The sequence below is a fragment of the Pagrus major genome, chromosome 3, assembly GCF_040436345.1.
Source record: "Pagrus major chromosome 3, Pma_NU_1.0".
In the NCBI taxonomy this organism is placed as follows: domain Eukaryota; kingdom Metazoa; phylum Chordata; class Actinopteri; order Spariformes; family Sparidae; genus Pagrus; species Pagrus major.
Window position 1 is genome coordinate 1,356,195 of NC_133217.1, and position 219,362 is coordinate 1,575,556.

Genomic DNA, 219,362 nt, shown 5'->3' on the forward strand with positions numbered 1-219,362 from the left:
ATCATCGTGCATGTTAAAAAAGAGACATAATAAAAAAGGGATATCAGAATCACAAAGAGGCTTTTAGCAGGTTTTCAGCCTCACAGCGGTCATCAGAGTTATGATAAAACTGTAGTAAACTTTCAAATTGCATGTTGGAAAGTAAAAACAGCACAACAGACTGCACTCGTGTGGTTTTCTTCTTTGTCTCGTGACAGGATTGTTTGCAGCCGCTGGCCTCCTTCCTGCGATTAATCAAATGGAGCCGCCTGAAAAGGAAAAAAATAAAAGTCATTATTTGGAGTCACAGTTCAGCACGCTGTGTCGGGCCGTCTGTGCCGAGGGGCTGTGGGAGGCTCTCCTAATGCTTTCAGAGGTTTGTGGAGCTGCTTCTGTAATAACACTGGGGTCTGATGAAGTGACAGTTTGGGTTGTTGTATCATTAGGTTAATATGTTGTAAAGACAGGGTTTACAATAAAAACATGACGGATGTGTGACCGAGCAATATAAAACCGTGTGTGTGATATCAGCTGTTAAAAGGCAGTGAGGAGGGTTTGTTTATGACTCTGCAACAGTTACGCTGTGTTATAACTCACCCTGTGGTCCGACCTCAACAAACTAAGAGACTTACATGATAGTTGTGTCTGTTCAGATGGTCACTGAGTCAGATTGGGTGATTACAGAGACACGACACGGTGTTCCCCGAAGAATCCTCGTCTCTGACGATCTACGCGATGTCAGAGGAAGAAGGTGCTGGAGATGGACTTTCTGCCAGAAAGGAAGACGGGTGACGTGAAGCACAGGAGAAGCTCGAGGCTAAATACCGGAGCAAGACTCTGGTCTGCAAACATCACAGACTGGCCCGGCACAGGAAGGCTCGACAGCGGCTGATTCAAACCACCAGAACATCACTGGTACCATCCACAGAGCATCAGTGACATCGGTGAAGTGAGACGTCTGCACCGAGCCCAAAGATGCTGAAAGACAACAGCCACCCAGCTGCAGTCTGTTCAGCCTGCTGCCGTCTGACAACAGATCCAGAACCACCAGAACCACCAGACGACAGAGCAGCTTCACTCCTCAGACTGTGAGACTTTAGTTTTTTAATCCCTTGTTTAAAAAATGACAAATACAATTACCTTGTACCTCGTATAAAGAGCTGTGGTGGATCGATGGATCCGATCAGGCCAGTCTCACGGTAAAGCGTGTGATCGACCCGCCGATCCACTAGAGGGCGAGTGTGAGTGTGAGTTAATCATACAAGCGTGTTTCTCTCTCATAATTTGATCCATTCTGTCAAATCATTTTATTTCCATTTAAGTTAGCTCAGTGCTAAAACCGGAAGCTCGCCGGCTCGTTTAGCAGAAATCTCCGGAGGGATCCGGGTCACTTTCTACCCAGGAAGTCGAGCTGCTTTTGGCTTCATGTGCATCTGAGCAGCTTTCATAGGAACGATCGGGGAAGCCTCCAGAGCTGTATGAAGGTCTTCACTGTTCGATCCATGGTAGGAAGGTCTTCACTGTTCGATCCATGGTAGGAAGGTCGGTTTTGTGCTTTTTAATTGAAACCTAAATCAGGCTGCCGGGGTTTGAGTCCTGTGAGAAGCAAGCAGTCGGTGAGAAAGTGACTAAAGTTTTCCTCAATCTAAGCAAATAGTTTTAAGGCCTCTTTTGTGTCAGCGGATGTTGCCCAAGGTGGACCAGCGGGTCTGTTACTCAGTCTGTCTGATATCAGGTTGGTCAAACACAGGAGCTTCACCTGGAGACAGAGTCAAGGTTTTATTTTTGAACTTCGTGCTCACTGTTTTCAGTTTCTTCAAATTCTTATTTCAAGTTTTCAGTCACAGTCTGGTTTGTTTGAGGGAAAGATCAGGGACAGCGACCTCCTGGGTGAAAGGTTTTCTGGCAGGAAGCTCTGAAGGCAAACATGGCGTCCTAAAAGTGAAAGATAAATGGACCGGGACCTTTCCTCCGGTTCACAGCTCCACCTCTTGAGTCCAACAACCTCATTCCTCCTTCACTTTACCATGTTTAGCTGAAGAGCTCCTGTTGGTCAGCGTCAGCGTCATGTGTTGGAATTTATCAAACTCGGCTACAGAAGGCCAAAAAAATCTGACATGCTCGTCTTTCTGTCGGCCGTCATCTGCTTTGATTCATTAAACGAGACAAAACCAACAATTGTCTGGCCCGACGCTCGTTTTTCATTCCAGGCGCCCTACATCTGTCAGACGGATATTTACACTGCTGCTCGTATTCTTGCTTCCACGCATGATGTCAACACTGACTTCTAATATTGAAATAAAAGGAGTTCAGTATGTCCTAAACAAAACAAAATGTCGAAGGTCGAAGACAGAACCTGTTCGGAGTCGTCACACCTGTCGGCGGTGCAGGAAACCGTCCTGCTGCCTCGTCGCTGCCTCTGTTTGTCTTCAGAGTTCGACACCATGAATAATACAAATGAGAATAACTCACATTTACAGACCGTCTTTCTGCATTCATTCATTCACATTCGGACATTAGGCCGATCGAACTAATGTTGAGGGCTGCAGACTTACAGAGGCCTCGTCACAGTCAGCTGTTGTACATATACATGGAGGTTATGAGCTCTGGCTCGGAGCCTTCGGGGCGGTGCTGCTGCTTACATCCTCTTTGCTGACTTTGTGTCTCGGCCAGAAAGTCAAAACCTTTTTTTCAAGGGATCAGAGACAAAAACTGCTGAGAGTCTTGGTTTTACAAAACAGTGAACACAACCTTCACTGCAGCTCCAGACAAAGTCACCAGCAGTCAGCAAACGACTTACACATGACTCCCGTTTAGGACAATGTTTATTTCTGTTTCTCTGCATAATAGATAACAACATACAGTATATCATGCTTTCTTATTAAAATACTGTTGTAACAAGTAAATTAAAAAAGGGTGGCGACAGAGTCGAGGTTGTTAGAGGTCTGCTCGGATCCTAGTAACAAGAACACAGCCGGAATAAAATGTTGGAAGTTTACGTTTCTGCAAATCATCAAAACGTTCAAATTTGTGAATTGAAATACCTTTTTTTGGTCACCCAAAGCACGGCTGGAAGATGTCCGGAGGTCACCTTGAAAACAGCTGGTTCTGTCACCACAGACACAGCCGGAGACGACCCGACTTCTGGTGAAAAATACCCAGTTTTGGTCGCCAAAAACACGACAACAAATGTCCCGAGGTCTCCTTAAAAACATCCAGTTCTGTCCCCACAAACACGGCTGGAGATGTCCTGAGGTCTCCAGTGTTTTCACACTATGACACGTACAAACTCAGATGTATCAGCGGTTTGCAGAAACATGTTGATGGTGACAGAAGCAAGTTTTTAAGCCAAAACTTTCTCTTTTTATGCAAAAACCTTTCAGCTTCAGGCAGCTTCAGATTTTTTAATATAATAATTTTTAAATCATTTTCCATTTTCAAGACGAACAAACCCTCCAATCATCGTTCTCTATCAGAGAGTGAATGAAAGAACATTTAAGAAATCATTAAATCGATGATATTTCCATCTGGTGGTAAAAACTCAGCTTCTCTTTCTTCTTCTTATTTTCTTGCAGGTTTCAGTCTTCTTCTTCGTTGGTGCTCATTAGTGAGTCACCTGCTTCACTCTGGTGCTCCTCCTTGATCGTTTATTCATTACGAGGAGGAGGACGGGAGCGACGTGCTGTCTGGACACATCTACATTCAAATGAACTGAGGATTCATTATTAATACGCACACACACACACACGCACACACACATACACACACTCGCACACACACACACTCGACCTTCCTCTGCTGCAGTGAGTGTCAATAATTACAAACATCAGCGCCTCTGCACGGTATCTGTGTTAATTCAGTGTGTGTGTGTGTCAGTGTGTGTCTGTGTGAGTGTGTGTGTGTGTGTGAGTGTGTCTGTGTGTGTGTGTGTGTGTGTGTGAGCAGGGGTTTATCAGATTTTGCAGGGTTGATCGTCCCGACTTGTTTACACTCAACCTTTCTTGTGAGCTGACGATGCAGAGAGAGCGAGGGGGGAGTTCTGTGCTCGGCTGCCTCGTCTCTGTTTTTGTGTTTATTCAGATTGGGAGGAGAAGCGAAGCTGCTTCACCTGCTCTGCATAATAACATCCACCTCGAACCTGCGGGCTCATTTACACACAGATGAGCGTTTAGAAAGCTACAGTATCGTAACACAGAGGTGAGTCTGAGAGTCCGGGTGGGAAAACTACAACATCTTCTTCAGTTTTCCTTCAGTTCTGATATCTGACCGCTTTTTACTCACCAACGCTGCAGCGTCGTCAGCATAGTGTTGAAACAGCTACAGCTGATTTATATATTGATATTTCTTGATGACATGGTATCGAACGCACGCAGCTCCGATGACCCGTCTCCCCTCGGCTTTAAGGAGCTTTACAGTGCAGCATCACGTCGACACTATAAGTTGAAGTTGAGAAATGAAGTACCGATTTCAAGTCCGGTGTTTAAAGCAGATGGACGTTAAAGGAAGCGTTTGGTAGTCCACCAAACATTTCTGGAGCTTCACAGTAAAACTCAAACACCTGAAAAAAAAGGAAAAGAAAAGATAAAATGGCTCCGTACAGCTCGTCCAAGTCTTCACAAGCTCCCAGAACCCAGATGGATTTGAAAAGACTTCGGCCGTGCAGGGGGCGCGGCTGTATCAAAGTCCTGACAGCTCGTCTGACGTCACAGTTTCTGAATCAAACAGACGGGAAGTCTCGCTTTCTACAACACGGGACCTTTACATGAAACCTCACAACACAAACGAAATGAACAAACGGGACCAGGCATCAGGTCCAATCAACAAACAGACAGAAGAACCAGCTGACAATCAAGTGTGTACAAATGTCTGGTGACTCACCGAGATGAGTCTGGGTTTCAGTGGAGCGTCAAAATCCAACGAGAGCTGTCTTCTTTTATTCCCAAACCTCCAGCAGATCTGCTTCAGTCAAATATTTAGTCCCAAACACAATAATCTGCACATAACTGGCTTCTACTTGAGTAGAAATGAGCTTACGTGCCCGCCCTGTGGCCTACAACAGCCAACAAGTGGTTTCAAAGACAGGAGACACACTTCTTTAAGACCGTAAGCCTTGAAATTATGCAAGTTTATGTCAACTTTCTCTTTGAACAGGCTGTCTTTTGTTTTTACTGTAAATAAAGAAATAAAGATCTATAATGAGTTTTTGCCCCTGTTGCTCTCAGGCAGGGGTATTTGGAGGTAAGAGGAAGTGTTTCAGTGGTATTATTATTATTAAATCTTAACTTGGAGCATGTAGGACTATGTGACAGTTACAGGCTTGTTTTTGCATCAAAAAAATAAATAATCAGTGTTTAAACTCGTACAGATTAATGACAGAAGCACGGACAGAGCCTCTGACTGACTGTAACCTGTCAGGAGAGCTGAGGTAGATGTTTAGGATCATTTTTTACATAAATATCCAGGAAGAAGAACGGGTTAACACACACACACCCTCCAGTTGGTGGGTGCAGCTGATCTGAGCAGCTAGAAGAAATGTTTGATCCTCTTGTTTCCCTCTCAGCTCACATTATAAAACATCATGCTGTATTAACACATAACAATAAAAGTCTCTCTTCTGGACCATCAAACCTCGAGTTCACATGACGATGATTGGCTGTATTGTTCGTGTCGGTGTGACGTGACTCAGCTCGGCTTCGGTCACATGGACTTTATTTCACGGTAAATCTGATCGAGTGTAATTCGATTTGCCAGATTTGGACTCAAATGTGAACCGCATGTGTCGGATTAAAGATGATTTCTCTCCGGGTTATAAATACCACACACGGCATCTGTTTCGAGCGCCACGTTCATTATGTTAATTCATGAACTATAAATGTACAGGAAACTGTCTTTGTGGCAGCGAGTCTCACAACTGGAGGTGGTTTCATGTGGTTTCTTCTGCGTTCACGTGAAGTTCAGCTGTGGTCGACTGAGAATCACTTCGACTGTCGGCTCATGTGAGCTGAACAGCAGATCACTGATCCTCGAGAGCTTTTGTTTGTGATACGATAATTATAATTTAAAGGTGATCATTGGATCGTTAAGTTACCAACACAGTTCTCTAAGATGGCTGCAGACCTCTGACCTGCTGATTGACAGCTCATTTGACCAGTCGGGAGCTCGTATGCCCGCCCTGTGGCCTGCAACAGCCAACGAGTGATTTCTACGCCAGCCTCCGGATGATCTTGTAGCCAATGGAAATTGATTTATTCACTTATTTAAAAAAAGAAGTGTTTCTCTTTTCCTTGTTGAAGCTTCTTAAAATGAACTTTTCCTCAGTTTTGTTTGGGAAGAATAAAAAACGAGGCCATCACGTTGTTCTTTGGGAAACCGACCTGTTGGCATTTTTCATTATTTTCTGATGTTTTGTATTTAAATTACTTTTCAATCATACAAACTGTTTTGTTGAAAGTCGAACATGATGCAAACTTTAGTGTTAAAATGTTCAAACAACACATTACTGTTCATTACTTTTCTCTGTGGCCTGCAGCAGCCGAGTGGTTTCATAGACAGGAGACACACTCCTCGTTCCCGCCCCCTCTCCTGAGCCAATTACACACCAGCCTCCAGATGACTGACACATCATGTAGCCAATTAGATTTCAAATCTCTAAATATTTAATATAAATGAGTTTTAAAGCCCTAACTTTGGAAATGATGCACGTTTGTCATTTAATGATGTTTCTCTTTAAACAGGCTGTTCTGTCTGTTTCATAGTCACAAGTTTATTATAAATAAGGAAATAAAGAACTTTAATGAGTTTAATGCTCCTGTCTCTCTCAGGCAGGAGGAGTTTCAGGTCATAAGATGGGATTTTTCCACCAGGTGCCTTGATATCATTAGAAAGTCAGGTTTTCTAGGTAAATCTGAGAAGTTAAAATAAAAAAAATGCTGTTTATGTTTTAAAACAAGTCTCCAGCTACTTGGGTCACAACGCTGTTTTGCTGTGAAGCTCCAGAAATAGTTTGTGGACTACGAAACTTCACCTGACTTTCAATCTGCTTGGAGAAAACGACTGAAGTTGTATTTTTTTGGGTGAACTTTTCCTTTAATGCGTCACAATTAATGCAATATATTGATGTACAAATACAACACAGTAATATTTCACGTCTCTGTCAACTCAAATATGTAGAAAGTCTTCAGATTCTTTCAGGTAAAGAAATAAAAAGACTTTTCATCACGTTTCACTGATGCAGTTCAGCAGCTTCACCACCTGAGGGCAGCATTGAGTCAGTGTAGAAGCAGCACTGGGAGGTTTGAACATGTGAGCTTCAACATCAGCTGGAGGTAAAAACACCAACCAATCAGAAACATGAGACTTTTGACCTGATCGTCTCCTGAGTGAACGTTTGGTTAAACTCTCTGAAGATAGAAATCAGAAGAAAAAGATTAAAACGTTCACAGATTGTGTTCATCGCGTCTCAGTTTGTTCTGTGATTCTAATAAAACTCATCAGATCCAAACAAAGAGAAGCGACATCTTCATCCCACATTGTAATTTAACCGTAGAGGTAATTATAATCAACCTCATCAGAACCAAAGAGCTCTGATTACTGTATTTAACCACTCTGAGCTCTTGTGTTGATGACAGGATATCAACACAAGAGCGTCCTCCAAACCAGACATTCAGCAGCTAACAGCTGTGGTGCTTTTAAAGGTGCAGTCACGTCTGTTTTACAGTTTTCACTGTGGAGAAATCGCAGGAAGCAGCGAAAAACTTTAGTTCCACTGAACGTTTTTATTTTTTAAAATTTTTTATACACATCGATGTCTTCGTCCTCCTCCTGGCCTCCTGCTGCTCCTGTTGGAGTCGCTGCGAGCCCCTCGAGGGGCTCCATACTTTTCAAACTTTGAAAGTACAAAATTAAAATTCAAACTTTATTCAGGGACTTCCAGCACCTGTGTGAACCTCACACACGTTTAATTACGACAAACACGAGAAAATAGATGGTGTGAAACACAAAACAGCAGAATGAGTTTATTAAAAAGAAAGAAAAGAGGGGAAAGTTTCTTTTTATTAAAGAAAATGTATTTTTTCTAAGTTTACTTCAGTTCAAACTGGTGTTTGAAGTGTTCTGAGTTTTTATAAAATGTTTTTTCAATGTGACAAATCTGTGTTTTATGCTTCTTGTGTCACAGGAGACAACAACAGAGAAATCTTTACCTTAAAGAAAACCTGAGAAAAGACTCGCGGTGGAACAAAAAGCGGTTTCTGTCTGAAAGAGATGAAAGGAGGTGAAGCGTGCGTGTCTGTGTGGTATCTCCTCTCGGCTGAGACGCGTCTGAACAGAACCTCTCTGAGTCCAGCTGATCAGAAAAACAAACATCACACACATCAAATGAGAAGAACAGAGCGAAGAAGCTGCAGGGAGTTTATTTCACCCGAGGGGGAAATTAAACTGAAGAGGAATCCTCCTCCGACTGTTCAGCGCCGTCCTCAGTGGACCAATGATTTAATAATCATTTATTTAACTCTGTCTTCCTCTAATTACATCTTCTTCCTCCTTCACTTGCTTTTAACTTCATTTACTTCCAGTTTCCTCTCAAGTAGTCAATGATTTTTACTTTCTTACATCAAGCTGAAGTATCAAACTTCTTGTTCATTTAAATGAGGCAGACAGATGAATCCAGCTTCACTTCTTTAAAGGTGAAACTTTACATGTGCTTCAGCTTCAGCTTCGTTTAGATGTTCTTCTTCACACGTTGATGACTTCACCTTCAGACTGACTTTAAAGTGACATTCAGAGGTGACACATTAAATCTATATGTAGAGATTTGATTAAGAATCTGAACATAAATCGACTTTTTCCTTCGATGACGAGAAATAAAATACAAACCACTTCTTTCAATATTTTACAACTGCCGAGTTTTTATCAATTTTTTCCGGATCTGTCAAAAGTCCTTTTCTCTCCTCCAGAAGTTCAGATACTTGAGTAAAAACCAGTAAAAGAGATAATAGAGTACAGGCTCTGAAATGTACTCGAGTATCACAGTGAAAAGTCTCCCTCTCAAGGACGTTTGTGGTCAAAGCTAACTGAAGCTCACGTCATACTAAGGTAACGCAAACACGATTAAAGTTAAAGGTAGAATCAGTCTGACGCCAACAAACTGAGGTAAAACGGCAGCTGACGGCTCAGAAATGTCCTAAACTCGTCTCTGTGGTGACGCAGGAGATAACTGATTCACATCCTGTTGAACCCGAATGAATCACACGCTCATCCACCTCACCGCTTTCACTTCCTGTTCACACACACACAAACACACACGACGGCGTCTGCAGCGTTAACATTCAACAGTTTCTGTGATTCAGTCAGTTCTCTCTGTATAAATGCTGGTGGCTGATGGGAAACGTATTCTTCTTCCCTACAGAATCACTCGTTCACATTCATTCATTACATATTCTGATAAACTTTATATCAATATCAAAAAATGACATTTTCACTTGAGGTAAACAAAAGCTGTCGGATGTGACTCTCATTCCGTTTTCACCCCCTTCGACCACGATGGCTTCCTGTGACGGAGCCGACTGATGTCGACTTTGTGGATGGAAACTATTTTTAAGAAGTCAAAAGGATGAAAGAGAAAGCTGCTGAAGTGACGACGCGATGCAGAAACACATTAAACACTTACACGTCACAAACACTCTGCAGTTTAATCTCTGACTTTGGTAAACAGAATTATTTTATGGCCTCAGTTTCTGATTTGCTCGTTCCTTCGATGAAAACTGAAAACAATTTAACTTGCTGATAGTTGAGTTCTGGAGGGAAACTGCTGATGAATGAATAATTAATGTTGATGCCTTTAGACCAGAGGACAGATCCATATCACGACATCGATGTGTTTCAGTGGGTTCAGTTTGTTAATCAAGACGACCTGCGAGAGGCAAAAATGTCTGATTTTACTGAAATCTACATTTGGAGACAGATTTCTGTAACGACTGCGTGTCTTTGAGGTAAGTTGGAGACAAACAGAACATTTGGTAGGAACCTAGTTTGGTAGAACCTGGTCCAGACGCCACAGGACACACCAGAGGTCCAGTGTGGTTCTGCCTCAATGGGTCAGAGCAGCAACAGAAGACACTCCAGAAAACACCTATTTGGATTTGGTATGAAAGGAGCGCCCTCGAAAGCAGGGCTGGGCCGAGGTTCACCACATGACTGTACAAAGGAGATTACTACACGGGTTCAGAACCAGCTGTCAGTAAACACACCTACATCCAGTTTTTGTTTCAGAACCAGGGCTGTTAACGTTTGTCTCACGACGCTGAGGTGTGATGTTGAACTCTGCAGCTCACCTGCTGGTTTCCAATCAGCTTCCTGCAGCTCGGCGCTGGTGTGAAGACTTCTGCTTCCTGTTTCTCAGATTAATTAGAGCTCAGAGTTCAGTCTCGGCGCCTGCTGAGGGACAGCAACACATTTAAAAACAGTCCACACAGACAACGACGACGACGACAAGGGTTGTACTTCAGTTTTATTGTTCTGAGAAAATCAATACCAAGTAAAAAATAAATTACTTCCTTGATTTAAATTTTCAAACATCTCCTGGTCAGAGGGTGTGGAGGGAAATCTCAAACACTGCGGCCTCGTTTGACTCCGTCCTCGTCGCAGAAACACTGAACTGAGTTTCAAGTGTGCTTGAATCTTGGCTAAAGAGAAAACGTGTCCACAGGAGAACACACGAGGCTCACCTTTCTCCACATAACTGGACTTCCCTTTACATTACTGATCTCCAGCGGTGAAACACATGTAAGACATCAAAACGTATAAATGAATTCAAACTCATTTCAACTTCAAATGGACTGAGCTGCTGTGTTTCTGTGCTCAAATACGAAATAATGAGACCTGTCCCGAACAGCTGACCTTAAATTAGCTTCAAGACAAAAGTTACAAATGGAGGCAGATAAACACAGAGCGGGAAACAGCCGTCGGCCTTTAAAAACAAAAAAAACGTTTCATCCCTCGACAACACCAGAAACCTGACGACTAAACCAAAACACACTCACTCAGAAATATAATAACTGTCGTACATCAGCTGTAATTTCTTCTGATCGACCTTCTCGTCTACAGAGCAACATCAGTTTGAGCTTAATTCTGTTACAACAACTAGAAAAACTGAAGGAAAAACAAACAATAATCTTCGTGTGTAACAGCAGAGATTAAACAAAATGATACATCTCATGGTAAATAAACAATAAACATGCAGAGCTTTACATAAATAATGTTGGTTTTAAGTGGACGTAACAGAAGCTCGTTAAAGTCCAACTCGTGACTCGTGTTCGGACCGTTGTGGTAGCAGGGAATTTATATTGTTAGTTTATGGAGAGGAAATATAATCTTTACTGTGAGTATCCGGCTGAGAGGACACCTGACTAAAATATGACTTTAAGTATTTTAATTACATCTAAATGTTCCTTTTATTACATAAACTTAAAGTAAAGTGTCACATTTAATGCAAAGTCTTTCCATCTTGTTGAGTCAAAGTGAATAAATTAAAGTAACGCAGACTTTCACATAAGTTTTATTCAGAGGTGAAGTATATTATATTAGTATATTTTTCAGGTATCTGTACTTTACTTGAGTATTTCTTTGACTTTCTCTCTCTACATCTGATCACAAATATCTGAACTTTCTCCTCCTCACATTTTTAAAACAGGCTCGTTACTTTAGTTTACACATTGACTCAAAATGATAGAAATGTGACTTTTATATGGAATTAAAATACTTAAAATCAAAGTTATTCTTTGAGAAATTAATATTTGAAAATGTGCTGAAAACCTTTTTGTTTTTACTTCATAATGTCAATGATGACAGGCGCTACAACAACAGAAAATGAAGCCCCAATCATGTGATTGTGTTGTTGTCACGTTTTGAAAATTAATAAACTTAAAGCTGAAAGTTTTCGTCACTTTGTATCTGAACACACTGTAAACTTGTGAAGTTGAATCTGTTCTGCAGCTGCTGTCACACTCGTGTAGATCATACACACATGAACTCCACCCTAAGCAGACATTTCTAGATTTTAATTAGTAATTATAACCTTGTTTTTTTGATATATGTGTCCTGATGTTAGCTGAGAGCTCTGGAGTCATAAAACTGAAAGGTTAAATGATAAAGTGATCACCTGCGTCTGTATTTCAAAATGTTTCCAGAATATTCTAGCGAGACAGTTCGGAGGCACTTTAACCAACCCGGTGAATAACAAACAGCACAACTGGAACCTGAAAGCAGGACTGGCGTCTTGTCTCCAATCAGTTCGATGACAAAATGTTTGAGACGTTAGGATTTGAGTTAACGAGAGACGTCTGTGAAATATAAACCCAGTGAAGCTCAGTCCATTTTCAAACAAAAATAGCAAAAACGAATCAAACATGAATCTGTTTTCTTGAAGTTAATTCAATAGCATAGATGAGTTAAAATCGTCCCCACCTGAAACCCCCACCCGCCCCTCTACGATGTCCATAAGAAATCCTCTACATCAGGCACTTGTTGATTAGTCCGTAACGGCTCCAAACCGCCCAATCAGAAACCGCGAGCGGCCCTGCGTCCTCCAATCACCTCCTCTCATTTAATTAGTCCAGACAGCGTCTTCGCTCCTCTCTTTAGTCTCCTCTTCGGCTCGACTGTCTCCTCCTCACCCCCGAGGCTCCGGGCGCCGCGGTGCACGCCGGGGGACCTCAGCTCGACGTCATCCAGAGCGAGCGCGGGGTCGTCAGGGGCGACGGGTCGCGGGGCCGGGTAGTTGGGCTGGTAGTAGCGATAGGGATCGTCCTCCTCGACCTCGCCGTAGTTCTGGAAGACGTTGGGCGGCAGTTGGACTGCAGAGAGACGGCCGCCATCAGTGATATCCTCACCCTCTGCGTTTCCGACCAACCAGTCAGCGAGCGAAGCCAGAACACCGGTCAGACAGGCAGACAGTCAGTGAGCGCCCAGAACAAAGATGGCCGACACCAGCCACCACAGGAAGCAAGGTTTTGGATTGGTTTGTTGGGTTTTGATTGGGTTAGCGAGACAGGAAGAGGGGGCGGGACAGGAAGGAAGGAGCAGGAGACACAGAGGAACAAGAGTTACCAACGGTTACCAACAGTTAACAAGGGTTACCAAGCATCAGGACTGAAAGCAGAGTTGGGGGGGGGGGGGGGGGGGTAAATTTAGGATTAACAACTGCAACTGAAAAGTTTGAGTTCAATGGAAGAAATTTTGTGCAAATGTGATTAGATGTGTTAAATATTAATTCACATTCAAACCGTCCAGTTATTTAGATTTTCAAGTGGTACTTTTCAAATGAAAGGTATCTGGATACGTGAGGTTAAAACAACGTGCAGCATGTTTATCTAAAAGTTGTCGTGCAGATGAGCTTTTAGGAGTTTTTCTAAAGTGTTACATGAGTTTATATAAAGTCAGTGGAGCCTGTGGTTTAAAAAAGAGGCACCGGACGATCGTAATCTAGAAGACAAAGTCAGGAGAGGGCGATCGTGTCAGTGTGAGGTCAGAGTACAACAACTGGACACAGTCCTGTTCATCCAATTAAAGGAGAAGGCTGATGATATTCTGTATATTTACTTTTTTCACAAATCTCATGAAAAGACCAAAACCAACAGAGAATGTATCCACGAACAAGTGTTGTGTGGATAGAGCCTGATACATCATCTTCCTCTGTGACACAGAGCACTTTTATCTTTAAAACAACCACAGAGCTGAAAGAACGGTTCAACGTTCACAGGAAATCATTTTCTATTTTTTGTTTACAGTTTGTCAGTTGTTCTGTTATTGTACATAATTAGTGACTGTTGAGCTCTAACACCATTTTGTTTGTTACCAGCTGGCCTCTTTACTGTTTCCTGTTTCACGGCTGACTCCTGCCCAAAACCAACACCTACCTCGCAGCACGTCACCCGTCAGCGTGAGTGTTTATTGGTCCGGTGCGGTGAAGTGCATTCTGGTTGTTGTAGGTTTTCTACCTTTTGAGCAAAAGAGATTACCACATCCTCTTTTCTCTGTTTTCTCTGGTCAGGAGGAACCAGTGGGCTTGGATCCACAGACAGGAAGTCAGACATAAGTATTGAGACAAGGGCTAAAACATTGTTGGTTTTAGTCTTTGGATGGGATTTATTTACAATAAAGAAAATATAGAATAGCTCCAGCCTTTTCTCTCGGCTCTATCTGTGAAGGTGTTGGATTAATGGATGAATTCTTGTAATCACAGCTCTGTAGCTGAGTGAACGACGGTTCATCTGTTCTTTGAGAAAAGTAGAGAAACAGAAACTAGCATGGCCTGTTTAATCGAGTATATATAAAAAGAGAAAAACGTCTTTTATCTGTTTTTCTGTTTCATTTCAGATTTCTGACATTTCTTGTTTGAGTCTTTTTTCCCCTGTAAGTTTGCTGATCCATCACCTAAATTCTTAAAGCTACCTATCCCTGCTGCTGTTTGTGAACGTGGCTCAGTATTCACTGAAATACTGTCCTGAGGGTTTGTGAAGAGGAGCAGATGTAAAATGAGGCGCCGACAGACACACACAGAGAGAAGAGACACAAACACAAAGACACAACATGCAGATGTTACTCACATGACCACCCTGCAGGCTGTGAGCTGAGCAGCACCTTTCAGGCTGCTGTCTGACCTTTAACCTCAACACACACTGAGGTTTAACACAACCATGCATTTAAAGGGTAAAGATGATCCATGCAGGGTTTTCTTTGGTACACCAGCGATAGAATTCATCATATCAACTCTTTAAATATAACTTCCGACATGCCAACAGTTGAGTTGTTTGGACTCCGGACATCAAATTAACACTTAACAGATTCAAAAGCTGCTGCAGCTCTGATGTGGACATGAAAAGTCATTTGTTGCACTGCTGGTGTATATAAAGATGATATGTGTTGAAGAAAACCCTCCAGGCAGCATCTTTCACAGCGAGTGATTAAACCCACAACACTGAGATATTTAACAGAAAATTCACAGAAGTCATTAAAAATGAAGATGCAGAATTCAGTCAGTGATTTTGTCGTTATCATTATTGGCTGATGTGTGCAGCGGACCATGCAGCTGCAAACAGACACTGCAGGAAGATGAAGCTTAAAGGGCCACTTCACCCACTTTCTCATAATGTTAATAACAGAGCAGGTTTGGGTTGAAAATCTGATTGCAGATCATTTTATTTTATAGCGCTGGTACTTTTGATATTGAATCCTATCGTATCCTTTAAAACACGTGGTATCTGAAGACGATCTCAACTGCGATTTCACTGAGACTTTAACCCTTTGAACTCTGCAACAGATATAATCTGCCAGTTTCTACACGAGTATTTTTTAAGTATCTTCAAATGCTTCATATCCGTGAAATCTGTACAACCTGAGCTAAAAAGGTTATCTAACATTTTTCTCAAATTTTACTGAATTAACACATGATCCAAAAGATTTTTAAATGTAAAAACATGAACTAAATATTTATTAACACCTGACAACTCATTTGAAATGTGTAATTATTTAATTTTTTGAGATATTCTCATTTTTATGAGCTCAAAATGAGTTCAAAGGCGTTTTGATAAAGAAACACAGTGCCTACAATAGTATTTTTCTTTTTTGTGATGTTGTTTCTTGGAGAATCTTCAAATTCTTCATATTCTCAACTACAAAATACACTTATCAAAACTACTATTCCTCTCAATCTCTCCCTGACAGCTTTGAACCTTTTTAACCTTTTGGGTGAAGTGGCCCTTTAATGCCGCGACTTTCAGGCAACTTTAAAGAAAAAATTGCGTTTGTGCGTCTGTGGTTTATTCAGCTTGTTGTTTGGGTGTAAATGTTGCACCAAAAACAAGCACAAAGTCTCAAATGATATTTGAAATTGTGCAAAATTTCAAAATCGCTCAACTTTGAGTACCTGAACACACACACTGTCGGTACTGAAGCAGAATTCTGTATCTTAGCAGTGATCTTATTTCAAGGTGTTTCACCTTCAAATACAGAGTGTGCGACGGATGAAGCCTGTTTAACTCGGTGGCAACTTTTCAACATGAAAAGGAGCCGACTGAATTAAACATCACACACGATCACTTGATGACCTTCAATCCAAAAGAACCTCTCAGCACTGAAAAGCCTTCATGCGCAGTCAGACGGTTCATAATGTCCACGTGTTTAAACAAGCTGATGGGTTTTCAGGAAGATACTTCTAGAATTAAAGCACGGAAGTAGATTATTTTAAAATCTTAATCTTATTTTAAAAAACGAAGCTGAATGTTTATTTCTTTCTTAGTGCAGGTCGTGTTAATCTTATTACAACCTCGACACTGTGGCTGTGCACACTGAGAGACATCCTCGTTATTCTTCAGTGAAACATTACCAACAAAGACAGAACATCGTCAGACGTAATCGTTAATATTGATGACAGTTCAGGCTCATAATTGCTGTAGTTTTTAGTCTAACGCTGTATTTAAGTGACCCTATGTACCTCCAACATTGTAGCCCACACAGGAGTTCGGGTCGCAGTAGCCGGGAGGGCCAGAGGAGCCGACGGGTCCGGGAACCCCGGGTCGACCAGGAGATCCAGGATTTCCAGGTCGCCCTGAGGAACCCTGGTTGCCAGGTCTGCCCTGCCCCTGGGCACCTGGGGGGGAGGAAGAGTTTGTAAAAAAAAATGATAAAGACTAGATGGAGATCTTCTGCTGAAGAACACGGGACGAGTGTGTGGTTTAATTTACCGGGGGGTCCTGGAGGTCCTCTGGGGCCTTGGACTCCGACACCTGAAGATCCTTTCTCACCCTTCTCTCCTGGTTGACCTGGAGACAAACACAGCTGATTCTGAAACATTTGCCGAGCAGCGTACTGTGTGGACCTGCATCACTGTCTCTAACTGGTGTGAGTATCTAGCCTGGTTATGACTCAGTGTGTCTCTTCTTCACCTCTTTCTCCTGGTTGTCCGCTCGGTCCTGGTTGTCCATGTGAGCCGGGTCTCCCTGGAGGTCCCTGTTCTCCCTGAGACCCCGGAGATCCCGCTCTCCCCGGCTCTCCTGGAGGTCCTGGCACTGTACGGACGGACACTGGTGGACTGGGTACGTGGTTCAGGATGGAGTTGTAGCGCGCCATGTGGCCTGAAAACAGGGAGAGGGATGGATTTCAAGAGATTGAACCAAACTGGATCAATATGTGGGTAAAAAGGTAAGAATCATCATGGAACTGGCTGTAAATATTGACTAAATGTATGATCAATAGGCTGAAGAGAAACAGGCTGGTGAGGACTTGATCATATGTAACTGTCCCCAGAAGTTCATGACATCCCCACAACTGATGACAAACACAGTTGTATCTCTGCACTCTACAATTTCCTTCCTGATAATGAATTATTTAGCTGCCGACGGCAACCAGAGCCTAATAAACTAAACCTTTATCCTCAAACAAACTGAGAAATAAACAGTCGGTGTTTCTACTCACTCTGAATGAGCTGCTCGCAGACCTGCCTGGCGATGGCCTGAACTGACGCTGTCGACTGGAGGTCACCCTGCAGACACACGAGCAGAAAGACTGAGTATGTTTTTAGTTTTCCACATTCCTGCAAACCTTCTGCAACGATTTCTGTTGATGATCCAACTGTAATATAACTGAGGTGTCCTGAAATATAACTTTTTAACAAAGTTTTTTTCATTTCCTACCATCATCACATTTCAGCCTAAATTTTAAGTTTTTTTTCAGGCAGGCTCCATCATAAACATCCTTTAAATCTTCATTTCTGAATTCTTAAAGTGTTGGTTTTATTGTTTTACTCGAACTTTTCCTTGTTTTATTCTACAATGTTTTATACTTTTTGTCATTTGTTTTGTTTTTATCTGTTCTGTGAAGCACTTTGTAACCATGTAGCTGTATAAAGTTTATCATTATCGTTATTATTATCATTGTTATTATTATTATAATATATTTTGTTACATGTTTGGAAATTTGCATATAATTTCAAAATAAAAGAGGAGAAATAACCGTTCCGTTGGTTCAGTATATAATTGAAAATGTAATGAGGAATGGACCTTTCCATCCTCACATTTTATATTTAACTAATCAAATATTAAACTATTTTTCTATTAAATTAACAGACAATGAAAAAAACGAGCATCCGTGCTCTGCTCAACTCTCTGTAAGTAGTAAAATAATTTAATTTAAATCTTTTCTATTTTTTGGATCAGACTTTTCTGTTTACAAGAAATCACAATACACTGGTGAGTAAAAGAGAAGAGCAACTTAACCTTACTAAAGAGCCACTTACCCGTTCACCTTTCTCCCCTTTGCCTCCAGTAGGACCCTGCAACAGACAAAAAACAATGACAAGAGGAAAAAAACAAGATAAACATGAAGGATTTAACACAACAGACACGACCTGCTCAGACTTTATGGATCATGGTGAACTCCTCAGGTCGAAAACAAAGAAAACAGAGAGCGAAGGATCGTCCAGGCAGGACGTCAACTTGATCATCCGTCACAGAAAGCAGACTTTTCTCTCTTGACCTCCTTCCCTCTGTTTTCCTTTCTGCTTGTTATTGACCCACTTTGATTAAATTTCAGGTCTCTGTGATATTGTGTTGCATTTCTAATGAAGGAACTGTGGTTTTGAGTGTTGCAACACTGATTACTGTTTGCTTCGTAAGACTGAAAATTTACAACTAGAATGACTTTATTTATTCCCTCAGAGGTAAATCACACATGTACTGAATCACTTTGCGATATCTAATCTCGGCGTGCTGTTTGATATTTTATTTATCTGTTGTGTAAAAATAAATAAACCAACAACAGACAGACAACAAATCAAATAGATTTCATAGTGCTCCTCTTGGAATAAAGCCACAGGAACCTTCACCTGAGGGGACTGGAACCTTTTTGTTAAAATGTAAAAAGATGTAAAAGCTGAAAACAGCGGTAAACGACCGACTGACAAAGTTTTATTTTGTGTTACGATGGGTTAACGCCACTAAATTCAGCCTTCAGTGGACACAATGATAAATGTTTGGCCTTCATCAGACTCAATCCCAGCTTGTAACACACACGACAGATGGTAAATTAAAAGTCAACGAAACGTCCTCTTTTATCTTGACGAACCTCTCTTTAACGCTGAATCTGAGCCGTTTAAAAAACAATCTCTATGCAAACGGAGCCATTACCAAAAACTGAACTATATTTCCCTCCAGTAAGTTCACATTGAGACCTGCAACAGACAATCGTGTGGTAATTAGTTAGGGAGGCCTCTTTGCAGTCCGCCCACGGATCTGTAATTACATGCTTGACAACAATTTTTCACAGCAAAGTAATTTGTCAGCAGTTTGTTTCACCTCCCACTGAATCAAATTTCTTTTTGGCGGCGCAGTCGAAATGTGGTTCTACTGTCTGTGAACATTTCATTTAATCAGGAGGACGTGCCAACGCTCAGAATGGTCACGTGTATACAGACTGACACACAATCAGCAGAACGAAAACTACACAACAGATTATAGAAAAGGTGGGACGGTGCCCAAGTCTGTCGAGGCGACAGTTTGATGTAATTTCCTGTTTCTATCGTGTGCTGCTCTCATCCTCAGTCCCAATTAATTCAAGCAGGGCTTCACGGCCCCACAGGACATTTTAAAGGGTTGGTTTGGGTTTTCCTTTAAGTTGAGTTGTGTGGTGAACGTGTAGGAAGCTAAGTGATGTCCTGCTGTGGACAGGGCCAGCTGCATCTAAAAGAAGGTCAGCTGAAAACACATATATAAAAATATAAAGTTACTTTCGGCATTTGAGAAACGACTAATTGATGCTTTTTTGAGTGTATTGCAATAATCAGACGTGAGAAGATTTTGTATATGTATATTTTCTATTATCTTACTTACTATTTGTGATATTTGTGATATTTTGTGCTGCCTGATGAAGGCCTTAATGGCTGAAATGCGTAGCCATGCGTGCCATCTACTGCAGGTAACACACCGACTAGGGATACAAACCTTATACAACCCCACATCAGAAGACTCCAACTATCACTTTAAGCTGAGTAAACTTTTTAAAAACCCTCATGGATTTGAAGGAAAAATCATCGTCACAAAGATGAAAACAGTTTTGTTTTTCTGCCACCGTGGTTCTCACAGGACAGTCACGCTACAAACTTATGGTGATCTTACAGACCATGATGCATTGTTGTAGATTAAACTAGCCAGCAGTATATAAAGGAGTTAAAATGAGCTCAGCCTTAATGTGACACACACACATTAATGCAGCAGTTTTAATCCAAAAACATGAGATACAGAAACACTGACAGTTTACTGCAACATAAGTACTTTTTTACTCTTTATACTTTGTGTATTTTGCTGATAATACTGAAAAGGATCTTAATATTTCTTCCACTAATGCATGATATATTTATTGTTAGATGGGAGCACAAGGTCAGACGGAGTGGCGTTCCCTAAATGTTCTGGACGTAATCTTGTCATGTTATGTATGTTTTCCTGTCCTACACCACTGAGACACCGCAGATACTTCTGTGCGTTTAGCAAAGCTGCTTCAAATTATACAGCAGATGATTCAGTATTTTCCTCATTTACATTTCAGCAAATTCTCCAACACAGCGAGATATTTAGTCGACAGCTGCTGCTCGGGGAGCCCTCAGAAATCTAATTAAGCAGTTTAGTGCACTGATTGTGAATCTTTAAAGGGAAAATCACTATGCATCCACGATTCTATTATTTTCAAACCCGCGTTGAAGTACAAACTGAGATTAGTTCAAACCAGTCAGAGAATTCCTCGAGGGATAATGAGACTAACGGCTCCTGACAGAGAAAAGGACGTAAGGATGTTTCCTCTTCAGTTGGTCCGTATTAGTTTTCAGGAGGCAGGTTGAGACTCTGACAGTGTGAGTGTCAGACAGGCCCGTAGATATTCACTCAGGAAGCTGTTAATCCTGCCGACAAACGCTCTGCTAAGCCTGACTGACACGACTTCCTGCCTCCAGTCAGACAGGTGATGGGAAACACATAACAACAAGGTGTTCCTGGTCACAGGTGTAAACCCAGACTGGGGAGGAGAAAGGTTAATGAGGAGAAGAGGCAGCACCTTTGTATCGTCATGACTCACCGGTGGTCCCAGTTCTCCTTGTTTTCCTGGAGGGCCCGTTGTACCTGGGGCCCCTGGGGCTCCTGGAGTCCCCTGATGGGGGTGCACAGAAAGACATGAGGATAAACAACAGGTTTAGACAAAAAAAACAACAACGTAGAAGACAAGCAAACATACATGTATACCACTTTTACACCAACATTAGTTTGTATATGCAGGTTTTTTAAACCTGGAGGAATAAACACCTGGAGTCACATCAGAGTCGGGAGGAGAGCTCAGAGATTACTCTTTAACTTTTGGCATCTTCACTCCTCTTTATCAACCTGACTGCAGCAGTGATCCGCGGAGGTGACCTCCATTGTCCTCCATCTATGTTCTGTAGTGTTGACTGCTGTCTGGAGCTGGAGGGGGAATGTCCTGAACTATCTGACGTGACTCAGGTACAAATGCTCCAGACGAGGTAATGTTTTAAAGTTTTATAATGTATGTATGATTTCTTTATCCCGCCGGAGCAACAGCCGACTAAATAAACTTGTAAACTTGTGGATTTCTCAGGGTTTGAACTTTGATGGAAACATTTAGGATAATCTAAGTACACATCTAAAAAAAAAAAATATCCTCCCAGAGATTCATAACTATTTCCTACAGTAACAGCTCCTCTTTAAATCAACCTTCAGGTGTCCAGAAGGAGAACCAGAGGCTGGACAGTAAAACCGCAGCTCCGTCTGGTTCAGCTGCCAGATATTCACATTCCTCCTGTGTCTCCTTTGACAAGTTCACGAACACCACAGCTAAACTATGTCAACATTTAATCGTCACTTACCATAGTTCCTGTGGGGCCCGGTCTGCCCGGTGGGCCGTCTTTGCCCGGCAGTCCCTGTGGAGGAAAAAAGATGCGTATGTTGGAAACTAAATGATGCTTGTGTGCATAAAATACTGTTTTTAGGAAAGTGCTAAATTCTTCTGATATTCTAGGCGCTCATCTCATCTCAGAGGTATCATTGACAGTTATATTTATGAGATGACTCACTCTCTGTCCTGTCGATCCTTCTCTGCCCGGTCCTCCAGCTCTGCCAGGAATTCCCTGAAACACCAGAGAGCAGAGGTCATTGCAGGTCACATTCAGGCGGTTCAGACCTGCGTTCTGAGTGATCCGATCACACTTAACACCCTCAAGATGCATTGAGGACACATTGATTGAGGACACATTGGAGATCTGATCACTCGGACTACATTTAGAGGTGGTCTGGGACGCATGTGACCACATTATTTTAGCAGTGTGTGCACATGTTGAAGGACCGCCTACTCAACTGATGTGGTTCACTGTGATGTGAATGATCCAACCATTGAACTAGTAACCACAATATCACCAGACTCCCTTAACAAATCGTGTGATTTTAAGAGTTGTCGCATGAGGAGAAACTTAACAAACTTCGTAAAACAGCTACAGTGAATTCTGAATCATTGGTGCCTTCTTGTAAATTCAGCATTAAATCAAAACATGAAGTTGTTTGTTTCCTTGTAAAAAGTGTCAGTTTGTGGCAGCATGTGTGGCTGCCATATATTGACGGTTAACATGTCACATTTTACAAACACAGAGAACAATAACTTATAAATGCTGCATTAGGAGAAACTGTATAATCTTTGTGAAACGCTGTCTCTGGCAAATTCTTTTCTTTTTGGACCTTCTTCTTAATTTGGGTTTCTTTGTGTAAAAAAATGTATCGATTTGTGTCACTGATGTAGGTGTGTATTTGCACACACAGGGGGAAGTGAGATTGGATCTCATGAGGTGTGAATAGGCGAGCTTAAAGCTGCCTACTTGTGATCAGAGCGCTCAGGACAAAAAGTAAAACCAAATGTTCACACTGAGGCTAAACCTTCACAGATTTGACTAATAAGAAAAAAAACAAAACAAACTTCACACACCGCTGTTTATTTCTGTGTTTTTGTTATGCAGTCAGCACGTCCACGGAGGGAGGCTAAACATGGATAGATAGAACTTCTTGACATGCATCTTATAACCACCATGTCTCCTATCAACTTTCCAATTAAGGCAAACATAGAAAAATGTAACTCTGCTGCACAAACACTGACACTGGATCTTATTTTATTGTCAGGAACTCAGGGAATGGAAACAGATTCGAACCACAGAAATCAACCTTTTGCAAATGGCACCATTATTCATAATCTGACAACTATTTGTTTACAAAAGGTCGTATCAGTCGCAGTAACTCCAGAGCAGTAATTAGACTTGTGAGAAGCTTTTTTCAAGCCACAGACCTTTTCTGAAACATCACACTGCCCAATGTTCTGTCACTAACAATGTTAATTAATTTGTATCACTGACAAAAACACTGAAAATGTAATTCTACCAAGCATTTAACAGCCACCGCAAACACAAACAAGATGCAAATGTACTTACACATAATTAACAGAATGAAAAGCAATCATGATAAACACGTTTAGTTTGGGTTAGGGACTTTGGAGCCTAATCTAATGAGAATATATAATTATTAAATTTGATGTACCAGATACATGAAACATGCAGAAATATTACTACAATCCCAACTTTAATGTTACAGAACCTTAACCAAACAATAAATCTGGCCCAAAATGTGACCGAATGAGCTTGAAAAAAATGTAGATACACGTTGAGTTTGCTGTTTCATTTTTGTTTTTACCTGGTTCCCTTGTTGTCCAGCATCACCTTTCTGTCCTCTCTCTCCAGGAGCACCCTGCAGATTAAAATTATACTTTCATCTGCTTGTTTGTGTATTGTTTATATAACAGGGGGAAAAAATAGTTGCTTACAATGTGTCTTTCATCTGAATGTGAGACAAATAGTGGATACACTGTCAGAAAAAGGGGTACAGTTGGAGTCAATTTCAGTCCCCAAAGGTACAATCTTCCCCTTAGGGGTAAATATTGGACCTCAAGGTAACTATGTGTACTCTTTGAGGGTGCCACTAGAGGTACAGGTACAAATAATTACCTAATGTCAAGGGAACAACAGCTGTACCTTGAAGGGTACTGCCCCAGTGACATGCTGATGTACCTCTAAAGGTACAAATATAAACTTTCCTTTCTGACAGTGTATTATATCCTAAATGTATATGGATATGTCGACATGTTGTGGACAATCATTCTGTGTGTGTTTAACATACTGGGGGTCCTATGATGGTGCGTCCACTGGGTCCCTGTGGTCCTTGCGGTCCCTGAGGTCCTGGTACACCTGTTTCACCTACTGGACCAGTCGGCCCCTGGAGAGAGAGAGAGAGAGAGAAAACATGCAGAAAGAGAGTTAAAGACAGACTCTGGAGCACTCTGCTAAAGACTGCTCAGCACAGTCAGACCACAGGATACTTTCTCTGTTAAGATGTTGAATTCATCAGGCAGCAGAAAGACTCCGAGGGGTCACAGAGAGATTCACAGGCGTCCTCACAGCACAGAGCCGGACCACAGTGCTGCCTGTGAGTCTGATAGGGCACTTGTGTGGAGGAGCGCTGGATGAATGAGAGCCTGAAGACTGCTTTTGATTAAAGCAGAAGTACATTTACTTTGTACTTATCACCACTGATTCTATAAAAGGTTTGAACTTGCCAAGGTGACTGAAAAGAGACCAGACTTTATTACAGCAGTTCAGAGGCAAAGTGCTGCATTGAATAACAAAGTGGCTCTTAATCCCAGTCTGAAATTAGGCCCCACCTACACTTAATGTTATTTCAAGTCTCTCAAATCCAAATTAAAAATAGAAAGAGGTCGTCCCACTTCAGCCCATAGGGTGGAAGTTATGCACATGAACCTGTTTTAGAAGCAGCAGTGAAAGGTCAACTGTTGGTTTGAGAGTTGGAGCATATGCATACCACATCATCTTCTGTAGTTTCACACACACAGTGGTCAGTTCAGACACGCTGCTGCAATATCATCTGGTTTACACTTACAACAATAAATAAATAAATCAACCACAATAAAGAGGCCGGGGCAATCAGATTTAAATCTGTTCTGAATACATCTTGGAAACATTTACACTTGACTATCCAATTAGCCCAAGAAAATGTGGTACTGGACCAAACCTGGGACGCAGGGTTAATGTCATTCATGAACTAGTGAGGCAAGAAATAAGGAGGCTGAACTGTGCTGCTTATCTAGTAACATTTGCTGTGTATAACGTTATGGTAATTGATTATTTACTTATTCACTTTTTAATTCAATGTAACACATCCACACATAAATTCAAATACAATCCTGTGGCTGCTCACTAGCTTTCTTTTCTCAGAGAGAACATCTAAAACAACAACCAAAGTTTGGTTTATAAACCTCCATCATGCTTAGCTGTGATATACAGAATTTTCCTGCTTATGCCGGTCGTCATATTTGATGTTTCTGCACCTTCATTTCATCGAGGACGTAACATCTGATGGTGTGAAATGAAGGCAAGGAGGAAATGCGTGATGATAACAGAATAGGTCACATCCTTAGCAAACATTTCCGTCACAAAAGATTGTGTCAGGACACCAAGTTGCGCCATGTATGATTCAGATGACTACAGCAAAAAAAGAAATAAACCAGGACCACACACAGTTAATTCCACGGACACTTTTCTGGAGATATTTTGCATGATCAGTGTTTAAATCATTATGTGGTGCCGCAAAGCTCAGGTCAAAACTTGTTTTTTATTCCTTTGTGGTCTGTCAAGCTACAGCAGTGACATTTTATCAACATCTCTGAGTGCTCAAACCACATATCACATCTCTGTCAGAAAAAAAGAGTAAATGAACTCTTATAAATCTTATATTTATGAATAAAAATATCTTCTAAATAAAAACTAAAACAAAAAAAGGAAGGTTTCATGAGCTAAAAAGGAAGCCAAAAAAAATGTAATTACTCAATTATTAGAGAGGTTTTTCGAGTAGGGTGGTGAAAATGTGGTTGTCTGTTTTCCTGTCACTACTTCCTGTGTGATGAAACCTGGCCAACAGAAATAGAGAGACAGATACAGTATGGCAGAAAACACCGACAGCAGCACCAGAGTGGAGTAGAACATTTTTAGAATAGAATATTTTGGATTTAAAAAATACAAACTAAACTATCTACAATCTATGGAGCAGAGAACCTGTTAGCGGCAAGGCAGTGACAGCAGCGGGGGGGTGTAATAATTAAATGTAAATTTAGACTGCTGAAAATCTGCAGAAACTTTTTTGTTGTTTCACGCCTTAAAATGTATTCCAACATTTACGAAGACCCAAATTTGACTGCGAATGTGAGATACAACAAAAGAGCCAGAGAGGACAGAGGAGAGAGCCTGGAGAGAGTGGTCGACATTTACGAGAGTGCGGACACTTTCACCGACCATCGTCATGTTGATCGTTCGACACAGGACGGAGGTAAGCAGCAAAGCTAAATACGACGGTTGAAATGTGTGGGTGTGTGTATTCAAATAAGGGTCTCAGCTAAAGCAAATTATTTATTTATTTTGTTTGTATTTTTACCCTCTTAACTTTTTCAATTTGTCACTTTTCCTCTAATCTTCTTATTCTAATAATTATTCTTTATTCCACACTTGGAAGAGATCTCTGCTTTCTTGTGCCACCATGTTTAATAAAACACCATCAGCTGTCCTCTATGTTACGCAAGAAAATGTGTTGCAGGGCTCTCTAAGCCTTACAAACCTCTAAATTAAATAGTTAATAGTTCCCCTGCATGCCGTAGCTGTACTCATACATTTTAATCCTAATCAGGGCTTGGATCTGTGTCACCATAAATAACTTTCTGTGTGCAGCTTTTGTCGCCCCTGCTCGTCATCTTACTTCTCAAATCAAATGTCTCTGTTATTGTTGGAGGAAAAGCTCAACAGCTACGTCAAACTTGTTTAATCAAAGTGCATTCTTTGTGAATTTTACCTCTGTAGGAGCGCACACTCAGAAGCATCTCCCAGCTGTCAAAAGAAGCCATTGTAGAGCTGTTGCACTGCTCCTCAGTCTACTCTGTCTCCTGCTATTAGCTGGAGTCACCGTCCTGTCCAAACTCTGTGAGGACCTTGTCTTTATTTTACTGTCACATCTTGAGTCACTCAAAACTTCAATCAATCAGTTTGATTGAACATCACTGCCCTGTCTCTTTTTTCCCCACCAGATTTTTCAGAAATTTTGAAAAACTCTGAGCTCATTCAGAAGATGAATCAGACGAGTCATGACAACCCGAACGACAGTTTCTGCCAGGGTCAGGGTAACAGCGTCACGCAGAGAAACATTACAAGTGGGAACGTTATGAAGAGATGTTAATTCATCATAATAATTTCAAATCTGTCACTAAAACACTGTAGTGACATTGTTGTTGTTGTTTCTTGAAGGATGGAAGAGATTTCGATGCAGTTGTTACTACATATCTACTGAGAAGAAGAACTGGACAGACAGCAGGAGTGACTGTCAGAACAAGGGAGCAGATCTGGTGATAATACTGAACAAAGACGAACACGTGAGTGTCTGTAAACTTGTTTGGGCTTTCTGTGTTTCTGTGTGGAAATTGTTGCTGTGCTCCTTGGCATATTGTATGTTTTTGTAAATGCACATGCTATATTTGTGTGTCTGTGTGATTGTATGTAGGGGTCGACCGATATGGCTTTTTCAGGGCTGATACCCATTATTAGATATCAACGAGTATGATAACTGATATTTAAAAGTGATTTCGCAGTAAAAAAGAAAATCTGAGTGTCAAAATTTAAAACAACCAGTGATGAAATGAACCTAAGCACAATTTACTCCAGTGTTCTTAGGTACAATTTTGAGGTACTTTACTTGAGTATTTCCTTCTTCTGCCACTTTATGCCTCCTCTCCACAACATTTATTAAAATACATTTAGTTACTGGATGCAGATTCATATTGTTTAGGGTTTATAGACGTGTTACCAATCAGATGTTGTTGTGGGTGGGACATTAGTGACCGCTGAAGGGACGGCTACGACGTTTGAGAAAGAAAAAAAGCTATCGTGACACTTCCTGATGTTGTAGCACAACAGTCTACTATGGGAGAACACCTGGTTTTGCTGTACTCAGGAGTACAGCCAAAACCGTTAGAAGGTATTTGTTGTAAGAGTTAAATGTTGCTTAGTGATATTTGTTTTCTACGACACTGTAGCTTTCCCTTTACCCTCACTACTTACAGTCCCTATTGTGTGAGAGGAGGTGGCACCAGAGCCAAAGTAGCACATTTTAAAATTAGTTTAGTTTAACATCAATATGAAAGAAAAAACAATAATCAGAAAAATGCTGAATATCAGCCCTGATAGTCGGTCTACCTCTGACTGTATGTGTATCGAGTGTTAATTATCATTATTATTATTAATTATAAAATGTAATGTATTACATATTTTCATATTTACAATATTACTTTCTATACAGAGTAATGAGTTACTGATTACACCATATTTTCACCAAAATAACTGCAGAGGTACAACTAAGCATTATAAAATGGGTAATATTGTTTTAAAGCAGCTAATCAAAGCACAGAAGCTCAAGTTTATTGGAGTTCAATACAAATCCAGTGAGGGGCGATACTGCGAAGCCTGATGAGGCCTCTCCTCTCAGAGGGATGGACTGATTATCGACCAATATTCAGCATATTTTCCGATTATTGCCGATAAAATAAATTAATTTAACTATGCAATACTCTGGCTCTGATGTAGCATCCGTTCTCTGTCTGTAGTCACTCTGTGGTTTCACTCACTGTCCCGCCCACAACATTATCTGAATAGTTTCACATCACAAGTGATCGTCTATCAACACTGAATAATCTGAATCTGCAACTGTAACTACAGTTATTAAATAAATGAAGAGCAGAAAATGGACACATCAGTCGACCCCTTATTCACATGCTGTGGTGACCACTATGTAGTAAAATCGCCTGCTTATTTTACAACAGTGTGATGATGATATAAAAAAGGTTAAATAGCCAAGACCTTTTTAAATGAATGAAAAGACTTGGTCATAGGGCAGGCGGACACTTAAATATTAGATTTTTGTTATTTTCTCTGATAAACCCAAAGTATAAAGACTTTGACACAAACTAACGATCGGCTTCTAGCCCAACAGGTTTCACAAAGCCCCTTTAAGAAAAAGCAGCAATCCTAATTTCAGTGGTTAGCATGTTCCAGGACATAGTAACTGTAATATTACTGAAATCCTATCAAAAACCCATGATATTACTCTGTTACCGCTTTCACTTTTGTAGTGCGATACCCTCAACACTGTTTTTTTTTGCATGTAGCGCTTTTGCAGTTCCTCAGAGATGATTAAAGAAAACCAGGGAAAAGAAACCCTCTGTTATTGAGTGTTTTGATTCTGTGATACGGTGTACTAGAGCGGGGGTCAGCAACCTCTCTCTTGCTCCTCTGCAGTAGCTCCTTGTGACTTTGACAAAAAATTACATGGAAATGAATGATGGTGGTTATTTTTATACACACTGCTGTAGGTCTGGAGTGATTCTTGCATTCATAGATGCATTTTCACAAACACTTCCTGCGTTTGTGAAAATGAAAATTCAAGTCGCCTGAACACAGTTCTGTACTGCTACTGATTTCAAAGTCGGCTTGCACATGCCAGTGGATACTTTCTTCAGATTTGTGTTTTGTTAGTTATAGCATCACTCAATAACAATAACATACATTTAAACTATTGTACCAAAACATGGTATTATTGTGTTGGAAATGCCAAGTACATAATGTAATAGCTCAGACATGTTCATCACTTTTTAGCGTCCCCTGGAAACAGTTTTCATCGTCCTCTGTGCTTCTTGCAGCGTGTTTCTGTATTTGGTTGTGTTTTCTCCCTTATTGTTGCATTTTGTTCTAAATGCTGTGCATTTGTTGTCAAATTGGTGAAAATGTTTTCTTAATATTAACAAACTTATTTCTATATATTACTTGATTAGCTGCAATGGACTGAGCTCTGGGGACTAAAGTCTATTTGGCTAAATCACAGCAATGTCAATTAATATTTGTTGTCCCTGAATAAGAAAAGTATTTTTCCTTGTTTATTTTGCTTTCATTTCTTTCCTTCAGAGATAAACACAACATGACATATGGATTTACTACAATAGAAATATTACTGTATGAACAGAGAAATAATTACTGTCTCTTTTACAAAATCATCAGGACTTTGTCAGAAATCTGGCTGCACACCAAGCTTCCTGGATCGGTCTGCAGTCAGTGGAAAAGTGGACCAAAGAATGGCAATGGGTGGACAGAACGACAGCACAATATCTGTGAGGATTTTTTAAAAATAGTTTTAAAATCATGATATATCAGAGTCATTGTCCACAGACAATACTGAGATGAAATCAAGAACTAAAGGGAAAAAACATTTAAAAAATGAAGTCATACAATATAATAAGTAATATTTCATCAAATCAATCATGTTTTCAACTAATGTTAATATTATGAGGCATTTTGTTTGTATTATTTTGAATTAGCAGGACTCAGACAGTGTTCAGATAATCTTTGAACAATTCAACCCATGATTTTAACTTGTCATTGAAGCAACATGATGTTGGTGGCGTGCAAAATGAAGATAACTTTGTCTTAAAACACCTTTTTTTTTAAATTTCGGCTCATGTTTAAGAAATCAAAAAGCCAAAGTGATAGAGGCCACTGATCTAGATTCATAACAGCTCAGATTGATGAACCTGTAGTCTACTGCTCTACCACATGAGGGCACCAACATGTTCATATTAATCCCTCCTGTGTGGGCCTCTTCACTGAAAGCAGAAAAATCATGTAAAAACAAAACAAACTGCTTTAAGAATAAAAAAATAATCTGATTTCACTTCCTGAAACTCTTCTTCTGTGGTGTGCAAACAGTAGTAGCTGAAAGACATAAAGAAGCTAAATATGAAGCTCATGAGGAGTCACTACTGTTTATATTATTAAGAGAGTTTCCAACCTGAGTGTGTTGTGTGGTTTACACCCATAACAATAAAGTGCTTGTGCTTGTTTTACAGGGGCTTTCGTACAGGTGTGGATGTTACAAAGGCTCCAAAAGGGCAACCAGTATATATGGATGAGCAAGGAACGTGGGATCATACCAACTCTGAAAGCAAACAATGGATCTGTGAGAGAGCGATATCTTGAGTTTCCTGGAAACCTGGCAGTCTAACATTTGGCACACATGTAACTGATATACTGTAATGGGTTTAAATCTTGACCTTTGTGACATGCATACATACATTTCTCCCTCTCCTTCCACACAGTTGTTGCTGTCCTCCCTCATAAAACCCATAATAAAGGCAAACATGAAAAAATGAACTGTGCTGCATTACTGTCCACATGGCATTTTTGGGGGCAGAAAAGCCCTCGGGTGGGGACTCTTGTGCGAAGAGAAAAAAACAGCTGCACGTTGGTTCTGACTGACATGTGTTTAAGTTAAGGTAACAGAGGGCTGACGACAGAGCTGATAACAAGCTTACAACTCGTAGATCTAAAAACACAATACTCACCAGAGACACTCAGTCCACAAATGGACTTTTCTGTCTCTGTTCTGATAGTGTTGTCTGATAAAGCTCAGGATAGAGTGACACAACTGAACCAACTTCTCCTCCAGTTCTTTGGTTACCAGGGTGACGAGTCCCGCCTGATCTAACATATGATTGGCTGCCTGAACAAGATAGATGTTTCTGTGTGTGTGCTCGCAGTGGCCACAGAGAAAAGGGGAAGTGCTCTGAAAAAGACGATAAGAGCAGCGCCTTTTCTCTACACTCGCTCCTCATTAGAAAGTTAAAAAAGATGCTGCCGCTCAGAAAAACGTTACGAGGTCACGGCTCCTACTTAGAAGTGCAAAATGTACAAGTACAAAAAGGCAAAAGTGTTCATGACTTTACAAAATGACATAATAAATAAAGGTCAAAGAGTGTCCAGAATAAAACAGTTTCATCCACTGAGGTGCATCAAAGGTACTTTTCCATTTTTGTGTTTTGCTGGTATTTGTGTCATTGGCAGATTTGGCCTGATGGTGGCAGTACTGGAGGGTTTCACCACAATCATTTTCAAGGCAATCTGCCCAACAGCAGGGCAAGTTTTTATTGTTAAATGGTGGATTGACAGATGGTGTAATACTGTGTTCCAATGTCCACATTAATTGATTGATTGTAAAATCTTCACTTCAGTAAACTGTTTTAGTTTCTCTATAAACCAACACTTAAAAATAAATATAACTGAGAAAGCAACATTTCCTGTTTTGGACAGAAGAGAGAGAGAGAGAGAGAGAGAGAGAGACAGACAGACAGACAGAGAGAGTGTGTGTGCGTGTGAAGCACAACACTTATTCAACCAATGTGTGAATAAGTGTAAGCAGATCTATCAAAAAGCCTGAAACTTTGTATCTCCAAACTCTATTGTTCAAACAAAGAAACAACAGGATTATTTTGTGTGTATTCATAGTTTATCTGAATGTTATCATAAATCTAAAGATGAGACAGTTCTGTCGTCTAGCTGTAATAAAATCCACCATGTTTCAAAAAGAGTCAAGTGAATTAAAGGGTGTGTATGTGTGATTCTTTGCATGTTGTTACTTCCTGAATGTTTTCAACTGACACCAGACGGACGTCGGACCAAGAAACACTGCCAGCAGCATCAGTATAGTACAGTAGTACAGTACAGTGTACTACGTTATTGTATTTATCTGCCATAGTTAGTGCTGCATATTATACACGTACAGCAGCATAGTAACCGATCAGCACAGTGCAGTAAAAGTAAGTGAAGTGCAGCTACTCTTTAACAGTTTCAGTCCTCTCAAGATGTCCACAGATATTTATGCCAAACCAGATTTATCCAAGAAGGTCAGATACAACAGAAAGGAGGAGGGAGACAGAGAGGAGTGGCAGGAAAATGAGGTGGAAATCTACGAGAGTGCAGACAATATTGGAATACATCATTTTCAGTCACATGACGGAGGTAAGTGAGAAACTATGACAAATCAATAGTTCTGTTCAAGTTATTTGGTCCCACCTTAGCTCAAATTTCCAGAAAGTTTATTTCCTTTTAGACACAACATTTATCTAATATTCAAGGGCTTTTTTTTTTTTTACATCATGTCTATCATTTATAGTAACATTTAACAATCAGACATCATTTCTGAGATCTGAGGAAGTATCATCTCCAGTAAAGACATCTTTACAACAGGGACACAACAGGAAGAAGCAAAGTGCTGCATGACAAGATCTGTTGAATATTATTATTAGTACAGAGTCGAGGGTGAGAGGCTGAAGAGGTGATGCACAGCTGTAACAGCTTTCTGTTGAAGCTCAGTTGTGCAATTCAATGATTCGTTATAACTCAACATTTAAGATGAGCTCATATTTTGGTTCATACAACAGTGTTTAAATGATATTTTTTAAATCTGTCTAATGTTAAGACTTTTAAAACAACTTGTTCACAGCTGTGCACAGATGTCACCACAGATCAAAGCAATGAATCCACAGAGTAAAATATCTTCGTAGCAGAGAGGAATGACACACTCTCTGTGTGTTTTGTCACTTCAGGACCGCACAATGAGAAACAACCTCCAGCCGTCCAAAGAAAGCTGTTCAGTTCTGCTGTATTCTATCTTGGAGGGCTGTGCTTTCTGATGCTGACTGCAATCATCCTCCTATCCACATATTGTAATATAAAATACATCCCACAAGGAACGCATTTAGAAAAACTGGTACCATTCCTGCATGTCTATGATCCTGTTTGATTATATATTTTTCATCAATGCAACAAGTTACCGACATGCCACATGTATTCTGTAAGTTATTTGTCACTATAATCTAGGGATATGATGAAATCTCGGATGATCTTGGCTGATTAGCTGGGCTGTAACAATTATTTATGTCTGCAGTCATTAGCTTCAGGTGAAAATGGCTAAAGTGTTTAGAAATTGTTGTGAGGCAAAGGTCTCATCCAGTTCGTGCTTCAAAGCAAGTTCATAAAATCTGACATATGCCCCGGGATGTAGTACGTGTAGTACGTGTACCTGCCTCCCTCCGACATACCTCCTACACGAGTAACGCCAGCCTAATGTCAGCACACGATTCAAAGCATGGAAGCAATGTTGCAACGTAACTTCTTTGTCCAGCTGAGGCCAGACAATCAACAAACAACATAAGCTGCAGACTCCATTATGCTCTGTCTCTGCATCGATGCAGAATCTTCCACATCCACATTGCGATGCATCTTATAATTGAGAAACTTCCATGCCTCTACTGACCATTAGTATACAACAGAATGATTGTGTTGTTGGTTCTGGTTCTCACCAGATATTTTGGTCACTTTGGAAAAAGACCAGCTGCAGACCAGCTACGACATACTGAGCAACAACTACACCCAACTCCAGGAAACAGTTCCAGGTAAAATATATTTAATTTAAAAAAAAAAAAAAAAATTAAAATTAAATTAGCAAATACCAAATCGAAGGATCGAAATTTACACTAAGCTTAAAAATGTTTGTTTTAGCAAAATTGAAGGTGAGAAAAATTGAAAATGAGCAACTGTAATGTCTATTTACATGATATAACTTGACTGTGCTTCAACTTTTAATTATAACTGTTTCATGTTGACATTTTTTGCCATGTGGATATTTCATACAGTCACAAATGAGATAATAAATCCTGAGTGAAAACACAGAGTAAACTGTCTGAATAGGGAAAGTGGTGATCAAGAAAGATCTTAAGCTAAATAGAGAAAACCAGAAGTCAGTTTGACACAGAATGACATGAAATCTATCTTTAAAACACGTGTTTGACATTAAGAGATGAGGTGTCCTGACGGATGGACGAGATTTGGATGCAGCTGTTACTTTAGATCCAATGAGAAGAGAATGTGGGATCATAGCAGAACTGACTGTCAGAGCAAAGGAGCAGATCTGGTGGTCATAAACAACAAAGATGAAAATGTGAGTGTGTTTGTCAATGAGTGTGTGTTAGTAAAGTGTCTCTAATTCAACCTGCTTTGACTCTGTCATTTGGACCTGTTTTCCTGCCAATGTTATTTTCATATTTCAGAATGTGTGTGTTTTAAAGCTTGGTTTTGTCGTTTTGTTTGCAATGAAACATTTTAATAATTATTTATATTTAACAACATTTCTTTACTACAATAGAAATACTGAATGATGAACAGAGAAATGATTTTTGTCTCTTGTTAAATACCAGAAATTTGTCAGTGACCTGAACAACATGAATGAAGAGTCCTGGATTGGTCTAAAGGCAGAGTCAACAGGAGAAAGATGTTTTGAATGGAAGTGGGTGGACGGATCACCACTTACAGAAATGTGAGACATTTTAAAGATTTTATTTCTTTCATATTTCCATCAAAGTAACCGCTTATCTTTAAAATAAGTGTGTTCTCAAACAGAAAAATGAAAAAAACAAATTTTTTATAAATGTCTGTTTGTGAGGAGGTGTTGAGCTGCTTCATCAACCAGCACTACAGTTATAGTTTATATTACAGTATGTGCTCCAGGATCATTTGTTTGAAAGAGAAAACGTCTTCTCAACTCTGTCAAATAAATGTGAATATTATCAATATTATCAACTTAAAGAGACACAATGATTGGGAAACCATCTTTGTGTTTCAAATCAGTGAATCTATGATCTCTTTCTTTTTACGATTCATTCCTGCAAATGCTAATCACATGAATTACTGTAAACAGAGAGACAAGATTACAACACATATTAAATGAATTATTGAAAAACCATCAAAAACATAAATATTTGAGGTAAAATTCAACAACTTATTTCAAATTGAAAATAATCAGAAGTTTCTGCTCTGTTTAAAAGCTAAACATTTTCTTTGTGCTACAGCGTCCAGGCATCAGGACTACGAGCTGCTTTAGGGAAACAGTACAGAACATACTGCAATCAACGAGGACAATGGACACAAAGCTATGATGGAAATACTAAGCACTATATCTGTGAGAAAAAGATGCCTTGCTTTCTATGATGACAGAAGTGTGTAGTGTCTGGATCAGCTCTGTAAACTCAGACACATTTACATGTATTGTGTGTGACATGCTAAATAACCTGGATCACACACATATTGTTCCTCTGCCTTACATGCTGTATAATCTGATTGGAAGTGATCCAACACAACTACATGTGTATTACTTACTCTGTAGCTCTGCAGGATTATCACAATAAAAGCTTGTCAATACCTCGCTCTGATTGATTCATAAGTTTGTATTCAGTTCGATCTGTCTGCGTTCAATATGTGAAAATAATGCCAAGTTTTGTCTGAGTCCTCTTTGATACACCAGCTGCTAATTTTCAGTGTGAAGCTTCGACAGGAGACTGAAACATGCTTGAAGATTTATATTCTGCCTCTTTAGCCTGTGTAATGTGCTTCTGTCCAATTCACATGATAATTCCATGATAAGGATATTTTCTAATCTTAATCAAGGCCCCATTTAAACTTCATTTCAACTGTCTCATATCTGGATCAAACCTAGATGCATTTTAACATTGGTCATTCATTTTGGATCTTTGTTCTGCACTCCTACACACTGTTTGAATCTGTTATCTCTCCGTGGGTCACAAGTTGTGCATGTAGCTTAGCTAATTATAAAGATAACAGTGCGGTAGCATCACATTTCCTGTGTCATATACGTATGTGTGAGTAAACTGTGTGGTCAACTGTGAATGCAGCTCAGGACAAATGTGTGTATGTGAACACACACTTCTGCTTTACAGTGAAAACCTTGTATTTCCTCAAAGTCACTGTCAAAAAATAAAGACAAAAAACAGCTTCAGTTTGTAGCTTCAAATATATTTATATTGTTTATTTGAAGAGTGTCTTGATTCCAATGAGCAAACCATTAAAAGTCTAATTTTGAAACAATTTTAAGTGAAGTGTGTCTTTTCATGCGTTTAGGTGTGATCTGTCCTGGTGTCACTTCCTGTGTTAGAGGCTGTCCAACTCAAAGACAGACAGATAAACTACACAGTTAAACCTTCAAGAACAGCTTCAGTTAAGTTTTCAGTTTGTAAAGATGTCTGCAGAAATTCTTGCTGCACCAGATCCCAGCTTCAATGTGAGATTCACCAGAAGAGAGAACAGAGGAGAGGGAGAGGAGATGGAGGTGGAGATCTTAGAGGATGAAGGGCATCACGCTGATCTTGGGTCACAACAAGCCAGTAAGTCTTAAATGATGACTATTGGACAAAGGGAAGTTAGTTCAAATGTTTATGTGGCTATATTTAAATGAAATACTGAGTGAAAATGATCAATTCATCCATCAGTTCACCATCAGTCACCGCTGACTACGGGTCATTATCAGCTGTCTTGGTGCTCTAATCTGGTGTAACGTCAGTCATTATTCTTATAGAGGGAATGACAATGAGCAACAGATACTCCACAGTTTAAAGTGGCCACTTCAAACTTCACACCAACATAATAAAAATGTTGTCTATGTATTTTTCCTCTGTAGGACCAAACACTGAAAAGAATCGTGCAGCTGTCAGAAGAAGGTGTTTCAGAGCTCCTGCAGTGACTCTGGGAGTGATGTATCTTCTCATATTGGCTGGAATCTACATACGCTGTGAGCAATTCAGTTTTTAATCCAAACTGTCATATCTTTACGATTTAGTAATGTCATGTTTTAGGCTCCTCTCAGTTAGATAACACAATAGGTGCGTGTTCATCTTTATTATCATCGTATCACTTTCTTCCTGCGATCAGAGTTTTGTCCAAGAGACATTTTAGGAAGAACACTGAAGCTAGTCAGCACAGGTTGTTTCTTGTTTCACTCTGTGTAGAAGAGGAAGTTAACATTATTCATGAAGACAAAGACATAATCCTACACAATCCATACACTGTTAGGTGAGCATTTCTCTGAGGATGTACAGAAATCTTAACCAGGGACCAACAATAATGTTTCTTGCCACTGGCCCAGTCTGATGAGTCTGTTGAGAATCTACTGGTCCAAACTCATTTTTTACCAGCCCTGAATGCAGTTTGTACTTGGAGTACTTCTACTCCATCACAGAGGCAACTACTGTACTTTTAACTGTAGTCTGTGAGCTTTAATTACTTTTTTTTTTTTTTTCTCCATTACAACTTTTCATTCACGTTGCTGGTATGTCTCATGGTTTTTAAAAGACTATTAACATCATTATCAGCCCTGACTTAACAGTTAATGTTTCTGCAAAACCACAGATCAGTTAAATCTGGACGTTTCTTTATGTTGCAACTTCACGATTGTTTAGGTTGAATTTTCTATTTCTCTGTTAATAGTTTATAACTGAGGCACAAAAACCACTTGGTTATGGTTAGGAAAATATCACAGTTCGGCTTTAAACTGTTTTTTGTCTTCACAAAAACTACTGGAAATGTCTGCAGCTCTCCTTAAGAAACATCCGGTTTTGTCTTCAGAAGAACAGATGGAAATGTCTCTGGTGTCCTTAAAAATATCCAGTGTTGTGAGTCGAACTGCAGTCGTCCGTTAGGCTGTAATAACACCACCACCAGCTGCAACAGCTGTTTCAAGAACTAGAAGATAAACACCGTTTTGACTGAAGGGGGGCTTTAAATATTTGTCTGAAGCTATTACTTCAGCAGTCTGAGTTATGAAACTCAAGTGTGTATCTTGGTCCTGGTAGCATGTTGGTTCAATGCTGGTCTGTGTCCTAGCTAGGAAAGTCCCACACCAAAGCATGTAATAGACCCAAAGGTCCACTAGAGGACAGCAGCGAGTTTCCCGGTTTGCCTTGTCTTGGTGTGAGAGGTACCAGCATGTATGAATGTGCAGAACCAGAAGAGGGTGATGATGACGTATAAAGTGCCAGAAAGTCTGCGTAGGGAGGAGGTTGGGGTTTGGATAGGCTTGAAATTCATCCAGAAGACCAAAGTTTGAATCCTGTGTGAAGCTAAAAGCCAATGGTGACTCTTTAAAGGAAGTAGAACATTTTCAATCCGAACCATGACCTCTTCCTAAACCTACCCAAGTAGTTATGGTGCCTTTATTTGAAAGTGTACCCAGATGTTGTATATTTAATATGAAGGAAACATTTTCTGTGGAAACAAAAAGAAGGTTTATTGTACTAAAAACACAAACCCCTTTAATTTGAGTAACAAATGAAGCCTCATCTTTGGCTGAAGAAGACTGTGTCTCTTGGGAAGGATCAAAGGCAGTTCTGAGAGGAGGAAATGTTCATTCTTTCAATGTCCACATGACATGTGAGTCTGAACCTGTCCTTTAACAGCAAAATATACCACATAACTAAAAATCATTTTCAGAATACACTCTTTGAACCTCATTTAAGCACAATTACTTGATGTTGTTGATCTAATGTGGTTCTCGTTCATACTTAAAAAACGATAATCAACTTGTTATAACACCTCCACATACTGAACAAGACAAGTTAAAGGACAAGGACACCAAATAACTAAATTCTCCTTTGGAATAGCGACAGTGATATTTCATTATGCACAGGAAGTAAGGTAGTTGGTCTTGAGTATAAAGCACAATGATTTGTTTGTGTTTCTTACTTTGTTCTGGTTCTCACCAGATATTTTGGTCACTTTGGAAAAAGACCAGCTGCAGACCAGATACGACACCCTGAGCAACAACTACACCCAACTCCAGGAAACAGTTTCAGGTAAGAAAAAGCCTCACAACAAATAAGCAAATACCAAATATACAGGATCCAATTTTACACTAAGCTAAAAAAATGTTTGTATTATCTCACTGTTTATCTATTGTTGTGTTTCTCAAGACATGACAGTCAACATCAGTCAGTTACAGGATGAGGTAAAGAAGCTGAAGGACGAACAATTTAAAATGAGCAACTGTAATGTCTATTTACATGATATAACTTGACTGTGCTTCAACTTTTAATTATAACTGTTTCATGTTGACATTTTTTGCTATGTGGATATTTCAGACAGTCACAAATGAGATATTAAATCCTGAGTGAAAATACAGAGTAAACAGTCTGAATAGGGAAAGTGGTGATCAAGAAAGATCTTAAACTAAATTGATAAAACCAGAAGTCAGTTTGACACAGAATGACATGAAATCTATCTTTAAAACACGTGTTTGCGTTAAGAGATGAGGTGTCCTGACGGATGGATGAGATTTGGATGCAGCTGTTACTTTAGATCCAATGAGAAGAGAATGTGGGCTCAGAGCAGAACTGACTGTCAGAACAAAGGAGCAGATCTGGTGGTCATAAACAACAAAGATGAAAATGTGAGTGTGTTTGTCAATGAGTGTGTGTTAGTAAAGTGTCTCTAATTCAACCTGCTTTGACTCTGTCATTTGGACCTGTTTTCCTGCCAATATTATTTTCATATTTCAGACTGTGTGTATTTTAAAGCTTGGTTTTGTCGTTTTGTTCATAATTAAACATTTTAATAATTAGTTAAATTTCACAACATTTCTTTACCACAATAGAAAAACTGAATGATGAACAGAGAAATGATTTTTGTCTCTTGTTAAATACCAGAAATTTGTCAGTAATCTGAACAACATGAATGGAGATTCCTGGATTGGTCTAAAGACAGAGTCAACAGGAGAAAGACGTTTTGAATGGAAGTGGGTGGACGGATCACCGCTGACAGAAATGTGAGACATTTTAAAGATTTTATTTCTTTCACATTTCCATCAAAGTAACCGCTTATCTTTAAAATAAGTGTGTTCTCAAACTGAAAAATGAAAAAAGTGTCTGTTTGTGAGGAGGTGTGGAGCTGCTTCATCAACCAGCACTACAGTTATAGTTTATATTACAGTATGTGCTCCAGGATCATTTGTTTGAAGGAGAAAACGTCTTCTCAACTCTGTCAAATAAATGTGAATATTATTAATATTATCAACTTAAAGAGACACAATGATTGGGAAACCATCTTTGTGTTTCTGATCAGTGAATCTATAATCTCTTTCTTTTTCTGATTCATTCCTGCAAATGCTAATCACATGAATTACTATAAACAGAGAGACAAGATTACTACACATATTAAATGAGTTATTGAAAAACCATCAAAAACATAAATATTTGAGGTAAAATTCAACAACTTATTTCAAATTGAAAATAATCAGAAGTTTCTGCTCTGTTTAAAAGCTAAACATTTTCTTTGTGCTACAGCGTCCAGGCATCAGGACTACGAGCTGCTTTAGGGGACCAGTACAGAACATACTGCAATCAACGAGGACAATGGAGACAAAGCTATGATGGAAATACTAAGCCCTATATCTGTGAGAAAAAGATCTCTAGCATTCTATGATGACAGAAGTGTGTAGTGTTGAGGTCAGCTCTGTAAACTCAGACACATTTACATGTATTGTGTGTGACATGCTAAATAACCTGGATCACACACATATTGTTCCTCTGCCTTACATGCTGTATAATCTGATTGGAAGTGATCCAACACGACTACATGTGTATTACTTACTCTGCAGCCCTGCAGGATTATCACAATAAAAGCTTGTCTTTACTTTGCTTTAGTTGATTCATAAGTTTGTATTCAGTTCGATCTGTCTGCGTTCAATATGTGAAAATAATGACAAATTTGTCTGAATCCTCTTTGATACACCAGCTGCTAATTTTCAGTGTGAAGCTTCGACAGGAGACTGAAACATGCTTGAAGGTTTGTGTTCTGCCTCTTTAGCCTGTGTAATGTGCTTCTGTCCAATTCACATGATAATTCAATGATAAGGACATTTTCTAATCTTAACCAAGGCCCCATTTAAACTTCATTTCAACTGTCTCATATCTGGATCAAACCTAGATGCAATTTACATTGGTCATTCATTTTGGATGTATGATCTGCACTCCTACACACTGTTTGCATCTGTTATCTCTCCGTGGGTCACAAGTTGTGCATGTAGCTTAGCTAACTATAAAGATAACAGTGCGATAGCATCACATTTCCTGTGTAATACACGTAAATGGGTGTATAAACTGTGTCTGCAACAGTGACTGCAGCTCAGGACAAAAATGTGTATGTGAACACACAAACTTTATTTCCTCAAAGTCACTGTCAAGAAATAAAGACAAAAAACAGCTTCAGTTTGTAGCTTCAAATATATTTATATTGTTTATTTGAAGAGTGTCTTGATTCTGATGAGGAAACCATTAAAAGTCTAATTTTTAAGCCATTTTAAGTGAAGTGTGTCTTTTCATGTGTTTAGGTGTGGTCTGTCCTGGTGTCACTTCCTGTGTTAGAGGCTGTCCAACTCAAAGACAGACAGCTGAACTACACAGTTAAACCTTCAACAACAGCTTCAGTTAAGTTTTCAGTTTGTAAAGATGTCTGCAGAAATTCTTGCTGCACCAGATTCCAGCTTCAATGTGAGATTCACCAGAAGAGAGAACAGAGGAGAGGGAGAGGAGATGGAGGTGGAGATCTTAGACGATGAAGAGCATCACGCTGATCTTGGGTCACAACAAGCCAGTAAGTCTTAAATGATGACTATTGGACAAAGGGAAGTTAGTTCAAATGTTTATGTGGCTATATTTAAATGAAATACTGAGTGAAAATGATCAATTCATCCATCAGTTCACCATCAGTCACCGCTGACTACGGGTCATTATCAGCTGTCTTGGTGCTCTAATCTGGTGTAATGTCAGTCATTATTCTTATAGAGAGAATGACAATGAGCAACAGATACTCCACAGTTTAAAGTGGCCGCTTCAAACTTCACACCAACATAATAAAAATGTTGTCTATGTATTTTTCCTCTGTAGGACCAAACACTGAAAAGAATCGTGCAGCTGTCAGAAGAAGGTGTTTCAGAGCTCCTGCAGTGACTCTGGGAGTGATGTATCTTCTCATATTGGCTGGAATCTACATACGCTGTGAGCAATTCAGTTTTTAACCCAAACTGTCATATCTTGATGATTTAGTAATGTCATGTTTTAGGCTTCTTTCAGTTAGATAACACAATAGGTGCGTGTTCATCTTTATTATCATCGTATCACTTTCTTCCTGCGATCAGAGTTTTGTCCAAGAGACATTTTAGGAAGAACACTGAAGCTACTCAGCACAGGTTGTTTCTTGTTTCACTCTGTGTAGAAGAGGAAGTTAACATTATTTATGAAGACAAATACATAATCCTACACAATCCATACACTGTTAGGTGAGCATTTCTCTGAGGATGTATAGAAATCTTAACCAGGGACCAACAATAATGTTTCTTGCCACTGGCCCAGTCTGGTGAGTCTGTTGAGAATCTACTGGTCCAAACTCATTTTTTACCGGCCCTGAATGCAGTTTGTACTTGGAGTACTTCTACTCCATCACAGAGGCAACTACTGTACTTTTAACTGTATGTACGTCTCATGGTTTTTAAATGATTATTAACATCATTATCAGCTCTGACTTAACAGTTAATGTTTCTGCAAAACCACAGATCAGTTAAATCTGGACGTTTCTTTATGTTGCAACTTTAGGTTTGTTTCGGTTGAATTTTCTATTTCTCTCTCATAATAATTTATAATTGAGGCACAAAAAACACTTGGTTATGGTTAGGAAAATATAAAGGGGGAGACAGTGACGGGTGAACTTATATAAAGTGCCTTTATTTTGAAAATGTACACAGACATTTTGATATTTATTATGAAGGAAACATTTTCCGTGGAAACATAAAGAAGTTATTGTACTAAAAACACAAAGCCCATGCAACTATTCAACTTGGGTATCTTCGAGTAATGAAGCCTCATCTTTGGCTGAAGAAGACTGTGTTTCTTGTGAAGGATCAAAGGCAGTTCTGAGAGGAGGAAATGTTCATTCTTTCAATGTCCACATGACATGTGAGTCTGAACCTGTCCTTTAACAGCAAAATATACCACATAACTAAAAATCATTTTCAGAATACACTCTTTGAACCTCATTTAAGCACAATTACTTGATGTTGTTGATCTACTCTGGTTCTCGTTCATACTTGAAAACTGATAATCCACTTGTTATGACACCTCCACATACTGAACAAGACAGGTTAAAGGACAAGTACACCAAATAACTAAATTCCCCTTTGGAATAGGGAGAGTGATTTTTCATTGTGCACAGGAAGTAAGGTAGTTGGTCTTCAGTATAAAGCACAATGATTTGTTTGTGTTTCTTACTTTGTTCTGGTTCTCACCAGATATTCTGTTCACTCTGGAAAACGACCAGCTGCAGACCAGATACGACAATCTGAGCAACAACTACACCCAACTCCAGGAAACAGTTTCAGGTAAGAAAAAGTCTCAAAACAAATAAGCAAATACCAAATATACAGGATCCGATTTTTCACTACATACTTAGATTAAATATTTTCACATTATCCCACTGTTTATCTATTGTTGTGTTTCTCAAAACATGACAGTCAACATCAGTCAGTTACAGGATGAGGTAAAGAAGCTGAGGAGCAAAATTAAAGGTGAGAAAAATTGAAAATGAGCAACTGTAATGTCAATTTATATGATATAACTTGACTGTGCTTCAACTTTTAATTATAACTGTTTCATGTCGTTGACATTTTTTGCCATGTGGATATTTCAGACAGTCACAAATGAGATATTAAATCCTGAGTGAAAATACAGAGTAAACATTCTGATAGATCTGATTAGATCTTAAACCAAATAGAGAAAACTAAGTCAATTTGACACAGAATGACATGAAATCTAATTTTAAAACACGTGTTTGACATTAAGAGAAAAGGTGTCCTGAGGGATGGATGAGATTTGGATGCAGCTGTTACTTTAAATCCAATCAGAAGAGAACATGGTTTGGAAGTAGAACTGACTGTCAGAACAAAGGAGCAGATCTGGTGGTCATAAACAACAAAGATGAACATGTGAGTGTGTTTGTCAATGAGTGTTTGTTAGTAAAGTGTCTCTAATTCAACCTGCTTTGACTCTGTCATTTGGACCTGTTTTCCTGTCAATATTATTTTCATATTTCAGGCTGTGTGTATTTTAAAGCTTGGTTTTGTTGTTTTGTTTGCAATGAAACATTGTAATAATTATTTATATTTAACAACATTTCTTTACTACAAAAGAAATACTGAATGATGAACAGAGAAATGATTTTTGTCTCTTGTCAAATACCAGAAATTTGTCAGTGGCCTGAACAACATGTATGGAGAGTCCTGGATTGGTCTAAAGACAGAATGGTCAACAGGAAGTAGTTTTGAATGGAAGTGGGTGGACGGATCACCGCTGACAGAAATGTGAGACATTTTAAAGTTTTTTTTCTTTCACATTTCCATCAAAGTAACTGCTTATCTTTAAAATAAGTGTGTTCTCGAACTGAAAAATGAAAAAAGTGTCTGTTTGTGAGGAGGTGTTGAGCTGCTTCATCAATCAGCACTACAGTTATAGTTTATATTACAGTATGTGCTCCAGGATCATTTGTTTGAAAGAGAAAACGTCTTCTCAACTCTGTTAAATAAATGTGAATATTATTAGTATTATCAACTTAAAGAGACACAATGATTGGGAAATCATCTTTGTGTTTCTGATCATTGAATCTATGATCTCTTTCTTTTTCTGATTCATTCCTGCAAATGCTAATCACATGAATTACTGTTAACAGAGAGACAAGATTACTACACATATTAAATTAGTTATTGAAAAATTATCAATAATTATAGAAAACATAAATATTTGAGGTAAAATTCAACAACTTATTTCAAATTGAAAATAATCAGAAGTTTCGGCCATGTTTAAAAGGAAAATATTATTTTGTCTGACAGGTTCTGGGCACCAGGACTGCCAAAAAAATCATGGGAACAGTACACAACATGCTGCAATCAACAAGGACAATGGACACAAAGTGGAAATAGTGATTTTAAGCACTTTATCTGTGAGTACTAGACTTCTTTCATTCTATGATGACAGAAATGTACCACACATTTCTGTCTGGATTGCTCTGTAAAATCAGACCAACTTAGATTTCACATTTGTTCATTTGTTTATATTGTGTGACATGCTAAATAACCTGGATCACACACATATTGTTCCTCTGCCTTACATGCTGTATAATCTGATTGGAAGTGATCCAACACAACTACATGTGTATTACTTACTCTGCAGCTCTGCAGGATTTTCACAATAAAAGCTTGTCAATACCTCGCTCTACTTGATTCACAAGTTTGCATTCAGTTCGATCTGTCTGCGTTCAATATGTGAAAATAATGCCAAGTTTTGTCTGAGTCCTCTTTGATACACCAGCTGCTAATTTTCAGTGTGAAGCTTCGACAGGAGACTGAAACATGCTTGAAGGTTTATGTTCTACCTCTTTAGCCTGTGTAATGTGCTTCTGTCCAATTCACATGATAATTCAATAATAAGGACATTTTCTAATCTTAACCAAGGCCCCATTTAAACTTCATTTCATCCGTCTCATATCTGGATCAAACCTAGATGCAATTTAACATAGGTCATCCATTCATTTCTTTGTTCTGCACTCCTTAGACACTGTTTGCATCTGTTATCTCTCCGTGGGTCACAAGTTGTGCATGTAGCTTAGCTAACTGAAAAAACAACAGTCCGGTAGCATCACATGTCCTGTGTAATACACGTCAGTGGGTGTATAAACTGTCGGCAACAGTGACTGCAGCTCAGGACAAATGTGTGTATGCGAACACACACTTCTGCTTTATAGTGAAAACCTTGTATTTCCTCAAAGTCACTGTCGAAAAATAAAGACAAAAAACAGCTTCAGTTTGTAGCTTCAAATATATTTATATTGTTTATTTGAAGAGTGTCTTGATTCCAATGAGCAAACCATTAAAAGTCTCATTTTGAAACCATTTTAAGTGAAGTGTGTCTTTTCATGTGTTTAGGTGTGATCTGTCCTGGTGTCACTTCCTGTGTTAGAAGCTGTCCAACACAAAGACAGACAGCAAAACCAGACAGTGAAACCTGTTCAAGAATAGCTTCAGTTAAGTTTTCAGTTTGTAAAGATGTCTGCAGAAATTCTTGCTGCACCAGATTCCAGCTTCAATGTGAGATTCACCAGAAGAGAGAACAGAGGAGAGGGAGAGGAGATGGAGGTGGAGATCTTAGAGGATGAAGAGCATCACGCTGATCTTGGGTCACAACAAGCCAGTAAGTCTTAAATGATGACTATTGGATAAAGGGAAGTAAGTTCAAATGTGTATGTGGCTATATTTAAATTAAATATTGAGTGAAAATGATCAATTCATCCATCAGTTCACCATCAGTCACCGCTGACTACGGGTCATTATCAGCTGTCTTGGTGCTCTAATCTGGTGTAACGTCAGTCATTATTCTTATAGAGGGAATGACAATGAGCAACAGATACTCCACAGTTTAAAGTGGCCACTTCAAACTTCACACCAACATAATAAAAATGTTGTCTATGTATTTTTCCTCTGTAGGACCAAACACTGAAAAGAATCGTGCAGCTGTCAGAAGAAGGTGTTTCAGAGCTCCTGCAGTGACTCTGGGAGTGATGTATCTTCTCATATTGGCTGGAATCTACATACGCTGTGAGCAATTCAGTTTTTAACCCAAACTGTCATATCTTGATGATTTAGTAATGTCATGTTTTAGGCTCCTCTCAGTTAGATAACACAATAGGTGCATGTTCATCTTTATCATCATCGTATCACTTTCTTCCTGCGATCAGAGTTTTGTCCAAGAGACATTTTAGGAAGAACACTGAAGCTAGTCAGCACAGGTTGTTTCTTGTTTCACTCTGTGTAGAAGAGGAAGTTAACATTATTTATGAAGACAAATACATAATCCTACACAATCCATACACTGTTAGGTGAGCATTTCTCTGAGGATGTATAGAAATCTTAACCAGGGACCAACAATAATGTTTCTTGCCACTGGCCCAGTCTGGTGAGTCTGTTGAGAATCTACTGGTCCAAACTCATTTCTTACCGGCCCTGAATGCAGTTTGTACTTGGAGTACTTCTACTCCATCACAGAGGCAACTACTGTACTTTTAACTGTATGTACGTCTCATGGTTTTTAAATGATTATTAACATCGTTATCAGCTCTGACTTAACAGTTAATGTTTCTGCAAAACCACAGATCAGTTAAAACTGGACATTTCTTTATGTTGCAACTTTACGTTTGTTTAGGTTGAATTTTCTATTTCTCTCTTGATAGTTTATAACTGAGGCACAAAAAACACTTGGTTATGGTTAGGAAAATATCTCAGTTCGGCTTAAAACTGGTTCTGGTCTCCACAAAAACTACTGGAAATGTCTGCAGCTCTCCTGAAGAAACACCCGGTTTTGTCTTCAGAAGAACAGATGGAAATGTCTCTGGTGTCCTTAAAAATATCCAGTGTTGTGAGTTGAACTGCAGTCGTCTGTTTGGCTGTAATAACACCACCACCAGCTGCAACAGCTGTTTCAAGAACTAGAAGATAAACACAGTTTTGACTGAAGGGGGGCTTTAAATATTTGTCTGAAGCTATTACTTCAGCAGTCTGAGTTATGAAACTCAAGTGTGTATCTTGGTCCTGGTAGCATGTTGGTTCAATGCTGGTCTGTGTCCTAGCCAGGACAGTCCCACACCAAAGCATGTAATAGATCCAAAGGTCCACTAGAGGACAGCAGCGAGTGTCCCAGTTTGCCTCGTCTCGGTGGGAGAGGTACCTGCATGTATGAATGTGCAGAACCAGAAGAGGGTGATGATGACGTATAAAGTGCCAGAAAGTCTGCATAGGGAGGAGGTTGGGGTTTGGATGGGTTTGAAATTCACCCAGAAGACCAAAGTTTGAATCCTGTGTGAAGCTAAAAGCCAATGGTGACTCTTTAAAGGAAGTAGAACATTTTCAATCCGAACCATGACCTTTTCCTAAACCTACCCAAGTAGTTATGGTGCCATTATTTTTAAAGTGTAGCCAGACGTCTTTATATTTAATATGAAGGAAACATTTTCTGTGGAAACAAAAAGAAGCTTTATTGTACTAAAAACACAAACCCTTTAATTTGAGTAACAAATGAAGCCTCATCTTTGGCTGAAGAAGACTGTGTTTCTTGTGAAGGATCAAAGGCAGTTCTGAGAGGAGGAAATGTTCATTCTTTCAATGTCCACATGACATGTGAGTCTGAACCTGTCCTTTAACAGCAAAATATACCACATAACTAAAAATCATTTTCAGAATACACTCTTTGAACCTCATTTAAGCACAATTACTTGATGTTGTTGATCTACTCTGGTTCTCGTTCATACTTAAAAAACGATAATCAACTTGCTATAACACCTCCATATACTGAACAAGGCAAGTTAAAGGACAAGAGCACCAAATAATTAAATTCCCCTTTGGAATAGTGACAGTGATATTTCATTATGCACAGAAAGTAAGGTAGTTTGTCTTCAGTATAAAGCACAATGATTTGTTTGTGTTTCTTACTTTGTTCTGGTTCTCACCAGATATTTTGGTCACTTTGGAAAAAGACCAGCTGCAGACCAGATACGACACCCTGAGCAACAACTACACCCAACTCCAGGAAACAGTTTCAAGTAAGAAAAAGCCTCAAAACAAATAAGCAAATACCAAATATACAGGATCCAATTTTACACTAAGCTAAAAAAATGTTTGTATTATCTCACTGTTTATCTATTGTTGTGTTTCTCAAGACATTACAGCCAACATCAGTCAGTTACAGGATGAAGTAAAGAAGCTGAAGGACGAAATTAAAGGTGAGAAAAATTTCAAATGGGCAAATGTAATGTCAATTTATATAATATAACTTGACTGTGCTTCAACTTTTAATTATAACTGTTTCATGTTGACATTTTTTGCTATGTGGATATTTCAGACAGTCACAAATGAGATATTAAATCCTGAGTGAAAATACAGAGTAAACAGTATGAATAGGGAAAGTGGTGATCAAGAAAGATCTTAAACTAAATAGAGAAAACAAGAAGTCAATTTGACACAGAATGACATGAAATGTATCTTTAAAACACGTGTTTGACATTAAGGGAAGAGGTGTCCTGACGGATGGACGAGATTTGGATGCAGCTGTTACTTTAGATCCAATGAGAAGAGAATGTGGGATCAGAGCAGAACTGACTGTCAGAACAAAGGAGCAGATCTGGTGGTCATAAACAACAAAGATGAACATGTGAGTGTGTTTGTCAATGAGTGTTTGTTAGTAAAGTGTCTCTAATTCAGCCTGCTTTGACTCTGTCATTTGGACCTGTTTTCCTGTCAATATTATTTTCATATTTCAGACTGTGTGTATTTTAAAGCTCGGTTTTGTAGTTTTGTTTGCAATGAAACATTTTAATAATTAGTTAAATTTCACAACATTTCTTTACTACAATAGAAAAACTGAATGATGAACAGAGAAATGATTTTTGTCTCTTGTTAAATACCAGAATTTTGTCAGTGACCTGAACAACAAGTATGAAGAGTCCTGGATTGGTCTAGAGACAGAATGGTCAACAGGAAGTAGTTTTGAATGGAAGTGGGTGGACGGATCACCGCTGACAGAAAGGTGAGACATTTTAAAGTTCTTATTTTTCTCACAAATCCATCAAAATCACTGTTTGTCACTAAAGTAAGTGTGTAAAAAAGGTCTGTTTGTGAGGAGGTGTTGAGCTGCTTCATCAACCAGCACTACAGTTATAGTTTATATTACAGTATGTGCTCCAGGATCATTTGTTTGAAAGAGAAAACGTCTTCTCAACTCTGTCAAATAAATGTGAATATTATTAATATTATCAACTTAAAGAGACACAATGATTGGGAAACCATCTTTGTGTTTCAAATCAGTGGATCCATAATCTCTTTCTTTTTCTGATTCATTCCTGCAAATGCTAATCACATGAATTACTGAAAACAGAGAGACAAGATTACTACACGTATTCAATTAGTTATTGAAAAAACATCAATAATTATGGAAAACATTAATATTTGAGGTAAAATTCAACAACTTATTTCAAATTGAAAATAATCAGAAGTTTCTGCTCTGTTTAAAAGATAAACATTTTCTTTGTGCTACAGGTTTTGGGCATCAGGACTACCAGCTGCTACATGGGGCCAGTACGCAACATGCTGCAATCAACAAGGACAATGGAGACAAAGTGGATATTATGATAAGAAGTACTGGATCTGTGAGAAATAGATTTCTTGCATTCTATGATGACAGAAGTGTGTAGTGTTCAGATCAGCTCTGTAAACTCAGACAAATTTACATGTATTGTGTGACATGCGAAATAACCTGGATCACACACATATTGTTCCTCTGCCTTACATGCTGTATAATCTGATTGGAAGTAATCCAACACAACTACATGTGTATTACTTACTCTGCAGCTCTGCAGGATTATCACAATAAAAGCTTGTCTTTACTCTGCTTTAGTTGATTCATAAGTTTGTATTCAGTTCGATCTGTCTGCGTTCAATATGTGAAAATAATGCCAAGTTCTGTCTGAGTCCTCTTTGATACACCAGCTGCTAATTTTCAGTGTGAAGCTTCGACAGGAGACTGAAACATGCTTGAAGTTTTATATTCTGCCTCTTTAGCCTGTGTAATGTGCTTCTGTCCAATTCACATGATAATTCAATGATAAGGATATTTTCTAATCTTAATCAAGGCCCCATTTCAACTTCATTTCATCCGTCTCATATCTGGATCAAACCTAGATGCAATTTAACATTGGTCATTCATTTTGGATCTTTGATCTGCACTCCTACACACCGTTTGCATCTGTTATCTCTCCGTGGTTCACAAGTTGTGCATGTAGCTTAGCTAATTATAAAGATAACAGTGCGGTAGCATCACATTTCCTGTGTCATACACATAAGTGGGTGTATTAACTGTCTCCGCAACAGTGACTGCAGCTCAGGACAAAAATGTGTATGTGAACACACACTTTATTTCCTCAAAGTCACTGTCAAGAAATAAAGACAAAAAACAGCTTCAGTTTGTAGCTTCAAATATATTTATATTGTTTATTTGAAGAGTGTCTTGATTCCAATGAGGAAACCATTAAAAGTATAATTTTGAAACAATTTTAAGTGAGGTGTGTCTTTTCATGTGTTTAGGTGTGGTCTGTCCTGGTGTCACTTCCTGTGTTAGAGGCTGTCCTACTCAAAGACAGACAGATAAACTACACAGTTAAACCTTCAAGAATAGCTTCAGTTAAGTTTTCAGTTTGTAAAGATGTCTGCAGAAATTCTTGCTGCACCAGATTCCAGCTTCAATGTGAGATTCACCAGAAGAGAGAACAGAGGAGAGGGAGAGGAGATGGAGGTGGAGATCTTAGAGGATGAAGAGCATCACGCTGATCTTGGGTCACAACAAGCCAGTAAGTCTTAAATGATGACTATTGGACAAAGGGAAGTTAGTTCAAATGTTTATGTGGCTATATTTAAATTAAATACTGAGTGAAAATGATCAATTCATCCATCAGTTCACCACCGCTGACTACGGGTCATTATCAGCTGTCTTGGTGCTCTAATCTGGTGTAACGTCAGTCATTATTCTTATAGAGGGAATGACAATGAGCAACAGATACTCCACAGTTTAAAGTGGCCACTTCAAACTTCACACCAACATGATGAAAATGTTGTCTATGTATTTTTCCTCTGTAGGACCGAACACTGAAAAGAATCGTGCAGCTGTCAGAAGGTGTTCAGAGCTCCTGCAGTGACTCTGGGAGTGATGTATCTTCTCATATTGGCTGGAATCTACATACGCTGTGAGCAATTCAGTTTTTAACCCAAACTGTCATATCTTGATGATTTAGTAATGTCATGTTTTAGGCTTCTTTCAGTTAGATAACACAATAGGTGCATGTTCATCTTTATCATCATCGTATCACTTTCTTCCTGCGATCAGAGTTTTGTCCAAGAGACATTTTAGGAAGAACACTGAAGCTAGTCAGCACAGGTTGTTTCTTGTTTCACTCTGTGTAGAAGAGGAAGTTAACATTATTTATGAAGACAAATACATAATCCTACACAATCCATACACTGTTAGGTGAGCATTTCTCTGAGGATGTATAGAAATCTTAACCAGGGACCAACAATAATGTTTCTTGCCACTGGCCCAGTCTGGTGAGTCTGTTGAGAATCTACTGGTCCAAACTCATTTCTTACCGGCCCTGAATGCAGTTTGTACTTGGAGTACTTCTACTCCATCACAGAGGCAACTACTGTACTTTTAACTGTATGTACGTCTCATGGTTTTTAAATGATTATTAACATCGTTATCAGCTCTGACTTAACAGTTAATGTTTCTGCAAAACCACAGATCAGTTAAATCTGGACGTTTCTTTATGTTGCAACTTTAGGTTTGTTTCGGTTCAATTTTCTATTTCTCTCTCATAATAATTTATAATTGAGGCACAAAAACCACTTGGTTATGGTTAGGAAAATATAAAGGGGGAGACAGTGACGGGTGAACTTATATAAAGTGCCTTTATTTTGAAAATGTACACAGACATTTTGATATTTATTATGAAGGTAACATTTTCCGTGGAAGCATAAAGAAGTTATTGTTCTAAAAACACAAAGCCCATGCAACTATTCAACTTGGGTATCTTCGAGTAATGAAGCCTCATCTTTGGCTGAAGAAGACTGTGTTTCTTGTGAAGGATCAAAGGCAGTTCTGAGAGGAGGAAATGTTCATTCTTTCAATGTCCACATGACATGTGAGTCTGAACCTGTCCTTTAACAGCAAAATATACCACATAACTAAAAATCATTTTCAGAATACACTCTTTGAACCTCATTTAAGCACAATTACTTGATGTTGTTGATCTACTCTGGTTCTCGTTCATACTTGAAAACTGATAATCCACTTGTTATGACACCTCCACATACTGAACAAGACAGGTTAAAGGACAAGTACACCAAATAACTAAATTCCCCTTTGGAATAGGGAGAGTGATTTTTCATTGTGCACAGGAAGTAAGGTAGTTGGTCTTCAGTATAAAGCACAATGATTTGTTTGTGTTTCTTACTTTGTTCTGGTTCTCACCAGATATTTTGGTCACAATGGAAAAAGACCAGCTGCAGACCAGATACGACAATCTGAGCAACAACTACACCCAACTCCAGGAAACAGTTTCAGGTAAGAAAAAGTCTCAAAACAAATAAGCAAATACCAAATATACAGGATCCAATTTTACACTACATACTTAGATTAAATACTTTCACATTATCTCACTGTTTATCTATTGTTGTGTTTCTCAAAACATGACAGTCAACATCAGTCAGTTACAGGATGAGGTAAAGAAGCTGAGGAGCAAAATTAAAGGTGAGAAAAATTGAAAATGAGCAACTGTAATGTCAATTTATAGGATATAACTTGACTGTGCTTCAACTTTTAATTATAACTGTTTCATGTCGTTGACATTTTTTGCCATGTGGATATTTCAGACAGTCACAAATGAGATATTAAATCCTGAGTGAAAATACAGAGTAAACATTCTGATAGCTCTGATTAGATCTTAAACCAAATAGAGAAAACTAAGTCAATTTGACACAGAATGACATGAAATCTAATTTTAAAACACGTGTTTGACATTAAGAGAAAAGGTGTCCTGAGGGATGGATGAGATTTGGATGCAGCTGTTACTTTAAATCCAATCAGAAGAGAACATGGTTTGGAAGTAGAACTGACTGTAAGAGCAAAGGAGCAGATCTGGTGGTCATAAACAACAAAGATGAACATGTGAGTGTGTTTGTCAATGAGTGTTTGTTAGTAAAGTGCCTCTAATTCAACCTGCTTTGACTCTGTCATTTGGACCTGTTTTCCTGTCAATATTATTTTCATATTTCAGGCTGTGTGTATTTTAAAGCTTGGTTTTGTTGTTTTGTTTGCAATGAAACATTGTAATAATTATTTATATTTAACAACATTTCTTTACTACAAAAGAAATACTGAATGATGAACAGAGAAATGATTTTTGTCTCTTGTCAAATACCAGAAATTTGTCAGTGACCTGAACAACATGTATGGAGAGTCCTGGATTGGTCTAAAGACAGAATGGTCAACAGGAAGTAGTTTTGAATGGAAGTGGGTGGACGGATCACCGCTGACAGAAATGTGAGACATTTTAAAGTTTTTTTTTCTTTCACATTTCCATCAAAGTAACTGCTTATCTTTAAAATAAGTGTGTTCTCGAACTGAAAAATGAAAAAAGTGTCTGTTTGTGAGGAGGTGTGGAGCAGCTTCATCAACCAGCACTACAGTTATAGTTTATATTACAGTATGTGCTCCAGGATCATTTGTTTGAAAGAGAAAACGTCTTCTCAACTCTGTTAAATAAATGTGAATATTATTAGTATTATCAACTTAAAGAGACACAATGATTGGGAAACCATCTTTGTGTTTCTGATCATTGAATCTATGATCTCTTTCTTTTTCTGATTCATTCCTGCAAATGCTAATCACATGAATTACTGTTAACAGAGAGACAAGATTACTACACATATTAAAGAGTTATTGAAAAATTATCAATAATTATAGAAAACATAAATATTTGAGGTAAAATTCAACAACTTATTTCAAATTGAAAATAACCAGAAGTTTCAGCCATGTTTAAAAGGAAAATATTATTTTGTCTGACAGGTTCTGGGCACCAGGACTGCCAAAAAAATCATGGGAACAGTACACAACATGCTGCAATCAACAAGGACAATGGACACAAAGTGGAAATAGTGATTTTAAGCACTTTATCTGTGAGTACTAGACTTCTTTCATTCTATGATGACAGAAATGTACCACACATTTCTGTCTGGATTGCTCTGTAAAATCAGACCAACTTAGATTTCACATTTGTTCATTTGTTTATATTGTGTGACATGCTAAATAACCTGGATCACACACATATTGTTCCTCTGCCTTACATGCTCTATAATCTGATTGGAAGTGATCCAACACAACTACATGTGTATTACTTACTCTGCAGCTCTGCAGGATTTTCACAATAAAAGCTTGTCAATACCTCGCTCTACTTGATTCACAAGTTTGCATTCAGTTCGATCTGTCTGCGTTCAATATGTGAAAATAATGCCAAGTTTTGTCTGAGTCCTCTTTGATACACCAGCTGCTAATTTTCAGTGTGAAGCTTCGACAGGAGACTGAAACATGCTTGAAGGTTTATGTTCTACCTCTTTAGCCTGTGTAATGTGCTTCTGTCCAATTCACATGATAATTCAATAATAAGGACATTTTCTAATCTTAACCAAGGCCCCATTTAAACTTCATTTCAACTGTCTCATATCTGGATCAAACCTAGATGCAATTTAACATTGGTCATCCATTCATTTCTTTGTTCTGCACTCCTACACACTGTTTGCATCTGTTATCTCTCCTCGGGTCACAAGTTGTGCATGTAGCTTAGCTAACTGAAAAAACAACAGTCCGGTAGCATCACATGTCCTGTGTAATACACGTAAGTGGGTGTATAAACTGTCGGCAACTGTGAATGCAGCTCAGGACAAATGTGTGTATGTGAACACACACTTCTGCTTTATAGTGAAAACCTTGTATTTCCTCAAAGTCACTGTCGAAAAATAAAGACAAAAAACAGCTTCAGTTTGTAGCTTGAAATATATTTATATTGTTTATTTGAAGAGAGTCTTGATTCCAATGAGGAAACCATTAAAAGTCTCATTTTGAAACCATTTTAAGTGAAGTGTGTCTTTTCATGTGTTTAGGTGTGATCTGTCCTGGTGTCACTTCCTGTGTTAGAGGCTGTCCTACTCAAAGACAGACAGCAAAACCAGACAGTGAAACCTGTTCAAGAATAGCTTCAGTTAAGTTTTCAGTTTGTAAAGATGTCTGCAGAAATTCTTGCTGCACTAGATTCCAGCTTCAATGTGAGATTCACCAGAAGAGAGAACAGAGGAGAGGGAGAGGAGATGGAGGTGGAGATCTTAGAGGATGAAGAGCATCACGCTGATTTTGGGTCACAACAAGCCAGTAAGTCTTAAATGATGACTATTGGACAAAGGGAAGTTAGTTCAAATGTTTATGTGGCTATATTTAAATGAAATACTGAGTGAAAATGATCAATTCATCCATCAGTTCACCATCAGTCACCGCTGACTACGGGTCATTATCAGCTGTCTTGGTGCTCTAATCTGGTGTAACGTCAGTCATTATTCTTATAGAGGGAATGACAATGAGCAACAGATACTCCACAGTTTAAAGTGGCCACTTCAAACTTCACACCAACATAATAAAAATGTTGTCTATGTATTTTTCCTCTGTAGGACCAAACACTGAAAAAAATCGTGCAGCTGTCAGAAGAAGGTGTTTCAGAGCTCCTGCAGTGACTCTGGGAGTGATGTATCTTCTCATATTGGCTGGAATCTTCATACGCTGTGAGCAATTCAGTTTTTAATCCAAACTGTCATATCTTGACAATTTTGTATTTTCGTGTTTTAAGCTTCTTTCAGTTAGATAACACAAAAGGAGCATGTTCATGTCATCATATTACTTCCTTTCTGCTGTCAGAGTTTTGTCCAATAGACATTTTAGGAAGAACACTAAGGACGCACTCACACTAGGCAATCCGTACTGTGCCCAAGCACGTTTGACCCCCAAAGTCCAGTTTGTTTGACTAGTGTGAGCGCTCCGTACTGTGCTCAAGCACGGTAAACTTCTTTGGCCCTGGCACAGTTGGAAGAGGTGTGCTTCGGCACGGTACGGTTGCTCATGCACGAGAACAAGCAAGGGTACGCAACATGGACGTGCACAAAACTAACCCATGCAGGCCCGGCTGTGGCCGGAGTACTGTGAGTGTGGGCTAGCAGGGGGACTGGGGAGGAGGGACAATCATGCTTCGGCACAGTACAGAATAATAAGTGTGAGTAAACCCTTCCTCTTCTCCTCTGTGTAGAAGAGGAAGATAAGAATATGTGAACACTTGAAAGAAATAATCCTACAAAATTCATACACTGTTCGGTGAGCATTTTTCCCTTAGGATGTTTGAAAATATCAACCAGGGAGACACATTGTTTTTGCCACTGGCCCAGTCTGGTTAGTCGGTTTAGAATTTACCGGCCCAAACATTTTTGTTTTTACTAAAAAAATTAAAACTTACTAAAACTAACAGAACTTCTTGATATTCTCACCAGATATTTTGGTCACAATGGAAAAAGACCAGCTGCAGACCAGATACGACAACCTGAGCAACAACTACACCCAACTCCAGGAAACAGTTTCAGGTAAAAAAACAGTCTCAAAACAAATAAGGAAATACCAAATATACAGGATCCAATTTTACACTACATACTTAGATTAAATACTTTCACATTATCACACTGTTTATCTATTGTTGTGTTTCTCAAGACATGACAGTCAACAACAGTCAGTTACAGGATGAGGTAAAGAAGCTGAAGGACGAAATTGAAGGTGACAAAAGCTGAAAAACTGTCAATTTATATGATATAACTTGACTGTGCTTCAACTTTTAATTATAACTGTTTCATGTTGTTGACATTTTTTGCTATGTGGATATTTTCAGACAGTCACAAATGAGATATTAAATCCTGAGTGAAAATACAGAGTAAACATTCTGATAGATCTGATTAGCTCTTAAACTTAACAGAGAAAACGAAGTCAATTTGACACAGAATGACATGAAATCTATCTTGAAAAAAAAACACGTGTTTGACATTAAGGGAAAAGGTGTCCTGACGGATGGACGAGATTTGGATGCAGCTGTTACTTTAGATCCAATGAGAAGAGAACGTGGTTGGGAAGCAGAGCTGACTGTCAGAACAAAGGAGCAGATCTGGTGGTCATAAACAACAAAGATGAACATGTGAGTGTGTTTGTCAATGAGTGTGTGTTAGTAAAGTGCCTCTAATTCAACCTGCTTTGACTCTGTCATTTGGACCTGTTTTCCTGCCAATATTATTTTCATATTTCATACTGTGTCTATTATAAAGCTTGGTTTTGTAGTTGTAGTTTTGTTTACATTTTAGGTATTTTTCTAAATAACTAAATAATAAATTATGACTTCAAAATACTTGAATGATCTATAATGTCTAATGATCTTAACCTTATCTGATCTAGGTTCTCAACCCACATTGTAGCTGAAATTCAAAGCAGAATTAGGAGATATTGCATGAACTATAAATTGATTCAACTTCAATCTGCAATCTAAAGGGGTACAGAACAATTTATAGAAAAACAGGAATGCAATGAAAATATTTAAATATCAAACTGATTTTTTGCGTTTGGAAAAACACTTAAAAGATCTTGACATGTTTATTGTTCCTCATGAGTACTAAAGGTTAAAGGTGCAGTTCCTTCTCCATTTTCCCTTTCTCTGTGTATGAGTGGATCTGTAGGTTACGTTGTAACCATGGTTCTCTGGCTGAGGCGACTATCTCTCCACCCAGCTATATATTCCATATGTACGGGGAATGTTCCCACCAGACAGATGACGTGGATAATTATTTAAGTGGCCCATCAGTGGCTCCACGGCCTTCTGTATGCATTTCCCCCTTTCGGTCTTCTTCCTCCCCTCCTGCAGAGGATTCTGATTGAGAAAGTGCAGTTAGACGTGGTAGTCCCATACTGGCCTCACATGGTCTGGTGCAAGCTTTCTGAGGACTGTTGTAGCCTCATTGCACATTTTTTGGAAGGGCGCCCAGAGACTCAGGGCTCATGTAAGAGCCCCTGCAGTCTCACCTTGGGACCTGGGGTTGGTCCTGGAAGCTCTGAATGATCCCTTTGAGCCCCTTGAGTCGGTGAGCCTAAAAGGTGTCACTCAAGGCAGCATTTTTCTGCTAGCAGGAAACAGTGATTCAACATCTACTTTCTCTTCCTCTCCTTCTGCTATATCTGTGGGCAGGAGGTACGGCCCTGCAGTCATCCCTGTCCTGCTCATCCTGGTGGATGTAGGGTTGGAGGCGGGGCCTGACCATCACTGCGAGCTTAGCTTATTTTGCTCCGCCCTTTTGGTACACTTAGCTTGTTGAGCTACTGGAGTGGAAATGGATAGGTCTTTTCCCTTTAATCAAGAGGCACCTTGCCTGGCATGCTGGCATGATAAAGCAATTCACGCAGGATGCAGGGTCCTCACTGGCTGGCATGGCCTGACTGTGGCCGAGGCAAGACACACATTCATCATGCCCATCTTCTGCAGGCATGCGCACACCCCAGCCTGCAAATGGGTGACCTCTTGCCATTGCCATCAATCTTTTTATTTATTTATCATTTCAGATATAGGGCTGCTTTCTCTAGTTCATATACACATATCCTCACACTGATATTTTTGCGACCAAACAGCTCGCAGATCACGGCCTTTAGCCTTTCTTTTTCCCTCTTTTATCTTTGTATTTATTTTTTGCAATTACAGTGGAAAAGTGAGAAGCTGCACACTCAGTGGCTTTGTGCCCCAGATTTAAAGACGCGGAAGCGGGCACCGCCACGCAATACGTCAATACGGTGCACACCTATCACCCTGGCAGATTCAGCACGCTCCGTTGCTTCACACCTACAACGCCTGCTTCCAGAACGGAGAGACACCTGGGACATCAACGGGAACACCACATAACAGCCACCAGTGTGCTTGAACTGCCAGAGAACCCTTGAAAAACCTACAAACAAGAGGCAACAGGAATCCAGAGAGGAGCCTAACACCAACTCTCATCTGCCCCTGAGTAGTGGATTTAAACGCCTGTAAAACTCGTAAATAGAATAAAATAGATTTTTTTATTCTTTCCCTTTCTTCTTTGCTGACATCACATGTCTGCACTGCTCAGTGGAGATTGAAAAATCAGACTTATCACGCACACCTGTGCCTCATATACCTGTGTGTGCCAGTACACCTGGTGTGTCTTAAATAATTATCCATGTCATCTGTTAGGTTGGGAACATTCCCCTGTACATGTGGATATGTAGCTGGGTGGAGAGATAGTCTTGATACGATATTGTGTTTGTTGTGGCTTATGTCAAAATCAATCAAATCAATAGTGAATGATGTTGGCCCGAAGTTGAAACAGATTTTCTTTTTCCTTCAGACAAAGTCACAAAATTTCTTTACAACAATAGAAAAACTGAATTATGAACAGAGAAATGATTTTTGTCTCTTGTCAAATAATAGAAATTTGTCAGTGACCTGAACAACATGTATGAAGAGTCCTGGATTGGTCTACAGATAGAATGGTCCACAGACAGGAGGGTTTTTGAATGGAAGTGGGTGGACAGATCACCGCTGACAGAAATGTGAGACATTTTATCACAATTCCATTAAAGTCACTGTTTGTCACTAAAATAAGTGTTTTCAAACTTAAAAAAAAAAAGTTTATAAATGTCAGTTTGTGAGTAGGTGTTGAGTTGCTTCATCAACCAGCACTACAGTTATTGTATATATTACAGATGCAACCGCCTCAATTTTCCCCTCCCAACCAAAGGCCTTTTGGCTGCCAGCTGACCGCCAGCTGGTTCCTAGTCAGCCACTGGGAGTCCCCTCCTCCTCCTGGGGGTGTGACTAGTTTCCACTGAAAACACACCCATTCATTATATTTCAGGGTGTCACCATGAGATGGCACTTCCCTCACAAAAAACATTCCACGACATTTATTTTAAAGCTTTAGTTTAGCTGGCATTAGACCGAATGATCACTTTACTTACTTTATTTATATTTTCTATCAATAATTTAAACTTACAGTAAAGAGTTAGAAGAAGTAGTAGAAGTTAATATAAATATGTATATATTATATAATAATATTAATAATATTAATGATTTAACAGGAAGAAAAAATGTGCAGCACTCGTCTGAGTGGCTGACTTTATCTGCAGTGGTACCAGCACAAACTGTTTGTTATTGTAGTTATATAAATGTCATTTCTCATGCTGTTAGATTACTGCTAGACCACGCCGCCAGGTGCGTAAAGAAATCCGAGAGCAAACTTATTTTTTGCGACAGTGAGAATGTTGTTTTTGAAAGGCTAAACGCCAACAAATATGGATTGAAGCAGAATATTTCGTTAGTTAAAAACATGTTGTGGATTTTGCAAATAATGACATTGATCTTTTTTCAATATATTTTGACTTCTGGACTTTTCAATTATTATAAGTGTTCAGATTACATGAGTTGTAAGCAACGTCACTTTCATGCAGAATTGTTGAAAAACAAAAAGATGAAGCATAATATTGATGACCTTGTGATATGGAAGCCTAATAATCATTACATATGGACCGGTTAGGGCCCCGTCACGGGGGAACAGGATGTTTTAAGAGGCTGCGTCTGTATAGTATGTGCTCCAAACCATCTTTGTGTTTCAAATCTGTGGATCCATAATCTCTTTCTTTTTCTGATTCATTCCTGCAAATGTTAATCACATGAATTACTGTAGACACAGAGACAAGATTACTACACATATTAAATGAGTTACTGAAAAACTATCAATAATTATAGAAAACATAAATATTTGAGGTAAAATTCGACAACTTTTTTCAAGCTGAAAATAATCAGAAGTTTCTGCTCTGTTTAAAAGCTAAACATTTTCTTTGTCCTACAGCTTCTGGACATCAGGACTACCACCTGCTTCATGGAACAAGAACGCAGCATACTGCAATCAACAAGGACAATGGAGACAAAGTGGAAATAGTGATTTTAAGCATTTTATCTGTGAGAAATAGATTTCTTTCATTCTATGATAACAGAAATGTGTGGTGTCGGGACTGCTCTGTAAAATCAGACCAACTAACATTTGACATTTGTTCATTTGTTTATTTTGTGTGACATGCTAAATAACCTGGATCACACACATATTGTTCCTCTGCCTTACATGCTGTATAATCTCACTGGAAGTGATCCAACACGACTACATGTGTATTACTTACTCTGCAGCTCTGCAGGATTATCACAATAAAAGCTTGTCTTTACTTTGCTTTAGTTGATTCATAAGTTTGTATTCAGTTCGATCTGTCTGCGATCAATATGTGAAAATAATGCCAAGTATTGTTGTATTGAGTCCTCTTTGATACACCAGCTGCTAATTTTCAGTGTGAAGCTTCTACAGCAGAGAACCATGCACAGAGGTTCATGTTATGCCTCTTGAGCCTGTGATTGTGCCCCTGTCCAACGATCAAGAAAAATTATGTAACCATAATAATAATTGTTGCTTAGCTTCAACCATGATATTGACATTTTCTAATCTTAAACAAAGCCCCAATTTCCACTTTATCTGAATAAAATCCAGAAGTACTCCATTCCTGAGGGTGGCGGTAGTGCACAAACAGCTGGAAATGCCAAAAAGAGCCACAAGAGAAATAACTTATATTTTGGGTTTAGTTGTAACAACAATACTTGGGCTAACTGCCGATAATGCACACATATACATAAACCGATACATTTAGAAGGAGGCAAGGATGGATCACGAGTGAGATACAAGTAATCTTCCAAATCGGAAATCCTCTAAACTGGAATATAATATACGACGCATACAATTCAAATATGACTGAAAAGAAAACTAAATAGAGTACCCTAACTACCTCGTAGAAAAAAAATACCACAATATTTTTTTGTTTTTTGGCAATAATATATATTCTCAAATTTGAAGGCAAGTGTTCTTCTTGGCCTCTCATTCACACTGCTCTACAGAGATGGTTCAGTGGTTGCACTGATAAGGGATGAAATAAATGACATCACAGACATCACATGCATAGCATCCGGGGGAATGTTGGTAATGTTTGATTTAGTGTTACTCAAGCTGTTACTCGAGCCACCAAACATTTACAGACAGTTACAGGAGTAAAGATTATGAACTTGATAGCATTTTGATTTTGACTGATTAGATTTGGTTGTGTTAGGATATGATTATCATGCCACTGCTGCCAAGGGTGAAGTAAAAAATATTGGTTTAAGATATTTTCATGGTTGCAAACAAAGACAGTTCCCTGTTACATTAATGAATGTTTGACTATCCAAAGAAAATGGTGGAAATTCTATTTTTATCCCATTAAGTTAAATTTACTTCCTGACTCGTTACTCAACAGTTAATACCAGACTGAAAAAGAAGAGCTGCTGTGGGGATATAGTGATATGGCAACATATCCGATAGCGTGCAGCAGCACGTGCTGATTGTGTATCTGTATCTGTGGTTTGTCTTGCTGCTACTTCCTTGATGCTCGCTTGTTGAAAAGCTGACACACTCACAGAGAAACAAACAGTGAAGAACAGTTTTAGGTTCATTCACCTCTCAAGATGTCTACAGACGTTCAAGCACCAGATTTGAGTTTGAATGTGAGATATAGCACACGGGACAAAAAGAACGGAGCAGAAAAAGAGGAAATCCAGGTGGCAATCTATGAGAATGAGGATACTCGGAAACACGGACAGACTGATCTTGGGCCCCATAAAGTCAGTAAGTATAAAATAACAACAAACACAGACTAAGAAGTGTGTGCATGTTTGATTAAATATTGAACAACGTTCCTCTTTTTTCCACTTAAGTGTTTATGGAAGGTCTGAGCCTGTGGACTGAGACTTGAAGATGTTGAGATGCAATTTAATGCCACTTGAGTTAAAATGTCTGAGTTCTTCAAATGCGCTTCATGAAAATATGTTTTAATGTACTATGTCTCTGTAGGACCACGGACCCAAAACAATCTCTCAGCTGTCCGTAGAAGACATTTCACTACCGCAAGCATTCTGGGAGTGATGTATCTTCTGATTTTGGCTGGAATCTTCACGCGCTGTGAGAATTTATCTTCCATTCTAAACATATCAGGCTCTAGTTTGTGCTCAGTTTTTGTACATTTTTTAATAACAAATTAAATTTTTGTAAATAAATAAATAAATGTGCAGCATTAATGGAGTAATGCTTAAAATGTATATTAACTATTTCAATGAAACAGTCTCCAACATGTAGATGCATTTAAACGAGCATCGAAAATTTGCTTTTAATGTTGTTAAAGCAGGATTATGGATAAAGCAGTCGCATGCACTAAATGAAATTAATGAGTGATTCTTAAACTATTCAAAGCTGCTCGCTAGACCATACTCTTTAATACACAGTCCCACCCTCCACCATGAGCAAGTTCTCGGCGACAGTGGCAAGAAAAACTGCCCTTTAATTAATTTTGTTTTAATTTCAACACAGAAAGGAACTTAACATCTCCATAACTTTAAATCAAAGTCATGTTATGTTGTTAACCTGCATTTTGTTTTGTTTCTGTTCTCACCAGATATTTTAGCCACGTTGGAGAAACAACGTTTGGTGACAGAAAGAGACCAGCTCAGTATCTCTCTGAACCAGGCACGAGCCACAATGATTAATCTCACTGAGGAGGTTCACGAGCTACAGAGAAGAAATGACATCTTAGAGGTTGAACTAAAGCAGCTGAATGGTGACTTAGAAGGTGAGACTAGTTGTGAAATAAACAGATCTTTGAGTCTTGAAAGTGTTGAAATTAACGTTTTGGTTTTTTTTCTCCCAGGTTGTAGAAAACAGTTCAGTGACCCGGAAGTCCGTAACTGGTGGTGTGGCAACCGTCACCCATTGTAGAGATGATTCATTAAGGTTATTACGAGTCTGCACCTGTCATGTACCTGAGGGGGACATGAATGTCTGAGCCAAATTTCATGACAATCCATCCAATAATTGTTGAGATATCTCAGTCTGTGAATCCACAGACCATCCATAGAGAGATGCCTGTAGATTAAAACCAACCTGTACAAATACTATTTCACTGAACTTTAGTGAGTACAATCAATATTGCTTTAGACAAGATACAATTCCTATACAAGTTTAGAGTTAAATGAACTTTAAAGTACTTTAATGACCAAGACTTATTACACTTTTAAAGCGAGATGTAAATAATAATTACTGATCGACTTAGAGCCTGATTTACCAAGAAAACTCTACTGAACTTCTTTCAAAATCTTTCATGGATTGTAAAAAATATGAAAACAACTGAGTCTGGAAAATCCTGACAACCTGATTCTCAAATAAGTTGGGACGCTGTGTGAAACATTAATTAGACAGAACGGCTAATTTACTAATCCTCCTGTGACATCTACTCTATTGAAAACAGTATCAAGAAGCGACATATTTGATGTTTGTTTTGATTTTTGTAAATATATGCTTATTCTGAATTCGATGGCAGCAACATGTTTCAAACAAGTTGGGACAGGAGCAACAAAAGACACTAAAAAACACCTGTTTGGATCACTCTAGAGGTGAAGAGGTTCATTGGTAAGAGACGATAGTATCATGATCGGGTATGAAAGGGGCATCCTTGAAAGGCTCAGTCGTTCAAAAGCAAAGATGGGGCGAGGTGTACTACTCTGTAGAAAACTGTGCAGCCAAATAGTCCAACTGTTCAGTGCACAATCACAAGTAGTTTAGGGATTTCTCCATCTACTGACCATAATATCATTGAGAGATTCAGATGATCAAGAGAAATCTCTTTAAAAAGGAGCCAAGCCCAAAACAGTCCTTGTGAAAAAATGTATGTAACTAAAAAAAACAAACAGCAACAAGGAGAAAGACAGTGGGTACTTACCTTTTCTGGTTTGTGTGAAATTCTCGTCTGCACTTGTTTTTTCATCGCAAGATTATTTTTTTTGTTTTGTTGTTATATTGTCAAAAATGTTTTGCCTTTTAAAATGTTATTACTTTGTCTGTATTGTTCTTTAAGGGTTGTCAGGATTTGAATTCATGATAACGATGTTATTGTGATATTTATACAATTTTGTGTATTTTGTGTATTTTGTCTGGGTTTTGTGTAGGGAGGTGGAGAGAGAGTCTGTAAGTGTATACAAAGAACAGTTACTATAAAGTAATATTATATATTGCAACCGCCCTAATTTGTTTTATGGAGTATTTTATTCTGTTAGCAAGTTTTTTTGGTGTGTTTGTCTGAAATGTGTGATTTTCATTTGTCTTTTTTTCCGTTTTGTCATGTTACATCTGAAATGTTTGTTTTCTGTATTGTTGATCAGTTTTATGAAAGACTGTTTTTCTCTTTTCTCATGTATTTGTGTCATGTTGTGTTGTTTGGAGTTATGTATATATATCTGTTTTCTTTCTTACAAGCACTGCATCTAATAAAGAAAATGTGCCTGAAATATTACATTAATGACTCTCTATATGTATGATTCATTATTGGCATTGTTTTGCTTGAGTGTGTATGTAGGTGTACAGAAGTTGAGTGTGTGTGTGTGTGTGGCTGTGAGTGCTCACAGCTGCCATGTTCACTAGTATAATAGAAAGACAGTGACCTACTTGACAACAGGCCTCTGTCTGTCAGGCTGTTCCTGCAAAACTTACCTGAATAAATAAAACAACAAAATACAAAAAAAGAAAAATAAGATGACCTCTGACAAGCCGGCTACGGTAGCTTAGCCAAAGCAGATACAATGTAAATACAAGGAAAGCCACTGAGTATCTGCTTTTTGCTCGCTGAGAGCAGGATTTAAAGGCAACGTAAGCGTCTGCTAGGTTGCAGCTAGAGGATGGTTTCAGATGACCTAATAGATATATGATGGCACAGCCTGATATGCACTGCATCTTCCTGTTTTTACTCTAGAGCCGCAGGTTCTCACACTTTTTACTTCTCGCTGTTTCTCAGAACAAGTAAAAAAAAGAGTGAGTGTGAACTTACCACAGGGCCTGGCTCTCCACGATCACCTCTGGCTCCTCTGATCCCTGGGCCTCCCTGTTTGACACAAACAAATAGCATAGAGTTGGTACACAATCAACACATTATTGAGTTCACAGAGAATGACCCGATCACAAGTGGACAACTCTGAGTACAACACTCAAACCACATTGGTTTGAGCCGCATGTGACCACATATCTACTAAACTGACATCCTCTGTGAAACAAGAAGAAGAAGAGGCCACAACAAGAAGTTATATGGATTCAACACTGTCTGGTTTCCAGGTGGTTAACTGTGACCCTCTATTAACCTGCCAATGTCAGTGACAGATGTTTGTGAACGCACCGTTTCAACTAACCACTGAACTAGTAAACACAATATCTCCTGAGTTGTTGCCTGAGCAGAAAACTGACAGAAAAAGTTTCCAAAATCCCTTAAAAGAATCGCTACATTTTGTGAGTTGTTGAGTTTGGAAAAACTTTCTAAACTTTGTAAAACACAAATTTTTTGACAAATTCTAAATCATTGGTGCCTTCTTGTAAATTCAGCATTAAATCAAAACATGAAGTTGTTTGTTTCCTTGTAAAAAGTGTCAGTTTGTCGCGGCACCGCTGTACCAGCCTGTCTGCTTCTGTGTCTAAAGTGCGTCTTACTGTCTCACACTAAATGTATCAAAGACAACATTTTCACGACGATAAACGTGCCAAATTTGACAAATACAGTAGACATTAACCAATACAGGCTATTTCTTTGTCACGTGTGGAGAAAATCCCCTGACTCCCTTAAAAAAGTCACAACATTTTTGTGAGTTGTTGAGTTTGGAGAAATGCTGTTGTGTACCCATTTATGAATTCAGAAAATGTTATACATGAAGATATTTCTGTATTTGTGTAAAACTATCACATCCGTTTGTTAAATTGATGTATGTTTATTTATTTATAGAGCAGGTAAGTGAGATCCGATCACAAGTGGTCCCTCAAGACGCATGTTACTACCAGATGTGAACTGACAAGCCTACTGCAAAGCTGTCCACTTCTGATCGAATCACTCAGGACAGATGTTGATACTAAACGTGATCAGCCTCACAGTGTCTCACACAGTAGTGCACAATGTGTCTTTACAGAATGACAGCTAATCTTACAACAAACAAAACTGACAAACAAGCTGAGAAACACAAGTTTTAATCTGCAAAATGGAAACTGAAAAGAAAACTGCACTGAATAAACTTCTGGAACTCAAACTGTACATGAAGCATATGACGTGCAGGTGATGTCGAGCGTGCTTCGGTTGTTCACTGCCTGTTTTCTACCTGCTGTTATATATCTAACATGCCTGAAGAAGCCTCTGTGATGAGCAGGTGTGATCAAGATGTATACTTTATATATGTGTATTTACAATATGATCCAAATCATTAACTTTGTGTGAGTGGGTATATATTTGGTGTATTTGTGTGTGGCTCACTGGAGGTCCAGCAGGGCCGGGGGGGCCTTTGCTGTCCTGGGTGCAGGTGCAGGCTTTGGGCATGGCTGGGCAGTCTGCCTCCTTCCTCTGGATGATCAGAGCATGATGAGGATGACACGAAGACAAAAAAACCCCAAAAAAAGGAAAAAGAAGAAAAGAAAGAGAGAAAGAAAGAAAAGAAAACATATGGCAATGACATGTCATGAGAAGTGATAAAATAAAGAAAGCAAAGTGCGAGTGTGACTTATTAATTCACAAAAAACATGAATCTCTGACAGTTTCCACATTGTGTGGCTGTAACGTATATTCAAGCTGACAGGGAAAGCATTTTCTCGCTAACTTCTCTGACACGTCTCATTGGAAACAGGAAATATCTAGTTGATTTGGTTTTAGGCGTCATTTCCACCTACAGATTATAGATTATCAAGTTACCGTTAAAGACACAGTGTTGTCAGGTTTATAAAAGAGAAGATAAACATAATGTAAAAATGCTTAAAAAGGTTTTACAATACTTCCCAATGCACAGATGATTAATGGTCGTGTACAAGATACAGTAAATTACTTTCAACAACTATTTACCTGCTAAATTGTTATTCTGTGCACAGACAGAAGAGTTAACTGGAGTAAAGAGATGTTTAGAGAGAAATGAACTTGACCTCACCAGACCAGGAAGTTCGCAGCATTTGTCTCTGTTTGCCCACGAAGTGCTGCAGACGATGTCAAAGATCTGGAGCTGGAACTGCAGAGGAGGAAAACACACACAACAACCTTTAATAACACAAACCAGCAAGATATGCAGGTGAAATAACTGACTGAACTGAACTGAAGTACACAGCGTCCCACAAGGCTGGAAATGATCCAGTCATTAAATGAAGTAGTGCAAGAAGGAGGAAGAGTTTTCTTGTGTTTCAATAAACAGAAAAATCTCTTTTTGTGGTTTTAGTCGACGTATTTTACTCACGCAGTGATCAATAACTGTTCACCATCTCCAAGCAAATAAACTCACACAGGGATGAGACAGTTTTATATAAAGACCTGACTCAACATTACAGGGTAACTCTATTATAGGGTAAAGCAAATGATCTAAATCGATACAGCGAGAACCAGAGATATAACCTGTTTTTATTCCTTTTTCCTTTTCTAAACAAGCTGCTTACATTACCCACAATGCAACGTAACCACTGAGTGACATCACTGGAGCCAGTTTATCAGATTACATAGCTTCCACTGAAGCCACAAAAAAAACTTTGAACTACTTTTTGTCACATCTGCAGTAGTACTCGCCAAAAGACCCGTAACCACACTTTAATGTGTGACATTTGTGGAGTTCCCTTCAGTTTTTTTGTGAAACAAGAAGCACTCAGAGTGCTCATGTCACAATGCTGACACCAGTAACTTTGATTAAATAAAGTAAGCAGTGTAAATTCAATCAAACACCTACAACGTTCTCGACCACAGAGGAGGAAAGTACACAAAACCTGAGTAAATCAACTGTGATAAGAATCAACGGAATGGAAATAAAAATGCTGTTATTTTTATTTCAAATGACACGAATAAAATCACTGACGATCTCTGCAGCTGCTACAAATCACTAGCTGCCCTGAGGTATTTCAGTGCTGTGCAAATGAATCATAATCCTGCCTCTAATGCCGAAAGAGAAAGATTACCTCAGGTTTACAGCTTTTCTCTGAACCTCTTTGCAAGTGTCTGTGTTTTCGGTTTGTCTAATTAGGCGTGGTGAATTCTGAGGTACAAAATTAGAGTAATAGTCAGGGCCGCCCTGTGATTCATGGGGTTTAAAACACAGCGGGAGATTATAAGCCTCATCTTGCATTATAAAAATATTCAAAGAACCAAAGAGCACCTTCAGCTACTCCTGAAGGCCATGTATGAAAACTGTCTGTCCTTCAGGAGAAGCTGAAATTGCCCTTTATTTCTGCTTAATTTCTGGCTCAAGATGAGAAAACATAGAGCTTCATTTAAGAAGGAAGAAAATTATTGTGCTCAAAACTATGTAATTGGTCAGGTACGCTATAACCAGCAGCCTACTGGTGCATCACACCAGTCTATTTAAGTAAACCTAAATAAATATATGCTGCTTGGAACAAAAATATTTGTCTGATATGGTTTTTCCGCAAAAAAGTATAACTACCACATTAGAATGACTCTCATTAAAAAATGATTTACAATTTCCCAGAGCCCTGCTGGTCAAACCATCCGACTAAAACCTAAAGACTCTTCATTTACCATCATTAATGACAAGAAGAACAGCAGCAGAAAATGACATTCAAGAAGCTGGAAACAGTAAATGTTTTACATTGAAAAATGACAAAGTCAGCACTCCTGATTTCTTCATTGATGTGCTCTCTTAAAACTGACAGTTGTTTCTGTTCTGTCTTAGATGTTCCTTTAAACACAGCAGCACTCTGCAGATGTTCTTGTACTGCTGCATCTAGTGACGCTACAAAAACCACTAGTCCTCTGAAAACACTCAGATCTTCTGAGCGTACACTTCTAACACTCTACAAACTTGAACTTCTATGCCTTCTGCTTCCTTTTCGCTTTATTTTTCACGGCCTTGGGGCGGTGAAAGTCACAACCAGCGAGCTCATATCTCTTGTATTACAGCGTGTGAAGCGCTCATGTGCGACTTACAACGAGGGGCTTTTCCTTTTTTTTCTTTCAGACTTCAACATTTCTTGTACCACTTTTTCTCCATTACTCTCTCTTTCAACTCCTCGTTCTCCTTGATGAGACGGGGCATTTCTCTTTCCACAGCTCATATCTTGATTTTGCAATCTTTAATCTCCGCGGCGTTCATCTCAACTAGTTTAATAACATCACATAACATAACATAACAACCATGACTGAATTTTCCCTCAGCTCGACACCAAAGTTGTCAATTTTGGTGGTTGGCTTTTCTATAGCATCAACAAGGGTCACATTTGGGACTTCCTTTGGTTCCTGTGGGGTTTTCATGTTTGAAGGAGGTGCCAGGATTTGTGTTGGAGTAACAGCTGAACACCAACAGAGAGTTACAGAGAGTAACACCCTCTGTAACTTTACACAACGTAGAACATTAATCACGATTTATTGCAGATTATACAAGTTACTCACTAACTGTATAATATTTAGGTTGCTTATTTAAAAACAAAGTCTTTTTCAGTGAAGGTCTACATGATTCTTCTTCATGTGGGACAGGTGGGGCGGCACCACCTATTGACCAGCTACCTCTGCTAATTAGACAAATGGAGGAAAATAAAATAGTAAAAGAAAAATAGAAAAAGCAGAATCGACAAGATGTTGATAAGTAAATAATAATATTGCTCATGAACCTTGTACTAGCAGCTGTGTTAGCGACCTCTTAAAGGCACATATCTCACCTTTGATCAGTAATTTGTTTCCTTCTGTAAAAATAACGAACTCAACTGCTCAGTTTTGGCCACTCACACAACTGTGAGCGGTGGAAAAAATGTTTAAAAATGACACTAGTGGGGATTATGTGACACATAAGTGGAATTCTTCAGCTTCAGAGCAGAGTCAATGTCAAGGGTTTTCTCTTCAAAGGGAGATCAAACCAATCAGTCACAAAGTCGGCTTCTCTGCTATTTCTGGAGGAGAACGGCTTGAAATTGATTTGTTTGCATTCATAAAGCCGCTCGAGGAAATGGCTCTGCTTTGATGAAAAAAAATTGAACATAGATGAAACCTCTGCAACAGCACAAAATCAAATACTGTGAATTATAATTCATGCCGTTACTACTTTTCTGTTTTAACTGGGAGGTAAAAAAGAAAAGTTGATCCATGGTGGTGATGTTGAGTGCCTTCTTTACAGCCAGTAACAGTAACAGCCTTTACAGCCAACAACTGAGGCAGCTGGAGACTTGTTGTAAAACAGAAGTAAAAAAAACAAAAAACAGCAAAACAGTGAGTCAAAATCAAATCAATTTCACATCTTGGGGCTTCTGGAGACTTGGATTACGTTGGACGAGCTGTATGGAGGCACTTTTGTTTCGTTTTTTCCCCCTAGTTACTTCAGTTGTTTAGGAAAATGCTGCAACGCTGTTTTGCCTTTTCATTGACTACGAAACTTCACCTGACTTTCCATCAGCATGGGGGTGAGTGGATACTGAGAGAATTTTCGATTTTTGAGTGAACTGCTCCTTTAACATTTAGTAACTTTGAACATTTTGCTGCCTTTACTTTCATCCGTATCTTGTGAATACGCAGTCGTGTGTGCGTGTGTGTGCCATCCTCACCGGTGCAGAGTTGTCTTTGTTCCCCCTGGAGCGAACCATCCTGCCCAGGACTTCCACTCCGTCTATGGTGATGTTTCCGGCTGCGTTGATGTTTTTCTCGGCCACCATCTTGCAGTCGATCACCACTTTGGCGCTCGTCTTGCTGATGGCAATGTGGAGCTGTGCGAGAGAAAACATTGGACATGCTCACTCAATCAGTCACCTCTTTAAATTTGTTTTTAGTGCTTCATGTGATAAACACCTGAAATATTTCATCAATAAATCACCTGAGTTGATGACAGTTCATCAGCTTTACCATGTTTCAAGCAGAATGAGCACCCAAGCGCAACGGCACAAATGTGTTAACTTTTCCTTATTACAGGTCATTTGCCTACAAGTCAAAACAAGTAATATGAAGACAGTTTGGCTGTGGTGCAGCCGTTATTTTGATTTTTTATAGACTAATACTCCATCAGGAGAATCAGTGTTTTACTCGTTCCTATATTTGCAGCCTGTACAAGGTTTTAGCTCTATTTTGCTGTGGTAGAACAGCGCCCTCTTCCTGTGTGGTGCTGAAAAGAGTAAAGCAGAGAGCAGAGGCTGATCATGGCTTACAGTCCAATTTACATTGATCAACATAAACATGATATAAATGTTTCAGATTTAGCCAAAAGTCTCGTTTTTGTCTGCATCCCCTGGTCAGGCTGTCCTACATTAACGGTCCTATTTGTTTATATTTTCAAGTAAAGTAGGTGTTAAAATGTGTTTTAGTATGGTCTACAAATTAAAGGGGCACTATGTAGTTTTGGGCAAGAAATTCAAACGATAAGGTCCCCAGAATGATGTTTGAAGCTAGAAAGGTGGCAGGGTCCGCCACATATAAACAAGGTAAAACCTTTGAGGTCAGTCTTCATAGTGCAGATTTAAGTCTAAAAAAGTCTTAGTAGTCTTCATTTTTTTAGGGAGGCTCTTAAAAAACGTCTAATTATCCAGTAAATAGGCTTGAATTGTGTCTTCACAGATGAATACGTGCTGCAAAGTGATCCAACTACTTTCATCTTGAATAAAAACAAACAAACCAAATGAAATTCAAAATGTCTGTTTGTGAAAGAAATGTGACCTGATTTCACTTCGCATGTCAGACTTGGATGCAGTGCAAGCTCCTGTTTAAAATGAACGCCTTTACAGCTCCGCAACCTGCAGCAGAGGTGGAACTGGGACAGAGATCCTGAGAGCAAATGAAGCTAAAAGTACCTCTCTGAGTGACGCTGCTGTTTGTATTTACACATGCAGGAAGTTCTGTCACCATCGTGGACAGTCAAGTGCTGAACTGTGAGGCGGATGAAACACCACCTGTCTGTGCTGAGTGGCTCCTCGACACCGTTACCCTCCTCTCCTCTCCTGTAACGGAGCTGCTGTCAGTGATTAACCTTCCTCTGTCAGCCTGCCTTTGTTCGGTGGGTATTACGAAGAGTTTAAGCAACCGAGATATTCGCTCGCTTGCCTCCTACAGTAGGCGACGGCTTTATTTACAGAGGAGGAATATCTCGGGTTGTCTGTGTGCTTCTCTACTTTCTTTTTTCTCTATTTTACATATTTAAATCTGCATGTCCTATAGGCTACAATTAAAATTCTCAGCAGTGCACATTAGCTTGTTAAAATACACCACGTTTGTTCTGGCAAAGTGTATATTCAAAATGCAAAACACACGGCTCAAAGGAAAACAGGCTGTAAACCTAAAAAGTCTGCTCTGTAAATTTCATTCCATATTTCCGAGCGCAGTTGTGACATACTGTACATGCATGACTTGAGTTGGGATAGTCAGAAATTACACTTGTTTTTCTTTTGTTCTTGACACTAAAAATGAAATTCTGCTGTTTTTGGAGCTCTTGGAAGACCTTTGTGTTCAGATCAGAGAAAATAAATGCAGCATTTTATTTGTACTTGTGCCAAGAAATTCATGTTTCTGTTTACTTCAGCAACCACAGATGGTTGTACAGTCTGCAAATTACACAGTTTTACAAACAGCAGGATGCAGACTGTTAATAACCTCAACACCCTGTAATAGTGAGCTTCATTTCCATGGCTGTAATCAGCCTGTCAGAGAAGGGAGGCAGTGTGACAGTTTGATTTCTCCTCTGGTTAATGTTGCGTCAGAGTTAGAATCGAACATTATTTTTTATCTGCTAATGGAGATAAAATGAAACTCGTTGGTTTACCTGAAACCAGCTTACACACTTTTTATATACAGGTGATTTGATTTAGAGTTTCTTATATCAAACATCAGCCAAGTCGCAAGCAAGTCGCTCGAAAGTCGACGGGCCCTGATGGCAAAAGTGCTGTCACAGATAAACTCTTGTGTACTATTAATCATCCATCAGCACCAACTGTGATTTACAATTGTTCGTAAAAAATATTCTTAAATTCAACAGACTCACATTTTGGTAATTGTTGATTTTGTTTTGTTTTTTAGTAATTGGTAAATTGTTTTCATTTCTACTTTTAGCACATCAAGGTTCAGATGGAAGTATGTTCATTAATGTGGCTGCAGATGAAAATGTAGAAACTCTGAACGTTATCATAAAAGCCAGCCGCAATCATAAGCTCTATGTTCACTTGTGTGTGTGTACATACAGACTGTACACGTTCACATTCCCTCTGACCTGCATTAACACTGCAGAACTATAATATAAATCCTGTTGAGTGTGTGAAGTCTGAAGCAGCGCTGCTCTATCAGTCTGACAACCTCACTAAAGGAAATTTATACACTGATGTCATATTCCCGAGCAGTCAGCTTTTCAGGAATTAAAGAAATCTGACAGCCAGAGAGATTCAGAGTTTATCTAAAAAATATGAAAGCTGAGGAAGAACTGAACTTTAGTAACCCATAGGGGACCATTCAACCACTAAAGCTGGTGTTTCTACAGGGAGGGATGTCCTCCGGTCCATAATCACATAAACCTATACGAATGTCACACAGACTCTTCAGGTAGGCGCTGCAGGTGCTGGTCCTCGGGGATTATAAAACCCACTATGTATGCAGTCGCACTCACACACACAGCTTGCAGAACAAAAGGTGAAAAGGTAAGCAGCATAAGCTCTGCTGACAGCAAGCAGACACAAGTGACTGCAGATCAGTCAGTGAGTCCCTCAGCGCTGACACACTGACACTAACACAACATGACTGTGAGCAGGTTCAGGCTCAGGGCATGACTCAAATACAGTCAGCCTGTCAGGCCTCATACTACCATCTCACTGCTCAGCAGAGAGGTTTGAGAAAAAGGAAACATGGGTGCAATGAAAGAAGGAGGCAGAGAAAGAAAAGGAGGGACAACTGAGCAAATAAATCAAAGAAATACACTGACCAATCGATCAAAAGCCAGCCTGTCAACAGAAAACACGAGTGAGGCAGTCGTTTAGTCTGTTCACATGTAAGTTTGTCAACCAATTAGTCAATCAGCAAGTAGATTGAACACTGTTTGAAGCTAGAAAGGTGCCAACAAAGTAAAACAGTATGAAACTGTGTTGTCCTTTAAGGTCAGTTTGTTTATTCAGTCATGAAAACAAAGAGAGTTTGTTTATTTAGAAAAAAACAGAACGGTGTTGCGACATAACATTGAAAATTGAACCTATAGAAACATAAAGTTGCAGCATAAAGAAATGGAAAATGTCAACATATTTGCAGTGTACAGAAACGTACATTGCAACATTCATTTTGGTGATTGGGTGGAGGGAGTCAGCCAGACATATCACACATCAGCTAAAGATTTAAATATTTATTTAATATATATTTATTTAGATTTTTGTCATGAAAAAGTTTGTGTTTGTTGTTCACTGACAGAGCAGACTTCAGAAAAATCAATCTCAAGTCCGTCAATCACTCCGACAGATGATCAGGCAGTCAGTATGTCAGTAGTCAGTCAGACGAACCAGGACAGGAATGAATCTCACCTTATGGAAGCTGCCGTAGAAAAGTTTTTTGATCTCCGGCCCTTCGAAGGTGACCGTCTGGAACTCTCCTTTGTAGTCGTTGTTGAAGAAAGTCAGAGTTTTTCCTCCATCTGCAGGAAGACAACAAAATAACACTCACACAGATCAGTCCTGACATTAACACTTTTATCCAACGCACCTAATGGGGTACAAAAATCTTTCTATTTATATGTCCTTCTGTGTGATCAAGCCTGTGATGGAAGTCAGTAACGGACAGATTTTACCTGAGTTTGTCTTCCCTAACAACAGTAAGCATCCTGCTGTTGTGCACATGATTCAGATGGGTTCGTATTTATAGATATAAAGCAAAAAACAACAGAGACACATGAATGTGTTCACATTGATTTGTTTGTGCTCTCAGACTCACTGTCCAGGATGACTCCCACCAGCGGCTCGTTGTCCTTGTTGAGGATCTCCCAGAGGGCGAAGGGCTCCTCTGGAGTGTCGGGCAGCAGTCGGAAAAGCAGGGTGATGGTGTAGTCAGAGGGCAGCCCTTCAGGGTGGAGGTACCTGTGAGCCACAACACAAACATCAGACCCGGGGAGATATTGTGAAGCCTTCTGATCTCTATTTATGGGTTGTGGATACAGTCAATAGTCAGCTGGAGATATCAGAGCTGCTCTTTCATCTTATTCTGAACAACACACGATGATGTCTGTAACATTCAGGCAGCCGTTAGCAATAACATATGAAACATGTTAAATATGTGTGCGTACCTGGTTGGCTGTGCCAGGAAAGCGTCACTGTGCAGGTGGAAACAGGGGAAGGTGTTGAAGGTGCCGGGTACCATGGAAACACCAGAGACGCTGTTGTACCGATTCTCCACCAGCCCGAACAGCTCCATCATACGGAAACCTGACAACAGATGGAAAGAGTTCAACTTCATGAAAGTACGGCTGAGACGAACTGATGATTTAATTCATTAAAATCGTCGTGGACAGTCGAGGTTTCACAGAATATTACTAACAGACCCACTGGTCGACACTGTGTTTGCTGTCGACTAATCGGTCATCTGAGATTTTAGCTCAGAACTGTAATAACTGACATCATAATATATGCATCAACAAAGGCTATCACAGCTTTTGAGATCGCTTTCTGGTTGGTTTGTTCGCAGGATTACACAAAAAATACTGGAAGGATTTCCTATTAGCTGATGAAATTTTATTTTTATTTTTGAATCAGGAGAATTTGATGCAGATACAAATAACAATTTAAATATGTTAAATTTGATACTGGAGCATGTTTGATTGAATTAAAGCCTCCCTCCAGTGTGTTTTGGTATTCTCATATTTCATATTTTGGAGTCCTTTCCTGGCAATGTTGATGAGCTACACACACACTGCCTGACAAATTACCAATTTTGTGCACAAAGACACGAAATTTAAGCTGTAGCCAGTGTTAGCGTCCGAAGCAGAGGGGAAAGTTTAGTAGAGAAGTTGTCTCGTGGAAGTTAATGTACAGTACAGGTTACAGTTTATTGACCATGAATAAACTCTGCAGCTCCTCAAAACACAAGAAGAACTTCTGTCTGAGTGACAGCTATCACTATTGCTGCTAATAATCATGCTGCTGGTCCATGCTAATATCAATGCTAACCACCCCCCATCCCCCAGTCTTAGTGGAGGCACTCACATTTTACTGAGTGAACACATGGAAAAGGCCACAAGGTTCACAGTAGATTTATACACAGTGTGAGTTAACTCTATGCTGCTCCCTTTGTTTCTGTTTATCCATAATTTAAGGATCGACACACTAAAGACACACTACAGCACACAGCATGTTTAATCTTTTACCTGGTGTTGTGCTGCCGCTCATCGGCACAGATGGACAAGCTGGGAAAGAAAAAAAGGGCGTGTTTATGCACCAGAATCACGTTAACACAGTCAAATGTCACTTTACACGATGTTGGACTGTCCCTCGTAACAATAACACAAGCTGATGTCTTGTTTGACAAGCGTTGGTTACTCACTGGCAGTGGCTGCCTCACACACAAAGGTCACCAGCTTCTCTTCGATCTTCTTAAAGGCGTCCAGGTCGTCCACGAAGAACACGTGTCTGTCGCTGGGTTTACTGGCGATGCTCACCAGCTCACCGTAGTCGGCATCAGCGAAGCCGAGCGCAAACACGATGTAACCTTTACAGGAAGACAGAGAGAGAAGAAACGTTTGTCTTCAACATGGAAACAACCAGAGGGAGAACGTGTTATTCCTGAATTTCAAATAACATAACATGACACGTAATAAACAAAGACATCTTTACTGTACTATATGTGTCTGCAGTGTTCGAGCTTCGTGCCAGTATGTACATGTCAATATTAAATTAATGTTTGTGACTATGATTGAGTCTTTTTAATTAAATTCAGTTTATTTCTGTTCAAGCTTCATATTTAATAATTTAAAACAAATGAACTGCAGAGCTATGGAACTAAACCAAACAGGCCAAACAAACCATCAAACCATCAACAACACGCCTCTGACCTGCCATCTGCATCTCCTTAGAGACCTTGTTGACGTCGTCCTGAGACCGGCCGTCGGTCAGGACCACGAGGACGTTCGGGATTCCCCTCCTGAGTCCTGCTGCTGCTGTGAAGATGTTCTCCTTCACATGCTGGATGGCTCGACCTGATTGGGCAGACGGAATTGTCAATCAAACCCATCATCCAATCAGTTTGCAAGACTGGAGTTACGGCAGCAAAGTTCAGATGAATAAGATAGTTCAACACTTTTAGCTGAATGCTGTGATCATTCGTATCATTCTGGAAGTATTATAACAAAGGATTGATCCCACCTCCATTAGAGACGGATAGGTATGTAACAGAACTACATTCTGACATGGAGAAGAGAAGTGAAAGAGAAGATGAATCCTCCCCACATGCTGATGTTGTTCTGAGGCTACATGATTTCACTTTGGTGATACTTTAATTGCTTTTTATTATTATTAATAATTTATTATGAGGCTGCAACTAACAATTATTTTCATTATTGATTAATCTACAGATTATTTTTTTACAATTAATTGATTAATTGTTTGGTCTTTAAAATGCCAAAAAAACTGACCAAATGCTGATCAGTCTCCCAGAGCCCAAAGTGACGTCTTCAAATTGTTCAAAATGTATGAAATGTTTAATTGATTGTCAAAATCGTTGGTGACATTTTGTTTTGATTGACTGATTGATTAACCGATTACACGGCAACTGAATTCCATGTGTCAGTAAACTTTAAGGTTTCTTGCTGCATTAGATGATCTACTTGTCCTTCACTGTACCGTTTGCTCTGTGGCACAGAAGTGAGGAATGATGCAGTTTACAGTACAGAAGCACATTGATGTCTGTTGTAAAGAAACAAACAATTAATAAAGAATAATTCTCGGTAAAAACAAGAAGTTTAACGTCAAAGATGTCACCCTTGGCACTGGGAACTTCTGTTGGGTGTTTTTATTATATATTATATTATATATTTTATTTTATATTCTTATTTATTAGAAGGTGCACTATGTATATGGGGAAGACATTTTAAGGAGAAGAGAAAGATCTTCACTGCCTACACAAACTAAATAAACAAACTATTTGTTTTCATGACTGAATAAACTGAATAAACAAACCGAATTTAAAGGACAACACAATTTATACTGTTTTACTTTGTTTATATGCGGCGGACTCTGCCACCTTTCTAGCTTCAAACAGCTTGTTTATTCACGTATGGAAAAAAAATTATTTATGAGTTTGTTTCATTACTTTATTTATATTTTAAATATTTAAATTGTGAGTTTGAATTTCTTCTCCAAAACTTCACCGTGCTCCTTGAATATTATATATTATACACTTAACTGCAGAAGCGGATACATTTGTTGCTCATTTTTAAAAGTCAGTTTCTCCATTTTAAAATGGCAGACTGTGCACTGATCCCAGGGTTTTCTTCAGGATGTAATGTTTGATGCAGGCTGGCCCACTGAGCTGCCACATGTTACATTTCAATAAATAGATCCAATAATGAAATACTCCTCGGGCCTGTGGGAGCACCGGGAAGCGGATCGTTAATTGCAGTGTGCAGACCGAGGTGACTGAGTGCTCTTAAACTCCCCAAACTGCTGCCTCCTTGATAGAAAAGGAGGATTAGTGTTTTACAGTGTGACAGTCGCAGTGGGTGAATTCCTCCCCAGCAGTGATGCTGTTACAAATCAGTTCTCTGCAGCTTCGTCCCTGCAGGAGAAACTGGCTGCGCAGCTTTGTAAACAGTGATTAATGACTGCACGTCTCCCTGCTCACCCACATCCTATCATTACACACACTCCAAAAATACAGGCTTGTGAGCACTTAAACACGTAGAAGATTGTAGGTATTAACTCAAACATGCACAGATTCTTAGGTAAGCATGTTTTACATTAATGTACGAATGAAGACGCATGTTCACAAGGAAAAGAAAGTCCAGGTGTTTGACTTGCGCACACACATATTGACACAGGAAAACAGACACACACATTTAATCTGTTTGTGTTTGCCTGCTGCTCAATAAGTATCGACTATGTTATTAGGAAGTTCTGACTGATTTGTCTCACACAGGTGTCTTCCTTGGATTTAGACGTTATTTCCTCTGGGCAGCTGGATTTAATCAGCTGCAGTCACAGAACTTGAACACAGTCGTTTCTGTGTTGCAGTGGTTTTCTAGAACACATCCAAGTGTCTCAAACTCATTAGTGACGTTTCAAAGTTCTCCTCATATTGTCGGCCGTGGACTCGCCTGTCTTGGTGTTTCCTCCCTTGTAGGAGATCTTGTTGATGGCGTCCAGCAGTCGCTCCTTGTCGTTGTACGAGTTCAGTTTGAACTCAGTCCGGGCGTCGTCACTGAACTGGACGATGGCCACCTGTCAGACAACACGGGGACACAAATGTGCAGATTTTTGCACCGTGTTTAGTTTAAAGGTCCAGTGTGTAGAATTAAGGGGGATCTGTTGGCAGAAATGGAAATTAATATTCATAATCATGTTGTCATTAGTGTACAATCACCTGAAACTGAGAATCGTTGTGTTTTTGTAACCTTTGAATCAGACTTTTATATCTGCAGAGGGAACAAGTCCTCTTCCTGTTCACCGTGTACACTGACCATAGAGAGGGGCCTTCATGTTTTAATGTTCTCGGTGGTCTCCGTAGGGGAGGTTGACCTTAAAATTGTCACTTAATCCCAAAAAAAAAAACAGAAAGAAAAATGTATTTGCCCCTGGTGTTATCTACACAAGCAGATTTATTTTAGATTGAGACCATTTACACGCCGCGTGTGGATTAAAACTATGGGTACAATTATCCATCATGTCCGTAAATGTTAAATATGTAAGGTTCTATATCAAGGTCTTTATAATATGCATTACTTAATAGGTAATCAGGCCTGTATAAGTCATTATAAGATGTTTATTAACATTTTTAGGTGCTAAGACCATCTACATGAGCACTTATAATAAACTTGTTAAGATTTTACAGACAACTTAAGAACATAAATGTGAGTTTATAATTATTATTGCTCATAATAGGATTACAGACACAATCATTGATTCACATTAATTAATTAAGCAACAGCTATGGCATTGTTAACATTGATTATGATGAATACATTTTATTGTGCATTCATTAACAGTTAACTGTGCTTTTTTGCAGCTACCTGATCTAAGATGTATTTTTGGGCTTGTGCCTTTATTGGATTATCAATATTTATAAAACCTTATTAACACATAATTAGCATCATATAAAGGCCTTACTACCTACAGTTTTAACTAAAGCTTATCAGGAGGACTTTAATATAAAGCACTAAATTATTCAGTATACATAGTTTTTTTATCTTTTTTATTTTATTGGCTTGCTTTTTTTTGCTACACCCATCATTTAATCACCTTTTCTCCCTCAGTTACTGATTCTTGAACTGTTTGTAACTGTAACAGTTGAATTTCCCTGTCAAAGGATCAGTACATTCTTATCTTATCTAATTTTTTCCTGCTACTATGGACACGTGTCAACTGTAATTTTTCAATGCATCAAGAAACAGAAACAATGGCAGTCGGGGCAGTGGATGGCCAGTGATGATCTCTTTCATCTCCTTGCTCCGTCTGTCCTGACACAGCAGTAAAACATGACAAGTCACCAAAAAACAGAACAGCCGCAAACATGGCAGACAAGTGCCTCAGGAAAACCCAATTTAACTGGCGTTTAAGTGCTTTTGCCGTGCTGCAGATAGACTTCCATGTCTCTGTCTCTGGTTGTTCAGTGTCTGTTTTGTGGTATTTCTGCTCTGTCCCTCCCTGTCAATAACCTGTCAATCACAAAGCGTGGTGGGAGAGCTAGCAGACACAAAGTGTCAAGAATCCAGAAGAGTCCCGAGAAAAAAGCAAAACCAACAACGGCAACATTCATGACGATATCCTGCCCACTCTTCTGTGGTACCTGTGTGCCGTCGGGGCCAATCCGGTCCAGAGCTCCAGTGGTGCTGTACAGGAAGCGGATGATCTTCAGGAAGTTGTCATCGCCGATACTCCAGGAGCCGTCAATCAGGAAGACCAGGTCAGCTTTGGCCGCCTTACAGACTGGATGGAGAGAGAGGAAAAACTGTGGTGAGGAAAAATACAATCTGAGGAGAGAGATGACCGAAGAGAACTTACAACAGATCTGTACTTTCTGTCTCCATCTCTCCTGAAGAAGTTCATGTTTCTGTTTGTTTTGTTTGCGACAAGGACGAGAAGATAAAAGGAGGAAAAAAGAGACGGAGGACGGATAGAAAAATAATGTAGAGGGCGAGATGGAGAACAGGATGGAGACAATGGCACGCTTTAAATCCACACATCTCTTTTCTTCATATTCTCATGTCCCTCAGATTGTTGTTATTACATAACCTGATACGGTGTTGATATGAGTCATATTTCTTGCCAGACATTTTACTGATATATTCCACTGGTAGTTCTGTGAGGCTTAAACTGATTGTTGTATATGCTGGTGTGACCGCCACGTGATAGATTCTCATATATGTTTTCAAGCGGATAAAAACTGAGGCTAGAAAATCAGATGGCTGTTTGATCTTTTTCCATTTTGATTCAATTGAACGCTTTAGATATAAATATTAACTTCTGCTTCAGTACGTTGCTTTTGGACAATCATTCCAGCTGTTTGTTGATGATTTTAAGTGACATTTATCATAAATAAAAACAGACATTTATTGTCTTCGTTTCACTAGTTTTATAACTTTGCCTTCACCTCTGTGTTTTCTCTGTTCAAATAAACAAACTTGATTTTGATGGATGACGACTCAGGAATAATAAAAGAGAATCAGCTTCTAAGTGATTGATTAGATCTGAAGAAGTCCCCGTTGGTGAACGATTGAAAAGGTGGTAAACTCATTAAAGTCGCCTCCGTCACTCTTCACCAATTATTCCAATCACTTCCTTTTCTCCTCTAATAAAATTAGATTTAAGAGTCAGCTGGCGCCTCATTGATCTGCAGACAGCTTTAATTCTGTCATCTGCTCTGTTTACTGAATAAACCAACAAAGTCCAAAAACAAACTCACTTTCTTTCATAATAAAATCCCTCTCTGCGGCTTGCATTAACCAAGAGTCCCGACTACACACTGTGCACTAATAACAACGTTTTGAGGCTGAATTATGTTCAAAGCAGAAAACAAATCAAGTATACTTAAATGCATCTCCATGCCAACTAGATTTACTCAACTGATTTGTGCTTACAGCTTAAAAAAGGAAGGAATAAGTCACCTCCAGCAACGGAAAATGAAAAAAAATGTTGAATAAGAAAAGTATATTTTAATTATTCTTTGTGACAAAATGTAAAACTTTGTTCTTGTATTCTTCCTCCTTTTAATGAACCCCGTTTGATGTGCGTATTGAAGATGAAAATACAGATTCCAGTCTGTGTGAAAAAGCTTCACTGTTAAAAGAAAACTCTAATTTTTTCTATTTATTTTACAGATTTTTACTGTATTTTTGAAAAACAGAAGATCACAAAAACAGCACCACTGTGCTGCAAGTTTAAGCTTGGTTGTATGTATTATAATAGTGTTTGATCATCTTTAAACATAATTTCATTGTTTTATAAGTGTAAATATTCTTAATTTAAAAATCAAAAGGCCAAAAAAAAAAAGATCTCATGTAAAATTAAAGCTAAATACTGTATTTTAATTATAGAAATTTTTAGGAGATTTTCTTTCACAGTATTTTTGGCGCCCCCTGCTGACAGGATATTATGTTGGGTTCTTTTACATTTTTTTTTCTTTTTACTGTGTTTGCTTGAGATTGTTATGCTGATGTGTTCATTAATAATTGAGGAAGGTAGTTGAAGCATGAGCGTGGACCCGACTCTTGTCACCTTTTGGGGTTTTAGTTTTGAAATTTCCTGTTAATGTTGAAAGTGTATCCTCATGTGTCACGTTTTATTTTTTCACTTCCTGTCTTTGTCTGTTTTCCTGCCCTTTTTCTGTGTACACTGTGTTCTATCAGATAATCAGTCCAGTGTATTTAAGCCTGTGTTTTCCCCTCACTCTCTGTTGGTTCGTCTGTGTCTCCTGTGTGTCTCGGTCCTGTCTTCCTGTTGTGTTTTACCTGGTGCCTGTGTCGTGTGTTATTCTGGTCTGACTTTATTTTTGGTAAGTACTTAGTTTAGTTTTGCACAGGACTCATCCACAGGCAAAAAATAGCCCTTTTGCCTTCCTTTTGTTTTGGATTATTGGATTTTGGACAATATAATGAGAGTTCTGTATTTGGGTTATCTTTTGATAACTTTGACATTACTCATACTCGCTTTTACCCTTGATGTGCAGCTACTTCTGTTGTTTGGGAGAGTTCTGCAACGCTGTTTTGTTGTGAAGCTCCAGAAATGTTTTGCTTTCCTGACTTTCCATCTGCATGGAGGCTGACAAGATAATGAGTGAACTTTAATTTTGGGGGGAACTGGTCCTTTCACATGCAGTGGGAATGAATTCATCTGACTGAAGCCAGTGTGGAGCTGCACACTCTCTCAAGTCTCTTTAACTGGGCCTGTTTGTTGAGCACCATCACCTTCATGAAAGTATCTTATGAACATGAAGTCTACTTGAAAAATGGGGCTTCTCTTGCTGAGTGATTAGAAATATTCCCTCTAAAGACAGAGGGGGAACATCAATAGCATGTTGCTGTACTCATAGGTACTTCATCTTCTTTTCTTCTCCCTTTAAGTAACGCTGATTCTGTCGTGGCAGATAATTCGAAGAACGTGAATAACATGTTTGTGTAACAGATCCAAGACTCACCAGGTTTAATCTTAAAACATTTATTTACCCTTCTGTTGAAGATTTATCTCTGTAATTATATGTTCACTCAGAACTGAAAATTATCGGTCCCTTCTCCACCATTTTCAGACATCTTTGCGCCTACTTTCATGTGTTAGAATTAAGTGTGTGTGTGTGTTTCAGACACTTTGCTGTGTGGGAGGTGAACAGCTAAAGCTTTACTACTATGATTGTACAGTATCACTGTACATTGACACTAAACTGTCATCTGCACACACCTCAAACTCCTCCTTTCCAACAAATAACATGTCACATTTTGTGGGTGGACAGTGAACTAAACTTAGCGGCTGTGTCGGTGAGGAAACAGTAACATCAGGAGGGGGAAAAAAGGAAAATTTAAAAAAAAAATATCGCTGAAAATAATCTCAAGTTTATGATACAAACACGTTTTGTTCATCAACATTATCTTCACAGATGAACACCACTTTTGTGATTTTCAAAGCGTAAATTAAATGTGTAGCAGTAAAAAGCTAATGTTAGGCTACATACAGACGACATCACGGTCACATGACTTAAACGTCACCACCACTAAGCGTCTTACTACACAATTACTATACAGGTTTTCTATAAACCGATCAATGTACAAGTTGCAAAGTCAGAGTTAGAATAGTTTGTAACTAAAGTGGGCCTGTAAAGACGGACTAGTGAGTAGATGAGTCTCCGTGTTCACTGTGACGACGTTTAATGTCCCCGACAACCTCTGTAGTCTCATTTAGACACTTGTTAGCAAACAAAAATGTGACTGATGGACAGACAGATGCACCGACCGTCAGCACATGAATGTAATACCTCTGGCCTCAGCTATCGCCAGCGCTGAGGCATAAAAAGATCAGAGATCATTCAAATTAAGACATCAACATCGTAAAATGGAACAATACAAAAGCAACTCTTACCTTCCTTGGCAGGAGGAATTGTGGGTAACGGCGTGGTGGTGGGGGGCTTGGTCGGTGCCGGGGTTGGGACGGGTACTGTACAGAGAGAACACACAAGACACACGTGCAGACATAAAAAACTGCACTTATGAAAACACTCATCATAAAATAATCACCACATGCTATATGATCCTAAAATTAAATTTCCCCTCAAACCAACTGAAGAGAGAGCCGAGCCTCAGACAGCCCACACACACACACACACACACACACACACACACACACACACACACACACACACACACGTAACATACAGAATGTGTGAAATAACTACATTCAGCTCTGTGATTTCAGCTCCTGTATAATTTGGTAGATTCATCACAGCGTCTGCAGCGGGCGGTTTAAATCAAACTCACGCTGTCTCTGCTTTCAACTTTTTTACCTTTACTCTGTGTGTGGGGGGGTGGGGGGTGGGAATACTAGCTACCCCCTGCCAAACAGACACACACACACACACACACACACACTGTTTATCCATTGGGTGGTGTTTAGGCAGTAAATCAGCTACCTGAAGCTGTGAATTACTTGAGACGGCAGGTAGGGAGCGTTCAGCAGCGGCTGCCTGCAGCGATGGGGATAGTCATTTGAAGAAAAGGCTCTGGCTTTCATTTGCATCAAAACAAAGCAATAAATCACCGTGGAGGCTCTCTGCAGAGCTACAGAACGGAGGGGAGCAGCTTCAAGCAAACAAATACCTGCTCAGGGGAAGAAACATTCTTCCTTTAGTCCCTCCTTTCTTTTATCTCTGTGTGCTTCCACTTCTTCAGCCTGACATCTCTGCCTCTCCTCTCTCTTTTCTCTTGCCTTCCGCTTTATTTCATTGTCCTCACTTCATTAATTTCACCACGCTACAAAAATGAACTTGCGTTGACTCCAAATTTGCTCCTGAAAGGTAATCCATCACAGGAAACATTGTGCCTGCTATGATTTTTGTCAAACTTCCATTCTAATTGCCTGGCAGTGCAGTCCAGACTTTACAAATTAATTAACACCTTTAAATAAAACACCAAGCTGAACCATAACACCTCTGACTAACTATGATGCTGGAAGCGCGTCTCAAATCTCTCAATTTTGAGAACATACCGATGTACACCGAAACAAAGAGCTGCTTCCAAAGAGACACAGAGCACTTCACACACAGTATACATCATTTATAACAATGGATTTAGGTGAAGTTTTGTGCACCGGGTGAGTAAAGTTCTGCCTTCGTTAGCTACTGCTACTAAAAGGGCATTTAAAACATAACAGGCACCTACCTTCCCTCGTGACTAACTTACTTATTAACTTACTTACACTCTGCTTATTTTATCCATTATTAACTTTAGTTGATTATCCAGAGAACGTATTATTTCATGATATATATTTGAACATTGCTTTGTAAATTGACTTTGTCCATGATAGTGTTTTTTATCTCTATCACCCACTCCTAATCAAATTCAGGATAAACAACAACACACTAATGTGTAACAGGAGGATCAGTTTTCAGGCAAAAACAGCAAATTACTATTTTGAAGCCCAGTCGCCAGAATTAAATGTTGGAATTTTATGTTTCTGCATTTCTCATATCAGCATTTCTACTTATGAGTGTCTTACTGCAGCACAGACTGGCTCAGCAGCCTCTGTATAAAAATTCAAATTAAATCAACTCCAGATATGTGAGCAACCCACGTTAAGAGCTTGCTCAGACATGCTGATTGAAAATTGAAAATTAAACTGGAAGAAAGTTGCAACATAAAGAAAATGTAAATTGCAGAAACCTGTAGTGCCAGCATTTATTTTGGTGACTGGATTCATATTTGATAAATTCTGATCAAACAGAGTCAGATGCTCATATCAACCTGATCTGAGACCTCTTATAAGGCCACCAGAAGTGATGTTCTCACTCTCATGCTGTAGAACGATATAACACTTTCTACTTTGACAGTTCACAGTATAAAGAGTTAGAAGTGAAAGAAACTGTTCGCACAGTTCAAACGTTCACACCCACATGAGGCTTGGGTAGGCGGGTTAAACTTGAGGAGTCTTCATCTACGCGTTGAAGCCAGTAAATAAAAATGTATCACAACTAAAAGGAAAATGGCTACAACTACTGAGATATTTGTAAACTTTTTTTTTTTTTAAAAAGCAGGGTAAATTTACCTTTTAACCCTGATAGATTTCAATGCACATTGAAAAAGAAAACAAACCCCCCCCCCCCCAAAAAAAAATCCAACTCCTCTCTCCTCCCTCCCCTCCCTCCCCTCCCTCCCCTCCAGACAGTAGGTCTTGATTAGCGTTCGGGGCTGCCGCTGCAGAACAAATGTCTCATTCTGAAAGGAAGGACGAGGATTCAGCTCTCATCCCAGCTCCCACGAGGATAAAAGATGTTTTATGTTGAAAATGACGTGATCGTCCTCCCAGCCTGTGGTGGGCTTCTTTTATACACCATGACAGCTGACAGCACTTTCTCTTTGACTGTGTGTGTCTCTGCTGTATTGTTATTGTGACACATGTATGGGGGCATTTAAATGGGAGTTTGGCACATTGTATGGAGGAGGTAAAGTGTGTTATGAGTTTGTTTGTGTATCACAGCCTCACACGAGAGACAAACATGATTTGTGTGTATGTGTTTGTCAGCATTTCGGCTATACAACGTCTCCGAGATGTTTTCAGGCTCAGATAATCCTAAAAACAGCAAAGTCGGCCCACAATCTGCACAACTCTCATTGTGAGAGATGGATTTTGAGTAGGCTCTACGATGACAGGAGCCCTTCCTACACACAACCGGACAAAAGTACTACTCACTGTCACCGGCTGTTTGAATCAGAAAAATCACAGCGGTTGGTCTGAAAAAGCCAAATATCTCATCAAATGTTCAGTATTTTGCTTTTGCTTACTGGCCTGGCACATTTATGTTCAGGGTAAATCAGTTCTCAGGCACATGTTTGCAGTTAAAATCTGTTGGTGAAAGCTGATCTTGCAAAATCTGATTTTTACAGCTGTGAATGTCGAACTTCTTTCAGGTTGTTTCCATGTGTTGACATTCCAATCCAAACGTGAAAAAAGCCAAATGCGTATAAACAGATGTTATTCCAATGTAGAAATCCAAATGTCTTATGTGGAAATTGGTATTATACATTATGTGAAAAGAGCTTTTTGTACTTCTGTCAGTGTTTGAAGGTGTTACTGGGAGTGTGTACTTACATGTCTTGTCATTAACAGTGACTGCAGGTCCTTCAGTCCCGTCCAGCAGCTGAGCATACACACTTATCTTATACTGTGTGTTGGGCTTCAGGTTGTTGAAACAGTGTCTGCTGGCTCCTCCGCCCAGCTTCGTCTCCTGTTTCTGACCATCTGCGGTAAGAATACAAACATCTCCCGTTATCATTCAGGAAAGGACGTCGTTTTCACACTGATCTTGTATTTGCACTGCGGGGAAATGTGATATTGTACATACAAAGAAGGAACAATGTAGTGGATGTGTAAATATTTCACAGTATTCACAGACACTTCCTGCAGCTCTTGGTGCCAATTATTTTTTTTTTCCAAACTAGGCTTCTTATCAAAAATGCCTTTAAATTACTTAAATCATTTGGTCCAGTTGGTGCGTCTCATGCTGACTGTACATTGGTCAGAAAGAAGGCTACAGGGATTCTCCAGTCAGTGAGGTTTGAACTTTTTAACTTTTACAGATTCAGATTGTTTTCATTGCTTCACAACTGCATTCATTCTCTGCATTCAGCACACACTCGGATCGAAATCTAGAAGCTGACAAACAACTGTGAGTCATAAAGACGACTTCCCTCTGAGAAAGATGGTCTTGTGAATCCCTCTGTACGTTCCAGATGTTGTTGATAATGATGATTAGCACTAAATATAGAACCATTAACTGACTCACTCAGTTTTCTCTCTCGGAGTGAGATGTTGCTAACGTCTCTGGGGACTGTCGTTTGATAGCTCGGTTTGTTTTTCTGCCCAAATAAAACTGAACAGAATTAAACTTTTTCACAGTCAGGAGTAAGTGATGAACCAAATCCAATTACTGAAATAATCAACATGTGTTTGTTGTTTTTGTTCACTCCATGATGGTGGTCTACTGGCAACGTGTCAAATGTATTTCTGAGAAAAAAAACGTATTATCACAAAAACACGATGCATTACATTTTACAGCGTTATCACAGAGGGCAGGTGGAACATTTTAATGAGTGAAAGAGCTGCAGCACTGTGCCAAGTTAATTATTATAGCTGAAGCTAATGATAAAACTGCCAAAATAAAACAACATCCAGACAGACTTATTTTCATACTGTGAATGTACGTGTGCAGATGTTCAACATCACAACAAAACTAAATGAAGCTCTAGCGAAAGTTCAGACAGGAAGACTTGTTTAATTTTCATACCATCCTTTCATTCAACCCTCTAACTCTTAATGGCTTGTCATTATTTGATATCAGCTGCTCACATCAGCCGGGCACATCTATCCAACAGCTAAGTGACTGTGGAGCTGAACTGTGGGCCACGCCCCTCCAGCCTGGATACACCAGGTTGAGTGCCTCTCGCAGCTGAATGCAGCAGGCTGAGTGCACCAGGTGAGGGTGGTTGGTTAATTAGCTGGGTTTGGAGTCACACACACACTCACAATCACTACAGAGCAGCAGTGGGAGCACGCAGCATGAGAGGTGACTGAGATTTGGACCAGATTACCAAGATTTGTTTGTGCAGAGCTGGGCTTTCGGGGGAGATGCAGCCGGTGAGCTCTTCGTATTTTCATGTTTGTTGCACTGCTGGTGTCCACTTAATGGTGGTGAGCACTTGGGTGATATGGTTGGGATCACGTTAAATGAATGAAATTAAAATATTTTATGGTTAAATGCAGTTTAAAGTATCACATATTTGGATTTATCCTGGAGAGCTGATTTATTGCAAAGTTAAAATCTTAGAATCATAAGGTTAAATCAAATGTTTGAAGGTGATAGCTGTATACGGTTTAACTTATTTATTTGGGATTAATTATTTGCTGCTTATTTACAGGGTTTATTTCTGGTTATATAAAGAATTTGTATGTTTATCTTGTTTCATTTTCTTAACATGGTGTTTGTTTGTGTTTAAAGGTTTTTCACCTGACCACTATTCACAATTGCAACCAACTTCCATAAATAAAAAGAAAGAAGTAAAAAGAGCAAAGGTGTGATGAGTGGAATCCTGTGAAATCCTCCCGAGATTAGCTACCTTTCAAGTGGGGAGTTCTGCACCAATACCTTTCAACAGTGAGGGCACTTGACAGTGAAAAACCGGCTGCGTCTGGAGAAGAGAAACCAGAACAGCGACCGGCCAGGCCTAGAAGAAGCCTGATGAGATACTGAACGTCACCTTACTCCATTCTGCTGTAAAAGAAGATGGCTGACTCAAAGTCACTGGAGCAGCTTAAAGCCAACAGAACGACGGCGAAGCGTCAATTCTCCCGGCTGGCCAACAATGTTGTGAGGATGCATGCAATATTGCCTGAAGAGGAGCTCAGAGACAGTTTCAAAAAGCTTACAATTGAGGCCAACAAAGTCATGGAGGCAAATGAGGATGTGGAGGCCCAGTGTATTGCAGAAGCAGAGTCGGATGCAGGTGCTGAAGGAGGTCCTGCGTTGAGTGAGCAGCAAAAGGCCGATATTGAAAAAACTGCAAGTGAGTGTGAAACGAAACTGAAGGAGGTGAAGGACCTCATCCAAAAGACACTCTGGGCCAACTTTGGAGAAGAGGAACTGACTATGGCAGTAAAGGCAGCAGAGGAGAAAGTAGAGTGTGTGGCGTCCTTCGAGCTCAGTGGAAACAAGGAGGCCTTCAACTTCATGTTCGACTACCTGGAGAGACTGGTCAAAAAGGCAAAAGAGCTGCATAAGCAGTGGAAGTGTTGGGCCCCTCCTGCTGAGCAGAAAGACTTCCAGTGGCGCATGCGTCAGCTTGAGCAGGCTATTCCCAAGTTAATGTCAAGAAAAGCAGATTTTATTCAAGCAAAAGCTGAAGAAGATGCTGGAAAGGTTGTGACTGCAGCTCTTAACAGCTACCCAACATCAGTCATAAGACTGAAGCCAACCTCCCTCCCTAAATTCACTGGCATCAAGCGTGACTTTCACCGCTGGAGAAGAGACTGGGAGGCCCTCCAGATGCAAGGGGAACCAACTGGGTCAAAAGAAGTCAAAAAGTTCCAGCTACTTGACAGTTTGGATGAGAGAATAATGAGAGATCTTCGCTTGACAACTTATAACACGGCAGAAGACATCTTCCGTGTGCTGCAGAATCGGTTTGGAAGCCAAACTGCAATCGCCATTGAGATAGTCGAGGAACTGCAGAGGCTTCCAGCTGTCAAAAGCCACCAGCCAAAGAAAATTGTTGAGCTCATCCAAGCTGTTGAGAAAGCTCTTGAAGACCTGAGGGACCTTGGTGACACTGGTGCTTTAAAGAACCCTCTAGTGACTAAGTCAATTGAAAGCAAACTTCCTGATGCATTGAAGAAAGAGTGGCTTCTCCATGCAGCTGAGAGGAGCAGTGCTGATCCAGACAGGCGCTTTGACAGTCTGCTAGCTTTCCTCAAGAGTCAAGAAAGCATCTATGAACAGCTGGACCAGTTGAGGGATGAAGACCCACCAAAGAGAGAAATCCGGTCTGAGCAAAGGCAAGCCAGAACCAGGGCATCAAACCAGTCAAGTAGCCATCCTTCAGAGTGTGTCGTCTGTGGTGACATCAAGCATAAGAGAAAGCTCTACTTCTGCAAAAAGTTCCGCACGCTCAGACTCACAGAAAAGAAGGATGCAGTAAGAAAACTGGGAGCCTGTGGGAAATGCCTGGAGATCCATGATCATGAGGGTCACTGCAAAACAACATTCCTGTGCAGAAATCCTGAATGCGGAGGCAAGCGAGCCATAGAACACCACTACTACCTTTGTCCCAGTGCTGAAGCATCCAGAGGCAGCGCAACCCAGAGGAAAAGCAGCATGGTGGGAGGTGGCAACAAAACTACGCCAAATTACACTGAGGCCCAAGAAGAATTCTTCAGCAAGCTATCGCCTGAGTTAGCCCAACAATGCCGAGATGCATTCAGCAACACAGTGTCCAGAACCTCCCATTCTGCAAAGAGTAACTCAAGTCTTCTGGCGGGAGGCGGCTTGGTGGAATGGCCTGTCATCATGATGCTACTGGAGGTTACGGCCAATGCTGGACAAAGAATTGGCACCCTGATTGACCTAGCTTCAGACACCAATTACATCACCCACAAGGCAGCTGGTCGACTCAATCTCAGAAGCGAAGACATCACACTCGTGGTTCATGGTGTAGGAGGCATGAAAGTCTTTGTCCAAACGAAGCGTTACCTCCTAAAAATCCGTGTTAGCACCTCACGAGGCACATTCAGATCCCACCAGCTGATTTGCTATGGCCTGGATAGCATTGCAGATGTTCATAGGCATGTGACAGCCGAGAAACTGCAAAAGTTCTTCCCAGACATTCCACTCGGTGAGCTGGTAAGGCCAAGAGAGATCCAACTCCTCGTAAGTCACAAGGAAGGTCAGCTGGCTCCCCAGAAAATCCGCACAGTGGGGGACCTTGTGCTGTGGGATGGACCACTGGGAAAGACAGTTGCTGGCGCCCATCCTGAGTTGTTTGAAGAGGTCACAGTATCAGCCCATACGTCTAGAACGCATTTTGCAAGGTCGATGAGAACTGCTGCTGTGAAATATGAAGAACGTACCTGTGTGGTCCCTATTCATCCTCCACAAAATCAACAAGCCCCAAAAGCCATCCAAGGTCAGCATTCCAGTTCAGCAGCTACTGCCTCCAACTTCCTCGAGTGGTGGAAATGGGACAGCATTGGTGCCGGCTGTGTCCCAAAATGTGGAGGCTGCCGCTGTGGAAACTGCCAGCCAGGCGGCAAAGAAATGACTCTTGCTGAAGAAAGAGAGCTGGAGGTGGTGAGGAGCGGCCTTACATATGCAACTGCTGATAACCACAGTGAGAGGCCACACTGGCATGCCAGATACCCTTGGGTGGAGGATCCAGCCGCATTGCCAAGCAACAGGAAGGCAGTTGAGGCCACCTTCCTGAGGACAGAGAGACAGCTGGCCAAGGAACCAGAATGGAAGGCTGCCTACGCTGCTCAAGTTCACGATATGGTTAACCGCCGGGCTGCAATGAAGTTGTCTGAAGATGCCCTGCGTTCGTGGACCGGACCAGTGTGGTACATCAGCCATCTCATCGCACCCAATCCACACTCGGTCACGACTCCGGTAAGACTTGTCTGGAACAGTAGCCAGAAGTTCAGAGGCTTGAGTCTTAATGATCTCCTGTTGAAAGGCCCAGATGTCCTTAACCCAATCCGTGCTGTGCTTCTCAAGTTCCGGAGGGGAGTCTTTGCTGCTTTGGGAGACATAAAAAAAATGTACAATTCAGTCTGGCTCGAAGACCAAGAAGTACATTTGCATAGGTTTCTGTGGCGTGACTCCGAAGAAGAAGAGCTGGGCGAATATGCAGTAACAAGAGTCAACATTGGAGACAAACCAGCAGGTTGTATTGCTCAACTAGCCATGAGAGAGACGGCTAATCTCCCCCAGTTTAGCCATCTTGTGGAGGAGCGCCGAGTGCTACAAGAAGACAGCTATGTCGATGACCTCTTGACCTCTCATGACAACCTGGACGAGCTTAAAATCATCACAGCAAATGTGGAGGAAATCCTGAAAGCAGGGGGTTTCGAGTTGAAGCCATGGGTTTTCTCTGGCCAAAGGAGGGAAGAGCCTGCTGGAAAACAACAACAGGAGGCAACTGCAAAGACTGTGGTCCTGCCGAACCAGCTTAAAGATGAAGACAACAAAGCTCTTGGCCTTGGCTACACCTTGGAGGATGACAAGCTTCACGTCATGGTTGGGATAAACTTCTCAAAAAGAAAGAGAAAGATGAGACTTGGCCAAGATCTTGTTTTGGAGCAAGTGAGAGTCCAGACGCCAGACCCACTGACACGACGGGAGTTGCTCAGTCAAGTTTCTGGGCTGTATGACCCCATCGGTCTGACAACGCCTGCAAAGCAGAAAGGGGCCATCTTGGTTCGAAGAGCATTCCAGGAAGCCAAACCTAAAGGTAGCACCACCAAAGACACATGGGACCTTGCGCTGTCAGACAAGCTCAGAGAAGATGCCATCAGCCTCTTTGAGGAATTCGTTCAGCTGAACAAGGTCAAGTTTCCTAGAGCCCTGACCCCTGTGGACGTCTCTGCTAAACCTGATGCGATCACCTTCTCTGATGGCAGTGAGCATGCCTATGGAGCCGTCTCATACCTGCAGTGGGCCTGTGACCATGGTTCAACAGTGAGATTGGTGGAGTCTAAAGCAAAGTTGACGCCTCTAGACCACAAGGGGGAAGCAGTGAAAGCTGAGCTGTGTGGAGCAGTCTTCGCCGCCCGCTTAAAGAAGTACTTTGAGAAACATGGCTGCATCCAAGTCAAGCAGTGGTACCACTTTGTCGATAGTCAAACGGTGCTTGGTGCAATCCAGCGTGAGAGCTATGGCTTCCAGACTTTCTTCGCCAACAGAATTGGAGAGATCCAAAGCAGCACACGACTTGAAGATTGGTGGTGGATCCCTGGACCCCTGAACATTGCCGACATCATCACTCGAGGGGCTAGTCCGAAAGACTTGGGTGAAGATTCAGTATGGCAGCAGGGGCCAAAGTTCCTGAGTCTACCGGCTGATGAGTGGCCAATCAAGTCTGCAAAGGATGTGTCGACAACTGCCCGAGAGAGCATCAGTAAGATGCAGAAGAAATCCTTTGTTGCTGCACTTACAAGAGCTCAGGAAGAGAAAGAGCCGCCTGATCAAGAGCATCGAAGGCCACCTGCCGGCGCAGCTATCCGAAACCTGGTGAAGGAAGGACGGTTCAGTGATTTGACTCACCTGGTCAAAACGGTTGCGTGGGTCTGGAGGTCAGCAAAGAGGTTTGCAGCACAAAATAGTACCTTGAGAACTCCAAAGTGGGAGGCAGTTTCATCAAGCGGAGTCATCACTGCAACAGAACGTCAAGATGCCCTAAGAGACCTTTTCCTTGCTGCACAAGAGGGCGTGACTTTTCCCACCACCACTACAGACCGGCTGGTAGTCTATAAAGAACCAGAAACTGGACTGCTGATTTGCGGTGGGAGGATCCAGGCCTTTAATGAAGACAAAGCTGGTGTTCCCCTCTTACCTTACAGTGCTTGGATCTCAACGCTTTTGGTTCGTGAGGCTCACAGCAAGGGTCATGAGGGAGTGGCTGCGACTCTGCTGAAGGTGAGAAAGAAAGCATGGATCATCAAAGGAAGAAGGATTGCTCAAAAAGTTATTGACAAGTGTGTGATCTGTAAGAAAGCCAGAGCCAGGAAATGTCAACAAGTGATGGGAAATCTGCCTCAGGAGAGAACTAGACCTGCAGCCCCCTTCGAGTTCACAGCTGTGGACCTGTTTGGACCTTATCAAGCCAAAGACGATGTGAGGAAGAGGGTCACAATGAAGGTTTGGGGAGTCGTATTCTGCTGCATGGCCAGTAGAGCGATCCACACAGAGCTGGCCAATACCATGTCGACTGAAAGTTTCCTGATGGCTTATCAGAGATTCACAGCATTTCGAGGGCATCCTAAGAAGATTTGGTCTGACCCGGGGACCAATTTTGTCGGTGCCAAACCTGTTCTGGAAGAGTTGTACAAGTTTTTAAATGGGCTGGACAGGTCTGCTGTGGAAGAGGCTGCAGCTCAAAATGGGACCGACTGGCAGTGGAAAATCCAACCAGCTGATTCACCACATCGTAATGGTGCTGCTGAAGCAGCTGTTCGCATTGTGAAGAAGGCATTCCAGAGTTTGGGGAGAGAGTCGTGCCTCAGCTACAGTGAGCTTCAGACAACCCTCCAGCTCGCTGCTAATCTTGCAAATGAACGTCCTATCAACGCCAGGGTGCAGAGCCTTGAAGACACCGTGCAGTACATCACACCAAATGTGCTTCTGCTGGGACGAGCATCTTCAAGTGGTGACTGGAAGACGTTTGACTTCACGAGCTATCCCTATAAGAGACTCCAAGAAATGCAACACCAGGTAAACAAGTTCTGGAGATCATGGAGCCAGCTTGCTGGTCCCAATCTGTTTGTAAGAAGTAAGTGGCACACTGCACAAAGGAATGTTGCTGTTGGAGACATCATTTGGCTGTGTGATCAGAATGCCATGAGGGGACAATTCAAGCTTGGAAGAGTTGTCAGTGTCAACCCGGACCCCCGTGGCATCGTGCGGGATGTGAATGTCAGGATTGTTCCAAGCTTCTGTATCCCTGAGGTGAGACCAGCAACATCAGTACCCAAGCATCCTGTCTCCAGCATCCAGAGGGACTTTCGGTCCACAATACTTCACCGGGACGTCCGGCGACTGGTTGTTCTGCTACCAATTGAGGAGCAGGCAGGGGACCCAGGAGGGAAACTCTGACCACAAGTGCACCAGGGTCTGCGATCGTTCCAGCGGTTTCCCTGGAAAGATCGAGTGGGAGGTGTGGAGCTGAACTGTGGGCCACGCCCCTCCAGCCTGGATACACCAGGTTGAGTGCCTCTCGCAGCTGAATGCAGCAGGCTGAGTGCACCAGGTGAGGGTGGTTGGTTAATTAGCTGGGTTTGGAGTCACACACACACTCACAATCACTACAGAGCAGCAGTGGGAGCACGCAGCATGAGAGGTGACTGAGATTTGGACCAGATTACCAAGATTTGTTTGTGCAGAGCTGGGCTTTCGGGGGAGATGCAGCCGGTGAGCTCTTCGTATTTTCATGTTTGTTGCACTGCTGGTGTCCACTTAATGGTGGTGAGCACTTGGGTGATATGGTTGGGATCACGTTAAATGAATGAAATTAAAATATTTTATGGTTAAATGCAGTTTAAAGTATCACATATTTGGATTTATCCTGGAGAGCTGATTTATTGCAAAGTTAAAATCTTAGAATCATAAGGTTAAATCAAATGTTTGAAGGTGATAGCTGTATACGGTTTAACTTATTTATTTGGGATTAATTATTTGCTGCTTATTTACAGGGTTTATTTCTGGTTATATAAAGAATTTGTATGTTTATCTTGTTTCATTTTCTTAACATGGTGTTTGTTTGTGTTTAAAGGTTTTTCACCTGACCACTATTCACAATTGCAACCAACTTCCATAAATAAAAAGAAAGAAGTAAAAAGAGCAAAGGTGTGATGAGTGGAATCCTGTGAAATCCTCCCGAGATTAGCTACCTTTCAAGTGGGGAGTTCTGCACCAATACCTTTCAACAGTGAGGGCACTTGACAGTGACACACCTTCATTGTTATCATATTGCTGCTGTCTTTTTAAATATGATTGTCTCCCACCTCTAGTTTATTCATTCTGCTTTTTGCGCACAGCCTCCACCTCCCAATCACCGCCCAGTCTTCACAGATTCACCAGCTTCATCGTTTCATCAGCCTATCTGCCTCAGAAGAGTCATCAACCACCACCCGTGTCTGGACTCCATGGGAGGGATTCCTCTTGCTCCTGCTGCTCAGGGCAGACGCCCTTTGATCACAAAAACTCCCTGTAGCGTCTAAGCACCATAGACCTTCATTATCACAAATCATCTGCTGTAATAAACATTTTCTTTACTTCATCACTAGTCTCTACTGACTGAAATACATTTCCTTATGCTTGGGAAGCAGTGTGTTTCCCACAGAATGACCTGGACGTGAATGACTAGGTTCAGGGTGATATTGATCGACCTGAGAATGAAAGAGTCAAAAACAAATAAATACATATTTCTTCAGATTAACTTTAAATGTTTGCCTTCATAGTGTCGCTTTAATTGTCTGCACGCACACTGGCTTGCCTCGCCTTTCTGTTTCTCTCTCCCTGTACGTGTCTGCTCTGTTCACTTTGTTATGTTTCATAAAGTCACAAAAAAACACAACTCACGTTTTGGATTTTTTCACCCCTGATTCTGTTTTCAGAACCCTGAAACTAATCAGGGCAATCACACAGGTGGAAGGAAGACAAGACAGGAAGTAAAACAAAATATGACATGTGAGGAGAGTGAACTTACAAAATAAAGCAGGAAATAACAAATTAAAAGCCTGAAACATGAAAGAAAGGAAATGTGGTGGAGCTCTTGGGTAATGTAACAAAATAAGTGGTTGATATCTGGGCACTGACATTGTAAACTACCATATAAGACCAACTTTAATTTTTCATATCTAATGCAACAGAAGCAGTTAAGTCTGGTTATTAAAAATGTTTGATACTCAGCCACAAGCGTTTTTCTGGCAATATGAAAGTACAGATTTAATCACAGGAGTTTAATGATGTGGGAGAAAGATATTATCTTTACTATGGCAACCCGGATATGTGCGAGTGTATTATTTTCAATAAGTAGGACCTTATAATGAAGGGTTGATCTGTGTAAACTCCAGTTTAATTCAGCAGTAACTCTCTGTGCTACAGGAGGATTTGTGAAAAACACTTTATCAGCTCTTCATTGTTTGTTCTTTATTGATCTTTTTCTCCCTACTTTACCGCCTGTTTTTATTTCCTACCCATCCACACCAAAACAGTGTAATTTCATCATTTCTCTCTTTCTCCTGCAGCAAACACATTTCTCTGGTAATTATTTACCAGCTGCACAAACATAAGTCCTCATTTAGCTCTTTTTTGCATTGAGGGAATCGAAACTTCGAAGCTCCCTGAAGAAACACGGAGGAGCTGCCATAATATGCGTCTTTTATGTGACGTTAATGACGGCAGTGTTGTTGCCGGAGGCCTGAAGGTGATGAATAACAGCTATTACTTTCCTATTTTGGTGGATGACGGCTGTTTTAAAAGTCAATCTTACCTTTGAGGTGGTGGCTGAATGGTGGACGTGTGCAGTCGAATCGGGGCCGCACCATCTGTTGTTTGATGTTATTTTGGTTTGTTGGAGTGTGTTATCAGATTCAAACAACACAATTATTTCTGTTGGCGCTGAGCCTGTTGGCTTCAGAGAATCAGAACCGAGAATACCACTTCAATAATTGCAAGGTTGTTTTATGAAGGTGACTTTGGTGCAGAGTTATTTTTGACAGCTGAAGTAGGAGACGACGACTACATCAAAGTACATCAAACAAAAAAATAACTTCATCAAGAGTTCAATGAAGACGGTAATTTGAGGACAGCGTTAAACTTTCTTAAAGGCTGTCAGAGGTTTACTGTGAAGTAGCTCTCAAATTTTCTCTTCACCATCCAATATTTCTAAAAGTTTAATCATAAGAGTCACATGAAGGTCGTCCTTGTGAGAGAGTTTTATAGCAAAAACCTCTGAAACAGAATTGAAATCATCAGAAGGAGCCAAAAATCTCCACTGAAACTTAAAGGCATATTATGCTAGAATCACAAATCGATGCCATTTCGTAGAAACTTTTTTGGATGGTCTACTGTTTATAGCTGTTGTTCATCAGTGTGGACGCTCACATCATTATCTTTATAGTTAATGTTATAGTTCTTAGGGTTAACAGCCTTTTATGACCCACTATAAGTGATCGGTGGTGTTCGTATCTGCAGAGACCCTGCTCTCTGCCTGTACTTCCTTATTTTCTTCTTATTTTGCTGTGTTCGGGACGATTCTGGGTGTCAACCTTTGGTCAGTGATGCGTCGCCCCCAGACAATAACATCTGCAGTTTAGGAAAACGCAGTGACCAGGTGACATCGCTGACTCTGTTTCTTTCAGTTACTCTTTCTGTGTGAGCCACTGGTTGGGTTGAACTACACACACACACACACAGAGCCGAGAGGTAAACAGTGGACACGATGAAGTCTGGCTCCAGCTGAATTCACACAAAATCCAGCAGTGTGGCAGCTGCCTGCAGGGTTGTTTGTTTGTTTTGTTCCTTTCATACTAACACTGCTCCCTCTCTCCATTCGCTCTCCAGCTCACTTGACCAATGCCGCTCTCTCAGTGTCAGGATGGGCCAACTTTGAATGGTTTGTTTTCAAACAGTAACAAACAATAGCTGCTAATTATGCCTCTAAACCACAGTGAAAAGAGGCTTCTAAATCAGACGACGTTTGCCAAAACATGTAAATAAAGTCTTCTCTATATTTCGAGGTTTGTGTGATAAAATTTGTACTTTTACAAGAGAATGTTGCTGCAGGACTTTGTGTTTGTTTTTCTGTGGCTAGAAGCCCTGACAAATCAGAGGTGACCAACACTGAATGATGTATGATATTTTATAAAAGGACACTTTATATAACAGCTGCACGGATCCACATTAAGTTCAAAGAAGTTCATTTTGACAGACAATAGTGGAAGCGGTGAAAATTGTACGTTTTAGTATGTCTTGTTCCAGAATTTGTATTAAATTGGATAAAACATGCAGAAATAACTTCTAACAGCATCCAACAACGGCATCACACATGAGACTTTATAAACATTTCCATCCAAGATACAAGTACGGCTGCTGACTTTACTTCTGTGACCTCAGAAGTCACTAAAGAAGAAAAACAACATTTAGAAACGCGGGTTTGATTGTCATTTACATCTGCGTCGTCTCATCTGGACAGCAGCCTTCAGCCTTCGTTGATTCTCCCACTCCCACACACACATTCAACATGAAATAAAAGCACTTGTTTTGTTTTTCTTGTTTTTATGGAACAATTGTCTCGCAATCAGAGAACATGCTGCAGGTGCAACTAAAACTAGAATAGACACAACAAGGCATAATTACTGTCATTCCTGTACCATCACATCGCTAGACACTTGGCAGCCATAATACCGACCTTTTGTCTTTTCTTCCGGTATTTTACCTCACGCAGCAAATGTAAATGTCAGCCGGGCTGCGTCCGTAAGCCTTCCTTGTCTACAGAGCAGCTCAGTGTCTGATTGCACAGCTAAACCTTTAAGACTGTCAGCACGGCTCAGATGGGATACAACAATATCTTTGTCATCTCAGGCTGCTTAAGGATTCAGAAAATTGGACATTCTCTCTGCACTGCATACTGAAACTCCCACTAATGAAAGCATGCGAGTATGCATGAGGGCACCCCCCCCCCTTACCAGCGCAGATATGCAGCGTAGGAGTTTGATGGGAAAATCTGAGGAGAACAATCACAGCTGCATATACGGTATAATGTATCCCCCTTTGTGGCTGATGTGGTGTTAGTGATGCACAGTCACGTTTGATAACCTCGTCAGCCGCAGCATAAAATCCTCCAGATAATCTTGAGAGGCAGGAATGTGGCAGAAGAGGAGTCAGTATCGGTGGGTACGCATGTTATTTCCATACATCGCCCTGTATAAAGGTCGAGGGGATCTTCATTATCTCAGAAGAAATTTCTGATGCAGGCAGACCATAAAAACAACAATAAAAAACAACAACAAAAACATTCTTTTTGGACTACTCAGAGCCCTGCCAGGGTGTTCAACTGCACCAAGTCCTGGCTGCACATCATCCCAACCCTCCTCCACCTTCACTGGCACCCAGTTAAGTTATAACTACAAAATCCTCCTTCTCACCTATAAATCCCTCCATGCCCTCACCCCTCAGTACCTCTCAGACCTCCCTCACCCATACACCCCGCCCCTGACCTGCTCTCCATTCCCCACACCAGACTCCGTACCTCCGGAGACAGAGCCTTCAGTGTCGCAGCCCCGACCTTCTGCCTTGCTCTCCTCGCTTCATCTCTGGATATGTCTAAAAAACTCCTCAAACACCATCTGTTCACTGCAGCCTACAACCTCTACTGACTCTGTTTCCCCAGCAGACGCTCAACTTTGTTACTTGTTTCAATTTGTTTGTTTGTCTGTTTGTGTAGCATTTATTCTCCTGTGTAAAGTGTCATTGGGTTTCGTGACCGGCGCTATATAAATCCAAGCTATTATTATTATTATTATTACTGAAACAATATCAAGATAAACACGCATGTATTGCAACAAATATCCCAGGCTGAACTCCAGTTACCTACGAAGTTGGATGAATCGCTACTCAGCTTAACACCTGTGCATGTGTGTGGGTGATGTACAACAAAGAGTATTGTGCGATATATAGACCATGCTGCTGTCTGTGTACTCACTCAGCAGCGACTCGATGATCACTCTGTAGGCGCTGGCGTGTCGGTGAGGCTGCCACTGGGTGCACAAGCTGGTCATCCTCACCTGGTATGCGTTAAGGTTCGTCACCCCCAGGTACACTGCAGGAAGGAAAGAGAGGAATCACTTATGGTGTGTTTCTCCATGAAGAGCACACCTTCTCAGTCGTTATGTCTGCATGTGACAGCATGTTCGACAGAATTCATAAACACATTTACAATTATTATTATTCCATCAAAGGTTTGAATCTTTACAGCAAATGAATGAGTCTCTGGCAATTTTAAAGAATAATGCTCCACAAAGGGGACTTATAGTGGCATATTTGAGGGTGTCTGACTATTTCTCACAGCCTTCGATCATCTGTGGTCGCTGTTTCTGACATATTCTTTTATTTCCACCCTTACTCCACCATCTTTGGCAAAATGTTGACATTATAACTGAAACGATGACAAAAATAGTGTTTGTATGTAAAAAAACAAACTCGTAGCTTCTTCTGAACTCTAAAAATCTGCATTATAAAGTTGCTTCCTTGTCTACATGCTGCTGTAATAATAAAACTGCACTGAGCACACATCTGAGAAACCACACGCCATCGTGTTTCCAGATGACAAATTTAGAAATATATGGCCGGTTAGCTCCGAGGACACGACATGAGAGTTATTTACAGACAGAGAAATATAACTTCACTGACTTTGCTCCAGAAGTGTGGCTTATGCATACACATGCACACACACGCAAACCCACACAGATTCTATTTATGCAAATGGTAGGAATGCACTTTTTATTGACCGACATTTTTGAAAGTGCCACTTGTTCTGAGTTCAAAGACATTAGCATGCGTGTGTCTGTGAGTCAGTAATGGCCTCGCACATCACAGTATATTTTACATTCCCTCTGACATAACATTTTCTGGTGGAGCCAAATATCACCTGCATTATAGTGGGCCCGATGCATAATGTATCTCTTCATAATGTTTATGCAAAATCTCCCCATTGGTTTAAACTAGAAGACACAAAGGGATTCAGGGAGCATCTCAGCTCGCTCAGTCCGGTACGGCATCGACATTACTGCTGGCATGGCACGAATCCACCTGTCAGGCTCCATCTCGTCATCATCCAACTCCAAAGGACCAATCAATCCACCTTTTAGCAGCAGAGTGGCCTCAGACTTCCCTGATGCTTCACATTCGGCTACAAACTGCCCCGGAGTTACAGGAGATCACAGTCTCAGGAAGAAACCACTGCTTCCTCACATTGTCAGGAGTCAGTTGAGGTAGTTCAGGCATCTGATGCCTCCTGGACGCATGTCTGCTATGGTGTGTTCTTGGCAAACCATGAACACACACGAGGGGTTACATACTGGATCTCATCCAGCCTGGGAGGCCTGCAGGAGTAAGGAAAAGGATGTATGGGCTGCTTTAGTTGGCCCGCTGCTCGACTCAAGTGTTTACTGATGAGCAACCTCGAGGAAAGCAGTTCAGTTCTCTCTATGTAGAAAAAGGACAGAAGTGGCGTTGCAAGAACAGATGCTGTTGACTTATGATGCTGAACACAGCGACTGAAACTTTTCCTAACTTCACCAAAAAGCTCTGGTTGCCAAAACCTAACCAAATCTAAACTATACTGATGATCAGTGTTTAGACTTTTTAGATTTTACAGTCATGTAACATCCATTTTTTTTAATTTAGCCTTGTGGACATGTGAAGATGAAAATAACAATAGACAGATTTTTGCTATAATTTAACATTATGAAGTAAAAGTTGAGCGCTCAGTGTAATGCCTGTGGAATATCTGATCAAAATTAACTTTCCATTACTCTCAGCTAAACCAAAAGCAGGATCGGCGATTTTCCCAGTATTTTCTTTCCTCTCCACCCTGCCGACTTTAAAAAAAAACTTCAAAGACGACACAGCTAGCTTAGCATTAGCCTGCAGCTGCACTTTGGGAATCTAATTCTGCACGAGGACGATCAGGTGGAAACTCAGACAGCGTGGAAGATGTTGGCTTTTTTTCCCCTCCTTTATTGATTTGTTCATGAAGAGGGTTTACTTGGGAAAGAACTGAGAAAGTGACCTTTGTAAAGTACTGAATTTCTATTTTGTGCTGTTAACGGTTGAATCCATGAAGACTGGTATTGTCTGTAAAACTCTTGAATCTTTATCTGTATTATTTGAACTTGTCTAACCCTAACATGCAAAAAGACACCAGAATATAGTCAAGCTGCTGTTGTAAAATATCCCTATCTTTTAAAGACGGGCATAAAACCAATGATCTGTTAATCTTTACAAATACAGACGTGATAGTCTAAACAATGGGAAAACCGACAGTGCTGAAAATTAAATCAAATCTTGACCTGATCCAGTCCAGTTGACATCATCACCATCTGTTTTCATGTCTCCTTTAGAGACTAATTGAATGAATAAACTCGTGTTTTGTTTTGGGGTAGAGTTTCCATTTCAAGATCACAACTTACCCTTTGTTTTTGTGTTACTTTTAGCTGTTTAAGATCATAAATGATCAACTCATCAGATTACCCTTGAGTAAAGGTTGGTCAATGGCAGAGCAAAAAAATCAAACCAAAAAACATACAAGATCAGCAGCTATTTGAGCTTATTGCTTTATTTTTGATGACCCACATAGTCTGGACTTGTTTATTATCTTTAAATTACAGCAGACATTAAAGCTCCAGCACTGCCCATCAATCGCTGGCTCTTTAAACTACACCCACTTACTATAAAATTGTCCACCATTTAAACTAAAAGCTCTCTGAAAAGGCATTACAGGAAAGTCAGTCTCCTTTTTGTCCCCAACATCTGTGATACTCGTGCTGCTGAGTGACATTGAAGCATCAGTCCACTCATCTCTACTGGTCCGTCGGCTTCATTAACATGCTGCTGAGCAATATGACAGACGCTCCATTCACCTCCTGGGATCTCACTGGCCTCATATCATAAACTCCACTGTCCATCTTTCTTCTTCCGTTCGCCATCTTCTTCAGCTTCATTCCTCTTCTTCTCTTTTCTTTTTTCTCAACTAAAAAAAAAAACTTGTCCTTCAAATCAACCAAGAAGTGCTTAATTATCATGCAGGAGAAGTAAAATGTGGCTCCGATGCAAAGCGATGTGCCTGCGATCCATTTAAAGCTTCATGTTCGGGCATTAAGCTGACACTTGCAGTGAGAGCTCTTACCCAGAGAGAAATGAGAACGGATGAAAGGGTTGAGGTTCAGCATCCTGCTCAAGGACACTTCAAGAGGACACATGTTTTTTGTCGCTCGCTTTGGCTGTCATGGAGATCAAACCAGAGACCTTTCAGTTTCAAAAAGGGCTATTTCACCACAAGGCCAGCCTGCGGTGAAGTGGTTAATTATCATGCAGGAGAGGGAAATCCAGGCCCCCACTCAAATGATTGTACTTGAGAAGCAGTGATTGATTGAGCCAGGCCAGACACTCACAGAGCCTCGGGAGGTGTCCGCGTCTCCAGTGAGATAACTTAAATCTATCACATCTATGGTTCAATCCAGGGCCGGGCTGTAATTAGGTGAAGTTGCCATTAAAGGTGTCAGATGGATATCAAGATATCGATGTCTGCAGGCGTCTGGCTGCTTCTTCACTATTAAGTTACTGACAACAAGATGATCTGAAAGCAGCATCAGTCGAACTGATGAGAGTTCATTACCATGCGGACGTTCAAGTCGTGTGTTTCCCTTGTTACAGAAGCTTTCAATAATGTGTTAAAGCAGAACACTCCACTTATGTAATTTGTCTAGTTGATTAATTTGCTTAAAGCTGAGTAGATTTCCTCAAAGGAGATATTGGCACATCCAACTCTCTGAGATGATCACCCGCACTGCTTCTGCTCAGAGGAGTTTGGAGATTTTATATACTTATTAATGGCAAATTCAAGATACAAGTAGTTTTCCATGATTACACAACTTTGAATGTCTTCCGATGGCCGATGTTTTCATTTGCAACTGCAGTAAATATTCTTGTAAATACACTTAATTATGTCTCCTGTTGTCTCACACTGTTTCTGTTTTACTTATGTGTGGAATATAACGCAACAGATTGTGCACATGTCACTGACAGTTACTGAGAGACCTGCACATATGCAAGTGCAGGTGAATGATCATTGCATGCTGGTGCTGAATGTGGGCAGTGCAAAATGTGAGGCACACAGACTTTGTCATGGTCACGTCTTATGAGTTATGTGTGTTTTGTTTCGTGGTGTCTTTTGCCCTTTTCCAGTGCCCCGTTTTCCCTCCTTTATTTCTAACCTAATTTTCCCTCCACACCTGCCTGCATCTCCTTTATCAGCTCTCCTCTTCAGTGTTTTTCCAGCCGTTTCCAGCCTATCAACCCCTTCCCTGTTCCTCGTGTTTGTCCATTCATTGCCTTCACCTGTGTTTCTCCGCCTTACTCCACCTGCACCTCATCCTCTCGTTAGTTCAGTTCATATTTAAGTCCCTGATGTTTCTTTGTGTTTTCCTGTTCCTTGTGTTGCTGTGATTGAGATTAAAACTTCACACCTCTGAATACCGTTAAGAAATAAGTTATTTTTTTGCTTTGTAGATTATCAGACACTTTCAATGAGGATGCACAAGCTTTTAAACATTGTGTATTAAACAGGGGTGGAAGTGACTAATCACAACTACTCACATTACTGTTATTCAGTCAGTTTTTCTATATTTGCACTTTTAAACAGTATTTTTTCAAGCCTGTAATTTTACTCATACTTAAGTAGTCATTGCACCATGTAATCTAGTTATTTTGCAATCATAATTGAGTACTGAGTACAATTTCAATTAATATCTGGAAACTTTCATCTACATTTTTGTAGCCAATAAGGCTGTCCGATCACAAACGTCTGTTATTAATAATGCATTAAACATCAAAATACTCTGAGTAGCGTTTCAGAAGAATACTTAGTATTATTATAAGTATTATTTTAATACCAGCAGTTTTGCTTGTACTCTTTCCACTGCTGGTATTAATACACATACATTACTAGAATTTCTTAAAGAACAGGTGATGTAAAGAGGAGGGTAAATGGACAGTTTATGGTGATGCAACTTCGCCAAACTAAACACAATCCAATCCATACCATCTTCATGGTAAACCGGCTGTCCGTTCTTGATAGAACAAAGAGCTGTGACTCGAACAAGGCAGCAGCTGAAAACTTCAATCAGACGATCACAATAACATTTTCAAGATGGCATCTTGTAATTAGTTGGGACTGCAGCTGAAAGCTTCTGGGTATGGGTATTCGACTGACTGCTCTTCTTGGTGAAAAAACGTTAAATTTAAAAGACACTTTGCAGATGCATCCGATAATGTCTCCAACTGCAGCTGTCACTGTCAAGGAGGTCCAGCCAGAAAAAATCTTTGTAAAAATAAAGGTTGACATCAACATTCAACAGCTGGGAAACAAAAAGAAGAACTAGTGTGATTGTAGGTATGAGGACTGAAGCTTTTTGTTGTTCTGTATCTAACTGATTTGGCATGTGCAGTTTCAACTACTGAGGCAATCAGATGATTTATTAGTGTTGTACGAGATGGTTTGATAGATACACACAACAACTTAAATGACTGTTAGAAAATACCTCTTTGAAGGTGGTTAATTTCTCTAAGTAAGCGTGGAGACTGAGGAGGAGAGCAGTGTTTAAGTTGTTGCTTGTTATCTTGCACGTTTGTTTATTAGTTCTTTTATTTTGCATTTATATTAAACAGGCTGAGGCTCGAATATGTGATCAGCAGAGTTGAGAGCTGTTTCACACACTGAATGAACCAGCAACAGATCGAAGAAACAGAAGGAGGACTTACAGGTCTTGGCCCTTCCTGAAAGGGCCTCGCTGGATCCGGTGGTGTAGGAGGCGATGACCTTGACACTGTACTCCGCCCCGCTCAGCAGGTTGACAATCAGCATGGTGTTCACGTCTTCTCCAACAAACGTTTCCAGAGCCGGTCCAGGGGCTGCAGAGGAGCGGGATAATTGAGGTGACACGTCAAGGAGGAGCAAATGGAAGGAGCACAGAGGAGTGAGTTCAGAGACGATCATTAGCTTCAATTCAAGTGAGTTGGAACAAATGGAAGATAACTCTGTGATGTAAAGTGACACAGGCAGGAGAATGACACAATAATATGAAAGATTATGACCGGAAAACGTGTCTGTGCATCAGTATCAATAGTGTTATGTTTAGATTCATATAAAGATACATATTTCTATTGATCCAATTTAGCATGATAGAAAACAGAACAACTGAGGAGTATTTATTCATCTGTACGTCTGTTCGTCTTGCTTTTGTGTTTAATTATAAAAACACATTAAAACTGTTAGAAAAAGTGCCGTTTTCGATATTTATACCAACTCTTGATTTTCCAGAGGACAAATTCTTATGATCTTGTCAGCCTGTTTATTTCTCCAGCGCCACCATCAGGAGCCAAGGAAAAAAATCTGATATTTCACAATAATCTCTGGGGAACATAAGTTTACCTCTCATCTATTACTTTTAGTCACTTTTAGTCACTGCAGACAGGTGAGCATGTGTGTGTAACATACCGGATACAGGTTGGTAGACGACCCTGTAGCCCATCGTGGGTGAAGGCGGAACATCCCAGCTGATCCTGAAGCGGTTGTACCATTCCTCTGATACCCGCAGGTTCTTTGGAGCTGAAAGAGGAACTGAGGAGAGAAACAGAGACGAGCAAATTTGATGTTTATGATAAAATATATAACATACAATATAATATGGCTATCACCAAGGTGTGAACTCTTTCACTCTATATATACTTGGTACTCTGTTGGTCTTATGGTTTTGCAAAAGCATACTGTACTGTATGTCCCGTGTCTCAGGTTAGGTACTGATTACCAAGTCAGTATCAAAGCCAAACCTTTGGTATCATGACCACACTAAAAACAACACAAGGTAAATACAGTGAAATAAAACCAAATCTGTGAACAGAGTACTTTCCAAAAATGTAACTCGTTATGTCAGAATGATTGAAAGTTCTTTATAAGAGGAATCTGTCATCACACAGCAGAAGGTGAAAAGTACAGCGAGAAACTGGAAGGACAGAAACCAAGTTGGCAAGAGGAAGATAATGAGGAAGAACAGAAGGAGGATGAAAGTTTGATAACACTTAATAACATTTCAACAGTCAGTCAGTGAAAAGTGTAAGACCATTTGATGTTACAGAGTGTACAGTTGAATTAGTCTGTCAGAAAGACACTAAATCCAGAGGACTTATCACTGGGATGACAACTGGGACACAACTCTGGGAAATGGAACTAATGGCAGGATGGTATTAATTTAAAAACCACTTTCTTTGAGGGATGTGTGATTTTCAACCCTCATACATTTGTCATCTCTGCAGTCCACCATGTTCGTCCCAAAACACCATAGATTTGACTCCTCTGAAGATCCCTTTGGTTAATAGGAAACATGAGACTTTTTCAGGTCTAAATCCCCGAGTAAATCTGCTGGCTGTTCTGTTGCACATTTAAAATGCTAAAAGGCTTCAGTCATTCTCTCCATGTTCCATCATTCCTCTCTGAGTATCCATCCATTTTGCCGTTTTACGAGCCGAAACCTGCAGATTATTCTGGCTCTTATGCCTCATTTTCCCTCTTCACCTTCCGCGGTCGTTCACCATTAAAAAGCCAATCATCCTCTCTACGTTCAGCCTCACTCCCACCTCTCAGTATCTGCTGCATCCTCGTATGCTCAAATCCTCACATTACACCTGCCTCTTCTGTTGTATTATCTATCTTCTCTGTCCCTTCGCTGGTCCTGAGAAAATTACTATCATCCTCTGAGCACTTTCTGCCATTCCTCGCACTGTGTTTTCACCCTTCAGGCCTAACGTTAATGAGAAACTGGAGATTTAATGGCCAGACTACTAATGACCAACGGAACTCCTCCAACAGCTCAGGAATGTTTTGAGGAAGTCGAGAAGTATTTCTGCATTTTAAGTCCACAAAACTAGCTTTAGTTTTGCTCCTACGGGTAGGAATTTCAACTACTGCAAAGCCCTAAACATCACAAAGTGTTGCTGTATCGTCACGTCTTTGAGATGCCAAATAATGAGCACACAAATCTGCAAAAGGAACAAGAAGTCCCCAAGTGTGTTCTTGATTTTTAGCTCCTGGGACCATTTGATAAGGATGGCAAAATGAGGCCTTTTTTCAGCACTTGGGAATTCAAGCTTTTTGGTGAAAATAATTTTGAAAGCCACAACATAAAATATGACTATGTGCTACTGTCATAGCAGAAGCATTTATAACACGGTGTAGTTCTACTCTTGTAACCAAAAAGGAATAATAAACAATATCACTTCAACATATACAGATATTATTCTCTTTATAGGATTGGGTTTGCTCTTGCTGTTCATTTTCAAATAAAGAAATAAAGAAATAAATAAAATCAAAGCAACATTACAGGACGTAAGACATCTTAAACCTATGTATGACTCGGAGTCAGTGTGAAATTGCAGTGAGATTGAAATAATCTGCTTCTGAGGACAAACATACAGCCCAGACCTTAACAACTGATCACATTTCGCCCCGTATTACGCTACTCATGATAATGGTGATATAAAAAAATTCTATTTAAATTTAAATTTCTATAGCTATCATGATAATATCGTTATTATGAATTTATTTGGCTAGGATAATTGAGTATTTAAAATCTGATATCGTGACAGCCCTAGTATCAATCCTATCATCATTTACAAGCAGTGATTGATAAGTTCATGTCCTCAGGTAGAAGGAGGTGAGTTATACAGATCTTGTTCCAAGCACTTTAACTCTTTGAGTGATTATGCAGAAAGTCTGAAGTTAAGTTGTTCGTTATATCTGTTTCAGGTAGCTGAAAATGGCAGCTCCGCACTGTCTGAGAAAATGGACAAGAACAAAAGTCCACTGTGGCGACAGCTGCCATCCAGGAATGCAGATTTGAACTCGTCCAGCAACCGCCCTGTTCACCTGATTTTACACCCTCAGATTCAGAGTCAGATTCATTTAACTTTATTAACAGCTTCCCTTGAACACATGCTACAACATACAGTAACATGTAGACACAAAAATACTTCAGTCTACTACCCTTTCCCTAAGATGAAGAAGGAGCTCAGTGATCGCCGTTACAAAGTGACCAGATGAAGTGTTTAAATGTAGAAGGCGACTTTGTTGTACAAAAATGTCACTAGGTGTTCAGAACGTAGCCACAAACGTATCAATCACACCTTGTATCATCGCATTGCAATTTACTTCCCAACTAAAATCCTCGTCATCCTCTGCTTTACCTCCTTTATCACCTTTGAGTTGTCCTTACTTCCCTTACAGATTCAGATTATGCTAAATTCCCTCTTTCTTTCAGCAATAAATGTCTTCCTTACATCTTCCCTGCCATATCTTCCTGCACTGTTTTTCACCTCAGTTTAAACCTACCAGAATCATAGATCTAATGTTATGGGTTCATGTCCTCAAATAGTTTTTACCTGAATTTCATATTTTATTTTAGTTCAAAGTCTGACTTCATTAAAATCACTGTCATTATCATGCCCTTACCCTCCTACTGTACATCTCCCTCAGTGATTCAAACCCCCCACTTTCATACTTGTCCCCTCCGTCAAAAAACATTCTTTCATCGTCCCAAATACCAAAATCCTTTCAACATTTGTCTTTGAACATATTTTTTACTCTCCTCAGGCATTTTGTGATTGAAAATTGTCATTTAACTCTGACTTTATGGTTCCAAGTACTCAGATCACACAGCAATCACACATACTATATTACATTAGTATTCTTACACAAAAAACTCTTCAGCTTCTCCTTCTGCAAACATCTCAGCTCTCACCGATTCAAATCCTCCATGAAAACAAAAATCTGTAGAGATCAAAAATCCCCAAATCCTCTATTTCCTCTTTTAGACCAGTGAGACATCAGCTCATTGGTCATCGCTCAGTGCTTCAAATCCCCAGATTAAACTGGTCACAATACTCCGGGTCATACGTGACTTTTCTGTTTTTATTATCTATTTTTTATTCCGTCTTTCACTACTGAAAACTCGTGTGTCATCCTCTCTGTATTCCACCCAGGCCTCTCCCAGTGATCACCTCATTCCTCGGTGGATCAAACGCTCAGATTATTCTGCCTCTTTTGTCACATTATCTATCTTCAGTTTGAGGCTGAACACCCAATCATCCTCTCTGCATTCCCTGTCATGCCTCCCTCAACGTTCACCCCATCCCTCATAGGTTCAAGTCCCCAGATTACACTGACTCCCTTTGTCACATCATATATCTTCACTCTAAAAAAGCCAGTCCTCTCCCTTCTCTTCAATCCCTGTCGCTCCTGCTTGGGTGATCATCTCATCCCTCACTCGCTAACAGGAACCATTCATCATCACGAGGTGTCGGAGGCCCCATCGCTTAAAAACCAGAGAATGTCATTAGCGTCTGCTAATGTGTGTAATGCGCTGCACAGGGAGACGTGATGGGATGGTGTGAAAAGATGAATGACTTGAATTTAGCGTCTCCTCCTCGCTGAAAGTCGAGTGTTTGCTCCGTAATGCACTTGGCAGCAGAGAAAATCATCAGCCTCTGAAGGTGCATTCACAGCAGCGCTCAGTCACATTCAACAAAAGGGGAAAGAATGCTTCCCACATATTTCTGTCTTCAGCTCCACAGTTAAGAAAATGGATGTTGAACATTTAGCTACCACGACAGGCTGCTACCTCTTCCAACTCCCCTGAAATTGTCCCGAGTTAATGAGCTGCAGAGACACAGGATGGGTTGAAACAGAAAGCACCTGAGCAAAGTGCTCCTCTCTGCTGAGAACGCCTCACACTAAATGCCAGTTAATGGAGGTGCTGCAAAAATGTATCAGGAAGTTTTGGAGGGGAAGGTCATTGCAATTATAAAGTATTTTCATGACACTTATCCAGAATTATTACAATAGATTTAACAGTCAAGTTACTGCTTTAAACTGGAGGCACAACTCCAATTCTCCCAGAACACTCTAATATATGTTTAATAGCTCAGATGGATGAATATCATTTCAACAACTGAATGACTATAACATTCATTAACAGGTTTTCCCTCCTTGTTTCTGTCACGGTTTATAGTTTATAAAGTAGAAATTAATCCCTTTTTTCATTTATTTTGGTTACAAGAAGGACAACTCCTTCTCCATCCATCTCCACTCCCCCTCTGACAACAGTCCTGCAACATGTTCAGCAAACAAAGACATCCTAAAGAAGTTAACAGCTGACAAGTTTCTGTTAAATTGCAATGTTTGTCTGTAGCACGACAAGAGTTTAGTTTAAGCCGCTGTGACTGGATTTCATCTTGATTTCATCTAGAACCAGAATGGCACTCAGGAGAGCGCATTCCTCTGCCAAGGCCCAACAGCACCATAGACGTGTACAATACAAACTTAAAAGGTGATGGAAATGTACATTTTGTGTTCACTACTTGTTTGTACTGCCCCCAAGTGGCCAAAAAACCATACGGTCAAAACAAACTGGACATTAACGACTTACGTGTTCGGCCCATTCGTGATGCCACTGGTCCGTCTCCTTCAGGGTAAACAGGAGTGATGGCCACTTTGTACTCTGTATCTGACAGCAGAGGCTGCAGAACCAGGCTGCTCTGACCCGTGGGCACCGTCCTCTGCAAACAGAAACAAATTTTAATTTTAAGTACATTCAAGTGAAAAACTAGTATTTCCAAAACCATTTTCGATCATCTGTTTAAACGTGGTGTATAAAGTCATTATGTCGGGACGTTCTCGGGCCCGACACTAAACCTCAGATTGGTCGTGATGGACGGACAATCTGGACAATCAAAATCAAATGTAGCAGGCTGTGTTTTAATTTGGTTTATTTCCCTGTCGTTGACATTGTAGTAAACATTAACTGCTAGAGAAAGTGTTGTGGTTTGTTGTCGGCGAGTTCATGCACGTTACATCGGAGAATTTTCTGTTTCTCAAATCGAAAATCAAAAATTTTATTGTGGATTTGGAGAATCCTGAAACTCCTCCTAATTATTTCTCCATCTTTGGTATTTCACCTTTCATGGCTCCGAGCCTGAACGATATATCAGCTGGCCGATAAAATTAGATGATATTGTCCTAGCACAGATAAATCTGTATTGGTAGAGATGTTTGCCGATATGAAAAATCTTTTTTAAGATATTATAATGCAGAAAAAGATGCTCTGGATAAATTATAGTAATTAAATGAAGTTTACTGTTTCAGTGCTCTGGTGTCATTTCAGACGATAAAGTTTACTGTTAAACTGTAAAGTCTTCTGCCTCCGTTACGTATCTTTGTCAAGTGTTTCATAACCACATTTGAGGGATCACTGCAAAAGAAAGTAATTTTCTGTTTTGATATTTTGTTGATGCAGTTTGTGTTTCTGCAGCTGAAGCTCTCTGTTCAGTCTTGGTGCTCTCATGTTGCCAAGTTCTTCTTGTTTTCTTTATTGAAAGAAAAATAACAACAGAACCATAAAACACGTCACTGAACAGGTAACAGAGTCAGGAGGGGATCAAAATGTTCTTTTAGTGACCTTGCTTTATTTTCAATCCCTTCTGTAGCATTTTTTAAATGGGCTCTCATTATATTAATTCAAGTTACTGCAGATATACAGTGTGAACAAACAGCACCAGGTGAGGTGAGGATAGCAGCAGCAGTAACAGCAGGAGAGTCTGACTGTTTGACTTCACACTCTGCAGGAGAAACACATGCTGGTACCTTTAATAGGGACTTCTACTGAGTGTAGGTTTGTTAAGAAAAGAAAAGTTTTTGAGGTTGGACTCAAAGATCAATGAAAATACAATCTCACAATCACAAATAAATAAGCAGCCATCTTCCAGCACCCTGAAAAAGATCTGGAAGAGTTTTCATTTTGGTGGAACTCCTCTTTGATAGCTTTTTTATTACCTTCAGGCACTTCCTTTGGGACTGATCCTTGAATGAACTAAAACAGCGAATTAAGACTTCGTAGGTACCAAGTACCGGAAAATAAAAAATGTATTAGCCTTTTAATGGAGGTGAGGATCTGAGAGTGGCTGCAGTGAGGCTCGGAGGTTTCAGGTGCTGCAGAGGTTAATTGTGTGCAGGTTTCCTCCTCACCTCTCTGTGAACTGCGGCCTTTTCTTAAAACTGATCCCTAAATGAGTCACACGTCCAAAGAAAAGCTGATCTGCTGCTTTACCCTCCAGGCTTCTTTTCTCTCTTCATCTCCACTCACAACTCTTCCTCTGTTTTCTTCTCTATCTTTGTTTCTCTCAACAGCTGCTGTTTATGAATTATTATCAAAAATCTAATTATGAATATTTCTTGCTATTTCAGTATCACAATAAAGCTTTCTCTCGTTTTACAGTCTTCTATCACACAACATATAGTTTTACATATTGTGTAGAGCTGAAAACATTATATTAAAGAGATTAGTTGACTGAAAGAAAATTAACTCTTTAACAATCAATTAATTTGTCCCAGCTTCCCAATTGTGATGATCTTTATATGATTGAAAACTGACATTGTGTTTTGGACAAGCAAAGACAGTTTGCAAGCCACACAACTAAACATTTTCAAGTTCCTAATTTTGAGTTCCTACTAGAACAGGTTTACAAACATCAGTTTCCTCCTCCTCTGTCTGAAACACTCTGTTGTAACTCCTGTCTCCGTTGTAACTCCCTCTAACGTTGAGTATAAATAAGCCTTTAGTTGCAGCCTTCATGATTGTGACGGATCACATAGTTATTTTTCTGGAAATGCACTTAAAAAAGTGTTCAAACATAAAATAACAAGATTGCAATGTCTGTTTGTGGCTGAGAATTAAATGACTGAATAATCAAGGCGCTTCACATTCAAGAAACTCATCACAGCTCATTGCAAACTATATTTCTATTGAAAACAGATCACCTCACAGTATGCAGTACTTCGACCAAACCAGTAGATTTATTTATTCATCAGTGGTTCTTATTTGTATCTATAAAACTCTGATGTCTGGTGGTTTAATTCATACTGTATGACTGAACACAGAGCTGTTGTTTTTTGTTGTTGTTGTTGCTGTTTTGACTTCAGGACAAACAGCGCTCTGGTTGTTTTGTTCTCAGCAGGAGAAATCCTTTAATATGTTAAAGGTTGGGCTGTTTGTGTGCGTGTAGACACCCTCAGTCTTTCATTCCTCTGATTCTCTCTACCACAGTCTTTGTGTCTGTCTGTCTGTCTGTCTGCCACATTTGCATTCTGAGCATGTACAGTCTAGCCCGGCTTCATCCACGAACCCTCTAGTTCCCCCCAAAAATACACTCTCGCAGACATGTCAGTCAAACACTGTGGGCCTTAACAAATCAATTTCAGCCCAGTCTGATGAAAAACGCAGCAAGTCTCTAAACTGTCACTGAGCCACACACTCCTACACTCCTTTTACTCCACTTTGTAAATGCAAACATGGTTTCATAAAGTATTTATAGGATTCAGAAACCCAATCTATTTTGACAGAGGCTCTGTGCCGGCCCAGAATATTAAGTTCGATCCACCTGAGACTGCTGGAGCTGCAATGCTTGCGGCCAAACTGCATGGGGAACACAACACGGGTGATGGAAGTCAACTATAGTGACTGTAAGTAGTAAGCAACATGACAGTACATCTGTTAAACTAGGGGAAAAGAAAAGCCGCTCTAAAAAGGAAAATGTAACCCTTCCGTCTAACTGTAACGATTTAAAAGAAAACACATGGGATGAAATACGTCATAGAAGACCATTTCTACTGCCATCAAACTGTTACAACAGTTGAAAGAAGCGGATGATGAGACTCGCACGACGATGTAAGAGCAAGAGAACTCCCATAAACAGGAACTTTGCTGATTAAATAACATGATTCAAGTGCATTGAAAGTTTTATTTTATTTGTTTTAGTTCAGAATTAAAAGCATGTTAGTACAATAAAGGTTATCTGCAACCGCCTAACGAACTAACTCTGATGACATCACCAACAGACGTACAAAATTAATAGAAAAATCACAAAAAGTGGAAGTGTGTAGGATGGCCAAAAAAACTTGAAGAGTTGGATTCTTTGCCAAAGTTGTATGAACTAAATCTGTGACAGAAGAAAATGATGCCTTAAACTTTTTAATCCTACCTTCGCTACGTTTTTTACCTCCTAGAACAACATTTTGTCGTTGAGCAATAACAGAAGAAACTCTGTTTACACACAGTGGAATTGCACTTGATGCCCGGCAGCTTTGGTTTATTGGACACTGAACGAAGCAGCAAAGAGAAATAATGGAGCTTCACCAAGTTCAGCGTCACAGCTGTCTGTGGACAGATGGCTGCAGAGTCAAGTCGCCCCACAGCTACGCCGTAGATACTGACATCTGGTAAAACAGTGACAGAGCCATCTGAATGGGCAGAGCCATTAACTTCTATATTTATAAGCTTGTAGAGAGGTGAGCGTCGAGAAACTCGGTGACAGAGGGTAATGCTGTAAGAAGTGTTCTGTAATCATTTTTGACCATAAGGAGGCAGAGGAACTCCAAAACAAAGCTCCAGACTCAGACCTGACGTATTGTCACCTTGTAAAGTTGTTCTGAAAAAGGTTTTACAAAAAACAGCTGACACAGAGCAACACTGGAGCTGTGTTTGTTTGGAATATTCACTCTCCTTTTAGTTTGTTTGGTCTCCACCAACTCTTGAGGAGATTATCTGGTTCGAGATACTTTCTTCATCACCAGCTAGTCTCTCACTGTGTCTGTCTGCAGCCAATAAACACAGAGAAGAAGAACAACAAGGCTGTTGTCGTGCTCATGATGAAGAGCTGCTGCACCTGTATAGAGCCAAGCAATGTGGACAAGAGCCACACATGTTGTCGCTGGTGTGGACGTTTTTCAGTAAGTAAATCTTGTTACAGCTATGAATATTAAATCATTCATCTTCGCTCCCTACATCTTTCTTACCGCCAGGTGTGCATAAACAGGTTAGGAACTTCTTTTGAAAATATAAAAATGTGAAATTATCGGTTATCTTGTCAGTATTGGCCATGAGAAGCAGGCATTGTAATTATTTTATTGCCTGAATAAAATCCATATGGTGCGTCCCAAGTTTGAGAGTATCTGACAACAGATGAAATGTCCTCATGCAGCTTTTCTTTCCCTCCTGCAAAACAAAGACTGTATTTTATAATCTGAGCTCCATCACTTTGAATAAAGGCTTCGCAACAGTAAAAAGCCTCTACCAGCCCTTCGTCCATCACCACATACTTCAAAAACAAATGATGAAACTTGTTGACAATAACTCTGTTACAGCTCCACTTCTCTCTCCACATAATGGTGCGCTGACAACTGCCTGCAGCTGAACATGGACAAAGCAACAGAACTGGTCATTAGCACATCAAACACACACCACACTGGACTGAAGCCCACCTCCATCCAGGGCGAGACAGTTGAACAGGTGAGCAGCTGCAAAGATCTTCCACTCCTTACAGACAATACACCAGTCACTTCTATCCATACGCAATGCCAGCGAAGACTCCATGTCATCAGTAAACTCAGAGCACTGTCTGTTTCTTCCACTTGTTATTTTTTGTCTGTACTCTTCCCCCTGCTTCTCCACCATGTGAACCATCTCAACAAAACATCAAACACACCACTTCCAAAATCATCTTCCGTCTTCCTACGCCCAGTCTCTCAGAAATGAACCACAGAGCCGTCACACATCTAGTGCTCACAATAGCAAATGACACTGATCACCTGTTCGATCAATACTTCACATTACCTCCATCTGGTTGGAGAGACATGATCTTTACACAGAGAAGAGCAGACCTCAACAAACCGCCTCAGAGCTGGACGTATGACTGTAGAAATTAAGATTTTATGTTTCTCTTTGCTGCCGTGTTGTACCGGCTGTGAAAACAAATCTCCCTCTGGGATGATACATCTAAAAAATCCCCCCAGTATTTACACCAATTAGCTTGCAAACAATGTGTCCAACATTTTAGTGAGAAGCACTGACAAGCGACAGATGCGTCCCCAGGAGACTTAATTGTCTTCAATTCAGCCAGCACCGGAGCTGTTTGGCATAGTGATGGTAATTTAAACGGAAACCCTCTGAGTTTTTCAGGTAAATGTGGACGAAACAATGTGGAACAGCTGGTCGACACAAATCAGGAAGTTTCAGGGATAAAAGCAGCAAAGAAAGAAAGCACGGCACACTACTGTGGGACGTTGGCAATAACAATCCTCACTCTCCACTGTTTGTTTAGAGAGAAAATGTCAGAAAGAAAAAAAGACCGAAACCAAAACGTTTAGAGAAAGTTTTGGACTTTGGAGGACTTGAGTCACTCTCCTGTTGAAAAACTTTTTCATTGATTCAACCTTTCAGAGACTTTATCATTCAAGAGGGACGACATGTAGACTGTTTTACTTTCTTGAGAAGGGTCAAAGGTTGTAAAAAAGCCGAGAAAAGCAACCCTTGAACAGATAAACAGCCTTTTCTGTCTGCTTTTATGATGCTGGAGTGTTTGAAATGTGTGAAAGTTCTGCTAAAATGTGTGATTTAATTAAATCTGATATCATCTGGTCACAAGTTATATTAGCCGTTTAAGACCAAATTCCATCAGTGAAGATGAAGTGGGATAACTGCCATCCAGAAATCAATCGCATGTAAATGAGTGTTTTTTTAATGGCTGGTGTTCCTCCCTTGGCAACCACAAACCACAGAGAGAAACTTACTTTGAACAAAGCAGGAGAGGAAGCCTGCCAGTTTTTTCCCCCAGAAGATAGACATCTAAATGGTAGCTATTGAGTGCAGCACTCGGTGATTCATAACCTGACCGGATTGCCAAACAGAGCCCACAGCTGTTCACACTTTGATAAGAGATCTCATTTAACAAGCCGCCGGTGCAGGCAGCTGGTGGCTCTTTATTGTCAGGATGAAAAGGCTGATGTGGGACCTGTGGCCAGAGTCAGACACACGGCAGCCACCGGTGTGATGCCACAAACTCACACAAATACACACCTGACAACTCAGACTTTTAGAAATATACAGGATTCCTGGAGGTATTTGAAACGTATTAACCTGACATACTGTACACACCCCAGTATGGAACTACGTGACATAAAAAAGAATGTAAAAGGCAACCCGTTCTCACTCCCAATGCGTCAAATACTGACGCAAGTTAATGAACGTAAGTGACGTACTTTTGTCACTAACTTACATCACTTGTATAACGTGACGTGACTTATGTGACTGAACAGTTATTTTAAACCTAAGTATGATCTTTTCCTAAACCTAAGCAAGTTGTTTTGGTGCCTAAACGTATCCAAACTGAGACGTTTTCACATTAATCACATCAGATGATGAGTAGGATAGAAAAAGACAGCTTCGCTCCACTTTAAAAATTTTAATAATACTTGTGACTGTGTCTGTGTTTCTTATCTTACATACAGGATCTCCCTGATATCTTGATCTAAATTACACATCCTGAAGAAATTAAGCTCAACTATCTTTCATTAATGGGAAGTTATTATATTAAAATCAACGCACCCGTACATGCACGACAGCCGTTAAATTATCACAATCTGAAGGAGGGAAAAATCATTTTTAAAGACAGTTGATATTAAAGAAGATATTTAGTTACTGATTTCACATAATGACGCAGACGTCTTAATTTCCATGTTGAACGTCGGGCTGTCATCAGTATCTGTTTGCCTGTCAAACGTGTTCACACACAAACAACATTTCCACCACACTAAAACTGTATGTTTTTGCATCAGTGTTTGTTTTGAACAAGACTCCTCTGCAGCTCTCTCTCTCTGTCTGTCTGCTGTGGCTCATTAGTGTGAAGACCTGCCATTCTCTCTCCTTCCTTCTCTCTCTCTCTCTCTTTGAAAATCTGCCACTGTTTTCATCATCATTATCCTCCTCTCTCTCTCTCTCTCTCTCTCTCTCTCTCTCTCTCTCTTCTTGCAACTCGAGTCTGAAGGCCTGCCATCACATTCAACACTACTGTCTTTGTCTGCCTCCCTCCTTCTCTCCATGGAGGACTTTTAATCAGGAGGCCTGCCTTCGTCTTCATCAATAATCTCCCTCATTCTGTTCAAGATTGACACGTCGAAGCTTTGGCTTTGTTTCGTCAACATCTTCTCTTTGTCTCGTCCATGACTCCCTAATAACCTTGTACAACTCAACAAATCATTTACTGTCCAACTTTCATACAATAACAGTCCAAGACTCTCAACTCCAACTTTGGCAACACAATTATACGAAGCACTTATAGTACCAAATCCTTATTCTTACCTTTGTTATTACCACCTGTGAGCTCAAATAGCCAGTTGGTGTGTAGGATTTAGTGGCATCTACTGGTGATGTGGCCGATTACAACCAACTTAATACCCCCTCACTCATACAGAAGAAACTACAGTGGTCGCTAAAAGAAAGGCGAAAAATCTGAAAAGCCCTCTCTAGTGCGGGTTTGTCCGTTCTGGGCTACACTAGAAAACACAATGAGTTTCAGAAGTTAAACAAATGAATCTCTGTTATTCCATCTTACCGTCTCCTCTGCTCTGTCTCCCTTGGCGCTGACGTAGTTCAGGCGATAATGCCGGACATTTCTGGAGTCAACGGGCTGCCAGGAAACCCGCATACTGAAGGTGGTTTCCTCATCAATCCTCATGTTCCTCACTCCAAACCGAGGAGCTGCAGGATCAGAACAGACTCAGCTCACTGAAGCACAACACTGTCTGCGTGATGTCTTTCAACTTGTATCAGAAAAACAGATCATATCAACATGTCATAATTCTGGCATTTAATTTACACAGGCTTTTCCTCCAAAGGTTTGTGTGGCAACACATCTGACAACCTTCGTGATGGATGACACAACACGGATCTAAAGACAAACTGAAGCAGCGCTAGAAAAACATGAACCCTGTTTTTTCTTAGCATAAGTTGAAAAAAAAGATTATAAGAAGCTGTAAAAGCATTTTTCTACACCGTTAGATCTGTCACCTACACAAATCTCATCTCTGCTTGTTCCAGCACTATACTGCTAAGCTTAAGCTATAAAAGTGGCTGAGAAGTTGAAACATAAAATGACACCAAGATTAAAAAAAACAAAACTTAACTAATACAATTCTATGACTGTTACTAAAGTTACTGTTACTACTAGTTACTAAACTTCCATTATCAATTAATTTATGAATTATTTTTTCAATTTAACAATAATTGATTGATCTATAAAATTCTGTAAATGGTGAATCATGTCGAGCCTAATGACATCCTTCCAGGGTTCAAAATGAAAGTTTTTACAATGTCATTTTAGACATCCTTTCAACTTCAGTCTATAGAACTTCTTGTTTTCATGATCCATTTTTATGATGGCAAAAATGTACTCCATGCACCAAAAACTACAGGGATATTTGAACCCTGAGCCTCAAACTCAGTAGTCTAGTTATTTCTCAGCTTTATTACATACCATGTTTAGGTCATCCAACCTGGAAATATTTGATAAAGAATGGATGACCAAAACATGGTATGTAATAAAGTTCTTCAGACGTCTTCAGTTCTTTGTGGCTGAAGACGTCTAAAATTATAATGTAAAAACTTTTGGACCCTGTAAGGATGTTGTCTGGACGTCACTAGTGAATGTTGAAAAGACGTCAAAAAATGTTAATTCTGGCTCTGCACAGGACGTCTTTTCAACATCGGTAAAGACTTTGAATTGACATCTTTTGGATATATTTCTGCTCGGTGTGTAACATCTCCATAGCATTGACTTTCTGTACTTCAATTCAAACTACTCTTCAGGGTTTTTTTTTTTATAGCTGGTTGGAATTTGAAGCATCTTAAAATATAAATGAGCACAAGAGCATTTCTACTGAGTTTGAGCGGGTCAATGAAAGCAAAGCAAAGCAAAAGACGAGCACATAAGTTGTCAGTTTCTCAATCATTTTCTTCTTGGAGGTGATCCTCAAGTTTCCTCCGTCCAAAACTCTGCCACTTTTACAGCTGACAGCTTGTAACTGACTTGACCAGCTCACTTCATTGCAAGACACTGATTGGCTGTTGAAACAGGTGGCGTGCCTTTTGTTTCAAAACCCAGCTATGGCACAGATCACACGGCTGCAACTTTTCCTTGCAACGGTTTCATCTCATCATGAATATTTGCTCTGAAACAGCCTTAAAAGTGATATTTAATGTATTCCACACACTGGGGAACACAAACACACAGCAGACAGTTCGAGGAGCGAGAGCAGGGGGAGATCAAGGATGATGGGCAAGGTCGAACATGAGAAAAGAAAGAAAGAAACAAAATTCACAGCAGCTGGAATGAGCATTTACCTTCTGTGGTGGTGGTTGTCGTAGCGACTGTGGTTGTTCTTTTAACTGGAAATGAAACAAATCTCTATAGTTCATCTGCTTTTTAATACAACTTAAAGATATTTAATAAAGCTTTAGACTACAGATTAGCTCAGTGATAAACACAACATTTGGCATAGCAGCCAAAGCACAAAAAAATCAGTAATTACTCTGAAGACATTTGTGCATTTTTCAGAAACAAGAGGGCAGCTGAAAGACCAGATTTTATTCAGAAGTGGTGACTTACTGGTGGACTCTACAAGGATTAATTCATCACTCTCAGCCTCGTTACTGTAGATCGCAGCAAGCAAGACTTCGTATTCTGACGCTGGGCTGAGTCCTTTTATCAGGTAGGTGTTAATGTGTCCGTCCACCAGTACCTGAGACAGACCGATGAAGACTTTGTGTTAGACGAGCAGATGTGCAGCTGATACAGACGATTAAAAAGTCAAAGAGATGGAAAATCAGAACGTAAAACTTTGTCTACATCAAAGCAAAAAGCCATGGATTTAAGTTTTACTGTAATTTCTTTGCAGCAAAACACACCTTTATATGTAATGTTACATCAGTGCATAACGACACATACGGAAAGATCAAAACACAAAAAGAAGCCGGCAGATAAATGACAGGCTCTGAGGTGAAGAGGCCGATAACATGTCTTGTTTTTGGGATTATCATGTCGGAGATAATAATCTGACTCATTAGTGTGACAGAGAGAGAGAGACGGAGGAGAGGGTTAACTTTTATCTTTTTACATTCATCTCGGTTTCATTTTGTATCTTAATCAAATAATCTGAATGAAGTTTCTCAAGTGAGATAAAATGTGGAATGTGTGATTTTAGGAGTGAAAGAGATAAAAGAGAGGGACAGCACACAGTAACACATGACTGTGTTGCTACAGTTGTGAGGTTTGTGTTCTTCGTGACATTTGTGATGAAATAGATTAAATAAGAATGAAAGAAGAAAATCATCGGTCACTACATCAAATCATACCCGGTGTATTAAGTCTGAGGCGATGGCTCTCGACTGGAAAACAGTGGATTGCTCTCTCCACGTTATGAGTGAAGGAGTTCAAGTATCTCAGAGGATCTTGTTCACCTATGAGGGCAGACACTGTAGAGAAAACTGTGGCTGAAGGAGAAGCTCTCAATTTAGCAGAACACCTACACTTCAAACCTCTCTTTAGGGCAGTGAACAACAGAATGTGATAGCTGATACGAGCAGCCAAAAGGAGTTTATTTAGTTGAGCGTAGCCTTGTGCCACTGCGACCTGGCAGGTAGCCCTGACAGACAGATTAACAGTCAGGAAATATTCTGGTTTTCTGCTGCAAAGCTTCAGCTAATGCCATTCAAGTAAAATCAACTATTACATGCTGTGTATTACATTTTCATAAACTGATATATTTAAAAATACAGCAAAATACAGCAGTAATTTCTGCAGAGAAATCTTTTGAAGGACTTTGTGAAGAAATCTAAATCATCTTAGTATAAAAAATGAATACACAAACACACATGTTGACATTACATAGACTTGCATTCATTTCTTAGAGACTTACCCTGACCTTAACCCTGCTCACTGAAAGCAACTTTTTCCAAATTGTGGTGCAGAGATGCGAAGTAACGCAGTACAAATACTTAGTTACTGTACTTTAGTGGGTTTTTTTCAGGTATATTTATTTCTCTGACAACTTTTGACTTTCCCTCCCTACATCTGAACACAAATATCTGAACTCTTTCCTCTTTTTATTTTCAAAACAGGCTCATTACTTTAGTTTGATGCATTTGAGGGGAATTATGGATTATTGTTATTTGGCGTCATCGCACGCCGCCTTCCCAACATCACAAGACCGATTTCAACCTATCAGAGCACATCACGCACGGCAGATGTAGCTTACACAAGTATCTGAACTTCTACTGGAGGAAACAATGTTTATACTTTTACCACCTCTGTTGTGGACACAGCTTTTGTCCCCAATCTAACCAGTTGTCTTTAAATTACTGGTTTTGAGTCTGAAATGTGTCCACAAAAGTTGGCTACGCACACAAACACACCTCGTCACTGTCTCCTCCATCGGTGGGCGTCCAGGTGAGTCGGTACAGCACCACATCAGAGGCCGCGTGTTGCCATGACACCTTGAAGCTGTCTGTTGAGATGTCACTGCTCCTCAGATCCAGCGGGTCTGGGACGGTCTCTACACACACACACACACACACACACACACACACACACACACACACACACACACACACACACACACTTTTGTTTAGAGTAACAATTGACTGAACAGCTTATGTTTTTTTACCTGTGATACCTGATTGCTACTAATATTATGACTAAAAATATCAGTTTGTACTTGTGGTGAAGCTGTCAGTCACAGCCTCAGCTTGTCCCTCATCATAGATGGCGAAGACGCCCACGGTGTACTCCGTCAGGGAGGTCAGGTTTCTAAGCAACCAGGTTGTCACACGGCCAACATCCACCTGTAGACAGAGAAACAAGCAACACATATTTAATTGATGTAAGATAGCACAACTTAACAGTCTTAGCATGTGGTAACTCCTTATCATTAACAACATGATTCAAACAGGTGGGTTGGAAATGAAGCACAAGAGAATGAGCTCACGCAATGTAAGGTTTTTTAAAGAAAAACCCTTAGAAGCCAGTATTTGACCAATAAACAAAACAACTGACAAAACAAAAAAGAAAATCTGTTAAACTCTGGTGAGCTTCAGGAGGGTCGTGCCTCCCTCACAAATACCCAGTGGTGGAAGAAGTATCAAAATCCTTTACTCAAGTCAAAGTAGCAATACAACAATGTAAAATTACTTCACAACAGTCCTGTATTCAAAATCCTACTTAAGTACAAATACAGTATCAGATATCTATTTAATTATACTATATGAGGAGTTAATAGGGGAAATGTCTGGTAACAACTCATGGTCACACAACGATTAAATTCAGGCAAACTTGATTGTGTTCAGAAGTTTGGGTCACAGTGAACAAAAACTTGTGGATATTTACAGACATGATTCAGAAACCTCGGAGGTGTACAACAGGCTGTGGAGACTTTGCCAGTTTATTTTTGAACACTGATGAACTTCTCCTTGTTCAGCAGAAGTACAACAGAGCTGTGAAAAGTGGCGAAGAACTGCTGGATCCTCTCACCTCATTGGTCTGGACTCCGTTGGTCTTGACATACATGATGCGGTAGCCTTTGACCTTCTGGGAGCTGGCATCCCAGCTGAGTCGAGCGGAGCTGTGGTCCACATCTGAGAAACGCAGGTTCCTCGCCGGCGTCAGCGGTACTGAGGAGAGAGGAGATAAGGCAGAAATGTTAACACACATTTAAAAACTGAAGATGTGGAAATCCTGAAAGGTGGCGATGGTAAACTGAACACAGGACACTCTGTGTTTGGGAAAGTAAAAATGGAAATTATGAGTCCTGATTATAATCAAATACACCACTGTAACAAACTATACAGCCTGTTGATAACATCTGGGACATGACTGTAAACACAAAAACATGGCCAAGCCTCAATGAGAACAGAAACACCAGCTGCCACAGAGCTGCAAATATCAGGGTCAAAGGTCAGTGGAGTTGAGATTTGGTAAGTGATTTCACACACAAACTCGTGTGGTCATTAAAAAGAGTAATTGGACTCCAATATTTTAATTATACATTGAACAGAGCCTCACTGCATCACTCACCCTGCTTCAACTTCCTCTTTCTCTTTCATTTATTCTCTCTGTCTCTCTCCCCCGGAGGTACTGCAGAGGTCTAAAAAGCTTTTTTAATTCAACCAGGGGATCTGATTTATTCTCAGAGGCTTGGAAACTTTTGCGCTGTTTTCTTTTTTTAAAAGAAAAAACCCTGATAGCGCCCACCATTGCTTCACCTCAATTATACCGTGGGTCAGAATAAAGACAAAGCAGCAGAGGGGGAGGGAGTGAGAGAGGGAGAGCCGGGCTCCACTTTTACTGGAGGTCTCACCAGGGTCAGCATAGAAATGAGGAGTGCAGGAAATTATAAAGTTTAGACTTAGGTAGGTATAGTTTCCAAATATATGTGTCCATATAAAAAATAAAAAATCCTCTACATTAAACGTCCCACTCACAGAGATGTCAGGCCAAAGGTCAGGAGGAGTGTTTTAAGGCCATGTTCAGCAGGCAAATGCGGCTTGTTTATCAAATCAGATCTGAAAGACGGAGTGTCCGCACTGTTATTTGAAAGTGATCTGACTTTTTGGGTTGCTATGGTAACGATGCAGGCATCAATAATGCTTGCGATTAAATGATCAATTATCTCGCTCTCTAATCAATAACTGGTCAAGGTGCAGAGCAGATAGTTTATTTCAGCCGACTCCTCTGACTGTTGTTCTCCCTGTCGTCTTCCTCCCGCTCTACTCGTAGCAGCCTGGATTCTGTCCAGCTACATGAGTGAACCGCCGTCTCTCCGGATTTGATGTCGCCGTCGTGTGTCGCATTACATGTGACACAAAAGACACTTTGAAATCTGATTCCTAGTGTCTGGATCTGTAGAAATCAGATTTGAATTAGCATTTCAAACCACTTCCAAATGTTGTTTGGATGGGATTGTAAAAAATCAATCTGGATTAGTGTAGTCAAAAATATCGAAATATTGAAAAATATCGATACTGAATATGTGAAAGAGATTCAGTACTCATTTTTTGTAGTACTGATCCTCCAGTACTAGCTGTGTTTTTCATTCTCCTCTCCTGACACATGCACCACTGTAGTGCCCACATAGTCTCACCTCCTCCAGAAGTAAATAAACTGAGATTTTATTGTGCTTCACACACAGAACACAAGCCATGTTATATTTATCTTTTAATAAAAATCAGAACTTGTTGTGTTGTGTTTGTGTTCACTCCCTGTTGTTTACCCAGTTAAAAAAAACGCAACAAGCCAGTCACAGAGCTGACAACAGATTTCCACATTTTCTTGATTGACATGACAAACAATAAGTTAACCGACATCTGCTACTGCAAAGTAAGAAAAAAAAACTAGACTGAAGACTGAATAATGAAGTGAAATGAAAAATGTTGATTATTTAACTCGGTAAAAACTCGGTAAGACTGCCTGACATCATCACAGCCATTATGAGGTCTTCATTATGTTTATTCACCATCAAGCTTCATTTTTTAAATTAAGGTCCTTGTCTTTGCAGCTGCAGTGGTCTCTTTTCACTGTAGTGATCATTAAACTCATTTTGTCTTAATGTAAGACAAAACTGAAATAACTGCATGAAATGAGGGACGAGGGACTTCTGGAGGCAGAGAGACGAGCTCTGAATGATTATGAACAAACACTCTGAGTGAAAACTCATCTGCCACACGTCCAGATGCATCATGTGCTGAAGCAGAAAATGAGAAAGGGGGGAAATTGTGACCACAGGCTGATAATTAGTGCAGGACAGGAAACTGCAAATATAAACTTCATGAATTAATTTTCCAAAAGTACAATGGTGATGCAAATCTTCACTCCAGAGATCACTGCATGATAGCAACTATTCAACGAAAACAAAAACAGATATGACTTAGTCAGGGGTAATTAATGTGGGTATTTGCTTGCACTTTTTGAACGAATGATTAAAAACACATAAGGAGAAATGATCACTGAACATAATACATGACTGACTGACTGGATGCATGCATTCATCTCTGGATGGGTGGATGGAGGCATGAAGCCCTGCTTGTATGAATGAAGGAGTTATTTTATCCATCCCCCACAACAACTACGGTCTCCCTCCAACAGCCGCCAGCGTCCTTATCCGACCTGCATTCAGAGCCTAACACGCATCATAAAGACATAAACATGCCCTGGCTTAAAGCCGCAAGCCACAGACCTTAAAGGAGACTTCATAAAAAGTTAATTAGTGAGCATGGCTGTGATTTGGGGTAGGCAGGGGGGTGGGGGGTGGGGGGTGGAACACTCAAGGCTACAAAACTCTTAAAAATGAAAGTGAGGTGGAAGAAATAGCACTGCGAGGGGAAGCTGGAAGCCGGCGCCATGCAGTGATTTTTGGCATCGCTGGTTGCCAGCAGGAACGTGCCGGGACGTGACTCGAACATGCTGCAGCTGCCCTGGAAAAGCCACGTAACTGCAAGCAAACACTTTGCAAATGAAAAGTCAGCAGCAGCTGATTTGACTGATTAGAACAACTTGAAGCAGAGTGAGAACTAATCAGAGAAATAAGCCGCTGCAGTGTTTTGAGTGAAGAGCTGCTTCCTCTCCCCTGCTTGTTCATTGAGTCCCATGATACTCTAGATCTTAAGAAACCGCCTTAACGTCACTGTAAGATTCCTAAAAACAAGTGCCTCTCATACATAAACATCCACATCTTTGGGCAGATGTGAGGTTTCCTTCTTAAAGAACATCACACAGCTGTGAGTAAATGTAAATGTTCGGTGGAAAATGAAATATGACAAGAACGGCAGCAGCCTGAGCTCCGACGGTCGTAAAAACTGTCAGGAATTTAATGAAATTGAATTTCATCAACAGTTAGTAAAAGCTCATTGATGGTTTCACATACTTATATTTACTGTGTGACTGAGAGTGTGTGTGCTCTTTGACTCCTATCTTTGTGAGGACTGAATTTCAAAGTCATACACTTGGACAGTGAGGACATTTTGGAAAGTGAGAGCATTTTGTCTGGTCATCACTTTTTAAAAGGACTGTTTGAGGGTTAAGACTTGTTTTAGGTTCAAATGTAGGATTAGGATTAGGTTAGGGTTGAACAAGTAGGTATGATGGAAACTACAGATGCCTGTTTTGCCAGAAGGTACCCAGAGTTGTTGTCTTTGTTATAAAACATGTTCTCTGTAGGGATGGGAATCAAGAACCAGTTCCAAATAGTCTGATATATCAGAATCACATGCCTCTGAGTTTATCAGTTCCTTTTATTGATACTGGTGTTTTTCTGCCTGTTGCAACAAGAGTCATCTCAGAGAGGTAGAAACAGCCCAAAGTGTAGCTCCATTTCACAAACAACCATGACAACTGTGCGATTTGTAAAATCTGTAAGATGATGATTAAAGTCAGAGTTTGAACAGCTGCAATGTGCTCAAACATCTTTCTACGCTACATGGCCTTAAATTCCAGGCATACCGTGTATTTGCTTCGCAACTGCTTTTCCAACTCAGCAGCTTTTGTTAACGAAAGTAAATATCCTGTTACGAAAACGTTGGCACCATGCGGCAGGGTAGGCAGGTTTTTGCTGAATAAATATTCCCTCATTTCATCCATTTTAGATGATGACAGACAGACAGCTGGCTCTCAGGCTACAGAGATAATAAAACAGTTTCTTCCGCACAGGAAAATGATCAGGAATCAGTCAGGAAATTGATAAACAATCAGGCCGAAGAGCAGAATCAATAACGCCTTCAGTATCAATGAAATCTTATCAAGTCCCAGCCCTTGTTAGCATTTAATTTTAATTCAACACAGGTGAAGCGAGAAAAAAAACATTCTCGTTTCTCCTTGAATGCTTATTTCACTTCAAAGATTTACATAATTAAAGAAAACATCAAAAAGAATGTCAAGGAAACTGAGAGACAAACAAGACACCGAAATGCTGTTTGTGAGCAGATTACAGAGACCAGGAAGAAATATCTGTGATAACTGATTCTTTCAATGAATCATTTGTAGCTTCAAAATGAATTATTTTCTAAAATAATTTATACACTTAGATCAGAGACTTCATTTGAAGCTCAATGTTTTTTTATGAGCTGGATGGTGTCCACATTATAATCACATATTTATCATGATATGATCTGCTACAACAAACACAAGTGATGTTAAGATAACACAAGATTGTGTTTAACAGCCAAAAACTGAAATATATCCATGATCTCAGTCCAAAATCAGCTCGAAATCTGTATCAGGTCCAAGATACGTGTTGACAGAACTTAGACTTCGCTGTGTGTGGACTAAAAGCACAAACTAGAGCTGCTCACCACACTGTTAATTACAAAGTATTGTGACACGGCTGCTGTTGAGAAACTGTCCCGATCAGCCACAACATCTGTAACTTCACTTCCTGCTGCCTCTTTGGTAAATTGAGGGAATTAATTTAGCACTCAGAGGTTTTCGGGAACGGGTGGATGATTTTCTCGATGGATTTATCAGTTAATTAACTTGTGTGTGTGTGTGAGACTCACATGTGGTCTGCTGGCTGGTCATGGGGTCGCTGGCCTCCTCTCCATACATGGCGTACACCGTCACCGTGTACTCTGTGGCCGGAGTCAGTCCCTCTAGCTCCACTTCGTTCACCGAGTCCGCCACCTTCACCTGCACACACACACACACACACAGCATGAAGGTATGTGCCTTTAGCAGAAAGAGGATACAGTGTGTCCTTATCTCTCTCACCACTGTCTTATCTTGTCCGCATCTTTCATATCATCTACCTCTCTGCATATCTGCCCTTCTATCATCCACAGTCCTGTCCAAACAAGCAGATCATCAAGCTGTTATTACATAAGATGACTTCTGAATGTGGCTGTGCAGGTGGGCTCCATCAGACTCCTCAAAACTATGTGCCTCATGTTCAGCTGTGACATAAAGCTGAGTCAGAGGTTGGCTCTGTGTTCTCAGCAGGATCACTGAACTCTACAGCTGCTAACACACTACTCCCACCTTGAACTAAACCATCCTTCACCTCCTGCCAAAGACAAAACGGATGCTGAAAAATAAATAAATCTGGCAGAGTGGAGGCCCTGACAAATGTTTGTCCATCTGTCGGCTCATCCGTTTAATAAATCGTTTGTATTTTGGAGCCTGTGAGAAATAAGATGTTCTGCCAAAGTCACTTCATATCTGATGCAAAAGTGCAAACAGAGATCTTAGTACTGATAACAAAATATGCTCCCGACAGGAAGCAGTTCATGTTCCTTAATTACAGTATTGTAGATTGAATATAAATCAAATTATTATTAAATACATCATGTAAACACAATTATGGCACTGACTGATGTCCCTCGATACTATCAAGTATCGAAAATGTCGAAAGGAGTTCATCTCCTCAGCGTCTGTGAGCCAATAAACATGGGTGGAGTCTGTAAAAATGTCAAGGAGCTAAAAAAAAGATCAAACTAAGAATTTCACTGTAATGTGTGATGTAATCTTTTGTAATAATAATGTGATCTCATAAATTCATCTTACCAGGCTTCAAGTTATGCACTTGTGTCCAAACCACAGTGGTTCAGACCAATCAGTGTCCGATGAGGAACTACAGGCAGCTACAGGTGTGGTTAAAGTGTGACGACCAACGAGAGAAGCTACTGTCTGAAAACAACAATGGCGGCTCCTCAAGAAATGAGTGTAGATGCTATAGCATCAGTTATATAACAACTTTTTACTGACTGAGTGTCTGGTTAGAGTTAGAGTTTGAAAGATACAACTGACTTTTGTTTGGGCAACTTTCCACTACTCAGTTGCAGTTTGGTTAGATTTAATCAATAATCACAATAAAAACACAAGACACCGAATGTGAGCCGACAGGGATGCACATGTGACACAGGACATAAGGTGCCGTCCCCAGGAGAAATATTGAGTTTTTAGGGAGTCCCAGTGATAGGCTAAGAAACTTAAATCTGTCTTCTTTAATTACATGTATCTTCTTAGCGAATGACAAAATCTACTGAGACAAACACCAGAAGTGAAATTGACTACTGAGAACTTAATTTACCTTGAGAGAAAAGTTTGAGCTTTTTGAATAGAGCTCAATATAATACTGACATGATGCGATCGCTTGAGGAAAAGTATTTCTTCTCATTCTGTCACACACTCTGAATCCTCAACACTTTTGTTTTTGTTGGCAGGAAAACAATCAGTTTCAGGGACACTGGTCTTCAAAGCCCAAATGAGTCAAAACACTGACATGACGTCTCCCTATAGCTGTTACATCTTTCGCTATGTGTGTTCTCTCTCCCCTGGGATCAATCTGTACTGAAGCCCACTGTTGCTAAGTAAAGAGTTTTCCTCTGAACCACTGCGGATGAAAGCGATTTTCTCAGTCAAACTGGACTGGATCTGACTCTGGCTTTGGCCCAGACGAGTCCCCACATGGCCCACGAGTGAAAGCCATACGAGTGCGAGCCAGCCAAGCCCGAACTCTGACAGTAGTGCCTCAGAGCCAGGCTTATCCGCACCACTGGAAAGCATCCATCCAGATTCTGAAATCCTCCCTAAATTGTTTTTTATTGCTTTCTGCCTGGAGGGGAATGTGACAGTAGATGTAATGAGGTCCATTGGGAAAAAGAGGGATACAGACGGCTGGCTGTGCCCTTCACACCTCTTCTCCTCGTCTGTCTCATCTTCTTTAGCTGCTGATTTTACCTGTCACCGACCTGCATGTTTTAATCTTTATTTGCAGTTTGTTTTTTATGTTTTCTTACTTGTTGATGCTTGTGTCAGCATACAGTTGTCTAGAGGTGTTTCTTTTGTCTTTGCTTTATGCTTTACCTTTTCTCATTGATCATTTAACAGTTTTTCCAAAGGAGTGTAAGTGTAGTGGACTGTTTTTCCCCTAGTTCTTCTTGCACTATAGGGAAACTAAAAGTTTGCTCAGGGTTTGTTGTGTGTTTGAGAAACTAGCTGTGGCTCAACTAGTTTCCTCCGTTATTATTAGATTTTTCATGGTGCTTTCAAAAATGTCATCAGGAACACCAGATGGAAATGTTTCCTCTCAGCTGACTGATCATTTAGACTTCTGATGATTACCAATTACATGTCTTATTATGTCTTTCTCTGTTTTTGACTCTTCCCTCATTTCCTCTCACCTGTGTTATCTCCTTCACTGAGCATTATAAACTAAGGATGCTGTGCTCGATATACAGAACGTGGGGAAAAATAACAAACACCACATGAAAGCAGACTTTTGACAACTAAATTACCATTACAAAGACATCTCTGCAGGTCAGTTTTATTCAGGTGAATGCTAATTAGCAGTCTGAACTGGCTCTGAAAAACATTGCATCAACTTCAGGTGGTTGACAAAGTTCAGGCTGAAGACAAAAACTAACAAACTGCAGGTAACAAATGGAAGAAAAGTGAAGGCAGGTGTTTACAAGGTCAAGTTCTGCAATTAACAAAGACAGACACTCAGCAAGGACTATTATTAAACTGTTCAATCAGCCCACTGTGGTGCCATAATATTGTTGCTGAGGCAGATATTCAGCATTTCTGATTATTGGTATCAGTGTTTGTTGTTGCCAGTTACATTTAAAAATGCACTATTTTGGTTCTGATGCAGTATCCTCATGCTGTCTGTAGACACCACTCTATGATCTCACTCACTGAATAACATGAATCTGCAAAGTAACTACATCATCGACTAAAAAAGTAATCGAAAGAGAGGGAATAACAGCAGAAACTGTGTATCATGTGTTGATGTGTTAAATTCAGTGCAGTAAGATACAAAACTGTATTTCATGGAAGCAGTTGGATCCTACAGCGCAGATACTCAGCAACCTGAATCACAGCAGTGTACTGCTGTAAATGTGTTTCTATTATTCAGTCTACCTCCTAAAATCCTGTAGCTGTCTTTTCCCTGCACACACACGCGCGCACACACACACACACACACACACACACAAACTCCTCACCTCCTTCTCGTCTGCGGGGTCTCCCTCGGTCAGCGGGGCGTACAGGATCATGTACCCAGTAGCCCCAGCGGCCATCTTCCAGCGGACCATCATGGTACTGTGAGTGATATCAAACAACTCCAGGTCGTTCACCATCGGCAGGGCCACTGCACGACACAAACACAGTATTCTGTTGACTAATAAAGCCTCCAGCTTGTCTCAGACTTTGTTTTAGATTTTCAGCTTTAATAGCATCACATACCATCTGGCCAAAATTTAAGATTTATCAAATTAAGTATATTTTAGCCAGTGAGTGTCATCAGGTTACTCTCTGATCTCACAAGACAAGAAAAGATAATCTGCATTTGATTTTTATTTTATTTTGCTATTGGATGATATAACTAAAACATTTTGTTTGATTTAACAACCAGCCACATTTACTTTCTGCCTTAACTGAAGCAGCAAACCTTTGTGGGTTTAAGGTTCTATTCAATATTTTCAAAAACCAATATTAGACAACTCCTCACTTATTATTATTATTATTATTATTAACAATAATAATAATAATATATTATTATAATATTATTAATTATCATTAACAATTATTAATTTATTTGCTCCTTCTGTTTTACATTGTCAGGTTTCATTTGTTGCCTCAGCCTGACAGTCCAGCTCAAGCAGCAGTGGCAGCAACCAAACCCCATTAACTTTGGTACAAGGTCGACTCGCATCCTCTACAGACGGGAGGAATTCCCCGTCATTCATCAGCGAGCGTGGGGCTGAACGAGGCCGAAGAATCCTGCCAGACTCTGGTTCAGTGTTGCAGACATCATGACGGGGCCTCAGGCTACACAACCAGAATTAGAGCTCACCACAGGTATCCTGTCAGAGGTGGAGGATCAGCGCTCCAATGCATAATGGAACACCTGTGTAGCTTTTACAGCCCAAATTTAGTGTCTCCTGTTGTAGTACGACACATATCTGCCAGTCAATCAGTGTTTCTATTAAAGATGCTGTAGCTCAGTAATGGACTGGCCATGTACGTTCAGACTACATGCTGTCACTTTCAAAACCTTCAATTCTTTCAGAGCAAAAAAAAGGCCAAGTGCTGGAGTAACCCCGCCGTTTTAGTCCAGTTCATCTGTTTTATGTATTTCTTGTCCTCCTGTTGACACCTGACAGCGTGATGTCATGTTCAGATATTTGCTGCAGCTCTAACAGAGTCTGACAGTCTGAAATGATTGAGCAACAGGAAACACATTTCTACTCAACAGCAGCGGACGAAGAACAAGATTGCAATGTAGAAAATCAGCAGGTTGGCAGAACAAACTCCGGGAGATCCTGCTCTCCGGGGATTTTTGAAAGAATCTTTATTTGTCACATACAATCCTGCTTTTGGAAGGAATGCGGGAGCAGTGGGCAGCCGTTGTACAGTGCCTGGGGACCAACTCCAGTTCCAAGCCAGTGCCTTGGTACAGGGCAATGACAGGAGAATTAATCTAAAATACATGTTTTTGATGTATGTGGTAGAACCCAGAGCACCCGGAGGAAACCAACACAAGCACAGTGAGAGGCCCTGCCCAACAGGGAGTTGAACCAAGGACATTCTTGCCATGAGACAACAGTGCTAATCATTATGCTGCCAAAAATGAAAGAAGAAGAACAATTAGGCAATTATGAAGTAAGTACACAGCTGAGGAAAAATGTGCTTGTCAAATCCAAATGTCAAAAGTAAACTAGAATGGCAGTCTGTAGAGCACATACCTCTGCCAAGGCCAAGCAGTCCCCTTTAATTCAATCAATCCTAATCCAATAGCAAACTGGATAGCCCAGTACCACTCTCAATTCTAAACCATCCATAACTGCTTATCAGATCACATGCAGCTTCCTCTGGAGCCACAAATCTTAACCACACATTGATGCAGCAGTAATGTTAATCCAAAAACATCAGATAGAAGAACATTTTTCTTTTACTTTTCATACTTTAAGTACACTTTGCTGATAATATTTAGATTACTTTAGTGAGGTTTCGAATGCAGGACTTTGACTTGTAGTGCAGTATTTTCACAGTGTGGTATAAGTACTTTTATGAAGGTAAAGGATCTGAATATTTCTTCCATCACTGATTTCTAATAGCACCTGCATTACCTCCAACAATCCCCCATCATCCTCACTGCATCCTTGTGAATATATAAACTTACGTGTGGTAGCACTTCCTCTCAGGGCCTCACTGGCAGAGCTGCGGTAGATGGCGAAAACGGCCACCTGGTACTCGGTCAGAGAGTTCAGGTAGTTCAGCTCCACACTGTTCTCTGTCCCCTGGACCACCTTAAACACACATCACACAGGGTCTTAGCCTGAACGCTGCAGTGTTACTTCGCAATGAAAAGTAAAGATCTGACAGTCTGCTTTAGGATTTATCTAACACATTTTTAAAATCCTTTCACAGTATAATGCTCAGGTCTCTAGAAACCAGCCCAGTGCGTTTGTTTGTCATGTTCAGCTGTGTGCTCAGGGAACCTAATCTCTGATGGCGTTCTTATTAAAAATAACTTTAATTGGCTCTGATTCTAAGCTCTTAGTCACTTTGTAACAGACAGCAGCACTTTGTGTGTCAAAAGCATTAATATATCCAAAAAGCCTCTGATTATTAGGTACCCGCATATTGCACAGTTGAAAGTGCACCAAATGTTGCTGTAGGCATTGAGCTCTTCTCCAAAGAGATTTAAATTGAGTGTAACTAGATCAGATTAGCTTTGATGAAACCTCAGTTTTCCTTGTGGGGAAACTGGGCCGTTCCAGCTGCAAGTTGTAATAAACATCAAAGAGGAACTGGATATAAATAAGAGGGAACTTTATAAACATAAATATCAACTCCCAAAATTACAGCACTGCATTTTTGTGTAGTTACAGAGGTTGGGAGACTCCAACAAAGTTTAAATCAAGGTACTGCACAGGCTGTCGAGTGGCTGAAGATGTTTTGCAATTATGTCACCTGGGGAAACATAATCGTAATCCTCCTTTCATAAAAGCTCTAAGCTGTAAGTCAAAACTGTTAAACTGCATCATTTTTAAAGATGCTGTTTGTGGTGCTGTTAAATTGTATTGCATTATACAGAGAGGAGCAGGCTTGGGGAGTAACGGAATACATGCAACAGGATAATGTAATTAGGATACCAAAAAGTCCCAGAAAAATAGATGTAATTAGATTACAGATACATTCAGTAAAAAAAGGGGATTACTAACAGGATTACCATTTAAAAAAATTTCTAGTAGGCTAAAAAGTTTCTACTATTTAGCCTACCTTTGTTTATAGAGGTGGGCTGAACAAAATACTAGAAACACCTGTCAGTAAAATGAAATACAATTCAACATAACCACAAACTTTAGATGTCGATTTAGATTCATTTCTGGTATCTTGTGGTTCTGCCACTGGCTGTTAAAGTTGCTGCTTGATGATCACCTAATTGAAAATTCTGCAGAATTGTTGCCATTTATGATGCAAATCACTTTGAGAAATTAATTTTACTTGCAGAATTGACCCTAAAAGGATTAACTAAGCAGCCTTAATTAAAATGCTGCCATTACATCAGTGTCTCAGCGTCCTATTCGCTCTCTGCTGGGAAATCAGGAACAGTTTCCACCAATTAAGGTGACAAAAAGAAACCCCCCCTTGTCGCTGATAAGGAGCTAGAGAAACAGATTAAACACTTAATAACAAGTGGATTTGATTCTTTTAAATGATGTTAGGCAACTCCAACAAAAGCGTGAAGTATTGTTCATTATGGCAGAACAACTATAAAACGAGCTTAATTTGTTAGTATTAACAACCAAGTGTAAGAAATATGAGGGTCACAAATCAAGTCAGTGCCAGTGCAAGACATTTTCATCCATGTATTTATGATTCATAAAAATGAAATAATCCGGATACTTTTTCATCTGGCTGTCCTCCGCTCGCCGGGTAGTACACCACGCGGTACTTCTCCACCTGGCCCGGTGCATGCGTCCATGTCACCCTGAAACTGCGAGCCGTGATATCAGATGTCACCAGGTCACGGGGTGGAGACACGGAGGTGGGTGGAGGGGCAGGTGCTCCTACCCCTGGAGAAGGAGTACAGAGGAAGAAAGAGAAAACACATGCTGCATCAATTCCACGTTGGATTTACATCAACAAAGTACAAGTAACATATTTAATGTGCACCTCAAAACTTGATTTGTGAAATCAGAAAATTACATGACATTTACCTGAAACTGAACAGGATATATCAGTGTATATATGTTTCATATCAGGATTTAGATGAGATAAGTATATTACATTATATTAGATGAGGGCACTTTATTGTTTGGGGATCATAATTAGTCAAAATGAACACAGTAATCAGAGTAGAAGCTGTCTCTGGGGTCACATGACTCGGCTGCTGTCCAAACCTTTGATCTCCTTGTCGAGCTTATCCACTCGGTCACACACGGTCTTAGTGAGACCTTCCACAATGTCGCTCATCACGCTGAAGTCTGCCACATTGTAGACGTGAGTTTCCTCGGGAGGAGAGGCGATCGCCTTCAGCTCGTTCTCATCGGCGTTTTTCACACCTGGAGAGAGGAGAGACAGAAAGAAGCAAGGACAGAGCAGTCAGACTGAGAGGAGGTGGTTACATGTTTCAAATAAGGTTGTGATGACGCAACAAGTCCATAAATACAAAGTCTTCAGTTTACCTAAAAGGGAAAATAATTGGTCGAAAACAAATGAGCTCCACACAAATAATTCCTTCTTGCAGAGCAGATTTAACTTAACCAAAATTATCTTTTTAATGTCATTTTTAAATTAATGTGTCATATTAAGTTGACTTGAGAGCTGACAATTACTGAAATTCATTTTACAGGCTGCCTCTCATTTCTGTCTCCTGGCTGTGTGCGCTGTTCAAAATGACAAATTGCCATCCAAGAAATCCCGAAGAGCAAAGAAATGACTCTCTAATTAAAGGTTTATAAGCTAAAATGTGTTAAAGAAACTGAGATATTCCACATTTTAGCCCAAAACAATAACAACAATTATATTTTCCCTGCGACTGTTTTCCTAAACACACCATAAGATTAAAGATCGACTTCCTTCCCTTCAGGCAAAAATCAGTTCCAGTTAATTTTGGTGCATTATGACAATTAAATGTGGAGACTCCCATCACACTAAACGTTTATTAACTTTCATGTTTTTCTAGGTTGCAAATAAAGATTGACTTCATTGCATGTTGAGCTCACGGCATTTAAAAAGTTCTCCTTTCACCTCTTCCCGCAGCCCGAAATGACATCTTCAAATTGTTTGTTTTCTCTGATCAATGGACCAAAAATCAAAACATATTCAATTAAGAATAATGTGAACTGGCAGCAGAGAGGCTGTTTAGTATTCCTTCTGATGGAACTGGAATTGATTAAGTGATTTTCAAAAAATGTTGGCAGCTATTGATTAATAAACAAACCATTTCAGCACGACTGTTACATAACAAGAAAACCTCAAAATTACACTGTGACTACCAAGTACACGAAACATGTTTCACTGTAACAGATGTGCAGCCCAGAAAGCTCCAATAAAAATGTAAATAGAATCAAGATTTAACTTTTTTTTGTGATTTAAAAGCAGATAGAATAAGATTCTTCGTTTGCTGTTAAGTACTCAAAGTTGGCCACTCCTCCCTGTGATGTGGCAGCTGGTCGCTACCAGAGCCCTTGAGAAGAGAGAATCACGACAACAAATTTTCAAACAGTCGCTCACGTGATTCACGGAGACTTCAGATAGTTCCAGGAAGTTATAAGAGGGCAATTTAAATGCAGGAATACAGAGAGACAGAAGTACGATGGCAGTTTGTAGTTAATAGATGATTTAAAGTACCGCCATTGCTTCAAAAAAAAATGGTCCATTCGAATAAATAAAGTGACGTGATGTGTTAACGTAAGTCCTGCACCACGCCCTGTGCACTGTTATTGGCTGAGGGCCACACAAACTGCAGCCCAAAGGTTGACGCCCAGAAACGTCCAAAACACAGTAAAATAAGGAAATACAGGCAGAGAGCAGAATACAGACTTCACCACACACTTCTAGTGGGTCATAAGTGATGACTGACACGGATTATTTAATACAAACCCCCATTCTGCCTTTAAAGCATCAAATTTTAAAGACTAAAAATAAGAGAGAGAGAGACATTATCTTTAAATATATATATATATAAAAAAAAGTTAAGTATAATTTCTCTGAATACATTTTTCAAGCACCACTGTTCCCATGTTGATGCCTTCAATAAAGATCTAACACTAATGTCATGTATCTGGTTTCTTAATCTTGTTTGTGCAGCGTACCAATGGCAAACAGCTCTATGCCAGCTTCCCTCAGGCTCTGTGCGGGGGGTATCACGTCATCCTGCGACTTCCCGTCAGTGATGAGGATTCCTATCTTGGGAACGCCGGGCCTGGATCCAGCCTCCGGTTTGAAGCTGTTCTCCAGGATGAAGGTCAGAGCCAGACCTGGAAGGACACAAAGACAGGAAAGATTGGATAGAGTGAGACACACTCTATTACAATTAACAAACCAACTCCTCAGTATAATAAATTAAAATACAAGCCTTAATGTTACTGTGTATCAACTTCCAAACCAATGAAGGAAAAAAAACACTTGGCTCTGAGGGTGCAGGGAGAAGTGTCATCCTGAAAAACATGAGAAAACTCTGACCAAAGACCGCTACATGGCTAATTTAAGAAGAATCTTTATTTATTAAGAAGAATCTTTATTTTGTCAGTTGTCTTTTACATGCGACATGCAAACACACCCGAAATTAGTCCTCTGCATTTAACCCATCACTAGCTACACATTGAAAGTACACACACTGCAAACTAGGAGCAGTGGGCTGCCATGACAGGCGCCCGGGGAGCACATGGGGGTTTAGAAGCTTTGAATTACTTTGTCATTGCTTATTTCAGAGCTTTTAATGGTCTACATGTTGTGGATTTGTTGCCTTCTGCTTTCTTCTTCTTAAGTCCTGGCTGACAGTATAAATGCACTTACAGCTGAAATGACTCTCCTTGAGACATCTTGACTCAAAGACTTAATGGATAAGATAGGTTCAAAGTGTCATCATTACCTCAACTACCTCACACAGTTTTTAGTCTAATGAGCGTTTTAACATAATGAGCAGCAAAGTTATGTTGGGTCCATTAATGACATCACTGATATTTTGCTTGTCTCCTCACAGACTGTTTTAAATCCTGCTGGGATCTTGAACAATAACTCACAATAACAATAACTAATTCTCTCACCTGTTTTGTTTCCCCGCCATGCTCCAACTCTCCCCCTCCTGCCCTGCAGTAACCCCTGTTCTCACCAATCCCCATCACCTGACCTTTTCTGTGCACTCAGCTACACTGTCTACTGAAGTTCAGGCGTTGTGTACATGTATGCAGATCTTTTTCTAAGTGAATGTTTTTATCCTCTGTGGCTGTCACACAACCTTCGTCTCACAGGAAATCTCTTGGCAGAAGAGAACACAAAAATGATTTCAAACGCTCAAACAAATGCAGAGACAGTTGGTGGCAATAAAGTCTGTGTCAACGATATGTCAAACACAAGAGAAGTACAGTCTGAGCATGCGTATTGAGCTAATTCTATTCAAATAAAATGATCAAAAAATGTAGTAAACCTCTTAGTTATTTAGTTGAAGGTGCAATATGTAATAATTTTTGTTAAAAACAATCAAAAATGTACAATTTTGATGTTATGACGTCTATGTAGCCGACTGTGTTGTAGAAAGATCTACTGAGTTTAGTAGCTAACGAGCTAGCCCTGTCCCGTCGCCCTTCATAGCTTTTATGCTAGCCGTGTAAACACAAACATTCCCCTGGTCCAGACCACTAGATGCACAGCTAACCAAGCTAACAAGCTAACGCCAGCTCTAGTTAAGAGTTTGCAGTTACTCTGGTGATATGCTGCCCCTCTGTGCCTTTTGAGTATGAATTCGACTGGTGGCAAATTCTTACATATTGCACCTTTAAGTTGTCGTTGTAATCCAAACATAATGATGAATATTATATTCCATTCCTGTCAACAGATCCCCCCAAATCCTACACACTAGACCTTTAACTGACCTACAATGACCTTCTGACTGACCTCACAGCTGTGAAGTCACAAACATTTTAACGCCAAACTGAGATGAGCTGCCCGGAAGTGAATTTAATAAGCTGCAGTTGAAGACTGGCTTTGGTCCAAGGCAACCTCTGAGCATTATCTGTTGACTGTGATGAGTATAGAAGAACATAATAACCAGAGGGAGGCTGGGGGTTTGGTTGGCAGCGTACTGTACCTGTCAGTGTGTTCCCTCCTTTATACGGCAGGTTCTTCACAGCGTCGATCACAGCCTCTTTGGTGGTGTGAGCGTTAAGATGCCACTCGATCCGGGGGTCTCCGCTGTACTGAGCCAGGCCTGCACACACAGTCATTATGAGGTGAATACTCACATACTAGTGTCTTTACAAACTTTGAGATCTAAACTACAATTTTTTTTTTTTAATTCATTTAGCTGAGGCGAAATGAGGCACTTTTAATAAAAATATCCTCCGAATGGTATAAATTCAGTTTTCAGATCGAAACACTTTAAATGCAGAAATCAAAACCTCCTCACCGATTCTGGTCTTGTCAAACTCCACATTGAAGGCCCTGACCAGGTTTTCCAGGAACGTCCTGACCAGCCTGAAGTTGATGCGGCCGATACTCCAGGATCCATCCACCAGAATAACAATGTCGGATATGGCCGCAGTCTTACACATAAACCCATCTTCAGCTGAAACAAGTAGACACAAGCAAAGACAAATTTACCAGATGAAAACGGTCTTGTGCATCAAAATTTCCTGGTGGTGATCGTTTTGTTGTGCAGAAACGTATCGTAAAATGATTCTGTATTAAAGACAAAGATAATAAAAAAAAAAAGGGTGTGAAACATGTACACAGCAGCCTACAGCACAAACACGATTAATCTGCAGTGGTAAAAGTAGGACAATTTGATGTGCAGCTTCTGTCCCAAAGTATTACAAAGTGTTTCATTAATTCTAATTCAGTTCAACACAGTATAATTAAACCCTAGAGGAGCGAGGTACTTAGTTTTAGCAGATGAAAAATAACGGCCCACTCTGTTGTTGTGTCTCAACAGTTTACTGGGTGATAAAAACGGACCAGACTCTAATGAGGCAACAGAAGTTCATTTACAAAAGCCAGTCCAGCACACAGTGAGCCAAAGGCCAACCAAATTAGGGAACAGCCATATTTCTATCTGCCAATTATCTTTCACAGAGAGCTCAGGAAACCTCTGCGAGCTCGGGTCTCTGTGGAAAAACAATGGAATCATTAAGGCTGCTGGTTTTAATCCCTTTAGACCCAACAATCAGAAAGAATAAACACTGCCCAAATGCAGCTGAGCAAGGCACTGAGACATCTTATTGCTTCAACTCAGTTAATTGAAGTGTAGCTGTGCCTCTCAGTTACAGATCCAAATCCCTTTTTTTGTCAGGTTCATCAAAATTACTAAAACATTTTTTTCATGCGCCATAAATTAAACTAATTCTGCTTCAACTGATTCAACTATGACTTTTTGAATTTTACCGTTTTGCAAAGGCAGCATAGTGGTGCTGTAAGAGAGAGAGGGGTATGACATTCAGACATGACACAGGACATTTCCGTTTTGTGGTATTCCCCCCTAACTATGGGATGTTTATGATTAATCATTAAAGAAATTACTTAAAATTTGCATCCCTATCCTTAACCATCATTAGGACGCCCCATAACATGCATAGTTTAAAGAAACATGCTGTGAGACAGATTTTATTTTTATATCATTTGTAATGTTTCAGTAGAGGTAATATTTTGGCTTCTCTGTAGTGTAGGTATGAACTAAATATTTTGAAGCTGCATTAAGAATTAAGACTACTTAAAACCATAACCAGCTTTCTAGATATTCAATGAGTCCAAATTTTGCTAGTTTAATAATGTTTTTGGTATTAGTTTATATTAAAAAGGCAGAAAGGAAATGAGGAGAGAACGTTGGAACGTCCCAGTGTAAAATAATAATTACACAGTGATTACTCAGCTTCAGCGTTGCAGGTTTTTTAAAGACACTTGTGGCACTGAAACCACCCACATCACCAACAATTGAGCTCTACAGAACTTTTTATTCTCTTTTAGCTTATTGGTTTGGTTCTACAGCACGTTTACTTATGTTTCAGTCTCTTTAAACGCCCTTAGGCAGCTGTCTTTTGTGCTCTGATAAACACGACCTGGTCATCACCAAATGGCAAAGTAAATATTTTTGTTGAGAAGAAAATATTTTTGTTATGAATGAGGTATTGGAGAAGGGGTATGAATAAATAAGTGTATACGTCTTCTTACTCCTTTTCAAACATGTAAACTGTGTTTAGTTCTTTATCGACTTTGTTTGCTCTTTTTATTTTCGTTTTCATGTTGTTATTCTTAGCTTATTCTTAATAAAGCTTATATATAGAAGCTTTTCTTCTTATATGTTTGACAAAAAAAAAAGTTACCACAGTGATCCTCATTGGCTGTGGCTGAGCTGATGGCATCTTATATCATTTTCCTTTACCACTAGTGTGCTCTTTAACTACAAACCCAACATTAAAGCACTCAAAACCCAACAGAAGATGACTGAGGTTGCACTGGGAGATGGTTGGGTGTGAATTTTTTGGAAGTAAATGGTGAAAGGTGGTGTTGCGTAAAAGCCCTTTCTTAAATAGAGTTTAAGAAAACACAGACAAACTCAGTCATGCAGTCATGAGGCAGTAATGAATGAATACAATAAAAAGAAATGGGTGCATGGTTTACCTTTGCACTGGATTAAAGAATAACCACTTTAATGGTGGGCAGATTTGTATTAAGGTTTAACTTGAGTATAAATCTGACACATACTTGGCCCGGTGCTGCCAGAGTATAGACATGTGACACCTACACTGAATATATCTGTACCCGCTAGCACACAATTTCTTATGCTCCAGATGTATAAGAGAGAATATTTCTTTCAGGTTGCAGCATGTTTTAACATCTCAGGAGGTTGAGGGGTTGTGTGTGTGTCTTTCTCTGTGTGTGCGTGTGTGCGTTGGAGGGGTGGCGAGGGCATTCTTCAGCCGTCATTTCATTCATCATTGACAGGAACTAAGAAGTGTATCACTCCTTACAAGTCTCTACAGTGTCGGAATTTAAACCTCCTCCTCGGTCTAGCAGAATAGTCTCGGTGCCGCTATCCAACACGAGATGAAAGCAGTGACACACAAGACACACAATAACTTGACTGCTCTGGAAAGAATGAGGCTCGAGCTTGGCATTGATTATCGGTTGTGTGGTGAGCAACATAGAAATTCAAGCTGATTCTTGGGTTGCTGTTGCAAGTCGTTGTCAGCTAAACAACATGAAAACATTTCAAAGTAAAACATTTGGTCTCTATCAGCATTTTGCTGCATCAGAGTGTTCCTGTACATGTATCTTATGTGTCCTTACCACTGAGCAAACGGCAAACATTACGTCACACCCCTCTAGAAAGCAGTAATTTAAAGCAGTAAATTGTGTCACTTTTGCAAACGCTGGCGGAAGAGTTTTGATTAGTTTAATTGTCGGCTTTACTGAGTTGTGATTTACAGGAGGAAACTGTAGAGAAGAGATATCGGTTGACAGATTTATTTTGCAGAGGACAAAGTAGAAACATAATAAACCAAAGTCAAAATCTAGTGCGACATCCCTTTATCTCTCCCTGCATGCCTGACTGTGATGCAGGGGGACCAAACAGCTATAAACTGCTCTATGTTGCTGCTATAATGCAAGCTTTTAAAAGAGAACTTGCAATGAGGTCACTACATTGACAGATTTGAGGTCTGAGCAGTGTCACAAGACTGAAATATTCACATAGAAAGTGCTGTTGTGAAAATATTACAGGAATCGTGCAAGTGTGGTGACGTAGAGAGGAGGGAGGGGACTGCTAACTGCACAATGAACGTTAGCTAAAACGACGGCAACGCTTACAGCAGCTTCAAGAGATGCTAAAAATGACAAAATAAGTCAAATGTCAAATTACTAAAATTGTCTGTTTTGAAGGACACATTTTTTATCAGGTACTATTCCGTCCGGTTGTGGTGTGTAGTTTGATCTGTTGATTACTTGATTTGTCAGCTCCACATAGAAGAATATCAAAGGTGTTCAATTTACAGTTATATAAAACAGAAAAAAAGCAGTACATCCTCAAATGTGTGGTAATACTGCTTGTTAAATGACAGACAAAATATTTAAAATGTATGTAATGTTGTAATAGAGAACAGAACAAGGACAAGCTCCTGAACCTGTTTTTAGTGCATTGTGGCTTGTTCTAAGTTTGCTCTACAAAATGTCTGCCCGTTGACGATTGACATCTGTATTCATGCCAATACTGCAAATTCCTTGGAACCTGGAGAAGCAGGTGACAGACCCTGAATAATGGATTTTGTGAAGAGAAAGGGTTTAAACAGATTTAAGGATGGAAAGGATGTCAATACAGGAAGTGAAATTGAAGGGCAAACAGTGCCTTTGAGCGCCAAGTGAAAGAGGACTAGCTTCCTTTTAATAGCACGTCTGGGAAAATACTAGCACCTGGACAGATGGCGAAAAAGAGAAAGGACAGAGAGAAAGAGAGAAAGAGGAAGAAGCGATGGAAAAAGCTGTAACAGATGCATATTAAAGGGTGTAGCTACACAAGTGAGTCTGCTGTGAATACCAATGTTGTGTCCCTTTCTGCTTGATTTACTAATCTTCCCCATGGCGTTTGTTTTCTTTTATATCTTATTCTCTGAGTGTGCTGTTCTCATTCTTTCGCTTTTATATTATCATCAGCACTGTTCTGTTTTATCACTTATTCATGCTGTAATTGAAATAGTATGTATTTTCACTTAACAGCTACACAGACTTAATTATACAAAAGCAAACAAAACGAGATAAAAGTAAACATGATAATGAGGAAGAATAAAAAAATACTGGTACAGCGATGTCGGAGAGTAAACAAGATAAAAGAGTACGAGATAAAAAGAGGGATCAGTGCTCGGTGAGCAAAAGCTACGGGTGTGGTTGAGAAAGCAAACAATTGCTCAAAGAAATGATCCCCATAATTTCCATATATTTTAATGTCCGTGGTGCGATCTTAAGTGACTTCTGTTTTTTTTTTTTTGAAAAAAAGAAGAAGAAGTAGATGGCAGTTAAAATGAGCCGCAATAATCACAGCGGCTGAACTTAGAGAGCAAAGAGATGACCTACAAGAAACTGAGGGACAAGCAGAAAATGCAAAGACAACGTTACAGCAGCGTACAAACTGACTTTTAAAAAGGGTAGTGAAGACATTTCACAGTGATGAGCATTTACTGTCACATCAAGAATTAAAACACAAAACAAAACATAAAAAAGGTGGAATTCTTTGGCGAGTGAACAGGGAAGAAAGTAAAAAATAATCAGAGGAGAGGCGGGACGATGCAGGCAGACAAATTCAATTTATAACACCGTCTGATAAACACCATTCCAACTAAAAATAATAATTCCTGCTCACATTTATTACCTCTGCATTGATTTATCTCATAAAAAAAACAAAAACAAAAGGTAACCCTTTTTTAAATAAATCAATGCAGAGGTCAAAAAAAGAATTACCATTCTTCGTTGGAGTTCAGTTTTGTAATTTGAATCCTCGCACCGTTAAAAAAAGCGAGCGGTGTGCGTGTTGCCCTCGACTCACCATCTCACTAACAACCAGAAAATCTCCAAATAAGCCCCCTAACATAACAGACTCCTGCTGATTCCTCATGGTCCTGGTACATGGTTTTATCTGTATCATCCTTCAAGCCTTTCTTACACCAAGAATTCAAATTATATTTAGTGTTTTAGAATTGAGTGCAAGGATTGTACTGTCACAAACTTACCATAGGGGGTAGTTATTGTCACTTGGGGCTTCAGACTTTTTTAAGGCATCACAAATTTAAACTTAGGGTGATGAGTTTGAAATGTATATCTCACAAGGAACCTGTTGAGCCATAGGTTAACATGTGAAGATAAACTAAACTTCTTTTAATTGCAAAGAATAAAACAACTGTGATGCCTCATAGGGAAAGCAGGTAACGACGGTAGCTGCATGCTTTGTGACAATTTAGGAGCCCGCTTGTTACTGGCAGTTGTGTTTCCGGTGTCGTTTTCTGTGATAAGAAACTTCCCTGATATGATCTGATCATATCCTGATGCAAGCCTGCACCAATCAGAGTTCAAAGTGGAAAACTACAACAGAGGAGTCAAGAGTCTCAGCCATGACAGAATGATGTAAGATTGTTTTTTTTATATAACATAACTAGAATTTCCGCCTAATAGTTGTCTGCCTTCATCAACCATTCAACTTGTACAAGGTATTAATTGAGAGAAATTGAAGGTATGATGATATTGACATGTGTGATTTCAGTGAGAAACATGCAAACTTCTTTTAGAAACTGTTTTTAAGGGAGGATTAAAGAGCACTGGACTGTTCATGAGTTAAAGCGTTGAAAAATGGCTAGTAGAGCCAGAACATTATGATGTCACTGTTAAGTTTACCTTTGACCTTTTGGATAGAAAATGTCACCACACCACAATCGGACATTTGTGTGAAATCTGTCATAATTTATGTATGAATTCTTGAGTTATGGCCAAAAACATTTGGGTTGTTTTGTGAGGTCACAGTGACATTTGATCACAAAATTCTAACCAGTTCATCCTCGAGTCCAAGTGCCGTTCCAAGATGTGTTGAAACTCCCCGAAGGCATTTCTGAGATATCATGTTCATGAGAATGGGACGTTCGGACAACCTGAAAACATACTGCCTCTGGCTGTGTCCGTCTCGGAGCAGAGGCCTGAACAGCAACACCAAAATACTTAACCTGTCCACCCCGTCCCTTTGCTTAATCGGTACAAATTGCCCTCTGGAGGCCACAAAGTCTCAAGACAGGAAGGATGATGTGTTAGTGAGGAGGTCAAGGAAGGAAATCAGAGAAAAGAGAGGGAGGGAACAGAAACATACAAAAGAGAAGTTTGTTGACAGATTCTTCAACAAGATAGCTATTAGCAGAGAGGCCCCCGAGGCAAAGTGTTTCTTTAAAGGTCGAAAAGTCATAAAGGCGCAGGTCTGAGGCACATCTCGAGACAGCGAGGGTCAAGACTATCAAACGGAGGATATGACCCCAGTTGGCTAAAAGTAAACAATATTATAATGAATCCTTTCTGCTTACTGACATTCTCATACATATTCATAACTGCAAACAGCCCACAGGTTGATACAGGCTGAGCTCAGCCAGGATCCAGAGTCCTCAAAGATATAAAGCAAAGCACTAGCTTATAGAATTTCTGATTTATGTGGTTACATTGAATCTGTACATATAACTGTGAACAACTGCAGATAATAAATCGTCCTGTTAATGATCATTTACTTCTATATTTCTCTTGATCTGTCTCGTTACAATAAATATAAACAACCCTGTCAGCACAGTGGAGATTTACAGTGTTCTGCTAGTTGTCAAATATCAAAATTCTATTTTCACCCATAAATTATTCAGTTTTTTAGAGATAAATAAGGGAAGATACCAAACATTTTATTTTCCAACAAAGGAAGGTTAAAAACGCACCAAGAGAACATTTCCAGCGACTTTGCTCTTCCAAACGTCCAGCGGTCAAACCGAGGTCAGGGCTGAACGAACACCTTGAGGCATCGGGGTAAGAACTGCAACTGCAAGGCCAATACCTGCCGAGTCAAAGGTGAGCTATCACACCTCAGGGCTTCACGTGATAGATTTATCTACGCTCGGCTAATTTACATGCCAGGAGTAAAAAGGTCAGCTGCCTCTGATTCCACCGCTCCGTGGTGGCACGACAGCTTGTGAAACAAATTCCACGTTCAGCTCATGTGGATTCCACGAAGTCACCCATGTGGAAAGCTTCACGGCTACACGAGTCAACGTGCTTTTCACAACACCTGGATGATATTTAACCTCAAGATATTTACCTTTAAACATAACATCAGAGAAAGAAGGGGTTAATTTCAAAACATACTGAGAGGCGTGCTGGTAACTTTTTGTCTTTAAATGTGATGAGTTAAGTGCAGATCCTCAAACTGCTGTAACTAGAAATTTTAATTACGATATTTAAAAATCAAAAATATTTGTTCTGAAATGGTTTTCAAAGTAGTTATTAGAGAGAATTACCTTCTTTTGAAGGGAAACACAGTTATGAGTTGTGAAAAACCTTTGATGGCAAAATGTGTTAAAATATAAATTAATGATCAAATGTTTTCTTTGGCAAGAGACCATGTTATAAGCAGGCAATGCCCTTCAAGGTGTCAATAATCAGGGGGTAATGGACTCCACAGCGGCAACCGTCCAACACGCTGTTCTGACCTCCACATCATCCACATTTATTGCTGATAATGGTCATCTAGTCGGGCATCAACTCTTACATATTAAATTCTGTTCTATCATTTTGCGCTTTTTTGGAATGAGGAATAAGATCTCCGAAAACAGTTCAGAGTTATGGCTAGTGTTGAGGTTTAAATTAGGTTTTTGCTTTACAACTTCTTAAAAGAGTATCAAAGATGTTTTAAATAGCTTCACACAGACAAAAAGAACACACTGTGACTCCTTGATGGCAAATCCAGGGCTTACTACACTTCAACATAATGAGAAAGAGGGCAAATGGCACCTCAAGCTAATAACAGCGAGCACCTAATTTCTCTCCGAAACATGAAAGAGGAGCAAGCTGGTTAGGATGCAGCTGCAGATTCCTCTGGGCCCCAGATGACATTTCTAATCTCATGTGTCTCCTGTCATCCTGGTCACATGGCATCTCTAAACCGGAGTTAAACACCACTGGCAAATTCTTCAAAGTGGCTTTTGTAACCTGTGTTCAGAATACGGTGGCCTACAGATATCAGCTTGGCTTTATCCCATTGAAAATATAATAAGTGTCACGGACTTCAGGCAACAAAACAATGGAAATGTGAACAGGAAAAGTGAGTGTTAACTGCACACTCTCTCTCTCTTATGAGCTGTAACTGAGGAGCCCTTGAGCAAGGCACTGAGCTCCAAATTGCACTGATGAAACATCTCGGGGATTGAGTGTTCTTGCACTGCTCCCAGGTGTGAGAATGTCTAACAATATAAATGTGACGCAGGGTGGTGCAATAACAAGCATGCTCAGCACAAAGAGTGTCCCCGGGAAAATAAAGGTTACAAATATAAAATCCACTGTCATATGCACAGTTTGCAGAAAAAGTGTTGCAGTGCTACAAATCTAAAACAAGTTCCGTTGAACCGTCAACAGTACGAGGCTGGATAAATATTTTTCACATAGAAATCTCCACAGGATACAAATTAATCCTCTTGTTGTTTGTTGTTGTTGTTGTTGAGCCAGCTCCGCCTCTGGAAAGGAAAGTCTGCAGCTGTTCCACTGCAGAAATGATGCGGCTGGATGAGCCTGAGTTACAGTAGATTAATGCACCTCATCACTGTCAGAATAAATCTACACAAGGACAGGAAAGCTTGTGAATCATAGCTTATTTCAGCCTTGTCTTAGAGTGAAAAAATAAATGGCTCTAGAGATCAGGAGAAGAAATACGGCTCTGTATCGGAGGCGTTTCCTCGGTCAGCATCAAAGATGAATGTGGACTCTCCAAAGGAGGGAGCCAAATTCCTCTGGAACCTAATTTATGGTAAGATTGGGGCCAAACTACTTCTCTCAATTTGTCTTCATTAGGCTGTAAAATTTTCTTAAATGTTCAACTCTATATGTCTCCAAGGCATTCTTACAGGTTCAACTGTCTGCAATCCTGCTCTGTTACTATGGCATCTTTACTGCTATTCCCATTTACTGATGCTATTACCAGCATCAGCCTTGAGAGTGTGACTGAAAAGGTTGGCTTTCAGGTTTCAGGCTGTTGAATCCCACATGGGCGGTACATAATTTGTATGTAAATGTCTGAAAAGCATGAAAACCTGAATGCATCAAGTGAGCAAGAGTAGATTTTCAGGGTAACTACACCATAATTTAATGTAATTTGATCACAGGATTCATTTGTCACCCTGCACATCAAACCCAACATTAGATAAGTATGCAGTAAAATGTCCTTCAGGCTGTTAAAAGTTTTTAAGAAGGTACAAAATTACTGCTGCAGAGCTGAGGAGCTCAACTTTAAGAGGCCTAATTTACCCAAAATATGGTAAAAAAAAAAAAATAAATAAAAATGAATGAAACCTGCTTTAAGGTGTTTGTATTCAACAGCTGTTTCCATGTCTGAGCTTAGACGTTGTTTTTTAATCTCACTGTTTGTCAGATCCATTTGTTTTTTTGCAATTAACTGCTGGTTAATAAATCATTTCCACTTCAGATTTAATCAAAATCTTTACATAACTGATATACCAACTGATATACCTTCCCTACCCAAGAAACTGTAGTATAACTTGCAGTAGCCGGTCTCTTTAAAGAGAAAATCCTCCTCATTACTTTTAAACAGTGAAATACCGACAGCAAGACAACAAATAATTAGACTAAAAACATAAAATGAGCACAGACAAGTCATTCAATTCATCATGTCTCATGTAAGGACAAGTCAAGTCACAAGTCTTGAACTTCAGAGTCTAGTTGGAGTCTCAAGTCATTTCTTTTCTGTCGAGTCAAGCTGCAAGTAATCAAAAACAGTGACTTGAGTTGACTCTCTCTACGTCTCTGTTGTAAACAGTATATCACAAACAGCTGGGCGGTTCATGTGTAATCAGTGTGTATCAGAAATCACACTGAGACAGACTCAAACCATCCATCTCCCTGTTGTAATGGGACAATTATCCACAGACTATTTTGTACAGGAGAATGCTCTAAATGACTCCATAATGACACAGCAACGGCTCAGTGTGACAGGAGAGCGATCTGATTGCTCCCATGAATCACCGGACAATGAGAACGGTGCCAGAGCAGCGGGGGTACCACCGGGCACATGAGCAGTGATTTTTATGCATGTGGAGATGAAAATGTGACTTTTCCTCCATTTCATCAGTCAACACTCTGCTAGGAAAAACAGACAACTGGAAAAATATGAAAACAGCAGGTGATTACACACCACAGGTTTGTGTTCACTTCATTTAAGAAAAAACAGAACAGGAACTAGAACAGCAGATAACCTGTTTATGTGTACTAACACCTCATATATTCAGTGAAATCATTTGAATGATTATGAGGTAATTGAAAGTGTTAACAAAACCTGGAGATGCACCAAAAAACAAGAGCACGCTAACTACACAAGAAAAAGAAAAGATTTTCACCTACAGAAACTCATCTACAGAAAATCAAGGGAAGACATCACGCTCACGCCAACGCAGTTTGTTTGACAGTGCTGAATGACTGACTGCCTGATTGGAATGCAGAAACACCACAGTGATGAGGGCACAACACAGAAACAAAGACAGCTAACTTTAATCTAATTCTGTAGAGAATGGAAGACTTGTCAGCTGGTAAACAGTCCGATGTAATTTTGCTAATTGTGTTGAAGGTGAAATCTACATACAACACTTCTTATGTGTCTTCAAACCCACAATCCCACAAAGTGTTGAGAGACAAACCGCTGACTTCCATCCATCACAATCACAATCCATCACTGTCACATAATAATGAGGGATTGATTTAAAAACTTTAGAATGTCAGCAGACATGAAGACAAACTGTCCATTTTACAAGGAAACATGGCCTCAGAGGCACCGGTGCATCGTCTTCACGGCAGCAGGCTAATATTCGTCTGAAATAAAGTATTATAATGTGTATAATGTATTGAGTTAGCTGCACCTGGAGACTAAAATCTCCACCAGCCCAGAAATAAATGCTTATGAAATCTTTGTGGCAGATGAATCACCAGCTGCCACACTTTATCACTCAAGGTAACATTTACAAATACGTACTTTACACACCCCCCACTCCTTAAGACAGTGAGTCCATCAAATCAAAGTAAATCAAAGAACTGGTTCAATCTGAGAACCCACTCATAACAGGAAGAAATTGTTTCAATTAAAGCCGTTATATTGTAATTGCTATAATGCCCAAATCTCTGTTTTTATGCAGTACAGTTGCAACAAAGGATTTGTTTTTTATTGGTCTTTTGTCCAAAACCCAAAGACTCTTCATTTACTGTCATAAATAACAAAGAAATGCAGAAAATCCTCACATTTAAGGAGCTAGCACATAGTTGCAGGCCCAAATCATGCATTTATAGTAATTTACAGCTATTACAACAACTTCTGCGACCACAACATCTTAATAAGATAATAGTAATGACTAAATATTGTATCTGGTTGGTTTTGTTTCTTTATTTAAGGATTTTTTTCTCAAAGAAATGTATTGAGAGCAGTGAAACTCATGCTGCAACAAATAATACTGCAAAGTACTCCTACTACTATTACTACTACTACTTTTACAAAAAAAAGTAGTAATTTTATGACTACTGCTTTTGGTAATATTAACTCAAATTCTATTACCAAGGTAAAAAATAATTAAAAACAGATGCACAGCAACATTTAGCAGATTTGAAGCACCTATAGTAAGAGTAAGTAGTACAGTAAGCTAAATAAAAATTGTAAAATTGAAGAAGTCAATGTATTGTATGTTTAAACAGTTAATCTGTGATTCTGCCTTTATAATATGTTTCACCAACCACTAGATTATGTTATGTTATAAAGAGCAAACAGAGTTCATCATTTATTCTGGATTTCTTTGCAGTGTGTTTCACTTTGAGAGCCGCTGTCAGCCAAAAAAGATGAGCTAATTTTGGATGCTGTCTGGAAATAAAGTGCAGTGGTGTTAGAAATGGTGGAGGTGATGCTGCTTTGTCATGAGGTGGTATTAAACCTGCCCCACTGTGTCACACCGGTCGTATCAGCGACGACACACCTGTCACCAACGCGCTGCTGTGGGTTCTTGTTGACATTATTTTCACAGGTACGTCGTCACCTCTGTAGGCTACACAGAGCTGTGAAGAGGCACTCGGATTGTGTGTGAGTGTGTGTGTGTGTGGGAGAGAGTGACAGAGAGTGAGACACAGTGTCAGTCATTGTGGCTTTTACTGCTCATTCTGACTGCACGGCACTTTTCCTTCAACAAGCCGGTAACAAAAATCACACGCGTAATTCTAACTAACATATTAAATACTCAAGTGGTATAAAAATACTTAATTTATAGTTTATTTACCTATCTTTGATGAGCATTGTAGTTATTTTTGAGTTGCATCTTTATTTATTTTATAGGAACTGTTTGTAAAATTGAGAGCAACTTAGAACTGGAGCTCTCACATATGTGACCAATAAAGCTGAATTTGGTTTTTTTTGTTGTTGTTTATGCCTGGCTAAAGGTTATAAAAGTTGGCCAAGAGTTTGAATCTAAAAATTCGAAGATGTGAAATAAAACGAATGGATAGTGCTGTGGATCTGGATGTCTTCTTCTGACTGCAGTGTGGATTGTTGTGGTTAACCACCACCTACTGTATTACTATTACTTTTCATTTTTGTGCTGTTTTTAAAACTGAGTCAAAAAAGCATCTGCTTTGGGATCAAAAATATATAGTTCTAAAAATGAATTTTCATCACATCTCATGATGCAGTCACAATGTATTGTAAGTGTTATTCCATACAAGAGAAAGAAGAGGACTTCACGTGTTACAGGTTTGCAACCTATGTTCACTCAGGAGAGGTTGGTAGTCACTGACATCACTCTGACAAAAGCTACAGGAAGCTGTGGCTGGTTCATTATAAAGCTTGACCGGTAAAAAGCATAAATTGTTATCATTTAAGTCTGATTAGTCATGTTTTTCAGGGCTAACCAATAAAAGACGGACACAAGCAAATAAGGGAGCACTGTCATCACAATCCCAACGAATAACAACATCAAAGAGGAAATTAGCTGTCTTGTTTGAGGGATAACAGAAGACGTAACATGACAGGAAGTAGAGGTAGACTGATGGCCAGGAGAAAATGTGCTATAATTCGAACAAATGTGCAAGGATAAATACAACTCGTCAGCCACAGAAAAACTGTAGGGAAAGAAAAAGATCTTGTTAATGAAAAAAACAAGTCAGAAAAAGGCGAAACAAGACAGGAGAAAAACAGGAGCAAAAGAAAGACAAAAAGGGGAAACGACACAACGAAGAGGTTCAAAAAAGATGTATAGAAGAAAGCGAGATAGAGAATGGGATGAAGCTGGAGTAAGATAATGACATACAGTTAATAAAAAATAAAGATATAGGAAGGAGACAAACAAGGGACAGGAAGAAATGAAAGAGTGACAGTCTGACAGAAAGACAGGAAGAAATGAAAGAGTGACAGTCTGACAGAAAGACAGGAAGAAATGAAAGAGTGACAGTCTGACAGAAAGACAGGAAGAAATGTGGCAAAACAGCAACAAAGAGATAGAAAAGCAATTAACAGTTTGAGGCAAAAGTGAAAGAAAAAGTGATAATGAGAGAAAAAACGTGAGAGAGTCGAGAACCATAAAGCGTGGATAGGACGAGTGAGTTTTCTCTCTGTTGAATCTGGAGGAAAATGAGAGTGCGACAGTCGGCTCTGAAAACCCAGAGGGAACCGCACGTCGGCCAGATATTTACAGCATGAAAACAAGAGCTAGAGGAAAGGAGAAAATAATTACAGCCACTGACATTATTCCCATGATGGAGGAGAGACGATGAAGAACGTGAAGAAGAGAGAGGAAAAGAAGAGAACACATATTTACAGGCAAACTGCATGGAACAAAGAAAAAAGAAGAAGTAAAAGACAAAACTAATTACATATCACAATGTGCTGTGCAGGATACTACCAATGAGTTCTCTAAACACTCATCTGAGTCTAATGAGTAGATTTCAGTTGATTCGGTCAGCATTTTTAAATTGATGAGTATGAAAACATTTGTTTTAGACAGTGAGAGAAGGTCTTGGTGCAGTTTTGGAGAAAATTAGGAGTTATTAAATATGAGTTGTAATAAAACATACAAATGTCTGTGTATGCTGTCAATTATATTTTTTTGAAAGAAATTAGAATTCAAACAAGCAATCAATGGGTATATCTTTATGGGTCAACTGTGAAAGCAGCTTACATTACATATCTACATTTATTGTTTGGCAGTGACCTCGAGTGGCTTTATTAATAATTATGGCAGCAAAGGAGGAAGGCAGGTGACAGAACATAAAGAGCGACAAAGCCTGTATGAGAAGGAGGATGGGGTGGACGGTTGGGTAAAACAAACACAGGACTTTCAGCCAGGAGACCGCTGTTCGTGTCCCGTATGAAATGTAGTTAACTTACATCATGCACATAATCGTACTTTAGTTACATGATCACTGGCAAATTTACCTATACAGCTGGTCAAGTAAACGGATGTGTTGGCTTGAGCTTATTAAAGTGACTCGGTGAATGACCATTTGTGCCATTGCATAGCTCTATAATCTCCTTTAACTTGCAGTGGGCAGGTCTGAACCAAACATTCTGCTGTTTGCAATCTGATGACCAGATGACAAACGCAGACTCAGCTTTGAGCATGCAGCTGGCTTCATACTGTCCACTGGTTGTTCTCCCTGTTCCCCCATCTGTCTCCCTGCATCTCGTCATTTTTTAGATTTAAACGAAGTTGTCAGAGTGTCAAATAGAAGGTGATGAAGCTTCAGTTGCATCGAAACCTCTCCAGCTCGCCTGCTTTACTGCCCACCCCCTCCCCTCTCTCTCTCACTGTCCGATTTCACTAAATCAACTTCTCTTCTCATCTCTGGCCTTCCCTGCGCCCTGCACAGATGATTTATTGGTTCATCATTCATCTTTATTTGTGATGTAGCAGACTGGCATTACATGGAGAGGCTGATGTGTCCCTCTTCTTCGTCCGCTGCCTCTTGAGGGACAGTGTTTGTCAAAGGATTTCAAATAGTTCAAGTCTCTAATTCAAACCTTGCTCATCTCTAATATCATAATGTATATACAAGCTTTAAAAACTTCACAATTGGAAAATGGGAATTATGTTATTCATATAGATTTATTACTCAAAATGCTGAGTGTTTTTAGGAACAATTGGTTAATACATGCACAACAGAGAGCTCTTTTTAATAGTGAATTACCCCCCAGTGAGAGATCAATAAAGTCTTATCTTATCTTAATAAAAATACATGTTCAAACCCAGAGAAAACTGGCATTTTATTTAAAGTGATGGTGCGTTCAATTTGTTCGGCTGTTGCTATGACCTCTGGGAAAATCAGAGGTTGAGGAAGGAAGTCGGCAAACGTGACTTAACTTTACGTTAATAAAACTCTAAAACACTGGTTTGTCCTTGAACATTTCTGTCTGAGTCACATAAACAGATTTTCATCAGGGATGGTGGCTGCAATTAAGACAACAACTCCCATGATCCCAAATTACTTACATCTTTTGTTTTGACTGAGAAACCCCAAGTGGCAGAAATCAGTCCTAAATCCTTTAGTTTCTTTACTTTTATTTGACCAGATATTTTGTTATCTAAATGTCAAATTTGTGACTGTACTTTAGATAAAGTTAATCTACCATGCGACCAAAATAACAGGCGCCACCCAGTCCCAGCTATCTGATCTCAGCACCGAGTTAGTTAGAAGGAAACCCACCCTCTTCACACAGGAACCTAACGACTCCCATCAGGTCGCTGATATAAAGTCCCTCCAGCCACTACATACACATTCAAAGATTATTTCATTCCAACGTCCATTAACTTTAAAAACAAGCAGTGAAAGACTCTGCCTGCCAACATTTGCTCTAATTTGTTTCCTTTGTGATGGACGATAAAGCTTTTTCTGATTCTTATTGTGTTGAAGGCTGACGCAATGATACATTATGTATTTGTTTTCCAATAAAAAAGTTTATGTATCTGAGATAGAAAATCATTTGTCAACCATGAAAAAACTTTCATGCATATCGCAACAACACAACTAAGTCATCTATCTTCCTATGTCAGATATTCACAATAAACAAATGCTGTTTCCTGTCTACACAGCAATAGTTGGCTGAATAAGCAAATTACCAAATACATTCAGTTTCCTTCCACCTTGTGTACAGTACCATATTGTGTACACTAGAGGAAAAAAATGAACAAATCTGCATCAACATGTCCAACTATTGACACATGCAGCAGTGCAAATCCACATCTTGACTGTCCTTGTGCTGCTGCACGATGCTACAGCTGACACACTGTTCGTGCTGACAAGTTTACCCAAGCCTGACTTTCCTTCCACAGCAACTGTCTCAGAGTAGATACATCCTTGCGACAGAGAAATGAACTGTCCAAGTAAAAAAGAAAAAGAGGATGAATCATGTGATGACACAATTTGTTATTTCTTCATTCTCATAGCATATGAGAGAAGAAAAGTACCAACTGCTTCACTGAAGATGCTTATAATTGACAAAACACTAATTCCGAAGTTTTCAAAAGGTTTTTGAAGCTTGATTTCTAAACCACGTTTTCTTGTTTTACCTTTTAATGTCTGAATTGCATTACGATTTTAGATATTAAGCTGCTGCTGGTATCCAAATCTACTGAATAACAAGAAAAGCATACAGCCCAATGATATCTAAGATGATCCTTGAAGAAAAAGCATGCATGAATAATTTAAATGTCCAGTGTGTAGAATTTAGCAGCATTCGTGTGTGAAACTAAAGGAATTCCCCTCATTTCAAACTCCTCTACAGTGGCCACAAAAATGCAAACAACATTTGCTCTCTCGAGCAAATTGTTTGGTTTGTCTGTTCTGGGCTTCTTCTCTTACTCACCCATTCACACACTGATGGCAGAGGCTGCCATGCAAGGTGCCAACCTGCTCATCAGGAGCAATTTGGGATTCAGTGTCTTGCCAAAGGACAATTTCACTCGCAGCTGGGGGATCTGGGGATCAAACTACCAACCTTCCGATTAGTGGACAACCTGCTCTACCTCCTGAGCCCCAGCCCTGTAGAAACATAGCAATGCAACATGGAGGACTCAGGAAAAGATATGAAAGGCTCATTCTAAGGTAACAAAAACACAACAATTCTTAGTTTCAGGTGATTATACAGTAATGAAAACAAAATGTGAATATTATAGTCTATTTATACCAATAGATCCCCCTAAATCCTTCACACTGGACCATTAAGATTGCACAGATTAGGGTGTATGGATTATGTTCCTGTTATAATACATTATCTCATAATATCATGATATTAGCAATAAATGTCTAATATAAGACTCATTCAGACCAACTTTCAAGGACAGAACAGAAAGCATAATTTCTTAAATCAGGAAACAAGTAACCAGGAGTGATCACATGTGATAGTAAGGAACAGCTGCGAAGAGGAGTTTCTAAAATGTGTTTTTTTACACTGTCTGTGTCTTGAAAGATGTATTTAGATGAACATCTTAATGGGCATCATTTTAAACGTACCACAGTCTGGCTGGACCCAATCCCAATCCACCTCATTTAGACAGACTCTGTTCTAGCTTCTTGAACTTTTTAAAGGCAAAATTCAGGCCACACAACCAGCGTGAAAGTGTCCTGATTATAAACACAGGAATGTAAAACACAGTCATCATGAACAAACAAAGAGGAGAAAACTGCCTCGGGATAAATACGGGTTAGAAAAGTACACAATTCATTCTCCAGATAGCTGTGGAGACGCCTAAATGAACTGTCTGTGTGACTCAATCACATGTCACACATGTTGTAGTTTGTCCTTTTCTGTCTAACACACAGACACACACACACACACACACACACACACAACCCTGATGAGTGGAACAAGAGGTCCAAGCTGTGATTTCATTATTCCTGCCTGTCCTCTGCTGGCAAGGTCTAATTATCGTGCCCTGAAACAAATGGACCTGGAATTAGACCTCAATAAATGGGTCACATCAGTCCTGTACACACACACACACACACACACACAGATTGGTCTTGTGCTCAGAATCAAAGTGTCTGTAATTGAAAAGGTCGCAAGTCCAAGCTCTGAAACAAAGACTGAGTTGGTGAATGTGAAGCTGTGAATCAAGCTGGAAGGAAAATTGTGATTTCACAACTGGAACTTTTCCTTTCTGTCCTTCCTGTGAGTTTTTACACTGCAGGTTATTTGTAGAGGTAAAAAGACGCAGCAAATCCATTCAGCACACGTTTTCACATTTAAATAAGTGCTTATATTAAATCAGTGAAAATAATCTCCAGGCTATTCCTTCATTTGTTACTCATTATGCTGAACGGCTACACATGTTCATTTACACTGCATAGAAAAAAAAAAAAATGTTTTCCTGGTGTGTGCAGAAAGCTTCAATGGCTCAAAATTGGCAGCAGAGATTTCAGAGCTTCGATATTTTGTCAGAAAATCAAACCCTGAAAACAGTAAGTCAACACTGATATCACAAAGAAGAGAATACCAATTTGTTAAATGACAATAATTTAAAGGTTGCTGGCCGGTCACAACTCTGAAGTCTCCCCACATCCCACAATCTTAGAATAGTCCGCACTCATCGCTGCATGACTACACAACAATTATATAACTTAAACAAAAGACAAGATGGCAAAATGTTCACTCTGATGGATACCTAGCTGCTGAAAGTTTCAAGTCGATGCAAGTTGATCTTTACATTGCTGAACTAAAAGCTGCCTGAACAGAAGAACATCTACAGTCATATAATCTAAAAGTGATATTTTGGTTTTAAAAGAGATGATCAGTGTGGTGAAATACGTGGGATGTATAGTTTAAAAGACAACATGTATGTATGTATCTCAATTTTATATAATCATAAAGACATTTGCTCCACATAGAGTTGGTTCAGGAATGTCAGAACGCACACACATACTTTCCAGTGTCGATTTTGTGCACCGGTGAGTAGACAAGACAGTGATGTAACTCCGACCGACAGCCTTGAGACAAATACAAACAGCGCGTGCTAATTCAGACGGATCACTGAACCGGGCCCCTGAATGATTTGGATTCCAACTGGGTAAGATAGTGTATCAGGATATAAGAGTGATATAATAAAGACAAAGCTCAGTATGTAGTGTTACACAAGCAAGCCCACACCTGCCTTCCTGCTGCTCTGCTGCCAAAACGATGCCCTGTAATGTAACACTGAGCGTAGCAGCAAGACTGTAAAATCCTGAGAGAGATCAATGCAGAGCACATGTTTTCAGATCCTGCTACTTCTTGCAGTTTCTTGTTTGAGCAATGCGGTAATGACACACTAAATGAGGCGAGTAAAATATTAAACGATTCTTCACTCAGATTAAAATCCTGCTGTTGGAACAATGGTTTCACTGTTGACAGCTGCTATTTTTGAAGTGCCCACAAACACACCTACCAACCAATCGGTTTCTTAAAGTGGTGTCAAGAATTTAGTATTTAGGATTCAAACAAAAGTATGTCTTCTTTAAATTTAACCACAAGGACCAAATCTTTTCCATCTCAGAACAGAGCGTCAGTCAAACTAAAGTCAACACAACCATTGACAAACTCATGGCTCTTTACACAATAAATGCTGCCATGGCAACTGCCGTGAGTCACACTGTTTTTTTTATCCTTCAATACAAATGAACTGGGTGTACGTGAGTTTCTACCTGTGTGTGTCTCCACTGCTTTTTTCTAAGAGAATATAAAAAGCTTGAATAAGGGAAAGCAGCTATAAAAACAAACGTGAATTTTTCAGATGTTAAGTATTACAACATGCACGAGTGTACTAGTTAAACCTTATGTTTTACAACTGTTTCATCATAAATCTTTAAAATGAAACTCTCAAGGGTTTCCAAAGTGTCAGCAAATGTTAACAATATTAAAAGTGTGTAATGTGTTCATAGTTGATGTGATGAAATGCTAAAGCACAGGTGCCGACGTTCACTCTGACGTACCAGATAGTTTGACTAAGTTTGAGGACTATTGCTATAGATTTCTGAATACAAAAATGTCCAAATTTAAGCAGTGCAATGTAAACATTAATGTCTGTCAGCTCCTGACAGCAGTAATAAATCAATGAGTAGCAGCCACTCGACAGATCCATGCCACACACTAGCGGCATTGATCTAGTGGCTAAGCTTTTTCTCCTTCTTTTTTTATGTTTTATGGTTGTTGGCAACCAACGTTAAGGCAAATCATTGCCACCTCCTGAGAACTGAAAGAAACAGAAACGATTTGAGACGCACTGGATTATTTTCACAATATAATCATATGGGTATTATTAACATGATATCAATATTTCACTTTAAAAGATCACGGTTATTGTTAATACCAGTTATCCTGAATAGAAGCTAGTGTCTTGACTATAACACAGGATCCGATGTAACTCTCCCTCCTGACATTTTCTGGGTGGACAAGCCTCGGCATAAAAGCCTGGCCTGACTGTTACAGGAGATTTAGAGGTGTGGTGTGTCATTAGACTTCTCAGGAGGGAACATCCCATTACAGATGTTTCACAGCTAAAATACATCCTGAAGGGTCGTTCTGCCAAAAACAGGTGCTGATAGATTGGTGATGGTTAAATGGCAGCTTTGTGTTGTAGAGTGTGAGTTACTGCTGCAGCTTCATCCTCTGGCTGATTAGAAAGAAAATGCAGCTCTAATGTCACAGTTGTGTTAGATGAGCGGGAAGACAGGGAGGTGCAGACGCACAGCAATGTAAACTCTGTATCAGAGCGCTGGCTAAAATAAAACACTTCTACTGTAAAAAGTTTAGCAGGCCAGTGTCCTGTTTGACAAAACTTTAACACTGTCGCTGTCTGGCAGGCCATCTGGTTAGCAGTCAATATCTCCAACTTCCCTCAAGATATTTCAGAAAAGGATTTTAATCCCTTGATCTGCCACCATATGTTCAAAGCAAAAATCTCAGGATTCAAAATATATCCCACAAAATGCTTTGTGTGTCATCGATCAAAATTTTGACAGATTTGGGCTTGTTTTTGCTTTCTGCTATTGCTTGCTTGCTTTTTTATTTGCACTCCCAGATATCATTTCTTTGTATCACCTACAAAAATCTAAAAAGTCTGTCGGGCTGTAATACTTTGTCGTATGTAATTACATTTGCTTAGATTGATCACAAATGAGGAATGCTCACCGCACTAGCAACTGACTGTTAACCCATATTCTTAAAGAAAAAGATAAGTATTTGTAATATATGGATGGTTGGGGAGAAGTGGGTTACACTCCGGGAGCTGTTTGATAACACCACAGAACTGGGCCACCATTGGAATCCACTGTAAGTGCTGTAAATTTAAGCTAATTACAGCTGTGATCTACTGTGAAGGAGCAAGCTTCAAACTTTTCAGAGCTACCTTTCAAGCCTACAGAGGCAAGTATTTAATACTCTGGTACAAGTATTCCTTTAAGACAAGTGTAGAGCCTGGCAGCTTTCCGAGCAAGTTAGCCCTGTAAGTATCTTGGTGGCCTGCAGAGACAAGCGTGCAGAAAATCAGACATGAACAACACCACCAGCAGACAAACAAGCAGCCAAATCTTCAGACTGACAGCCATACAGGCAGGCAGGCAGGCAGGCAGGCAGGCAGGCGGACAGACAGGCAGGCAGGCAGGCAGCTGTTAAAGGTCTGATCAGCAGCAAGGCAGCAGCCCAAGAACAGGCCTGTGAGGCTATAGCTGTGGTATTCAGCAAGTGTGGGCAAGGAGGACTGTCAGCTCTGAGCACAGAAACAGCAGACAGTGTGAGGTGAAGCTGTAAGAAAGAAAAGAGAAAGAGGTGGAAGGAAGGCATAAAATTGGTGCTGAGACGGGGGGAGAGTGAAAATTGAGAGAAAGACGAAGAAGAGACAGAATACAGGGGAAAAAGGGGGGCAGCAGGATATCTCATCATGATAACCAACATTTTAATACAACTCTGAGGGGAGTGTGAATAATTGAATTTAATATTTTAATTGAAAAATGTTCCATATTTTCATCAAATGTGATTTATATTCTCATCATCTCCAGAAGGAGTTCTGTATCTGCACAGTACAGATTACAGCTAGAAGAAGGAAGAAAGAGGTTAAATCATCTTTTCTTCTTCTAGAGCTGAGACAAACAGATAAAAAAACCTCTAATATCAATGATTGTTTTCATATCGTCAAAGGAGCAAATTTCCCAATATTAAACTTTCGACTGGTGCTGAAATCATAGTTCAGGTATCATGGCAACAAAAGGGAAAAAAGACAGCCGGGAGGAGAGAAATTAGAATTTTTCAAAGAACGACATCTGTCCAAAGTCATCAGATATTTTACTTTGATATGTAGAATGATTTTATGTAAAGTCTGTATGTATTCATAGCTGGCATATATGTCATAATGTTTTAAAAAGGAGGTAAAGAAAAGGAAGAAATAAAACTAAATAGCGTCAAAAGCAGAGAGATGGGAGACAGTAATCAGAGAAAGCAGTTCACACAGAGACGGCAGTTAAGAGTGAAAAGCAAAGAGCTGATGAAATAAGAGAGCTGGAGGGGATGACGATGGGGTTGTGTTGATGGACTGTGTGTTTGTTTATGTGTGTGTGTCTGTGTGTGTGTGTTTGGGAGTTGGTTCAATAAGACAAGCAGAGAAGGTGGTGGCGGGGTGTAGTGGATATAAAAAAGCAAAGTGTTTTATCACTGGTTGGCTCCCATTTCCCCCATCTGTCCCCTTTAGCCTGCAGCCAGTTAGAGCAATTTGGACAAATAGCAGGAGAGACACACACACACATCATATTTATAGTATAAACTATACAATCAGCAACATTTTCTGGCTATAAAGTACTCTCATCAAGCAAGTATGATAATTAACAGCGACCACAAGTAGCTTAAAAAATCATGCAACTGAAATCTTCAAAGGTCTGACACGCCTGTAGTCTTAAGACCAGAAAGAAGAACATATTGAACGACTGTGTAAAAAGATTTTAAGAAGACTGCACTATAAAACTGACCAATGAAGCTACAATTTGCACAGAAAGAACAAAGACTTCAACGAGTTGACGGTTGGATGATGAGGGAAAAAAGGACACTTCGTTCAGTGCCTCTGTACTAAAACCTGATGAATCTGTGGGTGAACTAGCTTTCACTCATTACACACTGCTGGATAATCATAACATGTGCTAATGTGTTTTCAAGTGCCATCAACAGTCCCAATTACAGGTGTAAAAATGTAATCTTGAATCATGTAGTTTTTAATTTCCATCACAGGGAAGCAACAGAGCATCAGTGTCAGCTTTAGTCTGTGTATCTAATTAACTTTGAAGAAATGTGACGGCACATAAATGCAAAGTCTTTCTCATTAGTGTTTGTATTAACGGGTACAGAGAGTCGTTCCCAACTTGCACACATAAACACAAACACCAGCTATGAAGCAACTAGTGCTTAAAAGATCCGTCGACTTGCTTACTGACAAAATATTGAGTGATTGGAATCAGATAATTAAATTTTTTGAAAGTGAGAAGTTCTCTTTTTTGTCTGTCCGTTAATCAGAATTTTTATTTTGCATACATAATTTTAGGCTTTGCAAACTTTTAATATACAGAACAAACTTGATTCAAACTTGAAGTTTTCTCTCTGCTTCGTCCCTACCTCCTTCCTTGAGTCACACTGAAATATTAAGAGATTTTTGCCACTTTGGCCAAATGCGACTGTCACTGACGGAACCAAGGCAGGAGCCAGGCGACATGACACACCACAGGATCTTTGACAATCATCCCCAACTGTTACTATGTTGGTCCCAGTCAGACCTCGCTCTGACTCTCACACTAATGGCCTGCCACCTGCAGTGACAGCTTCTGCTGCTGGACTTCTTTATATTTATATGAAACTCTTAAAATGGAGGAGACAGCTAGAGTGGAGATAAGCGAGAAATAAGCAGAAAACGGAAACTTTTTCACACTAGATTTACCTCTGAGTGAATTATATAAGAGGTTCTGCAACTGTGATTCCAAAAAATTTGGGACGCTGTGGTTCTTATTTGCGTGTTGCTTCATTATGAGTGTGTATTTATAAAAAACAATGAAGTTTCTCAGTTTGAACATTAAAAATCTCGTCTTTGTATTGTGTTTGAAACCGAAAATAGGTGGAAAAGGATTTTCCAATCATTGCACTCTATAATTGTACACTAGTTAACTTTTACATGAACACATTATAACTGCTGTTTTCAAACAAAAAATTAATTACTTAAAATACTGCTGATAATGTACTTTTGTTTTGAAAAGTGCATTTATTTAAACCAACAATATATCTACAATTGTTTTTTATGTCAAACACAGACTAACAACCTTAATAAAAGTTTTTGCCATTTCCTGATGTGTAACATTTGTCTTCATGTGACTGTTTGCTAACAGCACAAAACGAGCCACATTCTCAATTGAAGTTGAGGAAGAAATGCAGGTTTTTGAGGTAGAAGTCAAGCCCTTCAATTATGTGTGAATGTAACTTCTAAAATAATAACTCTTTCCTTCGGTTTGTTTATTTTAAGTGCCGAGTGCCGTCTGCAGAAAATGCATACATAATATTTTAAAAATATAGTTATCAGACTGTTAAAGACTGACATGAAGTGGCAGATTCAGAAAGAAGAAACAGCAGAGGTAATCTTCTTACACCCAAGCAGCAATAAAGAGTCAAAAAAAGGACTTTTATTGATGCCGTAGCTGTAATTATCTCAGTGTTTTGGATGAGATCCTTTTGGATTCACTGAAGGCTTCCTCCACCTCCTCCCTCCCTCCTTCACTCTAGTCTTCCATCATTCTCTCTGCTTTGACTCGACTTGAGCAGCAAGTGCAAACACAGCCGGCGAAGTCTAGCACCCATTTTAAAATCATCTGTCGAGCCGTAAGCGTTCTCACAGAGAAATGGCTGACATCAGATCTGTCACATTTTCAGTGTCACTCGAACATCTTGAACATCAGTAAAATGTTAACGTACAGAAGAAGCTGTCTCCACTCTGTATATGTAATGTGAGGGATGAAGAAAGGACGTTTAATTAAGAATTAAGAATGAGAAAAATTAAGTAATTCCTTCCTTTGAACGCTGCTGCTACAGAAAAATGCATCACCCTTGAACTTGGTCCAGATTGGCTATCTTTCCTAAAGAACCACCAAAATCCATCGAATCGCAGTTGCAGCATGTGAACTGGAGAGCTTATAGTCAAAGGTTTAACTAATTTTAACTTAACTATTTATCAATCTCCATGTGTGTTCACAACTGAAACACCTCTTTAATCATCTTACATGTAAGTTTGCTGTTGCAACACCCTAACTCCCCAATGAGAGCATTAAGTTTAATCAAATCTGGAGTCTGATGCTGGCCACTCTCCAACACTAGTAACATTGCTCAGATACCACGTCAGAAACTGGGTAATTGCATGAAACCTCGGACAGGATTAAATCGACCCCAGGACATCAGAGTAATTTCATGTAGAAGCAGAGAAAATTCATGACGGTGAAGGTTTGTAAAGTTTCTACAGTCTGGAGGAAAAAGAATCACCAATCACCAAACCTCTCCTGGCAAGGTCTGGTACTACTGAGGGAAGAATAAAATCCCCATTTAGAGGATCCAGACTGTAATTACGTGAGAAGTGCTGAGGTGATAAAGTGAAATGAGATTTGCAGTGAGGAGAAAGCTCAAGTTCTGCTGCAAAAGTAGTTTTTTTTTCTTTCTTTCTCATTCTGAACAGACAAAAACACAAACTGACGTGTACAATTTTATCAAAAGGAAATCTAAACACACCACACGCAACAAAAACGTGACTACAGTTAAAGATATACAAGATGGGATGAGGCTGATTGAGATGCACTAGTAAGTAGATTTAGATACCAAAAAAAGATTTGAATTGCTGAGTATTTATCCTATTGTGACGGATTTCAGAGCAGAAGCTGTAATTTGGGTTGGAGACGGCGGCTAACCGTCTGCCAAAGTTTCATTCGCACCATCATTAACACCATTCCTCCATTTCAAGGCTTCAAAACACAACACCACTCACACAAAGGGACACATCACACTTTTAAAAGCTGCAAAGGAACACGGCTCAACATCAGGTTTCTGTCAACAAAACATAGCAAGGTAAATGTCCTCTTGTTTTCAACAAGATGTTTATTGAATTCTTTTCAGCTTTGATGGAAACGCAAATGAAAATATGATCATAGCAAAGTGTTTCCAATATTTTGTCCACCACTCCAAACATTCAACGGGGAACAAAACATAGGAAAGACCTTTGAATACAACAGCAGCACACACGGCATATATACAAAATGATCTAAAACGCTAAATTAACACCTTTATTGTAGGAAACCAAAACGTTGTAACTCTACCCTTTGTAAAGCTTTCAGAATCTACCACAAATACATGTGCAGTCCAGTGTTGCTGCGGTTTGTAATATGAAAGAGAGGCACACAGTAAGGAGATTTCGGCTTACCTAGTTGTTTCCTCGTTTCCTGTGTTTTCCTTGTGGGATCTGATTGTCCACCTCAGCATGGGCACTACAATCACTTTCAAAATTACAATAGGCTTGTTTACCACACTCGTCTCTCCACTCATTTCCTGATTGTTGCAGCCTCTCGCTTCAACTCCTGTTTTTTGTGGCATTTCATTTCCTTTCCATCCATTTTCTATGGAGTGAGGCTCAATGATAATCGCTGTGTAAGGGCAGGAGTATTACATTCACAGGCCTTCTTCCTTCTTCAAATGTGAGAGGACGGTAATAATAACACATTATCAAATGGAAGTGTTTCCAAAAAGGACTGACAGAACAGGAGAAGCTGTCTTTGATTTGCAGGGTGAATCAAGTTCGTTCCTCAACAGCAGCCGTCTGTGACAAAACTCGCAGGCCTATTCAGCTTCCACTTACCTTGTTTTGTTGTGGCACTGTTTTTTTCTCAGTCTGAGAAAGGTCAGAGTACTAAAACTGATCCTTTGAAAACCTTCAGATTTCGTCACAAAAAGAGGTGTCTGCATTCAGGAGAAGTGAGCTGAGAGCGTAGACATCCACAGCGCTGTCTCCTCTGATTTAGTCTTCTTTGTTAGAGGAAATTTTTTTTATTTTTCCTTTTCTAAGTTGCTCTTGAAGAGTGGCAGGTTGTCTTCCTCACGTGGTGATTCAAAAACATTCTTCCTCTACTCTTGTGACACAGGAGGGGTCTTGAATCCAGACGACCGGAGACTCACAACAGACGGATGTCTCAATCTTTTCCATTTCAGTCTTTCTGTTCACCTGTCTTGCCTCCTGTTAACCTGCTGTGGATCTTACCTTCTGAGATCTCGTTGTTCTCCACGGTGACACCTCTATCTTGTGTCCTTTGAGACTGAACCATTGCGATGCCTGATCGCTGAGCTGGAAGAAATAACACATAATGCAAGAATCTACATTAATGAATGGGGAGGAGAGGAGAAGGGAAACAAGTAACTTTGCCTGGATGTATGTTTATCAAGTAATTAATAAACTAACAGAACAGAATAAACAACAAGACAAGAAAAACAGATCAGATCAAAAATGGCTGACATTATCAAGCTTTTAAGGGAAGGCAAAAGAAATAATGAAAAATTGCTAAAATCACGAGAATAGAATCGACAAGAATAGACACTTTAAACCACGATAACAAATCAGACAATATGAGAGTATTTAAGCTTTAATGTGGGGAACAAGCCAAGTGGCAGGAACGGAAAAACAACATCAAAACCATCGTTACTTTGATCAATTAGACACAGTGTGATTAAAGTTTAAGTCCTGATGAGCCTGAGGATGTCACTGAATAAGTACTGATGGTTTCTGTTTATATTCGAGAAGACTCATTATTTTATGTTGGCACACAGCCTTAATATTTGTTTGTTATAATCAGTCAATCACTGATGACACCAGCCCCGCCTCGACTTGAAACTTTACTACCGGTGGAAAGTTTTTTAGTATCCAATTCTGCACCAACAGCAGCAATGATTGTAGTTGTTTAAATGCCAAACATCATCACCCACATTTATATCTCATACAAGCTGCTACAGTGTTTTTCACTCAGTGGTGCATCAACAACAAATCATTTGTCAGCACAGTCAAAGGGCTTTTCCACCCTGACTTGAATAAATGTCTGGAGAAAACACTCAGCACCTGTGGATTTCTGCAATAAAACTCCTGTTTAAAAGATCTGTGTGTAATATTTCTGTGTTCCTGAAGCGCAGTATGATAAATAAATATCAGCAGGTTGTGAGAGACTGAAACAAAGTAAACATCTCACTTGGCATATTTCTGTATTCACACCACAGCAGTGAGCTGAGGCGTACTGTTGTTGTTGCTGTTGGAATTCTTTCCTACTTTGCTCGACTTGTCTTGCACTCGATCCTCCACCAACCACAGAGCTTAAACAACATTAGCCAAATACACAGCAGATGTGTCACTGAACAACAGAGGTCAACATTAAGGCAGAGCAGACACACGCAGAGACTACAGAAAGCACTGCTGTGTTGCTCTCTCCAGGTTCAAACTTTCCAGCATATTGCTCTCTCGGCCACACCCCAATCATTGATGTCACAGCAGGTATTCTGCCAATCACAGCTGATGAAAACACCCGCTGTGACTTCACTGATTGGAGCCTGAAGTGCAGCTTGTTGTCACACAGAGACTGGATCAGTTGCAGTTTTCTTTCCTGTGTGATTCAATGTGACCTCAGGTCATTTCAGTTCAGTTAATTTTACGTTTACAACAACTTTTAATCATACAGTGCTTCTTCTGTAAAAACCTCAAACCTGAAGACAGCCTGAGCATTTCTGAAAACAACTGGCAGCCTCAATCTCACCCAGCTAATCACTCATCAGATTTTATCAGTCATATTACTGAGGGTTGAAAGTCTCTTACCTTCATGTTTGGCCTGAAGTGGTTTGCTCTGCTGTTGTCCACTGACCGCAAATATCTTAAAGTTGTATTCTTTCAAGGGGTCAAAGTCCCCGATGACCAGCTTTGAGTCCTGCTTCGAAACCTGAACCTCCTTCTGCCCTCCATCTGTTCCAGGGTAGAAGAACAAACATTTATGATTAGAGAAAAGAAGCAAATCAGTCTGTGGGATTCTCTGTGGTGACACTAACAAAGGAACGGACTGAAAGTTTATATTTGTTCTTCTAGTGTGTCTTCTCTTAAAGGCCATGTTTGAGCATTTAAAATGACTCTTTAACACTGCTTGGAAATCTGGTAACTTCTGACCCTGCTGCAGTGATGTCTGGTACCCTGTGATATCACTGTTGGGTTTGGTTACAGGTACAACAGAGCGTACTCCGGACCACACCCAGGCTTGTAACTTTTGACCAGACAGAGCAGTAAAAAGCCTGGTATTAACTTACTGTTTAAAGGACAAAGCTGGCTTTTCTTTTTTTTTAATATCAATAAAAACCCCTGAAGAGACCAAAACCAACAATGAATTCATCCTGCTAACTGACTGTAATGAGGGAATGTGTCACCTAGTCCAAAAGTACTGCTTTGTCATGTGTTTTTTAAATAGTTTTTCAACAACAAAAGAGCTCTGGGCACTGAAGAGTAAGATGGAAGGATGTTAAAAAGAAACATTCATCGCTGCTTTTAGTCTCATCAGAAGATTTGCTGTTTAAAATAAAGAGACAAAATGAACACTAACCTTCTGCTTTAAACATCTTTGGAAGCACATAGACACAAAGCTTTCTCCTTGCAATTACAAATAGCTGCTTCAAGGTAATTTTCTGGTGTCATTTGAAAAGTGACAATCACTTTGCAGGGATTATAACTTCAGTAATATCTGTGTAATTATGTTCATGTAATTTAATACAGGCATTTGCAACACCTGTTTAAGCAAGACTGCAACAACAAAACTTTTTATTCCTGAAGGAGCAATTAATCCTGCAGACTGAACTCCTTGTGTTGGTCTTCAGCAAATGACTTTTGTTGTACAGAAAAATCAATCTGAGAGAAATCCACACTGGGATTATGTTTTGGGATTAAGTGTTTTTAACACCTGGCCTGCAACAACAACACAAAGATCAATACGAAGAAAAGACAGACTATCAAGTGATGGAAAACTGAGAGAGAGGGAGAAAGACAGAGAGAGAGAACTTTAACAAATTTGACTGCAGTGATATTAGTATTGAGTGGCTTATACGTGCATGGGTCCTTTACTACATCCCAAACTTGTTCGAACACGTATATCTATTAGAGTGTGAACAAGTTGGGCTCAAGGACGATTTCAGCAGATCAAGCTCTGATAAAGGTGCTTCTGATGTCATCAATGACCTTCAGTTACTGAACAGTCCATCAAACCATTGTACCGGATCGTCATTATACATGTGAACTGTACATACTCTCTCCTCTCTGCATTCTCAAATAGCCTCCAACTATTTCCAAATATGTGAAAAAATCTTCAGCTGTATTTGAAAGTGACATGATCGCTTCAACTGCCCAGAAAAGAAAACCAACATACCCTCCAGCATCAGAAGCTGAGCAGAGGAAAGATTAAGGTTATTAATGCCTGAGGTGACGACAGCTCATCTCAGCAGCAAAGACCAGAGGGAAATCAAATAAGAACAACCACGAAAAGGTAATAACCAAGAATATGAACAAAAAATAAAAACCTAATAAATCAATGAAATTAAAGATATGTATTCAGAATCTAATCCTGCCAAATGTGCTTCGCTGGAGGTTTGGCAGAAGTCAGCAGTTTACAGATTGACTGAGAAGCGTAGGTTTCTAATTCCTGGCTTTGAGAGAGAGTCTATCATGTCCACATATATTGACTGAGCAGTCCAAGATCATCGCATGTAAATCAGTTTAAGAGTTTGTGATGAAAGAAAAAAAAAATTCCTTATTTGCTTTTTGGTGCGATTCAATTCAATTTGTCATTTTGCCTCCTGCTCAGTTCTTTTCCTTTTGCTGCTGCTGCAGAACAAATGTTCCAGTTGGGATCATTAAATCTTCCTAAATTGTCAGTCGTCAAAGCCAATTTCTTTATGTCAAAATGAATGATTCAAAAATCTATCTTCCACCATCTGTTCCTGCCTTTCAGCACAAAACCAACATGCTCTTCCACTTTATAGAACAGGAATTCCACTTTTGACTCTTTAATGACAAAGAGTCTTATATAATCAAAATTCAGAAATGTTTATACAGCACAGCTAAATTAAAGAATAAATAGCTTGTCTTTGCATTCTGGAAGTACAAACTTAAATGCACACATTCCATATGACAGAGGGTGAGTCATGACTTCAACCAGAAAATAAGAGACAATCTCAATGGAACAATCCAGCAGAGCTCTACAAAAACTCTGCGCTGATAAAGAAAATTATCTACCGCTCCGTCACTGCTTTTCCACCTTCATTACACTGGTGCTGATACCGCCGGCCTGCAGCAAGAAGATGATCACCCCCCTCATTCACCTCCCTCAGTCGGCCCAGGAGACAAGCAGCCTTCTCTGCACTTCCAGTCACTTTTTAAAGTCTTTTTTCTCCTTTTCTTTAAAACGAAGCACTACCCAAAGGCAACATGTTGCAAAGCGAGCTGTGTGGGCATGTCTCAGAAATGAGGCCATGGTGCTTTGGTGAAAATGTCAAGCCAATTTAAATATCTGTACGAATATGAAACAGACAGTAAAGTTTTTGAGCACATGTGAGGATAAAGTGCTTGTTACTGTTGAACTGAAAAGCATTTAAATGATGTGGCAGAAGGGAGAGACTTCCCTGTGGTACTGTCTTCATACAGAAAAACCTTATAAAGAAAAACTTATTTTCTACACTGATGCAAACCTTGAACGTCTGTGAACCAGAGCAACATGTTTTTATTATTTGAAAGGAGCTGCAGATGATCAGATTTTGTGTGGATCTGTCACAATCCCGCTGCTTTACCTTCAATCTATCTACATCCAGCATCCCTCTTTCCATTTACTCTCTCCATGCCTCTCCAGCTCCGTCTTTCATCCTGCCCTCTAGCATCTCCCTCTTTTTATATTCCTGTGTCATTCCCTCCATCCATCCTCCATCCACTCTCCCTTGCAGTGTCAGGGGACGGCTGCCTGTGCTTACTGCATCTTATCTGACATTTTCTCCATTACTGTGATCAAACAGACGGCAAAGCAATACCAAAAGCTACAGGTTTACTCTGCCGCTGGCTGAAGGCAGCGCTTGTAGCAGAGGTTGACTTCACCTTCAAATTTCAGGCCACAAGAGACTGGTGCATCCAGCAGAGTGCAGGTAAATAGAAAAATAAAGAGGTTCGAGCCTGAATCTCTGGTAAAATGCTACATTTAAAGTCAGTATAATGGTAAACAATGTCTCAAAAAGAGAATGACACTCAGCAGAGCACATTACTCGGCCAAACAGTCCCTTAAATTCAATCAACCCCAATCCAATATCAAATAAAATATATTTAAATTCTCTAGATCTGGATTTATATATTGGATCTGTATCAAATTGTACTCACTGATTCATGCCAGCCACTTAAAAATGTCTGATTTTTGCATCAAGATCCATTCATTATTCCCTGAAAAATTAACGAAAAATGTCAGAAAACACCTCTAACGTCTAATAATGTTAAAGGAAGTGAGAAAGAATTCCTGTATCTGTCTATTTATCCGGATCCAAACCAAAAGTTAAGGGGGTCTATTCTGGGCCAAGACCCGTCCTCCTTCAAAATTTTGTGGAAGTCCGGTCAGTAGTTTCTTGTGTAATCCTGCTGACAAACCAACCAACAAACGGACAAAGGTGAAAACATAACCTCTGTGGATGAGATAAAAAACTGTGTCAGCGAACTAAATAGATGCTCCCAAAAAGATCATTTCTTACTTTCAATAGCAACTGAAACTTTCAATTATTTACAAATGATTCATTGTCAGCAAGAAAAGACTTTACCAGATTCAAGCCAGGTGTGACTCCGATCAATTACGTCAATATGTAACCCTCAGGTTCTACGATGGAAACAGTCTTCTCTATGTTTAAACAGCTCTATCCCAATTGTCTCAGTAAGCTGTAGCCTGCTATGTTCATTCTATTTACTTTGTTGCTACATTATTGTATTCAGATGTTCTTTCTTTCAGGGGATCAAACATTCGATTGCAGCACAGAGATTATTTTGTCCTGTAAATATGGTAAATAATTAACCTGATTACATTTTGTTAAAACATAATTTCTGAATTAATAAATCATTTTCCTGGCAGCATTTGTTCAGTGTATTGGTGCATTTTTCTCTTGAGAGCGGCTTTTGGCCTACGCACCTGATATCATGTTGGAATGTGAATACACAACCTTGAAGTCAAAACAAGCTCAGAAATCAAAAGTCTCTGTTCAGTTCTATTGACTGTACAAGGTTAGAAACTGAGTTTTGTAATGCAGTCAGCTGACAGCTTCAGAACCAACAACACACACAACAGACATCAGTTGAAAGTTTAACTCATTCCCATAGCTCACTGTGGTATCAGACTGACATATGACAGTGGTAGAGATGCACTGATCAGGTTGAGACACCTGTCAATCAGGACAACATGCCCCAAAAGACACTTTTCTGAAAGCCTCAATACCTCCTGCTCTGTGTTGTTTTTGACCACTAGTGATGCTGTAAATGCTTGTGCACATGCACACGGCGGGGTGTGATTTAGATTTTTAGCTAAATACTGAGGGCGTTAATACATATTGATAGAGGGTAGCAGTAATGTGCCATATACTGTACGAAGCACTGCACCATTAAAAGAAGAAGTCAATAAGCCAGTCTTAAACTAAGAAATGTTTAGAGATGTTTTTTGAGATCAGAAATTAATTCATAATTTTACACCTTTCAGATACAGTCAATGCATTTTACTGAGACTGACATATGACTTAATATGTTTGCTCGCAAAAAACAAAATTTAAAATCAACACCGATTTTAACTTAAAGTCACGGCAAACAGGCCTGGATAAATTAAGGATAAACCATTCCTCCCTGTCTTTCTTTCAGTCTCAGTGAGGAAATTCCCATCAAAACAGTCTTAACTCGCCTTTATTATACAGTGTAATGTTCCTTTATTGTACCGAGTGTCTCATTTCTGGTGAGTGAAATAAAAGTGAAATTTAACTATATCTCCAGAAACCCACTGAGGGATCCCCGCAGGGCCTTACAACTTACTTTGGGAATCTTTTAACTGTGCTATAATAACGAGTCCTAACAGAATGAATTCTTAAAGCTTTCCATCATGACAGTAACAGAAGTAAAGGACAGTTTTACAGCAGTACATGCAGCTGCACCCTTTCCAACTGCAATAAAATATCTCTTTGCACTCTGACATGTTTCTCCAGAACAGACAGGAAAGAACTGAAGGAAGAAGAGAAGTGATAAGAAAAACCTGTCTTTCCAGCCTACAGACCAAATCTACAGTATTCCTGTGAGGCGGTAGCAAATCAAGATGATGACAGACTGATTATCTGAAATATTGCATCATAACATTAAATAGCGAGGAATGGCGAAGGAGATGTGTTTAGATCTTCTTCACAGCAATTCATGTCGGTATCTATTTTCTCTGAGTGCAATAAAGACCCGAGCATACCAGGACTATCACAACACCATCTCTTTTGTGCCTTTTTTCTGTATCCATTTTTAACTTGTAAATGCAAATGAGCACCACTTAAAATTAACCTAAATCATGAGGAAGTGTTGCCATGTACCTGTCAGTACTGTGAAGTGAAACTGAGCAGTGTTAAATTGAACCACACAGGCTTTGAAATCCAGTGATTTTATATTATTAAAATAAAACATTAGGTGCAACTGTCACAGCCCACTGAACATTTTGGGGAGAATAACCAGCAACAACACTGGAAATATTTGGAGCAAACACAGTCATCTCCAGCTGCTACCTGTTGTGGTCTATATGTTAAAAAAACAGTCTCCAATAGAGTTTTTACTTTGCATTTCAGTGACATAGAAAGAGTTCCAACTCTTTGACGCCATGTTGGAAGAAACTGTAAAGTCAGTTCTCTCCTTACATCAAAACCCTTCTATTTGAACTGGTGGAAGTTAAATATTCTGATTACACTGCTGTTGTTGTGAAAAGGTCATAAAAGAAATGGATAATTACAATGTTAGGTTTCCACTAAACATTCAATAACAGCTCCCCTGACGATACACTTTATAAATTAATCACACTATAATCACAATACGAGACAAAATTAAAGCTTATGGCCTTGCATCACAACCACAAACAATAAATACGTCTGAAGTGCACCTGCTTTCACTCACTGCAATAAAAAACTTGGCCACAGTTTTCACACTGAATAATACCCCTTATGATGATAATCACAGAGCAGACTATCAACTGTCTATGTACATTTACCCTCACTTATAACTATCATTACAGTCCATCTATGAATGATTTTCTTAAAACAATATAATCAACATAATGTCTATGTTGTTTAGTGAAGAATCCAGACAAACAGCAGCCAACCATAATAAAGTTTCTACGTGGTTGAACTCACTGAGGCGAAGCATTAAAGCTGACTGTGATGGTGAAAGCCTACAAGGAGTTGTGGTGTCAGTTTACACTCAGTTAGCAGTTTATTACGTTCACCTGGCTAAGACACATACAGGCTAGCCCTTCAAATAAATCCTGCCTTAATGATGGGTTTAGTGTTCAGTAAAAATCTATTTCACAGAAAATAAGAACAGAGTACTTTGATTTTCCCTTTTTCTTCATTTTTAACTCCATTTCACATCTTAATAGTCTCAACCAACTTTAAAAGAATCTCAACACTTCTTAACAACTGAACAGTCTTTCTTTCCCTCTTATATCCCACTCCCCCACTTTCTCTTGTCCAGTAAGACAGGATTTTAGACCTGGGCTGGAGCAGTGTCAGGCCAGCCTCATGCACCTGTGAAGCTGGGACCATATTTGGTTTTGCTTTTATTTTCAGTGCCCTTAAATTCAGATTTGAGTTGGTATGTTTTCTGCTTCGTCTCTTAGTGGTGCGTCACATTGCTGCTTTTAATAATCGTCACGGTCTCGGAGTGAGACAGACTGGTTTTGAACTGCTCATTGGAATAAAAAACATGAAAGGGTCCATTCTTGATTAAAGGCTCTGTATTAGTTGTCGACTTTTCTATTTTTTAGTGCATACAACATGAAATTTTTTTTTCTGACTCTGACTTACTCACTCGTTGCATCATGTGACATGATTTACAATGCATACACCAACGCAATTGGTCTGTTAGTTTCCAGGAGTCACTACACCAGTGCCATAAAGACTGGAAAAGTTGCACCATTTAAAACAGAAATGATTCCTCAAAATGTAATAATTCTAAATATTTTATCAATTATATGTCCACGGTCCGCCTATTAAGGACCTCTGCTCTAGACAATCGACAACACTACTCTTTTTGATAGCCCTTATCAGTTCGGTTCATCTTTTTCTTTCCTTTTCCATTTAGCTTTTAAAGAATAGACAATTTAAAAAAAAGATACATTCAGAACAGGAATAAAATTAAATGTTTTAAATATAACTATAGTGTTTCTGGAGTAGCCACAGTAATGTTAACAACAGCAAATTCTTAATAAACTCAATAATATCTCAGTGGAAACAAACCTTAAACGTCAGTAAAATAAATAATAATCCTGACATCATAATAATAAGTGAAGTTTAGAAAGAATGAAGAACACAGACATCAGTCAGTCTCAGTCCTCCTCCCTCTGCTGAGGAGATTCACTGCCAGCAGTTACCGCTGGCAGAAAAGTTAACAAGACTTTGCCAACATTTTTAAGATACCATGGCACAGCAGGCTAAGCCAAACAGTTTTACGTACACAGCTTGTCTGTAACTGTTTGCAATTAGCCGAGCTAACGTGCTAAGCTTGTGTAAAACAGCAGTGGTGCATGAGACCGCAGAAACAGCTGATTAAAATATCACTTTCTACCTGTTTGCATGTTGATGCTTGTTGAACAGGTGAAATGATAAAGTATTGGCATTTTACTCTAAAAGGTTTTACCACACTGAGTTGAGGCTGCAACAACGTGAAAATAAATGAAACCAAAACATTAAAACGTACAGATAAAAGAACTGTTCAAGTTGGAGCTCATCGCAACAATGGTGTTTAATAATTTAGCCCCGGGGCTCAAGTGATACCACGTTCCAGTACCCATCTCTACTCTCGACCCCGGCTGAGCTCCACATTAACATGCTGAGCCAACAACAACATTCAGTGGTGTTATGTATTTTCACAAACTTGTTGAATAAATCAAAAGGTGTCAATCATGCTGCCATTCATCCACAGGTTTCCACAGTGGGCACCTGAACAGCCCTGGTATTAGTTATATCACATTCTGTGTGGTTACGTGTCTCGTTATCTCAAGAATGAATTATGAACGAGCATGCAGGTGAAGCCTACATAAAAAGGTTGATTTGTTCTCCCTCAGGGGAAGAGGTCCAACTACTGTGCTCCTCTGCGCATAACTAACATTTTTGCCCTCCCCGCTAAAGACACACAACGTACAGTTAACATGATTTGTGAACTGACACAAACTGTATTAACCTACATCCTGTGTGTCATTTTACTACAAATCCCTTCATGTAGTCCGGGCATCACATCAACACAACACTTTTAACTACAAGTACTGATGAAGGCTTGTTTTAATGAGGCTGGCTTTAATGATGCTTCATCCTGTGGCAATTACTGCGAGGAGCCCTTGAGCAAGGCACTAAACAACAAATCCATCACAGACGCTGTACCGCTCAGCTTCCAGGTGTGAATGTGGGTAACTCTGTGAACACCAGGTACCACTGTACCGGAGCAGACTCTGAATTAGTTATGAGATTTCCAAGGGTACACCAAGCTTTAACTCAAATGGGTTCTACAGAGAGAAAAAGTCAACCAGCTCTGAACAATTCTGAAACTGACAAAGTCCTAAAAATCCTAACAGAGGCTCACACTGGAGGCAATCAGTCCACCAAATTACAACTAAATCTGTTCGCATTTTACAGTCTGGAGTGAAACAGAACCTGCCTTCCCTCCATCTTGAAGGTGCAATATGTAAACTCCTAACAAATAGGGGCAGAGGAACTGCTAACAGCTGCTAACTGTATTCTTTTTGTACATCCATGACTGTAGCTACTGTTAGCTTGTTTGCTCAGTTTGTTGTGCAGCTAACCAGACTACCAGGGAAGTGTTGGTGTTTATACTGCTAGCACAGGAGCTTTGGGCCGTTGGGAGAAAGAGGTTTTCATCCCGGGGCTATCTGGCTAGCATGCTAACTTCAGTAGATATTTCTTCAACACAAGACATCAAAACTGTAATTTCTTTACCATCTGTTGATTATTTTAGTACAATTTTGAATCTTTTAAACTAAAACTGTTGCATATTGCACCTTTAAAGGTATGAATGATAAAGAGCACTTCTTCAGATCGGTGCTGGATCTTACCTGGCAGTGTGGTGTAAACGACCTTGTAGCTTTCAAACGCTCCTTTCGGCTCTTTCCATGACACATGCAGCTTGTTGGTGCTCAGGATTTTGGCACGAAATCGCCGTGGCGGTGAAACTGGACAGAGAAACAACAAAAGAAACAGCTTTACACAATAACTGTCAGTTTGAAATTGCTGTAAATATGTGAATGATGAATGAATGAATAAAAGATCCCTGTCATGCATCATCCATTCCTCCAATACCTTTATCTCAGTATTAGAAAAAACTGCTGTCATCAGTGTGTATTAGTGGATTTCATTCATAACAGTGGATGGAGTTCAATCCTGTTCAGTCAATAGTTGATAATAAAAGGAATAATTTTACTGCTTCAAACTGCTCTGGTTCAGAATTTTGATTGATTAGATTTGTGTTTCAACTACACATAATAACGGAAGAGGTTGTGTCAAAATGCTGCTATTAACAGATGAAAAGTTATAAGAACGTCTATTTTTCCTCATCACAAACAGCATCCCTGCTCAGGATGTTTAACAGAACTGCAGGTTTCACAGATTTTGCTCTCCTTCTGTTTTACTTCTGCGAGGTCGTTCATCCGTTGAGCACAAAACAAAACTGTGACTGAGTTGAGTTAGACTGAACTCCCTCCAGAGTTATGGTGGCATACAGGCAGCCGCTCCATCTGTGTTTTTTAACAGTTAGGAAAGGAGAAAAATAGAGAGGGATAATTGTATCTCATCCAAGCGGGAGGATACACATCAGAGAGATTAGCTTGCACAGATGTCACATTAAAAAGCAAAGTCCCATTCTCCTCCTCATCCTCATTTTCATCTTCCTCATGTATCGACCAGCTTGTATTGTGCTCGTCTCTGTGGGGATACGACAGGTTTCTTCTGTGTTCCACTCACCGTCGGCATCAAAGCGACGCCCCTGCCTCTCATCCTGATTAGTTGTTGGCCCAGTCAGCCCTAGAGGCCTACCCCCCACTTTTCTCTGTGTATCCTTCCCTTGTATTAATTTTCTCAAGCTTACATTCTCTCTCCATCTCCATCACCTCATCTGTCCCTCTGTCTTTCCCTTTCTAGATGATCCCTCCTAGTTCTGATCTCATTTTCTTTCCTTTCTTTTCCTTCTGCGTCTCTGTGCCTTCAAACTGTCGTCAGGGGTAAGAAGAGGATGAGAAAAAGGTGAATGCGACTTCCTTTTAACTGCAAGGAGAGAAAGAACAAAGGGCACCAAAGGGAAAGGCGCTGGAATAGCATCTGTTTACTATTCCTCTCCTGTCCTCAGCAGGAGTGTTTAGATGTACAACACAGAGTGACTAGATCCACTGAGCTGCACGATTTCCAGATACATTTTACAATGACCTCAACCTGTGCATAAACCCTCAGAAAAGTCAACAACACTGTGTCAGTGGAACTTTCCTTCTGGCAAACAACAGTCTGATCATATTTCACTGAGCTACGACACAGTGTTGTTGTGTTTTCACATTAAGACGCAGGTTAAAACACTGGAAGAAGGCCATTGTAAAGAACCGCAATGCCAAAAACCACATATCCAGGGTCAACAAACACAACACCCCTTCATTTTCACACCGGCAGAGCCAAATCCCATAAAATAAATATGTATTTAGAAGCAACACATTCCCCAGTCTAATTTGGTAAACTATGAAAAAAACAAAGAAAAGCCAGGGGGCGGAAAATAAAATATGAAGCCCACAAACTCGTTCATGTGTTTGTGTCCTCATTATGAGGTGAGCCATCTGCTGTCGCCGACTTCTTTAAATACCTACACTGTGATTGACACCTGGTGGAGCGCTGATGCTCTGGCGCACAATAAATACGAGGCTTAAAGGGATGGTTCACCCAAAACAAAACATTGGTGAAAAAAACATTGAGTTTGGAAAATGCACCTTTTGAAGGATTTTTGTGGCTGTGTGGCTGTTTGAGACAAAATGCATAAATGATGTCTCTCCATGTGACACATGGTGATAACAATATGTATGGCTATTTAAACATTAACATCAACAGATTACTTTTTTGTAATGTGCTGCCCTTGGTAACAAGACAGCAAGAATCTGAAGACACAGCGGCTGTTTTCTTTAGCTTTTCTGAACTGATTTATCCACTTCCCTGCAGCTTCCTCCACAATACAGGATTTAGTCAAGCTGATAAGACCTATCATCAAACACCTCTGCAGCTTTTCGGGTGAACCGCCTCTTTATGCATGCAGGAGACTACTCATGTAGGTATGCAAAGAAACTTGAGTTCAGCACAGGAAGGATAATCCTGATTTCAATGGAGAGAATGTGAAGCCGGCGCATTCAACAGCAGGCAAATATATTTATATACAAACACATATAAGGAATACTGTACCAGTTATCTCACCAACCTGGGGATGAGAATGAGGGCTGCATGGGATTTCGGCTCAGGGTTTAGCTCTCTGTCTCGGAAACAAAGGACACTCTCTCGTCTGGAGAGAGCTGCTCAAATCCCAAATGATTCGAGAAGAAGATTTCGCACCTCTCTGTTTACAGTGTTGTTGAAATGTGTTGATTGTGTGTTTGCGTGTGTTATGTGCACCTGTGTGAGCGCATCCAACTGTGCATGTGTATGCATGAATTATGTATCTTTGTCGGCAACAGGAGGAGAGTGCATTCTGGTGTATGCACATAAAAATCTAAGTGAATCTTATTCCATGGAGCTCTGTTAGTTGTTTTTTTCACGCCTCGTAGGAAAACCTGCCGGTTCCTTTGCAGCAGCACACACACACACACACACACATACACACTCGCTCACGCAAAGTCATGGATGTTCTCTGTGAGATGGTATTCTCACGCAGAGACAAGTATTGGATGCCGAGCAAACAGCCTGGTGAAGACAAAAGGCCTCGCCTGTAGAAATGGGAACTTAATTCTCATCTATTTTTCATGGAGAATCTTGTGCAAACAGCAGAGCCGACTGCTGCCGAGAACTGGAGAGGTGTTCGTCACACCCACCGGGAGTTGTGCAGCCACTCAGCTGCCAAAGTTTTGAGTGAATTTTATATTATCAGTGAGAGCAGGAGAATCCAGGTAACATTATCAGGTAGGGACAGTGCTGAGCTGAGTATATAAAACGGTAAAACTCTCATAAGAAGCTTTTAGTTTGCAAACATGTCTGAGGGAGACTCCAAGACTCCATGTTGTCATTGCCAAGAGCAAATTCCATTAAACAATGAGTCATTATAACATTACATTTCAGAGTCAGTATATTTACCACACTGAACACTGATACACTTTCCTTCCAAAGTAAACGAGATAGTGATGGTCGGTAAAAAGGAGTCGAATATTTATCCTGTTATCAATTTTTTGTATAATTTGGAGATTCCCTTCTTTTTCTATTTCATACACTGACAACTTCCACCTGTCTTCACAGCTTGTGATAATGTTCACTGGAATGTCAGTAGCTCATGAATGAGACTTAGAACATGTCATCCAGAAAAAGTACCACTGAACAATACTGACATTTGACCACATTCCCCTCATCTGTTTCCCCTCCAGGTACTCGAACTTTCTTCCATTATTTCTGCATGCAAGGAAAACATGAGGAGCCTCGACAAAGCCTGAGCTAAGCCACTGAAATCATTGACCTTTCACCTTTCTAACAGGGATTTAGTGACAGGTGTTGGGTTAAAGAGTAATTAAAGACATGGCTTAGTAATTACTTAATAAAAGCCCAAACTCACATGGTAACAGCCCAGACTTAATGGCAAAAATAAAGAAGAATGTTTCTTTTGTTTCACCTCTCTGGATTTGACTTGTTGGTAAAGGATTGAGCTCATGGGTCAGCATGAAGCCTGTTTATCTGACTCCACTGAAACAGAGAGAAAACAGCTGAGGAGTTTCTCAGTGGAAGCTCTCCAAGCTGGTCGTAACTCCTCAGCTCATCCTGGCTCACTGGTGTAGCCGAGGTTAGCACACTATGGCCTCTTCACTGAGGAATGCTGTGGTTTCTTTCAGTTTACTCGCACTCTGGCCAAAGCCTTCTGAGTGTCCTTATTGTGACAAACCTATTCTGTTGCACAAGTGACAGGCTGTACCTTTACTGGGGCAATTATGGTTGAAGACCTACTGATAAACAAGCAAAAAGACTTGTCTGATTAAGTGATTAGTAAATCTACAGAAAAACATTGCAACTACTCATCAATTACTCGTTAGGTCTTTTTTTTCCCAGTAGAAACGACAAATATTTGCTGGTTCCAGCTTCTTAATTATAAGGATTTGCTTCCTTTTGTGTCTAAGAGATAATAAACTGAATATCTTTACATTCTGGAGTGTTGGTTGGACAAACCAAAATCACTTTCCACAATGACATTATGGACAAAATGATTAATCAGAAGAGAAACAATTGGCAGATTTATCAATAATGAAAATTGTTATCACGGCAGCCACAATGAGTCACTCTGAAGAAAACTATACATGGCCTGGTTTAATAATATCCAAGAAGGATAATTTTGCAATATTACACAACCGAGATAACATTTTTTAAGAACTGACACAGAAAAACATCAGTTTCAAAGTTGGATTACCCCGTATGGACCAAACAAAAACTGAAATTATGAAACTGGTATTTTTATTATAATGTGATATTGTCAAGCGTTCCCTAAATGTTAAGCCTCAAACCTTTTTAAAAGGTTATGTATATATATAGTAAAATGTACTGTAGTTTATAATAAAGGCTGGGTCTGCATGAACGTTGCCTAAAGAGTGCTGCTGCTAAAAGCTGGATGTAAGTTAGCATTTTTGCACTTCCAGTTTCCTCGTCTCAAAGTCAATAGGTTTTTGTTAGATGAAACAAAAATGCTACATAACACAATAAAGGAAATGCAAAAACCCTAAAAGCATAATATGGCCTCTTTAACATAGTTCCAATACAGAGATGATGAGCTGCACAGAGAGTTTATAGCTACTTCTAATTTTCAACTCTTGTCCCTAGTTGGGCTTTTACATGTACATCATACAGTAGTGTAAATACAATCTGGTGATAGCATTTACACTACAAAATCATAAATGTCTTGCTGACCTAAATCAATGGAAATATCCCATTGGCTTTCGTTGAGGAAACACTAGCGAAGCTAACTTCCAAGTTTGCCGACAATAATACGTCATCCCTACAGCACTCAAAATAGAAGCAGCAGCAGCAATGTGGTGCCCTGCTGCTGACCAATCAAAATACAGAACACCAATATCTCTGGGCAGCGGACACGGGAAACTCCTCACTGTCTGAAATCAACATATGGTATAGTTGTTCAGTTTAGCTAATTAGGGTGCATTCTGACCTTTCAAACCCCTCATCTGTGGTGTGGCACAGTATCAGCCCTTCCACTGACTTTATGGTTATGGCTCCGTGTCAGCAGGCTTTGGTTCTTCACCGCAGAACTGAGCAGGTTCAGTCCTGTTTCAGTTCAACACTGCCAACAACCTTTAGGCCTGAAGGTTTTTGGGTGCTGCATCACTACCTAACTGTGCTCAAAGCAAAACATCAATCTTTAAGTGTATTTGTTTTTATCTTACAATTTCATACCAGCTGTGACACCCAACCCAACACTTTAGGTTGAAAAACAGATAAAAAAGCTTATCTTTTATCCAAGGTCAGGTCATCTGTATAAATAGTGAAAAACTCACTCAGCACAGCTAATTAAAGAAGACCCATCATGAATATTAATCCATCATTTGTATTCCTGGAGAGAGAGTGTACTTGGTAAAAAGGAGTGTTTAAGATTGTTAATGATGATAATGGTGTTAACGAGACTGTCGAGAGAGACGAGTCTCCTTAGCAGGTAATGAGTGAGGTTATGTGTTAATTGTTGAATAGGCTGAGTGAGTAAATAGGGTGAGAAACGATGTCAGCGAAAACATAATTTAATGAAGAGCTCTTGTCTTAAAAGTCAGTGAGGCACGACGGTAAAACACACAAATGCTGTGAACTCATCAGTCATGTTACAACGGAAGAGAAGTTTATCAAAAACTGATTTACGCAAGGTTACTAAGTTAATTACACGTGGAGCCAAAATGTTTTGAAATTTCAAAAATAGATTTTAAATTTGTAACCGCAGTTATAGATCTTCCCCAAAGAAATGAATAAGTTAAACAGTGCTGATTATTTACAGAGGTGACATGATGTGCCACAGCAAACCAGTTTCTCTCGCAAACAGTCAAACACTTTTGCTCAGTATGAATTTGGCTTTTCCCTTTGAGAGAGACACATGTGTTTAAAGGCACATTAGAAGGATACATTGAATAAAAAATGAACACTTCAAAATAAACATCTTTGGAGCAAAGCTGCACATCAAATTGTGACACAGAGAAAATCTGAATTTAACCTGAAGGACAAAATGGTGAGTGAAAAGGATGATACCTGCATTTCCACAACAGGGCCACAGTGAGGTTTACCGAGCCAGCCGTCGGCTTACAGCCTTTATTATTACGCTCAAAGCAGATAAGTGGTGAATGATTTATAGCCCCGTTTGGCACCATTGTGGAAAGAGCCAATTAATTTTTCAGTAAATGAGAAACCTAGGCTGTTCATAGCCTTGTCTGATCCTGATATGGGCTGGCTGGCCCTGTTTTACATCCAAATGGGAAGCCCTAAGAAACCCTGCTAAGCATCGCAATGGGAAGCCTTGTTTAGCTCTGTGGTAGAGAGCCTCGTTTGGCCTCAAAGTCAAAGGCCCCAGGTTGTTGAAGAAAACTATGTTGAAGATAACAGTTATTATGGAAACAACCACTAACTTCAGTGAGGGAAGTGTTGGCCCTGTGGGAATCCCTGGTATTCCCATTTTGCATTTGCAACTAATGTAAAAACCCACTAATCCTTCTTTAGGGATGATATCAGCTAGCCCCATTTCTTGCTCTACGTGGTGTCCTAGCGGTTTAGCACTTTGAAAGTTATGGGTTGCCCTGTGGGCTTCTATGAGGAGACAGCATGATTAGCCCCATTGGCCCTTTTATAAAAGCCCCAGCGAGGCCGTGTTTGGTGCCATGTAACTGGCTGGTTAATCCTCTATTGGTCTTGTTGACCCTGTCGGCCCTCGAGTGGAAAGCAGGATAGTGGAGGTACTTACCTTGGCCCCGCGCTGGCTGAGGGAACAGAGAGACGAGAACGAAGCCCAGCAGGCAGAGGCTCAGTCTGACTGAGAACTGCATCCTGGTAGGCGCAAACAGGAGGACACGACACACCTGATGGAGAGGGAGGAAAAGAGGAAGAAATTATAGGAAAAACAGGAGGAGGAGCAGAGGATGAGACAAGGAGAGGAGGGTAGGATGAAGGCAGGTAAAAGGATGTTGAAAGAAGGAGTGAGTCAGGTTGGAGGAGATCGGGAGAGGAGGGCAGAGAGAGGGGAGAGAGCGATGAGGTAGAGGGAGACGAGGGCAAAACAGAGGAGTGGGGAGGGAGAGGAGGAAGAGGAGAAGGGGGAGATGAAGGGATTGAAAGCGTCTGAGAGAGGACTTAAATTCACCATTTGGCAAATTATAAGTATTTTATCCTGGATTACATTACAATATTAAGGCACTTAGACTTGAGTCAACTTGAATTAATTATGTTCATGTTTTGTTCTCAGATTTCTTGTATTTCATAAATAAATATGTTACAAAAAGCAAATGAATTCCATTAAGTACAGATCGGTTTAGAAAACTGGTTAATATAGCTACGAATAGACATGCATCTCCAGTAGTAAAGCCGCCCCTTGATGATGTATGTACTGCCAAGTTCACTTACATCACAGCCTCAACGCCCCCCGGCCACCTGCCTCTCCCATCAAATCCCTTCACAACTGGTATGCCATTGGTTTAACGTTTGAAATGATCCCTTTTGGGTTAGGCTGCAAAATTAATATCTTTCAAATTAATGTCTGTTTTTGTCTTCTTTTGTATGCAGAATCAAGAATATAATTATTATTATTATGACTCAGTTTCTCGTGTGAGTAAAAGTCAAGTCACATACACAGGCTGCATCAAATAAAAAGCTCAGTACTCCCAGCAGAAGGCTGAAGGTGCAGTGAGAAACAGAGCTGTCATCTATAATTGCTCTTTTTTCTTTAGCTCGTCCCAGAAACAGGACATGAGATATTAATAAAAACTGAAGATACGTTGTTTTTTTAATACCTGGAGGCATCATCATTTGAACACCTGCAGAAAAAGACTCTGCATCTGTAAGGATGTCAAATCATCCCGCCTTTTGTTTCCAGCTTTAGCTGCTGCAAATTTCTAATTTGAGGCCATTTTCAATAATATATTGACATCACTTTACAACTTGGCATTTTCACCATGTCAGCCTGAAGGCAAGCTGTGTAATAAAAACAGAGTTAGAATTATAGGTGTGTTGAGAGCAGCCCTGCCTCATAGTACCTCCAAAAAAATCACTACAATATCCTTGAAATATTCCCTCAGGGACTTGCAGCGTGGCTGTGGCTCACTGTACTGAGTTTATGGCGACATTAAAACACCTGGCTGTTTAATGTCCAATTATAATAACCTTGTAGTGACTCAGCCTCTACAGTTTTATAGTATACTAATGCATGCTTCCAGCTTGATCCTTTAAGGGTTATGTCTCTGCATCAAATCACTGTAAAGTACTGTAAATACAACAGTAAGCGTCTCTGAAAGACCGTGCAGCCTCCCGCTGCTGAGAGAAACAGCTGTCAGATATCTTATCAGCACCAAACCCACTTTTAGTTTACCGTCAATAAAAGGAGCGGAAGTTTTCCTTAATTGAAACGAGCACAGGTGAGATCTGCACGGTGCGCCATCAGCAGCTGCGCGCGGATCGGTGTGAGGCGGAGAGAAGAAGAAGGTTTCAGTATAAAAGCAGTTTGTGTTCTGCAGGTTTGAGCAGTGAGAGAATAAAGAGCAGCTGTACCTCCTCAGATCAGATGTGTCCCGGCCCCGCAGCTCTCCTCCGGGCAGCTGTATCAGCGCACTAGTCCCCAAAGCGACTCTGATCCACTCTGTTCACCAACTCTCCGCTCCCAGTCGACCACGAGACAAGTTCAACCGCACCGTGCGCCAGACTACCGGGCAGAATTTTCAAAATAAAATACACGACGAATACCACGTCTTAGTAAAAACAGCGGACCCTAAAATCAGTGTAAATGAGCAAAATTAGAAATGTGAATAATTTTATTTTCCAGACCGATCTAATCCAAGCTATTTTAACGTTTAAGGTTTTAATGTTTTTACTTTCTTCTTCAGATGTGTAAGTATAAATGAAAGCTGTTATTTCTGCCTTTAAAAAATTACAATTTCAGAATGAATATCCTTTAGGAATGAGCAAACCATAGCAAAACATCTGAACATCCAACTTTTAGGCTAATAAAGTAAATCAGAGCAGAAATAGAGAGGTTTCAGTACAGAGTACTCAGTCTGACTCTATAAAATTGTATTTATTTATTATTTTTTTCGCACATTTTCGCCCAATCTGTAACATTTAAAATTTCGTAGTTACCAAACTATTTTCCTTCACTTATATGATGATGTTAACTGATGCTGGAGCCTCTTTATATATCAAGAAATGCTAAAGATTACAGCTAACATCCAGTTAGTTAGTTATTTCTTCTATAAACTTACAGCTGATAACACAGCACATTATTTGACATTTAATTTCTTCACAAAGGAGACACTTTACAACTGATACAACATAAATATTTAATATAAACCTACTTTTAAAACCTACTTTTCTTGCTTTTTTGGCTAGCTGGAGAATCGTCATGGTTCTGATAGCGGACTAACGTTCGGCTGCTAGCTTAAACAGTTTGCTGCTAGCTTTTACGTTAATAGAATTTAAGCTAACTTTATGTAAGTAAACTAAAACGTTTTCTGACCTTCAAACATCATCAATGTCTTCAAAGTCGGATGACAAAAAGCAGAAGCTGCTACTGCTTAAAAAAATAATCCATTTCTCCGAAGTTCACTGCTCCAAACTGCGTCTTTAGCCGCGCCAACTGTCCGGACTGCAGTATAACTGGCTGCTGAAGCTCCGCCCACTGCGGCGTTACTCAACCAATCAGATCGTCGCCTCCTAACAGCTGATTCAAATAGGAGATTCTGGTTTGTAGCTTCTGTGTTGTTTTGCCTACATAATAAACACAACATGGACATTTTAACAGGTAAACCACCTGGTTAGTGTTACATGGTTTTCTCCCCTTGACCTCAATGTCGACACCTGACCTCGGATGGTTTAAATGATTCCCCTTGATCACAGAATAACACTGTACACAGTTACGACAAGGGAAATTACCACTGGGGATCTGAGATTACAAAGAAATTAAACAGCAAATTTCTGTCAAATACGCCCATGAAAAGTCACAATCCTGCCACTGTTTTGAGATTCTGTTTCTCAGATCCTGTAGTGATTTTTACAGAGTGATTAACGGCTGTTAAAAGCAATTAAACACCCACCAAAGCTTGGCCTACCTTTGCAAATAAACTTGCGGCCAAACCTAAAAATACAAACAGGTAACCAGTTGACACCCAACATTATTGATTTAACAAACCTTTTCATGCCTGTGCACATGCACAAAGCATTTTTTCCTTTACCACTAATTGCAGAATGTAAATTTGATGGCATTTGTAATTTTCATAAATGTTTTGTTTAATTAAAATCATTTCTGAGGCTCCACTCTCAGATGCACAGGCCTGTCTGTTAAGGCAACAAAGAAACCCAAGTTTGCATGTAGTACTAATTTTCCATTCCTGTTGCTGTTTCTCCAGCTTCATATCATTCAATGCAGCCATATAGACTTACACCAAACATTATGAAACAGGCCAACAATAAAAGCAAACTCAGGCTGACACTTTTCTCTTTTAATCTGAAGACTTCAGTGGTGCTTCCTGTGTCTCTGCAGCTGTGTGAGTCCAGCTTGATGCTGCTGAGTCTCCTCTCAGTTGAGACTTGCAGCAGACTGATGGGTGTTTCCCGCTTCATTCACCATCCACCCCTGCAGCTATTCATTCCTTTTAGCCACTTTAATGCGAGGCGAGGCAGCAGAAAAATGCGTATGAGCGGCAACAGGCTGAGCGGCTGTGGGGACTAAATGTGTATTTTTTCTGTGACCCCCGGCTAAATGCTGGAGGACTCCCCGGGGCTGCAGCTTTTTAATGGGCCGGTGCACCTCTCTCTGCTCTGGGCAGGTGGCTGGTTGTTAAAATGGAAGTAAATCATGGAAGAAGAATGGAAACAACTCTGAAATATAATTGTTAGAATAGAAGAAGTTCATGTGGGTGACACAAGGCAACACGCTGAGATCACACTGAACCACACCAAGTTACTGATCAACCATTTCAACATGTGATCGATCCCCACAGCAGACCAGAAAAGATACTTTACATTTTCAAGTTAGTCAGAAGAAGTCAGAGTTTAGTCTCCTGCAGTGATTGACTGTAACTAAGTACTTTTACTCAAGTAAAAGTCACTTATACTAAAGTGACATTTTAACATGATTCCCTCTACTCAAGTTTGACTTTTAGCTACCTGTTTTTGTTTTTGTTTTTGTTTGTTTGTTTTTGCAATACATTGATTAATTAAATGTTGTGTGTTTTGTCCTCATCCTGATAGTTTTGGCAGCAAACTAACCCATAATAATAACCGAGGAGCAGAGGAACTGAGCGGCTCACCTTCTGCAGACAGAAGCCTGTTATTCATCCAAGGCTCTGTGTTACCTCAAAGATAAAGACACCTGCACATCTCCAGCTGCAGCTCAGTGTGGACATTACTTTGTTTCTCCAGAAGGATTTCAAGGCTCATCGTATTATTCTGGTGTAACAAAACACTTTATAATTAAAGGCAAACTACGGTGAAATTGTTGGATTCCTTCTTTCCTCCTTTAGATGTGGATACTACATGTCTTATTTTCATTTATTGAGTTTTTTTTCTCTTCTCTTTCATGATGCACAATTATGGGTCTTCTTTGTGTCTGTGGACGACTGTCACTACTCATCTGTATGTTTAATATGCTGAAGTTCATGGACCTTCTTCTGAGACTTTTATACCTGAGTTGTGTCTCTGAACGTTTGACTGCACTGTGTGATTGAACTTGACGAAAGGAAATAAAAAGAAAGAAAGAAAGAAAGAAAGAAAGAAAGAAAGAAATACAAATGGATAATTTTCTGAGCCGACTTTTGATATTATGATGCTGATGACGACAACGAAAACTGTTTATATTAAAGGTGTTTTAAATCAGATTCACAGTGTTTTATGGTGGAAAATAAACAGTTAAACACTGGTTAAACAGCAAAAACAAATAGGATATAAGCTTAGGCACTTAAACAACAGAACAGAAATGAACACCATGCTGTCTCTGGCATGAAAGCAAATCATATTTTGGTCTTTTGCCAAAGTTATGACTCATCTCAAATTATCTGCTTGCACAACAAGTAGCCTGTGCACTATTTTCCAAAGGGGAAATTAACATTGCTTTTCATTTTTCTGTCTGATAGTGGACACATTGTTTTGCAATCAAAACCGCCTTTTATCAATACAAACACAGTCTCGTCTTTCACATTAACAAGCCAGAGAGCTGAGACTTTATTATGTCATGACCCGAAAAATGAACCGACTGAACCGGAGCTACTCAGACGAAATCTAAATCCATTTGTGTTCCTGATGAAACCTGAAAATGTGACCCCGTCCACCTGCAGAGAATCACACTCACACATTGTGCATTGATTGTGAGCGAATGGAAAATAATGATGTTGTGTGTGTGTGTGTGTGTGTGTGTGTGTGTGTGTGTGTGTGTGCACAACACAAATGAAAGAGATGAATGAAACACCTGAGAAGAGATGACAGGAAGGCATCGATCTGTCTCTCAATATAAGAGGTGAATATCTTAAACATTAAGCTGGATCTGATAACATACATAAAAAGGATAAAACTCAGATTACACCTCATATTTTGGGGAATTTTTAGAGGATCGTTGATCTTTTTAGCTGTAAAGTGGTCCTACATGATTAAACCTGAAGAATTTTCTCTCCTTAAATCCCTCCATTCATTGCATAAAAATGTTGGTGTGAGGTGATTAATTTAAAACGTATAAAGGAGCGTAATGCATCCTGCCAAATGGAGATACGGCTCCATTGACTTCAGTTAAATTCATTGCACTTCATGAAGTCAAACAGGCCCTTCCAACTTATTTTTAGCTGAATTTAATGCGACCATTAACGTCTTATTCTCTTTTTCATCTTAATTGCATCTTCCAGGTTTATGCTGCCTGGTTTAACGAAGAGGTAAAAACCTAATCGCAACCTCCAGAAATAGTTTTGTAATGCCTTCAAGTGCTCTTCATAAAACACTTTATTTAATTACCTCCACACGTTTAAGTGGTTGAGCCCATGTAGCCTCTGCTACACAGGTTTAATGTGTTGATGTTTTACACATACTGAGGTCTGAGCTCGTCAGGTGCAGGTCTGCTCTCAGTGCTGAGAGTCAAAACTTAACATGGAGAAGCAGCGTTCAGCTATTATGCAGCACATAACTGGAACAAACTCCCAGAAAACTGCTCTTTATATCGAGGCTGAAGACCTTTCTGTTTGCCTCTGCCTTTCATTGAAGGCACTGTGACTTTTATTCTTTAGCCTTGTCTCTTTCAAACCTCTTCGATTTTAGCTTATTTTCTTTTTCAATGTTTTGTTTCTTGATGTCTTCCGACTTGTTTTGAATGTATTTTAATTTAATCTTATGCCCCTGAAAAGCACTTTGAGTTACCTTGAGTCTGAATTGTGCTATACAATGCAAACTTGCCTTGCCTTGCAGTACAGTGGGTGTTCCTTGGTTTTACCAGTAGGAGGCAGTACAAGAGAAGTGATTAGTGGTATCTGCAGATCTGATTCCTCACTTCACAAACTGGCAACATGTTTTCAAAAACCTAACCTGTTATTCTCCTCTTGTATGCTTGTATACAGACAGGAACTCTATCTCTTTTAAAACATGTTCTTACGCTCACTCTGTTCAGCAGAAACACGATTCATAATGATATTTTAGACATTTTGTTGTGTTTATACACATTATGACAAATTATTCATAGTTATATTACTATACTACATGTGAACTAGTTAACATATATCAATCATCCAATATAAACTTGTATGCATTTCCTTATATCTACATTTACATTGCAATTATCCGGTGCAATGAATAAAGTCTCATCTCTAAACCTTTACAGAATACCAAATAAAACAAACTAAGAAACAACAGATGACCATAAAGACCAGAAATCACATGCAGCAATGAAAAGTATTTAAATTAAAAACAAACTATTATAAATCACAAAATCTATAAACACCATAAGAACCATCACACCGCGAGACTTACATACCCAATGGTAAACATTATGAATGTTACATAATGTAAAAGAAACCACCAGTAACCAGTACAACCATTACAGACTGCAATGTAAACCATCAGCTCCCATTAAAAATCTTTACAGACTGTAATCACAAATATTTGAATCCATCAGACTAAACTGCAACATGGAGCAGAAACAAGAGCTCATAATGAGAATCAGTTATGATAATTTCTCCTGTTTTTTAATCAAATGGACACTACGAGGATTCTTCTAATGTTTTCTGGGAAGGTCACAGCTTTGATCTATTATTAATTTAACGTATTAAATTCACCATCATCTTGAAGAGAAAATGCTAATGAAGGGACGAGGGAAGGTTAACTGAGAGGTTTTTAATCTTCGACACAGCTCTGACATGAATCATCATGCAAATCAGTGCGAAAACTAAAGACTGCGGTGATTTGAGTGTCCTGTCTTCAGTGGGTCATGATGTCATGTGCCAGTCAGAATGGACAAACACCATTATGGCCAGGAATCTACCGGTTTATGTTTTTTTAAATTTTTCTCATGTTGTCACTGCTGCAGCACCTCTATTCACCCTCTGTCTGATCTCTCCATTCTAGTGCCTGTCTCTTTAAGGATAGCCCAGACTGCTCTGATTGGTCAGCTCTCACAGGCCTGAGCAGGCATGGCTGATGGCGCTGGTGGCTGGATCGTTGTGACATCACAACCTTACGGACGTCCTGAGGGCTCATTTAAAGGCACAGTTTCTAAATACAGGCTGTGAGCATTATTATCATTCCAAACAGACAGTGTGCGTATCCCAGAAAACAAAATTAACATTCGAGACGCTGCTGATTCAGTTCACCAGCACACTCCTTCAAATCATATCATACCAGAGGTGTTGACAGCTCACGATGACAGAGATGAAATGGCGCGTGGCACCGCAGTCGCAGCTGCAAAACTGTCTTTCAAGAGTGATTTCGGTCGCTCTGACATCAACGCCGACATCAGCCCGCCGTGCTGTGATTGCGGCGGACGGCTCGATAAATGGAATGTAAACAAGAGGCTGCTGCAGCGAGCGTGTTGAATCCCAACAAACTCAGGAGGCAGAATCTGTTGTGAAGGAACAAGAGCCCACTAAAATACCCCTGAGATGCCCTTGAGCGAGACTGTGGTTGTTGCTGAGCAGCTTCCAGTCTGGAGTCTGACTGAAGGTGAAGCAGGTAAGTTTTAGAGAGGATGGCCGTCGACCCTTAACGCTCTGTTTTCTTCTTCATGTACAGAATCTAAAGCTAAAGACCAGAGGTGCCAGAGCATTTTCATTTGTTGGCCCTGAACTGTGTTGGAAGAGTTTGTCACAAACAATTGAATCATCCCCCAGAAACCCATCTGTTTCCTTAAGCCTGTGAATTATCATCACGAAGATGCCTCATCACTCTGTGGTTTTTATTGTCTTTCTGTTTGTATTTCTGTGTTTTACTCAAATTCTTCTTTTTTCATTCGGACGTCCTTGTGTTTTATGTAATCTCCTTGTAAAGCGCTTTAGTCAACATTGTTGTTTTTAAATGTGCTCTGGAAATAAACTTGACTTGACTGATGTTTAGCTGATGACAGCCGCTGAGGTAGTAATATCTCCGTCTATACATGACAGTCATTTAACATATTCTAGGTCTTTACCGTTGTTTTCACAAATAATCTCTACTTATAAAATGTGAAAAATTGCTCTTCACAATTTCCCCGAGCCCAAAGCTTTGCCTTCACATTGCTTCTTTTTTCAAACCAACAGTCCAAAATCCCCAAACTCTTCATTTACTCTCAGAAATGACAAAGACAAGCAGCAAATCCTCACATTTAAGAAGCTGAAACCAGCAAATGTTTGACATTTGTGCTTGAAAAATGACTGAAACAACTAATTTTCTTTTGATTGACAATTAAAACACAACCATGACCATAAAAAGACAATGTTAAAAGTCTTGCAGTTCATTTAGATTTCGTGAGACAGCATGAAGTCAGTGTGCATACAGCCTGTACGTATGTTTTGTGGATCAATTAAGATAAACACCACATGTGTAAACCTGCATTTTCTGACTTAAACTTAGTTTAGGAACTAAACTATAGTCAGCATCTAAAAGCATTTCATCAACGAAAGCAAGAAGCTGCTGTTATAAAAACCTACAGAGCAAAATCACTTCAGTATTTTCACACGTAAAGAACGAAAGCAACAGTTTGAAAGCAAACATTTCTTGGTTATTCTCTTAAATACAAGCTTGACATTGTTTCGTGATGTTAAAATCAGCCTCTGTGATGGAACATGATGTTGCTGGGAGACCTGCAGCTCAGCAGGCAGCTCCTCGGTGCATCGCTGCACAGCATTGAGCCTTTCCACAGTCGGTCTGCTTCTCTGTTTGTGTTGAATGTGTCTCTACAGGCTCGGAGTCAAAAGCCACTCACCTGGAATTCTATAAAAATAACCGGGAACTCTCAGGAATGTCGTCCCGTCCTACTTCTTCTTCACTGGGACACGAAGAGAGGGTTGTGATTGTGACAGAAGAAGAAGAAGAAGTGTGAGCTGGTTGGTAAAGTTTGACGCTGTGGAGGTCAGTTTAGACTAGAAATAAAGCTGAAAAGTATCAGACTTCTTTTTAAAACCTCCCCTCTATCTGCATTTTTCACGCTTTCCAGCTGGCATTATTGTTGGTGGCACAGATGCAAAGACGACTGCATCGCTTTCTGTTTGCCTCAGAGCAGCAACTACCAACAACACGGGAGAAAATGTGAGTTATCAACTCATTTAGTCTATAATGGAGAAGTGAAAGAAGATAGAAATGGTGCCAGGCTGCCTTCATCTTCGCCGGAGATCTTGTGCCTGGAGGCAGAACAGAATAACACAGTGACAGGAAGTTTATAGGGAACCAATCTTAAAGCAGATGATGTCTTTATTCTATCGCCTTCAGTGTTTACTTCACAATCATATGCAGAATCATCAGGCTGGATAATCTAACCTGAATATGAAGCAGCACATACTGTACTGGCCTCCTCCTGACCTGCTGTAACCTCTCCACCTTCTCCTCCCGCAGCAGCTCGTGTGCTTGAACCTCTCAAATGACCTCCTGACTCTGTGAACTTTGACCTTTTTTTTTTACGTACCTGGTAATAACCATCAATCAGTGAGAGAGTGAGAGTGTTGACGTGAGAGAATGTCGGTAATGACAGTGATTTGTTTCGGTCTGTCTCTTTTAGGAAGTATTTCACACACTGTGGGCTGCAGGAGCTCAAGTTCAACAGTGCAGCGCTGACCCAAACATTTCACAACACAGAATTATGTTCGGCAAAGAAACTAAATAAATCAACTCGTATCTGTGTGTCCTGATTTCACAAAACAAACATCCACTGTAACCTCTGGCATCCTCTCTTAGTAAACACCCGCTTTTGATGCCACAAAACGGATGTACTGAGAACATCGTATGATATTTTTTCTATGCATGTCAACCTTGGACGTATCTGTGGTTTCAAGATCAGTAAACTCTGCTGTACACTGATCATATGCAGTGTTTTACCACAAAAAAGTTCTCACAAGGCCCAAAGACTTTCAATTGTGACGATGCTTTCCTCAGCTTCAAGAGAGTTGGAGGCGTCCTGCTAACAGTTTAATCTCTTTCATAAAGGTGTTTTTTGGGGAAAATGCTTTTTCGACCATTACAGAATTTTTATGCTGCGATACTGCGAGTGGCCAGGGTATCCAGGTCTTCTTATATCCTGTACTCGTAGTGTTTCATCTCGTTGGTTTGGCAGCTTTACTGCTCTGGTTTATCTGCACAACTTACAGGGTTACAGTGCATCGGTGTTGTGTTTTCTCTGCTGCACCTAAGTGGTGGTTGAAAGCCTCCGCAGGTGGGATCTGACCCAGAGCCAGTCAAAGTGAGAAGCAACACACAGACTGCAACAATTTTCACCACGGCTGCCTCATTTTTCTGCAAACTAAAACTTAGTTCAGCAGAATAATTTAAAGATTAAAGACCAGAGACCAAAAGAAGCAGTTTCTGTTGGATGTAAACCAGAGGTTTCCAAACTTCTTCATGTCCACAGACCCCCAATGTGAGATGATTTTGTCCTGAAGAATACCCTCCGTGTAATTCTTTATTTTTAGGGGTTGAAGATAAAATAGTTTTCATAGTCAATAAATGATCAAACTTCCCCAAAAATTGAGAAAAGGTTAAAATAAAACCCCTCTTCTTTGCTGGAGACTTCCTGTAAGGACCCCAGTTTAAAAAAACACTGATGTACAGAAATGGATGGTTCATATTCATCTTGCTTTCATTCAGTTCAAACCTGATAATAAACAGCAGATACGTGAACGTGCAGAGACACAACTGTCTGATAACACACACATGTGCTGCCACCAACTGGTAACATTGCAAACTGCCTCCTCAGTGAACTTTTCTCATCAAATGTGTTGTTGAACAAAACCTGAGTGAACTTTACCTACAATATATTTGATCCAGTAGTTTGTGTTTAAAATAAAATCATCATTATCTTTTTTATAACCTGTGTTAACTTGGAGGATTTCTTGAATTGACAACGAACCAGTCAGTCAATCAAATCAAAGTCTTTGATTATTTTATTTGTTTTTCACAAGAGGACGGCAGCATGAAGAGATTTCACACAATCCAACAAATTCAAACATTTACAGGTGAAGAAATGAAAGAAAAAACCTAAAGCAAGCAGTAAAAAGCTCAATACATCCTGTTCTGTACTGCACAGGGGAGACCTATATGTAGTGAGGATGTTTATTTTGTTAATGAAACCCACAGTACCGACCATAAACTGCCTCCATGGAAACTACCAGCGAAGATGCAAGAGGAGCCGAGAGACTCACTCCAGAATCACTGAGCAGGTTATTAGATCTGGATCCAGCTGCACACATGAGCACAGAAAAATCCAACACACACACAAACATGTTGTAATAACAGGTACAGTACAAAGGTAAAAAAAATAAAATAAAGCAACAAGAGAAAGTTCAGAGAGAAACAAAACAAAGTACTTGAGTTAAAGTTGTTGATCTGCCTCCACAATCTTCACACTCCTCACTTCCTTTCTGGGAATCAGACGTCGCAGGGAGTGGATGGAAAAGTAAACACAGCCGAGGGAGGGGCACGTGTGTGTGTGTGTGTGTGTGTGTGTGTGTGTGTGTGTGTGATACATGCAGGTAATGTGTTTGTGTGTGGGGGAAGCGCTGAGGTGGCACACGGGGGTTAAAAGTCCAAACCACCCCAACGAAGGAAACACCAACTGTCGGAGCGATGTCAACAACAGGATGACTTCCAGGGTCCGTTTCTATGACAACACAATACAGGTGTGTCTCAATAACACCTCAACATGAGCACTGTCTTATAAATATATGTACATTTTTTCTGTCAGAAACATTTCATTCATTTCAACATTTATCTTTATTTAGAAGAACTCACCAAATTTAAAAATCAAGTTTGTTTGGAATAAATAAAAGGATGAGACAAAGAAACAAAGACAAACAGCATCAGTGATACATCCACAGCTGGACTGACGGGTGATATCTGAACCAAAAAATGACACCTCCTTTTGTCCCGAGCATCTACTTTTCATCAGAGAAAGTGAAGGTTTTCTCGATCACTTAGTCGTCATTCGAGGATCACTTCTGCACCAAGCCCACAGGAACAGAGGAGTGCCATGTAGACATTTGTCAATAATTGACTTATATTCAAAACTGCAAGTAACTTGATGACCCTTTTTGGATGGCCTCCTCCCTCACCCCGCCTCAAATCAGCATGCAAAAACACTTCACATTTGAACCTTTATATCAAATATATATTTTATGATGCAACAATAATCACATCAGCTTATTATTTTGCTCTCATTCCCAGGGCTGCAGCTTGGGAAAGATGGTCACGCTGATGTTTTAAGAGGCACATAAGTGAAAAGCATAGTCGTGCAGGTTTGGATATTTCGTCCAGGTGTTTTAGGAAACAAAACTCCCAGTGCACCACTCCCAAACTACAACTATGAGTTTGAGAAAACTGTCTGGAGCTACTTGAAAATAATTGGTTCACAACGATATTGTTTGACTACAGTAGAGACAGATTCGTCATGTCTGACTCTAAGGACTGTTATTCGAAAAAATGTAACAAGCTTGTTATTCAGAGTCTTAAAGTTTTATCTTCAGCCAATCTGAAATCAGATGCTCTCCATCAGCTGGACGATAATCTAAAAACAGAAATGTTCCTGACGAGGTTCTCTCCTCTTCTTTTACTGTGTTCATACAGTCGTTTGAAGAAAACCTCACACAGGACACACGTATCAGTAACTGTTTCATAAAAGCCAGAAAACGCTGAACATCGCAGCTTCTGCTCTGCTGTCCTTCCATCAGTGGTTCTTTCATCGCTCAGTGCTCCGTCTCCTCCATCACCTCCATCACCACAGTTCTGGGTCCTGTCAGGATCAGGTGGCTGACGGTCCGGTAGTCCAGATTCAGAACGTTGAGCCCGTTGACCGAAACCACGAACTGGCAAACCTGTAAGTGAAGAAGAGACGGGAAGCAGTGAGAGATCCAGAAATTCAGTGGTGGTACAGATTTATGGAAAACAGGTGAAAAGGTTAAAAGGAAACTTCGAGAGCGACAGATAGATAGTTTCATGAAGTTTTACAAAGAAATTATTCAGATAACTCTGCTTAATGAGTAAATATATTGTCTGGGTGTTTCAGTAATGCATCACACTCGAATAAAAACTCATTTCTCTTATTCTCAAATATCCTCTAGATCCATTTCAGTAACATATTTAGTCCAAAACACAATGTTCAGTCCATATATGGTGACAAAATGGTCAAAAAAGATTCCTCTACACGAGGTAGATCCTGAGATCGCAGCCATATGCCCGCCCTAGAGCCTACAACAGCCAATGACTGATCGTGTAGACAAGTCGCCCACTCTCTCTTCTTTCTCCTCTCTCCTGAGATTTCAAAATCCAAACCATGTCTAACTCACTAACTACATTTCCCATGATGCCTACCTTCATCCCAGCTGCAGCAGCGGGGCCGCAGGGCTCCACAGCCTGGATGTGACACGGCCTGTTCCCTCTCACCACGAACCCCCAACCTACTGCATCGCCCACAATCTGGAGACACACACAGAGGTCAGTCAGTCAGTCAGTCAGTCATTCTTAAATCTAAAACACCCTACAAACACACCTCTACTGATTCCAGCGAGGAAACAGTTAATAGTTGGTGCAGCAGTTGTGAAATAAACGCAAATAAAAGACAGAATGTGATCGTGACAGAAAGAAAACTTACTCAAATACTTTGTGTTGAGAAACACATCAGATATAAAACGCTTAACTACCTTTATTTGTCATGTCTTAAATACATTTTTGCTGATAATACATACTCTTACTTAAAGGAGTATTTTCAGTGTGGTTTTAGTACTTTTGCCACACTAAAGGACCTAAATACGTCCTCCACCACCGCCGCTGTTGTTATTGTTGAATAAAAGATGTTGAGGTTAAACTTTAATGTGCCTCATGGAGACAGTTCACCTCCTTTTTGTTCTTGAGAAGTGTTTACACTCCTCTTGACTCTGATACCAGTTAAAAGAGGTTCAGCTGTTGACGTACTGTAAATGTTTTCTTGATGTAGGGTCCTCCTGGTCTTTGCAGCTCCTCTGTGCTCACCGGTCTCTTCAAGACTAAATATTAAAACAAAAGACAAAATGAAAAAATAAGTAGTTAAACTAAGAATGAATTACCTGACGGAGAAGATATTTTTATGCATTTAAATGTCTCCCTCCCTGTACAGACATTTGTGTCTTACCTGATTTTGGGTTGGACAGCATCGGCGAGGAGGAGGAGTTGTCTTCGGGCAGGCCGACTCCTCGCCTGCTGTACCTGCTGTCGTCACTGCAGCTCCTCAGCCGGCCTCCTCCACGACCTCCTGCTGACAACTTCACCTCCTTCGAAGGAGCCACTGACGGAGAGAGAGGACAGCGTTTGTGTTTGCTGATGTGATTATCAGGTGAAGAGCTCCGTGACAGTAATCAGCATCAAAACTGACCCAGATTTGTGTTTAACTTCCTCGATTCAACTTCCAACAAGTCTGTTCAAACACGCCTCGATAACAGGCGACGCTTCCTTAAACAGCAGAGATAAGGAAGACACACAGAGGTCACAGTGGTGGCTCAAGATATCCTACACTGCTCCTCTCTACAGCAGTGATCTTAACAAGTGCTCATCATCGTTTACTTGGATTCATTATATCTGTTTATTATTATAATTATCTTGTGTTGTTGCCTTTTTCCTCATTTCTTTTGACAACTTTTACAGTGTACGTGAGGGTGATGTCCCTCTTTTATCCTATTATACTGTCCTCCTAGAATCTCCTGACTTTACTTTGTCTGGCAGAGCAAGAGTAAATAAATGTATAATCATTATTCAGGCCCCTCATGGAGAATCAGCATGACCATAACCACAACCACTACTTTCCTAATCCCATCTCCAACTATAACCTAATCCTGACCTTAACCACTGACCCCAACATCAGCTGTTTTCAAACTGCACCATCCTTCCCAAAATAACTGCTCTTGAGTCTGAACAGTGCTCCCGAGAGAAGCCGAAGTCAGAAACACACACACACCTGAATCTCCACAGGAAGACCTGATTTCATATCTCCAGTGTAAACACAGACACGAGCGATAAGATGGTTATATTTGATTTCGACATAAGTAAATGTTAACATCTTCAGCTGCTTCTGAGAAACGAACAGCAGCTCGTATCATCAGTCAGTCTGCAGCGCTGCAGAGGGAAGCAACAATCCCAAGAAGCATCACGTCGATCCTAATAAAGTCTGGACGTGGTGTAAAACAAATAAAACAGAATGTGATGATAACAATTGATAACAGAACAAAGAAAAAATGTTTAATGTTTTACCAGCAACTTCATTGATTTTCATAAATATGTGCTTATTCTGAATTCAACACATTTGGAACAAGCTGGGACAGGAGCGACAAAAAGACTGTGAAATGATCCAAAAACACCTGGTTGGATCAGTACACAGATTCATCGGTGAACAGGTGATAGTGTCAGGATTGAAAGGCTCAGTTACAACCGAGGTTCAACACTTCGTGAAACACATGATCGTATAAAGGATGAAACAAATCTGCCAAACTGCTCACTGTTTTCCTAATTTAAAAAAAAAAATGGACCTCAATGACTCCAATTCCAACACAGTTGCCAGGATAAAATGTAAGAAGTTAATGTTTCTGCAAACCACAGATTCGTCCAAGGTCGACATTTATACCAAACACGATGTGTCATGTTCACATTATATGTTTATCAGCTGACTTTCACATCTGGAGACATTTCCAGCTGTTCTTGTCACGTCAAAACCGTCTATTTTTCACAGGAAGGGTCCCCAACCGTGATTGTGGCGACCAAAACAAGCATTTTAAGCCAAACTGTTGTATTTTCTAAACCTAACCAGAACATAAACACACTTTGCTGCAGGAGAAGAATAGAAAATTGAACCTAAACAAATGTAAAGTTGCAGAATAAAGAAACGTTCAGTTAACTTATGAGTACTTTTGCAAAATCTTACTTAGCTAACAATTATTCTGGCGATCGAGTTGCTTTTTTGGCATCTCATCACCTGCTCTGTCTCTACATGAGCTGTCAGAGACCACTGATCAACACTGGTCTCTTCTGTTGACAGTAGATCAACCTGTGTCTCATTCAGTTTTACTGATTTTGTATTTATTTGATGCGTGTGTCGTGTTGTGTATCGTCTCTCCACACACATTTTTATGTGGCTCATATTATGACAGAATGACACAGTGACTTAGAGACCTTGCACACACCCAGGTAATACAATGATAATAAAATGATAATAAAATGATAACGTTCATGTTGTTTACTGTCGGATGAGACATGTCTCGGCCTTTGTCTCATCGTAAAAAATAAAACACTTCCTATTCGGGATAATAATTAATCCACTGCTTCCTCTCGTAGCCGTGATGACTGTACCTGCTCAAACATTATCAAGATAACTGCTTAAAAAATGACAACAATATCGAATGATTCTCTGATAACTGTTTTCAAATCTGTATATACAATAATTATATAAGTAATTATAGGTGTTTTACACTGATTATTATTTCTGCATCAAATAAATAATGTACATTTTAGTCGACGACACACATTTCTAAAAATAAGAACAGGAACTTTCATTTTTCATTTTTCATTTTAGTTTCTTTGACTTTCACACAAAGTATTTATATTTTAATTTGAAAAGAAATTCTACATTTAAAATTTAAAGTTAACTTTCAGCAAAAACATGTGGCTGTTAGTCTCTGGTGCTTTCTTCTTCTGACCAACAAACACATCATGTTGTGTTCTCTGAATGTTTCACCGGGCAAAGACAGTTTGTTTTGTCACCAATGTACAGCAAGTTTCTGCTCAGCATGAACACGCTGACACTTTACATTTAGTTATGTTGGATGTCCCGGATGTCTAGTTAAAAATAACCAGCGGTTTTATCCCTCACAAATATTGAAATGGCGTCTCCATCACTTCCATCCCCTCACCTCCCTGTTTGACAGTGAGCTCATATCCATCTAATGTGAACATTATGTGACAATTATTCTAGAAATGTTAATATTTTACGTATGAAACATATCAAATATGAATGTATCTGTGGGGCTTCTGGAGACTTGGATTGTTCTTCTGTTTTAAATCAAGTCTCCAGCTGCTTCAGTTGTTTAGCAGAACGCTGCAACTCTGTTTTACTGTGAAGCTCCAGAAATGTTTTGTGGACTACGAGACTTCACCTGACTTTATATCCGCATGGAGATAAAGACTGAATTTTCATTTTTAGGTGAGATTTTGAGACTAAATTCAAATCACATTTAACTTTTTGACTCTGACCCCTGAGTTCTTTCTGGTGATGTTGATAATCTGCACTGAAGCATTTCTAGCGTTCAGGATGTAAACTGAAGCAGTTTCTTACCTGCTGTTCGAGGTCCCATCTCCCTTCAGTCGCTTATCCAGTCACTAAGAGAAGAAAAGCTGCTGAGGTTGAATCCTTTAACTGCTCATATAAACAGACAAACAGACAGACTCTGTCCCTCTGACAGCTACTGTACCAAAGTCTCCTTAATCAGCTGCTCAGTTAAATCTGTCTCTGTGTGTGTTTACAGATCTGAAAGCGAGCGTAGTTGTCCGGTTAGAAAAAAGAAAAGGTGAGTGTGTGAGCTAAATATTAAACCCCTGAACAAACAGAGTGACCCTCAGCAGGAGGGAGGAGGAGACACATCGCAAACACATTTCTTTTCTTCTCTTAAATAGCCAAGTAACACGAACAATAGGCCACAATCTATACACCACTTTTTAAAAGAAGAATTAAAAAAGTGTTTCAAAGAGTCCTGAACTGAAGAACTGAGCTTTATTTTATTTTTTTATGACGGACAGCCAGCTTTTGCTTTCATGGTCAAACCAAAAGATGCTGCATGTGAGTGACTGTAAAGGACTGTAGGGTTTATAAAATAATGTGCAAAAACTATTTTAAATGAAATTCCTGCACAACAATGGTGCGAAATAAGGGCTTAAAGTTCAAGCAGTCTTCCAGGTTGTTCGACTTGCAAAACCATTTCCTCACCTTCAACTCTGAGGCGAGACAATGAGCCGTATGTTTGGTGATGTTTCTATTTTTAACATCTGAACCAGAACTGACTGTTCCTGACGAGGCTGAATCATATCAATAATATCTGTGTTTGACATTTTACTCCATGGGGCTACAGTTTGTGATAAGACGAAGGATTTCTCCATAAAAATCTTGCATTGAGCAACCAAATGTTTGAATACCAGGTGGACGGGTGAAGTCTGAAGGAGAGCTGCTGGTTATGAATGTACCTGAGCTGCAGCCTGGTTGCCATGCAGACTGTAGGAGGCTGCAGCTGGAGAGGAAAAGGAAACACAGAGCTCGTTTCTGCTCTGATGGACGAAGAGAAAGAGCAGCAGAGATTTCCATCAGTCGATACGGTGCAGATATAGTAGTACATCTTTTTTAAAAGCCTCACGTTCGATCAGAAAGTTCCAGCTGTTAAGGAAAGGTGTTCAAATAAGAAAAGAGGACTCCAGGTGTATCTCTCCACGCTGTTCACTTTTTATCTGAATATATATCCAGTGTTTTGATGCATGTCAGCTGAGTTATTTGGACGACGTGGCTGAGAAGGACAACAACAACAACAACAACAACAACAACAACAACAACAACAACAACAACAACAACAACAACAACAACAACAACAGCACACAGAGTAAACACACTCCTGATGGATCCACATTCTGTTCTGTCTGCAGGAGGAACATTCCTGACTGGAGCTACATCAGAGCTGATCAGGGATCAATCAGTGCTGCTGTTTCAGTTCCTGATCATGAGTCAGGCTGCCAGCATGGCTTCTTCAAACTGAAGATAACAGCACAGAGATACAGACGACGACAACAAGACGGAGAAACACAGAAGACCCAGGAACCGGTACAAAGAACCAGAACAGTTCTTAGTTCTCAGCTGCAAGAAGTAACAGCTATCCATTGTTCAGCACTGAGTGTCTGTGTTCATACATCAGGAGTCTTTAACATGAGAGAGTTTGGGTCCTGATCTATTCAACCAACAGACCCAAACTAAAACAAACTGCAGTCTCTTCACCTTTGACACAGTGATCCCAGAGCTCTGAAGGTCCCGTGACACACCAGCTCCTCACAGTCACCTCGTATATTTGTTTACATGCCTCTTAGAGGGAATTAAATTCATTCTGGAGAAGCAGTTATAAACTGTATGACTTTATAACAGGTGCTGCGATTATTGTCATCCATAAACTGAACGTGTCACTGTCAGGAGGTGACATCGTTCCTGCTGCTCAAACATAATCGCAGTTTTTTCACATGATTCACATTCAAGACTTCGCTCAGCTTTTGTGTTTTCTTGTCATTAAATGAAAATAAATGATCCTCCTGTCCAACTATCCTGCTATAAACGTTTCACTAAGCGACACCTCCCAGTGGTGGACTCTACATCTCTGGAATAAAAACACCCAGCAAACTATTTAGTGTCTGACCATTTCCAAACAAGGCTCCAGTTCGGCATTATGGCCATTGTGTCCTGGTTTTTGGAGCCCGAAGTGACCATATTTGGACAAGAAGGCGGAGACAGGGAACACATCCTGATCGGATCTGACAGATATCCACGCCCTAAAACATACACTCTGCTCTATCATCTATTTTTGAAGAAGACTTGAAACTAGAGACTGAGACTATAAATGCATTATGAAACTGTTCACTGAGGTCATAATCAGGTGAGACGGGTCATTAATTAATTACCAGATGAATTGTTTTATTACCTGCTGATATAAAGTACACTGCGGTGAACTGAGTTTCTGCACATGGAAACTGAATGCGTAAAGCAAACATTCACAGATACTATGTTGGAAACATCACATAGGGCTCTCTCCTCCCTCAGTGCCCTTGAGCAAACCATGTTATAAACCTTCCACTAGAGCTGCTAGTTCAACAAGATATTTTCGAACAGTGGCTCGCGGTTGAAGTCTGAGCGATTGTGAGGATTTGCTCGAACATTTTGAATCATTGATCATGTATCATGTTTCTCGGCTTGATGGCGTCTGATTGATTTCTTGGATCGATAAGCTCACCGGCAGCAGGACTGTGAGCAGCACAGTCAATACACACAGTGTTAAACCGAACCTTCAACATGACGTCTATATTTCACCATTGATTGGGTGTGTTTGTTTAATACACCTGGACGTCTCCAGTGGTGCATCACTCACATATGAAGTTATAAGTTATAGTATTTTAAAGACATGTATGTCCTCTGAGAGCTTTCCAGTCATACTTTAAACTTCATGTGTATCTTGTTTCTGACTCTTCTTCTGCAGCTCTCACTTCCTGTTTACTGTAACAGGGAAGATGCTGCCCTCTGCTGGAGGAAAGCTGCTGACACATTCAATGTTGAGAGTTTGTCTTTCCTCACAAACTTCTTGTTCCTCCGTCAGTTTGTCTTCTGGACCTTTAATCCAAATGTAAATGTGGCCCCAGAATTAAAAAGCAATCGTAAACTCCCTGGATGGAGAGAGATCACCGGCCACTGCAGAGACAAACAACAGACACTAGAGGAGGAAGTCTGGAAGATAGAAAGACAGAAAATATACCAAAACATCACTGATCATATATTAACAACTATTGTTACGATTTAGTACCGGTGGTTACCAACAGGGAGCGCCAGTGTTCAGGTGGTCAAATGTCCTTTTTGTGCCCCAGAAAACAGTTTATCAACTGTACTGTCAGTGTTTGTGAGTGTGAGGTCAGCCCACCTACTGTACACTGATGACACTGAGACATTAAACATTTTGTTGGGCTTAATAGATAAAGTTGAACGTCACAAGAAAACCTGCTCCACAGGGCCAACTGGAAGCATGAAGGTCAAGAACAACTTCATCCAGCCTTTCTTGAACCAGAGACTTCTTTTTAAAGACAGACAGTGTTTGCAGCAACAGATTTAACATCCTGCATCACCCATCTGTTCCCTCCATTAAGGACAAGAGACACGAGGAATCAAAACAGTGATAAGACGTAACACAACACACCAGAAACCTTGAAGAAGAGTCTCCTCAGTCCCTCTGTAAGAGACAAGAGAGAGATTCTCCACCCAACATGATAACTGTGACGACTCTCCTCCTTTCTCCTTTATTCTCACCACAATAAATACAACATGAAAGGCTTTTTACATCCTCATTACGTTTATATGAAATGATTGTTATGCCAGAAGGAAGAGGAGATTTCTCCCAGAAGCCAGAGACCATTGCTTGGGACTGAGTTTCAACATTTGTAAGCATGAAAACACCAGATATTTTAAACGAGACGTCAGGAAATTTTTCAGCCGTTTCAAGCCAGACATGAGCTCTTCCTGATCCTGACCAAGTGAGCTCTGTGCCTAAACCTAACCAGAGCATCGGCACAGCGTTTTCACTACATACAATCTAAAACTGAATGTTTCTTCATGTTGCGACTTTAATTTTCTATTTCTCTCTTGTCACAACGTGTTGATGCTCTGGAAAAGGTTCAGGAAGACATCATGGGTGGGATTAAAATGCCTGAGTCAGTCGCCACTCTAACGGATGGAGTTGATCCAACTTCCTGTGTTTTGGTCGCCACAAAAACACCTGGGAGTGTTGAGACTACCTGCATCGTTGATTCCCAAACCAGGTCAGCTTTGGACAAAAACAAATGGATAGAAATGAGAGTACTTCTTTTTTTGAAGTGTTGAGTAAAAATCAAGACAAACGATCTCAAATTAAAAACCAGATTTTGTAGAAAAGCTCATCAGGTGCACAAATGTTTTCACTGTGTGGGAGATTAATGTTAATTGAGACATGTGAACACTGGAACACGCTGTCCGTGTGTGTGTGTGTGTGTGTGTGTGTGTTTGTGTGTGTGTGAGTGTGGGTGTGTGTTTGAGACAAATATTAACCTTGTCCAAAGTACATTACGGCTCCTGAATTACGATGCACAAATGTCAGCAGAGTTAATGTACTTGAGCGTTATCCTACTCTGAACTTCAAACTCTCTGCAGGAGAATATGTGTGTGATACCATCTGGAGCAACAATCAGCGTCATTAAAGGCACATTTCACTGCAGAATTATGCATTTATCAGGTTGTGTGTGAGAGATCTGACGGAAACAGTTCACTGGTGAAGGCAGGAGCAAAAAGCAGCGTGAATAATGGACGAACGTTCATCAGAAGTGTGAAGATGAACCGATGACATGTTGCTCTGTCTACTTCTTACTGCTCGTGACTTCTTTAAGTTTCTACACCGTTTACTTTTGAATCAGAGACACATTTCTTTTTAACACATCTTCTGATCTGATGATTCAACTTTGGTTTGAACCAAAATGGGTTTCAAGAGAACTGCCTTAAAAGTGCCGTAACTGTAAGAAGAAGGAGGAACCAGATGGTTTCATTTCACAAGACTGCCTGGAAACACAGCACTAGATACGTTGGAAAAGGGAAGGCACTTTGAAAAAAAGCTTGGTAGGTGATTGAATGAGTATCAAAGTCTCCCTCTGAAGGACATTTGTGGTCAAAGCTAACTGAAGCTCACGTCATATTAATATAATTCAAAGACTATTAAAGTTAAAGGTAGAATCAGTAGGATTTGTCCCAGCTGTTCCTGAACGCACCACAAAGATAGTTGATAGTTGAGTCTCATTCCCAGGACGTCAAATAGCCACATTTTCGTCTTCTTACGTCTTTGTTTCGTCTCGCTGCGTCTGCCGTGCGTGATGTGCTCTGATAGGTTGAAATCAGTCTTGTGATGTTGGGAAGGCGGCGGAGCGATGACGCCAAATAACAATAATCCATAATTCCCCTCAAATGCATCAAACTAAAGTAAGTGTGAGGAGGAGAACGTTCAGATGTTTGTGTTCAGATGTAGAGAGGGAAAGTCACAGAGATACTCGAGTAAGGTAACAGATACCTGAAACATCTGCTGAAGTTTCTTACCACCTCTGACCATCTATAACGGGATAACTTCAACCAATCAGATCGACAGTAGGAGAGCGCTACCACCAGCGCAGCCAGATGGTAAATCAAACTCTTACTGAAGTCAGTCAGAGAGCTGAGCGAAAACATCTTTTCCATCATGAAAGAGACACTCTTGCTCGTCTTTCATCGATGTATCAGATGCTAAAGCAGTCACGCTAACATCTTGAGGAGCAGGTTTGTTTCAGTTTGTTGCTGGTTCAGTACAAAACTCTGCACATGTAAGCACTCAGCATCCGCCTGTCTGTTATTACATCATTGTTGTTTCTGCTTTTTTACAGTCTTTCATGGTTGAATCAGAAAATAACAAACTGTACGATGAGCTGACGAAGGGACTTTCATCTGGAGAGGGACAGATCAACGCTTGTGGTTTTGTCAGTGACACTGATGAGTTGGCACAATCAGTTTAGTGATTCAGTGTTAAAATGTGTTTGTGCAAAACCTGACTTCCTCAGTACGCTCCTGGTTCAGGGAAGTGCACACTGGGCACAGGTTGTACTTCAAACCAATAAAACTACATCAGATAACAACTTGTTTGTATCCTCATAAAAACTAAGTGAAGATGTATTTCTCCCCCCAGGCAACTGACAGCCAATAGGACGGCTGCTTCAGGATTTCCAAAACCACCTTTTGCCAACTTTCAGTCGGCCAAAAACTGAGCTGTTGTGATGTCAGTCTGGTCTGGAGGCTTAGTGTCTGTGTAAGCTCATCCTCAGGCTGAAGCTTGACTCTGCTCAGTGTCGGCGCTTTGATCAAACATCGAACACAACCAAAAGACAATAACATGGCTCCATTCAGCCCCTCCAGTCTCCTGAATCCCTGAGGTCTGATTTGAAAAGACGTTATTTACACCCATTGTAAGCCAAAATCTGTAGCTGCTAAGCTAAAAGCATTAGCTTGCTTAACCTGCACGTCTGGATACTTGGATTACACCAGACGGAGTATGGAGCCATTTTATGTTTTTTTATATTTTAAAACAAGTCGCCATCTACTTCAGTTGTTTAGGAGGATGATGAAACTTCACCCTAACTTACAAGCCAACACGTCTGCCAAACAGCAGGCTGCAGTTTGAGTCCACTGGATATTTTTAAGGACCCGTGGGGACATATCAAGCTGTTGGGGCTTGGACCGTCTCCAAAAACAGATATTTTAAGCCAAACATTGATGTTTTTCTAACAATAACCAAGTGGTTTTTCTGCCTGAACCTAACCAGAGCATAAGCACAGCGTCGTGACAAGGGCAGAAATAACAAATTCAACCTCATCTGACTCATCTGGGTTTGCAGAGATACACTCAGCTCACATGTATTCTGGCGATCCGGTGAGACTTTCCATCGACGAGGAGCTGAGTGGATAATGACTGTATTTAAATTTTGGGGTGAAGTTATCCTTTAAAGAGTGAAGCTGGTGATGAACGCCTCCTGGAGCGTACCTGTCCACAGAGTCCCGGAGCGTACCTGTCCACAGAGGCCAGGTGCACTGAAACTCAAGCTGCAGCCTGACCTCCTGCCAGGATCAGTCGGCTAAGCACGGCCTCAGGTGATGGGGGACACACTGGCCAATCAGATTGTTTTGTGGCTTATGCAAGGTAATCTGTGCCAGGGGCAGTGTGTGTGTGTGTGTGTGTGTGTGTGTGTGTGTGTGTGTGTGTGTGCACAGCTCAGCCCAACGGATCTCTTGAAATCTTTTGTATTTTGTCTGTGTGCCCTTACATATGTGAATGTTTATATACGTGTGTGGTCTTTGTAAGACGAGGATGTTTCCCCCGAGGTGATGGATGTACAGATCACTTTCAAAGCTCAGAGATTTGTCCACTCCCCCCCCACCCCCCATGAACAAAATGTTCCCGGCAGAGCGCAGCCTTTCAAAAAACCCTGATGTGTTTTGATAGCAGCACTGAGAGAAGAAGTTGTGGCTTTCTGCGGTATTCACCCAAAATCACAGAGAAGACAAACATAAAACGAGGACTGATAGCCGCCTCGCAGAGAGCTCTCGCTGATGTGTTTATCTGCTGCAGAGACAACTTTGAACAGGAGAGCTCTGCTCGCAGCGGGACGTCTTTGTCTCGGTGTTGACAGAGGAAAACAGTGAGATGTTCACATGTCTCTCACAGCTCCGCTCACTGAGAGCTCGCAGCAGGCTGCAGGTATCGTTCACCTCAGAGAAGTTACGGAGTGTGTTTATTGATTTCACGACCTACTAACCTGCAGCTCAACCTTTTTTTTCTTCGTTCCATTTCCGCTTCTGTCTCTGAACTTCCTGTCCCACAACACAGTACAACAAAGTCACCAGAACACACAGATAAGCTGACGTTTCTTTATGTTGCTACTTTATGTCTGTTTGGGTTGAGTTTTCTATTTCTCTTTTGTCACAACGCTGTGCTTCTGCTCCGGTCAGGTTAAGGCACAAAAAACACGTGGTTAGGTTTAGGAAAACATCATGGTTTGGCTGAAGATGCCTCTGTTGTCACCACAAACATGGCTGGAGACAGCCAGAAAACGGCCTGAAAAATATCTGGTTTTGGTTTCTGAAAACAAGACTGGAAATGTCCCCAGGACCAGGATATAATGTGAGCAGTTAATGTTTCTGCAGAGCACAGGTACTCTCAAGGTTGATATTTGTACCAAACGTGTTGTATCAGGTTCACATTATATGATTATTAGCTGACTTTCACATCAGAAGGTGGAGGAGACAGTGGTGTTATTACAGCCAACAAGGCTGGAGTGCTGGATCTTTTTCATCATGGTTTGGCTGAAAAGGCCTCTTCTTGTCAGACTTCCCATGAAAAATACCCAGTTCTGGTCTCCGAGAACACGACTGGAAATGTCCCAAAGTCTCCTTGAAGACACCAGGTATTGTTGCCACAAATATGTCTGGAAATGTCCTCAGCTGCCGTAAGAATATCCAGTGGTGTCACATTTACAAATGCCGCAAACTCGAAACTGCAGTCCGAGTCTCACTGCTGGATATTTAAGGACATCTGGAGACATTTCCAGCTGTTTTTGTGGCGACGAAACCGGCTATTTTTCAAGGGAAGTCAGAGCATCTCCATCTGTGATTGTGGAGACCAACGCTTTAACTTTAATTCAAACCATGAGGCCTTCCTGACTCTAACCAAGTGTTTTTTGTGCCTAAACCTAAACAGAGGACGAGCACAGCGTTGTGACGAGATTCAACATAAAGTAAACGTCCAGTTTTATTATTTCTAATCTGTGGTTTTGCAGGAAAAGTGCTTTAGCCAGCATTTATTCTGCCGATTGGGTTTAAAAATTTCCTTCGGCTCGTTTGTTTTTCTGCCGTGTCAGTTAAAGTTTCATCAGTGAAAAAAATCAAAACAGTTTTTGTGATGAAATGTTCTGACATCTGTGCTCAATATCAGATATGTGTGTGTGCAGAGTTTCAGTTTTGTATTTCACTCACAAACAGACAAAACCTTAATAACAGT

At 40.0% G+C, this 219,362-nt stretch overlaps 4 protein-coding genes and 1 long non-coding RNA gene across 5 annotated transcripts; 3 read left to right on the plus strand and 2 right to left on the minus strand.

The window, feature by feature from the left end:
* Window positions 1-12,576: 12,576 nt before the first annotated feature.
* On the minus strand, window positions 12,577-192,159 carry LOC140994098 (collagen alpha-1(XIV) chain-like). Its single transcript, XM_073463674.1, has 47 exons — window positions 192,078-192,159; window positions 184,978-185,094; window positions 175,452-175,595; window positions 173,859-173,942; window positions 146,240-146,398; window positions 145,922-146,041; window positions 143,928-144,092; window positions 142,011-142,172; window positions 141,514-141,683; window positions 139,784-139,910; window positions 137,604-137,749; window positions 134,157-134,286; window positions 129,142-129,281; window positions 128,330-128,456; window positions 128,028-128,167; window positions 126,223-126,355; window positions 125,958-126,002; window positions 124,171-124,316; window positions 116,157-116,286; window positions 111,176-111,298; window positions 110,440-110,589; window positions 104,603-104,719; window positions 90,723-90,872; window positions 87,501-87,575; window positions 83,722-83,861; window positions 82,034-82,157; window positions 79,775-79,918; window positions 79,267-79,431; window positions 79,091-79,129; window positions 78,014-78,152; window positions 77,665-77,807; window positions 77,259-77,368; window positions 73,329-73,487; window positions 69,731-69,808; window positions 69,070-69,156; window positions 67,612-67,665; window positions 24,240-24,335; window positions 23,757-23,810; window positions 22,103-22,156; window positions 21,896-21,949; window positions 21,094-21,165; window positions 18,269-18,304; window positions 17,449-17,515; window positions 16,920-17,108; window positions 16,719-16,796; window positions 16,469-16,624; window positions 12,577-12,869 (listed from the first exon to the last, which is right to left on the minus strand). The coding sequence occupies exons 1-47, from the start codon at window positions 192,157-192,159 to the stop codon at window positions 12,577-12,579; spliced, it is 5,613 nt and encodes a 1,870-aa protein (XP_073319775.1).
* On the plus strand, window positions 26,071-31,372 carry LOC140993398 (killer cell lectin-like receptor subfamily B member 1B allele C). The gene is made up of 6 exons (XM_073462818.1): window positions 26,071-26,459; window positions 26,984-27,103; window positions 27,208-27,330; window positions 27,425-27,549; window positions 30,224-30,333; window positions 31,069-31,372. Exons 1-6 carry the CDS (start codon window positions 26,294-26,296, stop codon window positions 31,196-31,198), a joined length of 774 nt encoding a protein of 257 aa, XP_073318919.1. The 5' UTR covers window positions 26,071-26,293; the 3' UTR covers window positions 31,199-31,372.
* On the plus strand, window positions 46,980-54,299 carry LOC140994065 (uncharacterized). The gene is made up of 8 exons (XM_073463649.1): window positions 46,980-47,130; window positions 47,424-47,534; window positions 49,442-49,531; window positions 49,649-49,711; window positions 51,024-51,122; window positions 52,214-52,330; window positions 54,010-54,099; window positions 54,232-54,299. The coding sequence occupies exons 1-8, from the start codon at window positions 46,986-46,988 to the stop codon at window positions 54,297-54,299; spliced, it is 783 nt and encodes a 260-aa protein (XP_073319750.1). The 5' UTR covers window positions 46,980-46,985.
* Window positions 64,199-65,335, plus strand: LOC140993400 (uncharacterized). Its single transcript, XR_012178662.1, has 3 exons — window positions 64,199-64,367; window positions 64,593-64,700; window positions 65,191-65,335. It is a non-coding gene; the product is annotated as an uncharacterized lncRNA (long non-coding RNA).
* Window positions 192,160-203,922: 11,763 nt separating the features above from the next.
* Window positions 203,923-210,477, minus strand: LOC140993700 (DEP domain-containing mTOR-interacting protein-like). Its single transcript, XM_073463215.1, has 5 exons — window positions 210,315-210,477; window positions 207,129-207,281; window positions 206,933-207,003; window positions 206,333-206,437; window positions 203,923-205,836 (listed from the first exon to the last, which is right to left on the minus strand). The coding sequence occupies exons 1-5, from the start codon at window positions 210,331-210,333 to the stop codon at window positions 205,708-205,710; spliced, it is 477 nt and encodes a 158-aa protein (XP_073319316.1). The 5' UTR covers window positions 210,334-210,477; the 3' UTR covers window positions 203,923-205,707.
* Window positions 210,478-219,362: the final 8,885 nt, after the last annotated feature.

Coding starts and splice junctions, on each gene's coding strand:
- LOC140994098 (XM_073463674.1), bottom strand. CDS start 192,159: ATGCAGTTCTCAGTCAGACTGAGCCTCTGCCTGCTGGGCTTCGTTCTC. Junction 78,153..79,090: donor GAGCGGCAGCACAACACCAG/GTAAAAGATTAA, acceptor ATCTGTTGTCAG/GTTTCCGTATGATGGAGCTG. Junction 69,809..73,328: donor ACAAAGACAACTCTGCACCG/GTGAGGATGGCA, acceptor CCTCCTCTGCAG/TTCCAGCTCCAGATCTTTGA.
- LOC140993398 (XM_073462818.1), top strand. CDS start 26,294: ATGTATTCCAACATTTACGAAGACCCAAATTTGACTGCGAATGTGAGA. Junction 27,331..27,424: donor CACGCAGAGAAACATTACAA/GTGGGAACGTTA, acceptor TGTTTCTTGAAG/GATGGAAGAGATTTCGATGC. Junction 27,550..30,223: donor TACTGAACAAAGACGAACAC/GTGAGTGTCTGT, acceptor CAAAATCATCAG/GACTTTGTCAGAAATCTGGC.
- LOC140993700 (XM_073463215.1), bottom strand. Junction 206,438..206,932: donor ACATCAAGAAAACATTTACA/GTACGTCAACAG, acceptor GTGTGTCTCCAG/ATTGTGGGCGATGCAGTAGG. Junction 205,837..206,332: donor CTGCTGCAGCTGGGATGAAG/GTAGGCATCATG, acceptor CTTCACTTACAG/GTTTGCCAGTTCGTGGTTTC.
- LOC140994065 (XM_073463649.1), top strand. CDS start 46,986: ATGTCTGCAGAAATTCTTGCTGCACCAGATTCCAGCTTCAATGTGAGA. Junction 47,131..47,423: donor TCTTGGGTCACAACAAGCCA/GTAAGTCTTAAA, acceptor TTTCCTCTGTAG/GACCAAACACTGAAAAGAAT. Junction 49,712..51,023: donor GCTGAAGGACGAAATTAAAG/GTGAGAAAAATT, acceptor TTTGTGCTACAG/GTTTTGGGCATCAGGACTAC.